Source organism: Sylvia atricapilla, chromosome Z, assembly GCF_009819655.1.
Source record: "Sylvia atricapilla isolate bSylAtr1 chromosome Z, bSylAtr1.pri, whole genome shotgun sequence".
Taxonomy (NCBI): Eukaryota; Metazoa; Chordata; class Aves; order Passeriformes; family Sylviidae; genus Sylvia; species Sylvia atricapilla.
Window position 1 is genome coordinate 45,209,793 of NC_089174.1, and position 273,281 is coordinate 45,483,073.

General features: G+C 38.8%; 7 protein-coding genes across 10 annotated transcripts; 5 read left to right on the top strand and 2 right to left on the bottom strand.

Annotated features, from left to right (window-relative positions):
- The first annotated feature begins 10,042 nt into the window (after positions 1-10,042).
- Positions 10,043-20,264, top strand: MARVELD2 (MARVEL domain containing 2). The gene is made up of 6 exons (XM_066338421.1): positions 10,043-11,122; positions 12,697-12,729; positions 13,836-13,972; positions 14,791-14,962; positions 15,361-15,411; positions 16,341-20,264. The coding sequence occupies exons 1-6, from the start codon at positions 10,043-10,045 to the stop codon at positions 16,455-16,457; spliced, it is 1,590 nt and encodes a 529-aa protein (XP_066194518.1). The 3' UTR covers positions 16,458-20,264.
- Positions 20,265-21,229: 965 nt separating this feature from the next.
- GTF2H2 (general transcription factor IIH subunit 2) lies at positions 21,230-37,108 on the top strand. The gene is made up of 15 exons (XM_066339767.1): positions 21,230-21,598; positions 21,688-21,765; positions 22,734-22,770; positions 23,376-23,462; positions 24,278-24,328; positions 24,737-24,791; positions 25,517-25,622; positions 26,581-26,671; positions 26,837-26,924; positions 27,477-27,584; positions 28,779-28,842; positions 29,764-29,867; positions 31,788-31,890; positions 32,172-32,211; positions 32,502-37,108. The coding sequence occupies exons 1-15, from the start codon at positions 21,543-21,545 to the stop codon at positions 32,619-32,621; spliced, it is 1,188 nt and encodes a 395-aa protein (XP_066195864.1). The 5' UTR covers positions 21,230-21,542; the 3' UTR covers positions 32,622-37,108.
- A 7,552-nt stretch (positions 37,109-44,660) lies between these two features.
- SMN1 (survival of motor neuron 1, telomeric) lies at positions 44,661-50,097 on the bottom strand. Of its 3 annotated transcripts, XM_066339733.1 has the most exons (9): positions 50,027-50,097; positions 49,820-49,891; positions 49,598-49,723; positions 49,122-49,322; positions 48,585-48,731; positions 47,488-47,559; positions 46,881-46,991; positions 45,872-45,957; positions 44,661-45,238 (listed from the first exon to the last, which is right to left on the bottom strand). In XM_066339733.1, exons 1-8 carry the CDS (start codon positions 50,063-50,065, stop codon positions 45,901-45,903), a joined length of 825 nt encoding a protein of 274 aa, XP_066195830.1. In that variant the 5' UTR covers positions 50,066-50,097; the 3' UTR covers positions 44,661-45,238; positions 45,872-45,900. The 3 variants fall into 3 exon arrangements, with proteins under 3 accessions (XP_066195830.1, XP_066195829.1, XP_066195831.1); XM_066339732.1 differs by having other exon boundaries at positions 44,661-45,957; XM_066339734.1 differs by lacking the exon at positions 47,488-47,559 and having other exon boundaries at positions 44,661-45,957.
- Positions 50,098-52,351: 2,254 nt separating this feature from the next.
- SERF1A (small EDRK-rich factor 1A) lies at positions 52,352-58,447 on the bottom strand. 2 transcript variants are annotated; one of them, XM_066339735.1, is made up of 3 exons: positions 58,260-58,447; positions 53,383-53,491; positions 52,352-52,857 (listed from the first exon to the last, which is right to left on the bottom strand). In XM_066339735.1, exons 1-3 carry the CDS (start codon positions 58,297-58,299, stop codon positions 52,785-52,787), a joined length of 222 nt encoding a protein of 73 aa, XP_066195832.1. In that variant the 5' UTR covers positions 58,300-58,447; the 3' UTR covers positions 52,352-52,784. The 2 variants fall into 2 exon arrangements, with proteins under 2 accessions (XP_066195832.1, XP_066195833.1); XM_066339736.1 differs by lacking the exon at positions 58,260-58,447 and adding an exon at positions 56,489-56,637.
- On the top strand, positions 56,941-114,552 carry BDP1 (B double prime 1, subunit of RNA polymerase III transcription initiation factor IIIB). Its single transcript, XM_066339731.1, has 43 exons — positions 56,941-57,253; positions 61,369-61,921; positions 62,594-62,700; positions 63,665-63,724; positions 64,083-64,220; positions 65,090-65,223; positions 72,273-72,367; positions 72,947-73,001; positions 73,670-73,813; positions 75,334-75,615; positions 75,966-76,140; positions 77,141-77,300; positions 79,717-79,793; positions 81,232-81,373; positions 81,538-81,614; positions 82,230-82,380; positions 82,804-82,886; positions 84,046-84,274; positions 85,691-85,875; positions 86,522-86,735; positions 87,231-87,418; positions 87,994-88,069; positions 89,529-89,641; positions 90,313-90,535; positions 91,041-91,225; positions 94,367-94,559; positions 95,548-95,759; positions 96,674-96,790; positions 96,899-97,061; positions 99,077-99,193; positions 99,440-99,476; positions 99,882-99,965; positions 100,557-100,788; positions 101,740-101,897; positions 102,566-102,707; positions 103,282-103,468; positions 104,739-104,799; positions 106,295-106,484; positions 107,946-108,153; positions 109,040-109,082; positions 109,981-110,251; positions 111,527-111,761; positions 112,120-114,552. Exons 1-43 carry the CDS (start codon positions 57,078-57,080, stop codon positions 112,246-112,248), a joined length of 6,801 nt encoding a protein of 2,266 aa, XP_066195828.1. The 5' UTR covers positions 56,941-57,077; the 3' UTR covers positions 112,249-114,552.
- A 573-nt stretch (positions 114,553-115,125) lies between these two features.
- Positions 115,126-151,554, top strand: MCCC2 (methylcrotonyl-CoA carboxylase subunit 2). The gene is made up of 17 exons (XM_066339882.1): positions 115,126-115,280; positions 118,565-118,631; positions 121,912-121,996; positions 122,252-122,353; positions 122,969-123,096; positions 125,416-125,528; positions 130,551-130,664; positions 136,998-137,062; positions 137,996-138,095; positions 139,049-139,144; positions 140,347-140,419; positions 140,619-140,695; positions 142,745-142,811; positions 143,082-143,238; positions 144,021-144,135; positions 145,405-145,490; positions 151,085-151,554. The coding sequence occupies exons 1-17, from the start codon at positions 115,149-115,151 to the stop codon at positions 151,200-151,202; spliced, it is 1,695 nt and encodes a 564-aa protein (XP_066195979.1). The 5' UTR covers positions 115,126-115,148; the 3' UTR covers positions 151,203-151,554.
- A 6,573-nt stretch (positions 151,555-158,127) lies between these two features.
- CARTPT (CART prepropeptide) lies at positions 158,128-159,219 on the top strand. Its single transcript, XM_066338845.1, has 3 exons — positions 158,128-158,271; positions 158,352-158,435; positions 158,885-159,219. Exons 1-3 carry the CDS (start codon positions 158,128-158,130, stop codon positions 158,990-158,992), a joined length of 336 nt encoding a protein of 111 aa, XP_066194942.1. The 3' UTR covers positions 158,993-159,219.
- The last annotated feature ends 114,062 nt before the right edge of the window (positions 159,220-273,281 follow it).

Sequence of the window (273,281 nt, forward strand, 5' to 3'; positions counted from 1 at the left end):
AGACCTCTCCATTCAGTGAGGGATTTTATTCTGTTCAATAGATTGTCATAAATTGTGAACAATAGCCTGAGCCCTCCTCTGAAGAACAGCTAACAGTTATTTTCAATAATCTTACAAAAAGCAGAACCTCTCCAATATTTACTATGCTTACTGTCTCTTCTGTAATATTGACTGCTGTGTCTGCTTCTTTATCTCCTTTTGCCTTTTTCTTTACTACACAATCCTGGTCTGCTTACTTCTCTGAATGTAGTACTCTTATGACTCTGTGTTCTTTGTAGAGAACACAGAATCACAGCATGGTTGGGATTGGGAGGGATTTAGCATTGGTGCAAAGGGATTAGGTCAGGGAATACTTCAGCAAACAGGAAATAATTAAGTCCTTGGGCCATGGTGGGATGCACCCTTCAAATGCTGGGTGTTGAGGGAGTTGGCAGATGTAACTGTAAGGCCCCTCTCAGCAATGTTTGACCAATCACAGCAACTGTGGGCACTGCCCAAAAGCTGGAGAAAGCAAATGTCACTCCTATCTCCTATCTAGAAGGGTAAGAGCCTTCTCCTACCTTTTCATTTTACTTTGGATGTTGTAAACTATTCCTTGCAGAATAAAGAACACAGTGATGTTCACACAAGAAGCTCTCTGAATGTGATTTGCAAGAGTTTTCAGGTGATGCAATAAACAATTTCCTATTTTCTTCTGTGACAGATAAAGGAATATGATTCTGGTGAAAGCTAAATGACATTTTGACCAGTTCTGCTATATCTTTATATATCTTTCCCTTTGAAACTCAGTAAAGAGAGCTGTGCGAAACATTTTTTATGTATTGGTCTGGAGCATAGATAATATTTTTTGATAATGAATATGTAGAAGGGTTATGTCCTTAATGCAAAATCTCAAAATTAGGTAGCCCAAATCCAATATTAGATATCTGTTATGTAAATATTGATGTAATTTAATGCAATGCCTTGTGTTCTTGATAGTTTTTTTATCACTATGACTTTACAGACCAAGGCTATTATGATGTAGCTTTTATTTAGGGGTGTCCTGAGTTGACTATGATGCCTCTGTATCACCAATCGTCTGTTCTGTGCGTGCTGTAGGTTGTGTTCTGTACCTTTAAGAGTGGTTCTGAGGGTGAGCAGGGAAGATGACGAGCGCAGTTTGTTTCTGAAAAGTATTCACTCCTCCACATTCCTTTTTTTCTTCCTCGGGACTGTGTGTTCGTCGGATACTCGGGAGAGGTGTTTTGTTTTGGTTTGGGTTTTTTGTTTTGGCTGTTTTTGTTTTTGTTTTTGTTTTGTTAGTTTAGCTAGCTGAGGCAAAGAAGCTTCCTGGACTGTTTTTCTCTCTTTTTCTTGGGACTGTTTAAGTCTGCTCTGGACTGAAAACTCAGAGAAGTCTCTGGGATCCGGCATCCGTGGCCCGCCGGGGCCTGGACCTCGGCATTTTCCAGCACCAGAAAGACTGAAACTAACTTCTGGCGAGAGCCTCCTCAGTTTGCCATCCCTCTTCGGAGCAGGGAGAGGTTTTGTTGTTTAATTTTTTTCCATTCCTCATGCCGGTGGGCATTTTGTTTGTTAAATAAATAGTTTTTTTCACTTTTTTCTGAGGAAATTTATTTTCCTGGACCTGCTGGGGGTGGGGCCGTTTGCGTTTGCTCCCCAGAGGAACCCCATTCAGAGGTTTCCTCCCGAATTTGACCTAAACCAGGACAAGGGGAGATATATTCACTATTATGTTCTGTGTACTTATGTAGGTTGTTACCTCCACACTTGCACATTTATGAAATAGCCCGTTGACTTTTTGTATGGCACTTCTGAAATTCTTTATTTTGCTTTGAAGTGGCCACAGCTGCTGGTAAATCGAAGAGCCGGGATTATATTTGGGATATATTAGCTGTGTGTCAGAGAGTGTTGGAGTCCAAGACATCCCCTTGGATGACCTGGGACCCGAGGAAGAGAATTTGAGCCCTGGACAGGGGGGTGTGGAGCCGGTCCTGGGGGCTCGGAGACCTTGGCACAGAGCCCAGGAAAACACCGGGTTTGATTTTAGTCCATGGCAGAGGCTTCTGACACAGAGAGAGGAATTGCAAACCACCGGGATGTGAAAACAGTAGTTTAGCACAGTAGAAGATACAAAATATAGTAGTTTTAGGGTTCATGGAATAGAGGTAAACGGGGACAAGATCGTGGAATTTGGGTGGTACCTCATGTACTCCTTCATCCTCGTCCTCCATCTTTTGGGGTGGTGATGGCACAAAGTAGTTAGAGAGGATTGGGTCAAAGTAGAAATGACACTTTTAGTGTGGGCACTAGGTATTGGTACAAAATAGTAAATAACTGACATGTAGTTATCTGTATAAATGTTAGGGAACATCCCCTCAGTGGGGAGTTGCCTCATGTCCCAGCTGCTGTCTGGACCTCAGCTGGGAGCAGAGAAAATTTTGAGATATCAAATAATAAGCATCACGAGAAATCTGAAAACAAACCTTGAAGAATCTGCTTTTTTATACCAACGCGACTTGGGGCTTTTAGAGGGCCAAGGACTTTACACAATCTAAATCTCAGGTGAGGAAACCCTCCCCAAGAAGAGAGGAGAGAGTTGTGTTTCTAGGTTTAACTTGTAAACATGAAAATAAATTTATTCTGGTGATAACATTCCAAGTTTGTGTTGTTTTGTGTGCATTAGTAAAAGATGACAAAAAACTCTCATTAAAAATTGATATTTGGAGTTCATGCCATTATATGGGTAAATGGATGAGCATATCCAAGAGAAGTTAACTGTAGCTTACTTAAAGAGCTTATATATACGGTAGAAAAACTAAATAGTCCTAAATTAACCTTAAAATTTAAATAAACTATCTTGAACCATAAAAACCAGAGTTACAAAGGAACTTCAGAGAACAAAGGTAACAGTTTTGCAACTTGTACACATGATATGTCAGAATTAGATACTCAAATCATATTGCACTGAATACTGTTGTCTTGCATTTTATTTAATGGAGACTAATGAGAAGGGATGATTGTGTCAAATGAAAACTGCTCAATTGTTCAGGTGTTTCACTTAGATAACAAATTTGTACTCAGTGATATTTTGCAAATTCTGGGGAGACCTCACCTGAAGTCCTGAGTGCTGATCTCCTGAGTGCTATCAGAATATAGTAATACTTTTTACACAGGTAGTTTTTGTTCTGCATTTCTGTGTGTGTAGCACAAGCAATGCATTCACTTTGGCAGTATTAATGGATAAAATGCATCCATGGTAATCACGGGAAAAGAGGAAGATAAATATTAAATGTTAAGTTCCCTTAGTTCAATAAAGAGCTTCCACCTGCGACTAAATCCAACTACAGGTTTAAAATTTGAATATTAAGTTAAAGAAGATGTATATTCCTTGTAGTTCATATCATTGTAAGAAGGGTCCTTAGAAAAATGACCTAAATGAAAGATTTTCTTTTGCATTCTTATATTTCAGTGAGAACATTACACAGGTCATGCAAATAGATGAGAAATTAATAACTGAAGAGAATACAACTGAAAGATGATTTATGTATGTTTGTATTTCTGCTTTATTATAAGGAAGAAATGTAAAAGAAAGGCAAGCTGTACACTCATCAGACCTAGAATGAGTAACCAAGAATGCCAGATTCTCTTTTAAATCAGTTATTCGTTATTCAAAACATACTTCACACCCTGTATTTGGCTTAAGGCACAGAAGTGGAGCTAGTTGCTAGTTTAGGTGACTGGATTGCCTTCCTAATAAAAAAATTTTCTTTTACTGCTTCTATTTATAAAACCTTTTCTGTTCATTATATTCCTTATTTTTTTTCCAATTTAGAACATTATCAGTAGCAATGTCATAAGTAGAGAGATTAAAAAATACGAATCATGCTCTTTATCCTGATTTAATTATTGATTTGCTTTCTCATTGGAAAATCACTTTTGGTCAAAGAAGAAAGAGACCTCACCTCAAACATGAAGTGACAGCAGTATCTGGAACAAGGAAAGCATATTTGATATTTCAAAAGAGTAGGATATACAAGGTGGCAAAGATGCTTTCATCTGTGTTTTGCATGTTCAGGGGGAAATAATTTGCTGCAAAAGTTAGAAGGCTTTGATTTATTCTTCATTCTCAATGAGAAAAAAATGTCAGCTTCTAGTAGCTAGGGTCGCTAAAGTGAGGCTTAGCCTCTAATTCAAGCTTGGACATAATAACAGTTTAAAACAGTAATAAAAGCTTATGGTAACTCGCATTGCAGCTGTCCATCTCTATTAGCTAAATAGCTCATGCTCTAATAAAGATCTACTACATGTATGTAATAAAACTGTATAATTCTAATTGTAGCATGTTTGTGTGCTATCATACACAGCAAGCCAGGGAAATAGCCACCATATTTGTTGCCTTGTGTAAAAATAAAATTTCCTTTTTGTACAGATTTTACAGTGTTGTGGTTATGTTTTGAATCCTTCAAAGATTATGAAACAGTGCTGCACCCCCTCAGCTATTGCTTCAATTATTTGTGTATATGGGTGTTATTCCTTCTGCTGTTTTTTCCTCTCTCCTTTTTCTCTCACCACCTTTATCTCTGTTGTGAGAGAGAAATATGTGTGAACCCTTTTCTGACCTGGAAGGTTCTTTTACCTCTTCCCTGGTCTCCCTTTCCACCTCTACATAATGCTTTTCACTTTCTTACTATTGAAACTAAAACATTTTATACACTCATATTCTGTACATTTTCTTCCGTCTGCTCCCAGTATGGGGCCACAGTGGTGGGTTTTTTAACATTTAAAAACTGTGGTTCGTAAGAATTTTATAATTATTACAATGCAGTACTATCTCCACTCAGCTAAATTGGGATCCATGATGCCATTGGCTGTCCATATTTAGGTAATGATGCATAGTTCCAAAATCATTGAGGACAAACAAGGATAGGAGGGGATATGAAAAAAATTTAATAAAGCATAATGTAACTAATTAGATGTTGACTATGTAACAATGACTATGCAATTAAGTACCTGTACCTGCATCAAGAATGTCCTGGGAACTGAAAACGATGTAACATGTAACATATTGGTCGATGGAGTCAGTAGTTGCTAAAAATCTTCTTCAATATACATGTTAAGTTGCTATTTGTGCAGTTGCACATCTCTGTTCTTGCTCCTTCTCATCTGTATTCTAATTTTGACAGACATTGCCTCTCTTTCTCTCTGACCAGCTCAGGATAAGAGATGCAACTTTCTTTGCTGCAGCCTTTTCCAGCTGCCTTTTACCCTTCTGCTCCATGGTGTCAGGAGGAATCTGAACTCACTTTTCTCTAAACACCAGAGCTAAGGCAGCAGTCTTCTGTCCCAGCACCTCACCATTAGCTTTTGCTGTGAAGAAAACAGCCTTCCTCCTGTATATGAGGGCCACTTCCCAGATCGTGAATGCCAGCTCCCTAATCATCTAAATGTATTTAAGATATTATATTATGTTTTTCCTTTTATACTGCTTAAAGCCTGAACTATTTCTTTTCTAATTTATTTCTGTTTTGTTTGTATGATTTTTTAAAAAAATAAGACAGTGTAAAAAAAAATCACATATGTCTGCAAAAATGTTCAACCTATACCTTCACCACAGCTATGCAGACTTTTTTTCTGACATAGATGATGTCAGAGAGACAACGAATACTGTCGCTGTCTCAGAGTGAGTACTGCTGTTGCCCTTTGTAAGAATAATATCTAGAAATGTGAATGTAATTTCTTATATGCATTTTTATACCCTGAAATTGAACTTCTAGATTCTTATCCAACTGTTAATGAAGGGTAGAAGACAATTATTTTCTTACAAGCTATATTGCTTCATATGTCTAGTTTAGTATAGGTTTCAGCAAATTCTTAATGACTGTTAAACTACATCAAAAGTATGGGGTTCTGGTCTATATCTAAGCCCCGGAGGTTCCTTATTAGTAAAAAGGTAAGTGCTTGTTGCTTTGAGGGAGATATTACATATAAATCTGTTAGATTAGTAAGTAGGGCCAATAAGATTTTCATTCAAGGTTAAACTTGTCACATATTTTACTAAAAGCTACTTTTATGAAAATACTTGCTTGAAGAGGTACAGTATTTTTCCTTAAATGGAAAAATAAACTGGGGGCCTCTGAAAATTCTATTCTCTGTGTCCAACTTAGTGTCTCTCTGTATTTCTGAGAGAGTAATTCCTTGTTCATGGGGACAAAAGTAATGTAGAAATACCACAAAATATTCCTAATGGTAAGTTTAGGGTTGTGCAGTTTCAACCGCATTAAACTGTCATGTAAATATAAAAATTTAAGTGCTTATCAAAAATAATTTATTCATGAGATACCAAAGCACTTGTCAATTTTTTACATTTCAACCAATATTTTTGTAGACTGTAGCAAAAAAAAAAAAAAGTTGGTTTGCACTCATGGCAAAATTTATGACTGAAGGATAAAATTGCAATTTTTATATCTTGTGAAAGCAGAAATTGGGGTATTCACTGTATTTGTGATCGGTATATATTAACTCCAACTGCTTATATATTTTCTAGATTTATTCTTCAGCAGCTTATCTGTAGTTATCATTAAACCCATCTTGCTGTTTTTCCTGCATAGAGTTCATAGATTAATTGTGGCAGGATTTGCACTCCTGTTTTGGTGCTGTGTCCCTCCTTTACAGTATCGAGAGAACTGTCTTCCTCCAAAATCTCTTTTCAAGCTGCTTTTTACAACTAAAGCTTATTTAGACAGAGCTGCTGCCTTAAAATGCTATGTCGGCAAACCCACTGAGTGTAATTCTTGCACTTGGTTGTGAGGTAGTTGTTTGATCATTGATTTTTGGGTTTGGGGGGGGGGGGGTTGGTGGTGGTTGTTGTTGTTTGTTTGTTTGATCAGTAGGCATACTGATACATTTTATTTAACCCTAAATCTCGATACTGCCTCTCCTTTTGCCTAACTAAAATCCCACATATAGTGTATAGATATAGTGGGTAAATAAATATGTTTCTGGTCACACAGCCACATAGCCAAGACTGAAGCTATCCTGTTAGGTTTGTGTTGGGAGAAATAGGTTAAAGCTTGGAGGACTGTTGAAAAGGATTGTAAATCACTCAAGTGACCTTGCAGTTGGAAATAACTCTTGATAAGCCTCTGATAACCACAGTCCGGTGATCCTCTAGCAGGAAACATCTCTTCTTTGTGTGCCTCTTCCTGCTGCTGCTTTGGGGATCCCCTCATTAGCAAGGTAAATGGAAATAAATTTATTGGTTTTGTTCTAACTGCAAGTTTGTAGCTGCTCTGGCTGCTTGCCTGTGTCAACTCACAGTTTGAAACAACACCAGCAACATTTTTAAAACTTCAGTAACTTTATAGAAAGTAAGTATCTCTCCCATCAGAAGTGCAGCATGTGTCATCCTTTGTAAATACATGAATCAGGGTCCTCATGTTGCAGTATTTCAAATCCTTAATCTCTTTTTTTACTGCATAAATTTCAGGTGTTTTGTGTGTTGAATTTGTGATGTTATTTTCCATTCAGTTTCGAAAAGTCTTGGCACAATTCTTCTGGCAGGCAGACCACATCCTTACTGGCCTGCCTAACTTAGCATCAGCAGCAAAGTTGCCCATCTCAGTCTTTACAGGGCACTTTTTTTTTTTTTTTTTTTTTTTTTTTCCCAAAGGTTACATTTAAGAATGTACTGGATAGCCCAGGTCCCAGCACTGATTTCTCAAGAACTGTAGTGGCAAGTCTCCTCCATTCCAGGAGTTAACCATTAACTCATACTCCCTTCTCCCATTTCCTTCCCATCTGTTAATTATTTATCAAACCTAAGAGTGAAATTCTGATTTTAGGCTTAAGCCTTCTCTTAAGGCTTAAGGTTCCTTTAAAAATAGGTCTGCCTTAGGAGACTTGCTGAGTAGCCTTTTAAAAATCCCATAGACTCTATTAACTAGATCCTCATTGCTTACTGATCCTTTTAAAGGCTTTAAAAGCTTTTCCCTGTGGTAATTTACAAAGCCAAAGTTTGCAGTACATTTTAAAAATGTGTACAATGAGGCAAGTACTAGGTGATTACTGTGTATGGTATGTAATCCAAAAAACAGTTTTTAGACCTTTGGGTCACTAAGTTATGTTAATTACTCCTAATAAAAGGTTTTATGCCTTAACTAAGGCTTTACCATCTGGATTAATTAATTTTTCAAGGTATGTAATGATAACTGTATGATAAATACATAGCTTATGGACTGTAGGGGTTTATTATTATTTGGAGGCAATCTGTAAATATGTTATGAAAATGTGAGAAACACTTCAAATACGTATAAACTTTGGTATCCAAAATAATGCAAACAAGACCATTTAACTAAACATATGAATTAATTATTTTCCAGTGTCTTTAATTCTAAATGTACTTTGATATACCCAATATAGTACTGGTGATTATTTTTCTTAGGTCAAAATTCTTTTATGCAAGATATTAAGAAGACACTACTGTAAAGGTATATTGGGAGGTAAGCTTTGAACTTCTTTTTTTAAGAACACCTTATTTTTTATTAAATTAAGGAATAACTCTTTATTTTAACCCCATTTTTATTTACTTTGCATTTGTAGAATTTTTTTCCAGAGTCCACAATTAGTAACTTGTGAGCATTTGAAGGTTTTATTAAAATTTATACCTTAAAAACATTCACTGTTTGGAATTTTAAACCTTGTAAAAGAGACTGAAGCATTACCGTGAACTGGCTGATAGCCCATACTGACAATATAAATAAAACTCCTACTGCATTAATGCTACTTTATACTGCAGACTTTGTGGTGAATGTAGAAAGCCCTTTGCAGAAGGCAATGTTGCAGCACACCAGTTTTCTCTTTCAGCTCCTGAACCTGATAAATGATGGGAGAAGTGCTGGTTTGTCAAAACAGACTGCTCAGTACCTTGGGTTTCCCCATCACTGGGCTGGCTGTGTGCCAGGCACTGCCCAAGCACCAGCATAGGCTGGGACTGAAGTACAGCTCTGTGGAGAAAGACCTGGGGGTGGACAACAAGCTGTCCATGAAACAGCAGTTCAACTTGGCCTCCTGTAGCCAAGAAGGCATACAGAATTCTGCAGTGCATTAGGAAGAGCATTTCAGCAGGCTAAAGGAGGTGATCCTGCCCTGCTACTCAGCCCTGGTAGGGTCACACCCTGGAGTGCTATGTCCAGTTCTGGGGCCCCCAGTACAAGAGAGGCATGGAGCTCCTGAAGGAGGTGCACTGGAGGGCAACAAGGATGATTAGGGGACTGAAGCATCCCTCTTACCAGAAATGGCTGAGGAAGCTGCACCTGTTCAAGCCTCGAGAAGAGATGGTTGAGAGGGGACCTTATCAATGTCTGTAAATACCTAAAGGGAAGGTGTCAAGAGGATGGAGCCAGGCTCTTCTCAGTGGTGCTGAGCAATAGGACAAGAAGCAAGGGGCAGAAACTGATGCAAAGTAAGCTCCACCTGAATATGAAGAATACCTTTCTTTCTGTGCGAGTCACCATCGTTGGAACACATTGTGGAGTCTCCCTCACCAGAGATACTCAAGAACTCTCTGGATGCAAATCCTGTGCGATGTGCTCTAAAATGACCTTCCCTGAGCACCTGAGCACGGAGGTTGGAACAAATGAATGACCCTCTGCCGTCCCTTCCAACCTGACCCATTCTGTCATCCTGTGAGTCACGGCGCCCAGCCCTCCTGCGAGGCCCGGCCGCGCCCTGCCGGCATCCGCACTGCCGGCGCACCGCGATTTCGGGAAAGCTCCCGCCGCTCCTGGCCGGGGCGGTCCCGCCACTCCCAGCTGGCCGGCCGGAAGCTCCCGCCTCCCCGGGCGAAGGCCGTGGGGCCGCCGCAGGTGAGGCCGCCGGGGTGCTGCAGGTGTTGGGCGGCTGCTCCTGGGCCAGTGGGCACTCTCCGCCCGGCTCGTCCTTCTCCGGCGCCGGCTGCCCTAGGGACCCCACGGCGGTTCTCTCTCGTCGGGTGAGCCGAGCGGGGCCGGGGAGCGCCCCGGGCTCGGGCTGAGCGCCGGCCATGTCGCGGAGCTCGCAGGGCGGCCGGCCCGGCGGGTCCCCGCTGCCCCGCGTGGCTACTCCCGGCTCCGCCGCCGCCCCGCTGCCGCCGCCCCCTCTGCCCCTGCAGCCCCCCTTCGGCCCCGGCGGGGCCAGCCCGGGACCCAGCGGGCCGGCAGAGCTCAAGCCGGTTCGGCGGTTCATTCCGGACTCGTGGAAGAACTTCTTCAAAGGGAGACGCCACCCCGGCTCCAGCTGGGATAGCACGGCCTCAGACATCAGGTACATCTCGGACGGGGTAGAGTGCTCGCCGCCTGCCTCTCCCGCCCCGCTGCAGCCGGGGAGCAAGGCGGTGCCTGGCTCCTACACGGACCCATTCGGGGGGTCGGGCGGGAGCTACAACTCTCGGAAGGAGGCTGAGGCCATGCTGCCCTCCGGAGACCCCTTGGACTCGCTGGAGCGCCGCGCCGGCACTGGGCAGACGTACAGCGAGCGGGTGGAGGAGTACCACCAGCGGTACGCCTACATGAAGTCCTGGGCAGGGCTGCTCAGGATCCTCGGCGTGGCCGAGCTGCTGCTGGGTGCCGCCGTCTTCGCCTGTGTCACCGCCTACGTGCACAAGGACAACGAGTGGTACAACATGTTCGGGTTCTCGCAGCCCTACGGATACGGGGCAGGCAGCGCCTATGGGGGATACTCATACAGCGGGCCCAAAACGCCTTTCATCCTGGTGGTGGCGGGAGTGGCGTGGATCGTCACCATAGTGCTTCTCGTGCTGGGCATGTCCATGTATTACCGAACTATCCTCCTCGATTCCAACTGGTGGCCTCTGACCGAGTTTGGGATCAATGTAGTCTTGTTCTTCCTGTACATGTCGGCTGCCATAGTGTACGTAAACGATACCAACCGAGGTGGGCTCTGCTATTACCAGTTGTTTAAGACGCCGATAAATGCGGCTTTTTGCCGTGTGGAGGGCGGTCAGACTGCAGCAATCATTTTCTTGTTTGTCACTGTGATCATCTATCTAATTGGTGCAATGGTTTCCCTAAAGTTGTGGAGACACGAAGGGGCCAGGAGGCGCAGGGAATTAATGGAACAGGAGGTAAGTTATTAGTTATCGTTTCCTGTCTATCGTGTACCACATGATGGGGAGCAGCTGTAAGGTCGTACCATGGCGTAGACAGTCGAATCAAGCGTCTTCACTGCAGCAGCAGATCTATAGCCCTGAGGTTGAATTTTAACCAGTCTTACAGTATTAGAAACTGCCAAATGAAAGGCGTTTTTAAGGTGTCAGATCCAAAGTCTTGGACACTTTTTTTTTTTTTAATGTTCACCTCGGGTAAGGCCCTAGCTCTGTTCCCTTCGTAATACTGGGCTCTCTTCTTGAGTCAGCTGATTAACTACTTCCTAGTGTGTATTTTCCAAACAAAGGAAGAAACGAACAATGTTCATCTGTTCAGCAGGGTTAGGTGGCTTATTTATTAGCATTTATTTGAAAACTGTGGGTTCAACACATCGAGTGCTAGTGTGAATAAACCTAAGAATGTGAAATACTTATTTTTACTTTGCAAGCAAAATTCCAAGCACCTTCTTTAGGTCTTTTCAGCATTCCTCATAATAGTTATCGGCAAATATTAGTAGTAGCAGCCTTGGCTAGATTTCAATGTCTCAAATTTCAGTCAGCCACATCTTTTTCATGTCAAATATTTTGCCTGACTGTTGGCCTTGCCCATACTAGAAGCATTCAGTATTTGCCTAGTTAATGGTAAACTAGAACAGTAGAGATTTAACACTCTTACTTAGAGAGTTCAAAGTAATTTGTGTAGAACTTCCTTAATTTGAAAATATCACCAAAAAGGCCTTTAAAAAATGAGTAAGACTTAATATAGTATGAAAATTAATGCATGTGAAATGTACATAAACCTAACCTAAGGAGGAGTCAGCCTTTAAGTGATTCTGGAAGGAGAGAGTCTGAAGTTGCATTTCCTCTGCTCTTTGACTGCAGTTTGATTTGCAGGATTTTCATTTAACATTGGTTTCCAGTACACCATCTTGCATAAAATTGAGACTTTTCTTTTTAAAACTAATTATACTTCTTCAATAAAAGTTTTTTAACCAACTAATACTGTGTCCTGCAAGGACAAGGTGATTGCAGAATTACACACAAGGTGTTCATTCTTCCCTGTTACTATCAAGTTCTTTTAGTCTAGTTACTAAACATTTCTAAAGGGAATACTTTAATGATAGAGGTTAGACTCTGGAGAGTGCTGTGCAAAACAGCTGCAAGTTGAGCTACCAGTTAGTGCACTGGTACTGTTGTGTGTTCTAGGCAATGAATTAGATACATCTCAGAGTGTTAGTAGTTAACATGGGCTGGAATGTGAAATAACAATAAAGGAGCTTGAGAAGTGGATGGAATATTTCCTGCAAGCTGTTCCCTACAGCTGTGGTCTCGGAAATCCTGTTGTTCTGGGGTTTGGGTGGTGGTTTTCCTTAGACAACAAGTTTTTAAATTACTGGATCTGAAAATATTTCTTATCCTAAATTTCATCATACTTAAATATAAATGTAATTTTCTGTACAATATGATTTTGAAAATGTTTAAATTTTAGGAGTCTGTGGTTTTGCATACTATTTTTGCTGAAACTTGGTTTTTCCTTTTTTTTTGTTTGGTAGATGAAAACACAATCCTCTTTCCCAGAAAAGACGGTAGGAAATAGGAATTTATTTTTCTCTTTACTGGTAATTCTAAATGGCTATTCTTTTCCATGTGATTATTTTATTTATTTATTGGGGTGGGGTTTTGTTTTTTTTTTTTTTTTACCTCGAAGAGATTAGGTTTATTTCTTTAAATTAGTTTGGACAGCAGTCTCCTGACTAGAATATTCAAAAGGAGCTTGTAAAGAACTTACTCCTAGTTAGGCTAGGTTATAAAATCTATAAAACTGTAAAGCAGCAGATGTGATGGCTGCCTCTCCATGTACTCTTACCCTTTTCTATGAGGCTGCAAGTTCTGTAGCATTCATCAGAATGAGTTTAGTAAACATGACTAAAACAGCAGGTCGTCTAGTGCATGATAGGTTTGAGACTCTCTTTCTTCCTGGCTGTGTGCCTAATTTGCAGGAGAGCCAGCAGAATCTGCACAATGTAGGTTCCCTGTGAGTTGAGCTTCTTGGTTTCTGAGACTGCTCCAAAGACCCGCCCCTGCCAATTTTAAAGCATCAGCAATGTTAGTGTTTCAGCCACACAAACTGTTGTGCATACACTGCAAAGATTGTATAGGGTTTCCAGAGAAACTATAATGTATTTATTTTGGTCTTAAATGTCTCCTGTTAGACACTGTGAATTTCTCTGCCACTGTTTTCTCTGTTGATTCAATACTAGGTCAGTTTGTTTGTGTACTAATGAGATTCCAAGTGTTTTTATTTCTGGATCAAGGGATGAATTGTGCAGTAGGAAACAGGAAGAAAAGGGAACTCCAAATAACTGAATTATTCCAGTTAATTCACAAATTAAATGAATACTGAAGGAAACTTCTTTACACTGTTTTTTTAAGATACGCAAACAAATCTTTCCAAACTTCCAGAAGTATTTATCTGTACTGCTGTTAGGACAAACTGAAGAAAAATGCTGTGTCAGAAGCATTACTGTAACTCATTAAACTGATTTTCTAATTACCATAAGAGTTGTAAGAAATATCTGTTATTTGCTTCTGCTGCTGCTCAATACATATATCTCCATCTTAAAGTTGTGTATTTTGTGATTTAACTAAAACTGGTTTTATTAAGAAAAAAATTCTTTCTCTTATAAAACAGTATGAAGGTGATGACAGACCAAGAGAAGAAGTCAGTTACAGGCAGCTCAAATCACTGGAAAGAAAACCAGAGCTACTTAATGGTCATATACCTGCAGGCCACATTCCTAAACCTATAGTGATGCCAGACTACTTAGCGTGAGTGACTTGATTTTGATACTTGAATAATGTTTTTCACTCTGCATTTCTCCTATATACACTTGTGGTTTCTCTCCTATGCATGTGCTATGGGAAACTTGTAATTGTGTGTTAACGTTAAAAAGTAGAGAAGATAGGGCTGGTATCAGTGGCATAAGATCAGTACCTATAAATAAGGTGTCTTAATTAAAAAGTGAAACCCACGCAAACCTCAAATGTTGAAGCAGAATGTAATAGTCTAGGAAGTACAATAACTGCAAAAAGAACTGAATACCACTATATAGATATTAGAGGAGATAACTAAAATACATGGGAAATTGCCTTTTTAGGGCCTGAAATTTGACTAGTCCTACTTTTTAATGGCTGAACTTGTAATGTGCTCCCATTTAAAGGGTAGGCCTTTCCAAGTCTGATATCATAAATGAATTTTTATACTATTTGGTATGGGCACAAATAGAAACAAGGGAGATTTCACCTGAATATTAGGAAAATATTTTTTCTTTGTGGGGGTTTGCACAGGTTTCCATAAGAAACTGAGTCTCCATGTTTGGAGATGTCAAAAGGTGTCTGGACACAGCCCTGGTCTAAGTGTTCCCGACTGTGCAGGAGGTCAGACCAAATAACTCCAGATGTCTCCTACAACCTCAACTATACTGTGATTCTCTGATTTCAGTGCTTTACAGACATGCAAATTTCAGCAGGTAATGAGATTAGGAAAAAATACAGAAATACACTGTCAAGGTGAAGAGGCTTAATGTTGTTAGCATGTATTATCTTTAAAACTAAATTTTTTTTTTTATTTTTTTTTTTTCCCCCAGGAAATACCCTGTAATTCAAACAAATGAAATGAGAGACCGGTACAAAGCGGTATTCAATGATCAGTTTGCTGAGTATAAAGAACTGTCTATGGAAGTTCATGCTGTATTAAAAAAGTTTGATGAACTGGATGCATTGCTGAAACAGCTTCCACACCATCCTGAAAGCATATATGTAAGTACCTGTGAAATGGGCTCATGGAAAAGAGTTGTATTAGGTGGTATTATGCAGTTTCTGACTGTCTTCAGCTAGGGCACAATGTTTTATAATGCTGGCTGTGACCTGGTGTGAGAGGAAGTTTCCCCATATATTACATCATCTCTGGGCACTAATTAGGGATTCAGACCAGGTTCCAGTTAAGATGTATACATGGTTTTCTGGGGGGTTTTGTTTCTTTGTTTCATACTAGTAGTTAAGTTCTAGTTCATCACAGTTGATGTATTTTCTTTATTTCTCAAATACAAGATTTACATCGAAAATGTTAAAATGATCACATGAGAATTCCGATGAGTATTTTGTAGAATTTACATATGAGCACACTCAAAGCTTAAAACTTTGTGGTTTCTCATTAGGAGCAGGAAAGGATATCAAAAGTTCTTCAAGAATACAAGAAGAAGAAAAATGTAAGTGGTTTTAGATTTACATTACTATTGAATCTAATGACTAGCTAGCAAAGTAGGTGTAAATAGCCAGTAATTGTGACACTAGGCAGATTTCAGTAAGTCAGGGTAGCTCAGGTATCTGTAGTGGTTTGTGTATTTTGTCTTCTAAAGCTTTGGCAAAGTTGGGACATAACCCATACACTCATGCCAACAAGCATTTTTAAGAATAATGATACCAGTAGCCACATGTCAGAAAAAAACCCAAACCACAACCCAAGAGTAGAGTGTTTCCATCTTCTGAGAGTATGGTTCTGAGAGTATGGTTCATCTCTTAACATTCTGCACTCAGAAGATCAGGCCAGTTACATTCACTGACTGACACAGCCAATGGATAAAAACAGAAAACATAGTCTTACCCTTGAAAAGAAGTTTTGTATTTTTCAATGGAATTTAGACTCTCTCAAAAAGTAATTTTCAATGTAATCCAAGAGGTTTCTCTTTGTAATTTTTAAGTGCAGGCAGCAAATGTCTATCTGCGTTCCATTAAAAACATTATGCATTACAAATACATTTTTTATTCTCCATGGAATTCAGAGTTTCTGGCCATGTTAGGTAAACTTAATTTTTTTATTGGGGAGTGGAAGGATTTATTGCACATACAACAAATACATGGATAAAATCTAAACTGTGTTGAAGGATGTAATTTATGCAGATTTCTGATTTAAAACAGCTCTATTTACTAACTACAGTATATAAAGACAGAACATTTTCTTCTGGCCTTTTATGAAGGAAGGGAAAACAGGAAATAAAAAGGCCAGAGAAAGAGTGTGATTGTTTTGAGAATATTTACATATTGTCCTTTTCGTCAAGAACAAAATGGATAATAGACTATTTTTGGAAGAGTCTGAAAGCCTAATATATTAATGTAAAGGTTTTTGTATTTTTGGCAGGATCCTGCATTTCTGGAGAAAAAGGAGCGTTGTGACTATCTGAAGAATAAGCTTTCTCACATAAAACAACGAATTCAGGACTATGATAAAGTTATGAATTGGAACATAGAAACTTAGCAATGCCTTAACTTCATGGATACTATTTTCTGTTTTTAAAATAGATACATGTATTCTAGATTCTATTTATTTACCCTTTGGACAGTGCACCTATGGGGATTACTTAATCACTGTCATGTATTTGGATGGTGTACGTTGCTGATAGGTTTGTATACAGATCCAGTTGTAATTGAAGTTACAAGTTAGGAAACGTCTGCTAACATTCTGCTTTCATTAGTGCAAATCCTAACCTCTTAAATATGAGTACTTTATTTGAAAATACTTCATTTGCAAACTTGCAAAGCCTACCAGCAAAAGCAGTTTCCAAATATCTTGTGGAAACTTTGCACAGAAATGCAGTTAACAATTTTGGATTTTATTTATTTGTGACATCTTAATGATAGCAGAAAGAGCTGAGCTGTTCTTTCTTTGAGGAGTTTGGTGCACTGCCTAATTGCATTGAATAATTTGGGCAATTCAGAAGCTAGATTAAAAAAAAATTATATTGTATTTCCAATACATTGTACCATTATGCATTACATTATACCAGAAATCATCTTGGATTTTGCCTAACAAGAGAGAAAATAGTTTCTTATTTAAGCAGCTGGGGGAGGGGGACTTGGGTTTGGTTTTTTGTTGCCCTCTTCAGAGATGATGCAACAAATCCATACTTGGCCTTAAAGGAATAGAGGTACAGGAGGAGACATACTAATGTTCCATTAGTGTTGATATAGGTCAGTGTATGTGCCTACCTTCCAGATCATGCTATTAGGTTAATGCTAGGATCATGCTGTGTGTTTAAGGACTTCACTCTTCATCAGCAAGTAGCAGGACTTTTTGTCTATGCAGCAGCTGTTAGTGAACTTGGCATTCAGAGAGCAAGTACAGCAAAATGAATTCTCATTTAAAGCATAAGTTGTTAGTATCCTCTTTAAGGCCAGGTAAAATGTATTAAAAGAGGTACTTTCCAGAGCTTATTTGCATAAATTCTTTATATATTTTTATATTTTCTTGGGGATATTTTGCTGGGGATAGGTTTGTATGTGCAAGTATTTTCATAAGCCAGTAAATTTTCTCTTTGTATCCTTCTTCATATTTTCATTTACTTTATTAACTTTTTTTTTTTACTTACTAGAATTGTGAGAAGCATTGATAGTTTTTGTAGTTTTCTGTGACTGCTGTTTGTCTGTTCTGAAATATGTTTTTTAATATAAAAAACCCCCACCAATGCAGCCATACTACTCTCTTGTTTATAGAGACTTTTTTTTTAAAAAAGGTGCTCTGATTACAGTTATTGCAAATTTTTGTTAGTGATTTGGTTTTTTCTTTGAAAGAAAGTTTTTTACTTCTGCCTTAATTTAAAGGAACACCACCAGGAAAGCCTTTTCCAGTTTAGTATGGTCATGGTACTCTGCTCTACTGCTGGAAACATATTAAAATACCTCACTCTGACTATTGTAGCCCTTCTGGTTTTTCAGCCCTTATCATTCCCATTGCAATCCTGATGGCCATGCACCCAGCTTCATATTTGTAAAACTAGCATTCCAGTTTTATCAGCCACTTAATTCCAAGAGCTTCAGTGGATGAAGTAAATAGCACAAGATGCCATGGGAACACTAAGAGAATTTGAAAATTTGGCACCTCTTCATTTCAAAGCCTTCAGGCTGATCTACTTGGAAAATGCCTCAGTATCTTCATTATTCTGAGAAGAGGTGACAGCGAGTGCTATGCCTTGTACTCTCTTTCTTTTCAGTGCCTTTCTCTCTAGTTCTGGTTTGTATTCATTTTAAAGGAGAAACCTCTCTTCCTTACAAGGGAGGTGGGCCAATTTTTTATACTTGTTGTGCTGAATACTTGTTAAATCGTTCATTGTAAGAGAAGTACTTGTCCAAGTCTCCACAGTCTAAATGAATGCCATCTCACTGTAGAGCCACGTTTCTTTTTTTTTCTCAGTGAGCGTTCTGGGCATTGCAGTCAAGAAGAAGATTAGTGCAAGTTTGAGGATCAACTGGTGTTGATAAGGTGCTAATGATAACCTGAGTGATGTTTTCTTTGGAAGATTCACAGTCTGCACACTTAACAGGTCTTCTTTCTGTAGGACACTGACACCCAGCTTCAGCCTCCTTTTGACAGTGGTCTGAGTTTCAGTCTCTGAGAAACTGGCTCCTGGTCCCTCAGACAGTGTCTGCATAGCCTGTGGAGAACCGTCGTGCTGCTTCTTTCCTGTAAAGTTTCTAACTAATGGATTGGGAAAAGGAAACACCATACCTGTGCCTGGAATGAGGAGATAGAGTGACAACATCTGTATGTGGATTCTGATTTCCCAGCAAGATGCCACAGGTGTGGCCAAGCAGATTTTCCAAATGTTGGGAAGAGAAGCTGGGAGAGAAATACTCCTTTCTGCCTGCCTGTTGGGTTCCAGACAGGAGTGGTGTAGGGCAGGACAGAAGTAAGCTACCATCCTAAGGTACACAGGCCATCCAACGGCATCAACAATGTCTTGCAACTATTAGAGTAAATTACTTGCTTAGTCCTGTGTCTGTTACAGGCCTCAGCGCTGCTCAAGCCCTTCTGGTGTGCACAATCTGCGCAGTGGTTTTGCTCTACCCTACCAGTGGACAACCAAAAAGGTCTTGTCTACAATGCTACACACATACTGGAGAAAAACTGTTAGTCTAAGATTAGTCTAACATGCTCATCTCTCAGAGAAACTGAGATTAATGAAATAAGAATTAATGGCCAGAAGCTGAAGCAATTTGGAGCAAGGCAGAAATTAGGAGGAAAGTGATGGAAGAATCTCTCAATCTGAGTTACTGTAAGAACTATCAAGGAAAGTGGCCTATTCTTAAAGAATAGAAGACATACTCCAGACAAAACTGAAGTTTTTAGATAATTATCACCTCAGTCTTTCTGTGCAGTCCCTCTAGGCTCAGCTCTGAATCTACACTTATGCGTGTATGTGTAAACAATGTGCTGTGTGGTTTTACCCGTGTGACTGGGTTTTTGCAGAAGGTAGTTAACACGTAAATGAATCACCAAGGAACATTGCCTTACATCAGTGGACTTTTAATTACAGACTGTCCTCAAACCCTGAATGTATACAGCAAGTTTTATCCTTCAGTCTTCCTCCTGGAAAATGCTTGTCTGGCTCCACAGATCTACAAATCGAGATGCTCAAGATTTTTAGGGTTTCTACAAATGGTATAGTTTCTAAACTGGATTGTTGTTTCTTCTTGTCTTATTAAGCATTTGGATATCCGGGATCAAAACAACTGACAAGACTGGCATACTTTTTACTATACTGTACATTTTTTCAGGCCAGATAAAGCAGCAACTAACAAACATACCCAAAATTTTGTCTAGCACAATAGCCTGACCAGCTTTCATGACAGCATATTGACTACCAATGCTCATGGTAATGAAAAGCCTAATTGCTCTGAAATTGTAAAACAAGGTATCCAGTATGTTATTTATTAATTTCAAAATTGCGGTGGGATTTCAAACATTTGTAAAAAATTTTACAAAATTACTGTATATCCTGTATTCCAGTCCAGCACCAAAATTCTTGGTGTGAAGAAAAAAAAAATACCCCTGTTCTGAAAGAAGTCTCGTTTCTCACTTCTTTTGTTCAAACTGCTAGCTTGTAAGACACTTCATTTCAGTGTTTTATAACTGGACTTTTTCCTTCTAAAGAAAAGGTGGTCTATGTTCTAATTGGAACTACAGCTATTTCAGTTCCAAGAAGCAAATCCTGACTTTTTAAAGAATTCCTCTTTTCCTGTCTTCAGATTGCTTTCCTTGGAAAAAAAAAAAAAAAAAAAAAAAAAAAAAAAAAAAACGAAAAAAAAAAAAACGAAAAAAGAAAAAAAACCCAACCAAAAAAAACCCCAAACAAAAACAACAACAACAACAAACCACAAAAACAAAAACCCCCAAAAAACAGGGAAAAAATGTTTTGCCCAGATATGGTTTAACTGAAAGCAAATTAATTTTTCCTCTCTTTTTGTTATAATTATACATTGCTTCTGATAAATGCAATAAGTGGAAGGGTACAGAAGTGGTCAGTTTTGTCCCACTCCTGTTTCAACAATTGTTACTACTGTTTACATGTTTTCTTGCTCATGTATTGTCTTACGTGGATGCAGAGTGAGACTCCTTAGAAACGGATGTTCAGTAACCTTCCTGTAATTCAAGAGGCGAAGCCCAGTCTTGGCATACTTCCACTGTATCCAGCAAAGTTTTAATTGCTCTGCAGAGCAATCAGCAATTAGCTCAGCTAGATTTGAGCTAATCCTCTCTGTGGTGCTTATGAAATGGAAACTCTTGGTGACATGAATACTCAGAATTTTTTTAGGAAGATGGAAGGTATGATTGCTTAATGTCAAAATACCTGAAACTTATTGCTTTTGCTGGCGGGGTGATAGATGGCTGGCTTCATTAACCGGCGTATGAGCATAATCGTGTTAAAATCCAGTGCTTTTTCCAGGCTTCTGCGTTCTTCTATTAATTACTGAAAGTGCCTCGGTTAATTTGCCGAAGTGCCACCGACACCCAGGCAGTGCCGTGAGCCTGGCGGCTGTGCCCGGAGACACGAGCGAGGGGGCTCCTCACGGCGACGCTGCCGCGGGCTCCGAGCGATTTCTCCGTGAGGCGTCTTCCCTAGGCGCTTGTCCTCTCCAAGACCGCGCCATGAGGATTTTGACGATGTTGTGGAACACACAACAGAACCTTCCCGGAACGGTCGCTCCGCGGCCCGGGGCGGAAGCCGGGGCCCTTTCGCGGCGCACCGAGGCGGAAGAGGGCGGGCGGCGACGTGTCCGGGACGGCAGGGCCTGCGACTGCCGCGATCCGAGGCTTCTCTCTTTGTCGCGCAGTTCTGCTCAGCCTTCCTCGGCTGCCCTTTGCCCCTCTCGGCCCTTCTCATCCCCTTCAGTGTCCCTCGGCTCCTCTCTTCGGCCGTCTCTCACCCCCGTCTTTTTCCCGCAGTCCCCCTCGTCACCCCTGAACCCTCTCGTTTCCCCGGAACTCTCCTGATATTCCCTCAGCACCCCGCGTCTCCCGTGGTCTCCGCTCAGCCCCCCACAGCTCCCCTCAGGCCGCACAGAGATGGATGACGAACCCGAGCGGACCAAGCGCTGGGAAGGAGGCTACGAAAGAACATGGTATGTTCTTCCCCCGTCACGTCTCTCTCCTTTCTGGCGAAAGAGGAGGAAAAATCTCTCTGCCGACTGTAACAGTCTGTTTTGCGTAGGGAAATTCTTAAGGAAGACGAGTCCGGATCGCTGAAAGCAACCATCGAGGACATTCTCTTCAAGGCAAAGAGGAAAAGGTACTTGGTGTGGCCACTGCAAATAGGACTGGATTGGTTGGTCATAAGGACATGATCATCCTGAAACTGGGTCATGTGGCATTAAGCATTAATTAATTAATTAAGCATAAGGCATACCTGCAGGACGTTTTATGTCTTTTCTCCTTCAGAGGAGCAGGTGCATGCCAGAGAAAATGGTGAAAAATTAAATTTTGTCGTTAAAACACTGAGTGTACACAGGCTATGTATGACATGTATATGCAAGCTACAGGTCTTGATCTGATGACACAGTGCAGAGCAATTGCAACTGCAGTTGCAATCTGCACAGCTTAGAGAAAGTTTCTATCATTTTTTTTAAAATATACAAAATCAGAGAATCACAGGATAGTTTGGGTTGGAAGGGACCTTAAAGACTATCTCACTCCAGCTTGCCATGAGCAGGGCCAGCTTTCATTGGACCAAATTGGTCAGAGCACCATCCAACCTGGCCTTGAACTCTCTCAGGAATGCGGCAGCTACAGCTTCTCAGGGCAACCTGCTCCAGTGTCCTGCCACCCTCGTGGTAAAAACATGTTTATCTTTAGTCTAAATTGATCCTCTTTCAGCTAAAAACATTGCCCCTTGTCCAGTCACAACAGAATCTAGCTTCTGGTATCATGGCTACAGATTTCTGTTCCAAATTTCAGAAAAATTGCTAGAAAAAAATTCCAGGTTTTGCGTTATTTCAAATTATGTTAGAACTTGATTTGTCAAATTTGGATAAAATTTTAGAGTTGCGTTAAACTTGGTAGTAAGAAATAGTTCTTATTTATTTTCTGAGTGTTGTGAAATCTGTGATTGAGTTGTGGGGTTTTTCAGTGTGAATAAGTGTCTGCAGTTTGTTGCTTCTACATTTTTGCCAGAAGTCTAGTATTGGATTTGTCTGGACTTTTATTTTCGGAGCCATTCACTCATTTGAATTTGACTTAAATCCTTCTGTGTTTTGTTAGAATCTACGAGCACAATGGACAAGTTCGGCTTGGAATGGTATGTTAATACCATAACCCTCTTCTGTCCTTAGTCCAAATCTACTTGGCTAGAGGTGGTATTCCGGATCTGAAATGCACTTCTGCTGGCCGAACATGCTTCATACCAAACCTTGTGGTTTCCACCATTTTTTATTATTATTTTTAAACATTCTTTATTCGTTGGCAGTGTAGATGTGAAGCATGGCTATTCAGGGTTGGAGGTTTGACACACAGAATGTGTTTGGCAGCAGAAGTCAGAACACACATGCTCACATTCTCCATTTCTCTTCATGTGAAAAATGGACATAATGGAAATGTGTTGCAAATAACCATAATGCTTTGTGCAACACTGAACTCTTCAGATGATGACATGAATGTTCAAACTATGCATGTTTTATAGCTTGTTATGGGAGGAGAACAGTATGCAATTTTCAACAGAGGGTTTCTTTTTCGGTTTAAGAGAAAAGTGGAAAAATGCATTACTAAGCTGACATTAATTGCACCACTTAATCTACTAAATTTTCCCCATTAGTGGGAGGAGGTAGGGGCTTTTTAAAGTAAATGGAATAGTGAATTCATTTCAATATGTATTGTGAGTGATTTTCATATATGGTGGACATGCAGATGCGTCACCTTTATGTGGTTGTTGATGGATCAAGAACAATGGAGGACCAAGACTTAAAACCGAACAGATTTACTTGCACTCTGAAGGTATTCCTGCACTCAAAAGTTTTTTCTTACTGAGCCACCATTTCTGTAAACTGGTTGCATTTTACATTTTAAAGAATTGCAATCTCCTGTATGTGCATAGCCTCATCTCTCATCCTTGCATTTGTCTCCTTGCTTCTGTTGCTAGTCTGTCACCTTCCTTTTTTTGAATAGTAAAATCTGTGTGGCATTTTTTTTGCCTTGCACATATATTTCTGTACAGTAGAATCTTTGTGTGGGCGTATTATGAGAAGACACGTTTGGAAACTATGTGGAAATTAAGTGTTGCACATAATAAGGGGATGACACGTTTTCATTTCACATCTAGAATTGGTGTATATTTTTTTCGTACAGTTGGGGTTTTTTATGAATTCTTATTTGAAAGGATGATAGATGAGAGCTGAACTGGATTGCTGTTTCAAATTGTGGACGACTTGAACTGTGTATATCATATTCTTTATGGTCTTCTCCAGCAATACTAAAGCAAGAAACCCTGGATTTTGATGGTTTTGTACAGATAGTGCTTTTTTGTGTATTGAAAGCCTCCATTTGAAACAGCAGGAATTTAGAACTTCAACACAGGACATGAATAAAATAAGGGAAGGGGTAGTTTCTGAGATCTGCATTTCATTAGTTAAATGGGATGAAAGGGGAGAGAGAAGGTGAAAGAAGAATCGAAGGGAAAGGCTCATTCCCCCTTTTTGTGTTACCCAACTACTTTGTTTTACTTTTTAGTGATACTAGATGTTTTGCATCTGCTTAATGCATGTGTAATAAAAGTATAATTAGTTTTTAATTGTATTAACTTTTCTTTGTAGTTACTGGAATATTTTGTTGAGGAGTACTTTGACCAGAATCCTGTTAGTCAGGTATGTACAACCATGCAAGAAACAAATAACAGAAAACCATTTAAAAATGAAGTTTTGGTTATAACACTACCCGGTAAACTGTCTTTAATTTATGTGTACCTTCCCATTCTTTGTTCATCAGTCTAGTGAAATTATTGTTTCTATCTGTTTCTGCTGGGCATTTCTAATTTTAGATTTCTTTTTGTACTGTTTGGCAGTAGTAATGAAAATATAGGAGTGTTTGTAAAATGATGGATCATGTCATGCTGCTGTTGTTACACTTGAAGTAAAACTTGTATAGACTCGTATGCTTAAATAATTCTGGTCCATAAATACGTAAATGCAATTTTAAAAATACAGTAAAATTCTAAATAAACGCAGAGTAAAACTTTCTAAGAAAAGCTTTGTCTTCTTTTTTCCCTTTTTCAGATTGGCCTAATTGTAACCAAGAGTAAAAGAGCCAAAAAAATGACAGAACTCTCAGGTAGGGAAGTGATATTCTTAAATTACAGATGTTTTTATCCTTTGCATTGGTGTCACAAGTTCTGCCTGATACACTGCTGAAAATGAAGTTATGTTATCATAATTAGTTTTAACTTAAACGATAAATTATTGCCAGTTGTCTGAAACCATAATCTGCATTTTGATCTGCTTTGATCCGAAACTGTCATTGTGTGCTTGTTTGCAAGCAAGTCTCAACTTCACCAGAATGCAACTCAGACATGTTCTGTTTCCCCTACAGTTAATTTTCTACCCTTTTTGCTAATTTTGTGTGTTACGACACTACTGTTTTTTGTAAGATCTGATCAGATGTTAAGAACTCAAGGTTTGTTTGGTTCCTGCCTGCTGTTACACCAGTCTCTGTGGCTTCAGCAGGTTCTGTTGAGGAAATTGAGGATCAGTCAATCTTTGAACCAACCATAGTTTGAGGATAACAGAGGAAACAAAATTCTTTTTCTGTTTATGAGAGATGTTGCACTTGTCTTGAGTGCTTAATGATACCAAATAGTGATTTTATTCTTTTTGGCTTCTAAACTTTATAGCATCTGAGTGCCTATAGAGTAAAAGTCTGAAAAAAACCAGACCGGTTCCACTTTGAAACTAGACCCTGTTTTTGTACAAGTATATTTCATTACATATGCACTTTAAGTATTTCTGTTCTTTAACTTGTTGTGTCAGTTAAATTGATTGCATTTTTTCCACTTACAGGAAACTCAAAAAAGCACGTAACTGCTCTGAAGAAAGCAGTGGATATGAACTGCAGTGGAGAGCCTTCTCTATATAATTCCCTAAATTTGGCTATGCAGACTTTAAAGTTAGTATATACATGGAGGTTATTTTGTTTTCTTAGTGATTGTGATATTTTTGAGAGGCAGGGACAGATTTTTTTCCAAGTAGCATCTTGCATCATGCTGACTTGAGTCTTGAAAAGGTGTCTTTATCTCCTCTTAAAATACAAATCATTAAGTTAAATACTTTAGTAGTGCAGAAGTTTATTTTCTACCACTAGATGCTTGTATTTAAGGGTGTGTTTCTTACAGAAATGAAATTTGAAAACCAAGTTGATGATGGTACGTATATACTGTGGTGAAAGACACTACAGTTCTTTTTTACTGAAGGGCTGAGGTATGAGAGAGGACAGAGTTAGGGGTTAATAATGTAAGAGAACAGAAAACAAACAGCATTGTGTCAACAATAATCTTGTGAGAGTTTTGGCATACTTTGGAAAGATCAACTTTCAGGTAGGGTAGATTCAGAACATTTGTTCACTATGTGAGGTATTGAGATGTATCCGATTTTGTGGAAGACTGAATAAAGAATTAGAGCTAAAGACACAGACTTAACAAAGCTAATAATCAGTGTCATGAAAAGCTATTTAATTACTAGTAGGAAGAGAGTTTTCAACTGAGAAATAGAAGTAATTAAAAGTAATGGATTTACACTTAAAAACTGATGAGAGCTCTTTAAGAAGTCAGGAAGACTTACTACAGTGTGCTAGTTTGAAGATGAATTTTACCTGTGAGTATGGCTAAGGTACAAAGGATTACAGCAAATAATCAGGTAACAACTACACAATTAAATACTATATTTTAGATATCAGAAAGGTTTGGCTTTTAGAAGGTGAAAATCTGGTGCTCAGACAAATATATTATCAGTTTGTAGAGGACTTCATATCATGTCATCTTCTGACTTCAATACATTAAGATCCTTGGAGATGTTATCATACAAATAGCTTAGTGTGCAGAAGTAAATTAACTGTGTGCTTTCCTTAGGCACATGCCAGGACATACAAGCAGAGAGGTTCTGGTAGTCATCAGCAGTCTGACAACATGTGATCCAGGCAACATCTGTGATCTAATTAAGGTACAGAACTGAAGTTTGACTACTGTATTGAACATCCAGACTACTGGGGGAAAACCAGGCAGTTGCAATGTCATCACCAATTAATTTTGATTTAAGACTTTAAACCTTTTTAATGTTTCTTGTTCTGCACATGAATTTGAGTATGCTTTTTTTCTCTATTTTAAGTGTTTAAAAGCAGTAAAGATCAGAGTATCTGTCATTGGCCTAAGTGCTGAAGTTCGAGTTTGTACATTACTTGCCCAAGAAACTGGCGGTATGTATCTGAAGTTCAGTAGTTATATTACTAACACAGGTTTAAAATCAAGATTAAGTAACTACTTTGTTATATATTTATTACTGCATTTTGATATTTTAAGGATAAATATGTTGTGCTGGCAGAAAATTGAAGTTGCACTAATCTACAAAGTACATAGTTGTAAGTGAAATCATTATCAGCTGGTGGCTGCAGCTGTAGAGAGAAGAAATACATATATTTTCAAACCTTCTGTTCCATGTATAAAGCTATGTGATGTGGAACTTCATCAGTCTAACATGTTAATATCCATTGCTACAGTAGTAGCTCTTATAGTGTCATTACTACAGTGTAATGTTGGAGAAAAAGCTCTGTGCCTACATATCTAATTTAACATTGTTATTCCTCATTTTGAAACGTGTCATTTACTGTAGCATTAACAGGGTTGCTTTTTAGGAACAGGTTGGGATAAATTGTGTTTTCTACCTAAGTTGTTTTCTGTCATTTGGAGTATATGTTTGTATTCTTTTTTGCTCATAACCTGACTGTAAGGCATTTCTTTGTTTGTGACAGGAACATACCACGTTATTTTAGATGAAGGTCATTATAAGGAACTGCTGATGCACCATGTTAGTCCCCCACCTTCCAGTTCAACTTCTGAGTGCTCCCTTATTCGAATGGGTAGGATATGGTTTTGTCAAACTCCTAGTGCAAGATTTGCTTTTTCTTTATTTGCCTCTTCTCTGTTAAGGCTTTACAAATAATGAAGACATTGTGCATGTTTTTGTGGTTGTTTTAACTTTTACTTTGCTAGGTAAGTATCAGCTTTGTCGATACTATTCTTGCAAAGTAGTCAGCTTCTAAATGAAGCTTATTAAGGAAGGTAAATTACTGACCAGAATTTGGAAACAACAAAGTGGAATGATATTGGTGGTGCAGTAATTGTTACAAATTTAGTTGTTAGAAATGAAGGATGAAAAACTGTTTTATTTCTCCCTCTGTTTTGGTTTTTTTTTTTCCTGCAGAAGGCAACTGTTGCAACTATTAATTAAGAGCCATAGGTAGTGCATGTTTATTAGCAGCCTCTAGAGTGTTCTTTCAACAAATAGGTTAGATACCTTTCCTTTTCCTGATGTGTTTCTCAATAAATTTAAGCCTGGATTTAAACCAGAATAGGAGCTCTAATGCTGCAAAGTAGATCTTTGAGTTCTTGCTTTCATCCACCCTTTTCATAGATAAGAATGTATGTATTTTTATGTCTGGATAAAAATATCATATAGATAATGAAAATATTACTATTTTCTTATTTCTTATTTTCTTAAATAAATTTACTTCTCATAGGTAAAGCCTGAGCAGCAGTTGGAAAAACCAACTTCTCACCTTTCATGAACTGTAAAAAAAAAAAAAATATAGAAAGAAAGATATCAGTCTCCAAAAAGTCTTGTAGTCTCATCTGTCATGTACTGCACTTGGAAGGTGAATATAGGCTGGATGGATGCATATAAAAGTATTTCCCCCTTAATTAGAAACTGTTGATTAAGTAAACATTTGTATGCTGCTCATTCTGCTTTTCCACCATTTCACATATTTATCTTTTTAACTGTTCTTCAAAAATGGGGCTCCAGTGGGCTTGTGTTAACACAAAGTCTATGACAAAGACATTTATTGGTCTGGGGGGAAGTCAGGAAGATGTGGATGTAGGTAGAGACCTTTGGGAAGAATTTGATGCCTGGCAAGAATGTATCAGTTCTCTTGTAATAACAAATGGGAAAGAGAGAGGCTTGAATGGCTAGAGTAAGCTTTGAATTTCTGCGTTGAAGTAAGAAACTGACACATTATTGCATGTTTAAAATTGTTACTATGGCATGTTTTCAGGTTTTCCTCAGCATACTGTCACTTCTCTATCTGATCAAGATGCAAAGCCCTCCTTTAGCATGGCGTAAGTAACATTGATAAGAATTCAATAAGCTGATAATAATTCATTATTAATTAGTCATAAATAATTAATTAGTAATGAAAATTAATTAGTCATTAAAAATTAGTCTTATTTAGAAAATCTGCTCAACTGTGAAAGTATTGCAAAATAATATTAAAAGAATAGTAAGCAATGTCTTGTGACTTCTCAGTAGACATTTTGTTTCCATTGGTAGCTCTAGTATGTGGCCATAGTTACCTCTGTTAAATATTTGTTTTAAAATTTGCATTTAAGTTTTTTTAAGGTGGTAAAGGGTACTTTGTTCTGTTACACAGTGATTGGGACACACAGGTGAAGCAAGGTATTAAAGTAATTACTTGCAGTTCTTGATTTAATTATTACTATCATTATAAAAGATAATTATGAAGATGGAAAGGTATTATGTGAATAAAGTACTTTTTATGTATTTCTTAGCATGAAGGGAAGAAATTTCTTTCCTGTAAAGGGAAGTTGAAAATAGAGGCACTCATACCAGTGCACTTCTCAATGAAAAGATTAATTGTTTTTCAGGATGATAGGGGAGTCTGAATTTCAGAATGAAACAGTGTCTTACAGCGTGTGCTACTTGAAAGAATAAGTACTGTGTGCATCTTAAAGGCAATATAGAATATTTTTGTGTCTGAAAAGAAACAAACATGCAGTTAACATTCATATCCTTATTTTTAAAGATTGGCTCCTTTACATGCAAATATTTGTCTTTGTTCCTGTGGGAAAATATGGTCACTGATGTCTCACCATATCTGTTGTTTTCTGACACTTACACATTAAACTGTTACATGCAATCTTGTGAAACTTCTTAAATTATTTGATGTGAAAACATTATTGGTAGTTACATAGTAGGGTGGTATTGTTTTTTAAGTACTGAGTTGTTTCTTTCTACTGTAGGCAGTTGGAAAATAACAGTGACCCAGGTCTTACGCTTGGTGGATATTTTTGTCCTCAGTGCAGAGCCAAATACTGTGAGCTTCCTGTGGAATGCAAAATCTGTGGTAAGTGCAAGAAAAGGTGAGCAGATGAATCAGGAGTTAATGGTAAGAAAGTTAAGGGGTAGAAAAGTTCAGCTATACTTCGTAATTGAAAACCCGCTCTGCTTTAAGAGTCCTGCATTTCTGTGATCTGGGATGTCAACTTCATATAGGTGTCTGTCAGGACTATACCTGTAACAGTAAAGCTGTATCATATTCCTTGGTATAAGGAATATACCTAAGGCAAAGTAGGGAAGAGGGGCTTTGCACATGGCAATGGTAACTTCTCAAGAATCCTCATTTAACTGAACGCACCCATGTTTCAGATTCCTCATTGCCAAGGCTGTGAAAATAGAGCTTTGGAGTAAGAAGTGAAGTGCTCTCACCTCCAGGAGTTTGGGGATGAAAGATTTCCAAGTTGAACCCAAGGGTAGGCTATGTAGTGACACATAACAGTCTGTAGAGTTGTAAATAGAAACCCTTTGGTCTTGCAAATGTTAAAGGACTGTGCAACCAATGATGCCTCCCTCCATTGCTCTTAATGAGGGTGGGAGGGAGGATTAGCATGGTTTATAATAATAATATTGTGAGAGAGTGCTGTTCTCCTAGCTTCTACAGGCATATGACTAAAACACAATAGGTATTATCAGGATGCATGTATTTGGCAAGAGGATGAAATAATTATAGTTTTGGGTCACTTTATCCTTTGGGTCACTTTATCCACTTTATCCAGTTTTTCCTACCAGCATGAGATCCATTCCAGCAAGGGAATAGTGTAACTGTAGAAATCCTGTGTATCTGCAGTGGATTCTCTACAGCTGCAGTGATCAGCAGAACAAGAGTTTGGACATTTACACTACATGTGAGTGAGTGAGTGATGGAGATGTTTGTGCCAGCCCATGCCCCAGCTAACCTGTTCTCACGGTCTAACCTCAGCCGGCAACTCGCCCCCAGCCACCCCCACACTCCCCACTGCTGAGACGGGGGAGAGAATCAGAGGAATAAAAGTGAGAAGACTCGGGCAGCATTAAAGGCAATTGCATAGTTACAGCAAAAGCTGTATGCAGGCCAAGTGTAGTAATTAATTCATCACTTCCCATCAGCAGAATCTCTGGGAAAGCAGGACTCTGTCATGGGTGACAGTTACTTGAGAAAGTAAACGCCATCGCTGTGAACATTCTCTCTCCGCTTTCCACCTTCTCCACCCAGCTTTATAGGCTGAGCATGATGCCACATAGAATGGAATATCCCTTTGTTCTCTTGGTGCACTGTTGACTGCAGTCCTGACTGTGTCCCCTACCAATGCCTTGTGCACCCCCAAGCCTACTCACTGGTGGAGTAAGAAACAGAAGGGGCCTTGAGTGTTTGTAAGCACTGCTCAGCAGCAAAGAAAACATTCCTGCCTTATCAACCCTGTTTCCAGCATAGATGCAAAACACAGCTACATGCTAGTTAGTGTGACAAAAATTAACTTATAAAAACAGCATAAGCATAACACAGCAGACCTGTGTTAGCTGAAATGGGGCTGTGGCATGGTTTTGGCAGTAACATAGCAGTAATACAGGTTTTGGCAATAATATAGGCTGTAGTAGAGCTTTGTAACAGGGCCTCATTTTAAGTGGTGGTGTGATACAGCAGAACCATCATTGCCAAAAGGAGCTTCCTAATTTCTTCACTGTGTGTTGTGAATGTATTTCTAAAGGTTGAGTTAAACCTTTCCAGTAGAAATTTGAGTAATTTGCTTGTTCTTTGTATTTGGATTTAAAACTGGACAGGATTACAGGTTTAGCTAATGGAACAAGTAATTTTACTTTTTAAAATGCTTAAAAACTCTCAACCACTGAGTAATAAAAAATACTGGTTTTCCTTTTTACTTTATTTGATACAGAAAAGCTTTTCAGTAAATCCTCCCTTGTAACAATTTTGGTATCTCTTTATTTGCAGGTCTTACATTAGTGTCTGCACCTCACTTGGCCCGGTCTTACCATCACTTGTTTCCTTTAGATGCCTTTCAGGAAGTTCCGCTGGAAGAATACAAGGGGGAACGGTATGCAAATCTGATTTGTGATAATTAGTGTACTTGTGCATCCTGTAACCTTTTTGTCACAGAAGTAAGAATAACTGGCAATAGCTTCTTTGCTGCTGAGGATCCTGAGTGTTTGGGTGGTGTGGGGCACCTCTGGCGTTAAGAAATACTTGTAGTTTCTGTGATCTGTGAGATCAATTGATAGCTGAAATAATTGCCAGAAATTGTTACTATGTGTGAGATCTTTTTAAAAACACTGATTTGATTTTTTTTTCACTTAAAATATACAATTTTGCTTTTAGGTATTGTCAAGGCTGCCAGGGAGAAATAAAAGATCAAAATGTAAGTATGTTGAACGTCATTGTAATTTGCATTGAGGGATGTGAGAAATAGAGATGATCCTTTAGCATTATGTTCTAAAGACCAGAAAAATACTTGTGAAAGTTAATGTCATGGTTAACTGAAGTTCTGTGTTAAACAGTCACACTTTCTAGACTGCAAAGTCTGTAGAAGTGTGGGAGGGGATTTCTTGGGGAGCTGCATAAAAAATGACATATCTTTTGCATTACTGTAGTGCTACAATGATGATAATTTTTGCTCAATTGGTTTGTCTTTCTATCCTTCCTAAACAGGTGTATATATGCAAAGTGTGTCAGAACACGTTTTGTGTGGAATGCGATCTGTTTGTTCATGATTCCCTGCACTGCTGTCCTGGCTGTATTCGTGAGCACCCTGCTCCTGTATCTGTATGATCTCATATATTTTAAAAAATTGCTATATCTTTGTCATTCTTGCATGAATCTATTTTTTTTATTCAGCCATCCCTTTAACTGACACCTCTCTGAACAAGATGATTACAGAAGGATGAACGGTGGAGTAGATGCAAATTTTAATGTTTTAATTATTTGCTTACTGTTAATATATACTTGAATCATCTGTGTCTATTTTTTTTTTCTTGTCTAAAGAACTGGCTTTTTTCCAGCTGTTATTTTACATGTATATTTGTAAATGTGAAAGTGATAAAACTGGTCTTTATGGTAATGTGATCATTCATCTTGGTTTCATTACTTATTCAAAAAGAAGACCTGAAAATATATTTTACACATCTACTGTTACAAACTTCTGGTTTTGGTGCGTGGCGGATTTCTGTAGATCAAAATATTCTTTTGCGAGAATTTAACAAAGATGTTTTGAGCAGTTAATTAGAATTAATTAATTAATAAATACATGAAATGTAGACATTTCATGTATTAATTTCAGGTATTATGAGTATTCACCTTGGTGCTTGGTAAGCTGTTTTAAATGTGCCAAAAACACATTTTATGTTTTAATGATGGTACTCAAAGCCAACTGAATTCTATTACTCCTGTGTCTGCAGCTGTCTGGTTTAAATTTCAGTTTCTTGTGGGAGGGTAAGATTGCTGAAAGGCAAGGAATTTGCAGAAAGGCAAGACCTGAGTTAATACAAACTATTGTCTGATGGACTCAGTATTGAAGATGAAAAGAGCTGCTGTTTGGTTCTGAGGCTACACTGGATTGACAGAACTGCACATCATCTTCTGTCCTTGGTTAAACTCTAGAGCAACAGACAGTAAGGTGGGTGCAGGAGCGGGGGTGTCCATCCTTACTGGAACTTTGAAGAACAGAAATTGAGACAAATGCAAGACTGCCATTTTGCAGTGTCTGTTCAAAGTGTGTTTGCAGCTCGAACTTGTGAGAATTGTAATGTGCTACACCTCAGTAAAAGGAGGTTACAGGTGTAGTGTCTGAAGCAATTCATCACAATGGGTTTTCTAGAGTCACCTTATGATGATTTTAAATACATTTGTGATTGATTTGCTCTGGGTCTACATGGCTTAATTTTTGAGCTTTGTTTTTCGTCAGATTAGAAATGGCAGTATAACAGCTGAATCTTAACACAGAAACAAGCAAAAAAATTAACTCCCTCCTCATACCTTAGTTCAATTTTTCATGCTCACCACATGTAAACAATACATGCTCCTTTTCAGTTCTTACAGGCAGCTTTCATTCAGTTGTTAGTATAGCTCTTTTTATGCTTTTTCTACTGATAGTGCCTGCATGCTGGGTAGAGTGCAGTTATTCTCTTGTGTTGTCAGAAGAAATTACTGTTGAGCATCTGCATCTCGTTTTGTGCTGACTCAAACAATCCCTATAAATCCTTTGTCCTGTCAGGTGGTTGCAGGGCCTATTACTAAAAACTAGCAGAAAAAGGACATAGAGTGTTTGTTCTGGTCTAGCAGGTCATTCCAAGCCAAACTAATGCTCTGAGCATCTGGCTCTTATATATTCTGATGCTGGTGACAGCCTCTTGGGACAGCATTTTATGATAGTATTTTTGTCTTTGCAGTCAGTGTTTTTGAATGGAAATAAAAGGGGGCTGTCAGAACATTCCAAATCTTTCTTCCCTTGCTAGATACCAAATTAACATACTCCTACCTACCCAGCTTGTATTTCTGAAAGTAAAAAGTGTAGAAGTTGCAACCATAATATTCCATTATCAGCTTGTGGTTACAGCAATAATTTGGTTTGTACTTTCCTACCGTTCTCATTGGTGGAACAGTTCAAACTATAAGGCAATATTTTTCTGGTGTATAAAGGCTTTCGTCTGTGTCCTCTCTATTTAAAGCAGCGTGGAGGAAATCTTTCCTCCACCTGTTCTCTTTGTCTGGTGTGGAGGTCTGAAGCCACCACAGAGAAAGCAGGGATTTCACGGGCTTCCATGGAGGGCTGCTACTCCCTAATGCGGTTGGTTCATTCCCCAGGGAAGTCTCTCTGAGACACTCCCTGTGCTCATGGTGAGCAATTAGTTGCAAAGCCCCATGAGGCTTTGGTTGCATATAAATGTTTTACTCCTGATTCATTGTTACTTTACTTTCTGGTATTCTCCTCCCCTGATTGGTTCTTTTTGGATCCTTTCCTCGATTGGTTATTTTCTCAATCCATGGTGCTATTGGTTGTTGTGGTAAACCCCGCCCCCTTAAGTTTCTATATAACCCCAGCTCCTGGGGGTCTTCGGGGGGGGTCTTTGGAAGTCTCCGGTTCTGGGTAGTAAAGAAGATCTCTGAAGACCGTTGTGTTCTGACTGCTGCGCTGCCTGGAAGCAGACATGCGTGGATACACTGTATTAGCAGTGAGAGCCTGGAGAGCTGACAGGCTCTTTTGCCTAGGCAACCTTTCACAAAAGAGCTAGTCGCTGAGCCGGAGTGCCTGTGCCCCTGGGATAGAAGCCGTCCTTCTCAGGACTCACTGGGAAGGTCGCGGCACTCAGAAGAGCCCCCCAGGGTCTGGGCAGTCGGCGACAGACTGGGATTCACTGGCTCTCAAGTCTCCCTTGCTTGTGGGAAGCTTCAAGCTTTTTAATTCTTATTTCCTTATTTACTGTATGTGCCATAAGATCAGTCGTCAATGAGGTTATTAGGAGGCCTGTGAGAAATTCTTGTAGGTAGGTCTTGAAGATGTTGTGTAAAAGGTTTCACACTTGCTGAAGGAAGAGACAAGAAGACCAAAGCACCTTGTGGTGTGGTTGAGGATGCAGCTGTGGCAAGATGTTTGAGACTAGAGAGTACTGCCATGTGGAAGGGAGAAGTATTTCAAGAAGGTGAGAGCCCTCACTGTCCTTCCAGTTTCATTTTCTTTGCAGGAGCAAAAGTTTCCATTCTGTAATAGCACTCACAGCTAATTTCTAAGAGTGGAAATGCTGAAAATATATTCATTAAAGTGTGAGCGAAAGAGGACCCCACACTGAAGCAGGTGGATGCCTGAAGGAGGCTATGATTGTGTGCAAGGTCCACACTATAGCAGGCTTTGTGGCCCCATGGAGAGAAGAGTCCATCCTGTAGCAGATTTGCTGGCAGTACTTGTCACCCTATGGACGGTCATGCTGCAGCAGCCTGATCCTAAAGGACTGCACCTTGTGGACAGGACTCACACTGGAGCAGTTCTTTAAGAACAGCAAGCCTTGAGAAGGACCCACACTGGAGAAGTTCATGGAGGGCTGTCTCCCATGGGAGGGATCATCATGGAGTAGGGGAAAAGTGTGAGGAGTCCTTCCTGATGGAGAAGAAGCAGTAGGATTGTGTGATAAATTGGCCACAGCCCACATTTCTCTGCATTGCTGGGGAGGATGAAGGTAGAGCAAATTGTAGGTGAAGTTAAGTCCATAAAAAAGGGAAGGGTGGGAGGAAGGTACTTCAAGATGTGGGATTATTGCTCAAATTATTTTCCCCTGTTTTGCCCAACAGTATCTGGTAAATAATTATTTTCCTGTCCTTATCTTGACCCCCAAGTCTTACATTGTGTTTCCTCTCCCCTGCACAGCTAAGGAGGATAAGGTAGAACAACTTTGGTGGGCATCTCTTGTCCAGCCAGGGCCAACCCACCACAGTAGCTTTTCAAGTTATAATAGGACTAGAAGACTTTTATAACAATCATAGAACTTTTTGGCTTGGGATTTGAATGAGAGGGGTATGTAACTTTTATAGCCAGTAAAAAAAAATAAAAACAGATTAGAGATCCTGGATTTAGAATCACTTTCTTAAGGATGAATTTGTTTGGTAAATGTCATAAATCTTTTGGATCCCTCCATTATTTGAGAAAACAAAGCTCTTTAGAATTACAGGGAGTAGAATTTGTATACATATAGCTGATCTGCAGACATGTCTGCTACATTCCGAACCATTACAGAACAAAGTATTTTCTATCATCTTACCACAGTACTAGTAATAACATGACAGAATTGTATGCTTTGCCACCTGTTTTTTTTTTCTTAATCTAAGCAGAAATTCCAAATGCGCTATCAACGTTCATTATTCAGTATTATTCCATTCTCTTTGAGATGGAAGAATTAAGATTAAGAGGTTCACTGAGGCCACTCTAGGTGTTTAAGCTACATGATGAAGTTCTTTGGATCTGCTAATTGCCTGTGTCATCTTGCTCAAATCTCATGTCTCTTCTTTCCCTCCATTTTGGTTGTAACACCTTCTGAATGTTTGCTATTGTCATTGTAAAGGCACTAGTCAATTGGAGTTCACAGAAATTTCAATTTGGCTAGTCAGATATAATAATACACCTGTTTATACCATCTGTGCAGTTACCTTATCTCTTCTTAGTAAGTTAAAATCAACTTTTTATAACCTGTAGAAACCATATTATAATGGAAAGAGAAGTGATGATGAATGTTAAATAAAAGATGTGCATAATATAATTTATAATTTTATAACTTAGTAGTCTTGTTTTTTAAAAAAAAAAAGTCAAAAAAGATCCTGTAGCAGTGTTGGGGGTTAGGTTTTGTTCCTTTTTACTCTAAAAGAACTTTTTCCCCGTGAGTTACCAAGGAGACTAAATGTCGTACTTAAGACTATTTAACAAAACAAAGGAGTGGTCGAGGCTCCGAGAGGGGTGGGGGTTTGGGGCAAGTAAAGGGCAGAGCTTCAGAAAGCCTGACTCCCTGTTTTTCAGCGTTCGGGGAGAAAGCAGGGCTGGGTTGGTGCTCCTGCTGGAGGAGTTCATTGTTTTTGGAGGAGTCCAGTCCAAGGAAATCTGCCATCATCTGCTAGTCCTGGAATTCTGAGCTTCTCTGCCACCCTGTGAGAGCTGGGCCAGCCCTGCCCCGCCGTCGTGGTTCCATCAGTGCTGCTTGTCTGCTACAGAGTGATCCTGTCCCTGCCCTGTTTGGGACATCCTGCTCCTGCCTGCCGGGACATCCTGCCATCCCAGTGTTGTAAATGATTAGAAGCCAATTCAAAATTACAGAATTTATTTAGCAGATTTCCAAAATCAAATTGAAATAATAAAATAGGACAACTTCGATCGAATGCTGGGTGGGCAGAGTGACAGTAACAAAGGTACCATCAAACTTCAGCCACACACCACTGGGTCTCGATGTACGGGTTTTTATACAGTTTATTTGTCCTGAGGCTAAGTCCATTGAAAGTCCAAGTATTCATGTATCTCTTTATTTCCAAGTGAGCTTTTGAAAGAGTTCCTATAAGTATGAAAAGATAATTTGATAGTATTCCCGGATTTCTCCTTTGGGGTGCTGATTTTATCATCTTCCAGATCCCCCACCAAGATTAACATCAGATGTCAAGCAGCTGTGGAGGCCCATCATTGATGAATGGGCCATCTCCAGTCCAGCTATGTTGTTTCTGTTGCAAATGTTGTGGTTTCACAGCTTGCACCACAGGTCTTGGAATCTTGGAGATGCCCTGGAGTAGCTTTTTAATAGACCAAATTTTTGATACACGAATTTATCCATTACGTTTACCACACCAGCTACCACCCTGAAACTTTTCCACTGTTTCCAGCTTGGTGCTCTGAGGATCCTGCAGAGGCACCGAAACCAAACTGCCCTGGGTTTTTGTGAAACAAAGGTCTCAAAGTTCTTGGTACTGTTTTTGTTATCAATGCTGTAGTTGGTTGTGGGTTTTTTTCTTTGTTTGTTTGCTTTGTTATACATACTAATAAAGAACTGCTATTTCTATTTCCAAAAATCTTTTGCCTCAAAACTTTCAACTAAAAAAATTATAATTAGAAAAAAGGATGGTGGTGGTAGTGGTGGAGGTTTACATTCTCCATTCCAAGGGAAGCTCCAGCTTTCCCTAGCAAATACCTGTCTTCCCAAACCAAGACACAGAGACAAATAACAAATACGTGAGCTGTATCTTTCTGCTTTGCTGATTCCTAAATGTAGTCTTTGATTTTCTCAAGTTTGTCAAATACATGGATACAGAATTCCAGAAAGTCCATTGTGGTAAATGTAATGCATACATTCGTGTATCAAAGATTTGATTTATTAAAAGCTACTCCACGGCATCTCCGAGATTCCAAGACCTGTGGTGCAAGCGCAAAACCACAAAATTTGCAACAGAAATGACATAGCCAGACTGGAGATGGCCCATTCATCAAGGATGGGCCTCCACTTCACAGCTGCTCAACATCTGATGTCTATCTCAGTGGGAGATCGGGAGGATGATCAAATCAGCACCCCAAAGACAAGATCCGGGAAGACTATCAATGCCTTCTCACACTTACGGGAACCTCTGTCTAGACCTCGCTTGGAAATAGAGAGATACATCAATATTTGGATTTCCAATGGACTTGGCCTCAGGACAAATAAACTGTATAAAAACCGTACACTGGGACATAGGGTGTGTGGCTGAGGTTGGATGGTACTGTTGTTACTGTCACTCTGCGCACCCAGCATTCGATCGATGTTGTCCAATTTTATTGTGGCTTTTTAGTTGTTTTTTTTGAAATTTGCTAAATAAATTCTGTTATTTTGTATTGGCCTCTTATCATTTATAACATCCATGAACAACTGCAGAAGAGTTAAAACCTTACCATAAGAAATGAGTATGATAGATTAAAGTCCTTTTTGTCCTGTACATCTCAGTCATCACGGTCTTTGACAGAAATGGCAACTGCTGTTTTTCTCACACCCTTGTTCAATCTAGTGTGCAGTGTTTTTGCTGTAGGCTAGTTGTATTTACCATGATGGTTAGATGTACCCCATTCAAACAGCACAAATAGTTCTGTCCCCCTTGTGAATTTGTCCTGGACAAAAGTGTGTGTAATATTTCAAAGTATGACATCTGTGTTCAGAAGAAGAACCCAGCAGAGGCAATTATGGTACAGTGTGCAGGATGCAGTCCTTTGATATGACTGTTGTATGCCAGAGGAACAAACCCAGATTTACTTGCTAGAGCTGGGTTTTTCTTTACAGGTAATCAAAAGCAAAGCTGGGAAGGATTGTTGGTTTGATTTATAGAATGGCACAAGTCTACTTACAGCACTTGAATGAGTGTACATTTTATTTTCATGCATCATTTGGCAATGCTCTGTATCTTCCATAAAAGCTGTCATCCATACAATGAAGAATACAGGCAACTCACTCAATCCTCAGGCAAAAACTGTTCTATTCTTTTATCATTCTTGCTGTGTTCCCTGCACCTTTTCTTATTCTAATACAGTTGGGGTTTTTTTGTTGGTTTTTTTTTTTTTTTTTTTTGAGTTGAGTTGAGGGGACTTCTTTCAAATGCACTGCTTAAGATGTAGATCAACTGTGCAGTTTTAGTGACATAATTATATTTTTTTCTGCTTATTACTGTGTAACAAATGCCAGGCTTAGAGATACAAGTCTCTTCCTCTACCCCAGAGGTGCACACTGCTCTTTAAAAATTGGCAGTTTTCCCCACATAATTGCTTTGATTTTGTATCTCTGTTCTGCTATATGCCCTCCCCTTTTCTGATGTAGACAGTGGGAATCTCCCTGAATTAATCTGCAGTAGACAGTAATATTCCAGAGACTGTCACTTCAAATCCTCTGCAATTATATTGTCCCCCATTTGGGAAGGTTCCTTTACAGCCTGATTAGCAGATGGCTCTGCCAGGTCTCTTCACTAGCTTTTTTTTCCAGCTGTCTGGAAGGTTTAAATTAGTTTAGCTATTCTCAGACATTTATTTTTTTCACCCAGCCTCTCTGATTTTATTTTACCCACCTCATAAGTTTTGAGCCTTTCGTTTTTTTGTTTAAAAAAGCTTCAGTTTTTTGAATGATGCCGTCACGGGCAGAATGGGAGCTTCAGATGAAGTTTGTCAGGGAGACACTCCCACTGAGATATGAAGTGCAGAAAGGACCCATTAACCTTCTAAACTGCTTCTGAGAAAGGAGTTCAGGTTTGGCTGGATCCACTCTCAGCCCCAGATTTTGTTTTGTTTTCCTGTAAGTCCAAGATGCTGGCAATTCAGTTCTGTCCCTGCTTTGGAGAATGTGATAGCAGGCCAATGCTTTCCAAACTAATTAAGTATCTTTGATTGCAAAGGTGACCTCACCCTGAGCATCTTTGAGGATGGAGGAGTCTGACCAAATTTTTTAAAAAAACTTGGCTTGCAGAAGCCCATAAGCTTCTTATATTTTACATAAGCTTAAACTGAGCTGGTTATCTATATAAACACAGGACTAGTAAAAAGTATTTACCACTTTCCAGTTGTGGTAAATGTAATGTATAAATTCGTGTATCAAAAATTTGGTCTATTAAAAAGCTACTCCAGGGCATCTCTGAGATTCCAAGACCTGTGGTGCAAGCTGCGAAACCACAACATTTGCAACAGAAATGACATAGCCAGACTGGAGATGGCCCATTCATCAAGGATGGGCCTCCACTTCATGGCTGCTTGACATCTGATATCAATCTTGATAGGGGGATCCGGAGGATGATAAAATCAGCACCCCAAAGACGAGATCCAGGAAGACTATCAATGTCTTCTCACACTTATGGGAACCTCTGACAAGACCTCACTTGGAAATAAAGAGATACATGAATACTTGGACTTTCAATGGACTTAGCCTCAGGACAAATAAACTGTATAAAAACCGTACACTGGGACCTAGTGTGTGTGGTAGAGGTTGGACGGTACCGTTGTTACTGTCGCTCTGCCCACCCAGCATTCAATCGATGTTGTGCAAATTTATTGTAGCTTTTTAATTTGGTTTTGGAAATCTGCTAAATAAATTCTGTAATTTTGAATTGGCTTCTAATCATTTATAACACAATGCAGATGGGACAGAGGTTCAGTATAGTCCTGGTGCCTAGCTAAAATCTTGTCTTGGCTTTCCATTAGGAGAGTAATGTAACTGAGAAATGAGAATGGCTTTTGCGGAGGGTGTGACAAGGAAATTGAAATGAAGTTGCCCTAGCACTGTCTGAGGTGAAACCCAGAGCAAAGCGTGGCAAGGAGGGTATGTTTTTAGAAAGGAGAAAGCATTTATCTATCTGGACACTTATTTATTTGGTGTTACTAGGAGAGTAACATGGAATCTGGTCTCACAAAGCAGTTGTGATGAAGGGCCTGTGTTCAGGGGGACGACTGAGATGAATGGCTGTCCTCAACAACATCAGGTGTTCAGCCCCTCTGAAAGCCAACCACTGTCCTCCTGCAAAAAAAACAGGTTTATAGGGAATAGGAGAAGGTTGAAAATTATTACATTTTGAGAAGGGAAGATTGCCCTTTATTTCTGCCTTGTCCCCCCCTCCCCTTCCTTTCCTGTGCATGCCTTGAGTTTGTCAATGGAAAATTCCTTGTATCTCTAGAGCGCTCATGAGACCTCTTACACCCTCTCTGGAGATACAATTTGCCTTTTTTATTAATGACCTTTATAAGCTATTGAGTTACAGAATGAACACTGACAGCAGGGCCAAACCTGGGAAAGGAAAGCACATAGTAACCTATTGCCTAGAATCTAAATTTTAATGGATTTTTTTACTGGGATCTGCTGCTGTCACCTCTTGGCACAATATTCAGGCAATACACAGTTATTTTATCTTTAACAGGAAAGGTCATCTTCTCTCTGCAGCATAAAATTTAGTTGTTTTTCTGAACTTGAATGAGCTCATTCTTTCTCCAGGGTAAAGGAATAAAGTCTGCAGCCACAGTGTTTACATTGCTGTACCTCAGATGCTTCCCATTTATCCTGTGACTGCAGGATGACAGCCTGTTACAAGTCGGTGAGTTTAAAGGAGAGAATTTCAAATTAACTAAGGAGTCTGAGTAGAGAAGACACTGCTTCAGGATAAATTAATCTTCTGTTGGTATACTTTGCAACAACTGCAAACTGCCATTTCTAATGGGTATTATTTCTTCCTCTTTGTTCTATACATAGCCCAAAATACGTCTTGCTTTTCAAAATGTTTTGTGTGCTTACATACTACACTTTGCTGAGACCTCTACTGAAACGCCTTCTTAGTTCCCCTTCTACAAAGCAATGGAAATTACAGGAATAAGCAGTAGGGAAAAAAAAAACTGACTTAAAATAGAACTTCATAACTTTGTTGCTAGTTATATTAGCTTATATGCCATAGCTGTTAAAACTCTGTATTTGCAAAATGCTTTTTGAATGTAATTCTTTTCTAGTATAGTATTAAAATGACCATATTATACCTAGGCCAGGGAAAATGTGGGTTTTTTTGTAAACAAATGCCAAGTCTGTCATATTATATGCTTTTATTTTTGACATACATTCCAGTATATACAGTGACTTAATTACAAGAGTTACATCTTGTAAGCAGGGCAACCATAAGCCAAGGCTAGAAAGCTCATATGATGGTACTCAGGCCTGAAAGGGATTGTTATGCTTGTATCTCGATCTTTGCAGAGCTTATCTGATGTCTGACCTCCAGTGCCTGCTCAAGTGGGTGTTTTATTTGCTTTGTTCTGTAAGAGTGGTATTTGAACACTTGTAAACACACCAGTATCTTATTCTACTATGCCTGCTAGAGTATCCTTTATCAGTCTCCTCAGTCTGAGCATCACAATGCTCAAATGTGTACAGTTTGAAGTTCTATTTTTTTCAACCTAGCAGCAACAAATTTGTTTTTAATGTACCATACCTCAGCTTCACTGTTTATTTGTCCATGTTTCATATGGCATTGGAGCATCTTTAAATCTTTATTGACGCCTGTTTGATTTTGCAGTGAAAGTAGCAAACTACAGAGGTTTCCAGAAGCTCAGAAAGCTCTTTTAGCAAATCACTATGTTGCAGAAATTTAATACTTGATAATGTACCTGCTTTAAAATGAGTGCCATTATCTGCATATTCACACATCAGATCACAGCCAGAGCAGCAGCAGTGGTGGATTTCACCAGTTTCTTGATTGTCTGGTACTTCGACAATAACAAAGGGGGTTGGCTCCTTGGTACAGAGGCCCTTAAAATCATGATGAAGTATGAAGTATCCCTAGTGTAGGAATTTAAAATTACCTTAGCAATGGGTTCTGCCTCTTTCACCAGTTTTTCAAGCCTAGAAAAGTTTGAAAGAGTTAGGTTGGTGGGTTTTTTGTTTGTTTGTTTGTTTTTTGTCTTGTATTAAGTACACATCTCCATTGCAAATAAACCTTGTCCTGGTTCCAGCCAGGATAGGGTTAATTTCTCCAGCAGCCAGGAGAGGGTATGACTAGGAGTCCCAGATTATTCTATACCTCCTCCCATCTTCGATGGAGATGGGAGAAGGAACCTTTCCAGGTCACATATCCTGGCAGTGGTCAGCTGTTGTGAGTTCTCAATGTGGTGTGCACTCATGTATGAATCATTTGCCTCTTTATTGTACACCCTTTTATTAATATTCTATTCAGTTATTTTGCTGGCAATTAAATCAGTTACACGAATTTTGTTTAAAACATAAACCACTTTACTGAAGTCAGAACTGCAGTAAAATTGTTGTACACTAGATTTTACTAGTGTTAAAAACTGTTGGAGGTCACTTTTTGTAACAATGCCAGACACCAACACAAACAATTGAAGCAGAGGGCAGGTCTGCCTTTCCAGCAATCTGAAAAGATGATTTAGAAGCAATTAAAAAAAAAAAAAGCCTTCAAAGTAGCTTAGGTGGGTTATCAGTAAGTTCCACTACTTGTGGGAAAACTGATTTTTTGACACATGACCACAGTACAAAAAGGAAGTGAATGCTGTAAAGTTCACACCTGTATTTCCCTGAAAAGCAAACCACTGGTATTAACTAAATTACTACCTAGTTTTGTGGCTACAGCCTCTATTAAGAGTAGAACAGAGTAAAATTCAGCCCTACATTGTAAAGGCTGAAACCTGTGTCCATACTTACCTTTCCACAGGCTTTCCCTAATTTGCTTTCAGTAATGGTAATCAGAAAAAGGCAACATATCAAGGCTTTCTGGTGTACTTCAGCCATTCATCCAACCAAAAGATGCCTATGTAAGCTCAAAATAAAAACCACCACAAAACAAATTACATCCCTGAACTCAAAGTTTAAAAAGTAGAACTTTATTCACGCATTTGAAACAAGACAATAGCCTTCTTGAAACCAGCTGTCATATTTCATGCTTCTAATCAGACCGGTAAGATGTCCCTCCTACTATGACACTGTTTTCCATGTCAGCACCACCAGTCGCCACTGTAATACACATTACCGCCGTAACTCTCTCCTAAAAGAGGATACCATAATAAATCATTCTGGTGCTGCCATTCAGACAGAAAGTCTGAGAAATGCAAGATATGTTGAGAGATAAGTGAAAGCTATCACATGGGGTCAAAAAAGTTAAATCTATCACGTGGTAAGAAGTTTAGAAATTGCCTCAGGGAAGTAGTAAGTATTTTGTTGCTGCAGTACTTTTGGAATACATTTAACGAGAGGTCTTTAAGAAATAGCTCATTTCAATGCACATTTAATTACTATTCTGAAGTTATTTATTTGTTAACAAAGACATCTCAATGTTAAGAAAATGTTATGACTAATTGTCTTGATAAAATTCAGTTCTTCACCATCAGCCACCAATGCATAAGGGATATACACCTCTCAGTGGAAAAAATTTGTACCTGGCTTTAAAGAAGAAGCAAAAATTAGTATAAAAGAGCTTTTTGGTTTTAAACACATGAAGAATTACTCAATTGCACAGAAATTACATGTTGTCACAGAAAATCAGAAAATTATTCCCCAGGAGAATATAGTTTTGTTTTTTAAGGAGGTGAACAATACAGTGGAGAATTCTGGACAAAGCATTTCAAATAAAAGCATAGGTACTGACATACTGAGAACTGAACTGTTCAACATTACCAAACTGAATTTGTCCTGGAAATAAAGTTTAGCTACAACCTACCATTCCATCTGTGTAAGGAAACTAAGGAAACACATGAAAAAAACTGTATTTCACTTACAACCTTTTGTTCCCCAAAGAGCTCACTATGAACCATTAATAGTTCGAATAAGCTGCACTGTTAATCTTGATATACACAGATGCTGTACTTAAAACTCTCATCAGAGGAATTAATACATTCCTTTATTCTACCCACAAAAATAGAATTCCACAGCTGCTCAGCAAAGCAGGGATTACTACTGGTAGAAGTAGTCTTCACAGAGCCATAAGGATGGATGGAAGTCCCAAAGCCAAGAGGTTTTTCAAGGGAGTTCAAAACTTGACTGTATCTTTGTTTACCACAAAGCTGCAATTCTTACAATCCTTCAGAACAATGGTGGATATTCGGTTACTTTGCATGTGTTTGTCTCTCCAGCGCTGCTTCCATTCGGCTTTGTTTTAAACCCTAAAGGATACAATTTAGTAAAATCTCGGTTTTGCCAACATGTAGATAAAAGCTTTAGTTACAGAACAAAAACATCTCTGGATAATCTTTTTCAGCTCTCTACAAATCACAAACATTTTTTTAACTTTCTTTGGAAGTCAGAATGGGCAGCCTAAAAACATTAAAAACCAAACTACACATCTTCTTCATAATTAGAGGCTATACAAAATAATTTTAAATATATAATTCTTGTTCAGTTGAAAGTAAATCCACAATTATGTATAATCTGAAGCACCAAATCCTCCCTTTCCAACTTCCTCAGTGCAAAAAGTTCATTGCATCATTTTCGTTCTTCATAAGTGCACAGATGAAAATATGAAGCAGTAACACAAGTCACAGATTTTCACAACTATGCTGACAGTCTCTACTGGACCTTCACAATGACATGATACAATTACTGATGAACAAGCTCTGCAAAAGTACCAAATCTGATATCAAATCTGATATCACCACTCATACTGAAAGAAAATTATGGAAGAGTATTGAAAAATAAACGTATTTTCTCCACCTGTCTACAAAGACAGAATTGATTGTTTTAGAATGGCTGTAAAACACTGGCTATAAATGTCTTTTTAAAAAATTTATATAATTTTATATTTATATAAATATATAAATATGTTTTTGTATATTTTATCTATTTATATACATGGAGATATATATATATATAAAAATATAAATAAAAATAATATATATGCTGGCTCATGTGAATTCTGCTAAATGACAATACTTATGCAATACAAAACACCCTTAAATGTAGCAACTGTAAATTAGAATAAGACATCTAAAAACCAGCCCCCCCCATGGCTTCTTGCTGCAAACAGAAGCACCAGCAGCAGTGCAAAATTTTAACAAGACACTTCAAAAGACACCACAGCAGCACATACCAGGTAATATCCAGTGTGGTAACCACTCATGTACCAGGCTATCAACATGCTCCCCAATGCTTCGTCATCCTCAGCAGTGTCTGGCCTCATAGGTGGTGGAGGAGGAATCAACTAAGAAATCACAAAGGAAATGTCTGTCTTTCAATAGCTTCCCAGATCAGAGAGCACCTAATTCTAACTGATTAAAACATAAAACTGAAAAATAGGAACATATCCTCAGTTTGTCTTCTGAAAAGGATTCAAAGATGATGCTTTATTACGTAAGCACATGTAATTTCAAAGCCTATGAAAAACAAGACTCCCCCAGCTTAACTGTACACAAAAGTGTTACTAGCAGAAAATACTATCTTCTTCAGTGAAATGCTGTTAATATAAAGTGTAGTTTATGCCCTGATATTCTTACCAACAGCTTCACTGTCACAGAAATGAGTGCAAATCAGACCTTGAATGTCAGATTATCATAATATTTGCAACTGAATGCATCAACAAACACGTGAAAAATACAGGAAAACAGAACAAATGTGTTGTGAAAACACAGGCAGTGAGCACATTCCGGGAGAAAACCTGAGAACACCAATACTCATCTTCCCCATCTTCTGTCACTTACTGGTGGTCCTGCTGGGAAGGGTGGGGGCCAGCAAGATAAAAATGATGGAGGTACCTTGAACTTTGATCCAGACTACATGGGAAAAAAAAAAAAAGTGGAACAGAACAAATTAAAAGGGAATTTGAGGTATTAGGATTTGACTTAAGAGAATTCTGTGAAACAATTCATGTACCTTAAACAACAGACAACACACCCCAGCCATTTAATGAAAATACAGACAGTAGCTATTTCTGAGGCACATTCCATAACTTGAGAAGTACAATTTAAGATTACTCATGTCACTGAGACAGACACTACTGAAACAGGCCTCTGATTAATACAGGCATTTTTTAGTTTTCCTAAGTGGAAGTCAATGGTCACAGGCTCCACAGGAAGAAACAGATCACATACAGGCAAACAGATAATTTCTCTGCTCCTGGGTGGATGGGGCAAAAGTTAACTAAATTACATTATGTTAGCGAATGTCCTTATAGAAAGATCTAGATACCAATCAACTGATATGAAAGAAAAGAGAAAATAAAACCTCATAAAGAAATCTTGCACAAATATTTAGAAAACAAAATGCAGTGTTTTAGAAAACAACTGTACTATTACTTAGACTCCTACACAATCACAAAACTGAAGGGTGTATCAATACCCCATTCACTCCTAATTCAAGAAAGCAGTTACAGCTGAGAGGATCTATGACATGTGGACATCACCTTTAATGCCTTCCATGTCCTGTGAAGTGAAACATACCAATTGGCTAGAAAAAGCAAAATCTTAAAACATCAACAGCACTGTCATTAATCACACCACCAGAATCCAGGGAACAGTATCCTTCTTTTAAGTTAAAAGATAATTGGAAAGCAAGTGTTAGCTAAGGACCAGAAGGTTTTCCTCACTAGACAACAGCACTGCAGAATGACTATACTATGGCCATAGTATTATAAAATGGCAAATCAACAGATATTGACATGGATATCTGTAGATCCATTTTCAAAATGCTGCTAACGAAATTCTAGACAATGATAAATATCATCATATTGTCTCAGGATTTACAATAACACCAAGCTTAACAATCGTACATAAATTATTTCAACCAAGGTTGAGCTTACCTTTCCTAGGCCTGGGAATGGCGGTGGTGGTGTGGGAAATCTCAAGTTTTGAGGGGAAAATCTTGGTTTTGTGTAGTTGTTTTTGTTTCGAGATGACTGAGAAGATTTTTCACTTTCATCTGTTGAATATGGAGTCTCATTTTCATTCTAGAACACAAAGACATTTTTATGAAATGCACTGAACAAGAATTTACAATAATCAATTTTAGTGTGAAAAAGCTTGGAAAGTCCCATTTGCATCCTTCCCTCTCTCTAGTCCTCCCAGTCCCACTCAGGAATAACTTTATCTGCTCATCATTTTAGCTATGTTATCTTTCACTAGTGAATCTCTTGTTGTCCCCTCCCTTTCTTCCATGCTGAGTTCAAGAAGTAAAGGGATGCTTTCATTCCCTCCATCAGTTTCTGTCTGTTTGCAACAGAACTGTGCATTGCTTCTCACTCTGAACACCAGAGTGTTAGTGCTACCAAGCATATTAAAAGCAGTTGATTCTCCTGCTTTCCTGCATTTCTTTACAGAAGAATGAAAAAGTCTCTCACCTCCCCAGAATGCCCCATCTCATTTACTGTTTCATCGCTGGCTGGAGGAAGTAGATCAGACAGGTTCTGCTCTTCCTGATTTCCATATCCCGTGTAAGTGACCACACATGTGCCTCTCTTCTGGTTGATGGAGGCAATAGTTGCTAGATACAAATTGCCATCCTCAGACCAAACAGCACTGCAGCTGTCACCAACCTTCCACTGCAACAGAAGTAGGAACAGAACAGAAGAGTGTTAATGGCTGGACAGAAGGCGCCTTTTTCTAAACTACTTTTTGTCCAGAAAGATGGATCCTACCTACAGTGTTTCCTTTGTATTTACTTAAATTCCTATATGTCACCTAAAAATAAAGTTTGTAATGTTATCATTCCACACCACCCCCCCAATGTTACTCTCAAGGTAATGAAGCAGCTACTTCGGAGTACAGAAGTACAACATCCAGTAGGAGCACCATTGGCATTTACAAGTGAGACAACCTGTTTCAAAGGCGCTGTATTGCTCTTGTTTCTATTTCTGTTCTTTTTATGGTTTTTTCTCTTTATCAACAGGCGCTGCTCCTGCTTTTCTGAAGGTTCCGAGCACTCCCCATTCTTTAAGGCATTCTTAGGGAAGAGAAAAGACAAAGGAGAAACCAGTAAGTGCCAATCCTGCGGGGGCCTCAACCCCAGGATCCAGCCACGGCCGCGCCGACCCCCTACCTTGAAGGAGGCCACCGCCTTGTCGTACGCCTTGATGAGGGCCGTGTCGTCCCAGATGTCCGAGTCGTCGCTCTGGGAAGGCCACACACCCTTTAGCGCCATCGCAAGACCCCGCTCCCGGCCCCGCTCCCGGCCCCGCTCCCGGCCCCGCTCCCGGCCCCGCTCCCGGCCCCGCTCCCGGCCCCGCTCCCGGCCCGCCGTTCCCACCTGCCCGGTGCCGCGCCGGAACAGCACCGCGTCCGCCATGGCCGCGCGCCCGCCGCGCACGCGCAGAGCCGGCCCCGGGCCGCCCACCGGGATGCGCCGCCGCCAGCGTGCTTCCTGGGCCTGGTCAGCCGGGAAACCCGCCCCGGCGGGCTGCAGAGCGGGAGCCGGCACCGAGCCAACGACAAGCGAGCAAAGGAGTTGCTGCTGTGTTCAGTGCTGAGCTCCTCAGCACAGGATACTGGAAAGGGTGCAGCAAAGGATCACAAAGATTATTTGGGCTCTGGAGCATCTCTTATGAGTAGAGACTGCAAGATCTGGGCCTGTTCAGTCTATAGAAGAGAAAACTGAGAGAGGATCTCATCAAAACATGCAAGTATCTCGAAGGCAGGTGGCCCAGACGATGGTGGCCACACTCCTCAGTGGTGCTCAGCAACAGGACAAGGTGTAATAGCCATAAACTAAACCCACAAGTTGTTCCACCTCAATATGACAAAGAACCTACATTAAGTGTGGCAGAGCAGTGGAACAGCCTGCCTAGGGAGGTCATGGTGTCTCCCACTCTGGAGACACTCAAAGCTCATCTGGGTGCATTCCTGTGTCACCTGCTCCAGGTGACACACCCTTGGCAGGGTGCTTGGACTGGATGATCCAACCCAAACAATTCTGATTCTGTGAATTTGCTTAGTTTCTCACCAACTGCAGATGTTACGGTGCCAGCACCAGCTACATTTTCCTTCCAGCTCTCCTCAACCTGCGCCAGTGGCCTGTTACCGGAAAATGAATGCACTTAGATGGAACTGAGATATTAATTTTAAAGAATAAGGACTTTAGTTAAACTAGATACTGCTGACATAGACTTCCCTTTACATTTTGAAGAATAAAGGACTTTAGTTAAACTAGACATTGTTGACGTAGACTTCCCTTTTACTAACTAGACATTGTTGAGGTAAACTTCCCTTTTTTTTTTAACATAAGCCAGATTTAAGGAACCGATAAATCAGGAGACCTGTCAACTTAATCAATAGACTCCAAGAACACAATGTGATCATAAGTCAGATAGTCTTGAGAAAACAGGATCCAGGTGTCACCAACACTAAAAGGTTAAAAAGGCAAAGCGAGGAAGACGCATCTTACTTCATCATTTTGAGACCCCACCCCATAAAAAAGGACCACCGACCCATTTCAAAGAACAAACTACGCATGCTTAATTGCTTTTTGGCTAATTACCATACGAAGCGGGGAATGGGATGGACCAGAGTCATGAATATGCATTTGTGTTTTGGGTATTCAACACTTTTGTACATAAAAAGACCCTGTGATCATCTGTAAATTGCGCGTGTGTATTTGGGAGCTATCCCTCACGCTGCTCCGCGTTGTAATAAACATACACTTTCTAACTTCAAACTGTTAGAGAGTCTTTGTCCGTCATAGTTGGATATTGGTATTAGATCAATATCCATATTTTTTTAACAAATCAGAACAAATCTTAAGCAAATTCTTCAAAAGGCGTCTCTAGAGACTGAATCAGTTGCTGAGGAACACATTCAGTGCAGGCAGCTCTGGGGGCAGCTGCAGTGGGAGCCCGAGGCAATAGACTGAATTGCCAACTCACTGCATAACAAAGGGCACAAGGACGTGTGCCACCAGCCATCGAACTGAGACACAGCAGGCGCCAGGACCCACCCCTAGACTGTAAGGATATAAAAGCCCAGCATAGATGACATTCTACTATTGAAAACCTCGGGTTGAGCTGGTAAGGAATCCTGGTCTGTGAGTATGAGGGGTGTAGCTGTGGAGGACTTTCATAGCACCTTCAAAACCGAGCTCAGGTGCTGCAAACGTGACTGCCAGAGTGGCTTCTGGATGGTCACATGGGGAAGCTTCCTCAACAGTTTTGACCCTGGTCAGTACACAATATACTCAAGCGTGTCTGTGAACTTAGGGCTGACTTTTTCCACGCTTTTACTCCTAAGGCAGGTTTAACCAGTAGTTTCAAATCATTTTAGTGGCGTGACAATTTCAAGATCTGCTTCCATTGGAACTCATTAACATCGAGCCTGCAGCTTTCTTTAACTTAGTATCAGGACTCAACTGAGTCACTTTTGTACACGAACAAAGGCTGCAATTCAAGAGGTACCTTTTTCTATAGGGCAGACTTAAACTGTGACAGTGCCTATAATATGCACTTCTTACAAACTTTACACTTTATATTACACTTACATTCTTATACTGCATTTCTCCACAAGATTATCCATTCCTTATGTTCTTGGTAACTTCTTAGAAATCAACTGATATTGAAGCATTATCCTTTCAGATTAGACAGTATTTCATGCAACATTTTATTGTAAAAAATATTTTGAGAATTACAGTTCAGACCTCTGCAAGGTTAAGCACATTTTACAAGTGTGTTCCATTCTGAATGAAGCTCTACTTTCAAAAATCAGGCAACAAAATGTGGTCGAACTGTAGATTCAGAAATTCTGTTATTGGAACCACTAAGTAAAACTAACAAATGCAAAAGCTAGAATAAAGCTATTGCTTGGTACTTTTATTCATATACATGCAGAAGAGTGTAGTCAGTTTTGAAAGAGCACTGTAGACAACTAGCCTATAGTAACCAGAAAATACTCTAACTAATGCTAGTTGAGCATCTCTGCACAATAAACATTTAATCATTTAATGGCCAGACACTTTTATGAATGATCTTCTAGGTCTTTCTGCTTCATCACTGCACTTCTATCTTCTCCATAGCGCCAGCTCATTTTGCTCCTGCCTGCAGAGATTTCCTTTCATTAGCTGCTTTTTGCTTTTGCTGCATGATTTCAGAGTCCCTGTGAAGAAAAAACAGTTGGATATCAGAAACTGGCTCACAATTTTTCTAAGCAGAATTCCCTGCCTTTAATAACCCCCACCTGAAGAAGGAGAAAAGATCAGTATAAAATTTCTCGGTTAGCCACACTGTTTTTATTACCCTGGTAGTAAAGTTTTTCAGTGCATGCATTAGTTCATGAGGCAGACAATTTACTTGATTAGTAGACCTCATATAATTATTTTGGTTTTAGAAGTAAAGGACATAAAGGATCTTTAAGAAAGCATTACACAATCTTTTATTGTTTGCCATTGGCAAAAATCTCCTCAAAAAAATTAAAAAGCTTTACAGGACTTAATAATATTAAATCTTTTTAACAGCAGATACAGCAAAATTTCGTCCACAGTTTATGCTTTGGCAAGTGATTTAGCTAATGAATAAAAACAAAGTATTGAAATGTTGTGTCAGCTAAGACACTGGATTCTTTCTGACCCACTTTTCTCTCCTTTTTCTGCGTAAACATTCACTCAACTTTGCTAAATCTTACCTCTGTTTCCTCTGAGAAGCAGACAAGCTATCTTCTTTCCTTTTGCCCTTGTGAATCTCCTGAGTTTTCTTCAGGTTCTTTTGGCGGGCAAGTTCACGCTGGTTCCCACCTGCAACATAATATACAGTTTAACAAGTACTACCACTTGTTTTTCCACACAGTCTACCTGTGAAAAAATCTGTTATAAATGTGGTACAGTTTGGCACAATGTATAGAGCAAGTATGGTAATATCTTCTATCCCAGTGTCTTCTCCCAGTGTACACCAGGAGAAATTAAAGGCTCACAGTTCTTACTTTTTCAATTCTATACACTGTGTTCAAGAGTTGAACAAAATTCTAATATTCCTTACAGAAACAAAATGTAGTGTGCCATAAAAGACTGAAGGAAAACCATCACACCAATAGGCTGGGCAAAATAATGTCAGTAACTCATCCACTCTCAAACAGATTCCAGCATTCAGCATAGCTTACAAATTAATTTTAGACTGAAAGAACAGCATTGAAACTGATTACACTCAAATACTGTTGAAGAGGTAACCTCAAAATGCCTGGGCCAGCCTTAGCAACTGGGTGGCCTTACTTCCAACAAAAGTGAGAAGCGTAACATTACTTCTATGTGTATAAAGACCCACATCACTGTCAGTAGAGAGGACACATCTTCAGGGAACAGACAGCTTTCCCCACAACTGCCAACAAGACAAGGAATGCAATCTCTGTGATCACACAAAGTTCCTGAGGGCACTACATCAAACCTATCCATCTAAATACCCAGGGTCTTCCAGGCACTGGCCACAGACTGCAAACTCTTCTACATTAGCTGGCAATGTCTCCTCAGTATTCTCAGTATTCTCTTCTTTAGTTCTATTTTGCTCCAATCTGCCAGACCTGGTTCACTGGCTTGGTACTTCTTGCTCTACTTCTTTTGGACTGATAGTGTTCCAGATACGCTGTGCATAATAATTTATGCTTTTGAACTAACACGATCACATTATTTTATACTCAAAAATGACAATTCCATCTCTCCATAATTTCTTTTGTGTCTCTTTCCAGTCTCTCTACAGTCTTAAAACTGTCTATGCCATCTTTCAGTCTTAAAGCCAAAGATCTCCATCTTCAGTGCCTGTAATTTCTGGTCTATGAAAGCATCTTAGGACCAGGTCAATTTTAAACAACAACCTACTGGTATGATCCACCACTTCGTACCCACACCACTTCTGAGCAGACAAAGGTACTCGCCATGTCAACAAGTAGACAAGAGCAAACCCTGCAGAAGCAGGAGTTTGTGCAATCTTCACAACAGCCTACGGACTACTTGGTAAGAGATGCCTGAAGATCAAGTAAAAACAGCCCTGTATAACTGCTGCTTCCCAAGGGCTTCTCCTGTCTTGGAAGATATTTTTTGTCAGTGACAGGACATTAAGTACCACCCTTTGGAAAAGCTTAGAAAACTTTGACTCATCACCCTCATTAGCATCCTGTCCCCAAAGTCCATCTATAAGAAGGGCAGCTGTTTGTTCAGAGACTGAAGCAAACAAGCTGTCTCTGGCAGTACTAGTGTTGATTAGAACTTGATGACTCATGAGCAGATGACACATTCCAGCCCATAAATGGTTCCTGAGTTTTGTGGTGCTCAGGAGGCAAGAACATTACATGAACGCCTGGGCAGCAATGAAAGAGCTTTATCTTCTTTTATCATGAAGAAAGCAGATAGGAAGTCAAAACAAACGCTGAAGTCAGAATTAACCTCCACCCCAAACCTCACATATTTCCTTATGAGCAGTCATTCTCCACGCTTAAGCTCTGGTTCTTCCTTGTTTCCCAAGCAAACACTGAGCACAGGCTCTGCAGTTTCCCCATACACACGGTGGGGTTTTAAATTTAGGAACAGAACTCAATTGTATCATTGAAAAGCAGCTGGCACAGCAAAGCAGAGACGGTAGAAAAACTAAGCAATACAGAATGCACACAAAGCATAGAGTACCAAACAACTGTCTAAAGAGAAACCCACTTTTAACATCAATGGTTCCAAGTGTGCTTTGCCAAAGATTATTTAGTACCATTACTTCACCATTACTGTGCTGAATAAGTATCCTTATCTTCAGGGGAACACTGGTGTTTTATCATATCAACCTAATCTTCCATGAAATTGTCCCAAGAGAATACAATTCAGCTTCCTGAAATTCACGCATGAACTGCCACAAAACTCTGCCACCAGTACACTTTTCCTCTTACACACTTTTATACATTCCTCCTCAAGCATCCCCATCCTGGCCTGCTTATGCAAGACATATCCCTTAGTTCAATCTGTCCTTGCTCTTTCAGCTCCAGGAGTAGAAAAACACCAGCAAAACCCCCAAATGTGCCTCTTTATTATGTTCTGTGCACAAACTGTATACGTTCCAGGTCTTCAGCTGCACTTCAGCAGCAGTGTGCCTTCATAACTGTATTTTCGAGATGCATGTGAAAGCACGACCTCAATTAAACACAAGGTGTTTCTGTACTGCCAAACGTAACAGGCGGAAGGCACAGGAGCACTCCCAGCAGTCAGGGGAGCCGCACCATCCTGGTTCTCCGCCATTTTAGAGCGGCTGTACGAACACCGCTGTTCGTCAGCACTGAACACTGTGATGATTTACCGAGTGCTCTTGCCCTTTTAACAATAGCCTCAACAACGACAAGTTAAGCAGCACAGTAATCAGTGTTCAGCAATGATATAAAAGTCCTTTATTTTCAGTCTGGGCGGCAGGCGGGACTGAAATGGAGTGCTGTTTCAGCCCTTTATCATCATCACCTTGACTTCTCCCCCTGGTCCCGCCACCACTGCTCCGCCAGAAGCTGGAGGAGGATGTTTTCTCCTCCAGCTTCGGACGACGGCAGGACGTGGGAAAAAGCCTCCTCCGCACGCACTCACCACCGGGAAGATATCAAGACAAACGCGGCAGCGGCCTCACACAGCGGCCATCTCCCTGACCCTGGCCCAGGCATGACGACCCCCAGTCGGACTGCCCTCGGTGTCATGCCCATGCCTGGAACCGACGACGACGGCGGTCCAAGTCCCACCGTCCAGTCCGCTACCCGACAGGCCCTAGGTACCCCCGGTACTTACGGGTCATGGCGAGACGCTCAACCCGCGCAGCACTGCGACCGCCACTCCCTGAGCACCAACGCTCCCCTCCCACCGCCAGAGCCGTCTGAGGCACCGCCCACCGCCGCTGCCCCTCACAGCGCCTCGCTGGTTGCTGACGTCACGGCGCCGGCAGACCCAGCCCAATCAGCGAGACGTGCATCGCTGCCTGCCACCCGCGGGCGGGAGCCCTGTCAGGTTCTTGCGGTGTGTCCGCCCCGGGCCCGGGGGTGAGGGAAAGGTGTGGGGGCTTTGGTGTAACAGCCTGGGCTCAGGGGCAAAGCGGGCGCCTGGAAAGCTGCTGAAAGCCGGCTGAACCGGGGGCTGCGCGGCTGAGGAGCAGCTGGGGCGTTACCGGCGGCCACGGCGCCGTTATTGGTTGCTTCTTACAGGCTGCCCCCTCGTGCCCCTCTCCCGGTCTGCGCACGCTGATGACGTCGCGGGGCGCGCCGCCGGGGCGGCACGCCGTGAGCCGGCCGGGCTCGCGGCATCACCGGGCAGCCGCCGCGCGCTGCTGACGCCGAGCTCGCGGGCCGGGGCGCGGGCGCGCGCCTCTCCCGGCGCGACCGCCATGTTCCGGCGGGCCCGTCTCACCGTGCGGCCCAATGTGCGACCCCCGGGCAGGGCCCCCGCTACCGGCTCTGGCGGGGTGGACCCGGAGCTGCCGGAACCCCCAGGTTCGGACACAACGCCGGCGGATAGAGCGGAGACTGCGGCGGGATCGGCGGACGCGCGGCGTGCAGAAAGGTGAGTGCCGCCCAGCTCGCCCTGGCAGAGCAATGTTGGGCCGCCAGCGGCATTGGGCCGCGGATCCCCGGGAGCAGGACGGGCCTGTGCAGGGCGGGACCCAGCTGGTCCGGGGGCGTAGCGATGGTTTTCTGTAGCGCTGCTTGTGTTGTCACCGTCTGGTTATCAGTGCTGTGACTGGAGGCTGGCTCGTCCTGAAGACCTCGTGAAAGACGCGTGCGATCTGGGTTGTCTGACAAGGACTTCTGGGTGTTCGACGCGTTCGCAGCCTAAGCTGAACCCGCGTTTCTTCACTGCCATTGTGCAGCTTGGCATAACATTGGAATGAGCTGCTCGGGGAGGTGGTGGATTCATCGTCTTTGGAGATGTTTACGGTCATGAAATGGACATGACATTTAGTGCCATTGTCTGGTTGAAGAGGTGGTGGTCTTGGGTCATAGGTTGGACTCGGCGATCTCGAGGTGTTTTCCAACCTAATTGATTCTGTGATTCTGTAATTTAAGACTGCAGAGGAGTGGCCCAGTGTGGTCTGACACTAGGTTTTCTCTGGCTTCACAGCAACCAGGAGTCCTGGTTTGCTGTGTGCAGCAATTTTTCGTGCTCTGTAACCAGATGAACCTGATTTTGCATTCCTACACCATTTTCTCTTTTGTATTCATTTCTTCGTGCATTGGCAAGGGAGGACTTCTTGTCTTTTTGCAGGGTTTTTTGCATATTCTGGTTTTTAAGTGCTTTTTATTATGATGGAAGTACATGGTAAAGTTGGCTTTAGGACTGATCCTCCCGAGGACCTTCCTGATGTGGGTTAAGCCTGGCTGGTTGCTAAACCCCATGCAGTTTATTGCTTTCTTCCCCACACTCCTGCCCCTCCCAGCCTCGTGGGATGGGCTGAAAATCAAAAAGGCAAAAGTACAAGAAAAGGTGTGTCAAGATAGAGACAGTTCAATACATAAAGAAATAGCTGTGCACATAAGCAAAGCAAAATTAGGAATTCATCCACCAATACCTGCAGGTGTTCTACTGTCTTCAGGAAAAAAGGGATCCATCACTCACAACAGTTAGTTGGGAAGACAAACGCCTTAAGTCCAAACGTCTTCCTTTCTTTTTTCTTCCCCCAGCTTTTGCTGAGGAGTATGATGCCATATGGAGTGGGATATCCCTTCAGTCATTTGAGATCAGCTGTCCTGACTGTGTCCTCTCCCAGTTTCTTGCCCATCCCCAGTGTGGTCAGCCATGGGGCAGTGTGAGAAAAGACCCGGGTGCTGCATAATCATTGCTCAGCATTACCTGAAAACGTGGGTGTGCCGTCAGCGCTGTTGTGTCACAAATCTGTAACAACACCATGTGAGCTACCATGAAGAAAGTTAACTCTGTCCCCACCAAAGGCAGTACAGATCAGTCTTTTGGGACATTTCCTCAGTCTGATAACTGTTCTTCGGAACAACATTCACACTTCGTTTGTACAGTTGGGTTTGAGTCTTTCATATGTACCTTTCTTCTTTTAGTTGAAGCTTGTCCCTTATGACAGTATGATTGAAAGAGTGTTAGAGTCTTCTGTTTCAGTGGCTGGAAGTTCAAGTATCAGACTAGTTGGCATGGCATTTCTTTAGAAAACCCATGCTGCTTTATATTCAACTTGTATCTTTACTTCTTTACTTGTTTTGCATTGTACTTCAAGGATTTCATTCTTTCAAGTTGAATTTACGAAATTTTTATGTTACAGGGGTCACCTTACTGGATCTTTTGCTATCTAATTTTTTTAAGTGAGAAATTTTTACTATTTTTCACTTAGATGTTGGTGTTTCAGCAGATTTGTTAAAGACTTTTGTGTTTGCAATTTAGCGGATGCATCAGCGTAACATAATTTTAAATTTCAAAACTAGATATTGGTGCAACTCTGAAAGGCACTCTGATCTATTCTCATGGCCTAAAAATAGGCCCTTGCCATATAACCTTCTGATAGGGCAGCCCACCTAGCTAACCAAGTGAAGCCAGTTTATGTAATCTTTTTGGATTTCAGTAACACTTTCAAGACTGGCTCTCACAGTAGCCTCCCTTCTGGACAGAACATCTGACATGCTCCTGGATGAACACATCATATTGGGCACAAAGGGTTACAGTGAACTAGGTGACATCTGACTGAAGACCTGTCACTGATTGTGCTCCACAGGGCTCCATCTTCAGCCCTATGCTCTTCAACATTTTAATAAATGACCTGGACACAGGATTCAAAGGGGTATATTAAGTAAGTTTGCAGGTAATACAAAATAGGAGGACCTGTTGACTCCCTCGACAACAGGGAGGCCCTTCAGAGAGACCTCAACAAATTAGAGACTAGGCAAACATCAGGCAGATGAAGTTCAGAATGGGAAAGTGCCACATTATGCGCCTGGGGTAGGGCAGCCCTGGGTGTATGGACAGACTGGGGAACAAGGGACTGGAGGAAAATGACCCGGGGGTCCTCGTCTATGGCAAGTTGAACATGAGCCAGCAGTGCCCTGGCAGCCAGGAGGGCCATCTGTGTCCTGGAGGGCATCAGGCACAACATCACAGCTGGGCAAGGGAGGGGATTGTCCTGCTCTGCTCTGCACTGGGGCAGCCTCACCTCCAGTGCTGGAGCAGTTCTGGGTGCCACAGTATAAGACATTGAGCTGTTACAGAGTGTCCAATGAGGGGCAACAAAGATGATGAAGGGCCTTGCGGTGAAGCTGTGTGAGCCGTGGCTGAGGTCACTTGGTGTGTTCAGCCTGGAGGAGACTGAGGGAGACATCATGAGGGAAAGTGGGGGGCAGACCCTGATCTCTTCAGTCACAGCTGCTCAAGTCTGTGTCTGTAGCATGTCACTTTATTGTTTTGTTTTCTATATAATTAGTAAGTTTTGTTAATTATCAGGGAGGTGAATATTTTATAAGTGTAGGAGAATTATAATTTTTAATACACTTTCTGTTAAATTGTACTTAACTGTTCAGAAATCCAGTGTTGCACTCTGATTGAAAACTCCACATAGCACAGGTGGTATGAAAAAGGTGAATGAAGAATTATTTTCCATTGTCTCCTGCAGTGCAAAGAACAGTGGATGTTGAGTGGAATTTGCAGGGGATCTCATTCAAAACACATAAATAGGCACCTTGTAATAAGCCCTCCAAACTCTTTGCCCAGGGATGTTCAGTACTAAAAATCTGTATGAACTCACAGTGTGGGACAAATTGATTCAGCCATTTAACAAAGTCTGCTAAATGCAAACACATCATCTGCATTGTTTACCTGAATCACAGACAGTAGCTGGAGAGAATTTTGAAAAGTTTTACTGTATGTTTATACTTTTTTTATATTTCTTGGAAAGCATTTTCTTCTCGCTATTTTTAAAAATTTGGAAGTGAACAATGGATGTGGTTGCCCTAATGTACAGAAACAAGGCATAGTTCCAACTTAAAATTAAAAAAACTCTATTTTTATGACTTAGTTATAATGATACTGCACTCTTATTGCAAGCAACAGCCATGAAGCTGAATACTGATGGAGTAAGCAGATTTGGGATGATCATAGTGGTTGGCAATTTTACTTGCACTCCGAAAATCATTTCTGCATAAGTGATAGAAAAATACTTACATACAAAGTTTTCCAGGGAAATTAAGAGTTATTGAGGTGTTAAGTGTGAGCAGCAGTATGACTGCTGAAGTTTTTCCTGCAGGTTACAGTTTATTAACATCTGCTTGCAAATGTGTAAGAGGAATGTTCACTTTTATTGTAATAAAAATCATCAAACCACTGTTACATACAGCTTTGTTGAAGTGCTTTTAATATGTCGTCTATGTTATGTGGGTAATTTTTTATAAAGCTTTGTGCTTTCAGTATTTTCAGCTGAAAGCAGAGAGCCTTCCGAAAAAATAGGTGGGGTGTGGGAATGTGTTAGTGTTGCAAGCCTGTTGATCAGTGATTAGTATTAGAAAATAATATGCCAGTTCTTAGAGCTGATTCTGAACATGGCTTCTTGTGTATTACTGCTCTCCTGTAGCCTAGTGTTTTTACTGATTGGCTGGTAAACACATCTTGAAAGTAAGAGTAACAAATCTATCACGGTAAAGAACTTCAGAATACTCTCTTAAATTTTCCAGTGATGACAAGGCGGATAATGCAAGTGCCACTGGGGAAGCTAGTAAACCTGCAGAGATGCTTACACAGAGAAGAAAACGTATCTCCACCATGCCAAATCTTGTCAAACCCAGAGCTGGACCATTGTCTGCTCAGCGTTCTGCGCCAAAACAACAGAGGCGAACATCACAGGCTTCTGATGGCAGTGCTTCACTTCAGAAGGATCCCTCCTCATCAGAAAAGAGTGATGTTGAAAGCTCTGTAAAGTCTCCCATGCTTCCTGAGAAGAAAACACCTGTGCCACAAGTGCCACAATTTTCGCCACTAAAAAAATCTGTGAACAAAGAGCAAACTGTTGGTGTAGCTGCTCCAAAAAATGATGATAGCTTGCAGAAGAATGTACCCTCTCCTCTCAAGGAGAGACCAACACAGGAAAGATCATGCACCCAGGAGGAAAAGCTACCTGTGGAATCTTCTCCCGAGAGAGTAAAACAAACGTGTTCTGACCGTGAGAGGATTCTCAGAGCTAGGAAATTGAGAGAAATGCTTAAAGAAGAGCTGAAGAAAGAGCGGATGGTAAGGCCTGTGCTGAGCTGTGCTTATCTGTGAAAGGGAAGACATGTGATTCACCATGCATACATTATCTCATTGCTGTAATGTTTTCTGCTGATTGTCAGCTGCTTACTGCTACAGTAGTTGGTCATACTTCATAACTCTCTATGCATTTATTCTGTTTATAAGCAGTAGTAGCACTTTGTTCCCTAATAATACAGATTTTACAACGAATTGCATATCTCTTTATTTTACTAGACCACAAGTCTTTTTGACATGACATCTGGTTTTATTTTATAGTCAACATTCCAATTTTGAAAGTTTGTAATACAGCAGAGAAGTGTCCTGCAAGAAGCTTGGATTTGGAATGTCTCATATTTTTTCAAGTTTATCATTGTCAGAGTTCTGTAATTTTTAATGACTTCTAATTTATTTGTACCAGGTATTGAATGCTTTTGAAAGGGTCAGTTGGCTTAAGGGTCTGTAATGCCCTATCTGAGAAAGAGATATTTTTAAGATAATCTTGCTTTGGTTCTTGGGAGTGGTATGTGTGTATGTGTGTGAACAACAAAATTCCATGAATGGGGTACTTTGTATACAAACAAAAGTAATAATAATTTGTGAAATACTAAATACTTTTAGAGTGAATCTAAGTGGGTTTTGTTTTCTTTTGTTTAATTTTGGTTTATATGGAAGAAGTTGAAACACAGGCCTCCAGTAATCGAAGGGCGTTCTCCACCAGATCGTTCTAAAATGACCATGAGAGACTTAATATACTATTTGCCGGAAAATAATCCTATGAAGTAAGTATGACTTTTTTCTCTCTTCTTAGGTTTAATTACTTTTTTACCTCTACAGTACTTAAATATGGAGTATTAGCACAGATACAATACTGTTGTAATGGTAACAAAAGCTTCTAGACTAGCTTCTAGTTTTCACATCTGCTTAATTCTAGTACAGAGGTGAGAATGGAGCTTAGTGTACTTGTTCTGTCATGAATCTGTCCCTAGTGTTGCTTTATCTCTGTAGAAATACAGAATAGTAGAATTTTTTTTTTCCAACTGCCTGCTGTGAAATTTTTAGCTGTGGCTGTTAGGGATGTTATAATTGCCCACCAGATCAGTGGACTCAGGAAGATAAGCATTCTCCGTCTAGGTGCTGAAGTGCAAAATGCACTGCAGGACCCTTGAGGTCTTTACATGCCATGTGGATGAATGTAGCTGCTGCTGCTCCACTGACATGTTTCACCAGTAGCAAGGCTGAGGTGCATACAGGGAACACTAATGCATCTGGCTGCACAGACTGCCACAGACAGAGCAGAGCAGGGCCTTTTTCCTGCAACTACCAAAACCAATCACATGAATAGAAGTACAGATATCCAAGTCCTGTTCTTTCACTAGAAGGTGAGTTTTCTGGTGTTGTCTGTTATCACCTGCTTGTTAATGTTTGTGTGCTTGCGTGTTTTATTTATATCTTCCCTTATTTTTTCTTTTACACTGAATAGTCCCTAAGGGGGTAAAAACCAAGGTGCTCTCCCATTCCCTGCATCCTTACAATGGATTTGTGCTTGAAATATGTTTTTGTCCTTGCTTGTACAAAAAAGGGCAAAATTTACTAATCAGTGGTGGTTGTGTAATTCAGTCTAGATGCAATAAAAAGAATTGAAAGAGAAAAGGCTTTGTGTTTCATTGTCCATTAATAGCCAGTTTCCTGGAAGAAAGCAGAAATGTATCTGTACAATCAATCATCTCTAGCTTTTCATTCTAGGTCTTCATTGATAGAAGAAAAGAGGACAGAAAAAAGTTCTTCACTGAGTCAAATGAAAGAGTAAGTCTTGATGGGGAAATATAGTAAAAAAGTTTTCTGGTGTAAAAATCCTGCATTTCTGTAATAATACTAACAATGTAGGTATATTTTTTTACTGTTTCAATATCACAGCCTAATTTATAAAAATTGTAATTTGGGCAGGTAGGGTGGTTAAAGAACATGTTGCTTTCAATGTTAAGTTTTGCATATTTCCATTTTGCAGTAGAATGAAAAGCAGGTTTCAATGTTCACATATTGACTGATTTCTTGATGTGTTGCATTGCAGGGTGGTTCATCAAATTTGTTGAATGTCTGACATACTCAGCAGCAATTCAAAATACTTAACATTATTTTCTGCTTCCTATCTTAAAAATTGTAGACAGGAAGAGAAAAGTACTCCTGATCATGAAGAAGAGGAAGAGGAAGAAGAGAATGAAGAAGAAAGTCAGGACGGCCCACTTCTTGTTCCTCGTGTGAAAGTAGCAGAAGATGGTTCAATCATTCTGGATGAAGAAAGGTGACAAATTCTGTGCCTGACTCATGGACAGTACTGCATTGCAGCTCAGTTTGTATATACAGGTCTACTTTGGTCTGTGACAAGTATGGATGTATTTATGTTTGAGAGTTGAGCTACAATGACTTAGGAAACAGTGCAAAGATGTGACAAAATAGAGGCAGCAGTAATCTTCATCTCTGCAGTGGCATAGTTTATGAGAAAGGTTTTTGGGGAAGGAGTTAGAGTGGAAGATGACATATTTTATTACTGTGAATGAACACTGAAGATTTGCCAAACTTCCAAATGTCTTCTGTTTAGCTCACTTTTTTTGCTTCTCACAGGTAACATGTATCTGCTTACCGTTATTTGGTTATAAGTACAATTTGCTCCAGCTTTGCGTCTTGCGTGTTGCTGATTTATTCTTCTGTCAGTATTTTCAGTAACTTTGCTTAGAATATAATTTTTAAAAAGTAGATTATCTAATATCTGAGTTCCCCAAAGGTATTAAACACAAGATTTGTGCCAAGGTTTAAGGATAAAGAGAGCCTGGTAAAAGAATTTGAAAATGTTATAGAAGGATATTGAGAGATTCTCATGGTTTTACAAAATAGATTTCTCAAATGTTAGAAAGTATTAAAAAAAAAGCGCTACCTAATTATGTCTGTCTGTATTATATCTTACACAACAGAAAAAAAACCCCAACAAATTTACTCACAGAGGGTGAACAGGGTAGTGTTTTCTTGCTGCATTCTCCTATTAAATACAAGTTAGTGTCATTATTAAAATTAATTACACAGTAGAAATGCTCACTTGTGGAAAAAAATTTGAATAGCTACATCTACTATGTGTTTTCTTAGTAATAGTTTCTTCTTGCGTGTTTTCTTTCCTAGCTTAACTGTGGAAGTTCTAAGAACAAAAGGTCCATGTGTTGTAGAAGAAAATGATCCCATCTTTGAGCGTGGCTCTACAACTACATATTCTAGCTTCAGGAAAAGTTTTTACACAAAACCATGGTCAAATAAAGGTAAATATAGTTTTTATTTCAAGTTCTAAGTCTACAGAAAAGTCCTAGTTTTTCCCTTTCACCTTTATACTTGACAGTTTTTATCCCCTGTGGAGTAAATGGATCTACTTACATGTCATCTCATGTCATCTCAATCCTCCACACTCTTACAACAGGCAGAGCTGTGGCATTTACTGTGAAAACTGTAATTTTTAAAAATCCAGCAACTTTTAATATGTATGCTACCTGTGGGGTTTTTTTCTGCCATGGATGTTCAGATGCTGAAGATAAGCTAGTCTGCTTTATCAAGAGCATAATTTTTGATTCTGGTTTACAGAGATTTGACTTCCTTAGGGTATTTAACTAGGTTCTTCCAGCATGGGCAGGAATAGATTGTATAAAGTATCTCTGTGTGGACGGATTTCAGTGCAGATGGGACAGTGTCCTGAGTTGTAGTATAGGATGTGCAAGAAGTCTATTACCATCTTCATGAACTGATGAATCCAATTGTTGGAACAATGCTCTTCCCAGGCCGCCCTCCCTCTGGAGTGCCTTCAGTTAATGGCCCATCAATGCCTTGTGCATGACTCATAGATAACTCCCTCCGGGAGTTATCTCTCTTTAATGGGCCATCAAGGACCTCCTGTATGACTCATCATCCCATTGTGAGATGCTCCACCCCGGGGGAGGAGCCACACATTCTCACATGGATATAAACTGGGATTTGAGACAATACAGGCAGCCCTTACCCCCTGGATTCCCAGAGGACCAGAGCTACCAGACCTTTTCTACAAGATCAGTGCTTCAGGAAGATCATCTCACCTGGACTGCTTCCATCACCCTGCTCAGGCTGTATTTTGACTCTGTCAGTGGTCTTTTTGTATTATTGCATTTATTTTATTTTACCCTTTTTCTCTTTTATTCCCATTAAATTGTATTTCTGACATGGAGCCTCTTACTTGTTTTGCTTTCAAACCACTACATATTTTGGTGCCAAACATCGGGCAGAGGCCCTGAGAAAAGTCAGAATTACAATTTGTTTATTGAAGAAGACACCTGTTTGCTACGATGCTCAACATGCATACATGTTTCTTATATCTATCTCTCTATATTTTTCTGCACATGGGGCGCTGTTTGCTGGTCTTAATGCCCCTGTGTAGACCAGGATATGGTACTAAAATTGTTTTACTGGTCTATTATGTCCATTGCTTGATAAATTCTGAGGCAATGAACATCATACCCTATTTTGTATTCTTGTTCTAGTCTAGGGTGCTACGTCTGGGGCCTCAACAAATCTTACCCAGCTCCTGTGGGGAGGGGTAAAGAATAGTTTTTTCCAGCTTTTCAGGCATGACAGAGCAGTTTTTGAAAATGTTGAGTATCCTCTGGATGCCAAGGACAGCATGATGTTGCTGTTAGTCCTGCTTTGTTTTTTCTGCATGGCTTGCACCGTGCTTATAATGAAAACACTACATGGTGTGATGCAGCATGTTCTTTGAAGAGGAAGAGGGAAGAAGAAGCAAAGCAATAGCATCAGTGTCTACACAGACTGTCACAGATGAGACAGGAACCAAAGGCGAGGCAGCAGTGTCCGCATCTACGCAGACCATCATAGAAGAGAAAGAAGCCGAAAGTGAGGCAACAGTGTCCACATCTATGCAGACTGTCACAGAGGAGAAAGGAACCAAAGGTGCCATCAGCATCTCCACACAAACGGTCACTGAACCGGAACAGCCTAAACCAGTAGAGTTGCCACCACTAAGAAGAAGAAATCAAGGAGCAAATCAGTCCCCACAGGGATTGATGAGGATGCAGCAGGACCTTCGCACCCAGCTGAAGAGACAGACAGAGATCATCACCTGCTCTCTATCTCTGGGTGAGCTGCGTGACCTGCAAAGGGAATTCACCCGCCAGACCGAGTCCATCCTCACCTGGCTGCTCCGCATCTGGGACGCTGCAGCCAATGACACCATTCTGGATGGAATTGCAGCCAGGCAGCTGGGATCACTGCCCCAGGATGTGATCATTGACCATGGAATTGAGAAAACCCAAGAAACTCTCAGCTTCTGGCAGTGACTGCTAATAAGTGTGAAAGACAGATGTCTTTGTAAAGAAGACCTCCTAGTGCACCAAGGAAAATGGAGCACAATAGAACAAGGTATCTGATACCTAAGGGAATTAGCTTTGCTGGAGATAATTTTTTCAGAAGATGAGAGATTTCCTAAAAGCCCAGATGATGTCCAGTGCACATCATGGATGTGGTGGAGATTTGCACGGCTTGGACCAGAGATGTACTCAAGTTACCTGGCAACACTGCAATGGAGAGAAGGCGAGGACAAGGTGGGTGTCCTGGCTAATAAACTAAGGATTTATAAGGACACTGTCACCGCCCCAGTTTGTACCCATGTCTCATCTGTGGAAACAAGACTGGCTGAGCAAGTCCAAAACTTGATTGAAGAAGGCAGTCAGAAACTGAAAAAAGAACTTAAGGAAGAAATTTATGATATCTCACCAGAGCTGACAAGAGTCTCTGCCACTAGGAGCAGGCGTCCCCCAGCCAGGGAGAGGGTTACACACCCTGATCTAACCTCTGGGCTTTTCTTCAGGAGCATGGAGAAGACATGAAGAAGTGGGATGGAAAACCCACCTCCTCCTTAGCAGCCTGGGTACGTGAACTGAAAAGAGAAACACCTATCACAGGAAGCCCATCTAGAATCAATGTTGCTCTGGTTTCTCGTGCGCAGAACTCCAGACGATACAGGAGTGATGATATGATTGATCCTCTTGAGGGGACCTCAAAAACATATTTACAGGAAGAGAACAATGTATGCGATTACCAGGAATAGAGAGGCCCTACCTTTAGCCAGGAAGAGGAAAGGGACAATCGAATCTACTGGACTGTGTGGATCCTATGGCTTGGCACACCTGATGGACAAAAGTATACAGCGTTGGTTGACACTGGGGCCCAATGTATCATGATGCCATCAAGGTATGTAGGGACAGAATCCATTTCTATTACTGGAGTGACAGGAGGGTCCCAGTAGCTGACTGTACTGAAGGCTGAAGTGAATTTAACCGGGAACGAGTGGCAAAAACACCCCATTGCAACTGGCCCGGAGGCCCCATGCATCCTTGGCATAGACTATCTCAGGAATGGATATTTCAAAAACCCAGAAGGATATCATTGGGCTTTTGGAAGAGCCGCAGTGGCAAAAGTAGACATCAGATTGTTGAATACTTTGCCTGGTCTCTCAGATGACCCCTCTGCTGTGGGACTGCTGAGAGTGGAAGAACAACAGGTACCAATTCCCACAGCAACAGCACACCATCAGCAATACCGCACTGACAGCGACTCTGATTCCTATCCATGGGATGATCTGTAAACTGGGGAGCCAAGGTGTGGTCAGTAAGGCCCATTCACCTTTCAACAGCCCGATTTGGCCTGTGCATAAGTGCAGTGGAGAATGGAGACTGACGGTGGATTACCATGGTCTGAATGAAGTCACACTGAGTGCTGCTATACCAGACATGTTAGAGCTTTGGTACGAGCTGGAGTCCAGGGTAGCAAAGTGGTATGCAACCACTGATATTGCCAATGCCGCCTTTTCCATTCCTTTGGCAGCAGAGTGCAGACCCCAGTTTGCTTTCACCGGGAGGGGCATGCACCTGGAACCAACTGCCCCAGGGGTGGAAACACAGCCCCACCATCTGCCATGGACTGATCTAGGCTGCACTGGAGAAGGGTGAGGCTCTGGAACATCTGCAGTACATCGATGACATCATCATATGGGGGAACACCCCAGGGGAGGTCTTTGAGAAAGAAGATTATCCAAATTCTGCTGAAAGCTGGTTTTGCCATTAAACAAAGTAAGGTTAAGGTACTGGCTCAAGGAATCCATTTCCTGGGAGTCAAGTGGCAGGATGGACGTTGCCAAATCCCCACATACATAATCAACAAGATCACTGCCATGTCCCCACCTACCAACAAGAAGGAAACACAAGCTTTCCTAGGTGCCATAGGCTTTTGGAGGATGCACATTCCTGAGAACAGCCAGATTATGAGCCCTCTCTACCTGATTATCTGCAAGAAGAATGATTTCCACTGGGGCCCTGAATAGCAACAAGCCTTTGTTCAGATCAAGCAAGAGATTGCTCATGCAGTAGCATCCCAGTCAGGACGGGACCAGACGTGAGGAATGTGCAGCCAGGAACAATGGTTTGTCTTGGAGCCTTTGGCAGAAGGTGCCTGGGGAGACTTGAGGCCCACCATTGGGATTCTGGAGCTGAAGTTACAGAGGCTCCTAAGCCAAATACAGTCCACAGTGAAGGAGATCTTGGCCCCGTATGAAGGAGTTCAAGCCACCTCAGAAGTGATTGGCACTGAAACACAGCTGCTTTTGGCACTCCGACTACTGGTGCTGCTGGGGTGGATGTTCAAGGGAAAGGTTCCTTCCACGCATCATGCCACCGATACTACATGGAACAAATGGATTGCCCTCATTACACAGCACACCCGTATTGGAAACCCGAATCACCCTGGGATCCTGGAATGGAAAGCTGCAGTATGGAGCCCCACACGATGGGTTCCACAGGCTACTGAGGGAAGGTGGATCTAGTCTGGTTGCAGAGCTTAAAGCCATCTAGCTGGCTTTGGATATTGCTGAACGAGAGAAGTGGCCAGGGCTCTATCTCTACACTGACTCGTGGATGGTAGCTCGTCCTCTGTGGGGATGGCTGAATTGCTGGAATAAGGCCAGCTGGCAGCAGCAGAGGAAAACCCATCTGGGGCTGCGGACATTTGGCAGGACATCGGTGCCCGAGTAGAGAGGCTGACTGTGAAGGTTTGACACGTGGATATGCACATACCCAAGAGCCAGGCTAATGAGGAGCATCACAACAATGAGCAGGTAGACAAAGCTCCAAGGTGAAAGTAGCGCAACTCGATCTAGACTGGCAGCACAAGAGAGGATTATTCCTAGCTTGTTGGGCCCATGATGCCTCTGGTCATCAGGGAAGAGATGCAACATTCAGATGGGCCCATGACGAAGGGGTGGACCTTACTATGGACAGCATCTCACAGGTCATCCACAACTGGGGGACCTGCGCTGCAATCAAACAGGCCAAGCGAATGAAGCCTCTGTGGTATGGTGGACGATGGCTGAAGTACAGTTATGGGGAAGCCTGGCAAATTGACTACATCACTCTTCCCCATACCTGCCAGAGCTAGCACTATGTGCCAACCACAGGATGGTTGGAGACCTACCCTGTACCTCACGCTATTGCTTGGAGCACCATCTTGGGCCTAGAAAAGCAAGTCCTGTAGAGACATGGCACCCCTGAGATAATTGAGTCAGACAATGGGACCCCTTTCAAGAATGGCCTTATGAACACCTGGGCTAGAGAACATGGTATTGAATGAATATATCACATTCCTTATCACACACCAGCAGCCAGGAAAGTTGAACAGGAAAGTACAAAGGACTGCTAAAAACTGCCCTGAAGGCACTTGGCGGGGCTGGGGGGAACCTTGGAGAATGGGAAATAAACTTAGCCAAAGCCACCTGGATGGTCAACACCAAATCAATTGAGGTGGTCCTGCCCAGTCTGAACCCTTACACACAGTCAATGGAGACAAAGTCCCTGTCATGCACATGAAGGGCATTTTAGGAAAGAGTGTTTGGATTAATCCCACCTCAAGCAAAGGCAGACTCATCCATGGGATTGTCTTTGCTCAAGAACCTGGTTACACTTGGTGAGTAATGCAGAAAGATGGGGAAACCTGTTGTGTACCACAGGGAGACCTAATTTTAAATGAGAACTGTGTGTAAGGTTTCATTCTGTATGTATATATGAATACCTCTGTAAGAATTAATTGATTTGGGCATGATGTAGATGGTAATAGAACAAGGGATGGATTGTTGTGGGTTGTACTTTAGGATCTATTCTGTTACCGTCTTCATGAACTGATGAATCCAATTGTTGGAGCACTGCTCTTCCCAGGCCGCCCTCCCTCTGGAGTGCCTTCAGTTAATGGCCCATCAATGCCTTGTGCATGACTCATAGATAACTCCCTCCGGGAGTTATCTCTCTTTAATGGGCCATCAAGGACCTCCTGTATGACTCATCATCCCATTGTGAGATGCTCCACCCCGGGGGAGGAGCCACGCATTCTCACATGGATATAAACTGGGATTTGAGACAATACAGGCAGCCCTTACCCCCTGGATTCCCAGAGGACCAGAGCTACCAGACCTTTTCTACAAGATCAGTGCTTCAGGAAGATCACCTCACCTGGACTGCTTCCATCACCCTGCTCAGGCTGTATTTTGACTCTGTCAGTGGTCTTTTTGTATTATTGCATTTATTTTATTTTACCCTTTTTCTCTTTTATTCCCATTAAATTGTATTTCTGACTTGGAGCCTCTTACTTGTTTTGCTTTCAAACCACTACACACAGATGATGTTTTTAGGAGTGGATTGGTTGGGTTCTTCATTATTCCTGCTGTGAATTGACTATTATGTCTAGGCTTACAACACTGTGCAAGATTTTTTACACTTGGAAATTACTTTTTTACAGCTATTGTTGGACAAATTAGCTTCAGAATTCACTGTGCTCTCTTTGGAATGTGCTCTTTTCCTGTTAATAATGGAGATGCTAAATCTATATTATGTTTTTCTGATTTCTGTTTGTGCTTGTGTTCATAATAATAATGGACATTGACAATTTGGGGTTAGTTAGCCTAGATATTCTAGGCTAGATATTCTAGCCTAGATATTCTCCCCTAGCCTAGATATTCTTTAGAAAGCACACTTCACGTTCTGTAGTTCTTTAATAGATCAGACAATTCTTTCTGTTGGTAGTTCACTCAGAACATGTTATTAGAGGAACCTCGGTAAAATAATGACCAGACTCCATATATACTCACTTGGACTTGCAGCTACAGTAGACAGCCTCAAAGTTACTGATCTTACAATGTTAAGTTTGCTAGGCATTTCTATTTCTAATAGCAAGAAGGATGGTTTAGTAAATATTTCAGTTTGTGTAATATTTTCTTTCCTTTCCATTCTAGAAACAGACATGTTCTTTTTAGCTATCAGTATGGTAGGAACAGACTTCTCCTTGATTGGGCAGCTGTTTCCTCACAGAGCCAGAGCAGAAATTAAGGTAAAAATTAAAACAATAAAACAATTAAACATCTGGTTTTACTTTTCTTTTTCTTATTTTAATTCCTATGCTTCCTCCAGTAGTGTTGATAATTTTGGTTTGAATTTTCTCCACAGTAGTGCTTGTTTTCTGATATCTGTTTCAAGAGGTTATAAGTACCTGAAACATCAAAATGCTGGTTGAATTTCAGTGAATGTATCTAGTAAATGTGGCGTACTTAAACATACTTTGTTTTAGATAAAGAATGCTGATACACCTAAATGGCTGTTCGGTGAGAGTCTTCTGTGTTATGTCTTTTGTTGTACGCAGCTGGGAAAGTCTTTGATATTTCAAACCTTGCTCAGATTAGAAGTTAGGAAAAGGTGTAGAAAATAATAAAAACTGTAGCTGGTGATAGCTATGGTAACAGATTTTGTATTTAAAAATTAATTACAAACTTGTGTTCTATGGATATGCATGCGAATTTCAACAACTTTAGTTGCTTTGTTGCACTGAAGGCTTACTTTGAGCTGCCATTTTGTACAACATATTGTTGCATTTCTTGCTTAATGATAAGCACAACTGTGCATTTGCTTTTAGAACAAGTTCAAACGTGAGGAAAAAGCTAATGCATGGAGAATAGACAAAGCTTTCAGTAAGTAAATATTCCTTACCCTACAATGAGTCATTAATTGGTAGCCATCTATCTCTGTGGTAATTTCTGTGCTTTGCCTTGTTTTAATTACTCAGAAAAAAGTTTTTGCTCATAGGTGAATCCAGAAACTGTGGAATCTTAGGTTTTCATAACAAGCATAGTCCACAATAATGATCTTTAGGTTTTTTTTCTGTCTTTCCTGGATGTCTGCTAAATGAGATTAATAGAAACTTTTCTCTCTTTATTCAGTTAAGGGTAATTCTTCTTATTCATGGGAATATCTAGCACAGTTATTTATTGTAAACTGCTTTGAGACTCCTTTAAGCCTTTCTTTGTTAGTTGAACGAGGTACATATGTCTTACACCAGCATGTTAATACATTATTTGGTACTATGATATGGTTAATATATTTGTCAGTTCTTAAGTTTTCTGAACTGCTTAGCTTTGTAATGGTTTTTTAAAACTAAACTACCATGATTCAGTCATCTTTATGTCAACTTCAGCCCCTGCTCAAATGATACTGCAAATACTTTAAAGATCTCTCTGTTTAAATATATTTTACCTTCGCTTTTGATATTATCTTATGTATCGCTAGTAATTTTACAAAGATGAAGCTTGAAAAAATAATCAACTTTGGAATCTTCTATTTCTTTGCTTTAATCTGATAGAAGAAAAACGACCCTTTGATTTTGAATTCTTTGCCCAGCTGCTTGAGAAGGTCTTAGCAGATGAGGAAAAGAGGAAGCAAAAAACTGTTAAAAGCCAGAGGCTGAAACAAAAAAAATCTCCAAGACCACAGAAGAAGTCAAAAGGTACTTTAGAAGAGTGGTTGAGAAGGCATTACAGAGCACTGGTCAGTAATGTGTTGCTAGCAGAGGAAAAATCACATAGGGCGTCACATTTTCCTTCCCTGTTGTGGATAGGACTAGAAGATCTTCATAGTGTAACTTTTTCAGGTGTAGTTTACTGATGTACAGATGGTTATTATTTTGATGAGCCGATAACATGATGCCACAGTGAGAATGGTGCTCTTCCACAATCTGAAGTGCTGATACTCTAATTTACCAGTTGCAAAGTATCTTCATGAGTTGCTAATGAGTACACTTACAGAATTTTTGGGCCAAAATCATGCTTTTTGCAAACTCCTCTGCGTTCAAAATTTTCTTACATTTAAAATCCTCTTGTTTTGAGGTTCTGTTTCTCCTTTAATAGTAGTTTAACTACCTGAGTCAGAGGGGTATGATTCTTTTCAGAGAATCATGTAAAAGTCATTTTGTCTTCCTGGTCTGTTAAAAATAAAGATTATGTTTAATTACTGTTGATCACTACTGTGTCTTACTGCCTCAGTACCTGGGAAAGGACCTTTGACAGATGTGCTTTAATTAAAAACAATTAGACAGATACCACTTCATACATTTCATGCTAGTTCTGTGGCAGTGTTCACTTATTTGTTCCACAAGGACCCATTCTTTTGTAAGTGGTATTGTGAAACAAACAAGTGATCATCTTTTTGAAGGCTATGCTAGCTAGGAAGCAAATATCTTAACATTTGAATAGTTGCTGCTTTTCTATAGCCTTTTGGATTTGATTAAGTAAAATATCCCATGTGTTAAGACTTATAACCATGTAGAGAAATCTTATCTCTACACTTAGAGATTAAAGGTGTGTCATTGTAAAGCAATGTGAGTATGTTTTCTACTTCTGTTGCATTTTGGACTTCTTAATTACAGAGAAAGAAGTTCATTTAAGGCAAATAAAAAGGAAAGGAAAAGTTCTTTGTGGTTAAATACAGGATCAAGACAAAATGTCCTTAAAACAGAGGGGGGAATACTTTAGAAACTCATTAAACCCAAAAAATAACTTGTTAATTATTAGCTAGATAATATTTCAGCTTTCTTATGTAAGCGAGAATGATCAACTGTTATACATTTCTTAATAAAAAATGGCTTTTGCATGGCATACCTTCTGTAACCATCAACAAAAATTCTTTATAGGAGTAGCAATGTCCCTCTTCCCTGAATCCAAATGTAACTGCAAAAAAGCATAGGCACAATAGCATTTACTAAATTTGCTTTACATCCCATATTGACTTTCCCCTTGTGAAGTATTGTCTTATGTGCAGAATGGGTTTTGTATTAAATGCTGAAGTTAATCTTAAGGTGAAGCTTTTCTGGCAGGTCAATGACTGATGTTGTCCAGTCCTTCTCACACACCTGGCAGTGTATTGGCAGTGATACATGAGTACACAAATGTTTTTCATTGAAACGCCTTCACTGTTGTTGCTCCTAGTACTCCACCATTCTATTAACCAAGAACCATATTGTCTCAATAGCAAAAGCTGCTAGCGCAGAAGCTGCTAATGATCAAGATGAACTTCAGGAAGCTAGAATTTCTGATGCAGAAACAGAAGCAGATGGTGTGACAGCTGAGAAAGAAAATGAGGAATCTTTGGGCATTTCTGAACTGGCAGAAGAACAGGTTGCATTAGAGCCAGCATTAGCAAAAAAGAAGAGAAAGAAGAGAAAAGATGATCTGGAACAGGAAGTAGAGAATATTCCAGAAGAAATGCCTGTTCCTTCAAAAACCACTGAAGACGGGAAGTCTTCTAATAAAAGTAAGAGGCAAAAATGCTTTCATGTTCAAATTGAACTTTCATGTTCAAATAGAAATTTCATTTAAAGTAATTGGAAACTTAATAGTCCTAGTTTGGTCTTTGATTTTTATTGCTGATCTGCCTTCTAGGGAGTTGTAGAACAATGCCTTTTAAAATCAGCTTTTATTCTAAATCTAAACATACTTTGTTTTAGATGAGAACAGTTCTCTTAAATCTTAATACTTAGACTTTCCCTACTAGGATTTTTACTTTTATATTAAGTCTTCTTCACTGTAGCTAGGATTTGATTACTGGAATTTTAAGATGTTTCCCAGAATGTCCAAACTGATTTAATTCTTATTAATTATCAGGGAAACAAGTGATACATGATGCAAGCAGTGATGGTCATACTGCCTGTGGAGAAGAAATGGATTGTGCTATTGAAGGAAAACCAAATGAGACTGCTCTAACAGAAGAAGAGAGATCAGAATCCTGTTCACCAGTGAATAACCAGATGGGAAGAGAACATAGTGTCAATTTATGCAGGTAATGTTTATAATGTAAAGCTTAGGCAAAACAAAAAAATAGTTTAGATTTTTAATATTGGTTTTATTTATCCATGACTACCACCATTTAACTGCCACAGAATATGCAGAATCTTTCCTGGGATTTAGTAAACTATTTATGATTTACATTCTCAAAATATTCTCTGCCCTAATGGGCTGCTCTTGCATAATAAATGTACATAATTACTAAAATCACTTCCAAAAGTTATTTAATGTTTTAAGAGTGTTTAGGAAGACCGTTGTTTATCCTAGCTTCTAATATTTCTCTTGAACCACTGCTTGATAATGGATCTAAATTGAGTTACTATATTCTTGGACTTTTTATCTGTAATAAAACTACTTTTCCAGAAAAGAAAGGTTGCTTAGATCTTATTTTTGCAGAATTTGGTGAGAGACAAGTTTTTAGGTTCAGTTTTGGGCATACTTTTACTAAAAAGAAAGTGAATGCTGGTTTATTAAACTTGTTATATGTGAAATTGGTAAATCTAAAAATTCATTATGATACTGTGAGTCCTGCTTCAGAATTTTGTGTGATAATTTGTTTTATTTAGCTGTATTGTAATAGTTTGTCATTTAATACAGATTCCCAGAAACTTCCATTTTCTTAAATAGTTCATTACAAGTGTATGAAGAGACAGTTACTTCCCTTTGGATTCAACCTAGATTGTTATAAAAGATCAGAGAAAAAAAAATTGGTGTACAGCTGTCCATGTTAAAGTTTATTTTCTTAAAAGTAGTCTGTCTAGAATAATAAGATGAGATTTTAACATCATCTTATAATTGCAGTGCAAAATTACAAAAGTTGTTTTAAAGCTCATAGTTTGAAAATATTACTAAAATTGTCAGAGTCTCTGAAACATGAGTAGTTATTTAGTGTCAAAACTGCATTGTTTTTCTGTGCAACTTCCTCTGTCTTTAAGCAGAAATAGCTTTTTTTCTAGAAGTTTACTAATGTTCCTGTATGCTTTTATTTATTTCAGCCTTGAAGATAGCAATGATGTTCTATTAGAAGCAGAACCTGCTAAATTGAGAACCAGAGATCCTGGAGATGATACATCACAGGAAAGCCAGATTCCAGAGTTACCAGTTTCAAATATTAAAAGCAAGGAAACACAATCCATAGAAACTATAGAATCAAAGGTATTACTATTTTTTTATGTAGTTCTTCTCAAGATCTTGCCCTCGATCATTAAAAGTGCTTCGTAAGTCAAAGCCTTTTTTTGGTGGTTTTTGTCATGTTCTCACCACCAGGTGGAAAACAATTAATAGGGGTAAAAACATCACCAAAAGTGAAATACTATAAATTCTCCCAGGCTAAATGGGCTGTCTGTTAATGTAAATGTATTCAGAGACTATACTGTCCAAGCCTGACTTACCTCACAGACAATTTAAATGGCTCAACAGTTTAATTATTCAAAAGTGGAGGACTGAAGTATGAACAGCTAGGCGTTGGAGCAGGATTTTGCTGGCATATGCTTACTGGCATGGTGTTGGAAACTGATTTGAGTGGAATGTGCATTGGTTGATTTGTGCTGCTCCATGAATGATCTGAATGATGGAGCAGGGTGTCATCTCAGCAAGTTTACACATTAGGCAGATCTAGAAGGAATTGCTTCCCAAAGACAAAGACACCCAAAGGTTGTACTGGGCTCCAAAAGAACCTGGAGAAGCTGGAGAAGTCGGCTGACAGGAACCTCAGAAAGTTCAGCAAGGGGAGATGCAAAGTCCTGCAGCAGGGGAGGAACAACCCAAGGCACCCAAGCGTGTGCTGCAAGCCACCCAGATGGAAAGCAGCTTTGCAGAAAAGACCCTGGCTGTCCTGGCAGTCTCCATGTTGAACATGAACCAGGAAGGTGCTGTGGCTGCACAAGCAGCTCACGGTGACCTGGGCTGCAGCAGGAGAAGTGTTCCCAGCAGGCTGAAGGAGGTGATCCTTGCCCCTCGTTCAGCTTCACTGAAGAAGCCACACCTGCAGGACTGACCAGTTCTGGGCTCTCTGCTAGGAGAGACGTGGACACACTGGAACAGCCCCTCAAAGGGTCACACAGATGGTAAAGGGGTTGAAGCATCTCTCCTATGACAAAAAGCTGAAGGAGCAGGAACTGTTCAACCTGGAGAGAAAGCTCAGGGGGATCTCTTCAACAGTTCCACAAAAACCCAAGGGAAGGGTGCAAACAGGACAGGGCCAGGCTCTTTCCAGGGATGCCCAGTGACAGGACAAGAGACAATGGCCAAACAATTCCTTCTGAGCACCAGGAAATCCTGTTTCACTGTGACGGTTACCAGGCACTGCCACAGGCTGCCCAGAGAGGCTGTGGAGTCTCCATCCTTGGCAAGATTCAGAAGCTGTCTGGACACAGTATTGGACAACCAGCTCCAGGTGCCTTGACTATTGGTTCTGCATGGCCTGGTTTTGGTAACAAGGGGCTAGATGGGTGACTTCTATGAGAAGCTGCTGGAAGCTTCTTCCCTCCCCAGCAGAGCCAATCGTGACTCCAAAGATGGATGTGCTGCTGGCCGAGGCTTGGCCAATTAGAAGTTATGGTAACTCCTCTGTGATAACATATTTAAGAAGAATTCAAAAGAAACATGGGTTGCAGAGTTGTGATTGCAACCAGAGAAGAGCAGAGAGAGAATATGTGAGAACAAGTCTGAAAACACCAAAGTGGAGAGGGAGGGACAAGAGGTGCTCCAGGCACTGGAGCTGAGATTCCCCTGCAGCCCGTGGGGATCCATGGGGGATGTAGAGATCCACTCACAGGCCGTGGGGATCCATGGGGGATGCAGAGATCCACTCACAGCCCGTGCAGGGGGTGCCCATGCTGGAGCAGGTAGGTTCCTGGAGGAGACTGTGACCCTGTGGGAGACCTGTGGAGAGAGGGGCCCAGCTCCCAGGCTGGAGCAGCCTGTCCTTGGAAGATTGCACCCCACAGAAGAGTGACCCACACTGCAGCAGTTTGAGGGGGACTGGTGAGATAGAGCCAAGTCAGAGAAGCTAGTGGAGGACTATCTCCTGTTGGAGGCACTCCAGAGTACAGCAAGAGAGGGATGCTTCTCCCTGAGCAGTGGGAGCATCCTCGGGTGATGAACTGATCATAACCCCCATTCCCTGTCTCCTTACACTGCTGGGATAAGGGGTAGATCTGGAAGGAGAGGTGTGGGGAAGGTATTCTTAAGGGTTTGTTATACTTCTCATAATCTTCTGATTTTGTTAGTAATAAATTCATTTTGTATGTCTAAGTTGAGCCTGTTTTGCCTGTGATGCTATTTAGTGAGAGATCTCTCTCCTGGTTCTTATTTCCAACCATAAACCCTGTGCTAGATTTTGTCTCATCTGTCCAGCTGAAGAGAGGAGTGACTGAGCAGCTTTGGTGGGTGCCTGGCATCTGGCCCAGGTTAACCCACGACACTTGATAAGGGGTAGACCAGAAGACCCCTAGCATACCTTTCTACTCTCAACCACTATGACAATCTTGTTTCTCCTTTTTTTTACATTAAAGTAGAAGATCATCTAAGTTTATTGTTTCTTTTCTACAACTTTTTTTTTCTTCCTCAGAATGAAGATACACATCACTCACAAAAAACAGATGGAAAGCAGAGTGCATCAGAAGGTGGTTCACAGTCTGAAATCATGTAAGCAGAATTATTTTACTTCACAGTGGCACTTTGAACTAAACCTGTATCTACTCAATTTGGATATAATTCCAGTTGACCACAGGAGATTGGACAGTCAGGATGTCATGATAACTTGTGTTCCATATTCAGTGAAGCTTTTTAGTAGAAATTTTGGTTACTGAGTAGCAGTGCATTAGCTAAGACCAAAAGGGTAGATAGGAATAGGGAGAAAGACTTAGCTAAACTTGGAGGGAAAAAACCTAGTCTTTCTACAGTCTTTCTACAAGAGCAAGAGAATGAAGAAATTCTGCTCATTCTGGGTAAAGCTTGGCTGCGAAATTTGACTTTTGTTTTTTTTAATAGAAGGGCCTCACTGAATTCTTTGACATTCATTATTGTCCATCAGAGCTTATTAGCAGTATTCATCATGTGTATGGTGTATTTCTTCTTTGTTATTTGGAAACTGTTCCTCTTTGGAACTTGGTGCAAGCTTCCTCTTTGGAACTTGATGCAAGCTTCTGTCAGAGTCAAGCTTCTAAGACAGAAGATACTTCAAAATGTCTCTGTCTTAACTGTATTCCTTTCTGAACTTAATTTTGACGACTGTTTCTTATATTGAGAAATGGTGTTTAAATAAGTCTATGCCTAAGACTGTGCATTTTTGCATGATTATTGACTTCTTATTTCAACATACAGTTTTTTAAAGGTGATTTGGAGGTGGGGTACTAGTTAATGCTAAGTTGGTTTTCATACTTCTGTCTTTCCCTTTTTGAATGGCAGCTCACTGTTATGATAAAGACTGTCAAAGCTTTATTTGTCCTGTTCTAGAGAGAATATAAGAAAAGGTAGTATTTCCCAGTCTGAAGATTATTCATAAGATATAGGGCTGTGTCACTGTGTGAATCCCAGGACATGCCATTGCAGCGGTTAAGGACACAGAGAGTGATGTACGTACCCCGTTCTTCAGTAAGATGTAAATATTTGCAGTAGGACAAGGTATTTGAAAAAAGTTTGGTTTTCCATGACTGAGATAGCTTTGAAAGAGGATGGGAGGACAGAAGAGGTGGATGCAAAACATTGTATATAGGGCAGATTTATATTGTTTCTATATAAAATTAATCATGCTGACATGAATTGTGAATCCCTAGGAGAAGAAATATTCCTATTTGCTTAACAGCAGGAAATACTTCCTTCAAGTATTTTGAAGTACATGCCACTGAAAGCCAGCAAAGTTGTTAAGATTTATTTGATGCTCTTTTCATAACTTTTTAACATGTCTTTTCATACCAGAAAGATGCAGTGGGTTTTTTTTTTTTTTCTTTTCTGATTATTGTCTTGCTGCATGCAATATCTTGACCCATACAGTCTATGATGCTCTTGAAGTGTGTCTTGAACCATATAAGACTTTAGGTTTCTCTTCGGTAATAATGTATACCACTTTTCTTTATATCTTAAGGAGAACTGAAAAGTTAGCAGACAGAAGGCGCTTGCAAAGACCTAAACCAAATTTAGTGAGATCATCTGGAAGGAGGGAGATGGCAACACAAGACAAAATGGAGGCCAGAACTTCTCCAAGTCTTGCAAATGCAGGTGAAAAGGTCAGAAAGAGGCATGTTACTTAGTATGTTGTTCTTGATGCTGCATCTGTTTTGCTCAGTGGAGATACTGCGGGCCAGTGATAGTCTTAGAAATAATGTTTTGGGAACTTCGAGTACAATAACTGCACATTTCTCAAAGAGTAATATTCCTGCCTCAATTCCAGTGCTCTGAAGAGGACAGTAGAGGAAGCAGAAATGAAGCCACAGAAGTAGAGAACAGAGATTTGGATACTGCATCTCAGTAAGTATTGAGATCACTTTTCCAGTCTCCTGATATTAACTGAGTATAATTGTTATTTGTTTCATATAGTCCTCTTAGAGAAAGATAACAATAACTGTGAAGCTTTAATATGAATTTCAAAATTGACTTTAGCTTTTTTTTTTTTTTTTTTTTTTTTTTTTTTTTTTTTTTTTTTTTAATGATATCAGGTGGTACTTAGGTAGAAAGTATGTACATCTTTTCTGGAAAGTTGATGAAAGCATTGCTGTATGAAGTAACAAAAATGCCTGTAATTTGATAGGGGGAGAGTGATAACTACGGCTTTGCTTTCCTCCCAGCCTCAGTTATCAGGTGATGGTTCTGCTTCTGGCAATTGCAGAATTAGCCGTGGTATGCAGTCTGGTTAGGTTTCTCCCATATGTGACAAATTAATCTCTTTTTATTACGTAGATAAATTGAGTTTTCCCACGTTGTAAGACTAAACAAAGTCCTGCTGCTTGTGTGAAGCAACTTGTGTAAATTTGGGCAAATCTTTCTGAAGACAATCCCAGTAAAGAAATCTGTGCAATTCATTGTATGGTTAGATAGGCTTGAATATTATGGAGTAAATGTCACTGTTGTGGATCCTTTGTGCAGAGAACCTGAAAAAACTGCAATTGCAAAGACACTCTATCGACAGAGATTTAAACCTAATGTTACGAGAGCATCTGGAAGGAAAGAAGAGCCTGAAACAGACGAAGGAAATTATAAAATGTCCCATCTACAGCCTAAGGGGGAAACTGAGAAGGTATTTAATAAAGTAACATAACTGAAGATAATGTGTTAGCTAAAAAGCTGCTGGATGCAACAGTAATGTTTTTTAATCTTTTTTTTCTTTACTTTTTTGCTCCTACGTATGATCAGGAATTAGCCACTTACTTAACCTGCTTTCAGTGACAGTGTGGTATTGCCTAGTAGCCTCAGCTACCGTGAGAGGTTGTTGGAATACAGTAGATACTAATAGTCTTTCATGTCCTGCAGCAAATACAACTTCAGGTGTTTACTCTAGTTTTTACTGCACATGTCTGACTGTGAATTTACCCTGTAATTTTTGTGTGTCATAAGCAATCTTTTTTGTCTCCTCTTATGAACAATTACTTGGGTCAGTTAGGAGATGCTGTACTTTATGAACGTAAGATAGTTCATGTCATAATACTCTGTTTCTGTTCAGAATATTGACCAAGGTAATAGATCTGATGTTACCAGTGACGATGCTGCAGAAAAAGATAACAAAGTCCTGGAGACAATGTCTCAGTAAGTATGATAAAAATAAGAAGATAAGCACTCCTGTCCTGCGATTTACCATTCTTGTCACTTGTGGTAGTATTTTGTAGTGTGGTAATTACAGAAGTTTTTCAAGAAACTTCTGTAGTACAGAAATTGAGGGCAAAATAGGAATCTTCATTAACTTATAAAACATATGTGAAGTATTTTCATTTTTAAATGGTACTTTTTAAATTATAAGTCAGTCATGGTATATGTAAAAACGTTGAAAACTTAGTCCTTTGAAAACTAAAACAGGCCCGTATCTACTCACTTTTAATATTAAAATGCATTCATTTTAACAGTGGTTAAGTATTTAAACAAATAAGAGGAAGAAAAAAATCCAATATATGGGCAATGTAATGCACATATTTATTAAGTGTTGCATTTTTCTTCAGTGAAGTGGCAGCTGTAGTGTAAAAGGAAGAATATATTTTACAGAAGATATTGTAAAAAATAAAAACTTCAAAAAGCCAACTTTCCCACCAAATACTCCCCCACAAAAAAATCCCCAAAACAACCTCTAAACCAAGGCAGAAATAAAAAACAAAAACCTCAGACTTTTCTTTTAAAGGTAGATAGTTGAAGAGGATGGATGGAGATAAACTGGGTGTGATAATCTGCCAGAAAATATTTTCATTTATTTCTTTCATTAATCTGCTCTGTAACTTGATGCTCAGTGTAAAAAGGTGTTGAAGAATCTGACACTTCTCATAATGCACTACTGATACTTTTACATTAGTAAGATAAAAAAAGTCATGTCTTTTCAGAATACACTAAAATATTTGCATATGAATATGCGTATCTGAATATTTGCATATTTTTTATCTCTTTGTTAAATTAGGTCCATCTGCCTCTAGATTAGATAGGAATACAAAAAGATTTCAAATCCATTATGGATCAGAAAAAGGTCTCTCTAGTGTGGTATCCTGTCACCAATGGGAAGAGGAAAATAACAGGGCAAAAATAAGTTTAAACTCTCAGTCCCTAGTAGATACACTTCCAATTTTATTATTTCAGGAAGCTAGTAATACATTTTAGGTAAGTGTATGTTAATAACTTAGAAGAAAGGGGGAAAAAAAAAATCACTTCTCCAAGTCTCCCACTTTCAGATATGGTACGCGCTTCATGGTCATATATGTTTCTCCAGGTCTAATGAAACAGCTGGTTTAAAAGATGGCAAACGGATTGTATTCAATCAAACACCTGTAAAGAGAGGTAGAATACAGAGACCAACACCAAATCTAGGAAGAACAGTTGCAAGGCAAAAAGAACAGATAGATGAAAAAGATCCTGAAGAGGAAACAACTGAAGGTGGAGAAGCAGGAAAAAGTGTCTTACACCATCAAGATGAAAACAATGATTCCTGCCTCAAAAATGTAAGTTTCTGGAGCAGTAGTTTATGTGTGCTGTTTTGTTGGGTCCTTAGTAAAAGCCTTGGTAACAAAGACCTAGGTACATACCACGTAATTTGTAGGGATAAGTTTTGCATGCTTCGTTTATTATTTCTGAATAACTAAATTGTCATAAAATTTCCTCATTTTTGTACTTGGGTACTGTTTTCCATGGTATCAAGTTTAACGCCCATCAGCAACCAAGTACCAACTCGCTTGCTCACTGCCCCACCAGCAGCAGTGGAGACAGAACTGGAAGGGTAAAAGCTGGAAAACTGGCTGGATGTAAGCTTTAATAGGGAAATGTAAGGTTTAATAGGGAAAGCAGAAGCTACACTCATGTGCAGAGCATGGGCAGAAACTCTTCTACTACTTCCCATGAGCAGGCAGGTGTTCAGCCACATCAGCAAAGCTGGGCTTCACCACACATAATGGTTACTTGGGAAGACAAGAGCCTTTCCTCCTACTTTATATACTGAGCTGCATGTCAGCAGGACATGGAATATCCCTTTGGTTAGCTGGGGTCATGTGTCCTGGACTGTGTCCCCTCCCATTCTTCCATGCTCCCCCGACTTCCTCTCCTCTCCAGCTTGCCAATATGAAAAGCAGAAAAGACCTTGGGTCTGTGTAAGCCTTGCTCAGCAATAATTAAAACATCTCAAACATCTCTGTACTGTCAAACCTGTGTGCAGCACAAACCCAAAACACAGCCCCGTAATTGACACTGAAAAGAGCTTACTCTACTCTAGTCAAAACCATATGTCAAAACCAAACAATATGTGGAAATGGAATATATCTCACTTTGTTGTATTGTGATACCAGATCTGAAAAGAGAAATACAAAGAAAAAATGTCTCAGAAGATGTTGTAATAATTAAGCAGATGGTACTCAGTGTTCTGACACAGAAAAGCCAATTCTTTATTCACAAAACTCATATTTATAGGAAATATCAGAAGGCACTGTGTTAAACCTAACTGGTCAGCAATACAGTGAAACTCAGTTCATTGTTCAGTAAGGGGTATTGTATATGTCTGTCAAATTTTCCCTCTCTAGATATATTTACATATTTTCTTCACTGATTCTCATGGGACAGATTCATTGTTTATGCAGGTGCAAACTTATTTTTCTCTGTAAGAATAGGTTGTTGTGCTCATTCTTATAATTTTTCTTTATGGGAACTTCCAAGCTACTTCTAGCTTAGTTTAAATAACTTAAAAGAGAAAATATAAGAAAAATAACTTTCTACTTTTGTAGTAGACACTAATATTAGTTGGATGCACAAGAAGCAAGAGAAATTGTAGTGTTTCTGTCGAAAACATTAAAACTTTTCCTTCTGCTCTCCTAGAAGAGAGATTGAGCAAATGTTTCATCTTAACAGAGTGGAACTTCTATTTCTTTTAGGATTTAACAGTTCATGAAGATATTCAGCCATCCAGTGTGACATTAGAAGATGTTTCTGCAAATTCTGAGATGAACTCAATATATACAAGACAGTGTTTCCAAGAAAAGTCCTCAGAAGCAGAAAGCTATGAAAGTGAAAAGAGATTGTCAGATGTTTCGAAACAGGTTTCAGATTCCAATACAGGGTAAGGTTATTTCTTTTTAATGGAGAGAAGGGATGGTCCAAAGCTATCAGTATCTCTAGGTGTTACACTATTTTACATTCAACCCCAACATTACAATTAAGTTTTATATAAAGACATATTTAATCAAGACAGTACTAGACTTCAACAAACAAAACCCCAAGGGCTTGAAAGCATTAAATTTACATGCTGTTGGATGTTAATTTGATCTTTAGACTATTGACCTTTCTAAAAAATCTACTTTTCTAATGCTCAGTCCCTGTGATTGTCTTCTTCGTGTTGATCTCCGCGGTGCATCCCAGTATGCTTCTATAAACCCTTGAGGACAGGGTCTGGTTTCCTCTTAAAGTGTCTCTTAAAAAAAAATGTCAACCGCAGGTATCCTGTAAGTGCTGGGTAGCTTTAAACATGATTCGAGGAAGACATTTGTAAAATGTGTATATCATGTTAAAATGTCTCAACTTATCTTCTGGGTCTCAAGTGGAAGTTGCAGTTAACATACCTTTGCTTACTTGTTTGTAAGATACAGAGGCTTTTGGTGATGATCACTGTGTTGTTATTGGATCTTTTTCATGTCACTGATGTTGTTATTGCTCTGAGTGCTGTATACAAGTATGCCATATTGTCCCATGCCTGTTTGTTGTTGTAGGGAATCTCATCCTCAGAAGGAAGACAAGAAAACTATTGTATCATCAACTCGGCTCCTAAGGACGCGATTTCAGAGACTGAAGCCAAATTTAAGAACAACTAGTAGAAAGGAAGTTCTGAATGTAAATAGTAAATGTGCATTGCAGGAACATACCAACAAGGAAGAAAATTCAACACAGTGTGATAGTGAATGTAGCATCCTTCCTGACACAGATGTAAGGCTTTTGGTTCTTTCCTTTAGTTGTATTTGAACTTTTGGTTTTGTGAAATGAAATACTGATGATTTAAAAAAAAAATACAAAGCTAACTTTTTGAAACAACTTTTTCAAAAGCTAAAATTTTCTTCATTAAAACTTGTGTACTTTTCACTTGGTCATATGTAAGGAGAAAAAGGTGACTGAATCCCTTGTTACATGTCCAGATGTCTTTCTGACCCAAGGTGGCACTATATAGAGTTGACAGGGAAGAACAAAAAAGTATTAATAGAAAATGGCACAGAAGAAATACAGATTTCAAGCTATTTTGTCTTAAATAATAGTGTGTATTTGTTCTGGAAAGACTAGGAAATCATTAGTTAGCAGTTACAGAGGAGTTTTGTAGGAGAGTGCAAAAAGCTGAGTTTTTCAGAGAGTGGTAAGTACCAAACTTCATAGAGTCTTTTTTTTGGTTTATTATTACAGCTTTTTCTGGTTCTTGTTTACTTTTTTCAGAAAGCAGGAAAATGTGAAGTCCTAAATGCACTAGAATCATTGGGAAAGGAGAAGTCACTTTGCTCTCAGGAGGTTTCTGAGAGGCCAAGTTGTAAGTCCCCAAAAACATTTTCAAGATCAGAGAATTGTGAACTGGAGTTCTGTCTGCCTGAAAATAGCCAAGGTGTCATTTCTACTACTGTTGTAGGGTAAGGGCTTACTACTTTTGATTCTTGGCTGTAACAATGAAAGAATTTTACAAGGAAATTGCTGTGCCAATGGATTGCCATCTGGCAACCATAGTCTGGAAATTTTGTGCAGTATTTTCATCATTCTCATAGTTTAACACTAGTGATACTACAATTTCAGTAGCTTCTATACTAAGCATGACTTAAGTGAGAATTCACTTTATAACTGTTTCATCATCTGAAAGACTGGATTCATTTTACATAAAATGAAATGCTAGTTTGCTTATCAGAGAAGCCATGTGAAAATTGCTTTGGTTTTATAGCAGCAAGTAGTCAGTAAGTTAATACCTTCAATGAGTTAATTAATTCTGTTGTTGGAAGTATTTAAAAGACTGGTGCTTTGAAATTTTTACTGGAAAAAATTGTCATTTCTAATTTAAACTCATCAGAACTTTTAGTTCACAAGATTTCTCTTTAAAAACTTTTTTTTTTTTTTTCATGTAATGCTAATGGACCTGTTTGTGTTTCTAACATGCATTTGTACTAAGTTTTGGATTATTTTTTCTGTCTTAACTTTGCACTGATGACAAAAACAGCATTCAAGAGGAGCATCAACAAGCACCCCTTCCACCTATACAGCTGACACAGAACAAGAGGTGCCAGCCAAACTTGGTAAGAAAGAATTGCAAATATCAGAAAATGAGAGGAAGAAAAAGCCTGAAGCAGAGCAGAAAGATGAGTTTGATGATATTGTCATAGTCTTAATAAGAGTAAGCTTTGCCTTCAAAGTTGGTTTGAAGTGCATGTTCAGTTTTACGAAGTTAAATGAAAACATTGAAGTTGCATTGCCCGAAGCTGAGACAATATATTAAATGCGAAAAAAAAAAAAAAAAAAACAAACCCATGCCCTGGTAAGCTGAGGAACTGTAGGTATGAAATCACTGAGGTCTACAACTTGAAGTATTAATTATTTTTTTTTACAGAGGATCTGCTTTTGATTAGATTGCATGATAGGAAAAAGATATGCACATTTATACAAACTCTAGAATAAAAATGCATAAAAATTAGCTTTTTTCTCATTTCATCTTTCTTGTTTGGATGAATCAAGAGTTGAGCAATCTAGTATAATGTCTCAAGGCAGAGGACAGCTAGTTTTATGAAAAAAAGGGGTTTTAAAATTTGATAAGCTCTAACTGTGGTCATCACTACAGTACATGATGCTGTTCTATTTCATATAAGTAACTGACACTGTGTATTCCCTCAGACACTTCACTAGGGATTGTCAAAGGTGTGGAAATCCTTGAAAGCTATTTACAGTATGATGTGTTCTCTATAACCATTTTGTGGGTTGCACATGAATCATGGAATGGAAGTAGGGATATCTGTGTAGACTTGCCTTAGGTTTGGAATACAGCTAAACTTCGCAAGAGTGACTGATTGGAGTGGTTATAGCTGGTTTTGTTCTTGAGCCTAAGAAAAGTACTTGTGTCCTGCATTCATCTCTCATCTCCCTGCAGTGCTTCCCTTCAGGGCTCACCCCTAGCTGAGATAGTTCTTTGTGGTTCAGCTTTGGCTGCTCTAGACCTGTGGCTTGTGAACCATGCATGTGCATCTGTTCGGTACTGGGCAAATCTGTAGAACCAGAGCAGGTGTGATGCTCCTCTTTACTAATCAAGCTGTCACAGGCCTGAAGTGGTAAAGGATAGTGGAACCATTGTGGCAAATACAGACATAGAGCTTATAACACCTCACGGATCTTGAGGCGATGTTATTATGGCTTGAGTGTGTCTGTGCTACCCTCTACAGTGTCCAGTTTTCACAGGTTTTCCATTTGTTGAACTACCTTGTTTCCACAGTGCTTCATGTATTAGGGAATTGACTGAATACTAAATAGATGAGCGTTTCCCAGAATGCTTGGGTGCACATAGTATTTAAGAGCTTAACACTAGGTATCCCAGGATAAAAGAAGACTTCTGTTCCTTTTTGCATATAAATTGAATGATGATAAGATGATTCTTTCCTTTATTCCATTGGGAAAATAGCATAATTTCTATTTTTGTATATAAAATTTATGTTTGTTTTAGAACCTTACATACTTCTATTTTTCTTTATTCTTTATTGTAAATTAAAGGGTGAAAATGAAGCTGTATTGTGTCAAGATGTATTGAGCAAAGAAGAACAGGAACAGCAAGAGGTGCCTCAGGTGCTCTCTATCTGTGAAACCTTATTGTCTGAACAAAGCAGGTGAGATTTGAGTTTAGCAAAATTGGATTTGAAAAGCTTTTCCCTGGGCATAATGAGATGCCTTTGCAAATGGCAATTCTTCTCTTCCTTGTCTTTTGTCTTCCTACAGTATTAATTTTCAGTGCCTACAAACAGCTTCTTCCAGTGTTTTCAGAGCACATCTTTTAAGCTGCACTCCTTGTCTGTATGGTACTTACTTGATCTGTATGAGCTCATTGCTCTTCTTGACCAAGGATTTTTATTACTGGGTCTGTATTTGCTTAAGTAACAATCACACACGTAAGATATGTAACATACAAATTTTGCAAAATGTCAGAGACTTGACTTTCATTGATCCATCCATGTGCTCTTCTATTTTACTGCCACTGTTGTTAAAATAAGATCTTAAGTGTGTGTTAGACTGCCAGTACTTTGATGTTGGTATGGTTAGTAACGTGACTTGTTTTTCATGTTAAAAATGCCTTGATAAAGACATTTTGTTATTTCTGCTCCAGAGTTAACCATAAATGAGAAATATATTTGAAAACGTAATTTTATTGATCTTAAACAAAGCAGTCTGTTACTCTCTTGTGTAAGTGTTGATTTAAAACTTAAGCACAGAAGTGCTTTTTTCTCTCCCAGCCAAAGTCAAGTGTGTTTTTTCTGTTTCTGTTTGTTTTCCTTAAATTCAGCAGTACCGAAAAAATTACCTCCCAAGAAGGCAAACTGAGTGCTCTGAAGCCAGGACAATTCATAAGGATTGAATCTCCAAGAACTAGACCAAACATAAGAAGAACATACAGTGAAAAAGGATTGCCAGTAGTACAAAAACTTGCTACCCCAGATGAAGAAGAAATGAATCAAGGAGAGAATCTGCCTGTGGCAGAAGAATCTGAAAACCCTCTCTTCTCAAAAGTGAGATTTTCTTCATTTATTTCATACTTTCTGATGCTTGATTCCTCACTAGCTGTTTTTAAGACATCTAAATAAGCTGTAGTAAATGCATTAATTAATTTCAGCCTAGTAAGAATTCTTGTTCAGTATTTGCATGCTATTACAGGGTTTTCCAAAATCCTGTTAGTGACACGTTGATAAGACATATAAAGACTTCACTTGAACTTTGAAGTTTCAGTCATATTAATCATACATTATTAGTTACTTGCATGCTGCATTTCTGATGCTAGGCTTCTTTTGAGCTCCTTGGTGGCTTCTCAGTAAGGACTGTACTGGTTGCAGTATCTGTTTTTATTAGCTAAATGCATTTGTAGAGGAACAAGGAACAGTGATGGTGCCATAAACTACTTGGAGGTTTTTAAATGAAGTTTCATCTCAGATTAACAACTTGATCATAATTTGCAATACTTTTTGTTACAAGTGATATATTTTCTGCTAATATTGTTCTTTTTCTCTCAAATCAAAGGATGACATGAAGGTGTTGCTTGTGGGAAATCTGGCCAAGAATGACAATATAGACATAAATTCAACAAGCATGACATCAGGAACACTTTGTTCTTCTAAAAAATCACCAAATCGCAACAGCAGAAGAGAGCTGGAGGAGTGTCTATCTACAGATGCTCTAGGAAGCATTCAGGATACCACAGAAAGGTAAAGTTACCTGTTGGCAAAGTAAAAAAATCTGTCATTTTGGTTTCAGCTCGGGTAGAGTTTATCTTCTTAGTAGCTGGTATATTGCTGCATTTTGGATTCAATATGAGAATAGCATTGATAACACAGTGGCATTTTAGCTGTCATTGAGCAGTGCTTATCTTGAGTTCAGGACTTTTCAGCATCTCAGGGTCTGCCAGTAAGCAGGTGCACAAGCAGCTGAAAGGGAGCACAGCCAGGACAGCTGATCTGAACTGGCCAAAAGCATGTTCCATACCATGGAACCTCATGCTCAGTCTATAAACTGGAGGGTCCTGGCCAGGAGTTGCTGGACACTGCTTGGGGACAAACCTGGCATCAGTCAGCAAGCAGTGAGCAGTTGTATATCACTTGTTTCCCTTGTATTTTTATTCTCCTCCGTCTGTGTGTGTCTGCCTCTTTTTTCATTATTTTATATTTTTTCCTTTTCATTATTTTATATTTTACTTTGTTTTGCTTATTATACTGTTCTTATCTAAACCCACAAAGTTTACCTTTTCGTCCTAGTTGTCCTCCTGCCTGGGGTTTGAGGGCTGACTGGCTGACTGCTTAGCAATTATCAGTTGGGGTTAAGCCGCAACAGTACTTTAAAAATTCTGGGCATTTGTCCAGTTGTTTTCATACAGCACCTGCTTTTGGAAGCACAGGCTCTGAACTGTACTAGTTGTTATCTACTATGTGCTGTGAAAGTCACTAGGTGGCATTCTTAAGTAATTTAAGAGTTTTTAAAAGAATTAGGTGGGTTTTCCCAAGGCTGTTTTCCTTTTTAGAAGGTACTTCATGGGTGAGAGTAGAAACAAGTAATCAGGGTTTAGCTGTCTGAATTTCTTACTAATAAATTCCTGGGGTGCAATGAACCATGAAGGTAGACCAGGGACTAAGCAGTGCCATTTGCACTCTCTTGTAATGGAGAAACATCAAGAAGACAGCAAGCTAATTTTATGTTTCTGTAGGATATATTCTGAGTCTCTCTTCTTTCCAGTAGGAGAACTCCCTGTAATTATGCTTCTAATGTACATGCAGAATGAGGTAGATGGTGCTACTTATATGGGACAGCTGTGCATTATGTTATAATTGCCTTTGCTCAGTCTTAGCTTACACAGAGCAGCCGCAAATCAATGTATTTTACAGTTCTGCTGTTTTCTGAAATTAACTTTCGTTTGCATCTGTCTCTGAAACTCTAAAACTGTTTAAAATCTCTTCCATGAATTATGCTGAAATTGTGTCCCAAAGTCTTTGTGTTAACAAAACAAGGGTCATACTTGACAGTCTTCTTGTCTTCTATGATGGTGGACTTTCACAGACTCACAGAATAACTGAGGGTGGAAGGGCCTGCTAAAAGTCTTCTGGTCTGACTCCCTAGTCAAGGCACCTGGAGCTGGTTGTCCAATACTGTGTCCAGACAGCTTCTGAATCTTGCCAAGGATGGAGACTCCACAGCCTCTCTGGGCAGCCTGTGGCAGTGCCTGGTAACCGTCACAGTGAAACAGGATTTCCTGGTGCTCAGAAGGAACCTCCTGTCTTGCATTGTTTGGCCATTGTCTCTTGTCCTGTCACTGGGCATCCCTGGAAAGGGCCTGGCCCTGTCCTGTTTGCACCCTTCCCTTGGGTTTTTGTGGAACTGTTGAAGAGATCCCCCTGAGCTTTCTCTCCAGGTTGAACAGTTCCTGCTCCTTCAGCTTTTTGTCATAGGAGAGATGCTTCAACCCCTTTACCATCTGTGTGACCCTTTGAGGGGCTGTTCCAGTGTGTCCACGTCTCTCCTAGCAGAGAGCCCAGAACTGGTCAGTCCTGCAGGTGTGGCTTCTTCAGTGAAGCTGAACGAGGGGCAAGGATCACCTCCTTCAGCCTGCTGGGAACACTTCTCCTGCTGCAGCCCAGGTCACCGTGAGCTGCTTGTGCAGCCACAGCACCTTCCTGGTTCATGTTCAACATGGAGACTGCCAGGACAGCCAGGGTCTTTTCTGCAAAGCTGCTTTCCATCTGGGTGGCTTGCAGCACACGCTTGGGTGCCTTGGGTTGTTCCTCCCCTGCTGCAGGACTTTGCATCTCCCCTTGCTGAACTTTCTGAGGTTCCTGTCAGCCGACTTCTCCAGCTTCTCCAGGTTCTTTTGGAGCCCAGTACAACCTTTGGGTGTCTTTGTCTTTGGGAAGCAATTCCTTCTAGATCTGCCTAATGTGTAAACTTGCTGAGATGACACCCTGCTCCATCATTCAGATCATTTGGGGAAGTACTGGACAGGAGTCGATACAGTATTGACCCACTGGGCACACTGTTGGTTGTTGGTCTCTAACTGGTAACTGATTACAAACCTCAGAACCTGACAACTCAGTTTTTGGTGTACTTCCAGTCCATACTTCATCAGCTCCCTTATCAGCATGTTAGAAGAGACAATGTTCAACAGTGTTACAAGACTTATTGGAGTCCAGGCAGACACTATTTACTGCTCTCCCTTCATTTATCAAGGCAGTCATTTCATTGGAAGATATTACCTAGTTGATTAAACATAACTTCTCCATTACAAACCCATGCTGACTATTCCAAGTTAGATTGTTTTTTATATGTCTGGAAGAAGTTTCCATCTTCAGTTTGCTCCATCCGTTTCCCAGGGACTGAGATGAGGCTGACTAAACTGCATTTTTCTGTATTACTGTTACTCCCTTTTTCTCAAGTCTTGAGTTTGGAGGGCCAGGATTTCTGTCTTACTATCTGAATGTGTTTAAACAGATGTAAGATTATATCCTTTTGGAAAGCAGTAGAACCTTGAGCACTGTGATTTGTGAATATAATGTTCCTGTGGCTGTTTTTTGGAGACCTGTGTTGGTATAGCTGACACTGTCCAATAACTCTGACTTCATGTTGTTTTCCTTCCAAAAATCTTTCCCAAAAGTAATCAGGAATGTCCACTGCTGCAGACAAATTATCTCCTTTATGCAGTGTTTTTTTTTCTTTATGTTTTTATGTGTAGCCAACAAAGCAAATAAAAATTCAAAACACAAATTCATTTCTAGTTAGAAGTACTAAATATCTGATAGTAAACCAGGCTTATAGAGTGTGCTCTGTAGTTCTTCAGAAGTGAAAGTTGAACCATATTTTTGTAGGTCCAATAATAAATTAAATTCTGGAGAAGAAAGTGAACAGCAAGCAAGGGAACCCCATTGGAACCCAAGGCCAGACCTAATGAGACTTACTAGGAAAAGAGATTATCCTGAAGAGTGTGAAAACAAAGAAGAGGACAACACTGAGAGAAATGAAAAAGAGTTTTTGGTGTTATTTAAAACAGATGTATCAGGGGTAAGTGCTGATCATGTATTTTGAGCCAGTTATACCTCAGTCCTGTTGCCCAGTTTCTTAGAAACTGGCACAGAAATCCAGTATATGACTGGAAAGGTTAATGTGATTATTTGATTTTTTTAAAAATTTGCCATTGGAAACTATGCTGAATAAATGGACTTAGAATTCAAAAACTGTGGAAATACTTAATATACACTGTTATCTTAAGTTCTGTGGTTTCTATGATCAGAAATTTGAATTACAATAAATACATGCTAACATAGTTAAAAATAATTTACTGTTTGTTATTCATTGAACAACAGAAAATAAGGCAGTTAGTTAACTTCAAATACTACTTAAAATCCATGTTAATATACTTAGAAATTAAAATGCTAATGAACAAAATTCAGACCTTAAATTTGCTCAGCAGGCCTAACTTAGTCCAGACTATTTTCATCTGTGTCTGATGCTGTGATAACTGAGTCAAATTTATCTAGTGTTCACTATTTTCTATAGCGATGTCTAAAACCTTCTAGTTAAAATATTATTTTAGCAAAGTATTTATAGTTGACAGAACTGTGGTTGCTGATGTTTGTCTGTATATATGTTTAATAATATTTAAATGCTTTTATATAAAAAGATCACTTTTTCTTGTTCCCAAGGCAGAAAAAAAAATCCATTCCTGCAAAGTGTTCTTTAAATCAATAGGTAATTTTAGAAAATGATTCATCTTTCCAGCTTCTAAAGAGTTGTTGCTCTTGATAAATTGACCATGGTCTTGCTCTGTTAACTACCAGCAGCACTGGGAATTCAACATCATGGATAATACCAGTTAATGATACCTCTGCTATAGAGCCCAAAATTAAAGACAATGAGGAAGAATATGCTCAGTTATCAGAGATGACAGCTGAGCATGTTCTCAAGCTCCTCAAATAAAGTTCTTAAAGTCACCAAAGCCAGTTACAAATGTTTGACACTCAGTATTGTAGTAATTATCTCCTCTGTTTAGCAAAACTCCAGTAATACAGTGGAAGCTAGATCCTTCTCAGGAGCTGCAAGGAAATACAATTTTGCAGAGAATGCTGAAGAAACACCTTGTAAGAAGATCAGACAGGACATTACACTCCAGTCTCCAGGGATATCGTCAGAGAGTCAATTAGAACAAGATAATGATTCTCAGCTTTCTACCTCACAAGAAAAGCATTCAGGCAATCTCATAAGGTAAAACAACTGTTTTGCTTTGTAAACTAAACTCAGCTGATTGATAATTATTTACCATAATTCTGCCATATTATGTGAGTGCATGCAGCATGTCAGTTTTTGTGTCTTAAAACACAGCAGATGTGTGCAGACACTCCTTTGTCTCTTACGCTGCCTGTATTCTCATAAAATGAACACAGCTATCATTCTCACCAATCCATCCCATGGTTTCAACAGAAATTCCTGATTTTATAGAGGAGGACTTGAGAGTACCCATATTTGGGGGCACAGGGAAGAGGTAACCTAAAGAGAAGCTTTGTGCTAGAAGTGCTCAATGTTGCCATTTGCTTCCACTTCCCGCCAGTTTAACAAGGAGGATGTTTTGGGAGGGAAGTTTGTCATTACTTGTGATAGTCGAAGTGGTTGTGCCCATGATTTTGAGGAAGGAAACTGTAGATAATTTATTATTGGAGAGAATGCTGTCTGAGAAACCAAAGCAGATAAGTAGTTGTCATCCAACACCTTCAGTTTATAAACAGTATTCTGATTGATTAAGTATCATAGTTTGGGGCTTTTAGTGTAGCTTTAGCAAAATACAACTGAAGTGTTCCCATGGCTTACAAAGTATGTGACTTCCAGATCCCTCAAAATTAAAAGACTTCATACTTTTCTAATCAAATAATTGTGTATCTTGCAAGTTTAATTGTGAAGATTTCTAGCATTCTGAAACTGCTTAATACACATTTGTAGTCAATACCTTAATACACAGGAATAAATTAAATTTCTGATTAAATGCTTATTTGTCACAATTAAATAAATAGTTTGCATTGTTGGTCACAATGATAACTTTTTCTTTTAAATTGAGTTTATTTTGATTTGTAGTATCTCTCTCTTTGGAAAGTCTTGGATTTCATTGGTTTTGTTCTGTACTTTAGAAGGCAATTCAGGAGATCATCAAAGCAGACAGCACTGCCAGAACATGTGTTGGAGCCAAAACCTGCTACTTCTGCCTCTGAATGTGAGACTGATTGCAGTGAGAAGGGGAGTCAAAGGCAAGAAGCTAAACTCAGAGTTACCAGAGACAAAAGTTTGAAAACTATACAGAGAAGAAAATCTGGGAACGAGCCCAAAAGTTCAAAGATAACTTTTGTCACCCTAAGGGCTTCTCAAGAGGAGGAAGAGGAGGAGCCAGATGACTTTGAGCTTGATGATGAAGAAGAATGCTTTGCATCAGAAGAAGTAAACAAGGCTCCAGTGTTCGTTCCTATAGGTCTTCGATCTCCAAAACCAATTCCTGTGCAGATACAGGAAACCATGGAGGAGGTATTGTGTAGCTGGGTTCTGCATATGCAATTTTGTTCTGATTGTTTTAAAAATATTTTATTTTAATTGTATCTCTGAGTGTTTGGGTTTTATCTGAGTTCAAGTTAAGAATGGTATTCAAGTAGGAATGTTACTTGGCACATACACTTCGTTTTGAACTTAATACTGTGTCAGCCTAAGATCCAGTTATGTAATTATGTTTACAAACTCTATATAGGTCTGCAGCATATTCACCAGTTTGCTTATTGGGATTGAATATAGGCTCAGACTCGATGCACATCCATGTGTTTTGAGGCTTAAGATGGATCAAATGGAGCACTTCAGTTTCATATGTGAATGTTAGGAAATGAGGGTGTGAGGAAAACGTTTCTGTATTTCACATCCCCTTTGCCAAGAATCTTTTAACTCTCATGTAGGCTGATCTGAACAGCAGACAGACAGACACATGTGCTTGCTCACTCCCTTTTCCTTTGGGACAAGGAGAAATTAGAAAGAGGGCAAGAAGATTTGATTTCTCTATTAATATAAAGACAGTTACATACATTGAGGCAAATCTGTGTGTAAATGACAAGCAAAATAAGGAATTTGTTTTTTGCTTGCCATTGTCAGGTTACTTCCTGGAAATCAGGGTCTCAGTCTATGTAAGAGTAACTAAGAGGAAGAAAAATGCTCTAATCACAAATAGTCTTCTCTTCTCCCTCCTTTCCGTGAGCTTTTATTGCTGAACGTGTCATCATATGATACAGAATTTCCCTTTGATCAGTTTGGGTCAGCTGTCCTAGCTGTTTGCTCTCCTGATGTTTTGCTTACTCCAGTCCTCCTTGCTGGGCAAAAGAATAGAAAAAAGGCTTTGACATTGTGCAGGAATAGCAAAAACACTGGTGTGTTACCCACACTGTTCTAGTTATAAATCCAGGAGACAGCACTATGTAGGCTGGCATGAAGAAAATTAACTTCATCCCAGCCATGCCTAGTACAATCTTCACCCTTTGTTTCATACCATTTGTGTCAGGCCAAGGTTTTATACTATCCAGTACAAGACATTTTTCTGTTTTTTTCCCTGTCATCACTACTTTCCATTTACTTCAGTGCTTTTTGCTTTCTATTGCTTTTTTGCTTACTACTACTGCTAGTACTCTTCCTCTCTTTGCCCATTGAAATCCATTTTTTATTGTCTCCTGAATTAATCACACTGTTTCTTTCTCCAGGTGAAACAGGAGAAAAATTTAAAACTCAGTCAAAACAGAGGAGATCTCTAGAACAATAATGGGTGGCAAAGTTGCTGCATGGAAACTTTTGCTGAATCCCTGATTTCAATGATGTGGAATATATATTATGTGTAGGGATTACAATCAAGTTGCCTAGTTTAATACTTTGGAGAAATGAGTACTAGTGAGGGATGTGCTTAGATACCTGAGGACCCAGCTGTTGTAAAATTTAAATAGCTGAGTTGAAAGTCTGTAAAGTGCAAGCCTTTGAGAGCAGCCCAGATTGAGCAGTGTTTTCCGTGAGAACTTCCCTGGAAATACCATAAAATTTCTGTCAAATTTTAAGTCTTCATTTCTGAAAATGACAAATGTCTGAAGTTCTCAGTGAAAATACAGTACTGAAGAAGATAAAAAAATAGGTAGAATGGTGAGTGGGTGTGTTTCTACGTCCCCATGTCTATTCCCTATCATGCTTTGGAAATAAGTCTGAACCGTTTTTCCATCCTGAAGACTTTGAAGTAAAAAGTCAATATATAAGATCTCAGCCGGATAACTTAGTTTGGTGGAGAAATGAATGACTAGAAACAAGGCGTTTGGTTGTCTCATGCTTTCACTTAGCTACAGGTCGCAGTGCCTGTGCTTCTGTCTGTTGATACCACTGCTTCTCAAATCAGAATGTAGGATTTTCATGAAGATCCCTCTACATTTTGAACATCTGTTAAATATATGAGGTTTATAAAAAATTGCACTTCACAGGTTTTCTTTTGTATCTGATGAACTAAAATACCTGTAAAATTACTTCTACAGCTTGAAATACCTGTGGATATCCCAGATGTGCAGGTGGCTGTTGATGCTGAAAGTCTTTCTTGTGCTTCTGTCCAACCAGTAGTACAGAGGGAAGAAAAAGTAAGCACTTCAGCAGCTGTAAGAATGTCTTTTGTTGGTCATATGAAGCTATTTCAGCTGTCTCTTGTTGCCATGTGTGACTGTAACTGTAGTTTATTAGACTGCTACCTGCTCCACACAGATGTGAGGTACACTATGTTAGTAAATATTGTTAGACTTAAAACTGGGGTAACTTGTGGGCACAGAATTTACGTGTAAGCATTAAATAAAAATTATGGAGTAATTTTATATAGAACTTTGATACTGTTTTTCTTTGTATTTAAGGAAGCAGCCATACATGAGAATCCAGATGTGGACAAAGGTAGATATGAAACCTGTATATTCTGCTACCGATATATACATTTCCCCATTTCTTAAAATATGCTTCCAAAGGTGATACCATATTGGCTGACAGGCTCAGCTATGTTGTGCTGGGTCACCTGGAGCTGGGTGTGTCCAGGGCAGGCCCCTGCTGCCAACACCTGCCACCTGTATGCAGGACACCATTAAAGACAGTCATGTTCCTGCTCAGTGTTTTAACAGTAGTTTGAACTTGGTAGATGAGAATGACTGCTTGTCTACAAGCATTTTGATCCATAAATAAGGTAAATTTAAAAAATACATACTTCACTGTATTGTTGGTAGTATCAAATACTTTTTGAATATGGGTAAGTGGATTTCTGGTTAATGTGCTTGTGACTTCTAATATGTGTAAACAACTTCACAGGAATTAACGATGGAAGCACTGAAGCTGCTATGACTTTACTTGCAATGGGTGATCCAAATTTTCAGTTAAAAACAAGCACTGAAGGTATGATCTGATTTAATGGGACAAAGCCTTGCTCTTGTGCTTTCTGGGTCCACCTAAGGAGGGATGGAGCAGTGGCTGCAAAGCTCTTCCACATGCTGCTGCATAGCAGGAAGTCAAGATTTATGGTTTTAGTTCTGTTGCATGGTAACACATAGTGAGTCCAAGCAATGCAGTTTGGCTGGAAAGAGGCAGTCACCCTAGTGAATGCTGTATCACTGCTAGAAAGTTGTTTCTGTGATCTCTTTTAGGAGGCGTCTGTTTGAATTGATCTGGACACATAAACTGGATGAAAGAAAGGGATCAAGCTTAAATGACTGTAGCTTTCAGTGATTTTTTTCAGGCCTTTAATGAGAAGCATAGCCCTCTCATCCTAATTAGCGACAACCTGAAATTATCTGGGTTTTTTATAGATTTTGTGTAGCATTTATTATCTGCTTTCATTAGCTGAATGCTAGTTTTCGTGTTCTTCCTACAAAAAGTGTTCTCTTAGGATTGTATTTATCTGGGATTTGAAGTGGTACAGCTCTATATACATGCTAAACCTGAGTGTTTGAAATGAAGTTTTCCCATTCTGTTTATTGCTATAACCAGAACAGACACATATGTCACCTGCTCAAGATGACTTGGACACAGCTGATAGCCATTCAATTCACACCTACTTCAAAGAATGTAGAACTTCTAGTCAGTATTTGCTTGCTTCACACGCTTCTATCAAGGAATTGCTGCCTTCTGAAAATGGAAGCAACATCAGTGTAGAGCATCAAATCACTGGCACAAGAACAGATGTAGGAGAATATTCAGAGATGGATGCTCCTGACACCAGGTGAAATTTCTACTTCATTTTCATTAGTGAGAGAGACCCTCTGGCACTGCTTACATTTGCTAGATTTTTTTTCTGGCATTTTTATTGATTTGCAAGCAGTCTTGTTTTTGTTAAGGTTTCTCAGTTTACCTCATTTAGTAGGTAATCTGCAAAAACTCCTCTCATCTCTTTCGTATTACTTTCATTAAGTGTTTGTATGTAATTTTGGGTATCTACAACTCATTTTTCTCTCAAGAAATAAGGTTTACCTGGAGAAGGGAGAAGAAAGAAAAAAAAAGCTAACTAATGATATACTGGATCACTGTTAATTATCAAGCTCTTTTTTGTAAAGTTCTCTACAGTTAATCAGACCAAGGCAAATTGCTTACGTGTCACTGCTGCTGTGCAGTGTAGATCAAAGATTTAGAGCAAAGGCATGGCAAGAAACAGTTGATCTTCCATCATTATGGTGTTTAGTGATCGATTATTTGCATTTGTGAATTACAGCTTAATTGTGAAAGACAGCTTAATGGGACACTTTTCCAGAGAAACATCTGCTGGTGGTCATGTATTACTTGAAAGACTTTTTAACTTGTTGATTGCTTGAACAAACAATGAGATTATACTCTCTGAAAAATCATAATCCAAGATAATTTATTTTGCATCCAGTTAAATTACATTATTAAACCAGGACTTACTACCATATCATGTGTATTAGATATTCTCTGTTATTTAAACATTTCAATTTTTTTTTAATTCCTTTACATTAGAAACACACCTAGGTTACAGTATACCTGTCTGATGATTTTTATGGTTTTTTATCCTCCCAGATAGTTTTTTGTCTTCTCTGCCAGTTGCAGCCTGCATTTCAGGTCTTCATTGTCTAATCTATCCTGTATCTGTCATATCTTTTCTTCACTAACTATCAAAAATCAAGGACTCTATTGAAGATATTTTTCCTTTTATTTGAAGTGGTAGCTCTCTGCCTGTGGTGAACAGTATGAGACTCACAGGAGGCAGACAACTGGAGCCTAAGCCAGCCTCTGGAGTATCAAGGTCCAATGAAAACTTAATGCAGGAGATACTTAAATCGAATTTTTTTGTGGAACAACGAGACCAAATTCAAACTGGTAAGCCTGTTTCTTATCCTACGGCTCTAAAATGGTTATTCAGTAGATTCATATCTATTACTGAAATCAAACAAAGCTGAAAGTCTTCACTTTCTGTTCATGTTCACAGATGATACATCACCATTGTAACATAGGGTACCCATTTGTGATATACTTTTATCATAAGTATTCATGTCAGTATAAAAATAAATGAAATTTGAATAGCAGTTTTCTTGTGCAAGTATTAAATTACCTGGAAAGCACTTAAATTACTGGACTGTCAAATACAGAAATACAGTCTAATACAAGGTGTTTTTTTCTAGTATTACTGTCTTTTCCTTCCATTAAAAATAGAAGAAGAGATAGAAAGAACTGGTTTTCTATTCTTAAAGCAGTGCAGAAAAGGTAGTCTTCAAACTCTTAATTGTCTTCATACCACTGGCAAAATAGGGAAGACAAGATGAGATAACGTGTATGTGCCTTATTTATATAAGACACAAGTATACGTGCACACATTCATGTCTATATAAACATATATGTGCGCACATATATATGTCTATATATTGTCTATATAAACATACTACAAAACTTTAATACGTACAAGATCATATGTAAAAGTAATACAAATATGTATATACACCCACAGACTGAAAAGACATTATTTTAATTTTTATTCTGATAAAACTAAGATCCTACAACTCTGAGTGATAATGCAGAAATGCAGAAGGTGGATCTGCAACCAGTCAGACCAGCTGCAGATGATTCTTCAGTTCTTCATGACTTTGCAACTGGAAGTATGGAACTTACCAACCAAGTAGAAAAAACGGAGAGGTAGGAAGACTCATCGTTTAATACTGACTTTATTCCTACTGTATCTTAAAATATGCAGCTGAAGTTCAGGTGTAGTATGCAACTGCAATAGAAACAGTGCGCTCACAGATACTGTGTATGTTTATACAGATAGTGTACAGTTTAGACTTGAGGTTTTCCTCCCTTGCATATCGTGCTACAGCCTTTGGAGATAGAACATTAACTTTTGTTTGCTATTTCATAACTCAGTAATTACTTTGCTGCTTAACTGTCTTTCATGACACTGCAAGGAAATGCTAAGGAGTTGATTCATTTAGAAATGTTAATGAGCTTATAAGGCTTCCTGTGTGGTTGTATTTTCAGTAGAAATGTCTCCATTAATAGAGTTACAGAGGCCTTTCCCTGAAATTCTTCATGTAGATTTGTTCAAAGATTATGCATACTTGTTTAGTACAACAATGTAGTTTTTTAAAGGTGTGCTTTTGTTTCCCTATAATTACATACTGTTTATATTGAATACATTGTAACATGGAATTTAGGGTTTGCACAGGACATCTTCATTTGGTTTCAAATTAACTAGATATATACCTTGCAGAACAGAAAAGCAGATCAGAGATGTTTGTGGAAATTCAGGAGATTTAAGACATCTAAGTGCATCACCAAACCCTGAAAAATCACACCTTGGACTAGAAGACTGCCCAAATCCAAGCTCTGTGGATGAACTGTCTGAGCAAAGTCCTTATCCTCTTGAGCGCCATATAGGTACAGTCAACTTTACTCAGGTAAAGAACAAGAACTTAATTACAGAGGTGCCCAGATTTTGAAATTCTGTAAAGAAAGAAGTTTTCAGTGCAAAAGTACCCACCAGTTCTAAAGACCTGGTACTTCAGCTGGTAAATGAAACTTGCTTTTTTGCAAGAACAAATCCAAACAATATTTCAGACAAACTTAATCTTTGCAAACCCTGTTTAGAACATTTAAGTAATAAGTGATACACATTAGCAAAATTGTGAGAAATATTTAAGAAGTCTTGATGGAAGAAGTTACTGAGAATTCGTGTATTCATTCAGTGTGACCTCTTAGTGTTTTGTTTGTTTATATTAAAATGAAGTTTAAATGTTACTGCTTGAATGGAGTAACTTTGTCATTGTCACTTCCATTTGTTTTGTTTAAAGCAAACTACATCCTTTGTTATGCTCTTTCTCATTTATTAAAAAAACAATTAAGAGCTTTGCATGCATATTATATGATATATATTTTGCATAAATTTACATATATCTATATAATTTATATTAGCATGTATGTTGTCACGGACAAACAAGATGTCTTTCGCATCCATTTCTTTGCAGTGGTTTGTGTGTCTGTGTTCTAGCATAAATGAGAGTTACCTTATTTCTTCATAAGAGAAAGGTTTATTTTCAGTTCCCTCAGGGGTTTTAGTGTGTTTTAAGTCAGTGAGCATGCTGTTACAGTGGAACAGCTGATGCATAGAAGCTTGTTTCCTGAGTGCAGCAGGTTGCTGTGTCAAGGCTGATTGCATATTAGGACTACATGCAAGAATGATGTTGCTCTTACAGGCCTGGCAGAGAGTATGAGAAAAGGCAGCTTGCAGTAGATTATTCCTGGTTTTAGCAAAGGGACAAGCTGTAGAAGGGAAGGGATAGATGAACTGTAGAGCTTGGTGTTTTTCTTTGGCACTCAGTGGTTTGTTAAGGGTTGTAGGTATTTGCTTTCTTAGTGCCACTGAACAATTTATTGTGTGAGTCATCTCTGACAGAGTTGTGCTGTAGGAAGTATAAATTTCTTTTGGTGAACCATCAATACAGACAACAAGCTGCATATAAATTTTATATTTCCCCAGTGTTTCTTGTCCTTGTTAGGCTAATACTTTTCAGCCTAGAATAGCTAGAAGTGAAAACTGACAAATGAAATAATGATGATGTGATTGGATTTTTTGGCTCTTCAGCATTTGACATGCTTTGTTTCTTCCTGTTTCCTAGAGTAATTTCCCAGATTTATTAAGTTGTTTTATTTCAACTGTGTTGTTTCTAGTATGAAGCTTGTAATCAGGATGCTCAACAAGATTGCATAAGCAGCACAGAAGAAACTTCAGGTATAATGTGCTAATATTCAAAGTTGGCAAAAGCCCACATTTGTGTATCTTGCAATTACTAAAAGCTGAATTGAAACCCTAAATTTTCGATTTAGAAGAAAACAAAATTTTCATTGACATGATTAATCAATCTATTCCACTAACACAAATGATGATCCATAGCATACTGACATTCCCCTCCCTAGCCTCTTTATTGTCTTCATTGCATTTCATTAACAGAAGTTAGACTTGGGAACTATTTGAATAGCCCTTCATTAAGTTTAAATATCAGTGGATAGGAAACTTGTTCTCTTTGCCCTGTTGTGAGCTCCTGCTGCTTACCTTGTGACAGGTATAGCAGTTTTTAGAGCCCTTTATGCACCTCTGACTCACCCATCAAAAACTGAATGCCACAGAGGGAGAGAAGCTGTGTAGTTTTTCACTGGTTTAGTGAGCTATAGTTGCTCATGATGTTACCAAGTGAATGCTGTTGTCAGAGTTGTGTGAGTAGGAGGGCTGTACTGTATGCAAGTGTGGAGCAGGAGGGGAAGAAGGAGAGAAGTCTAAGACAATCAATCTTCCTTCTTTAGCTGTACTGAGTCAAGAGATTAATGCCTATCTGATCAGGTGCGATGAAAGTTATGAAGGTGGTGTCTGCTCTTCCCTAGAAAAAATTGAAATGGTTGGTTTGGAACCACTGCTTGTCAAACATATGGGATAGTCACAGCAACGGAAGCCCAGAATACTTACTTTACATGGAAACTGCAGTCCAAACCTGTAACTCATGATCTTGTGCAAAAGATTAGGCTCATACTTCTTCTTAGACATCTGTTGCTATGCTCTATTATTGCAAGGTGAAGAATCCAGGCAAATTGAGGTTGGAATAAAAGCTTTACATCATTGACAGCTGTCTTAAATAATTCAGTACCATTGTTGTTTTCCATCTTTTGAAAACCTTACAAATGTTTGTTCCTTAAATTCTAACAGATGGCAACTGGCAGTTATCTATTAATGTCTGTTTGTTGATTAAATTATCTATATTTTTCGTCAATTAAATTCAGGACTATGCTTCCCAAATCCTAATTGGCAGTGAGGGGGAAAATCCTGTGCTTACCTTCAAAACAGCAGACATCTGCCATTTAAAGAAGTAACTCTTAATACATGAGAGTTGCAATTAAAGACAGAGGGCCATTTGACTACCATGACATAAGTTTAATTAAACTGAAAATTGCTCTTTAATGCTAGAACACCCATTTAAAATCATCATTACTAGGCATTTTTAATATTCCTCATTCTGAATGGTAATCAGTGAATAAGCGCCTAGGAGATGATGATGTGTATCTCATCTGAAAAGACAGGAAGTTTATTGTCTCAAGAATATGCCCAATGCCTTTTTCCATGGAGAAATGAGTGCCTAAAATTTCAGTACTCCAGGTAGGGAGGACATGAAGAGATCATCATAATTTCATATTTGATTAATAGTCTTTTGTTATTTATTTCCCTGAAAACAATGTAGTAGTGAATGATGATCATAGATGTCCAGAGGAAGAACAGACATTCATTTTAACATTGGTGGAAATCCCAGCTGACTCAAAAGCGTTTGATGCATCTGCTGTGGTGGAACAAACTTCAGAACCAGTACTACCAGCCCCAATACTTATCAGCTCAGTAAATGCAAGTGAAACAACTGTGACTGAAGTGGAGAGGTAAATGGCTTTATTTTTTATCGAAGTGGAACATTCTTTGTGTACCTGGATTGTTCTCTGAATGTGCAGTACAGATTAGAACTTCTTAAAAGAAGAAATGCAAGAAAAAGTAATTTTGACAAATTGGTTAGAGATTAGAAGGTAAAAAGGGCTCTAATCCAATTTGAGGAAGATTCTATAGGTGTTTCAAATTGAGTGTTTTAGTTACCTGGGGTTTCAATGTCACCTTAATTCTAATTTACCCTTTAGAGTAAGTCTTCCTTTTTAGCAGAAGTCATTTGTCTAGCTTGAGCCTTATTTTGCCTTATGGATACTTACTTCAAATGCAAAGCAATTGAAATGAAAAAAATCTAAGCACGTTTGCATTTTTACAGTACTTTAGCAGTTTTGTAGAATAGCTGTTTATTAATTGCTCTTCCAGATTTTTCATGTTGCAGGTATTCTTGGAAAACATGATAAACAGTAGGTGTAAATTCTTATATTATTCTCTTGAATTTGTTCTGCTCAAAAGGCAGACAAGATTAAAACAAAAGCTAATTAATTACTCCAAAGAACAATAGCTGGTTTGTCTACTGCAATCCAAAAGGGTTTGAATTTCTGTCACAAAGAGCACCTCTGAATGCAGTGTAACAAAATTTTTGTATCAGCATTACAGTTGAAATAAATCTGTTAGTCAGTTTGGGAGAAAAAAAATAACCAAAGGAAAAAGGCATGAAAAATGGAATTGTTGCAAAGTAGTAAAAAACCTGCAAATTCTAATATTACACTAATGTAAGTGATCAGACCATAAGTAGGGATGTGGTGCAATTCCACATAATTGTGGAGAATCTTGCCCTGCAATATCAGACGCTAATATAATTCTTTTATTAAAATGATAGATCTTTGAGTGAATGTTGGCTACACATTGTAAGAATTCTAATTTCTGTGGAACTACTGCTAATAAATAGAATTGCTGTCAGGCAGAGTTAGAGTACATGTTCTGTCTTGCTGTTCCTGTACTGCTTTATCATATTCTGTCTTGCTGTTCCTGTACTGCTTTACCATATTTTCCTAGTCTCTGCTGCTTCTCTGTATGTCTTATAAATGTCTGTATGAATTTGAGATCATACAGCGTGTGGGGGTTCAACTGTGCAGACAAATAATACTGTATTTTAGCGCTTTCTAGGCCAGTTAATAAGTTGCCATATTTTTGCATTGTATGAGAAGACTAAGTGGAGTTCAAATAGAACACCTAAACTAGATTCAATATGACTAGAAAAACTAACTCTAGCTAGCACAACAAATTGTTTCTTGGTAGTAAATGGTAGATTTGAAGTTAATATTGACATTAAGCAAGAAAGAGTATCTATTCATTACAATAGATTCATGTGTAAATGCCATACAGAAACGTTATACAAAGTAAATTTTGGCCTATTGCACTGTCACAATAATGACTTTGTGTATATATATATATATGAACAGTATTGGATCCCTGACAACTGCAGCTGGTGAAGTTGCTGCAGCCTTAAACAGGAGTATGGAAATGAAACAACTAGAGAGTGCAGTAGACTCTGTTCCAAAGTTTCAGACAGCTCAAAAACGGTTGGCTGCTGTGCTTGAAGAGAATGATTTTCCTCTTTCCAAGAAAACTCCTGTTGCAGTGGAAGATAACCTGAAAACCATTAACGAGGTGAGATCATAATTTGGTGAATTTTCATGCACGGCATACATGCATAACACGTAACAGTGCATTTTAATTATCTTTGTTTTTTAATGGTGTCACTTGCTTAATTATGTACTGCCTATACAACTTAAAAGGAAAACCAACACCTATGGATTTTTTAATTTTGAAATCTGCAACAGGTTTTGGGAATTAGTTTACTTATTATTGAGGTTTTTGAGAATGTGTAGGCTCTCAGGTTTTTTTAATTAGACTTCCTAGTAGACAGACTGGTAGTATGTCCTACTTGGTTCATTCTGCATTGCCTTTATGACAATGGCATTGCAGAAGAAAAAAGTCTGGAGGCATGCTAGATGACTGACAGGTTGTCTAGATTCACTGAATGATGTTTTGAATCTTCATTGTATCTGTTACATCAAGAAGCTGTTAGATAGATATGTTTTATTGATTCTTAGCAGAGCGGGTACTAGTTTAAAAGAGCAAGCTGCCAGTGAATATAAGCCACCATCTTTTCAGCTTCCTCTGTGCTTTTCTGCAATATGACCAAGCAACTACCATTGATCTTTGAAAGTGGGCTAAGATTGTATAGTGTATCTTGGTGTAGGAATGGGTGGTAATTCCCCGCACGATTCAGAGTTTCTCTAGGAAGGGATGGATAACAATCTTTTTCCTTCTTTGATCTCTTATCTCAATAAACTGTTCTTGAGTAATTTGTCGTAAGAACACCTTGAAAAGCCTGCTCAGGAAATTAGTTAAGTTATGAATGATTCTGAACTGTCTTCTGTATCAGTCCTGCTCTTAGAACTGTGCATGTGTGATAGGAGTTTATCAACTTCATTGTCTCTTCTTTATTGAGAGCAATGAAAAAACTTATTTTTTTCTTTTTTAAATACAGGGTTATTCAATTAAATCCACAGATGTCCCAGTGGTAACTTCTGGTATGTATACTTAATCTTGTAAACCAAAGTAGTACAATGAATGTAAACACATCACAACTTAATACTGGTTGTCATGCTAAATAGTTTGGTCTGAGGCCATCTAATACAAAAGCAGAAACAAATTTTCCTGGTAATACAGTAATAACACCATTCCATGATTTCTGCTATAAACTAGGTATGCCTAGTTTAAATTACATAAATGTTGTTAATTTAATAATGGTTCTAAAAGCATTGCTGTAACTAGTTTATTGGTGAAATTTGAGAGAGTTTTTTGACTAAACATGTTATCTTCTCTTAAGCAAATACTTCTATCTGTCAAAGAGCACAATAACCAAAAGTATTAACTGGCATTTTAACCACACTATCCCAAAATAGTTTGGTTTTATTTTGTTTTGTTATTTTTACTAAAAAAGTATGTAATTATTTAGAAGCTTAATCTGCCTCTGAAGAAACAGAAAAAGCAAAACTGCTAACAATGCCATCTGCATTAATCTGAGCCTGTGAAGGGCTTGGTGAACTATAATTTTTGCCCCAAAAAATACTTCTAAGGGAAGTTGTAGAAGCTTAAACAGCTAGGTAACTAGACTGAGTTCTGTGGTGTGCTGTAAAGGATGAGAGGAGGAAAAGTGTGCTGTAAAATTTAAAACCACACTTCTGCCAGCTTTTCCCCATGACATCTGTATATCTTACAAGTTTTAAAAGTAGACCGACCATGAACTTTTCATTCATAGCAGTGGTGAATTATGAAAATGAATGGACAAATGAAACTAAACAAAAATTCAGCCATTCTGTTGTAATGGTGGAAGCCGTTTTAATGTCATGCATTTTTTGCTCTTGTGTTATCACTGACGTCTTTGACTCTCAACTCCTTTTACTGGGAATCCTTTTCAAAAAACAGAGTCTTCAGCAAAGGAGGTACTTACTTCTGTATTGGTGTCTGAGTCTGTCTCACAATTGGCTGAGAGAAGCCAGCTTGAGACTTTGGAGAACTTAGAGAAACCACCACATGAGAATCCAGCATCCGAAAAGGAAGAGGAGGTTATGTCTAGATTAACCTCTAACAGAAAAGCAGAAATAAGTGGACAAGAAAAGCAGGAGAATGTGTATGAATCTGCACAGTTGGAACATACTGGAAACCCAGAATCATCTTCAAAAACTCCATTACTCAGGTGTGCAATAATTGCAATAACATTCTGTCAGCTTGTTCTGTAAAAAAAGATCGTGTTTCTATGTTGACATCTTTTCAGTACCCTTGTTCATGACCTGCATGGTTAAGAGTTACAGTGTCTATATTCTCCTGCAAATCAGAAAGGATCAAACTCTCTGCTTCGAAATTTACATTATTTTACTCATTAAATGATTAGATCAACTGGAGGGCATTATTGATGAATTCATGTGTCTGTTTAGATGTGATAGATGCCTCTTGCCAGGCAGACATCCATTTGCTGTGATAGGAACTTAGGATAATTTTTTGTTTTCCATAGGTAAGTCTCATGTTATGAGATATATACTCATCCATTTATTTTGGTGTTTGTCCTCCCAGTAAGATCTGTTATGGGTACAGTACTGAGCACACTAAATTTTTAGGACTACCTTAAGTCATTTCCCCAAGGAAGAGGAGTTTCAATCTTGGCAGCTCAGAGGGTGTTTCTCTTACCTATCTATTGACTTGATCTGTACTGTGTGTACTGTTCAGTTAAATATTTTGAGTTCCTTCTCTCTTTTGTATCTGTGCTCAAATATTTTGATTGTAATACTCCACTGCCCTCTTCTAATATGTCTTCTAATATGTTACTTTTTCATTATGCCTGTGTGAGTACCAGTACTGGCTATTTATACTTGGGACATCCACAGCAATTGGATAGTGATGCATTAACATCAGAATCCTTGCCTTAAAGTTTACTTTCTGATTCTTAAACTCTTAACAATATGAAAAGTTAATGTTTTGTGTACCTCCCTCAGTGCTGTGACTTCCATAAGCTCTGGGTTTGCTGTAAGTTGGCTGAAACCCTGCAGCATGTAGTCTGCTATGCCGTCCTTGGGCATTAGGTTTTCCATTGATTACATGAAGGCTGCTCAGAATTTTCAGTTTGTTCTTCAGGAGTGTGTCTCCATCCTTCTTGGAAAGAAGGAAAGTCCTTGAAAGCTCTCTGAAAATCTAGTAGGTTGTTATGGGCTGTGGATTAGCAGCAACTAATAGGTTCCTGTTCTCAAGGTTAAAAATTGTCAATAATCTCTGTGACTGTTCAAAAAAACTTTTGTATCAAAATATTCAGTAATACAAAAGCCTTTCTCAGAATGACTTTTTTTTTCCCCCTTAGAATTTTCATATGTCCTGTAGGTGTGTTTGTTCCCTACGTAATGGGTTGGACTCCTGCAATGCTATTTACATCTTTCTTTATGGAGCAATCCTATGACATCCTGACTATATTTGTTTTGAACAGGGGTGGACGAAAACCATTGGGATTTTTATCTTTAATTTGCAAAAAAAGTAATTCTGAATCTGCAGAAGACACCAAAGGGAATAGAGGGAAGATCCAAAAGCCTCGAATTGTGACTCCAAAACGAAGTCTAAAGAAACCCACTCCATCCACCAAGGATGACAGGGAATCTTGTTCCTTTCCCTCTACTTCATCATCTGTGGAACATGAACATGTAGCTGCTGATGCTGCAGTTATGGTATGACTTTACTTTTGAAGACCCATGCATTTCTGGGATGGGAAGGACAGAGAATTAGTTGTTTCTGGAGTGGGTAGGTGGATGTGTAGCATGCATATTTGGAGAGCAGTATCTGCTCTGGTTGACAATTTCTGATATGTACATGTGTAGGAAACCTGTAAGGGAACTAAGATGATTTTTCTCTGCATGGATATCTATTTATTTCTCATTTTCAGCAAACTTTTTTTTTTCCTTTGGTCAAAACTTCCTACGTAAATAAAATACCCCTACAAAAAGCTCATGTGCATATATATGTAAATATATTTATACATACACACTGATGAAGACTGTTAAGAGCAACCTTTTCTTGTTTTATCAGGTTCCAAGTAAGACCTCATCTGAGAAGCCACCTTTCTGTGCTAAAGATCAAGAGAAGGAAAGAGAGCCCACCAAAATTTCTGAGTACTTTTTCAGTGACATCTTTATGGAAGTAGGTGATTCAGAATAGCAAATGGATTGTATAAAAACCTAGGATCAGAATATACTGCGACAAGAAAAGAATATTTTATAAGTTCCAATTTGTTCTGATACCCATTATGCCACACTTACTGTCAGCTAGGAATAACAGTACTCTCATTAATTAATGCTGTGAAGATGAAATGGATTCTTTCTGAAGCAACCCCAGGCACTTTCAAAATGCTGACATAGTCTAAACCACTACAGTGATGTCATTGGACCAGACTACTGACTGCTGGTTTATGGTTTCTCCATTTTAGACACTGACAGTGAGTGCATGACTATCCTACAGAAAAGTGCAATGAAATAATGTTTAATCTTGTATCAAGTTTCCTTTTCCATTTTAATGCTAAAGCTTTTTGGTACTGACTATTCAAGTTCTTTACTTCTTTTTGTGAAGTATGTTACATTAGAAGGAGGAATTAACCTTTTGGGTATAATGTAATATCTGAAGATCAGAATGCAAATACCAGTAGTGATGTAGTAAATACACACATACATACATATATCAAGCATCGTAGGTATTTTTATTAGAATCTCCAAATTACATATTTTTGTAAGAGTTTTTTAACCACATAATTTTAAAAGTTCCTAACCTGAAAAGCCCAGTAGGATTGGTTCCTTAAAAATGTGTTGAAAACTTAAAGACACAATTTACTAAAAGATGATAAAACAAGATTAATGTTTGCAACTTTTTTGTCACTTGAAGGAAGAGACTAATGTTTCCTTCCTGGTATAAATGCTAATTTTCTTCTAAATTGGAAAACAAAGCTATAGATACAATTTTTTTCTTTGTTTTTTTCATGTAGTTGTTTGTATATTTGCTGACTTCCTTGGTTTCCCTTGTGCAAAGCAGCACAAAGAGATTGGATTTAAACCATGATTATACAATGTCACTTGCGAAGATTTGCTGCTTTGAAGCAGTTGAATTAAAAGGGTTTTCTCATATTGCATGTCTGTTTGTACTGTAACTTGCTATAAAATTCTGATGTAGCTTTAGATTTTAGTCTAAGTTTTTTACCTACCTCATCAAGAAGTTTGTCTTGATGAGGTAATTACGTTTATGCACTCTCAAATTCAGGTGGTCACGGAAAGATTCAATATTTAGTCTGAAACTCCTCCTTGCATGAGTTGAGTAGTCTTAAAATTTTTCCCATTACCTAGTACTTGCAGGTACTTTTACAGAACAGTTTACTATGAAGGTGAAACTGATGTTTAAATGGTATTGATAATGCTCTCAGTAAAGCTATCATCAGGTTTGGACTGAGTAATCCTTTACTGGCAGGTAAATAATATAAATAAGTAGTTGATGAAATAGTTGATGAAGCTTGAGAATGTTTTTCTTTTCAGAAGTTATTGGCAAGGCTTCTGAAGGAACCTTTAAAATTTTGTCAGAGAGGAGAAATACAGAAAAAAAGCTACTGTTACTGCAAATTGGTATGTTAGTTGGTCTTTGCCAGTGAAATGTCACTAGCAGCAGTGTATTCCTTGAGGTGATGGAAAAGGGACTAGTTGTCCCAGTGTAGAGTAACGTACTTGAAAGCATCTGATCAACCCACCTCACCCCCCCCAAAAACACTCTAAAACACCTACAAGAGTTTCTGTTCAGATGGTATCTTGTGCTTTGCCTAATCTGTTTAACTTGAAATGTTTATCTAAATATTGTTTTACTGTAAACATTATGAAAGAGATTAATGTATACATGTAACTCTATTGTATATCTTGTAGATATTAAGTATGCAAGTGTTTACTTTCTGATGTGTGTGCCATGTTTATATCACTTGCACTCATAGAGCACTCTAAAAATAGATTCTTGGGGAGTGGCTATGAAATAATTGCTGTGAGTACCTTCTGAGTAAGTTTTGAGGGGATAATCATTCTACAATTATTTGCTTACATTTAAGTTTGCATTCATGTTACAAGGGGGAAAAATCAGCTACTTCATTACTAAGATTTATGGTGCCTTATCTGCTTGTTAATTGGGGCTATGCTTTCTCTTTCCTTGCAGCAAATTACATGCACTTTGTTAGAGGATTTTTAAAGAACAAATTCAATTTGAATAGAAAAAAAGACAATTTTGTGTTCTGTTTTGTGTGTGGAAGTTTTATAATGATGAAGGAGGTAAGAAAATATAATTGAAATCCTAATATGTATGGGTAGCATTTTTACAGACGTGGCATAAAACTGCTTTGCTTAGAGCTGTCTGACACCCTGTATCATCACATATAAGCTTTCTGTGTCAAAGAAAATAGTCCTATTCTGTATGTAAATTTTGTGAATAAATTATTTTCTTTTACCTGTGTTTCTATTTCTTAAATATCACTTGCAGTTTTTAAATACTTATAAGTACAGGAAGCTAACAAGTGTGAACTAAATGAAAGGCTGAATTTTCGGCTGCACCACTGTGGTGCGCACAGACCTGCTGGTAACAGGGGCGTTGTCGTTGTTCCCTGCTTTTGTTTTAGAATAGAGCTTAATTTACGTGGTAACAGACTTGGCAATGTTACCTTTCTCTAAAGACAAGGGCCTTTGAAAGTACATCTGGAATGCGGAAGAATAGCAAGGGAGAAACTCGACCAAAGATCGTTTGGGTTTTAAAAAGATCTGTCCCTATAACCCTATGACACGTTTTTAAGAAGGGCAAGGGCTTTCCTAGGCTTTACAAGCACGTCATCTTCCGTGAAAAGTGAGGCGTCCCAACACAATTCTTCCAAAGCGTGCTGCACAGCATTAGCTTGTCCGGGGGCCGGGGAAAGGACTCCGCGGCCGAGCCCGGCCCCACTGTGCCCATTGGCTGCGCCGGGGGGAGTGGCGGCGGCGGCGGCCTGGGACCTCGTTCGGCTCGGCTCGGCTCGTTCGGCTCGGCTCGGCCCGGCCCTCGCCAGCCCAGCAATGCTGCTGGGCGCCCCGCGGCTCCCGGGCCGCTGCCTAGGCCTGCTGCGCCCGCTGCTCGCCCGCGAGTACCGCGGCGAGGCGGTGGCGGCCGTGGGGTCGCGCCCCGACGCGGGCTCCGCGCTCTACCAGGTAGGGCGGCGGCGGCGGCGGGGCGCGGGCGGGGCGGGGCGCAGCGGCGCCGTGGAGGCGCCGGAGCCGCGGGGCACCATGGCCGTGGCGAGCGCGTGCCCGCGCACGGGCCCGGCCCCGCCCCGCGGAGCGGCGGGGACAGCGCCGCCCAGCGGCTGCCCTCCCCGGGCGCCCGGGGCTGGCCGTGTGTGCGGGCTGAGGCCGCAGGGCACCCGCGCAGACCGCGCCGCTTCGAGCAGTCGTCTGCCTCAGGATGCACAGTTTTGCACTTTTAAATCGTGATGCCAGCTCTTGCTGCATTTCAGGCTGATCGATACCGTGCTAGTGAGGTGGAGGCGGGGTTTGTAGACAGTGGAAGATGGAGCTTGTGTTTGCAAATTGATTCCCCAGTTGAAAACAGGTGGAATATCTGTATAGAGTCATGGGCTTGGCTCCAAAAAATATGATCTTTTGAGCAGGAGAGTTAGGTGTAATTCCAGTTGTCTTTACGAAGAGAGAGCAGTAGTTTCATCTAGTATAAGTAGATTTAATTTTAGTGGGGCATTATTAGCGTCATCGTATTCAAAAATCGTGTTTACAGTCAGGCTGAGAAAAACATGGCTTTAGGTAGGAATCAAGGCTGATAGAAGGGCAGTGTTTTCTTATTTGTTCACATAAAATATAAAACAGTATGTGGATCAACAACGTGTATTCGTACTGAGATAGGTCCATTGGTTTTGTGTTTGGGTCTGTCTTTGTTTTGCAGAAACTAAATTTGGGACAGAAATTAAGTGACTGAAGCTTCTGTGTAATCTCAGTATTTGTCCTTATATGTGTGTGTGTATATTTATATACATACAAAGCTTGTGTATGTGAAGTGTGTGTATATACGTGTACACATTCATATTTTGTGTGCCAAAACATTTTCATTTTAATTTTAATGAAGGTGTCCACTCATCTAAGCTGTCCCCAGACTCACAGTTACGTCTGGACACATCTCAACCTGAAAAGAAAAGCAAGGCTTGGTAAAATAGCTGTTAGTGTTAGTATTTGGTAGAAATAATTTGTGGGACGCTGTTAAGGGTATGCATTCCTTTACAAACACAAGGAGCTGAAGTCCCTGCTGTGAGGCACTTAACCATCTGAAAAAAATGAATAATACAAGGAATAACTGCAAACACAAGGAGACATTATGATACGTGATCAAGGTCTTGCCTTCTTTAGTCAATGTCTACTTTTCTCGCTGTGAATTCAACTAATTCAACTAGGCAGGCTGGCCTTCATGATGAAAATCTTTTAACTGTCTCTCAGGCAAACAGGTAATTTAAAAGTGAGTGGATCTAAATTCTGGAAAATGAAAGAAAGTATCTTTAAAGATTCCAAAGACTAGCTCTTACATCCACTTTATGTAGACTGCTACATGATGTAGCAGTAATTCAAGTAGCTTGTGCTTAAGTAACTGTAGGATTAGTCTGTAGGGTTTGCCTCTTGGTTTTGCATTAAAATTTGTAAAAATTCTCATAGTAACAGCAGAATTTTACACAACTTGCTGGTGCAAGGACCAGTTTCCAGAAAGAACTTGATGCCAGTTCACTGGCCTTTTTCTTCGTTATTTAATGACAGTAATGAAGAACCCACAAATACATGGTAGAACTAGTACATTTATTTCTGAGTAGGCTTTTCGGTGTGCATTCAGAATTATTTAAAACATCTTTTCTTCTCTTTGGTGAAGTATAACAGTCTTCTATTCTGTTTTAAGGCATGAAAGACCATGACAGAAGTTAAGAGAGTTTAAGCAATTCAGATGTTTCTGTGCAGTATTTTTATAGTTTATCTAAAAAGTCCTTTCACAGTTTTTTTCATGTAGAGTAGTTAAACTAGCTACAGTGAATCAGAATGAAAAATCCTAGGATTGTGATTTGATTACTGTTCCTGTTAATATCGTCTGCCTTTTTTTTTTTTTCCTATGTTAAAGGTGAGTTTTTAAGCACAATATCATGTGCAAAAGGTGAATGTGTTTAGAGAAAACAGACTGACTGAACAAGGAGAAACAGGGAAAATTTTTGATGTGTAAAGGTGCAAAATGACCCAGCCGGACAAGATGAACACTGATGCAGAGTAATACTGAGTGTTGTGGCAACTGCAGACTGTAAAAAATACGGAATTACAAGATACGTTTTTACCTTTCAACAGAGTATTTTTAATTTATTTCTAGCAATTACGAAGGCAGAAAAATATGTTCTTTTGAAAGTCACCATACAGCCAAAGCACTTCAAATGTGAGCTGAATCTGTACATGTTTTTATTTTATTTCTACTTTGCTTCTTTGCCTTTCAGTGCCTAAGTGAACAAACTCAACAGCAATTTTTGCAGCTTCTTCTCAGGGGAAACATTAAGTCTGAGTGTTCAGGTATATATGACCATAGAGTTGCCAGCTGGATTTTTTCTGTCAAAGTAGACTCTAACGTCATATAAATGAGAATTAGACAAGGCAATAAGATCTTTTTGTGCGGCATGTTCTTTTATTGCAGTTGCACTTTTCAAAAAGGTAGTAAAGTTCTTAATGTGTTGCAAAAAAACCCCAACAAATTAAGCCTGACTAATACCTTTAAATTGCTAAGAATTTGCAAAAAAACTCCAACCTGCTGTAATGTGCACACAGAGTTTTTGATAATTCTGATAGAAGTGGCGACCTCTGTATTGATTCACTCATATACAGAACATGAGTTTTTGTTTTTCGAGAGGTATAATGGCAAGAACACCAGCTTTAAAAAAAAAAAAAAAAAAACCACTAACCAAACCAGGACAAAACAAAACCAACTTTTGTTTTATCTATTTGTTCAGCCTAAACAACAAGAATCTAAAAAGTGTTTACCAAAATCTGTTTGACCTAGGTCATTCATCCTTTGATATAAGTCATGAGAGCACTTAATTTGAATCTGCGTTTTTTAGAAGTTAATTTAAAATGCAAACAAATTTATGCCGAAAATAAACAAAATCTCAGAAACAGTTCTCAACTCTGTAGTGACTAGTTCTATCTTGGTTTATTAAATTCAGAACTAGTCTTTTGCTATCATAACACAGTAAGACTTTTTGTAAAGCGTTTTTGTTAAATGCTTTGGGATACTTGAGAGAAGCATAGGTAGAAATTTTACTACTTTAGTGACAATACAGAGACAGTATTTAATAAGGTAAAAATAGATTTGGAAGAAAAATCAGTCTTGTACTTCCTATTTTTGTTTATTAAAAACTATATAGTCACCCTTGGTTGAATTTAGAATTAATTCTGTTTTGTTCTCCACTTAGGAGAACTATGAAAGAATGAAAGCACTGGTAACTGAACTACAAGAACAAGCAGAAAAAATCAGGTTAGGTAAGTATGATAGTCTATGAAAACATTTTAGAGTAATAACCTGGCACTTGGCCTTGTTGAACCTCAAAGAGTTTGCCTTGGCCCATTGATCCAGCCTGGCCAGATCCCTCTGCAGAGCCTTCCTGTCCTCCAGCAGAGCAACACCCCCTTCCAGCTTGCTGTTGTCTGTGAGCTTACGGAGGGTGCCCTCAATCATCTGTCCATATTGTTGTTAAACTTATTGAACAGTACTGGCCCCAAAACTAAGCCCTGGGGTACCCCACTAGTGACCACCCATGAGCTGGACGTGACTCCAGCCACCTCCATCCACTCTCTGGGCCCAGCTGTCCAGACAGGGCCTTTTTCCCAGCAAAGAATGCACCAATCCAAGCCATGAACAGCCAGTTTCTCCAGGAGAACGCTATGGCAGCATCATATGCTATGGCAAAGCATCAAAGGCTTTGGCAAAGTTTACAGAGACGACATCCACAGCCTTTCTCCCCTCTAAGCAGGTCATCCTGTTATAGGAGGAGGTCAGGTTGGTCAAGCAGGACCTGCCTTTCCCAAGCTTTGCTGGCTGGGCCTGATCCCCTGGTTGTCCTGTATGTACTGCATAATGGCACTCAACATGATCTGCTCCATGGCCTTCCCTGGTACCACTGTCAGGCTGACAGGTCTGTAGTTCCCTGGATTGTCTCTCCAGCCCTTCCTGTGGATGGGTGTCACGCTGGCTAGCTACCAGTCACCATGGTTAGTCAGGCCTGATGGTAAATGATGGAAAATGCCTCTCTGAGCTCTTCCACCAGCTCCCTCACTGCCCTTGGGTGGATCACATCTGCCCCCATAAACCTATGTGTGTATAAGTAGTGTAGCAGGTCACTAGCCAGTTGCCATTGGATTAAGGGGGCTTCAATTTGCTCTGTGTTGATCCTTGCTCCTGTCTTCCAGCTCAGTGGGCTGGTATCCATTTAAAGACTGAATCAAAGGAAGTATTAAGTGCCTGTGCCTTTTCCTCATCCTCTGTCACCATATTTCCCCATGCATCCAGTAACAGATGGGGATTCTCCTTTGTCCTTCTTTTATTGGTTGATCTTTTCCAAATTCCTAGCTGTAGTTGTGCTGGCAAAGAGAAAGCAGGTCTGTAGTAGTTTAAAAGATTGAAATCTTTGTTTCGTCTTTTTTACTTGTAAGGCTATCTGGATGAATTGCAGTTGACTAGAATTAATGGAGACAACAAAATGAAAACATTTAATAAATGCTTATTATGCTGCTAGAGGCTGAGCATGTAGCTTTAATTCTGCCCCTTTTGTGACTATCATAATAGTGCTTTTGTCATTTTTTACACTGTTTCTTATATAATGTGTTTTCTTTTACAACTTTGGAATGGAGCACAGTTAAGATTTTGTGCTCAGTGTTTTTTCTTCCTTGCTGCGAAGCTTGCAGGGTGTGCAGGGTCTAGAGTTCCTGAAGAGATGTTAAAACCCATGGACAGCCTCTGTCTTTTATGGGTATAGAGACTGTTCAGCAGTTCATGAAGTAATGATGCATGTCTCAGGAGCTAATGATTATGGCCTTCTTCCTTGCTGCTCGTTTGCGTGTTCTTGCATGTTACACCATGACAGGAGAAGACCGTAGTGCTGGTCTTTCCTTCATCTAAGCAACCTCTATCAGGACGTTAACACACGGTTTTGAGTGACATTGATTGAAATTGCTTTACTTATCATTTAAATATATAAGAAAAACTAGGTACCTGTGTTGAACACTTCTGAAGGATATGTGCAACATCTTTAGATTTCGCTGTAAAAGCTGTCTGTCAGAGGATGAGTTCCTGTTCAAGGTCTTTGTAATGAATGCTTCATGTAGCATTCATTAGCTGTTATTCAGTGTGTAGGGTTTTTCTGAACTCATATCCCACTCTACTGAGTAATCCACAGCTGTGCAACAGGAAGTGGTCCCTGCTCCTTTACAACAGGTGGTTTTCTGACAGGAAGCACAAGAAGTAGGTGTTTAATCTCCATGACTGATCATAGCACATCAGCAGTCACAGTGGTGTAGGTATTGTAGTAAAGGAGAAATTAAGAAGAGGTTTCAAATTGAATGCCTCCAAGTTTGTTTCATTGTTCAGGAGGTTAGTGCAGGGTAGAGTGTTTTGATGTTTGGAAGAGGAATGTTCAGTGGAACGGCTACAGCACCTGTGAAGCAAGCATTTGTGATGCAGAGATGACAAAAGTCTCAGGATGGAAATTATTTTTGCAGCATCATGCAGTGTAGATTAAAGACTTCAGAGGTCAGAGATAATGTAGTTATGATGTGAGATGTTGAGAACATGGATGAGAGTAGTATCTCTGTGGGTGGGTATGAGAAGTTGTTTCTTAGGAAACCTGTACAGAAAGAATTCACAGGATTTAGACTTAGGCTGGATTTATAGACCTAATGAACTAGCTGAACTGAAGATAAATTGTGGGCTTTCTGGCATGCCTAAAAGATAGGAAATTATGTGCATAGTGATCAAGGAGGGAGGTGGGAGAAAAGACTTCAAAGGTAGGCTTAGAAGCTCTGTTTCAGTGATGCATAGCTGACAGAGAAATCTTGGAGTCTCAGGAGAAGTGTTAGCAAAACAGCACCTTCTTTATTTTGGACAGGGAGACAATTTTAGAGTGATGAGGTGGATCAGTGATTTGTCTACACAGAGAGACAATGTTTGTATAAGCTGTTATAAAGAGGCTGCAGTGTGTCAACAAATCTTGAAGTGTTGAATGACACAAAGCTCTGGAGAGCAAAAGATACGATTTAGGATGACCTCTAGTGAAGGGTTGAAATGAAACAAATATAATCTTGATATTAAATACTGTATGTCTGAATTCTGCTTACAGTTGTGACATAGTCTAAGGAAAATAATCCAGATGGTGCTAGGGTCATTCAGCATAGCTGTTCTGAATGAGTCCTAGGGATCAGTATTTCCTGTAGTTCTACTGCTGTGCTTTATATATGTGTTTTCTGCCCTTGTGTTTATTGCCAAGCAGGGGAGGAAGTTTCAGACAACTATGTTTATTAAAATCTTTACCTCAAGACTAACTGTAAAAAATGAGGAGGGAAATAAAGTAAGTTCTAAAAGCAAGCCTGTTTATCAATACCTTAAATCTGGTTGAAGTAGAAAATATTATTTATTATATTTATTATTAAGGATCATACTTCAGAAAGATGGAACTCATCAGCATTTCCATTCAAAGTTTTAATATAACTGATGATTTATCTTATCCGCATCCATAGAAAATATGACAATTTACTGTTTGTATCACAGGAGGCGGAGAAAAAGCTCGTAAGCTTCATACATCAAGAGGAAAGCTGTTACCTAGAGAGAGAATTGACAAGCTTATTGATCCTGGGTAGGTGCTTCCTTTTTTTTAAAAACATTTCAGGTTGTCTTTTGCAGGTAAATATTGCAACAGGCTTCTTTTCTTCTCCCTTTAGCTTCCATAAGCACTAGCGAATAACATGATTGGAATTTTACTGAAGTGTTCTTTGAAATACTGATCTCTTTTAAAGAAAATATTTTTTAAAAAATTGACCTTTTAAGTGAGATTAAATGGCAGATAGAACTACTAATTTTTTAGAGTTTTGTTTCATTTGTCATTATTCAGATCTCCGTTTCTGGAGTTCTCCCAGTTTGCTGGTTACCAGTTGTATGGTAACGAAGAGGTACCTGCGGGAGGCATTATCACTGGCATTGGACGAGTATCTGGGTGAGAGATTCCAGTCATGTACATTACTGATTATATGAAAAGGAAGAAGGTATAATTTTATTCAGTTTCCAGTATTAGGCTGTTAGCATTTTCAGTTTTTTTGTTTCTGACACTCAGGAAATCAACAAAGTTGGTGTCTCAATTTGTTCGGTCTTAGCTAAAAGGAAGTAAGGTTTTTGGTTTTGTTTTTAGTTTGTTGGGGTTTTTTTGGCTAGTTTGTCCCACTAACTAAACAAAACACACATGGATTTTCAGGTGTCCTATGAAGGAAAGATATTAGTGCATCTGAAAAGCAATTTTAAAAAATAGGATGGTATTTTAGCCTAAAAATTAGTTTTGCTTACTCAAAGTACCTTCGAGACTGTTCTTGAAATTTATCATGCTGCTATGCAGCACTATTTTACTTCCCATTGAAGAGGGCATTATAGTGCTGAGGTTGCTGTTACAATGTGCCCTTGAGGGAATGCAGGTGAGAAGAGCTCTCTTAGAGCATCAGGGCTTCAAAAGTCCTTGGCATGTTGCAGTTTTTAACCAACATATATAGATACTTACATACATACAAAGTATTTCTCATTAGAAAAACTTTTCTCTCTCATAAACTTTTCTTATTTTTAGGACGGAATGCTTGATTGTTGCTAATGATGCAACTGTCAAAGGTGGTACCTATTATCCCATCACTGTTAAGAAACATTTACGTGCTCAAGAAATTGCAATGCAAAATCATCTCCCTTGCCTTTATTTGGGTAAGTCCTGTTGTAGAAATAGCCAAGGTCCTGTGTTAAGGGCAGCTCATATGTCTGCAGATCTGACTAACCATGAATTAATTGAAAGCACTCCAATTATATTTTCATCAATACTGTATTATCTCTATAAAGGGGTGGCACATCTTAACTGAAGGGTGTGTACAGATTCTCAGCACTATCCACTGTTCTGCTGTTGGGCTGGGTTCATAAAATACAGATGCAGCTGTTAACACTATATCACTTCTTTCTGTCATGGATAAGCAATATTTCCTGTAAACTCATCCAGTTAATTCAAATTGCAGTTAAAAAAAAAAACAAAAAGAAAAAAAAAAAAAGTAGTACATTCTGATGGAGAATGTATCTGTATAAGAAAACATACCAAGGAAATAAAAATAATAAGAGTGACAAAAATAGTTTGGATCAATAGATTTTTAGGATTTGGGATGAATTTCTTTTGAAGCAGAAATTTAATTGTATTTTATTTTACATTTTGAGATTAGTCTATTAGATCAGTATTTAGCCAAACCTTCATGTAAATTTTACTTACGTATGCTTTCATTATAAAAGACAAAAAAAAAAAAGAGAGACAGATATCTATAATATATTACTGGTAGTGTTTTCTTAGCCTGGTTTTATACAAATAAAGAAGGTTTCTGCCAATGTGTTCCATTCACAAATTCAGCCTGAATTTGTAGTCTCATGACTTCTGGACCTATTAGCAAGTTTCAGTCAGCTGTTACAGAGAGTTGTAAGAAGGTGTATATTCCTGTGGGTGTTGTGTCTGTCAGCATCAGAGGAGAAAGACCTTCTACTGCATTTTGAAAAATAGGGCAGGTTATTCCTTTTCTTTCAGCTTAGTTTAGCGACTTAAATATAATCTATCTGTGCCAGTCTGGATGCTTGTATTAGTTAATAGTCAACATAAATACAATTCCTGGCCAGCACAAGTGTTTGTAGTTTCTTGCTATGCTCATAAGTCAAATGTGAATAATACCAATAGAAGGATTAGGAGAAGTGTGAACTTGAAACTGTTGGTGAGGTGGATACAAGGACAGTACACTGTAGATTTTGTGGGATTGCCATAGAAAGAGTCATGGAGGAAAGGGGAGGGCTAAGTTTTATCTTAGTTGTTAAAAAACAGAAGAAACTTAGCTTTGCTGTTTGCAGAACTGTTACAATTTTTTTGTCTGAATTATCAGCAATTCTGTGTGTTCAGAGAAGCCTGTTTTAGTGAGTATCAGTGAGGAACTGTGGGTGATTCTACTTTGTTTTAAGATCTACTATGTTTTAAGATCTTACAGAATTAGGAAATATGGGACAGCTATGTCTTTAAAAGTTTAGGGGGGTTATTCCATCTTTGAGACATACAGTCCTTGAATGTACAATGACATTCATACCTGGTGAGTTACTTTACCCTTGCAGTTTCTGTAGCTGGACTTATTCCAGTTGGTTTGAGCTGTGTGATAAGAGGGAGTACTTTGTAGTCAGTCAGCACTGTGCTGACCATGTAATTTTCATGTTGTTTGAACCAGTGATAACAACTCCTTAGGTGCTAATTCTCATGTGGACACCTGGTGCTGTTTGTCACTGGCGTGGACATTTTGTTTTGGCTGCAGTCGTGTAAGATGAGAATGTGCATACATACTGGTGGTTGCAGGTAAAAGTTAATTACCAGGAGCCAGAGTTATCAGAGATTCTTTACTTCCCCATGCATTTCCTTATAGTCTACTATCTTTCTTTCGATACTTCTCATAACAGGTTGTATTTTCATTATTGGGAGCAGAGAGGAAGCTGCCATTCGCAACCTGTAAGCAGGAGGGTGTATCCTGAGGCAGGGACATATAATAAATGAATCTTCCTAAAGATAGTTTAATGGTTTTGTCATGAAGTTTAATCAAGCTATGAAAGTACCCAGACAGTACCTTTTGAAGTCAGTAGTGATTAGCTCTGCCTTTTTCTGGAGCTTGTGACAGAATTGCAATAGAATAGTTGAGTTAAAAATTGTACATTGAAAGTGTTCTTAGTTTAAATATTTTGCGGCAGGATGAGTTTAAAAGTTTGTTTAGGGAGGTATGGTTGCATCTTTATGTGCGTCTGAGTTTATTATCCATGAAAATCATAGGGATGGATGTTATTTTAGGTGTTTACCATTTTTCTTTTTTATTTCTCCAAAAATAATGTGCTATTATACCTACACTCATGGAAATATATACAGTATTAGTGATAGTAATTGCTGTCTATTTTAGGTAACATGCAGATATTTTGCCAACAAGTATATAATGCTGTTTAATACGTGTAATATGATTTGGTTCATTCTAGTTGATTCAGGAGGAGCAAATTTACCTCGGCAAGCAGAAGTATTTCCAGATCGAGATCATTTTGGCCGTATTTTCTATAATCAAGCAGTCATGTCCTCACAAGGAATTCCACAGGTAATTTGGTTTTATCTCAGAGTTAAATGTACTAAATTGTTTTTTATGCTTGCTGCCATTGCCTCTTTTCAAGGCTTGTGCCCATGTTTTTTTTCTGACAGCACTGTGTTGTGCTAACCTGATGACCCAGTCTGGGGGTTGGAAGCATTGTAAACACAGTAACTGTCCACAAGAATTCATTATAATTTTGAAGAAACTGTCTGTTTTCTTGGTCTTAGTGTTAATGATTTGACCTATCTGCTCCTGTCTGGGAGTAGGAGAGAAATGCACTTGGAATGTGATATGTAGGGCCATTTGGGAAAGCACTAGAAAATCTCTTGGAGCAGTTCTGCATCAGCACTGCAAAGGTGAGGACCCCCTTGAGGATGCCTAGTAAATGAGACATATTTTCCACTAACAAGGGTATGTGTGTATTTATAAATCCATTTTTATACCCTGATGTGCTTTATGCTGAAACAGCCCTAATAATAGGGTTATTTTCTAATGTGTTAATGATGCACAGAATTACTGTTAGTCATAGTTCCTGGTTTTAGAAGTGGTTTTGTGTCATGGTTCACTCAGTAATACGTAGGGATCAGGTTTTGGATGCAGGTGCAAAAACAGTTTTTTGATGCAGTTTTTTGATGCTAGGGAAGCAAAATCACATGTTTTGCTGAATCTGTTATTCATGAAGAATGTAAAATATTTGAGGATTGCTGATGGGCAGCTATGGCTGCAGTGCCAGTGGAGGGCAGGATGTACAGTTCCAATAGAGTTGAGAAAAACAGGTAACAGAGTAAGGACTTGAAGGGAATTGTTAGCAGGGACCTGAGAGAAGCTGCCAGAGAGGGTGGAAAAATCCATGATCTATGAAGCTAACCTGCAAGTGAAGGGTCACTACAGAAGAGTAAATGAACCAGGTAATTCCTACAGAGTTGCTGTCTACTCTGTCATCTCCCAATCTCTTTGTATGGTTTTGTAGCTCTCTCTTAAACCTGCCTCTACACTCCCTTTTGCAGACCAAAAAATTCAGGCTTACTTAGTTGTTCTTCCTGCAGTGTTCCACACCTTTGATGGTCCTAGTTCCTCTTCTTATCCCGATCTTACTGTATCTTCTTTAACGTGAAAGAGACAGACTGTACCAACAGTCCTTAAAACATGTCAAAAAACGACAAATTGTGTGGAACTTCTTAGAACTACCAATTCTGAGCACCAGTTCTTAGAATTAGTGTTTTTTTTCTTCGATCCCAAGGGAGAGCAGACAGCTTCCTCATTTAGCACTGAGGCACAGCAAAAATAATTTGATTCTGCAGAATTCTTTCTGTGTACCAGAGGAAAGTATATACAACCTTCCAACAAAACAATAAACTATTAGAAGAAATAAAGACATTGTTTGAAGCCTGCATTCTTTATGGACATCTGCAAGTGGTCAGAGCAAAAAGAGGTTATAACCATAAATCCAGATTCTCTGTTAGGTCTGTGATGTATACAATCCTGACAGCTTAATCTAGGGCTAGTTGCAATAAGAGCAGAGGAATGTAGAACATTAAAAAATTATTCAACCTCCGTTTTCTATACAATGAGAACAGCAAAATCTTTTCTGAGTGAGAAACAGGTCACACCCTACTGTTGAACTTGTGATGACAACATTTATTTTCAAGAAAAGTAAGTTCTCTACCACACTTTGAAACCCTGACAAAGCTGGTCATTATCCTGGCGAAGGACTGGGATACAGTTTAATTTATGGGTGCCTACAATGTGCCCTGAGGTTCTCCCAAGTTATATGTCATAGCAGTTATTTCACCCATCTTGTCTGAGGCTGTGCTGTCACACAGACAGACCTATGAAAGTGCTAAGACCCAAATCCCACCATAATACACTATCCAGTGTTCTTCTTCAGAAGGAGTAAAACTCTTGAGAGATCGTCCTCTCTGGATTCTCCTGCCCTGGAGCTCTCACGGGGACACAATTCCTACCATTCACGCAAGACACTTTGCTGGGGCCTTGGGCCTTCCCCTTTTTTCTGGGGGAAGGAGGAAGTAGAAGCCAATACTTCTAGGGTGAAGCAGATGCACCCTAGAAGGGTGCATCTAGTCAAGGACACAGTATTCAGTCTGACTCCTCACATGACAGATTCTGACTTTGCAGAATTTTTGAGGAAACTGCCTGTGTTACCTTGATACCTTTTTGGCACATTTTGGAAGCAAGTCAGAGTCCAAATCTTAAACCATCTTTTATTGTTCCAAAGAATCCTGTGATCCATTGGAGCTATAAAAATCCAAGGCGGAGGATTCCAACAATGCACTAAATCTCTTTAGGAAGGCATAATTTACCTGCTGCATAATTTACCTTCTACTTTCCAACAGTAGAAGTGGAGCAATTGTAGTGATTATGTAAGTCTTCAGAGAAAAGCAGTGTTTAGTTAGAACAAAAATAGATAGGAGAAAAAGACATCATATAAGACTCCCTGATGGGTCCAGATTGGTCCTAGTGTTTTTGTGGAACAGCAATTGTCAAAGGAGTGATGTTTTGCTGAATTATTTTTTTCAGAGAAATTTCAGAAAACTTTATTTTTGCTAATGACTTCAATTATGATCTGCTGTAGGAGTAATGATTTTTAGATGTTACATCAAAGATAAGTATGTATACCCAGCTTACAAGGCTGAAATTACTGATGTTGGGCAAGACCTTTCTAGAAATGCATGACTCTACAGTCATGCTCTTGCTTCCAGCATATCTTGAAATATCTTGAAGTGTATCTTGAAATGTATTTTACGTACTTGTAAAGTTGCATTAAAAAGTTGAATTTATTTTTCTTTCAATTACCATATGGTGTTGTATTATGAGTAATTGTATTCATATACAATAAAACTTAAATATAAGAAAGATTTGTCTTTTAATAAAACACATTTCTGTTCGTTATGACGCTGATGAAAGTTAAATTTTCCAAGTATAACACTGATGAATGTTTATCTTTCTTTAAATATTTATGGAAGACTGGGAAAAATGTTTTACTGAAGCACTTCCTTTATTTAAAGGATGTAATAAGGGTGCATTTTTGGGGGGAGATGTGTCTATGTTTTGTGTTTTTTTCAAAGAGGCACTGTTAACGTTTGTAAATCTGTTATTGGTTCTGTGCTAGCAGATTGTGGTAGCTAGAACCATGTTCCCTGCCTGAGAATATGTTTCTTTAGAAAATGGAATTAGGAAATTATGCTCTTTCTGTTCTCCACTCTGGTCAGTTCTTCTGAGAGGAGAGTCAGGATTTTGTTAGTTTGCTATATGAAGTCCTATGCTGTGGCCTGCTTGAAGGTCTGCTCATCAGTTCGTTAGTTCTTCTCAATTTGGCCCTTTAAAGTGATTGCTTTTTTCCCCCCTTTTTTATTTTCTAGTTGCTGATAGTGCTTTTAATTTCCCCCTCCACTTTTACCTGTGACTAATTTATTATTCACCCACTACATCTTGAATTACTTTGTTGCCTGTATGGATGTGAATCAGAAAGCTGTGATTAGTTTCTCATTAGCTGCTTCCTGAGCTCTCTCATACTCATACACTGTGTGGATACAATGGGGGATGGGTCAGTGGATATGAAATAGTGTATGTGCATTCAGGACTGTTGACTTTTGTTGAACACATCAAGAATTTCTTTGCAGCAATTTAGAAAATTAGGTCAGGATTGTAGGGCATTATTTGTGAATTTGACAGGTGGATTTTATTTTTTCCAGTAGATACATTTTCCAGTATTTATGTTCGAAAAAATTAACACCTGAGTTGTAGTTTAAATGCAGGCACATTTTTTCAGTGTGAGCATGGGGAAATTAAGAATAGGAAAAAATCACAAATTGTGGAGGAAAAAAAGAAATTGAGTTATTTACACCAAGTTTGTCCCGTTTCTAGAGGCTTATGTTATTTTTTAATTTGCAAAGAGTTTTTTATTAAATGCACAAGAGAATACTGCGGATCAATCGTTTGACTCTGAATGTAGTTTAAGATCCTGAAAACTGTTTGCTGAAAAGGCTGTTTGACGTAGAATGACATAGTTCATGTAGTCCTACTTTAGATATGCATAATGTGATTTGGAAGTTTTATTTTTCTGTGTGCTGCTTTCTTCTTCTAAATTATCATATAACAGAGAACACTAATTGATGTCACCTTAGAAATATCTTTAAACAAACCTAACATAAAATAACATTGTTTTCCATGGATTTTTAGGGGTTGTTTGTGTGTATATGTGCAGTTGTGAAAGAAAGTGTTTGCATTTTTCATATGAATATTCCATTTCTTCTGCTCTACAAGTGTCTTGAAAGGGTCTTTGAAGATGAACCTGTGAAGGAGAAATTGAGAAACTTCACTTCCCTGATTATCTACAGTTACAGTATTCATCTTATCTTGGGTCAAGTCAGTTTTGTGAAAGTATCACCAAGATATTACTGGTAGAAAATGTCCACTGTGTAGGTGTTCCTCTCAAAATAAGGCAAAAGGATGAAGCAGAGATTATTCATATTGAAGCTTGTAATGAGATGCTCAACACATCTCAAAAGGACAAAATTAATTAGTTGATCTGTTGAAGACCTGAAGTAGCATATTAGAAGATGGGAGAAATGTCCTTCAAAGGATGTTAACACTTGAGCAATTATGCCAATGAGCAGTAACTGAAGCCTTGACTTAAGCATAAATACCAGGAGAAACCTAGGTTTTAGCCTTTACTGTTCATCAGTAAAACCAAATTTCATGGTAGAATGTGTGTGTTTTGAAACCTACCACATATGTAGCTCATGGAACTTCATATATGAGTTTTGTTTCCAGCAGGGTAGTCTGAAGATCATAGTTCAAAAGACTGTTGAAAATGGAAGGTTTCTTATATTTTAAAGAAATGCTAAAAAGTAAAAGTTTGCTCTATTAGACAGAAATAATCTTGCAATGCTGCCCAATGATGTTGATAAAAGGTACTCATTATGTATTAAAATACATAACACCTTGTGTCTATGCTATTTTTAAAGGTTTGAATGGTTCGTTAACTTGTTCTTTTTGTTTCCCTGATAGATAGCAGTAGTTATGGGATCCTGTACAGCAGGAGGAGCATACGTACCTGCAATGGCTGATGAAAGTATTATTGTTGGCAAACAGGGAACAATATTCCTGGGAGGGCCACCGCTGGTAAGGATACTGCAATTTCTAGTGAAATGACCCCTTTCCTCCCCCTTTCCCCAAATTATGCTGTGATAATTGTACACCTTAAACAATTGAGACGTTTCTTGGTGATATATTTCTAGATACTCTGTAGATTAGTTTGTGGTTTTAAGTATATCTGAATGTTTCCATCCTAAATCAAATCTCTTCTGTTCATTAGAGGTGTCTATGTATAAATCAGGCTGTGTCAAGGTGTTGTCATGGTACTGCTTTTAGATTGCTGTGCACAATTTAGATGATAAAAATAATTTCTGTATTCAATTATGTACTCTCTAGGTTTGACACAAAATTTGAAAAAATCACAGCCATGTGTATTGTATCTCAAAGTCAAGATCAATGATAAAAGAACTTCTGAAACAGAACTGATCTGCTGTATTTTTGTCAGTTTACTGACAAAGGAGGCACACTTACAATGGAGTTTGACTTTGCTTCCTTCCTTCCTTCTGACCTGGCCTGACCTGACCTGACCTGCAGAAGTACTGTGAATTAAACCTTGCTTTATTGTGGAACTCATAGTGGGATTTGTGACTGTGAAGCACTGCAGTATAAGAGAGATTTAAAATTACAGTAGCTTGGCATAACAAAAGGAATGCTTGAATGTGGTTTGTTATTTTAGAAATAACTGTATGTCCTAGTGTAGGCTCAGTTCTGTACCAATACAAATAAAAATACAATATTGTCTGTCTTTTGCTGACAAAGATTATTCTATTTAACACAAGCTTTATGAGAAAAAAAAAAGAATTTTCAGTAATAAATGTTAGTGCTAGAACTAACAGACCATCATTCATCACAACTGTTTAAGTCTCTATGAAACATGGCTGGATAAACTTGCTTTTCTGACGTAGTCAAATATTTGTCAAATTTATTGTACAAACTGGTCTGAGGCAGCATAGTGGCTCTGTTTTGATTACAGTCTTTTGGGAACTTCAAGGTGTGCTTCTTGTGACAAAGCCAAATGTAAATCAAATGTCTCTCAAGAGTCCTTCCAACTGGAGCATGCCGAAATGGAGAAATTGTTTTGTTAGGCATTGTTAATGAAGGTACTGCTCCATTGATTTCTCTAGTAACAGAGATACAAAGTCTCTTGGAAGTCACTTCCTTCAACACTTAAAATACTGGGAAAATGTGGCATGTCCCATTAAACTACACGAAAACAGCCACTGACAGATTTATTTGTTGACTAGTTCCTAAGGCATGATTGTGTTACTCTCATTAAAAGTATGAAGGACTTATCCTTTAACATGATTTGGTGTTTTCTTTTATAGCTTTGCATTCATTTCCACAGGATATTTTTGTACTGCATTATTTTCCTTTAGAGTGGATTTTTCCCCATTGTGTCATCTTGTTGATAAAAGTAGATTTGGCATTATATATCTCTTTCAAAGTTCAGTGTATAAATAGTTTTTAAATTCTTAAGCAGTTAAAAAAAGAAGAAAAAGAGAAAAAAGGTCTTGAATAAGGTCTTAAGTAAATTCAGAATTTAATTGTCATATAGAAAGCAGCGGCACGGGACACACACCTTAAAGTAGAAGGATACTTTGTTGTCTACCCTAGTAAGAAAAAGGCATTTAGTTTGAAGAAATTTATTATTTTGGTGGATGCTTTCCAAGTTGATAAAAAGAACAAAGTAATCAGGAAAAGGAGATGAAGTAATAAATAACAACTATGTAATGTTACAGTAATTTATTTAGTGCTCATTAGGATTTTGTTGTTAGAATCCTGTTGACAGGATTTGTTTCTAATATCCTACCTAGGTTTTTGTTCCTTTTTATCTTGTGTTAGTGTTTTTCCACTTGTTTATAGGTAAACTCATACAAATCCTCCTCAAAATTAGAGTAATTCTCTATAAATTTATCACTGTAATTTAGATATTTGGAGTTTCTCGTAGAGAAGTGAAATAAACATGGATGAAGATACTATTTGAGAATAATATTAGTTGAGTGAGTAACATGTGATTTATACATCTTTCCTTTGAGATAAGAAAACTAGTGTGATGAAAGACATGAACATGTACATCAGAGTATTAGTAGGTTTGTTACTATAACTGAGAGTAACTCCCCTGATTGCAGGAACACCTGAGCTGTCGAAGTACAGAACTTCTCAGAAGTTTTCAGCAAGACATCTAATACCTAGTATGATCCAGAAAGCTGGCTTGAAAGGTGAAAAAAGAGAACCAGATGCTTGTTCTGTGGGAATGCTAATAATTTAACATCACCGGGCAATTTGCATCATATCTGTACTGACACATAGCACATGAGACTTTTGCCAGGGTAGACAAGGAAAAGGATGACCCAAGTCAAGCCTCAAGGGAGGGGCTTGACTAGGCAAGTCAGTGACTGCAAGGGTGGTGTGAAGTTGGAAAGTTTTAAAATCTTTGCCTTTTTTCAGAGGAAGATTTCACAACTATCCTCCAATTTAATTTGTTTCTTAGCAACCTGCAGATGTAATGATCCTTATCGTTGTGCGTATAGATCAAACTTTATTATCTCCACCTGTCAGCCTTTCTGTTCTGTAGAACTTTTCATATTCTCACTGAAAATATTCTCCTTGCCGCCTTCTAAGCACCAAAACTACTTTAGACTCCCCTAGAAACTCCTATTCCATGCTGTAGCATACATTGTAGCCATTACTGAGTAAGCACTGTTCCCCAAAATCTCTTTCCTATATGAAGAAAATTGGATTGGACTTTATTGCTTACCTGCCTAAAACAAAACATAGTGAGGAAGTGAAAAAATAAAAATCACTGGTGTTACTTATAATTAGACTAGAGATGTGTATGGTAAAAAAATATGAATTGTAGGTCTACCTTCCAAAATGGAAGATTTCTTGGCCTCCTTTTTTGGAAAGGTGAAGAGTAATGACTTCATAAACAGATCTCGATAGAAGAGGGCAAATGTCACAGTAGCAGTAATATTCGGGGCCATTCTGCATTTTCTCAACTGGAGTATCTGTATCCTCATCTTTGGCAGTACTGCTGGCTAGTTCAGGATGTCATGTGCAACTATAGGCTCTTGTTCCATAAACTTCTTATGCTTCCTTCATGAGGGAAAATTTACTACTTTCTGTGCTCAAAGATGAAAAAAAAGTTTGGTAAAAAGAAGGAATAAGTTCTTAAAATTCATGTGTATTTATGACTTCCCTATATATTGGCCTCATCTGTTGTGGAAAATGCATATTATAGCTAAAGTTCATGCTTATTTCTTATATTATTTCTTGGTGAAGTAGCTTCAACAGGTGTTTCTTAGCAAATACCCACATACCTTGTTGAGGGTCTTACTTGCAGTCTGTTAGAATTTAATGAACTTTAAGGTAACTTCAACTAAGTCTAAGTAACTTTAACTGTTACTTAAAACTGCAGTTTGTAGAATGCTCTGCTCTACTGCTGTATCTGGAAAGGTGATGGAACAAATACTCGTTCTCACCTACCCTTAACAGAATAAGACGCATTTGGGCTGCAGGGTGCAGCTCTGGGTGCTCCAGAATAAGCCTGAGTGAGCCAGTGAAATTCCATTAAGATGGAGTAAAATGAGGAGCATGTGAGAGAGCTGAGACTTTTCAATCTGGTGAAAACATACCTTAGGACAAATCTATCCATACATTGCAAGGGGGAGTAAAGATAGTAGAGCCAAGCTTCTTGATGGTATCCTGTGTTAGGTCAAGAGGCTGCCAGGCTCAAACTGAAATACAGAAATTTCTGTTTAGTCATAAGAAAACACTTGCTGCAAGAATGGTCATGCTAAGCCAAGTTGTTCAGATAGTTTGTGGAATCACCATTCTTGAGCTATTCATGGTAATTGCATGGTCATTAGCAACCTTCTCTGGTTGACCCTGCTTTGAGCAGAGGAGTTAAACTTTGCAGTCTCACATGGGGGCAGACAGAGTCTGCAGCTCCAAAATTGTAATTTGGAGAAGAAAAACTTCAACTCTGTGGAAAAATAAAAAAGCTGTGTCTTGGTTTAGATAGACAGGTATCTGCCAGGGAAGATTCGAATTTCCCTTGGAATGTAAGCCCCCCTTCTTCTCTTTTCCAAATTATTATAAATTTGCAATTAAAAGGCTTTGTCAGGCAAAGAGTTTGGAAATAGGTATAGTAGTTCTTTACTAGGGATATTAAAAAAATACAGGTGTTGTAGTACAGAAGAATAAGCAAGTAAACAAACAAATAAGAAATCCTAGAAAACCCTGACAGAGTCAGAAATACAACCTGACTCCCTGTTGGTCAGGATGCTGGAAACAGTTGAAAAGTAATCCTTCCTGGAGTGGCAGATGTGGTTCTGTTGGAAGCAGCGATGATCCTGTGGAGCCAAGGGTCCAGAGATGGGTCCAGTCTTACTTTGGGAGTCCCATGGGAACACTGGATGTCTGGTGACACTTGCAGCTCCTTTTTATCTAGGTGAAGATGGTTTGGCTCCTCCTCCCTGGGTAGAGCATCTCACAATAGTATGATGTAATGTGTCATGTCATTGGTGAGCTTTAATGACCCATTAACAGAAGATATTCTCATGGGGTAGTGGAAAACTGAACAGAGATAAGAAACACTGCTCCACCTGTTTTTTAACAGCTGGCTTGTTATCAGAGAAGGCAGTTACCCCTCCCTAACACATAAAGTAAAAATCTTCCCAACTGGGTTTAGGCCATCTCGTTTCAATTAAGTACTCTTTAAGTATCCAGCACTTGGTCTCTGTGGTAACTTACGGAGAAAAAAATTTTTAGAGTGAAAAAGAGACAAACCTAACCCCCAACCAGCTGTTTTTGTAAAATATTTTAAAATTAGTCTCTGGATTTCCATGCTAATGGAAATCATTGCGCTATTCAGCTTTGTGCCAAGTTCTGCAGTAGTTAATAGTGTGTTATAACTGGTTGCATGACAGATGTATGTAATTATTTCATTGAATCATAAAGTAAAATAATATAGTCAAATGGTGGAATCACTTGCAATACACCCTAAAGGTTACTGAGTCTGGCCATTAACCTTACACTGCCAAATGCACCACTAAACTGTGCATTGAACCCTTAAATGCAGCATCTGTAGGCATTTAAATACCTCCAGGGATGGTGTCTCAACCACTGCCCTGGACAGGCTGTTCCGATGCTCCATAACCTTTCCAGTGAAGAAAGAAATCTTCCTCACTTCTCTTACAAGTATCTTCTTATGTTCACTGTTTAGTGAAGATTCAGGTTAATTATGTCTCTGACAGAAACATTCCATTAATAGTAGGCCACACCTTCATGTGTCATGGATAATTCAAATTTCAAACCAAAATTCATTGTAGAAGAAATAAATTTGCAAACTTGACAGTTTGGAAGTGCATGTGAGAGAGAATATATTTTTATATATTTATATGTTTATATAATTAGCGTGTTTCATTTTTAGCTATGACACTTGGAGATTGAAATCTGTTTTGGAAATGGTGATACTTTTTCCTTCCCTTGCTTGTATTTTGCCTCCATACTCTCTCTGGGTGATGAATAATCGTTTCTCCAGTCTTCAAGGAATCCTCTTCAAAGCACTTACTGTAGAGTAGAAGTGCCTCAAGAAGTCTTCTGGGTTTTTTTTTAACTTCAGTAGTAAATGATACTGCTTTGTTCTAACAAGGAGACCATTCACACTTAAATTACCCTTTCCAGTGTAAGTTTACACAGTTGGAGGCTTTGGATTGTGCAGTCCAGGTACTTTCATGGAGACATTGTATTTGATCCAAGCAGTTACATTCCACTGATATGCTCTTTCAAGGAAAATTATGATTACTAAATTTTTATTGTGTATTTACTAAATGGTTTAGAAAATAAAAACCTCTAATGGTTGTTCTGTGGTTAATATGGAAATCAGTGAGCTAAAATTCACAGAAGTGTTTATGTAGAGAAAGCAAAATTGAAAAATCCTAGGTTTCAGCTGGGGTATTGTTTGCTTGAAGCAATGCATGGAAATATCCCATTTGAAACTTCATACTAAGTGCTGAGGAAATTTTTGTGAAAAAGCATGTTTATGAATCTGAAGGATGTGTAAATGTATGTACACGAATGATGGACATAGCAGTAAGAAGAACAGTGGGGAGTATCTTGGTAAATTAAAACTACATATTAGCACTAGGACAAGCATGCAAAGTTGAACAAAAAAAGTAATTTTTACAAGATTCTGAGTTGTCATATTCTGGTGCTCTGAGGGAGAGTAAACAGGGAAATACGATCAATGAAGAAGCATTTTGCAAAGATCTCTGTCATTACTGTACCTAAGATAGTATAAATACTAATGCAAGACAAGTGTCAGCTGTGAAGCTCATTTTCCTTTCCTTGTGTCAGGTTAAAGCAGCAACAGGTGAACAGGTATCAGCAGAGGATCTTGGAGGGGCAGATCTTCACTGCAGGTATAAGAAATATTTTCCCAGAATTGATTTCTTCCATATTTTAGACTTGCCTTTCCCTTTCCCCCTCCTCTTCCACTTCCCCTGTCCTTACCTTCTTTTATTTTGTTTTGGTTTTAGATCTTTCTTAAGCTGTGTTTACCTTTTGAAAATTATTTCTCTGTTGTTGTCTGGTGCTGACAGATTGTTTTATTGCTAGAATCTTGCAGTTACACTGTGTTACTCTAGTTAGCATCGTTTCCTTCATTTACTTCTTTAAAATACTCACATGTATAGTGTACTGCAGCATAATGCAATATATGGAGGAAGTTAATACTGAGTGTTAGCAGAATAATATGTATTGAAAAAGATAGTACATTTTATAGGTTGTATCTTTCTTACTGCCACTTAGAATTCACTACAGGCAACATCAAAATAGCCTGTGCTTTTTGTGAAAAAATACTTCTTATCAAACCCAAAAAATGTGTGCACTTTCAAGTTGTGCAATTAAAAATAAACAAAAATTAGGTATTACGGGCCAGTAAGTTATGTATTGCTGTATAATAAATGCTTATTTGTTACTTCAATTTGAAGTGAAGAAAGAATTATTTTAAACGGTAGTTCATGCCATTTTTAAACATGTTTTTCTTTATAATTGAAATTAATTTTTGATGCATATGAACAATGGTTTTTATATTTTATATAGTCACTTATATTTTTTATTTCCTGCAGTTGCTATTTTATTTCATGTCTGATAACTTGAATGTACTATTTTGAAGAAAAGGTCAGGCATGGGTTTTATTTTTAAAGTAATTTCATAATAAAACACACAGAGCTGAATTGTTGCATCTATGTTTTCAAGGTCTTAGAAGCTTTAAAATATAGAGTTTTTATTGCTTGATATATGTTGGTTTTTTTGCCCAAAGTATTCATCTTGCTGTTGTTGTGTATATACAGAAAATCTGGTGTAACAGATCATTATGCTTTGGATGACAATCATGCACTTCATCTGGCAAGGAAAGTTGTAAGAAGTTTGAATCTTCAGAAGAAAGTAGATGTAAGTGTATAGGGCCTGAAAACACTGCATTGGTGAAATTAGGAATGCTTTTCTCTGCCTGATTGATATAACATTTGTTTTGTAGAACACGTATTTTTGTTTATGATTTTACACATTTGAAAATGGAAGTTACGGTTCTTGTCCTTAAAGATAGCCATGAATTTAAAAAATTTAAAAGATTTCTCTGATGCTCAAGTTCTGCAATTACATTCCTGCTGTATTATTCCCAGTAAAACTACTGGGATTAAATGCAAGAGTGAAGCAACTGGAAGAGTGCTTCAGAGTAACAGAATTGCACTTTTGGATTAATCCAGTCTTGCAAATTACTTAATTTAATTTTAAACCCACATGATCATTTCCATGGACTTAAAATTAGATCCCTGTTAAACCATCTTTTTGCATAGACGTTTTCTGGGATTATTAAGGAGTTGAAAACTGAGGGGATAGACCTAGTTCTTGGCAATGAATTGTATTGATTAAAGAATTCCTTGTAGTAAGTGGGATGAACAAGCATGCAGGGGTGGAATTGCCTTATTTTATTTCAGTAGGAGATATGAGAGGGTGAATGGAAGCTCAAGGAAGGCAAGAGGTTGTATTTAGCTGTGTGACAAAATCTTTACTCGTTTTTCAGAATGCTAGCTGCCTTAAAGGGCATGGGGGGAAGTAAGCAAATAGGAGGACATGCCTAATTTTTTTATAACATGGAAGAAGTGGAGCATGTGGAGATATATGCAGGAGTAGGAAAAAGGTAACAGTAAGCAAGAAACTGTTATCAACCTTCAGTTTGGGAAACTTGACCTTTATGCAAAATAATGACAAGCCATTACAGGTGTTTTGATGTTGTTGGTGAAGAGAAGTCTGTGCTCAAAGAAGTTGACAATTTTAACTGTTGTTTGCATTTTTAAGTCATAATGTTCCTTTGTTGTTTAAATTGCTTTGTTAAATTGCTGTAGGTGACTGTAGAACCTTCAGAAGAACCTTTATTTCCAGCTGATGAAATATATGGAATAGTTGGTGACCAGCTAAAAAGAAATTTTGATGTCAAAGAGGTACAAGTATTAATTCAAGATCCATATGCCTATACATACATGCATGATTTTTTTTGTGCAGGAAATGACTTTTTATATTGTCATTATTGATAATAACTAATTTGGGTACTTATATCTTCATAGTTTTGTCCAGCAGACCCATTGCAATAGCAGTGCCTTATTAAAAATATAATATTTTTGGTTATACTTTTCAGAAGTATTAGCAAGGATGAGAGATTGATAACATTCTGGAAAAGCTGACAGAAATGGGAAGTCCTCATTGGAAAAGCATTCTATAGACTTACCAGGGATGTGATGACTTTCTTTTTCTGTCAGTCCTGTGAAAGATGAATTGTTTAAATATTTATGGAGTTTAAGCACACAAACAATTGAGCCCTTCTCCCAATTGCATACAAAGACTATTGTACTCAACTGTAGGTCTAGTGTAATCATCTGCCTTGGAACATTAGTCTGAGCCAACATGCTTTCTCATATTTTGCACAAATCTCACGTTTGGAACCCCTTTCACTACTAGCCAAGTATGTATTTTAGGGAGAGTTTTAATGTGTACCTGTCTTAAAAATATATGGAAGAAATTACTAGGATTTGCTTTGCATTAAGGGGAAAAAGAGATTAACAGTTTCACTGAGTTTCATACTTCACTCTGGGAAGTTGGAATAGTTCAGATTTATGTTCTTTTAGAGTTGAAATAAATACCTTCTGGCAAATGGCTTGCTAGCAGTGGATCTATATTTATAACAAATGGCTCCTTTGCATCACAGGGAAACCTCAAATCAGGTCTTCATTATTTTTGTATGTTGCAAACTCGAGCAAGCCTAAAAATAATCATATCTCTTAAGAAAATGACTTGTGAGTGTATATATGTTTTTCTTTACAAATGAGAGGCTATTGATTAATAATTAATATAAACAAAGATTTTTCTTTGAAATTCAACTAATCAGGAAAATGTAGTTCTGTGTAATTTAGCTGTTTGGTTGGAACATTCTTAATCTTGAAATTCCATTTTTTACAAACATGGATGAATCACACTTTAAAAACTAAATGGGCTTTGCCTGCCATCCTAACTGTATACATGGTGGGCTGCTTGATGTTCTGTAAATGAAAAGGTTTTAAGTTATATGTTCTTATGGCCTTACTTCGTAAACAAATTAAAAACCATGAAGGATTAGGAATTTTATGTTGTTTTTCCATTTTTTCTTAAGGTCATTGCTAGAATTGTAGATGGAAGTAAATTTGATGAATTCAAAGCCTTGTATGGGGATACTTTAGTTACAGGTAAGTAGAAATATAATTATTCTGTCTAAGTTCCCACTGCTTTTATAGTTGGGTTTATTCTGGCTCACCCACTGATATTTTTAATGATGTTTATCTTCATAAGAATAGAAGTTTCTGTTACCGGGAGAAAGTGTTACCTTTATATGCTATGGAAAAATAAATACATGTGGAAATTTACAAATCAATCTCTCTCCTTTAGGATTTGCAAGAATTTTTGGTTACCCAGTAGGAATTATTGGCAACAATGGAGTTCTTTTCTCAGAGTCAGCAAAAAAGGTAAATAGATTATTAGTTTATTTGCCATTGCGAAACTAAAGTTCTGGTGGACAGCTTGCTCTTGAGATGAGGAATTTTTTTAGATAATGAAAGGGAGCTGTTTCTGCATTTTTCATGTAAATGTGAAACAGGTATAAGCTGTTAATAAGCTGAAAAAAAAATTACTGTATGTTAGAAGTTCCGTTTGATAGATTTCTGATATAAAGAAAATAGGCCAACAGCAGAACAACATTTAGATTTGTGTCAATACAGCGTAGTTGAAATAGTATATCCTGAAACTTAAATCTGTTACAAGACAAGTCCATCGTGATTACATCAAATACCCTGTTAGGTATTTCTAACCTCTAAACCATTAAGTACTATGGTAATCACATCATTGTTTTTGCAATAACTGGAAAATTTAAAACCTGGATTCCAGTACTCAGTTCATTGGTTTACCTGAGTTTTAATCTTCATACTTTGCTGCAGCATCTCTTGGCTTACAATAATGAGTGAATACCTGTGCAGTCTCTCATAATCTGTGATTATGATAATTTAAATTATCTGTTTCATGAACGAAAAGCTGTGTGTGAAGGAATATTGTGACTTTATTACAGTTAACAGTGCTTTACAGTTTGAACTTCAGGGAATGATGGTGATAAACAGTATCTTGGTATTGCAAAGTGTTTACCTTGGTCTGTGTTGCTTGCTTTAGTTCTTTATTTTTTCAAGAAACAACTGTCAATTGAATTTTTTGTAACAGCAATTATATATGCTAGTTTTATTCGAACAGGCTTCTTGAGCTAACAGTGAGGAAATCGGTATTGAGAATATACAGATAAAGGAAGAATTGGCAAGAGAGGTGGAGAAAGGAAGTAATTTTACTGGATTTATTGCTGCTATAAAATAATACATGGAATTCAGTTTAATGTGGTGAAGGAATACTTTCAGCTTGGAGCACTGCAGTAAATGACATTTTTTTCATCTGATGTTTCTTTTTAACAGGTTATTTCAAGGTAGAAAATAACTCTTGCAGTATTTCTAATACTTTCATTATTTTTCTAACAGTCTAGTGTTACAACTCTTTCTCTTAACAATGAAAAAAAAGTAAGGAATCTTCATTTTTCTGGCTTTCACTGGCATATCAGTACTGTAAAAGGAAATTCACTTCTAGAGAAACTTTTGTCCATGATACTGGTTCTATAAGCAACATACCTTAGCAATACACCTTTTTTTTTCCCTTGCATTTTTGTAATAAGTTGTTTTACATTTTTCTCATGATCATCACTATGCTATTCACATGTGTTTCTGAAGACAATTCTATTTAATTATTTCTCTCTTTTTTTCTCTTTACAACTTTTGCAGTTTTTATATAGTGAAGAGGTTAGATGTTTTCTCAGTTGTTGTGCTACATAACCCTGATTTGTTTTTTTACCAGCAAGTGAATAAATAGGCCGAGGAACTTTATTGATTTAAATTAGTCGAAACAGAGGCTTGAAATCTACTATTTGTAACTTTGCTAGGATATTGGTCTTTTGCTAGTAAATAAGGAGAGGGCATCTGTCTTCGGGAAACGGAGAAAATGTTACAGCAATTGGCAGGGCCGTGAGTAAATAATGTATATGGGCCTTTCCCAATTTTGGAGAATACTTTCCTTTTGTACAGAAAATGGGGAGGTATGTTTTTCTGACTGTCTTGATTTCTCTGACAGAGTCTTAGCAAACTCCATGTCAGATGCCACACTAGCACTGTTCATGTTTTAACTGCATCTTGGCTGAGTCACAGCAGTTGGGCTTTTCAGTATCAGTAGTAATACTTTTTAAGGGTATTATTTCTGTGTTACCTATGGTCACACACGTTTTCGGAAATCTCTTAGTTCTGCTACAGTGAATGCATGTTTTGCAGTTAACTTCAGGTGAAGGAGAGGTAGTGTAGCTCTTCCTGATGGAAATACTGAAGTCCAGTGGTGGAGTTCAGTGGAAGGATTTAGCATAGACTTCCGAATGCTGGTAGTGATAGTACTTGTCCAACTTTTAATGGCTCACTCTTCTCTTTTTTTCCACTCTTCAGGGTACACATTTTATCCAGTTGTGTTGTCAGAGAAATATTCCCATTGTGTTTTTGCAGAATATTACAGGTGAGTAAGATCAAGTTTTTGAGGTTTCACTTTGTTGTAGACTTTGCTATTAATTGTTGGTGCTGTGTTCTAGACAGCCTCTTGTGTGCTTTGCAGTACCTATATCTCCAGTCTGTTTGGAAATCAGCCTGTGACCAGCTGGTGAAAGCCTTGCTTTATGATTTGCTTCTCAGTTCTTTCTGCATGTGCTGTGAAGCACGTAGTATGAAATGTGGCACAGTATTATAATATAAAGCTGGTGAGCCTTTTGTTTATGTTGTATTTCTTCAGGTTTCATGGTTGGCAGAGAATATGAGGCGGGAGGGATAGCAAAAGATGGTGCCAAGATGGTAACTGCTGTAGCTTGTGCCAGTGTACCTAAAATAACCATCATTATTGGTGGCTCTTATGGAGCTGGAAACTATGGGATGTGTGGAAGAGCATATAGGTAAGTGTTGCTTCAGATTGTGAAATAGAGCAGCTGGTAGAAATAATTCAAAAAAGCATAACCTGAAAAATCATCTGCACTCTTGAAGAAATTGTGCTGTTTGGGAAGGAAAAGAGTTCTTAATGAATATATTCATAAGTGAATAGCAGCCTGAAATTTGTGGAGACTGATAAGGCTCATGATTCACCTTGAATTAGGTGCCCAGGAGACCTTTTAACAGTAAACTTGTTCACATCCTTTTCTCTCATTTCAGTTCTTGATGGAAAAATTGTAAAGTCTTAAACAATCATTGGGCAGTATAGGCTGGTGCTTTATTCATAGGCATTCATAGGAAGAGTATATCTGCTTGTGTAAAAAATCCTTATTCACTTCAATCAGCCTGTTTTTATGAGTAAGATTTGTATAACCCTTTAAGATTTTTTTGTTGATTCTTTGGACATGTGTTACGTGATTTTTTACATTTCATTTTTCAGCGTTCCTGATACTAATGAAGTTATTTGGGATGTTTAGGAGAAAAATCCCTGTGGGTTAGAAATGTGAGCTGAAAAGACTCAGGAAAGAAAAAAAAATTAAAAAGGTGTTTGAATAATGGAAATAAACAGATTTTTTTTTTCAAATGTAATGCTGCAGGCATTGAAGTATGTTACTGTACCTTTATAAAAAAATTATGTGTTGTAAAATTATCATACATGAAAATGTGTTCTTAGTTGAGTGAGAATTAGTTCTTCACTGGGAAATATGGCAATGTCGTACCTTAATGTTTAATATGCATTTTTTTTCAGTCCAAGGTTTCTATATATGTGGCCAAATGCTCGCATATCCGTGATGGGAGGGGAACAAGCTGCAACTGTTCTAGCTACAATAGCTAAGGACCAAAAAGCAAGGGAGGGAAAACAGGTATATCTTTCTTCTTTCATTTCTAGTAAAGTCAATATGATTTACTCTTTCATTGGATTGGTCACTTTTTGAGCTAGGAAAGGGTGGAAGGGAGTGGGACAGCAGTGAACTTACCCAATGCCACCTAGTGCAGTCACAAACATGAAGCATTTGTGAAATGTTATTGCTTGCTTCTTTGAAATGTGAAGATAATTCCTAATATTTCTTATTTTTGCTTAAATAAAGGAATATTTCATGCACCAGTATATTTTTGTAGTTTATGCACTAAATTATTAGTTCTACTGAAGATGAGCAACCAGGAATCCTCCTTGTTTTGGGAGTATGAAGAGGAATATGTCAGGATAAAGTGTCTTTACAGTTATTAGGAAGGTAGCAGTTTCAGAGAAAGTTGATCTTCAAATGATTCACTGATTATGAAGCTGATTATGAGAATTATGAAGCTTTTAACAGCAGAAGTGTAGAGAGGTTTGGAAAAGTTTTTTGCTCATATCAACATTTTAATGAAAAATTAGAGGTATATTGTTTATATAATGAACATATTTTATTAAATCTTATAGTAATATTTTATAGTTTTGCTGCACACTCTTCTGCTGAGTTGGATTTTTTAATTGCAAGGCTTATACTACTGCCTTGATCCCATAAGAAGTGGTTTTATTGTGATGTCTTAAAATTGTTCATATTTCTCATGAGTAGTTAATCAGAATAGGGAAGCAGTATGAACATGTTATCTCACTGTCATTACTTTTCAACACTTGACTTGTTCTTTCTGTGGATAGAATCACCCTTCTCTTTGTCTTTCTTAATTTCCCAAATCTATGACACCCAAAGAGAAGTTCAAGAAAAATAATTAGTAGTTAAATGTCGATCAAATGTTTTAGAAAGTTGAAAGTTTTCTGAATTACTGTGACCAGTCTGGATGATAGACAAACCCTGTGTTAGAATAGCACAGACATACTTTATTAAAAAAATCTTGCCAAAGGCAACCCAAATTTTTTTTCAATACTCTAGCTTCAGTAATTTTTCAAGTGTTAGTCACCAATTACTCTTGCATTCAGTTAATTTTATGTTTATTCTCTTTTTTCCACCCACTTGATTTGGAAAGTGCTATTTTAATTTCATTGTCAAACATCCAAAATTTAAAACTGTGTGCTAAAAGAGTAAAAAAAACTTTGGGTGGATAATTTAAGCATTTTCTTCAGGTTGATTCTGCATATAAAGCTCTGTCATTGGGGAAGAAAATATCAAATAATACTTTATGTGGTTTTCTAGTTGTCTGAGGCAGATGAAGCAGCTTTGAAGGAGCCAATCATTAGGAGGTTCGAGGAGGAAGGAAACCCTTATTACTCCAGTGCAAGGTAACATACAAATAACTATTCTAAAACTTAATTTTAATAATGGGATTTGACATCTAACTCTTGGTATTAAAGAACAGCAGAACAGAAAAATTGGAAGCAAAGATTGTTGTTTATGTGCTTATATTCAAACCAGTGTCTTATATTATGTGCTTATGTGTTTATATTCAAACCAGTGTCTTGTCTGTCTTATCTCTGGGACCTGGTACCATGAACTGTTTCAGAGGACAGCACACACTTACAGCAATTGCTTCACTGGTTCTGTAAGAAATTATATGGTAGCGTGGAGTTTCTATGTTATGTTTTTTATTCTGGATAAGGTTTGTATCATTCTCCCCAGCGTAGTGTCTGGTCATCTTTCTAAAGCCTGTTGAACAATATAATTAGTGGCTCCATGTGTATTAGTAGGAATTCATTGTAGTGGGGTCCTGCAAGCAGAAGAGGCCAGTGAAAAAGGAGATAGCAATTTCAAGAAGACCTGGAGCCACTGGTAAATTTCAGGTCATGGTCACAGTAGGTAATTGTATTGGATGATAGCAATGATGGTGTAGGTCTTTAACTGATGGGTGCAGTGTATATTCATGTTTGCTGAGAAGTCCTTTGCAGCATTTCATGCTCGAGCTGATGGAATATTAGTAAATGACCAGGGACTAGTTAGGCGAGAGAAACAAAGTGGCATCCTGAAGTTACCGAGATACATCTGGAAAATAGCCTAGGGGCTTTCTTGGCCTTTAATGGTTATTCTGCATTAGTTTTATCCTGTCAGTGCTGAAGTTCGTTCATATATTTCTGCTTGCAGTATCTAAAAGCTAATTTTCCACAGGCTCTCACCTGCTAATGATGGTAGATGGTAGTATATTTTCAGTGGCCCAGATGTCAGCTGTGAAAACAGCACAGCTGGCAGTGAACAACTCAGGAGACTCCTGGAGCAGAGAACTTCCTGGCCCTGGTATCAGACAAACCAGCCAGAGGTGAGGCCTTCCAGGGCCTGGTGCTCACCAGTGCAGAGGGGCTCATTAAAGAAGTGATGGTTGGAAGCAGCTGGAGCTGTAGGGGACACACTATGACTGAGTTCAGGATCTCAAGGAATGCCAGGTGGCAAAGAAAAGCTCGGACCCTAAAATTTGGAAAAGTGAACTTCCAGGTGTTTAAAGTAGATGAGATCACCTGGGAAATTCCTTAATGACAGAGATGCTGATTAGAGATGGCAGTTCTTTAAAAACACTTTTCTGAGAGCACAAGAGCTCTTTATTCCTGTGCATAGGAAATTGATCATGGCAGGCTGGAAACTGGATGGCTGAGCAAGGATTTTCTCCTCAAACTGAAGATTAAGAAGGAAATGTACACACTGTGGAGCAGGGACAGGTAACCTGGGAAGAGCATCTTCTTCATGATGAGACGTAAGATATGAAACTACTGTTAACTTCTACTTCTTTCTGTAGGGATAGTGTAATATACTTAACTGAGATATTTATACTGGGGAAATCAACATTAGTTTTAATGTTTCATCAAATGAATGCCTTCATTAGGCTTGATCTTAATGGGTTATAAAAGAAATAGTACAAGAGCTTTTAACAGCTGACCTTGTGCTCTACGGCAAGAAGGAAAAATGAAAATTATATGTATTACCATTTTTAAACTGGATTTTAAGGAGAGGAGTATTCCACGTATAACATTTAAAAAATGAGTCAAGCTGTCTGTATTTAAAATTAACCCCTACCCCAGAGAAGATGAATAATGTGATACTTTTTTTTTACATTTGCTTTTTTTATATGTTCACTGGAAACAGACTCTTTTACTCATGATTTATTTAACATTCAATTTATTATATAGATTAGCAATATAAAAACTTGCCCTCTCCCCAAAACCAACTGATGATTGTCAGTATTTACAATAGTAAGCTACTAACCTGTAAGAAAGCAGTCTTACATGTAAATTTAAGACCAGCATTTAAAAAAAAATCACATTTTAAATCTATAATAATGTCTGATTTTAAGACATGAAACTTGTTTGATACCACCTTTTGCTCTCTAATGAGCAACTTTTACCAGTTTATGTTTTCAGAATATCTGGCCAAATCTAGTAAATCTAGTAGTCACCCCAGCAAATAGCTTAAATTTGCCCAGCCAAGGCATTAGAAAGTGCTTTTAGTGCTAGGTGATGTGTCATTTATTTGAAAAAGCAGGGTAGTTATGCACTTCTTACTGTTTCCTCTTGGAAAGGAAATGTGACATGCACAGATGTGAGTTGGCTGAGAACTAGCGTGGGTCTGGATTGCATGTGGTTGGGTTCATGTGATGCTGCACTCAAGATAATCAGCCCATCTGAAATAAAATGTCAGAGCTGAAATCCCACTGAGGCTTATCTGGCTGTAAGCAATGAAGGTGAAATGCCTCTTTTCACACAGGAGTGCTTTTGGCAACAGCATGCGAGTGGCTCTGGTCAAAAGCAGTCCTGGCTGGTTTCTCTCGCTTTTCAGTTCAAGTAGGCGCGGTGTGCATCACCTAGGAGCTTTTAATTGCTTTCTTGTAGTGTTAATTGGGTATTTCAGTGGATATACTCAGTTTCCTGCCCTTTCATCCTTTGCATTAACTAATTCCTTAGCAAGATCTCAGATCAATAGTTCCGAAATTCACATTACTGTGGAGTAGGCTGTCCAACCAGAAACAATGGGATGAAGTGGGTTACAGTGTCTGCAGCAAGTGTACTCAGGAGGAAGGGTGTACCACTCACCTTGCACCTTGTAGGCAACCCTTTCCTCAGCTAACGTCAGCACCTGCTTATTAGGAAGAATTTGCTGTAATTCAGGAAGGACTAACCTGTCCCTTTTGCAACCCATTCCTGTTGGGCGCCAGGCATGGTAAAAACCCAGCTGGTTGTCAACCAAATGTCAGGGTACTATAATTGAAACTGAATCCAGACAGCCTTTGTTTTGTAAGATCCCTCCACCAAAAAGGTCAGCATGGAAACTAACAAACAGCTTTGCATTTCTGAGAGAACAAAAATTATAGATGGGCACAAAGATTGTTGTCTGTATTGCTGCTTGTGTGCAGCTAGTTTGGAGGCTCCCCTCACACTGTCCTCATGCCTAATGTCTGCCTCACACTGTAATAGCCATTGAGATTAATGTGACCCTTCCACTTGACTTCATTAGGCTTCAATCAAGCTTTTAACAGTAATGAGAAAGAAGGAAAATGCCCTAATGATCTTAAAAGAGAAGAAAATATCCCTCTTTATATCATTTTGCTTTTAAGTGATAACTTGATATACATACAGGATGTCAATACTGTTCCCTGCAGTTGTATTTTCTAATCAGATTTTAACTAATTTTTTTATTAGAATCTTTCACAATGAGCAGTCTTAATTAATGGCAGTCATTAGGCAGCACCCTTTTTAATGAGTTATATTAATCTGCTCACAGGTTTCTTAAAAGATTTCAGTGGTTTGCATCTTAACAAATTACACAAGCATTTGACTTTAGGCAGCTTCATTTCTTTTACTCACACTATCTCAGTTACAGATATTTTATGAGGGTTGTGTGACTCATGTTCTTGCAATGGAGTTTTAATCGTTCAATTATTAATGTAATATCTCTGTAGAGAATGCAGTTTTCTTTAAACAAAGAGAAGCAGAAGCTAGGGGTGACCATATGAAAGCAGTATGACTTCCATGCAACATAAAATCTCTGTGGTTGTCAATATAAGTCAATTGCATTGTTACAAAAGAAAGGGGGGAAAAAACCAACCCAAAGTTTGGATATTTATTACAGCACAAATCACTGTGAAGTTGCAGCTTGCAAGATACTGCAACTAAGTTGGTGATTCTTTTGGAGTCTGTTTATCCCTGCCCTTTCCAGGCCCTAAGTAGATGCATTGAACATTTTAAGTATTATGAATTCCCACATTCTGTTTCAATGTGTTTCATAAATAAGAAAGTTAATTGCAGGTATTTATTGGGAAAAAATGTTTATATGCAGAGCAAACAAACCTGTAGCAGTCAAAAAAACCAAATTTGCTTAAAAATAGAAATTACTATATTCGAGATTGTTCTTAAATTTGGGGTTCTTTTCATGGTCTTAAAAAAACAGAAGGTTTGGACTGATTTGACCTCACAAAACTACTTTTATTTACACTGTTAAGGAGGATCTTCTCCATTCTTTTGGCAGATGACTCTGATATATTCATCATAACTAAATCAAAATACAAATACAAGGTGAAGCAAAAAAAAAACCATGTGCATTAAACTTTGCTAATGCACACTCTGTGAAGTTGAAAATATAGAAAATACTTGTAAAAATATAGAAAAGTCTTGGCCATTCTGTCTTGCTAAATTCTATCAAGAATTATAACCATTGTCTTGAGAAAAATCAAGAAAATTCAAACAGCACTTAAGTAAGTCTCTGTAAAACCAAGTTACACTTCTCTTAGGCTATTTTGAACAAAAAAAAAGCTTCCCATTGCTTTTGCTTTTGCATAGTAAAAAGCACTTCCTCTGAGTCTTTCCAATGGAGTATTGCCCAAATAAGTTCAAATATTTTAATGAGATACTAATTAAAATTTAGTTACTAAAAATTTAGTTATTACTTAAAATTTAAAGATACTGTTAGGAAGGAAGATTCTCACAGGAGTCAGACAGCAGGAGTTTAGACCACTTGATCACCACAGTACTTGATCCAAATTATGGTACAGACTGCTCTTGTGTCATCTGAAACAGAATTTGCTATTAGTACCACTTTATGCAGGTACAAATGTGGCTGTTAAAATATTCCAGTGCTTGGGTTTTTGAACTACAGTTTTATTACATTTGTATTTCAGGTTTATAGCAGGGGGAGGTTTTTGCCATGCCAGAAGTTTTTCTCCTTTTTCCATTTGAGGAAATTCTTTACTGTGGGGGTGATGAAGCAGTGGAACAGATTGCCCAGAGGAGCAGTCCTCTGCCCCATCCCTGGAAGTGTTCAGTGCCAGGTTGGATGGGGCTCTGAGCAGCCTGGTCTAGTGGAAAGTATCCTTGCCCATAGTGGGGGGATTAAAACTGGATGATCTTTAAGGTCCCTTCCAACCCAAACCATTCTATGACTCCTATAATTTTTCCATAATTTGTTCTCTGCTTGTTAGGACCTGGCAGCCAGGTCAGTGACTGCCACAATTGCTGAAAGAATAAATACTTGTAGCATTCTCATCTGGCAGCTGAATTAACCTGAATAGTGTGAATAATGATGTGACATAATCCTTAAAGTGCAAGCATTCTTAATAGAATTAAATAGGTCATTGACAGATGGTCATTCTCCATGTGAACATTAACAAGCAAAGAGGGCTTTTTTTCTTGAAGGAGATGATTAAGTATGAAGAATCTGTTTAAAATATGTAGGTCTGACATTCTTCACTTACCTAAAATGTCTATGCTGTTCTGTAAGAAGAGTTCCATGGAGTAATGCACACCAGTCTGTTGCATCGATGAACAGCATGAATTGACTCCATCATTTAAGTATAATATGAAGCATTTCCAGTTTCATGGGTTTGAAAGTATACCAGCTGTATATGTTGATCTTGTTTAATTGTTAAAAGTTTTTGTTTGTTATGTTTTTGGTTTTTCTCTAGGTTATGGGATGATGGAATTATTGATCCAGCTGACACAAGACTGGTTTTGGGTCTCAGTCTCAGCGCGGCACTAAATGCACCCATGAAGAAGACAGAATTTGGAGTTTTCAGGATGTAAACTTAAACATGTTATCATCAGAATGACTTCTGTAATAATTAATTCTGTAATACAGGATTACTTCTGTATATTTTATTTGGGGCTGGGCAGCACACTAACTACAATATTGTGTTGATTTAAAATAAAGATTTATAAGATGCTATTTTTAATTAAACTTTCATCATTCTTTTCATTGACTGTAACTGTCACACAGTGCTTCAACTTTTTGATAGTAATTTGAGACAAGTCACTTACGTGCTTATATAACTGCTTTGCATGAATAAATTGCAGGTTCTAGTAATATGTTTCATGTTTGACAAGAAACTATTGATACTATCTCTTAGATAAATAAATGTGCAAAATAAGCAATATATTTGGTGCTTATCAGCTCCTATGTTTCTTTTAATTCTTTTTTGTATGTCCAACAGAGAAAACCCCATATGTGCTAATAAATAGTTTTTGTGAAAGGGAAGTGCTGTAAGGGCAGCCAGGGATTTCAATACAGCATGAAATCACAAATTTCATGCAGTTGTTGTCATCTTGTTCTATCTCTGGCTTTCATCCAAGAAACACTGCTTTTCTGCTTGGGTCCCTGAAGTCAAAACAACTATTAAACCTGATGAATGCATAATGTTTTCTGGAAAAGGTGGGAAGTGTGTGCTAGTATCTGTGAAATCAGCAAGTTGCTGAGAGCGTATGTGAGGACAGGAATTTGCTGCAGAGGTGTTTAAACCTTGCCCATCGTCCTTCTGGTAATTTTGTTTTCACAAAAACAGTGTTTTCTCCACAAGGATCAATGCTCTGCTCCGAGCAGAAGCCTGAAATCCACTGGCTTAAGGAGTTTTGAGATGCTGGAGTGCTTTGGTTTTTCTGATTTATTTAGGGTAGCTTGTTGGAGTGTAAAGTTTTTCAAGAAATCAGTGTCTGTCATTTAATTTGTTCTCTTCAGAAACGTTGCTGTTCTACTAGGGAAGAGGAAGGTGACTTCATTTTATCTAGCTTTCCTCTACAAGTGCCCAGATAGCCATTGCCAGAGATATTCTTAACTGAGAGTCAAATCCAAGAAGAGCCAATGTAGATGAACAGAGGTCCTATCCTGTGCTGGCCTGTGGGAGAGCAAAGACTCCTAAGAGGAGTAATCACCCAGAGTAAGGTGCTAGGTGTAATCTTCTTTGGCTTGTGTGGAAAGGAGCTCTCCTTGGATCCAGGAGGAGGATGGAAGGTGTGCTATCTACCAGCCGTTCCAGTTGTGTCTCAGATGCAAAAGAGAAAATGAAATAATTCTTTGGAGTGGGGATTTTCAATGTAGAATGTAGACAATGTAGACAGTGTGGCTTATGTTGAACTGTATGGTCTCTGGCACACCTCTATATTGCACTAAAAGAGCAATTTTTCCTCTCTTTTTACTGAGATGAAATGTATCCAAAGCCGGGTGTGTTCTGCACGACTACAAAGGTTACTTCTGTAGGTCTGGACTTTCATGCTTACTCTGAGTATATTAAATAATATTTAACATAGAATAATAATTTTAAATACTGCCAGCTAGGCACAGAGCTGTGCAGTTTTGCCACTTACCTCATTATACACATTTGTCAACATGTCTGGCACAGACCCAAGATTTCTTGATCCCAAAAGTAAAATGATAATATTTATGGTTGGTAGACTTCTGAAATGTATTTAAAAATACCCTACTTCTAAATACAGATTTATAAAATATAAAAATATATATATTTATAAAAGATAAGCAAGGAGAAAAAGAGTTCCAGAGCCTGAAATGCTGGTAGTGGCTTCCAGTAAGAAGAAATGCACTGTATTTTCTCCTACTCCAGCTGAATAATCAGTTGACTTTCTGTTCTTAATTATGATGGTCACTTTTGCCTGTCACTTGCAAAGCCATGAGGTCTACTGCCTGTTTCTGCTAAGAAATCTGATCTCCTCTGAATAATATTTTTATTTTTAATATATTCTTTCAATTACTTAGATAATTAAATCATGCTAAGTTGGAGACAGTAACAGATAATCCTGGGGTACAGATGAAAAAGCAGTATGTTTGGAAAGATGCCTCTGAGAATGGTATTCCCTGTTGCTTGTTACATCTGAAAAGACAGCTCTTTACATTTGTCAAAATTTCTTCCTCTGAATATGTGTGCAAGCAAAGTCAAAACACATCTGATTAAATAGGAGTGTTCTGCCCTAATAGTACTTAGCTTTGCAAACATGTTAAGCAAATAAAATTAATCATCACAGTCAAATCACCCTATCAGCATGATCTCATTAGCACTCACTATTGGGCAAGATCTTCAGTGCAGAACAGCAGTTCAGAGAGCCTAGTGATAACTAGTGGTTATCACTCCTCCACTATGCAAATATATTGGAAAAGATTTTGCATGTTACCATTCTGTACGAGGCACTGACTGTACACAGTGCCCTTTGTGTGTGATGGTGTTCTGATCACTGAGATGGTCTCTTGCTGCCCAGGGGTCTGCTGAAAAACAGTATTTTTTCTGGAGTCAGCAGGAGGGAGGGGTTTTACCCTGTGCTTGTACCATGTTTGGAAGATGAATTCAAGCTGTCTGAAAATAATCACCCAGAGCTCTCACATTGCATCTTGTACCAGGTTTCTTTTGCATCTCATGCTTTTGCAGTAGCAGCTCCTTCTGCCATTGCAACAGTAATTTCAAGTTTTCATTGGCATTGTGCTATCAGTAGGATCTCTTTTGGAATGAAAGGAAATTTTAAATAAACCTAAATTAAAGGTAACTGCCATATTTATGATGGCAGAGGCAATGTAAAAGCTGTGGTTGACTATTTCAAGACTTCTCCTACTTGTCTCTGGTACATGTAACCTCTTCATTGTGGTGTTGAGGCAGCTGATAACCACTAATCTGTTCCTTACTGCAAAGGGTGGTACTTGGGATGACATTGATTTTTAAAGTGGAGGTTGAGGAACAAGGAAAATTGCTGTGCCATATTAGGGACACAAACTCTGGTGGACCAGGACATCACACCAGGTGCTCTAGAGTTCCTGGACACCTTTGCTTCTACCTATTCTTGCCTTGGGCACAGCTGTTCTGAGCCTCCCTCTAGCCCCTGAGAAGAGGGGAGGCCAATAAGTTACCTAGTTCAATTTCTCTGTGATAGTTAGACATGGTCTCTTTAAGAGGTGAATGCTTGACTGCAAGGAGTTTAAAAGAGTTGATACTGTGACCTTGAGGGTGTTTTCAAACACCTCTACAGAAGGAAATGGGAAACCATGAATGAGGTGGGCCAGGCTTGTTTTCGTGTCCCTAGAGACTTTGCAGTAACCAAGAGTTTCCTTTTCAAATTATCTGGGCTGAGATGATAAATTCAGGATGGATCTTAAAAATGTACCAAATTGCCATTTTTGTTTTTATTTTCATGGCAGCTAGGAAAGTGCTGGGAACCTGGAAGCTACTATTTGGTCTTCAATCAAAGTTTGTGGCAGTTTGTTTAACAAACATCAAGGTAGAGCCTCTGGAACACAATCATTACAAGCCTGCTTCCAGGGCTGAAATGAGATGTGGATAGTGCACAACCTCTGCAATAACTCTGTTTGCGGAAATGGAGAAGCCACTGGGGACCTGTTCCCACTGCTCTTCCACCCATGTGGGGTTTGTTTATTGAGGAGTTTGTAGCCTCAGTGTTTGTGTGGGCATTGGTATATGTGCTGTTGTTCTGAAAACCCATCTTTTATTTAAATGGCGTTTGTCCAATCTGTTACTCATCAAGATGAATTGCTATATCCAGCTGAAATAGATGTCTTTCAAGTATGCCTCTGGACTCTTATTATTTCAAAAGTGGCAGAACTCTGATTTATCTTAGATTTTTATCACTGTTCAAGATATCGGGGAAAAAAAAAAAAAAGCCTTGATTCAGAAAACCAATGATGCTATATTATTTTTTTAACTGTGGTTTATAAATTAGGCAATTTAACAAGGCAGTTATAAAAGCCTGCTGCTTTTCTACAAAGCCTTAAAGCATCCACTTAAAGCCAGATGTCCATTTTGGTGTCTCTGATTCAGTAGAGCACTTGTTCAAGTACTTGACACTAATCTCTACACTCTAGTAGTCCTAAAATCCATCCAACACTATGTCTATGACAAGCCAAAACTGGAACACACATAAATGCCTCAGAACTGCTCACCAGTGTCAGCATAAACCTCCATTATTTTCCCACTTTTAGAAGTACACTTAATTAATTGACCATGGTGGAAGAGTATGATTATGAAAAGCATGTGTGATTTTCAAAATTATCCATTTGATATACAGATGATAATGCACATTGGTAGTGTTCTGTTTGTACCATAGGTGCAGTAAGATTTGCATGGAGAAAGTTAGCTTTAAGAAACTTGAATTAGTACTTAGGTACAACAGAGCTGTCCATCCGCAAGGTCTGATCACACTTCAGGTAGATTACCCCAAGCTGAGCTCTGAAGTGCCTCAGGCTCCCTGTATTTCTTAGCCAGCTGTCTTATGACTGGCTACTGATGCTGTTGGAAAGTACCTGCCTTTTTGTTATTGTTAACAGTGATTTTCCATTTTTGTATCTTGACCCTTTTCTGCTCCTTGACCTGGTGGCCTCTGACACTCTTACTTAATAATCAGCTACCCTCTTGATATTAATCCTGCTGATTTTTTTATCCCCCAGTTCTGGAGACAAAGTATACAAGAATGGCTGAATGGGGAACAAGGGACAATGATGTTTGCAGGGACAATGTGATACAGACAATAACAGGCACAGAAACTTGTACAGTTTTGTAGCCAGACATTTCTGTAGCCAGGCAGACACAATGGATTTTGGAAACAGGAATTTGTAATTGCCTCCACATTTAACGATAATTTTACTGGAGTAGCTAACATTAATTCAGCTTCTTACTGTAAGTGTAAATTGGAAAGAGAACAGTGATGTTTTCTGAGCATCTCTGGTGTGTTCAACACTGCATGAGTAATCATCATACTAAAAAATATGGTTTGTATTTTTGGTCAGGCTTCACAGATGCTGCTTTTAAAGTTGAATAGGCCATATATCTGCCTCCCTGTATGAAGTGTTGCATTTTTCATAGCCTGGGTTATTTCTCTGTTCTAAGAAACTTCGTTTTGGCATACCCATCGTTTTCAGTACTGCATGTGGTGGTGGTTTTGCTCCAGCCTGGGAACAAAGCCTGGACTTTGCTATGAGTGGTTTACTACTAGCGTCACATCTGAAATCTTAGCCTTCCCTGTGGCTAAATGAAACTGGAGGATCCACGCAAGACAGGCAGAGGATCTCTACTCTGACCAACAATTACAAATGAGACCTTCGCTGGATGTGATGATCAATAGGAGTGTGTGGGAGGAGGTAACAAGCAAGAGGTGAACATGCAGTACTGGAGGCAAGCAACGTGATGGAGAGATCAGAGCTTTTTTATTGCCTCAGACAAAATGCTGCTGTTGAAAATTACTTGTTAAACCACACTCATTTTGTTCCCTTGAAAAAATGCCTGCCTGCTTGGAAAAATACATGCCTGGACCTGTTTAATTTGTCTTTAAACAACTTTGTGTGTGTGCTCACATTGTATTGGCTTTTCAAGCTGTTCCTAGCTCCCCTTCCTAGTTTCCCTACAAATAGTTTTCCTGGCTCTAAAGAGTTTGTTAACGAGCTGAGGGGAGAGTTCTGTTAGCAAGGTTTTCCAGTTTCCTCCTCCAAATGATCTTCCCTTCACCTAAGGAGAGAGAGTCCAGTTATTGCTGCTGTTGACTTGCAAGCAGGAACATCCCCATAGCCACTTCAGAGCCGTGAGCTTGAAGTTAAGCCTCCTCATAGGTAGACCCAGCCCGCTGCCTCCTTATCCAAATAACCAGGTGGCAAAATGTCTCATGCCAGCAAACTGCTGCCCAGTAGCCCTGTTTTACCCCAGCCTTGGCCTAGAGGAGGCTGGAGACGGCTGAGCTGTCTTCATCTTGCATGCCCTTCTTGGCATGCCACTGTTTTTCTTAACAGGAGCAGCTGCCCCTGCCACCACCATGTCTATGAAGCCTGGGCAGGTTTGACCTGCCAGGGATCTTTTCAGTCAGAGTATTCATGGATATGAGGCCACTGGGCTTGCAGAACCAAACGTCAGTGGGAAGGTTTGAATGACATTGGTTCACTGATGCTAGGTCTCCTTTTGGAGACTGCACTTTTTCTCTCCAAAACAGAGGTGGCCTCATTTCACACACAGGGTGTATGATGCTCCCCAAGAACTTGTTCAGTGGTATGATGTTTGACCTCAAGCACCATTCACAGTTCTGCTTGAGTATTCCCAGTTACTTTTATCCTGGACCTTTTGATGCTGCTTACCTTGCTCTTGCGCTTACCTTACCCTGAGCCTCCCCACACTGTTACTTCCCACCTGTCCTTATTCAAGCATTCACATCCTCATCAGCTTATTGCTTATCATCACTATCTACCACAACCCCATCTCCCCCACTCCTTCAGGCTTATCCTCCCACATGGTTCTTCCTTCTAGCACGTCATGTTTCCTTGGCCCACTGCATTCTTACTCTCTCTCCTGTCAGATCCCTGCGTCGACCTCCAAGCCTAGTCTCCCTAGTCTGCAAGCCCAACTTCACTTTAATCTCTGTGTGTCCAACGCCCACCCTCGCCCTCATCCATCCCAGCCCTCAGGGGAGGGGGAATACTTTCCCAGTCTCCTCAGAGCCCTCGGCCATAGGGAGTTCCGACAGGGTGCGGCTGGGCTGGCCGCCTTCCCCTCGGTTGCCCTCAGAGACGTATTCGCTGTTTGGCCCGACGGCCAGGGACGGCCAGGGACGGGCTGTCGGGAGGTGGGGGGCTCGGAGCCGAGCCGAGCCGACACTCGGGGCGCGGCGGCGGTGGGCGCTGACGCACGGCGGGGCGGGCACGGCGCTATAAAGGCGGCGGCGGCGGCGGCGGGGCGGCAGCACCATGGAGAGCTGCCGGGCGCTGGCGCTGTGCGCCGTGGCGGCCGCGCTGCTGCTGAGCGCCCGCGGGCACGGAGCGACCCCGCCGCGCCGCGCCCGCGACCTGGGACCGCCCGGCGGCGGCGGCGCCTCCCGGGAGAAGGAGCTGGTGCGGCGGGGGCCGGGGCCGGGCGGGGGGCGCCGCCGGGGCGGGCGTGGTGTGACGGCGGCTCTGTGGTCTCTCGGCAGATCGAGGCGCTGCAGGAGGTGCTGGAGAAGCTCAAGAGCAAGAGGGGACCCCACTACGAGAAGAAGTTCGGGCAGGTGCCTATGGTGAGTGTCCCGGCGGGACGGGTGGGGACGGGACCGGGAAGGGAATAAAAAGAAACGGGGAGGGAGCAGAGCAGAATGAGGCGGGACGGGACGGAATGGCAAAGGGACGGGAAGGGACGGAACGAGAAAGGGATAGAATGGGGACTGAATGGGGGGGACGGGACGGGTACGGAATGGAACGCGGACGAGAATGGGGAAGGGAAGGGAAGGGAAGGGAAGGGAAGGGAAGGGAAGGGAAGGGAAGGGAAGGGAAGGGAAGGGAAGGGAAGGGAAGGGAAGGGAAGGGAAGGGAAGGGAAGGGAAGGGAAGGGAAGGGAAGGGAAGGGAAGGGAAGGGAAGGGACAGAATGGCACTGGTCTAGGGACTAGGCTAGACGGCAGAGGACGGGACGGGACAGGACTAGGCGGCCGCTGGTGGTGCTCCCACTCACCGCCGGCCGCTGCCCGCAGTGCGACGCCGGGGAGCAGTGCGCCGTGAGGAAAGGGGCTCGCATCGGGAAGCTCTGCGACTGCCCTCGGGGGACGTCGTGCAATTCCTTCCTCCTCAAGTGCCTGTAAGCAGAGGCGCCCCGGGACAAGCCGCCGGGAGCGCAGGCACTGACGTCTGGCCGCGACGTGCCGGAAACTTCCCGCAGCTCCTCAGCCCGAGAAACGCAGCGAGAAGCCCCCACGTCGCCGTGTAACGCCGTCCGTGACATCCGACATCCGTGGAGCTGTTTTCTTTCTCTCCCCCGCCCCACCCCTTCCTCTCCCTCCCCTTCTCCCCTGCTTGTTTTTGTCCGTCCAGGAAAATTCCGGGCCGTCCCTTGGGAGTAGAGGTGCCGGTCCCGAGAGCTGCAGTGCCATCCCGAGTAGTGCCAAGCCGTGTCGGGAAGCAGTACCGGCCCCGTGCCGTGCCCTGGGCTGTCCAGCTCCTTCCTCGGGCGGCGAACATCCGCTCCACCCACTCCGGCTGGAGGAGCCGGGGCCAGGGGATTCCCCTGGGGTGGTTGGGATAGCGGGGGAGGCGGGGTGCGGGTGTGTCCAAAACACCCCTCTCTCTTGCCTCCCCGCTGAGAGGACGCAGCTGGGCACACTCCAGAGCAAGCAGCCTGCGGCCCTCGGTGGGGTTCACCCGCACCGCTGGCCTCAGGCCGAATCCAGCTGTGCTCGCCCTGTGCTGTAGAAACTCGGGCATGAGACACTGATGGTGTGCAGGGGGTCCGGCACTACCCTGGCTGGGGTGGGGCTGGGGGGAAATCGGTTGCTTTACCAGGGCCACCACGGAGAGAAGGCTGTCTGGATTCGTTGCAAACCACCTGGGGATATCCTAGTCATCTAGACCAAACGCTCATGTTTCTACAATGAACTGATATATAAAAATATGTCTATCCTCCACAGGCACACTGTGTATTTCTGTGAACTCATAACGTGTTTTAATCCTTTGTTTGTGTCTATTAATAAAGTCAGTGTTCTGATGATGGTATTTTGGGTGTTTTAATTCACACATGGGAATCCCTAGCACTCAGAGGGAGAGGCTAAGGGTAGGTACCTCCAAAACTACTGCAAGTGTTACTGTGTGCTTTAGCCAGACTATCAGCCAGGTCGAGACAGGACTAGAAACCAAGGTTCATGTGTTCTGGTGCTGTTCAGCTGACATCTGCTCCCTCCCTGCAGACATCCAGAGACACTGTGATAAACACAGAGGTTTAGGACCTCAGGTTTTTCTTTGGGAGAGGACAGGGTGCATGCCAGCTGCAGGGACTTGTCTGGCGGGACGGTGTATGGGAGGCAACCACCATAAGCTGGATCATCTGCGTTACTATTTTTCTATTCCTGTAAGTGATGGATACCTGAAGGAACTTCTTGCCTCTCCTTTGTTACAATTCATCTGTGGGTGTATTTGTGAGAATCAGCTCTTAATTCTATCAGCATGGAGATGAGGGGCTGCATCAGCCAAGACACACACAGGGGAAAGACATACAAGGAATTTTTGTATTTCATGCTGAAGAGAGCACAAATTTAGGTATTTTGTGAAAAAAAGGCTTCTGTAAGGCAAAAAAGCAATGCTTTTTTCTTTACTCCTAAACAGTAAGAGCACATAAGCAATTCTGACTGAAAAAGGCATGGAGAAGCTGATTTCAAAAAGAAACCCACCACAACTAATTTTGCTATCAGTATTGCCACTGTTATTATTGCCAGTATTGTAGTTGTTGAGGTTTAATGTTGTTATTAGTTATGATTTCCCATGACTAGAATGACCTCTTCTTTGCCTGGAGAAAGGCAAAATAAAGGGTAGCTGAAAACACCCAGAGTGTGAAGGCTGTTTTAAGTCTTGTATGCCACAAGACTGAGATATGCCATTCATGGGCAAGGGAGTACTGGCCTGGAGTACTGTGTATGTGCAGGAGTCAGGAGAGGAGGGTTAAATTAAAGCAAGAACCAGGGTGCACTTAGTGGGAACACTGTTCAGAGAGAATTGACAGAAAGAAATGGATATGTACTGAGCAGGGATAAAGAAGTCAGGAGCGGCCAGCTCTGCCCGCAACTTTTGTCAAGTAGGTGAGTGAGGCCTCTGGGGGAGAGCTGTGACAGTACATTCACAGGGCTGGAGCCAAGCATCAGGTTTTGTAAACTTGTAACTCCTTGTGGATGTTTTTATGGTATTTCCCAGAGATAATGTAGAAATTCTTAATTTATCAAGGGATAATGAAATAATTTTTGTAGCATCTCTGTTTTGTTCCCATCCAAGCAATAACAAGGACTTACATTTTGGTTTTTTTTTATACTCTGGCTGTTTGATGGTCCCGTCAGCACTGTGTCCAGCCCCAAGTACCACAGTTATCTCAATGAACAGCTCATGTATATTGACTCGACATATAGCATTTACTGAAGGTGTATTTACAAAGAATTGGACTGAAACATGAAATATTGGACTAAAATATGTCAAGAAATGTTCAGCTTATATGCTGATTTTATCGTTCTTGTATTGCCTGATTATAGTACTTGAAATTATAAATTTGGTTTACACAAAGATCAAAATTATAAATCTAAAACCTAATTTTAGGAATTAGGATTTCAGGTTTACTTTCATGATCCTGACATTATGACAATACTCTGCAATGTTGTGTGCACTAACCTGAGGGCTCTAAGCTTATGTACATGACCACTTACATGACATTACAGATATTTCTTTTGTAGAGGTTAAAAAAAATTAGGCAATGAGAAGAAATTGTGCTGTAAGAGTCAGAATAGAGTTGCCAATTGCATATTTTTCACTCCTGAAATTAATTACATGAAATGACACAATTTTTTGTTGAAGACATTTACCCCTGTTTTCAGCTACTCTGCCCATGAAGACTGAAACATAGGGAGACATAATGAAAAAGTCTTTTCATTAGCAAAAAGACTTTTTAATTTAAGAGGGTATTACATATAACTGCTGTCTGAAATAAATAAAAATTAAATACAGTGCTAGAAATCAAGGATTCCATGCAGAAACCCCATCTCTGTCAGTAGTCCAACCCCTATTAAGCAGCTGGACAAAGAGGCCCAGCCAATCTGTTCAGTTTGTCTCTTCTCCTTGCCATTTGTGGGCTTTCTCCATGTTGTACCTGCAAGCACAGTGTGATCCTCCTTCTTCTAGAGCAAACCTCTTCCCAGAGACCACCTAGTCAGAACTCAAAGAAAAAGATGATCAACTTACATTGCTTATCTGCAGCCAAATCTTCTTCAGGAGGCTCTACATAATTCTCAGGCTTGGTGTTCATCATGGAGGTAGGCACTGCTCTTCATTAACCAGCATTTGGAAAATGTATACCCATGGGTGCCAGCCCCCTGGGGTAACAGATTGCACAAGTACTGAGAGTAAAATTGAGGTTCACATCAGAAGACACAGAGTTTGGAGGTAACATTGCATGGATAAAGTGTATTTCACATATACTGGACAAATCCCATGACATTTTCTCCTGAGGTAGATTTTGTTGCTTTTCAGATTCTGGGGTGGTTTTTGTTGTTGTGGTAGGTTTGGTTTGTTCCCCCCTCTTTCCCCAGCTCATTTCTTTGAGTTAGCAGAGAAAATAGTTACACACTAATCAACACTGACTGATAAAATGTGGATGTTTTCAAGCATTGTACTTTTTTGTAACTGGTATAGAAGTACATGGCATTGAACCCAGCCATTTGCTCTTCCTTGTAAGCTTACAGTTTAACAAAAGTATTGGAGACTTTATGCCTTTCTGCTGGTGGTGGATCCACCACAGATTGGAGCTGAGCAAAAATGAAACCAGCACAAGAACAAGAGGTGGCAGTGTTGTAATGGAATGACATTTTCAGCACACAGCTGTCTCTCATCTAAATGAGTGTGTTAGCTTAACAGCGATGAATAGGATTTTGGGGAATGGTTTTGTTTGTTTTACAGAACAATGGAGCAATCTGGAACATGCACCCATACTTTGCCTGTCTAGAGAATCTGTGACCCCTTACAACTCCCAGCAAGTCACCCTTCACCACATAGATCTAGGTCCTACAAGACGTGGTAACACCCCTTGCTGGGAAGAGAGGCTGTACAAAAAGAGACTCAGGAACCTGAGCAGCCTTCCTTCACCCCCCACCTCCCAGTCCCTCATCCTATCTCTGTGAGCCCTTTTTCAGCTCAGATCTGGGCCTTCGGATTTTGGCAAGATTGTGCAGATGGTGTGTGGGACCTGTCTGGAGCCCTTCCACATAGTCGGTCTGCAGTAGCAGCTGTAATGAGGTTGGGAAGGAAAACGTAAGGACTGATTAAACATTTAAGGGTGGCTCTTTTAATTCCTCCCAAGTAAATGCCAAATACTCTTTTGTGTGTGGTAATTGACTTGTTTGCAACTAGGAGATCCTGCCTGTTTTGCTTAGGAGGCAGAATATCTTTTCACTTGCAGACACTATTCTAACAGAAAGATCACAACCACACAGGAGCCAGACTTTGTCCCAGAGGTACTTCTCTTTTTGCAGTCCTCTGTGATTGTCTTGTAGGATCCTACAGGATTCACAGAAATGATGACACCAACACAAAGAACCAGCTGCTGGGTTCCAGCTGTGAACCACAAATTGTATTTCAGGGTCTGGCACAGAGAGAGTGGATAGTGGTGAGGGCTCACTTCTATGCCTGGGAAGACAGATCCTTCTGGAAGCTGTGCTAAGGCACACAGAAAACAGGGAAATTGTTAAACAGCCAGCACATCTTCAGTAAGGGCAAGTCCCGCCTGGCCAACCCAGTGGCTTTCTCTGGTGGTTACTCTGATGGAGTGACAAGAGAAGAGCTATAGATATCTATTTGGACTTCTGTAAGGCCTTTGACACAGTCTCCCACCACATCCTCCTCCCTAAACTGGAGACAGATTTAAGCTGTCTTAAGCTGAGTGGTGCTGCTGACATTCCCAAAGGACATGATGCCATCCAGAGGGACCTGGACAAGCTCAAGAAGGGGCCCATGGGAATCTCACGAGGTTTAACAAGGCCAAGTGCACCAGGACAACCCCCAGCACCAGCACAGGCTGGGGCTGCACAGATGGAGAGCAGCCCTGTGAGAAGGACTTGGGGGTGCTGCTGGGTGAGAGGCTGGACATGACCCAGCCATGGGCACTCCCAGCCCAGAAAGCCAAACGTGTCCTGGGCTGCATCCAAAGCAGCGTGGGCAGCAGAGGAGGGAGGGGATTCTGCCCCTCTGCTCTGCTCTGGTGAGGCCCCACCTGGAACCCTGCATCCAGCTCTGGGGTCCCAGCACAATTGAACTCTGGTTGTGATTTTTGGAGACATCACTGGCAGTAGTCTGCTTGCATTTGTCCATAAAACAGGTAGCAATTCACACCAAAGTGCACATCCTTGCCAGATGGAGATCACAGAAATGAAACTAATAATGACAATAGGATGATGTGTTAAACAAAATGCAACTGAAATTAAGAACATAATGAAAAGCATAAAGGCAAGTGAGAGATTATCACTTTTTAGGTGACATATCCATGGAGGACGCCATACAAGCCATAGTTTTATTGCAATCTCACCTCTTATTTGTATTGATGGAATAATCAGCAATCTTTATGAAGTACATCAGAGAGGATATTTTTCTGCACCTGAACACAGAATGTTTAGTCTTATTTAAATTGTGATACTGAACTCATGTGGGGATTAGTAGATGGTGAACCTGCCTTTTTAAACAGCAGAATCAAGGAGGGATTAACTAACTTATTTGTATCAAAAAAGAAAGAGACATTTTCTTCCTGACAATATATTATATCACTAGTGCAGGTACAAGATTTCATAATGAACCAATGGAGGACAGCAGATGCAAAACGACACCACCACGATGGTGTACTGTTCCCTGCCAAAGCTGTGAGGGCTGAAATCCCTTCTCACTCAAGCTTTTTTGTATTCCTGATACACATTAAATGATAGGAATTTTGAATATGTCATACCCTAACTTAAGCTGATCTAGCAGGTTTTTGCAGTATTTCACCCTCATAACATACATAGGGTACAATGTGGTTCAGGATACAAAGAGTTTTTTCGAGTTGTTTTAATTACTTTTAATGGTAACTTTTAAATCTATCTTCATGAGTGCATTCAGCATTCCTGTTCTCATGTTATGCATTTGAGCATATCCTCTACATCTCATGTTTAGAATATACTTTGCCTTCATTTAACTCACCTACTACAAGCTTATACATCTTTTTATATCTGTAATTTTGTGAATTCAAACTGGATTCCAATTCACTTAGTTTTATCAGTATTCCTATGTGGAAAAGTAATTCAAGACTCAGTTAGCAAGGATGACAAAATTCTATGCAAGTAAGATACAAACCAAATAGAATATGTTTATAGTCATGTGCAAAATACTTGGACTGCCTTTTTTTGTTCATAGAGAAAACCACAAAATTAAATGATCATCGTACTGGAAGATTCTTGGAGAATGACTGCTATGCAATAAGAGCATCATATAAACAATTTTATACAGAATTCTGTTGGAGGGTTTTAAAAAGCTGCAAAAATATGGAATTCTCTAAGAACCATAGAACATCTTAAGGTGGGAAGGACCCACAAGGATTATTAAATCCAGCACATGTCTCTGCACAAGGCACCCCAAGAGTCATATCACGTGCCTGAGAGTATTGTCCAAACACTTCTTGAACTCTGTCAGGCGCTGTGACCACTTCTCTGCAGATCCTGTTCCAGTGCCTGACCACTGCTCAGGTGAAAAACCTTTTCCAAATATCTAGTGTGAATGTCCTTGACACAGCTTTGTGTCATTCTCTCAGGAATTAAACTCCAGAGCAGTTGACTAGTTTATATTGAGAACTGTGTGCAAACTACATGCAATTCTGAATTTCTGTGCAAAGTAATCCAAACAGGAAAACAACAAGAACAACACCACACTTCAGGGACAGTTTAATGGCTGGAGAACTGATCCATTCATTGGTTGTTGCTTAAGTTGTTCTTTTAGATACCAGTACTGTACCCTAGCCAAACTGCGTATTTGTTCTGATTTCAATTTACTTACACCATTTCATTGGTGTAAGTAAATCCAAAGTAATATTTCATTTCATATTACGCTATTTCTAGAGCTATTTCTACCTCATAAATCCTTAACTGAGTAAAGAATTGGAGATCTGATGAACCATGGGAAACTTCCTGGTTTCTGTTGAAGACATGGTGTAAACTCTATTTTGAGAAACACCCAAGCTACTTGGAAAGGCAGTGGTAGCTTGGAAGAAAGACTTGGGGCAGAAGCTGTTCAGACTATTTGTTATCAGAATATTTCTGATGGTGTTAGAGAAAATTAACATGTGAGGTACATACAGTCATGCTAATGACTGCTTTCCTGTCTGGGCAATAGCCAGCAGGTATTGGAAAAGCATGTATAAAACTTCAGATTCCTGCTGTTATGTTAGGTTTGGGGCTGTAGAAGGTGCTTCAGGATGAAGCTCCGGAGTCATCCGGAGTTTCTTGGTACGGGGTTTGGCTTTTGCGCGCCGCGAGCACAAGAGGGTGCTGGTTACTGTGCGGAGACTCCCTTAGGAAATAACTTTTTTTCCCCTGGTCTAGAATGAAAGAGAGGGAAATCTGCTGCCCTGAAGACCCATATGCCGTGTACTGAAAAGACACGATTAAGGACACCAGTACGCATGAAATTACATGTAAGTAAGCTTCCTTAACAGTACTGAAGTTACAGGTATTTATTGTTTGCATCCCTTTTCATCCATCATTTACTCTGCCTGAAGTCAAAGAAAGTACTACTAAAAAAGCATGCAACCTCGTGGCATCATTTCAGCAGGTCTGGGTACTTAGATAAAGCAACTGTGTAGTTCTCCCACATGACGGTTTAGCAAGATCACCTCTGGGTTCAGAAGGTACACTGCACTGGAGACTTCATACCACCCAAATTCTAGATGGGCTTTTAAAGTAAATTTTTACTTGCTTTATGGCTCCATCATTAGAATATACTCATCCAAGCACTATTAAATATATACAGAGATTAGTTCTTAGACCATGTTCTACAAATTCAGCAGAAGATGGAAGCAGAGGAGTGTGAACAGTGTTTGTTGGGATATTGCTGGAAAAGAGTTTAGCAGTTGGTAGAGGAATTGTCACATCAGTTTGCTGGATTATGTATATTGTACCTGGAAATGGGATATCTACATAAATGAGATATTTATGAGGAGCCAAATTTGACCATCCAGCTAATGGTTACCTGAGTAAATCTGGTTCATTGTCTGAGAACTTACGACTTGAATTAAAATTAGTTCAGATACACGCTTGGAAAAGAACAAGAGGCGTTTGAAGATAGACATGAGAAAGGTCTTCAGCTTTGATTTACAATATCTTATGAATATTGGGAATTTATTAATCAGCTTCTTGACTGTAAGACAGGGGTTTAATAAACATGGATTTTATTCAGAGAAATTGTAGTTTTGTTTTGGGGGCTTTGTGCTGTGTAAGAAAGATATTTACTTGTCCTTGTGTGTTTATTGTCGTTCAGGAGATCGGTGCTAAGGTAGGAAAGATAACCGAAAAATGACATGGTGCTGTGTTAATCTTAAAACTCCCTATGTAGATTCTTACCAATGTATTTCAGAATTGCTACTGCAGGCACACACACTTACCTATCTATGAATTAACCAATAAATCTCCCTGTATGCACGCATGCATACAGGTCAGCAGAAGATGTAAGCAAGTTTCATCATGTGATGGAAAAAGGGGAAAGAGCTTTGCAATAGTTTTTCTTTTGTATATGCCAACTTTTATCCAGTCCCTTCTTGTTCTTGAGCAAGCAGAACTACTTTTTTTAGTACCATTATTAACTTTGTATTGTCTTTCTTAAGGAAGCCTAACTTTTTCTTCTGCCTCATGGCAGTAAGTAAACAGTTTAATTCAATTTCCTATTCAATTATAGGCATATAATTTTTCTTACTCTTCAGTCAGGCATGTACTTCAGCACTGGAAAACTTTTTAGTTCTGGAAGAATACAAACACAGCAGTGAACACAAAAAGGGAGCTCCTGCAACCTAAATAGGTATCTCATCTTAATGATGACTTAATAGGTTAGAAACCAACTAATAAAAATAATGCAATTTACCCCTGAACTAATGAAGAAATGCTCTACAGAGCTGGCAGAAGCCATGAATGAAACTGCTTCTAAGTACATATAAAATACTTAACCCTAGGAACGTTTGTCCATCGAAATCTATCAAAAACTGAGTATTCTTCAAGTACTTGCTTGAGTATGCCCTTGGAAAATAACCTAAGAAATCACCTGATTATGAAAGAGAATATTTTGAGGAGTTTTTACCGGCAGTCAACCTAGATTCAAATTCATTTTTTCAACTGAGATGTAGGTTCACCTTTTTGTGTTCTATCCTTCCGATTTCATTCTTTATGGCAGATGAGCAAAATCTTCGTCATTTACTGAAAAAAATTCTGAGGTAAGAAGCAAACAATGCTGTTGAAAAACAGCTTTCAATACAGTGCATCATCTGAGGACTACTTCTTGTTTGGACTTATGCATTAGGACTGTCTGTAATGTGAGGGAGTTATAATCTCCCTCTGGAAAAGACATTTTGTAGCTGGTCTGGATGAGGATAGGCCTTTTTCTTCCAGAAGAGTCCTGACTGCTACACTCCAGACAGGTACACACTGAAACAAGCAGTTCGTTTTTACTTGTGCCACGATCACAAAAGTATGAAACAAAAGAAACCTTTGTTTTGTGCTTTTCCTTGCCTCACTGCATGTCTCAATTGTGTTAGCAATTATCAGGTAGCAGGGCAGAGTAAAGTCAGTGCTATACAGAACATGTAGTCACATGAAATCTGACAGAGATTCTAAGTGCCAGGTCCAGAGTAGATGATAATGGAATCACTGGAAAAATCAAGTTTCTTTGCTCCTCTTTTTCAGAAGATACTTTGTGTTACTAGTTTTCAGTTATCTTTGTCTCTCCCACCTTCCCCTTCCCCAAGTAATTTTCTTGTTTTGGACATATGTTATATTTACAGTATATTTACATGGTCATAGCAGCCAAGCTGGCCAACTGCTGTTGAATGTTGATGACTACAGAAGAACATCCACTTGGCTGTCTGGTGGAGTACTTATGTATTTCATTCCCCAGCTCCCTCCTGGACAAATCCTCTTCTTCTTCTATCAACACAAAGAGGCCTTCAAGTTCCCTCTACTCCTGTGTCACAAAGCAGAAGCAAAGCCTGTAAGTAGTAGTGTTAGGAGGAGAAGTGAAGCACAACAACTGAGCATTTAAGGATTGAAGTTCATAGAAGATATTCTAAACCAGACCTTGTTAACAATGAACTCAATTCTATGTCTGTATCCTCATCCTAAATAAAGATGGAACAATAGTTGTGCTGACACCAGCAAGGTCAGAATCTTACCCCAGGCCCTTGCCTTCCCCTTCCTTATAATTCTGCCCAGTCTTGTATTTGGCAAGAAAGATATGGATAATTTTTCTTGTTCAGCTCTTTTCTGCACCATTTATCATTCTTCTCAACATATCAGATCACCTTTAACATAAATTTTAAGTTTATATGCACAAAACAAGTAAAGCAATTACACTTTACTTGAAATGCACCTATTGAATATGTTTCTTATGATGTAGAAGACAGTTTACAGTATATAGAGTATAGCAGACATATTGGTCCTAAAGCATAGTAGTTTCTTACAGAAATAGTAATATTTTGCCTAATTCCTGTCTAATCATAGAATTATGCTATGTAGTTTGTTGAGCATAAGGCCCAGTACTGTTTAGGTTCTACACGTGTATTACTAAAACACTCCTCTATGTAATGAAGATGTCAAAAAAGAAATTTCTTCAGCCTGGGTTCCTCACAGCAGTTTCTGAATTTCCAGCTGCAGGAGAAAAAAAAAAAAAAAAAAAAAAAAAAAAGGCAAATAATTAAAGGGTACATCAATAGGACAGCTAGAGCCTGGTTAATCTATTGAGGGGACCCCCCACAAAAACCCATGGGCCTTTATTCCCTCAGAATTTATGCGTTTTTTCCTCATGTGCCCTGCATGTGCCTCTTGGTGCAATGGCAACTTTTGGTCTGGGGCCTCCTAACACCTTATAGAATTCTTTCCCCATGATCCCACAGGCAGGCCACTAACTGTTCTTATCTTGTTGAGACTCAGCTTCTGCTGAGGACTGCAGCCTCCTCATCTTCTGTTTTGTGCTGCCGATGCACTGGTTTAGTTGGAAGCGAGCAGGAAATTAAGAAGTCTTTGGTTTAAAGTAAGGACTGCTAGGCAATAACTTAAACACTGGTTTGTAATCAACATTATTCTCACTGTACATACTAGTAGGAAAATCATTAAGAAAATTAACCATATTCCAGCCAGAAACATCTCTAGATGAAAGCCTGCAACTATTGGAATACAACTCCAGAAAATTCAGCTACTCATGCTAAAGCAAATAAATTCAAGGCAAACAACATACTATATCACACTGCATTGTAACTCTAAGTTCCTTATTCTTACTTAAAGAATGCTCATTAAGCCAAACATTATTATCTCTCCACAGGGACCAGAACCATAATAATTGTTTTCCAGTATCAAAAACCTGTCTGCATTTTCCTTTAATTCATTCTAGCAAGTTAAGTATCTTTCACCATTATTTTCCTTTCAGAAAACCAAGTAATATTTATTTTGCTTATTAGAGCACTAGCACAAGGTCCAGTATCACAGGTTAGGTGCTCAAATAAGGCAACACTACTTGTTTGAGAGCAAGATGTTGCCTTGCCACAAGAAAGATGACAGCTGCTCTGTGGATCTGTGGTAGGTTTGGCACAATAGTAAAGCTGAATTTTCAGTTCTGTCTGCATACTGCTTTTAGAACAAAGGTAACATGTTTTAGCCTTCAGACCTTGTTGTTTAAATATCAAATTAATGTCAACATCTATCAGGAGAGGAGCATTCTCTACATTTGCTAGAATGATAGAATTTTCTGCAGCTGTATTCAGTGTGTTACTCCATGATTGTCACCATGAGTGCATTACAACACTAAAACGTGTTATATACAATAAACATATATATAAAAGTTAAGGCATCACTTGAATGGCTTCCCACTGCAGATAAATACATAGCTTAAGTGTAGAGGCTACATAAAACTGAATATTACACAGCTGAAAGTAATAAGAACATCTGATTATAATAGTTTTGTTATGGTGGGTGCAGATAATAACTCAAAGTTAGGTTTGGCAATGACATAGCCTAATCATAATAAACTTCTTTTTTTTCATATACAGATCAAATGCAGTACTTGAGTGACGATAATGAGTTAGAAGTGTAAAAAAACTACTTTTCTGTGTACTTTCCTATACTTTTGTGTACACAATGTGGAATCAAGTTCTGCTTCATTATGTTTTTTAAGTAGCACTACTACTTGTGATCCAGCCTCTAAGATTCTCAAAGCAAAATTCTAGTTGTGTGAAGTACCACCTTATGTAGAATAAGTACATGAATGATGATATTGCTACAATGAATTAATTTTTCTTGGGGTTCCCTCTACAGTAATCATGAGACCACGTAGATCAAGCTTTACTGTTTTATTTTTCTTAATTAAGTATTGAAAACAGATAAGTGAAATGCAGATACAACATTTCATTACTGAATGCTCATTCATTTTATGACTAGCACTGTATTCTCATTTCACAACATCCTTTATTAGATGGCTCTTAACAGAAAGTACAAACATGACAAGTACACAGAGATGGAGAATAAAATCAGAAAATAAATAAATTACGTAAACAGAAATAATAATATGTAGACAACTCATAACCTCTCTGCAAATGTGTAGAGGTCAGATAGAAAGACCACTCAATTCTTGTTCTGTCCCCCAATGGACCCCTCAAGTCCCTCTTTCTGCATCTCCACACTAACTTTTTCAGAGCACATTAAGCTGTTTGTTGTTTCAGTAATAAAAAACCCCACATCAAATTCTATCCCTCCTTTGGTTGTTAGGAAACTAAAAAACACTTGCTTCATTGACTCAAAAGGAGGGTCAGAAAAATGATACTTCAAATTATCTATAAAGACTAAAGCTGTTCCAAATGCCCATTACAATGTATAACTTCTCTCTGCCGCAAACAGACAGGAAAGATGACAATATGTTGGCATAGCAGGTTTTTAGGTCAACAGCTATGCCAACATCTTGCCTCCTCTCCAGCTCTGCATAAAGAAACTTCTTGGAAAGGGTGTCTGTAGTAATTGCACAGTCGTTAAGTGTGATTTGTTTGATGTAAAATAGAAAAACAAAATTTATGTAAAAGCTTCACACTGTTATGTAAAACATCTGAGTATCAGTCTCATCATACAGTGTACAGTAATGGTAATGTGAGTGGGTTTTTACCCCTTAGGCTATGAGATCTAAAAAATCTCTGACAAAAACCAAATTTGTAGTTCTGTGCCTATAACAGTTACAGAGCAGAGACAGTGTTTCTTAACTATTTTTCACAAAGCAAGAATATACTCAGGACTTTTCTTACCAATGCATCAATAAAATCCAAGACATGGTGGATGATCTAGAGCTGTATCTTACACACTGCAGTGGAATCATACACTCAAGTGGCTTTATTTTAAACTCATTTTATGTTTGGTTTCTCTTTTTTTCCCAGATTCACCTAAACAAAGTGATTACAAAGGAAGAGATTTAAATGCACATTTGCTGTTATAAAAATACGTCAGCTGCTTCATTCATACCTAGAAATCACACTGCCGATCTCGTAATCTATTTCCATTTGCACAAACATTTGCAGATGGCATTTTTGGGAGCAGTGGATTTGCCAAGGAGACAGATTTTCAGGAGGAAAGTGGCAGTCATTACATAACTGGAGACAGACTCCTCCAATTTACCTTGCCTCTAATTTAACAGTGTACATTTCCACTGTTTGACGGTTGATTGCTGTTTTCTTTTCACTTATCTTAAACAAAGGAGGGGAGATATTTTACTTTATTTCTCTAATTATGTACCTGGTTCTATAAAGCAGTCAGAATGGCAAGAGTGAAACGTAAGAGTCTAAAGAAGTGTAAAGGCAGTTGATAACCATCTGGAGCACATTGACTAGGTCCGTCATTCACAACACCAAACATGCTTTACTGAACAGACGAAATTGTCAGCTGTGGAATTTGCCAACAGTACCTTTAATTTTAACTTCCAAACTCTGTATTCAAACCTGACACCTTGAGTTTATATCAGCATTGTGGAGTCTTGGTAGTTTGGGGTTTTTTTTCCTCCAGATTTTTAAGAATCTGGAGGAAAAAAAGGAGGAAGCAAAGGGAAAAAAATAGAGGAGAGAAGGAGAGAAAATTTGTTTACATTTGTTGCAACATCTTTGACATAAGAGAAGTGCATTCATTGTCACCAGACACCCTGGTATTTTAAAATTTTGTAGATAATCTTTGAAGAAGCTGGGGTTCAGTAAGATCTTTCAAAGCTGAGGTTGCACAGTGTAGCCTCCTTCAGGTGTTACCTTGCTATCAATGATCAAGCCCTTTCAAAATACATAACTTAGAACCCTCCAAAAAAAAAAAAAGGAGTGAAGATAGAATAGCATATTTTTCTATATTACATAAATAGAATAGAAAACATTCTGAAGCCAAGCACTTTATCACATTTCAAAATACCACAGGGAGCGCCTTTTGTTGTCCTTGTTGATGCTTGTGTCTTTAATTAACTTTACAATTAGCATGTGAGCTCACACAAGTGAAAGTCTGTTTTCTGCCAATTATTCTCTTTTAAGAAAACTGCAGAGTTGAAGACGTGAATGACATTACATTTCAAAGAGCCCCTTTGAAACTATATTTAAGGAAAAGTTCTTAAATCTACCATTTGGGAATATTATCAGTGATAATATCAGAATTTTTCATTTAGGTATATCAGGATGGGAAAAAGTTTAAAATCATCAAAATGGAAAGTAAATTGTAAGTTTCAAATGTTTATTTCATAAATATTTTTGGATGTACAGAAAAAAATATTTACTTGCCTATTTCATGTTTGCTAAACCTTTTTTTCTGCCTTCAGAATTTAGTTTATAAATATGTAAGGAGCTTGTATGTTCATACACAACTTTTCATTACCATTATCTTATAGATCTCTTAAAAGTCTGTGTGGTTATTTTAAAACTTTTGCAATAATCTCTGGATTTGCTTAAAATAATAACTTTTCAACCCTTTTTTTCTGAACTGAAAACTGCTTATATTTGGGATCATATTCTGCAGAATGTTTGGGTATATGTGTACTCACATCACTAGAGGGTTTTTATACTATGACATGACATAAAATAAGCAAGATTTAAATTAAAGCAGACAAGATCAGGGTGTGTTAACATCAGCCAATCTGACGGCTCATACAATCACTTCTGTCCTAACAAAGCCTGTTTTTTGGAGGGCAGTGTATGAAATGCAGCTTAGCCTGGACTTAGGCCAAGGGAGGCACTATTTTAAAGCTGACTGTGCCACTGACCCAAAGAGCCTGGATTTGGCATGCTGTGATGACCCAAAATCTAACCAGTTTAAACACAGGCAAGATTATGCTTTGCAGCAGTAACAAGCTGCTGTTGGAAGTTATTCCATTTGAGAAATCCACCTCTGAAACTGAAAGCAGAGAAGTGGAGTTTGCAGAACTAGCATGAGGAGCTTGCAGCACAAGATTCTGACAACCTGCTGATAAAGTACCTTTGATGCCACAGCTCATTTTAGACAAAGTTTACTGTGAAAGAAAAAAAGGAAATTGTATATAATCTAATATAATTAATGGCTTTTGCATATTTTGTAGACTTCTTCCACAGACCCTATGAGGTACAAAAAACAACAGGTAAAGCATACAGCAGTACATCAAATGCTACCCAACACATAAAGCAAACCAGCTGCTGAACAAACCATTTTCTGACTAAGGAAAACCATGTAATTATAATTGATAAAACCAGAGGTGTGATAGTGCATTTTTCTAAATAACTTGCCAACTTCATCTGTTCTCCCTGTAAAAAAGTTCAGTAGCAGAACATAATTTTTCTTCAGTACAGCCAAGTCAGAATATGAAAGCAAGGCTTATTTATTTGATGCATTAAAGCATCACACAGAAGTGGGGTGATAACAGGAAAATGGAAGCTTGCAACAGCAAGGATCTGCAGAAAGAGAATTCCCCAAAGCCTGAGATGCCCTTGCAGAGTCACCTGAACTTCCTGCATAGTGAGAAGAAAGACCCACCGGATCACAAGAAGCACCAGGGCTGAGTAAGGCACTCCCATCTGCTCCCTATATAGCCAGTAAGTCAGCCCCATCTGGTCCCACATCACAGCCAGCACAACTAAAAAAAGGCGACGGGTGATAGCAGTAGGTGACTTCTGAGAGGTTCAGAGGCACCGAGAGACCAGACACACACTCTAGAGAGGTGCTGCTTACTAGGGAGTCATAGCAGGAATGTCACTGACAGGCTACTGAGCCTTGCACAGTGCACTATTACACACGGCTGTTGTTTCACATGACATAGCAACAGTGACACAGCCAGGAGAAGACTGAAGAGTATCAAGAAGGATTACAGAGCCCTGACTATGACAGTAAGGGATTCTGAAGGGCAGGTAGTTTTTTCATCAATCCTCTTGGTCAAAAGGAAATATTTGAAAGGACAAGTGGAATCAGGCTAAAGGCAGGGCAGGGACAGGTGACATTATAGCAGGGTCTGCTACAGGATGCCTGTCCAGGAACACTGAGCAGATGAGACCCTCTACATGGCTAGGAGCAGCCTCACACTTACAAGTCTGGTCCACAGAGGAGACCTGAATCATCCCAACAGCTGTTGGACATAAGCAGTCCAGGAGGTTCCTGGAATGCCTTGATGACAACTTCTTTCTCCAAGTGATATAGAAACCATTAGGGAAAGGTGCTATCCTGGACCTTGTTCTCACAAACAAGGAGCAGCTGGTGTGGAATGGGAAGCTCCAGGACAGCCTCGACTGCAGTGACCATGAAATGGTGAACTTTAAGATCCTTAGGCCACAAGGATGGGGGAGAGCAAGCCCACTACCTTGACCTCGAGAGAGCAGATTTTGCTGTTGAAGAATCTGTTTGAGAGAGTACCATGGGATAAAATCCTGGAGGAAAAAGAGAAAGCTTCTTAAAATTGAAGATTCCTCTTTTTCAGGCTGAGGAGGGATCCCAACAAAGATCATATCAGACAAAATTGCCAGGAGGTCTGTACAGACAAACAAAGACCTCCTAGACAAACTCAAACACAAAAAGAAAGCCTAAACAGTGTGGAAACAAGGAGAGACAGACTCTGGGGAGTACAGAGAGATTGTCTGAGCAGACAGATTGCATGATTCTATGAAAATTAAATCCCTGATAGAATTAAATCTGGCCTGCATTTAAAGGGATGTCAAGAGCAACAAGAAAAGCTTCTGTAGATACATCAGTGATAAAAGGAAGACTAATGAAAATATGGCTCCTCTTCAGAAAGAAACAGAAGACCTGGTTACCCAGGACATAGAGAAAGGTACTCAATGGCTTTTTTGCCTCAGTCTTTACCTGCAAATGCTCCAGTCAAGTCACAGGAGGTAAAAGCAGGGACAGGGAAGAATGAAGATGGTTTGAGACCATCTAAGGAAACTGAAGGTGCACAATCCCAAGAGACATGATGAAATGCATTTGTATGTCCTGAGGGAACTGTGAGATGAAAGGCCAACTACCCATCCAATTAGAGAAGTTGTTACGGTCTGAAGAAATTCCCACTGACTGAAAAACATGACCCCCATTTTTAAAAGGGGGGAAAAAAGGAAGGCCTGGTGAACTACAGGCCAGCCAGTCTCACCTCTGTGTCAGGCAAGATTGTGAAATATATTCTCCTAGAAATAGTGCAAAGGCAGTGGAAAATAAAGAGGCAAATAAAGAAAATGCAAAACAGAAAATGAACATGGTTTCACTAAGAACAAACTGTGAGTGACAGATTTGGTGGCCTCCTACAGTGGGTTACAGTAGTGGTAACTGCTGTAGGGAAGGGCCACAGACACTACCTGCCTGGACTTATGCAAAGCATTTGACATTGTCACACATGGTATTCTTGTCCCTAAGTTAGAGAGGCATTGATTTGATGGATGGACCACTCAGTCTATAAGGAACTGGATGGTTGCACTCAGAGCAGTGGTCAGTATCCGAATGGAGACAGTGACAAGTGCTGTCCGTCACGGGTCAGTACTGCACTGTCACTGTTCAAGATTTGTCAGTGACACATACAGTGGGATCAAGGATGCTCTCAGCAAGTTTTCTACAGAAACCAGGCTATCTGGGGCAGTTGACCTGCTGCAGAGAAGGGATGCTATCCAGAGGGCCCTGGACAGGCTGGAGAGGTGGGGCCATGCAAACCCCATGAAGATCAAAAAGACCAAGTGCAAGGTGCTGTACCTGAGTCAGAGCAATCCCAAGCACAGGTGCAGGCTGGACAGAAAATATGAGCAGCACTGGAGAGAAGCACTTGAGGCTCCTGGGGTACAAGACATGATGTGTCAGTGTCCACTCATGGCCCAGAAATCCAAGCACGTCCTGAGCTTCATCGAAAGCAGCGTGGCCAGTAGGGCAAGGGAGGGGATTCCATCCCTCTACCTTGGTCTAGTGAGACCCCACCAGGATTACTGTATCCAGTTCTGTGGCCCCCAAAATAAAAATAATGCAGACCTGCTGGAGAGTCCAAGGTCCACACAAAGGAGTGCCAGAAATATTAAAGGGTTGGAGCATCTCTCCTATGAAAACAGGCTGAGAGAGCTGGGGGTTGTTCATCTTGGAGAGAATGCTGTTCTGAGGAGACCTTATAGTAGCCTTCCAGTACCTGAAAGGTGCTGGAGAGAGATATGTAGTGATAGGGCAAGGGGTAATGGCTTTAAGTTGAAAAGGGGAAGGTTCAGATTAGCTATCACGTAGAAATTCTTCAGCACAAGAGCGGTGAGACCTTGGCACAGGTTGGCCAGAGACACTGTGGCCACCCCATCCCTGGAAGTGTTCAGTGCCAGGTTGGATGGAGCTCTGAGCAACCTGGTCTAGTGGAAGGTGTCCCTGTCTACGACAGAGGGGTTGGAACTAGATGATCTTTAAGGTCTCTTCCCATCAAACCCATTCCATGATTTTGTGATTCTATGAAAAGTGCTTGAATCAGACACAGAATCAGCACCTCACTGAAGCAAAGCTGTAGCTTTTAAAGAATCTTTAAACAAAGGGAAATTTACACATGGACAATGGAGGTTAAGCTTTTGGGAGGGAAGAAAGGAATGATTGCCGACACTGATTCACTGGGATGAACTTTGCTGTAGAAAATGTGAAGTTATCACAGCACTACCTGGCTATTGTGTATAGACCTGCTCAGAGCAGGTTTAGACAACCAGTATTCAAAGTACTGGCAGCTGCCTGAAGGTTCTTGTATTACAGGACTCCTACTATCAGAACCAGAAGCTGCATTGGCATTAACAGTAGCAGAGTATGTGTGAGGGAAAGCACCAGGAGAAAACAAGCAGCCTTACGGGCATAGTTTAATCCCTGTAATTATGCAGACATGGTAATGTAAAGATCTACAAACAAATTCTGAAGCTTCATAAAACTGGGAGTTTGGGACATTCCCCCAAGGATCTTTGTTTTTAAACAAGTCTTTTGGCAGCCTCTGACATGCACGATCCATTTCAATATATTTTTTTACTAATTATAGAGAGACTATACCTAATTTCCTCGGAATAACAGCCTGAATTTTTTCAAGATAAGAGTCTGCCATAAATTTACTTAATTGCATTTTAATTAATTTTCATTTATTGCACTGGCTAAAGTATTTTCTCCCATTAAATGCAGAATAAACAAGTTCTAGAAGGAAAGAAATACTTCACTTCAAGGAGACCACCCCAACACATGCACACACAACTCTGCTGAGGAGAAACTTAATCCCACAGGACTGGTGAGCAACCAGGAGGGGCTCCAAGTTGTAGGGAGACTAAGGCCAAAGACATGTCAACTCTCCTACAGACTGGGTTCCCAAAGAACATTTGGTAGATTTCTGAAAATCTGAAAACAGTCCTTCCAGGAATAAGATGGAAGGAATGAGCAGGCAAACAGTTTCTGGAAGATTCTGCAGTCCTAATTCCCATGCAAATTTTCAGCTGGGAATGTATCAATAATAGAGAAGCAGCAGCTGGAGATAGAAAAGCATACTTGAAATACTTGAAAAGCTGCTTGAAATACTCATTGAGGAAAACCTCATCATATTTCTTTTATAAAGGCTCACAAGTATTCCTTCCTCACATCAAATTACTTGACGATGGGGAATTTGACAAATTATTAATCCAGAAATATTTATTCACTTACTACAGTATAAATCATTATTCATTCTAACTGCATTTGACTGAATAGGACTGTTCTCTTCCTTCCAATTGAAGGATTCTTCCATACTAAGTTTTCCATAGGCTTTCTTCTAGTTAAATTAACATAATTTTTTCTTCCCTCCCTTGTTTCTAAAGCCTATGAGATTATGACACAGCCTAATGCACATAAGTTTTCCTGCATGGTCTCAAAGGACACACCCTTGTCAAAGAGATTCCAGTTAATTTCTGTAGGTTTTTAATTGAGCCTATTTGGTATACAAATGCTTTTCTTTTCTCTTTTTGTTTCGTTTCTTTTCTTTTTTCTTTTCTTTTCTCTTTTCTCTTTTCTTTTTTCTTTTCTTTTCTCTTTTCTTTTCTCTTTTCTCTTCTTTTCTTTTTTCTTTTCATTTCTCCTCTCCTCTCCTCTTCCTCTTCCTCTTCCTCTCCTCTCCTCTCCTCCCCTCCCCTTCCCTTCCCTCTTCTTGTTTCTTCTCTTTTTTCTTTTCTGGTATGTCTTGCTTTGGCATTTAAAACATTTTTTAAAAAATGGTGGTGCAACTTTTGTGAATCTTTGTATCTTCATGTTGAAGTTAGCTAAGTTATCACTCCTCCTCATCCATCTTCATAAATTATGATGTTTAGGCTCAAGCTGAAAAACAATTTAAAATTACTTCAAATAAAATTAGCGTATGGCTCCTTTGATCTTTGCATTAAATATTACTTCAATCACTGAACTAATCTTCTTTAAACTGGGATTTTTGTCCTTTAAAAGAATCTAACCTTTTGTAGATGGCTGTGGGAATAACAGACATATAGGACAGACTATGTATTTTGATGAATGATGCATTATCTGTCTTTCTCTGGATGCTGAAATAAAGCGGAGTTTCAAAATGAAAGATTATTGGGAAGATCCCAGAATTAATAATCCTGTGGAGGCCTAGTTTCTCAGATTTAGCTGAATTCCAAGTCTCTGGAATACTCAGCAAACTTTAAGGTGGCCCCAGAGCCAAGGAACTGAGGTGTGTGATTGAATGGGTTTGTCACAGTATTTAACAATGCATCACTGAACCTTGACCCACTAATACCCCTGACGTCACCTGAAAATGGAAAAGTTGTCACCCTTATGCAGATGTTTGATTCTAACAATTCACTTTCAAAAATTCCAGCCTGTGAGTTTCTTTAAAGACAATGTAGCTTCAGTTTAAGTTCATCTGCTTACATTCACGCTTATGCAGATATAAATAAAATACACATTTTATCAATATTTGAATTAAGCAATACACTTTGCATATTCCAATGGTGAAGTCTGCAACATGAATAACAACTTCAAATCCTGTTGCTTATGAATTAGCTGGAAACAAAAACAATTCACATGGAATTAGATAAAACCAGACAGTGACACATAAAACTTGTAAAGATACCTGATGCTACAGATCCACCAATACGACCATAGTTCTGATTTATGAAAGAAATTCCTGTGATTTTAAAGTCAGCCCCTGTATTAAAAAATTACCTGGACTAAAGGCCCAGGTTTTAAACTACACTGCAGGTGATGGATGCATTTCTTCAACTAACTCTTCAACTTACCTAAAAAGTCTGCTCATTATGTCAATTCGTAAAAGTTAAAAGTGATACTACACTTTCCCATATTTAATTTTGATTAGCTAGAAAATCATCATATCTGTTTTTCAAAACTGGATTCAAACTTGCATGAGATACAAGTAAAGTAGTCACACAAGTAAGTAGCAAAGTGAAGTAAGTCATACGACTAAGCAGCAAAGTTTGCATATTTTTTAAAAAATCAAACCAGTATTTTTTTAACTTCAAACAGAACAATGACTGACATCAGTAAATCTAATCAAGGTGCTCATCACAATTACATTAAATGTTTTGCCTGTCTTTAAGCTTAAAATATTTAGAAACAGGTTTGGATCATGGGATCCTGAGATACCTCAACCCTGCATTTGGATTCCAAACAGGTGTAATATGAACATCTCTCATCCTTCCTGGAAGTAAAAACTCCAAAAATCAAAATTAATTAATTAACAGTGGACAGTTCAGTCTTCTGAGTAAATGGGATTTTACCACTGACTTGGTGGAAGCATGTATAGACTAATGCTTTGGTTTGGAAGTCAGAACGCGAATGAAACCAGAGTGAGGTTTAATAGCACTTCCAGTCTCCTGTGTGAATTGTCCTTTGAACACGCTCCATGAGGTACCAGTATGCCATAGGTTGCCATTTTAAAAAAAAATCTTAAAAAATTGCTAGAACAGACATCAGTGATGATGGGAAATTCTGCAATCTTTAAATAGGAACAGGGCATTCTATAAACTTATAGTAAATTTAGCTTTGTCCCTGGAAGACACAATTTTAACAGCATTTCAATAATTAAAATAACAGATGTTCTTTTTTTCAGGAATATCTTGTATACTGCCAGCACATACCTCCACAGTGAAGAGGATGTAATGGATAGCACCTGAATGCATTGTTTGATCAAAGATTATCATCCTTGAGTTGGAGCAGAGTTTGATATAAATGTCAAATAACACTCTTAAGTGGAACAACTAAGGTAAATGCTGTTTCGTGAAAATGTAAGCCAACTAATATTTGTCTGTTCTCTATTGGCAAAGAAACAGCCTGGGTTTTACTTAATTTGTCCAAACAGGTTAAGAGAAGGAGATCTCAAGACACCATCAAAAAATTCAAATGTGCTGTAGGACACGAAGTGTTGCCCACATTGTCCTGCTCTATAAATAACTTTTTAACTACTGCTATCCCAGAAGGAGATCCCCAGTTTGTATGTGATGGTGTAGGACACATATGCTGAATGGTCATGAGGCATGGTAATGACAATGGCTTTGGTGTGTAAAATTGCATTTAAGTGCACTGTGATACACTGACCTAAGGACGCAGCTGGATCTGAACAAATACGTATCAAATATGTAATGAACCCTCTCTCTCATCAACAGGTCACGGTAACTAACAAACGATGTATGGAGTCAAAAGCAGAACACAGTAATTTGTTAAGAGTCTTTTGAGTCTTTTGTTATTTCTGCCCTGTGTATTTCACTTGGACTGCAAGAAAAGGCAGATATAAAGGACTTCGGGCATATAGTGGCATTAGTTACTGACTTGCTGTTCCTCCCCAGTCTCCCAAATGAACCATTAAGTCTAGAAAAATAAATCACAACAACATGATGTATAAATTGCTCTGCAGCCCACAGGCTGTCAGTTGTCCGAATTATTCATCCATTTTTTTCCACTGAGTGTAGAAACCAGACACTGATTCCTCAACATAGGAAAACTCAGAAGTTGTAAGGTGAATTACTGCACTACAGTCCTCAGAGAGGCATATAATATCCATCCTTACCTTTCCATTATGATTAGTTCATATTAGCCATAACATTAGGGAAATACGTTTGTGTTACCCACAAACCATTGCCTTTTATTGTTGTCACAACAACTTATTAGTTTACAGGCTAGGACTTCCACAAGTATACCTGGTTACAAATTAATAAAAAGTTGGTATAGATATCTGTCTTAAAAGAAATTGGAGAGTTGAAAACATACCATTATTCCTTCAAGATTTTGCAAAAATCCATTTTTAAAATTTATCTATTTAATCAAGTATTCTGTGCTATTTTCTGTTTCATTTTACTGTTCCTGACCCTATCTATCTGAAACTCTCTGCTGCACTTTAAAGCAAGGTGTTAATTACTATTCCTGGATAACTTCTTACAGGGGCAGGTGTCTTGCAAATGTGTTCACGCAATTTAAAATGTTCTTAAAATAGCTTGCTGTGAGCAGCATGTTCCTAAGTAGGTCTAAGAAACACTGATTAAGTAAAGCTCCCTACCGTGTCAAGAACATTTTTATTGGAAAGAAATTTGCAAAGTTACCAGGGTTGATCTGGATTTCTGACTTTTTATGGTTTAATTCTGCTTCAGGCCAAACCACGAAAGTTTTGGGTTTCAGTTTTGGGCTCAGACATTTTCAGTTCACGGCATAGAAAGCTGTCTAATATCTACTACAGTGCTGCCTTTCTTCCCCTTCATGCCATGACCTACATTGCTGACACTGCCAGTAAGGATACAACTTGTTACTGGAAGTTAAGGTGCACTGATGATGAAATGCTAGGGACACAGAAATTGCTGACAGAATTTTGCATTTTCTTGTACTTTCTGGGGTTTTTTTGAATGTGGAGTTTTAAAAGGTAGTAGATTGGCAATTCTGAAGAATAATCATAGGAAAAAGGAAGGGTTTACCAAGATTAGCCAATAAAAGTTATGTGGATAGCACATTAATTACTCTTCCTCATGCAGAACAGGTGAAAGAACAAATCCCTCTGTACAACTGGTTAAACCAAACAGCCTCCAGAGAATAGGCTTCTGGGGTCTACAAGTGGTGTGGCTGGTAGATACATATTGAATACAATCTAAGATAACACCAGGCATCACTACAGAAGACTCAAGAGTGGCTGGTCACTTCTGATGGAGGATTCCTTGGACAGTCACTGCTCGAGAAGACCTACTGAACTGGTCTCTGAGGGGTAACACATCAAGACCAACACAGTAACAGAGAAGAAGTAATTTTTTTCCTATCCTGTTTATAAACATGAGAAGATTTTTATGCTTAGTAAATGTTCTCCAATATCTGAGCATGACTAATATGACTAATTTAGCCAGAAAAAAATCATTGCATTATTTGCTGCACCCAGTAACAGAAAGATTCCCTGAAACAGTCGCAGACTGGAGAACATCTACACAGCTACTGTCAGGCAAGGTAATCTCTAAGTGGATTTTGAAAATAATCCCATGATATTTTATTGCTTATATGAAGCTACCTTCTCTTTTAAGGTCTACTTGAGAAAATCTAAAGAAAACATATTGACTTAATCTTTTTTCAGTTTTGGTGGGGCTGTTGTTGTTTAATAATTAAATGAGTTACCATTATTTGAATTCTTAAATTCTAAGATAAAAGAATAAAACTTACAAAAAAGCTATTTTAGGCATAGATTATATATTTTAAAAAACTGCAGTGGATTAAAGTTTTCATTAATTTGATCCTGTATTGAAGTGGGTTATACACATGTACACAGTAAAAGGAAGAAATATCTTTTTTGCCCCCCCTAAACCATACTAGTTAATTAAAACAAGATTTTGTAGCCATAAGGCCTCTGTTGACAGATTTCTAAACATACCTTTTGGGTTAAAGTCATGCATTCAAGAAAAAAAAGGCTTCTTACTAGCAGCAAATAATGCTGTAGCCATTTAAAATAGTGGAAATATTGAAATTGGACTCCAGCCTTATGAGCTTGATTTTTTTTTATACTAATTTTAAAGAAACCTTAAAATGCATTCAGAACATAATAGTTCACTGCTCATTTGCTCTGTTTTAAAAATCTTACATATTTTAGTCTCTAATTTTCATCTCCTGGCTATCTTGAATATCTCTGTGAATACTATTTATAAGGACAACTGCTTCTTGTATTTTGCTAAAGGAAGTAGTGGCTCAATTTCTCTGAATGTCAGGGTTAATTCTGTTAACCAAGTCTGTGGAAGTGACTGGTGCATAGCATGCTACCAGATCAAATCTCAACAGATAATTATTTACTGCCAAACACAAATGTAGTTTTTTATTTCACAGACTTCCTTAAATTTGATTTTGTATTAACAATATTTACTAGCTAGATGCTCAAAAGGTTTTCTTCTCACAAGTTTTTAGAATATTCTACCTTGTACTGTCAATTCAAAAGACTATGATCTGGGAAATCAGTAACTGTAGTACATGAAAGAACAGACTTTGTACTGCTTGTTACAGACATTACAGGAGATATGTGAATTAGAAATAGGGGTGGGAGAAATGAAAAGAGTTATTTTGCAGAAGACCTACTAGAAAACTGAATTCCTTCTCAAGAGTACATTTCCTATAAAAAGCAGGTACCAGACCTCTTTCAAAGCTTTTACAAATGCTTACTAGTTGTTAGCACTTTGTTTTCTGAATAACCAGAATGAAATGCACCGAGACAGAACAGGTGTGATGCGAAGCTCCCTGCTAGGCTGCAGAAACAGTCCCTGAAAGGATTTCAGACTGAGCTGGGATATCCGGAACATGCACCTGACTGTATTTACCCTACTATTTACCCAAGTCTTGCAAGTTTTGTGAAATTTAATTAGTTTGTTAAGAGACACTCAGAAATCACACACGAACTTGAACTAAAGGCACACTCAGGAAAAATTTTAAGAAATAGTCTTTGGTCCACAGTATATAAAATTAAATAAAGTCAAAACCTGGTTAAATAAATTAGGTAAAAGGTATTATATAAAAAAAAAAAAAAAAGAAAGAAAAAAAAAAAAAAAAAAAAAAAAAAAAAAAAAAAAAAAAGAAAAGAAAAAAAAAAAAAAAGAAAAAAAAAAAGAAAGAGAGAGAGAGAGAGAGAGAATAATTAGTTCACCAAATAAAGATGTGACTCTACTAAGCGAAAATACTCAGTAAATCTTTCTTCTCTGAATCTGTCTTTTGCTGTCTGCTTTCAAGTTTAGTAGATGTGTTGACACTAATTTTACAATAAAGGTAGTCTTTCAAAAGAAATTTCATCTCTCTGTTGTGGCCAAAAAAAAGGGAAGAAAAAAAGAAGTGTACAACTTGTGAAGGCCAGAAGCCCTGGGTAAGAAACACCAACACTGGTGTCACTGGCAGACTTCAGATTTCATTGATGCCCTGGATCCATGGACATCCATTCTAAGCCTGTATATTAAAAGACAATGGCTAACATTATTGTAACATTTGTATCAACACAGCTAATAACATTGAAAACAAACAGCCAAAGATGAAATCCAGAGAAGGAAGACCTACAGACTGTACAATAGGATGGTACTATCCTATTACTTAGCATTTCTTTAAAAACAAATGTCAAATTTAAGAACTAATTCATCTGTTATATTCTCAAACTCGTCATAGCTCATTCTCATAAAGACATTCCTCCTACCACTAACCTTTCCTCTGATTGAAAACTCTCACAGCATCTGTTCATCTGCCAACTGCACAGCACTACTAACCAGACAGCAAAGACCAAGACACGGAAGAGACGGCCAGAGCTATTCTGAGCTCAGCCCAAACTTAAGTTCGCCCATACTGTAGTGGCAAATTCCCTTCCTTTCTGATCCCAACCTACTCAAAGAACAACCAAATCCCCAGTATTATTCTTCACTGAACTTTACTTTTATTGTGGGTTTTGAACTGCCAAGAATAAACCTGTGCTTGAATTCCTCAATTCTGCCCTCCTATAGTTCTTCCCACCCTCTAGACATGTCACTTCTCATACCATGTGAGGGGAACACCGTGCCTTCTTTTTCTGGACAGAATCTGACTGTCCTCTCTATTGATTTTTAAGGAGAAATAGTATTGCTTAACTAGCTGTTTCCTGAGGAAACACAACAGCCACATGGGTCACTGAAATAAATGGAAATAGCACAAAGAATCACTAAGACCACAATTAGAATTTAGAAACGGATTTACAGGTTTATTTTTTACTCATAATTTCTCCACTTTCTTCCAGTCCTGTGCTTTCCCCCTCTGTTCACAGCTCCTTCATGCAATACTCTTGCAAATACTCTTGCACTAAGAAATAAAAAACAACCCAAACAACTGCACAGAGTAGAACAAATGTCATTCCCACATCTGAGATTTTAGAGTTCTACTAAGTCTCCAAAAAGAGGACAGTTTGCTTCATTTCTTGGAATAACTCGGTCACACAAAAAGAAACTTCAAGACAAGGGACCACTCAAAACTAAGCAGGGAGTGGGGCTTCCTCCTGTAGCTAAGGACAATACTGGCTTGTTCTTTTGCCAAGCATCCCAGTACAGTGACACATATCATCTCAAAGCAAAAATCCCGATTCTATTCCCAGGACAGAAACTCCTCTGTAACTGCAGAGTGTTCTGCAAATATTTAAAGCAGCCTGTTTGCTTTACAAAATCCCCCCAAAAAAGGAATAAACCTGCTGCCACCACTACTTGCACAAAGTCCAAAATTTGAGGTCAATCATAGGGCTAATGCATTAGTAATCACCCCGTGCAGCTACACAGATACTTAGGAGATTTCTTTCTCTATATACTGTCATGCTATTACCTACAAGGAGTACTCTGCAACCTTGAAAACAACACTTACGTTGTGTCACTCACCAGGAAAATTCCTGTCTTGATTTTAAAGGTTTAAAACTCATTCCTTATGAAGAAAGGTTTTATTTACATCAAGAATTCAATCATATACTGGGCTAATCAGAACTATCAATTTAACTTTTCTACTTCTCCCCAAAACAGATGCAGGAAGCATGAAAAAATAATGGCTAGACACAACTGTGACACTTGTTAGAGTCCAGATGTCAAACACCGCAGAATAAAATAATGGTTATGACTGTTCAGCACAGACTTGGGCTACTCAGATGGTGTAGAAGGATGATTGTTTTTCTTCTGTTTTTAACCAACCCTACCACACATGACTCAGCCTCTTCTCAGTTTTAAAAGTTACACAAATCTTTTTATAGATTAGTTGAGAGGGTATTTTACTTCTCATAGTAAAAGCTCTATCTTGAAATAATCTATTAAAAAAACCTCTCTTTAAACTACATCTCTGAATACATGTGCAGGGTAAATACTTTTGTCCTAGTTCTACTATATAAAGTTTCCTCAAAAGCTAAGTTAAGTGGGCTTAAACTGAAGCAGTACCAAAAAGAAATTTGCAGTGTAGCCTCACTGTGCTTAAGGGTTCCTTTTAAATACAAAAATTAAAATCAAGAGATTCCAGTAAACCATGGGCTGCAAGTCCATAGTCTCTGACACCTTTTTGCTGAATTAAAGATGAAGGTGCCAATAGCAGTTTGTATCATAAATGTCTCAAACTCAGTAGCACAGAATAATTACCAGCTTGCAAAAACCAACCAACCAACCAACCAGAAAAAAAACTACTAAAGTAGCTCAGAGATAAAAAAATAAGTAAAAAATTCAAAATGTTGTGTGGTTTCTAAGTTTTTGCTCAGTGAGAGTACGACTTCAGAAAATTTTTTTGTACATAGTACTTTTGTACTGTGGCTCAACTCCTGTCATAGGAATGAAAGAATCCAGTTAAATATTGTGGAGGAGTCACTAGTGTGAGTAAAAGGCGGCATGTTTGACAGTATCTGCAGAAAGAGATATTTCAGAGATCAGCAAAGGGCTAAACATAACAAAGCATGTAATCAAACAGTACGTCTTACCAATGGCCAGCTGCAAAACGCGGTAGTTGCCCTACGAAAGTATTTACCTTACACCGCACCTGAACACCAGGGCAGGGTCTGCCTGTGCCTTTCTCCCTTTCCCCATTATCTGCGTGAGGGAAATTCATTCTTTGGTTCTTACCGTTCACTCCTTAAGCACATTCCAGCTAACACGATACCTGTTTCTCATTAGCGCAACTACTGTTGTAACAGGAAAGTGACTTTTCAGGACTTCGACTCTCCGGCCGACGGAGCAGAACCACCCTCTCGTCCGGGGACGGCTGCGGGAGGAGAGGAGCGCCGCCGGCGGGCGCGGGAGATGCGCGTTCCTCCCCACGTACCTGCGCCCCGCCGGAGACGCCGGTTCCGAGGCCCGGCCCGCTGCCGGCCCCGCGCCGGGGGCTGCGGGACACCCGAACCTCCCCGCGGGTCGCCTGCGGCCACAGGTCTGGCCAGAGGCTCTCGGGTCCCTTCAGCCCGAGCTCGGCCGGGGCCGCCGCTCCTCCGGAGACGCCGTGCTCCCCCTCCTCCAAACCAATCGCGCCTTGACGGCAGGACTCCCTGGGCGGCTCGCCTGCGGCCGCGGGAGGCCAGAGTCGTCTCGCCCGCGACGGCTTCGGGCTCCGCGCAGCCGCCGGCTCCCACAGGGTACCACCGGGGTCGACCTGCGCCAGCACATCCGCTAGCCACGGCTCCGCAGCGCGACTCCGTCCGTACCTGCAGCGGCGGACGGGAGAGCTGCGGTCCGCTGCACCCGCTCCGTGCCCGTCCCGGCCGCCGCACACCTGCCGCCGCCGCCACTGCCGCGCAGGAGCGGCCACCGCCGGCCCCCAGCGCCGGCCGCGCCCGCAGGGGACACGCCTCGCCCTGCCGGGGCGGGGAGGCCACGTTGGGCCGGGGCCAGCCCCGACGGCCGCCGCCTACGGCCTCTCCTCTCCCGCCGCCCCCGCTGCCCTCCCTCCGCGTCCCCCCGAGGCCTGCTCCCGGCGTGGCCGGGCCCGCGGGCGCGGTGTTTGCGCTCCTGCGCCGCGCTGCGCCCCGGGTGTTACCGCCGTGCGCGGTGCGCCGAGACCCAGGAGCTACCGCGGGCTCCGCGGGCCCCGCGCCCGAAAGCCCTTCTCCGAGAGCCGGGCGCCGAGTGGCAGCCGGCTCCTGGCCGGGAGCGTGTCCCCCCGCAGGTCCCGGCCGCAGACCCGCCCCTTGGCTCCCAAGCTGCCGGCAGGCCGCGGCGGGGCCCGCGCAGCGCGGTCTTGCCCGCCGATCGCTCGGGACAGCCCTCCGGGCAAAAACCCCGCAGCGGGAGCTGGGGTCTCCGGGGTTGCACTCTGTCGCCGCAGCAGCCGGCGACAGGGGAGAGCTGATCTCCGGGTGTGGGTTTACACTGTCACATAAGCGGTGTACAGATCTGGACGCAGAGAAATCTGTCTACCGTTTCAAAATCATGCATCTCAAACACCAGCCTTCCAACGTTGAATGTTCAGTAGGTTTTGCCACTTTCTGTTCGTTTTAGAGCAACAAGCATGATATCGTAGCATACACAAAATGTCGACGCCTGATACTTTCTGCAGTTCTTATGGTAGCAGGCCAACCACATTTAATGTTTTAAAATGGTTTTTTTGCATGAAATATCTTATATTTTGTATGCATAGAGAAAATGTTGCTTATTCGACCGACATGACAGTACAGTTCAGAAACACAGTCAAACTTTTGGACCTAATTCCTTGTGGCTGAAAAGAAGTAGCAAAATGCAAGATTGAATGTAAAGTGAAGGTTAAATACAATTTTTTAAGTAATCTGTCGGCTTGGTTGGGAATAGAGGTAGAGAACGTTGTAGCAGAGCAGGTCGATGAGTGGGTTTTGTATTCTGTTGCTCATGGAAGGTGAACCGTCACAGTTTCTCTCTGTTGGTGTTTTACTCTCAATCTGAGTTTATGCCAGAAGCTGCAATACAGAAAACCTAAAAACACATTTAAAATGTGACCTTTATAATAACATTTCTGTATGAGATAGTCAACCCTGAACTTTTGTTCCAAAAAGTTCATAGGCATGCACTGTAGAAAAGCATGCTTCTAATTAAAAATCGTGCTAATTTCTAAATTTAGCTACATTTACTTTCCAATACATTTTTAATAAAGCAGTGATTAGGCAAATATATTTTTCTTTATTCCTGTTCTGGTTTGTACTCTTATCAAAAATCTTTGTATAGAGTAATTTTCAGTATTTCCTTCTGTGCTCTGTTAATTGCATAGCGCCATGTTCTTTTATGCAGTGTTCTCACAGCAATTTGAAACATTCTTTTGAAATTAAAAGAAGGCAATTGTAAACCCACAAAACTGACAGAGCAGCTAGTGAGATAAAATCTTCAGGTGCCTAGCTAAGAGGATTTTCAGTTATGCATATGCAGACTGTTTTTCCTTAATGCCTTCAGTAAGAGATGGCTCAGTGGTGTTCCAGGAGAAAGTTTGCTGGCTTGAGATTGCCATTAGCTCCCTGCTTTTTGCACTGCAAAACTGGCTGTAGATTTTTTACCAGCTGCAAAATTATGTTAGTTTTAATCACCTTCCTCTTGATGAGAGAGGAAAGCAATATATGCTACAAAAGCAGTCCCTCACCAATTTTCTGCATGACCCAGCAAGGCTTGAATAGATCTCCCAGCACATGTGGAACTCCTTTCTGCCAGTGCCAGTGCATTACAACTGTTAATTTCTGGTGGTGGGAGCTGTTGGGTGTTTTTTATGGCATAGACAATATTCACATGTGTTGAACAGGCTTCCTCTGCTTCCAGTCTCAATTAATACAGCCTAACTTTGTGAAAAATGCAGAAATTGCTTGTTTTAAAAATTACATTAGGGCAGCAATCTATGAAATATCTTCGTCATGCATGCAGGGCTGTTGCTGTAGGGTCCCTTGCCAAGATCTTTAAAATGAAAGAGCCACCAAACCAGACTGGATTATTAGAAGAGAAAAGCAACAACAGCCACACAAGGCTGAAAGATGTGTGTATCAATCTCAACATATAATTTCCCAGAGATTTGTGTATGCTGAGTGAATTGATATGTATCAGGAAGTGACTGCAGATTCCCTGGATTTGTAAAGTATCATGTGTTACTTTTATGCTTTTTATTGTACGTGAGTGCTGTGATTCTAATGTGTAGTCCAGTCAGACCTAATCCTTACCCTGTAGTAAAGTTGGAGCCATATGTGCTTGTTGATTCACTTGATATGTGATGTGTTAGGGATTATTAAGCACTTTGAATCACAGAATAACTAGGTTGGAAGAGACCTTCAAGATCATTGAGTCTAACCCATGCCCTATAACACCTCAACTAAACCATGGCACTCAGTGCCACATTCAGTTTTTTTTTAAACACATCCAAGGATGGTGACTCCACCACCTCTCTGGGCAGACAATTCCAGTACTTTATCACTATTTCTGTAAAAAACTTTTTCCTAATATCCAGCCTTTATTTCCCTTGGCTCTGCTTAAGACTGAAGATCATCAGCTAATTTTTTAATAATTTTTCTGATATTTCTGTTGACCAGGAGTACTTTTTTTTTTTTCCCCTGGATTTGACCAGGAGTGCTTTTTTTGTTTTTTCCCCCTGAGTTTTTTTTCAGAAGCTCATCACAGCACAGCTTTCTCACCTTTCAAATAATTTTAAGATATAACCTAGGTGAAATCCCAAACTAAAACTATGCTCTGTTCTGTTGATTCTTTCTCCCCATCTGGTCAAAACCTGAAAGCTTCCAGACTACTTAAAACTGCAGATGAAATGGGAAAGAAAAAAAGAAGAAATTGAGGGAGGGGAAAAATTAGGAAGACATTATTTGCTGTGAGGTGGTAAGACACCTGAATGGGTGCCCAGGGATATCCTGAAAGTCCCAAATCTGGCACTGTTCAAGGCCAGGCTGGATAAGGCCTTGAGCAGCCTAGTCTGGTGGGAGGTGTGACCACCCATGCCAGAGAAATTTGGGACTAGAGGATCTTTAAGCTCCATTCCAACCCCTTTACATCCTATGATTCCATGAATGTACTAGAAGGGTAGCTGAATTCTTATGCTGAAAACTCTAATACAATTTCAAGAAATGTCAATATACTGAAGGGCATGTATGTCCATCTAATATTTAAAGATGGAATTGTACAAGCTACGTTATTTTTAGAAGCACCTACAAATCGACTGACTGAAGCTTTTATTTTGATATACATTGTGTGACTTGAAATACTGCACCTAGTTTCTGCTGCCTTTTTCTGTTGAGCGTTAAAGCTCTGAAACCTGAATTCCAGTCTCTGGGTTTGCTGAGCGTATATTAGTGCCACATTTCACATCCATGTAGCAGTTTTTAGTCAAGGCACAACCACTGTTCTTTGTGGCAAGCAAACAGTTCTTTGAAAATTCACCCGGTATGTGTTTTGTGCAGGTAAGAATCAGGGCTCAGTGAGCTGGCTAAAGTATTGTAATGAGTCAGGGTGTGGCTGGTCAGGAAAGATCTTTACAGTCCTCGCTGACCAGAAACAAAGAGCAGCCGGTGAGAAGGGGGCCGCCCAGCACCAGTAGGGGCATTCCCTGCATGCTGAGCTCCTTCAAAATCTGAAAACTTCTCTGATAAAAAACTTGTGGTCGGTGAAGACAGTGGAAGGGATGGTATCGTACATTAATTCTTCCCCTGAGTCCTCTGCATGCCACCTCCTGTGCGTGCATTGAGATCTGAGATGGTGAACGGGAAGCCACTGCTTCTTAAGCAAAACAGAGAGTTTTACACAGTTCTGGCTCTTCCCATCAACTTTGCAGTGTGACAGGAGAGATAAGGACCTTGCTCAGAGTTCGTGTATTCTAGTTATTGAGCCATGAGGAATGCAAACACAGAGGAAGTAGGAAGATTTCTTCAGTTGCTTTTCTGGCAACGTGTAACTAGTTCTTTTACCAACATATTATACAAAATAAACTTTTGCTCTGACTTTTTTATGTCTTCTTTGAAATGAGAGTATGCAGTCCAGAATGGTATAGAGAGTTTTTAAGTAGTTCAGAAGTGCCATGACACCGCCATCTCTCCCAGTTTTATCCTGTATGGTTGGAACTGATTTCCCTTTCAAATTTGATAGAAAATACAGTATTAAATTATATATGATATTAAAATATGTTATAATTAAATTCCATTTTCCTTAAAATTATCTCTGTCTGGAATAATTGATTAGTTTTAGTTTATCAGAGAATCAAAAATCCTTACTGGTTTGGAGTTTTACTTCTGTTTTTCAAGAGCATCTGTCTTCTTTTGATCTGAAAATTCTACCTCTTTTCTAGGCAGCTGTACTACTATATTAAAGGATTTTAGTATCAGTAGTATCTGGAAACTAAAAATTACTAAGTTTTTTTTTCATAATGAGTGGAGTGTTTCTTTAATTTTATGTGAGCTCTTTTAACCCCTTGATTCTTCTAACCCCTTGATTTGGAGAGGGAAAAGAACACAGGCTTAAGATTTTTAAAAGCCTTGGGTTAGGAAAAAGGTGTAGGAGTCTAGTTTTAGAATTCCTGTTTTATGGGAATGATTTTTTTTATTGTATCTCCCTTTTTTCTGTTTATTGGGAAGATTAGTAAGTGATAAAAATACAGTATACACAGAACATTAATAAAATGCAGAATCTCAAATCTCTACAAGAAACCTTGAGTTCTGTGGCAATGCTAGTCCAATTTAAGGCAGTAGTAGGTGTTTTTGAGTGATTGAAACAGCATGAGCTATCCCGTCTGCCAGCTTACCTGCCCTATTCCTTTGTTACAACACACCTCACTTCTCCACTACCTTCACACAGACCACAGAGGCTGCAAACAGGCCAAAAGAAGTGAGTTCAAGAGAATGTGTGTGCTTGCACAATTACAGTTTTCATCAGGAAAAATAGAAGATACATGGAGAGACGAAAATGCTGCTTAACCCTGTACAGGCTATTTTGGTAGAGTATTTGTTTAGCTGTGGCTTTTCAATACTCTTTTGTGTTTCATTTCTAGGTAAAAGAGACATTATGAAATTAATTAATTCACCTGTAAAACAAAGGCTTGAAGAGCAGATCTCAGCTACCTCTCAGTGACCAGTCGGCTAAATCTATCAGAGACAATATTAAAGCAATGAGAATGTGAACTGCACCTCCTGCCAGCCTGCAGGTTGGCGGGTAGTCTCTTACAAGTTGCTTTTCAATAATACCAAAAGGTCTCTGGCCTGATGAACAGCTTCAGATAAAACTTACTAATACAGAGCACTTCACTGCTGGCTCTTCTCCTCCTCTTTGAATGTGTGTAAAGCAGTTCTCTAGTCAGTAGCTAAGCATCATTTGGTCTGACCACCAAATTTTGCATGGCCAGAAAAGTGCAGTTGAGCTTTTTCTTTTTTATTGGATACCTGAAATGGAGAAAATTTTTAGTTCCTTAAAGTATAACAAGACCTAGAAAGCCACATGGATGAAAGAACAGAAGTTGCTCTAAATGAAAGAACTTCCTTCATGTAGAAAACAAAATCCTCAAAGAAAACTCTCCAAACTTAATTAGTTACCTGTTGCTTCTAAAATTCTGCTTCTCCTAAGTGTTGCAGCATTTAGTGTTCATTTGGTTTACCTCTGCTTTACATTAGAAGTTGAATGACTTCACAACTACTAGCTGATTTTTCATTAAGAGTTTGAACCCCTCATAAGTACATACTTTATTGTACTCCTACAGAAGCATTATGAAATACTGCAGACATGTCAAATGTAGTAACATTGTGTTTGAGGTTGACCGCTACATAGGAAATTCTCCCACAAGCAAGACTAGACTCTATATTTGCTTCCTCACACACTTCAGTGATGAGGAACTTGTGGCTTACCTTTTCCACAAGTTTAGTTATTTGAAACACATGCCATCTCTATGCTTTCTCCTTTTTGTCAGACCATAGTTTGACAAATCCTTGGTGATTTGCTTGTAGAATAGATATATATATTATGGCACATTTTATCATGGAAGAAAGATATGTGGAAGATAGCATGAAAGATATGTACATGTATATGTAAATTTCTGTTCACATGGGCTTGCCTTGAATACTTATCAAAGTGAAGTATTGCGCTGATAATTGAACAGATCCATCGACATAAGTTTTCATTATCCACATCTCTCTAAAATTCTGTTATTAGCTTTCTGCTGTTTTGAAGAATTAAGTTGCTGTAAGCTCCAGTGCCCAGAATATGCAAGTAGAAATCAGAAAGAACAGGATTTCTCTTCCAGCTGTACTAGCCTAGTATTTTTCACCTACAAAGTGCTAGTAGATAGATGACATTAAGTAGGTAGGTGTTTTGGCTTCATTTTACTGGTGAGAAGGCTTGGGACAACACAGGTAGTTTGTGTGAGAACACACAGTGTCATAAAAAGACCTCTTTTGTTTTCTGCATTAAAACAGAAATCCCAAGAGAGCTGCAGTCTTAAGGGACAGGAGTTTTGTGGTGGGGTGAGCCAGAGTGTGCCTTTCCCAGCTACTGTGAACTTGTATCTGCACATGATGACCACTAGAAGATAAGCAAGAGGATAAAGAGTAAAAACTGAGTAACACTGACATGTCAATGATTTTTGGTATTGTATGGCACTGAAACTGAAGGTTAGAATCCATGTCTCTTACTTGGAGTGACATAGTTGTGTGGGTTACAGACGTGCAGAGGCAGTTTTAGAAGAACCCTATTAGTGTTAGGAAAACTGTAATACAGGAATTATCTGATTTGAGGAAAAAAGAATGCTAGACTTTCAGCCAAGTAGCTTGGTTTAACTGCTTGGATTTTGTCAGCCTGCCAGCATCACAGATTTGGAAATTCCTGTTCACGTTTACTCAGGAAAAGGCTTCCTAGGAGGATATAAGGCAAGATTCATGTGTTTCTTCAACCAAATCAGTTTCAGAGCAAATTTACCGTCTTCGCTTATGTTGGGCTTTGTCTGCATGTAAAGGTCTGAGCACAGTATCTATATGTTATTAGTCTCCTTTTCCCCTCCAAACCTGCACAGTGAGTGTCTCACAGGCTAAAAGCTTTTTATCTTTCTTTGGATGTCATGGCTGTCTCTCTTTGGGGGCTTTTTACAGATGGCGTTGCAGGAAACAGTGAAGTCAGAAACAAATGAAGAGACCTAGGCTTTACAGCACAGTGGCTACTGATCTACTGAAATGATGGATCTTGTTTTATATGGGATCCACATGTTTTAGAGAGAAAGGAGCAGAAAGGTAGAGAGCTGCTGGAACTGGGAAATGGTTGCCCATGGGTGAAAGGGTGCTCCCTTCTGGGGATCCCCATGGTTTGTACAGCTGTCAAACTTTCAGCCTTTCCTCAGCTCTGTCCTCAAAGCAGCAAAGAGAGGGGATACCCATGAAAAGTAACACAAAGAGTCGCATTAGCCCCTGTGCTTTGTGGATTGTAGAGAAGCAGGTGAGATACTGTGGAAGAAAAACTTTGTTGCCTTTCTATTGTGTTTGAGTAACTATTGTGTTATGACAGGGTGTGTGCTTCTGGGGATGGCCTTTTTCAGTCTGGGATATCTCTCCTCTTGTTACTCCGGTAGTGGTAACTTTTTCATCCTTAGACTTTCCATGGAGTGCCTGTACAGTTCTACCTAATTGTTTTAAAGCTTACATCTGTACCTTGAACCCTTGCTTTAAGACATCAATTTAATTCTTATATTTTGGTAAGTATTTTTTTTTTCTCTACTCAGGTACTAGCCATTCATAGTGAAGTTAAGGTCTTTACTGTTGCATGAGAAGGTTGTGCACACTGAAAGCATCCAATGAGAATATATTCAGAAATTGTATTTACTCTCAATGGCTAAAACAAATTCATACAGAGATGGATATTTGAAAACCAGTTGCTGCAATAACCAAAATCCTCATTTTGTATGCAGTTGGAATGTGCTAAATTTATCTATCTTATTTTGTTATTATACACTTTCACACTCAGTTTATAAGGCTACTTTTGAAAGTTTAGTCTAAATTATCTAAGTCTAATACAAGTATTGCACCTGATAAAACAGTTTGAGATGTATGAAGTTTCTAATCAGAAACTGTTCTCAGAGCCTTTGAGAAGTAGCTAAACCACACTTTTAGGATGACAACACCCTGTAAGAGGTGAATAATTTAACAACATTCAGAAAGTGGTTCTGATACACAATACCTCTAGGTGTAGGGGAGAGGAATTTTACTGTGTGAAGCCAATACACCAGTTGAATTTAATTGAATGTGGATTAGGCTTTCTGGAATAATGACTACTTATAAGTCATAATTTCAGTAAAGGTTAAACTGCCTTTTTGTCACAAGATTTTTTTTTATTGTTGTTGATAAATAAAGAATGATAATTTCCAAATGACAGAGGCATCTTTTCTTGGCCCTAAATGAAGAAAACACAGAAGCTCTGTGATGTCCTAGGTCTATATGTCAATAATGAACTGTTCAACATCTAGATATCTGTTCTTAGGTAAAATCTGTCAGGCAGAAAGGAAAGGAAGAAAACTTTTTATGTGACTGGAGATTTTTCCTGGATAGTTTTTTTGGGGTTTTTGTTTGTTTGTTTGTTTGTTTTTGGTTTGGTTTGGTTTTGGTTTTGGTTTTGTTTTGTTTTGTTTTTAAAGAACTAATATTTTTTGTGTTTTGAAACAAATTATTATCTTGTTTATTGTGAACATTGCATAAAGAAACAAGAAAAGGATAAAAAACTTGTTTGATTGAGAAAATTATATTCACTTCCAGGTATTGACAGGCTGGTCTATAAGAATGGAAAAAGAAAAATAGAGTGAGCGCCTTGCACAATGTCATCTGAGCAGTTCCTTTTATGTCAGTGGCAAAATGTGGTGTGCATGAATGAACAGGATTAGTCTCAAGGGCATATCCATATGTCTGTAAATTATATAACATATATGAGTACATATTACATAATATGTATGAAGTATATCTATATATACATAACTTTTTTTTTTTCTTGATTTAGCAGCACTGCAAAGGATCACAGGGGCAAAGCTCTCAAAATTCCATGGAATAAAATGCTGACTTCTAAAAATATGGTAGAATCATTTTCTTCAGGCAGGAGTGTTGTGTCAGATCACTTTACCTCATTTGCACTGCTTTAGGATTATTCCATTACTTTTTCTACAGGGCGTCAATATTGTTTTTTTACTATCAGACTATCTCATCTCACTCAGAATGCTTTTGACCTGATGTATTATTGTTGTAGTCAACAGATATTAAAAAACAAAACCAAAACAATCCCCCCAAACAAATGAACAAAACCAAAAAACACAAAACCAAACCTCTAACAACAACAGCACTAAAACCATGGCAGTTAGGATTGAATTTTTGAGGTAGGATTTCCCTTTTCTTTAACACTTTTAAAGTTTTTTTCTTATAGCTATAAATTTTTATGTGACTGTTTTCTACCTTATCTCTTGTTTTTTCTAATATATATTCGTGTATCTTTAATGAAAACTTGTGAGGGATACTGACTGAAACGAGGTTGCAGATCTCATAGACTGGGTTTTAATTTGGATGTCTGGAACTTGGGATTTAAAATTTTTATTATTGTTTCTAAGGAGTTCCTCATATTTGTTCATGATTCCTGGTCATAAATGACCAGATCTCAGGTGTCCCTCCTTTGAGGAGGGTGTCATAACAGATGTCTCCAACCATTAGAGTTTTCTTTTGTGCAGAAACAGGAAAAACAATGTCTGGCAACAGCTTAAGTGTTGTGCAGCCAAACCAGAGGTTCCTTGCAAAGGCTGAGGAAACTAACTTAGCAGTTTGCTGTGCAGAAGTGGCAGTCTGAGGTGGCAGAATCAGCCCTATGACCATACTTACCCCTGGAGTAACCTCAAAGACTTTAGCCATGGTGATGCTCAATCAGCTTTTCTAGTTGCTTGTGTTCACTCATAGACTTTCGAACAACATATCTATCAAAACTGGGTGTGCATAACAGAACAGACATTGGATTAGACCCTTTTGATGCTTGGAGAGTCAGAGAATTCTGTTTATTTCTTGGTTTTGCTTTCTAATCTTCAATAGGGGCACAATATTTAAGTATGTTGCTTAAGAATGCAAGAAATCAGAAAGCAAGTTCTTATTTTTTTCATTTATTTTCACAGAACAGAAGCCAGATTAATTCCCTCTTCTTTCTTTCCTAAAGAAGAATTATTTCCTTTTCTCTTTCTTGTCCTAAAATCTTTGGCGTCTGAAGACCTTTACTAGTTCTGATACATTTTCTGTGAATTTACTCTGTCTTTTTGGACAGTTAGGTTTTTCACAGCTACTGTGGAGTTTCTTACATTACAGCAGTTCAGTTGTACATGTAAAATCTAAAATGGGATTTGAAATGAGAGATTTGAATGGAGAAATGCCTAGAGTATCAGCCCAGAGGCCCTTCATAACTTGGTACTGTACAGGACAGAGCTGTCTAGCACAGAAAGGCTTTTGAAATGCAGGGTGGCATGAGATCCTATAGTATGACTATAATAAATCACTAATGAGAGAAATAGAAGTAAAAGGAATAATTTCATAAAAATGCCTTTTTTTAATACCTGTATTATTTAATATTCTGTATCTGCATGTTCAAGAACAGAAGTAGTGCTGCTGTGTCTATTCATGCTATTCAAGGATCCCTTTTATGGATAATAGATCTCAAAATTTTATTGTCTTAACAGACATTTAATTTAATTGAACTACACACATACATGTAGCTGGTCACATGTATAGACCCTTTAAGAAAACATAAAAATAAGGTCATATAAATAACCAGAATAAGTGGTGGGGTTTTTTCATTGTAGAGGGTAAGCTTTCATCATTATATATGAAGAAAGGTTTTTGATTTCAAATATATAACTTTTGGGGGAAAGGAGAACTGCATTTATAAGGCAATACGGGTGTTGAATCTGTTTAGATTATTCTGTAAAGTCTTAAAAGAAGCAGATGTTTGAAAAACTGTCAGTAGCAGTTTCTGAATGCTGAGCTCAGTCTCTGTTTTCAGAAGTTTAGAATAGAAAGGCAGGGTCTGAACTTTAAATGCATATGCGTGCAGAACACAGCTGGAACCAGCATCCTGAAGAGAGCTGCATAGCTTACAATAAACACAGTTGTCTTATACATCATTATGCAATTTGGTTTGAGCTTGATTGAGCTTGTCACTTGGTTTGGCGAAAGTGGACTTTTTAGAAGGACTGATGGGTTTGTTTACACTGTGGTCACTCCTATGGACACACCTGAGTTAAGCTGTTGAAATGGATGCTGCTGGCAGAGTTGCAGCACTGAGTGCAGTGCAGGCCGCTGCATGAATGTTTGTTCAGCTGATGGAGTGGAGGCTTTGCAGTCTGCTGAGTCTTTTGCTACTACTGGTATCCAAATATTTTAAGGGATGTGGATGCACAAACTGTCCAGCTGTCCAAAACTGTTCTTGGTCTCCTTTGAAGGATGTGGAGGTGCTGAAACTGCATTAAAATGAGCTGCAAAGATCCTCCATGTGGCATTGAATGAGCAAGTTTCAGAACCAGTCAGACATAGCCTTACCAAAAAAGGCTCTGTGGGACCTTTTGACAGCCACTCTGAGGGATGAAAGCAGTTAGCTGGAGGTGACAGTGTTAACAGAGTAATTGGCTTCTGAGACCTGAGCTAGAGGCTAATCTGAAGGAGCAGTTATACTATTGACCTGACTGGTTATCTTGTTTCGTCTGACAGACTGAAGGGTAATTTTATGTAGAATAGCCTCAAACTAGCTGACTGAAAATGCTTCCTTTGTAACTTTTTGAAGGCAGCTACTTCTTCCATTCCTGCCAAGCAGAAATTAAATCCTAATGCAACCTACCAGATTTAAATTTTACTGTGAAACTTATAGAAAATTCTACCACTTTCTTATGATCTTCAACGTGACTCTAAAAGACAGGAAATAGTATTTTGCAATCTCTTTTGACAGGAATCTACTGGTCTCAAAATGCCCACACCCATCATGGGAGAAAGTAATTCAGTTTTTTGTTATCAATGTGGCTTTCACAGGTGAGTGCCAAAACAAACATTTATAGAGTTGTATCGCTGATGGAAGAGATTACATCTGTAGGATTGTAACCGCTCCCAAGTTTGGTGGTGGAAATAATTACTAGTGTTCTACATGTGCACATCCCATTCTTTGAGGGGTTTTGGTTTAGGTTTTAAAGCATTGTAGAGGCCTGAGGAGAGCAGAAATGCCTGTCATAGGAGGGTTTTTCTGGCATCACTGACATTTAGGTGAAGTGTATCCTCTTTCCTAACCTGTAGTCTTAACAAAATCTGAGATCTTTATCTGCTGATTGGGGTATTGCTTTATTCTGAAACACTCTTTTGGGAAACCCTCTTGTTGTTATGCAACATTATATTGGATTCTCAACTGCAGTATGGAAGAAATGCAAAAATATATTTACAATGGAGTCCGTTCCAAAGGTACATGTTTGATGAAGGTCAGGTGCCTTCAGCCTGATAAACATCAGCCAGCTTGCTTTTGGGACCTGTTCCAAACAGTGGCCCAGGACTGACACTAAAGTGTGTGTCATTCTAGGACTGTAATAAATAAACTGCTTCAAAAGCAGTCAACATCAATCTCGAATCTGAGTATGTTAGACATACTTAGGTAAGGATTTGATAAGCTAGGAAATATTTTGTTTTATCTTTGTTTCATAGTAAGTTTTGAGAATTTATTAGCTGCTCTTCACAGATCACTAGAATATAATACATAATTGTGGTAAACATACCCTTTCCTTTTGGAATAATTTTTATTTGTAAATATTGGAAAAATGGGGAAAATACTGGAAAAAATTGGAAAAACTTGTTCCTACACAGTGTGTCACACCATTAGAAGCCAAAGTATCCTTGATTAAGATGCTTATGATTTGTCCTAGTTACAGTAAATCTGTGACACCCTTTAGAAAACCCTGAAGTCTGACTTCATTCAATGTATTTGTCACCAGTGACCATGATTAATTTGAGATTAAAAGGGCCTTTATCAAGTCTCATATTTCTCTTAAATAAGCAAAATTAAAGTATTGAGACTTCTCCTTGGAGAAGTATTGTAGCTTTACTTTCCATTCTTTCTTTAATAATTGTTCAGAAACAATTACAGAAACAGATTCATCATGAGCATTGTTTAACTTGTGTAACCTACTTGTCTACATATATGTGTACACATGTGTGTAACAAAGAAAATTCTGGGTTTCTTTCAAATAAATTGTAAAGAAAAGTCAGTTTGAAAGACCACATCAACTTGTTTCATAAGGAAGTCTGTACAATGTATATCAAATTATCTCAGAAAAGGAGCCAAAAGTATTACATGAAAGCATGAAAGCCAGTATTAATATACATTGTACACTTCACATTATCTTGGTAATTTTCTCATTCAGTAATGATTCCTGGGACATGTTCTCTATTTGTAATAACCTGATTTTTTGTATCTTACCTAACTTTCTTGCATTTTTAACCAACCACTAGCTCTGATACTAATTATAAATAATGCTTCCTTCATTCATGATAGAGATCCTCTTTTAGCTGAAATTACTAAATATTCAGGAATGCACCTCTGAGTGTCTTGTCCTTATCTTAAAATCCCACTGTAAAATTTCAATCACTTATACATTTGTTCTGTTTTATCTTGAAAATGTCCCATGGTCTCCTTTAATTTGAGAGCCAAATGAAAAGTAAACAAAGTTTTCTACTATCAGTAGCACCTAAGGTGTCATGGGTTACCAGTTAGAGAAAATAAATTAATATAATTAATTCACAATTTATTGTAATATATTAGCAACATGCTGTGACAAGTAGATGCTGGGTGTGAGTGAGATCAGGAGTTGCAATTAATAGCTGATGTCTGATACTGGATTTTGAATATTTATTTCTTCACTTACTTGAAGACTTCCAACTTCCTATATAAAGCAGAGGGTAAGAAAAAGTTAGTTTGGTAGTTTTGAGGACCTACAGACTTGAACAATGCTACTTTGATTGCTCTTACTGTATTTTCTAGCCATTCCTGCAAATTAGAGAGTCAGTGATAGAAGTGGAGGAAAAGTGGTGAAAGGGATTTATTGTCTGCAATTATTCTCATTAAGAGTGATCCTAAAAGACATAGTGGGGATCCCTCTGACTCTGGTTTTTTTCTACTGTGCCTACTGCCTGCCTACAAACCTCTGTAAGCAGACGGGCAAAGGTCAGAGGCTATTTCTTTCAAAACCAAGGGTAAAAAAACTCTTAACACTTTTCTAGTTATGCAATTGCAAAGCTGCATAAAGAAGTGTGAAGCAATTTTGGCGTGCAGAGCCAAGAAGTAAGAGAAAGGAGTGAAGCAGAGCAGTCTGGAGCTGAAGAGGAATTTTTAATTCAGCAGCAGGTACAGTGTGTGTCAGAAAGGCAGGTGGCTTCTTCAGTCCTTTCCTTGGAGACTGCAAATTAGACTAAACCAGACCAGGAGTGTAGCTTCACCAGGAGTGACCTTCTATGGAATAGTTTTTACCCCCCTAGCTGCTCACAGGGGCACCAATCAGTTTCCTGTTGTAAGCCCACTGTAATGGTGGGCTGAGCTAAACCTTACTGGGACCCAGTATGGAGTAAATTGGTAGGGGAATGATTGAACACATGCAGATTGCACAGTACTTCATTTTGTAATAGGTTTCCATAATATAGACAAGCTGTCACTTGCACCTCCAAACAGTCATGATTATTTTAATTTATGAAGTTAATGCTTAGAATCTTCTGGAAAAATATTTATCTGTAGATCTCTTGATGTGTTTGCCTTTTATAATAATTAACATTTTGCATTTGATAACTGACTATCAGCTTGGGCATTTCCTGCTTTTTCTAGAGGCAAGCTCAAATCTGAGCTTTAAAGTTATTGTTAATATCACATCCCTTAAGGATGTTATCAAGAATGTCTTAAAGATTTCAGCATTGGCAAAGCATATAAAATCCTGCATTTTTATCCTGTAATTACTTATTCATAGAGCTTTTTGTGCTGTCAATGCATGATAAGGAATATTCTCATTAAAACTATAAAATTATTTTCTATAGATTTTAAGTGTTGTAGCTACCCTTTTAAAGTGATTTTAAACCATTTGAAGAAGGTGGATTATTTTCTTTCCACCCATGAAACAATAGTGCATTTTCTTACAGATACAAATGATGCAAGAAAGGAGTTGCTGTTGATGATAACTTGATCCTTCCTTTTATTTTTCTATGAAAGACCTGTTTCAGTTTGGATGGCTTGTTATATCACTCAGCTCAGCTGTATGGACAGTTCCAGCTGAAGGCTTTGTCCTGAGGAACTTCAATACAGTAGCTTTTAATTGTGGCTTACTTGCTGTTATGCTCAATGAAATTCCAAATATTTTTCTTATGATCTGGCATTTGTGGGTTTTGGTGGAAATGCATACATTTTAACCACCAGTTGAAAAGAAAAATATACGCCACAGAGCTGCAGGCCTCATTGCCATGTCTTGTTTGTTAACATCTTATTATATAAGACTGGGGAAAGCTTTCATTGCATAGTCCATTGCATGAAGCAGTTTCTAGAGCTGAAAGATAGTAATTGCTTTTTGGATGGATTTTGAACACCTTCAATCCTCAGCAATTTTTGCAGGACAAAAGAATGCATAGGACAAAAAGGAGATGCTTAATATTTTACAATGTCAAACTGAATGAAATTAAAATAAAATAAGTACCTTACATAAACCCATCTAGAGATGCAGTATCTCTTATGCACATTTTTATCTATTTAATGAATCCAAGGACGTCAAAGAAGTCAACATTATCCCAGTCTGAACTGAGATCAGCGATTCCTGTGTTACACATTTCTTGTACTTGTGGCTAGAATTTACCCTGCATGTCAATGAATGTTTTGAGTTTTACATAGTCAGTGTGATATCATGGGTATGTCCTGTAGAAATGACACAATCCCAACATTGTAAACAGACATTAATGGATCAATAGTAAGGCTGTCTTTACTGTTTGCTGTAGCTTTTAGTCTCTATATAAAATTCCTTTATGCAGCACCTAACAAAAGGGTTTGGTAGCGATTTTCCAAATGCAGTAGACAGAGACTTTCAAAGCTGTCCAGATACACTTGCACTGAAAATAGTGAAGCCATCCAGTGTGGTCTTTTTCATTAAGGGTAGTTTGTCTAAATCACCAAAATTGCCCTGAAAATCATATTAAATTTGTTTAATTTTCATCTTTAAAAAAATTAATCCTTATTTTAGTTGGATGTACATTTACTTCTATCTACAACAAAATTCTTTAGCACCTCTCTCAACATAGAAAAAGACCTTACGGTGACTGCAAATTAATGTTGTAAAAACTCCCTTTTACTATCTACTGTGCTTTAACTCCCTTTAATGCAAAAAGCAGAAATGGATTTATAGAGGTCTTGGTGATAAAAGGTCTTTCTTGGTCTAGAAAGACCCTCTCCCAAGTCTTTTAGGCACTTAAGCTTCAGACAAAACATAATAGGGAGTAGCAGGTTGTCAGTGCTTTTACATTTCTTCTAAAAACTATACTTGATACATACATTACCTAATAATTAATCTGTACTTCAGGAGTTTTTTACCATTAGCATGGAGTTGTAAGGTGTTTTGTTCCTTAGAAAGCCTAGACCAGATAAGTGGGCCATCCAATCTTCTGAAGAAGGGGCTTCATCTGGGAAATGCTCACTTTTTGAGGAAAAATCTAGTGTTCCTCACTTTTTGAGGAAAAATCCAGTTTTTCCAAAACAGTCTCTTAAACCAGTGTTGTCCACTTGGAAAAAAACATGAAAAGTCACCTATTGAAAGTCACCCTGTCTGAGTTTGCAAGGATTTTTGTGCCATCAGAAGTGCTATTTTTCTGCACAGAAGGGGCATTCCAAAGGCTTGCTTTTATGAACATCTGACTGAAAGCATATCTAAGAGACAAAGTAATATAATTTAGTGTACTAGTAACATTTATCATTCCTCTGCCATCCCAAAACACAGTGTTGTTTTGCTCTAAATGGCTTAGAGAACGAAACAAGTATTTTGCCATGTGTTTTTCAGAAAGTTACTTGAGTGGCCAAATATTTTAAAAACATTTATGTCAGCAATCTGATAAAAAGCAGTTGTACTGGTGTGGAGCTGCTGAGATTGATCAGTGAGTGACAAACTTCTATGCAAATACATCAGTGGAGACACTGCTAACCAGGAGACTCTTTATCCTAAAGAGGTGCACATCTTTTCTGGTTGCTCCTAATGCTGATCACAGGTTACACCTGAAATATTTTGTGGAACCAAGTTAAAATCTATGATTAAACTGCAGTTTGTATTATCTGTTGCACAAATGTCAAACTATGTGGAATATTTTTGAAAATTTTAAATGCTTGTACTGGTATATAAGGCTCTGCTTTGTTTTTTCATACTCTTATGAGCAGGCCCTGGATTAAGCTATCTATTGCCTGCAAGTAATCAAACATTTTCTAGCCTTAGCCATGGAGGAAGGAAGGCTTCTCCTATAGTTGGCTCTCTCTTTTTCCAGTATACCTTATCAAGATGCTTCTAATGAAAATCCCATCTGGTTTTAACTGTATGGCTGCAAGGCAGAAGTCAACTCCTCCTGCTTGTCTTTCTTTTTTGTTTTATTCATTTCCCTATCATATGGCTCTTTGTGCTAGCTGGACAATAATCTTGGTATGAATACTTTTCCTTTCACCCTGCACAGGAGAAAAATGCTTTAGAGGCAATGATGTACTCAAGGCCGATTTTTCTTGCTATTAATACTTTAAGATCCTGCCTTTGGCAGAAATTTGGGAAGTACTGTGTTCTTGGTGGGGCTGTAGAAGACAAGGTGGAGTTTCTTCCGGTGCAGAGTGATTGACACACATGCTGGAGCAGCAATAACCACAGAGAGTTACCCTAGGGTTGAATACCTGGACTGCTAAACAAAAAAGTGTTCTTAAAAGTCTTCTGCTCATAGATACATGCTAGATTGGTCTATTTATGTATTTTAAAAATCTGTATGCTGTAGTAAACATATATTACTCAGTTCCAGTTTTAAACCTGCTTTGAGCTGCTAATCACTGTGGCTTTCCATTGCAGATATATGATTTGATTTCTACATCTTTCATAAAAATATTATTATTAATTTGCTAAGCTGCCACCTGCTTGTATTATCTGCCTATTCTCTACGATTAAATTTACTGAGGTATTAGCAAGGCATCTGCAGGGTGTTTTTGAAGGTGGAGAGTAACGAGGTGTCCCTGCTTCAACTGACCTAACATTTTTTGCATTGATGTGCTGTTGTTATGTACACGACTGTCATAAGAAAAATCCCCTTAAGACTAGAGGTGACTGTACACCATGTGGAGTCACTAAATATATCTTTCATTTAATCTCCACTGGTTTCCTGATTACTACTATCTGGAGCATAAGAGGTGACCCAACCTGTCTGACATATCCCTGGTAAAGCCTGATAGATGAGATCAGATGGCACATTTGTGTGTCCACCACAAAAGGCCAAGAAAAGCTTGCATTAGGTATTCCTAGGTCTATTGTGCAGACACTGTACAACCAACTGTACAACCTCGGGCTTAATAAAGGAATGGGATCGTTTCCTGAATTTCAAATGGGATAATTTCCTGAATTTCAAAGGTGAAGCTGAGGTTTGTAGCAGTACACTTACAAACATCTAACATGTTGAATAAAAGTGTTTTTCAAATTGCCTGAAGTATTTTAAAAATTGCCATTTACTGAACTGATAAATCAGGGTATAACTTAGCTCAAGTAAAAGTACTGCATTAGCACAGAAACAACTTTTGCTATTTTACTTACCGAAGTTTAAAACAGCTGAGCAACTTTTCTTAAATGTTTGCATTGTCTTTTGTTAATTTTGTAGGAAAAAAATTGTATATTTAGAGTGTTTTTTGCTTTTCTCTACAAAGGTGTGAAGTTATGCTTTTCAGACTATGTGGCATATGCAGCATTGTTTTGTTTTGTGAGTACTAAAAAGTTTGTTCCAAGCTTAGAGGTAAAAATGAGTAGAAATGCAGCACATTAACAATTGTGCAGTTTTTCTTTTTGTATTTCTTTTTCCTCCAGAAAAGGATTCAACTGCCAGATTGAAAATTTTTGTACTGCATGTGTGCTCAATGTAGAAGAAAAGACTGGCTTTTTTCTGGGTAAATTTTTTGTTCTTTAAGTGTTGCAGTGCATTTCTCCTGGACTGTTGATGTTTGTTTATTTGGAGTTTCATTTAAGACCAAGGGGTTTTTTCCTCTTTTATTAAGCAGGTTTTGTCCATGGAAGAACTTACTGGTATTAGCTTCATACATATGATTGCTACAGTTGATATGCAACAATGTTCATGCTTAATGTAAAGATTTAATTCTTCTTACAAAATTATTTCAGGAATCTATAGTGAGTTTAAATGTACAAATAGATGTTATTTGAAACATAAGTGCCAGAGTTATCTCCAAAGCCAGGTGTAAAATGGTGAAAGACCCTGCTGGTGCATATACAAAGTTACCATCCATGACATGAAGGCAAATGGAGGTCAAGCTGAATAAGCGTGAAATAGTCATCACAACACACAGAGTTTTTAATAGGTATCAGTGAGATATTTATGGTATATATTTTTTTAGTATATATTATATTGAATTTAGTAGGATTTGTCAGAGATGGACGACAGCAGCAAACAGCCCCTATTGTCATTTTTAACCAGAATCACATTTTCTCCAAATCATGGAATATCTCTGAAGAAAGTTAGATAACTCTGGGGAGTATTGTGTTAGAATTAGGATCACAAAGTAACTACAATTAGACTAGATCACAAAAGAGAATATCTTACCCAAAAAGGGAATATTGTCTAGTGTGCATTTTAAACTAAAGTAAGGGTATGAAATGTGTGAATATTTAATCATTCAGAAAGTACTTATAAATCTGCTGTTTTCTGAATAGCAACCTGACCTCTGAATGTAAGTGTGATCTAAGCAGTAAAGGAGATAGATCTTATATCTTACAGTTAGCAGGGATGAGGAAGGCTAAGAAGTTGTTACCATCCTTTAAAAAAATATTCACGACCAAGAGTATTTGCTATCTGCTCAAACAACAAAAATATCAGTTTTTACATGAACCTTGTTATTTTTGCAAGTCTCTGCTGCTTTGGCCAGTAATCTTGGATGTTAAATGAGAATCGAGGGAGAGTGGACTGGTCTTAGTACTGTGTTTCAGAAAAAAACTACAACAAAAGGCATAGATTAGTAGATAAATGAATGGATAGTTAGGAATTAATTCAAAGGTGTGTCTTCCCATGTCACAGAAAATTTGAAAGGGATACTATGCTATATATAAAATTTTGCTCAAGTAACAACCAGTTTGTCCTAAAATGACTACAATCTTGGAAAGTTTACTAGCACTGCCCTGAATATTTCCACTAGCAGACATGCTCACATAAAGACAAGAGTAATGCCCACATGCAAATACATATGATATGAATATTAATATTTCAGAATTGTACAGAATGGCTTTCAGTGTCCCATTAAAAAAAAAAAAAAAAACAACACTGAAATATTGCCCTTACCTTTTAGTGACTGTTGTTGGACTATCTTTCAATCCAATGGCATTATTAGTGCTAGTTGTTCCTGAAATTTGCAATATACTTGTTCTTCAGCTTTGTTTCCCTTTCATGCTTGCCTTTTGGCTGACCAGACAAATACGAACCACACATAGAATTGTTCAGGTAGGTTTAAAATTGAGCAAAATGAGTCCATCCATCCACAAGGGAGAACTTTTGAGCTATGGCCTTTGGAGGCACGTAATTATTAGTCAAAAAGTAGTCCTCTCACTGGTGATTGATGTACTGTGATCCTTCTCACTAATCCTTTCTGTGATTCTTCTAATTAATTGATGCGGGAGATTATTAGGATTGTTTATGGACCAAGGGAAAACCCAGCCTTGAGGGAATATATTTCTGCTGTTTTCTGTTACCCTTTCTTTTTTCCCTCTCTTTCATGTAATTACTACGTAGGAAGAAAATACTGACTCATATCCTGGGTTTGCCAGGTACACCTCATTGTTGTATTTTTTTTACACCTACACCTAAATCTCAAGAATGACAAATTTTGAACATATTTTCTCAGGAAGCAGAGATGTTTTCATGTCAGGATGCTGCTGGGTTCGGTTGAGGGACAATCAAACAAGAACAAGGCCAACGACTTTGGAAACAGTCGTGAGCATTTCTTCCTGATCCAAGGTCTTTGGCTGTAATCCTGTTGTCATTCAAATAATCTTGGGCACATAGCTGCCTTTTTGTAAAACTGTCACTCAATATAATAAGCACATCAAATTTATTTATCACTATGATACTTGATATAACATAAAATTAGAATTGTGAGGATTGACAACACTTGATCTTGACTGCAGCCTTTCATACAAAATTAAAGCTTCAAAGTTTTCGGAAATAATTTGAACCAGCATAATTGCTTTATACTACATCAGCACTTTTCCACATGTGACTATGTAATTTTTCATGTGATAGGAGAAACCCCAAAGACAAATTTATCTCTTTACCAAACCACTGTTTCTTACATGAAATGGTGGTACATGTTTTTCTCATAAAGAAGCTTCAGATTACAAGATGCATAATTTATCACAGTACGTATAATGAGCCTACTTCCATGTTCTTTGAACACTTGACACATTTGCTGCAGTGGTTACAATAGTTCTTTTAGATGCTGTAAAGGTCTCATGTAATTTCCTATACTTATATCTCCTTTTAAAAGTTTCTCATTTTGCAAGCTATAAATGGAGTATTTTTGGAGAAAATTAGTAGATGATATAATTAAAAATGTAATAGCTGGGAAATAATATCTAGGTAAGGAGAACAAGTAATTTTTTCATAGTAAGTTTCTCTTAAGAAGTAATTTTTAATGTGTTGTAGTATCTCAGTGAAGTAGGCCTATTCTCCTTAAAGCTGAAGAGCATTTTCTGCTTAAGAAAAGCCTTTTCTCCTTTGAAGGACTCGGAGATTTTCTGGTTTATTTCGCATGATTGCATGCTAGTTTGCGTATTCCAAATTCAGAGTAATATGGACTAGGTGTCCCCAGCAGCTGGTCTGTATTTCCAAACCAAACACAACAGGAACAAATTTTCTTAGAGTAGAACTTACTACCATTTTAGCCTTTGTCATGAGAAGAGTGTAGGCAGTGTTTTCAACAATATGATATTCAATTGCTTTATGCCACCAAGAATCCCTTCAGAAAGAGGTAGATTTAATCTTCTCTCTAAAAATAACTGGTTATTGAGTGTGGCCTTGAACCCAGTGTTCCCTGAAGAGAATGTGGTGGTGTATATGGGGTAACCATTGGCAGACCAGAGATGAGGGAAGTAAGGGACTTTAATGATATGGCTGAGATGAAGTTGTTGAACCTCAGTCTAGGAGGAAGGAGGAGGGAACCAGGGAAGTATGGTTCAAGGACAGAAAAAGGTTTCACTTCAACCCCCTTCATTTTTAATGTTTTGAGGGGTTTTACCTAAAAAGGCTTTACCTAAAGCCTTATCTTTTAAGCTAACCTGACTACCCTCTCTATAGCTTGTCCCATCTAAGAGGATGCTAAATTATTAATTCTTCTGAACTGATTTTACAAATTAATTTAAGTATATCATTAAATATAGCCATATGTAAAATTATAAATCTGTCATTTCACATAAGGGACACAGTGAGACTTCTTCATTACACATAAGGGACACAGTGAGTTTGAAAATATTTCTGCTGCCCTATTACCAAACCTTTATTATTTACACCTTTACAAAGACAGCTGTCATATGAAGCAGAGGTAGAAGGATGGATTTGTTCATGTTGCTATATGGCAAATCCATAGTCACCTCAAATATTTTCAAGCCTAGCGGTGGTGAAATGATGGCATTTTAACTCTTCCAAAGTAGATAGGAAAGCAGTCAAGGAAAACCTGAGATGCCAGATATTTTTCTGAAAATATTCAGAGTTCTAAGTGGTATTTCTAATGATGGGGAACTGAGAAATGAGAAATTAAACTTTAGATCCTCAGTAGGTCTGGCATTTCTGGCACACTGGTGTCCTCAGAGCCAGAATCAAAACAATGACCATAATAATAAGTCAGTCACACAGATTGCTTGTCCTTTTTGCAGTGCGATAATCTGCATGGTTCTGTTTCTGACAATTTTCTTATTTGGGATTCAAACTGTATCTGGAACGAGAGGACTGGCAGTCAATTGAGACATACAACAAATAGAAACACACTGAATTTTCTGGGAAAGCTGAGTTGGAATCAGTCTGAATCAGAGCTACTCCATAGCAAAGGGTACAAGGGGAACAAGAATGCTGCCAAAGGAAGTGATGCAAGGCCAGAAAGGCTTGGACTTACTTTTGCATGCTGAACATATGTCTTCTCTCTTCAAAGTAATGAATCAACCTTAATTTCCCACACATTTACATCTCATTGATTTCCTAGGTAAAGTGTTATCTCCCCTGATTTAGGGTTGTGCAATAAGCTGGTTAATGTGCACTGATACAGATGGTTGCCCTGCTATAGTCATTGCCCTTAAGTGTTTGCTTTAAGCCCCTGTTACATTCAAGTGGAAGCCTATCTCTTTTTACAGGTATTAATCATCCCTTAGTCAGAAGTCCCGGTGTGGGTGCAGGTGAGCAGTGCTCAGGAGGCATTGCCCTCAGCAAAGGTGTTGCCACAAAAATATGTGCCAATTGTACCACTGCTAGGCCTGAAAGGAGCAGTTAAAGATAAGGCCTAAAATATGGCCCTGCCTGGATTAAAACCATTTAGGCTTAATGTATGAATCAAATTAGGGAATAAGATATCAAATGAGGGATGATGTCTCTCAGCAACTAGGGTGGAAATAGAGTTGTGCTACCTGTACAACATGCAATTGGGGTCTGTCTCTTCCTGTAGAAGAATTGCTGGTCTTTCAGTTTCGATGTCTTTGTGAACATCTTTGTTTTCTGCTCTCAAGATAGTGCATTACACAACTATGCAGACTATTGCAGACCAGTTTTCATTCAAGGATGGCTGTGTGAAGGATATTTGTATGTAGATGTGGCTCCTTGTAAGAAACTTTTCATAAGGTGTTTGAACTGCCATCTGGAAGAGACTCTCTGTCCCCATTCACTGTGTATTAATAAGCCAATTGTACTTTAACTTTCTTCAAAGCATTAGTACTTTCCAGCCAGCTTGCATGTTTTACTGGAGTATTTATGCTTTCTTCATTCAAAAATATATTTCCCTCACTTTGAAAAGAATTTTTATTTTTATTTATTTTTACAGGTATGATAGCACTGATATTATGTTTGAACTCTGTTGTCTTTGGCCTCAGCAATAAAGAGACAATTTGGCTCAATGTCCTTTCTGCAGCAATATTCCAGTCCTAGCAAAATCATGGTCCTGAAAGGTTATTTTTAATACAGCATGTGAGATCTGCGTGATCAGGACCAGCAGACATAAAATATACCCTCAGCAAGATGAGTGCTCAAAATGATCCTCAGAGCTTGACATTACCATGGCTACTCATGATGTGGTAAGAACTGAATCTGACAAGTTCGGTTGTAGTTCATGTCCTTTCAAAATGTAGAGATTTTTGGGAGTTCCCTTCCAAAATACACACTGGCTACAGAAAAATCAGACGGTGGTGTGAAACGTGAACAGCAGAAATCAGGAATCCTGATTTCATCTGTTCAGTCCTGTTTTCATCTCAATTTGTACTTCAAGTCTTAGTCTTTAAGGACTGAACTCTAGCCCTGAAAGACATACGTGGTTTTTATTTTTCTGTCCTTGAATACCCGTAATGAAAATGTAGGAATGTAGTATTTCTGAGGCCTCTGTCCTATTTAGGTTTCTTGGTGCATTGTAGTTTTTCAAGGAAGTCAGACATGCTCAGCCCTTTGCCCTGTGTACAATTCCAGTGTACAATTTCCTTATAATTTTCTCAGTGCTCTGCACTGAAAAAAAGTGCTGTTATGCTTTTAGTCTCCCTTTGCATCCATCATTCCTGCTTAGAAAATGAGAGGGATGGGGTTTTTTTTGCATAATGAAGGATCAAGAGATCTTCATCCACATTCATAATCCCTATTTGAGATATTTTGGATGAAAATAAAAGGGAATGTTTGTAAATTTTTGTCCTGCAACATTCTTTAGAGACTGCATTAACACTGCGCATTAGAGTGAGATTTCACAGTATGGTTTCTGGGTGATAAATCCAGTTAAAAGCTTTTCATCAGACCACTACCCTCAATAACCTGTGGGGAGTGTGCTCTGTGCCAGTGAGTGAAATGAAGTGAGTTGTGAACAGCCTTCTAAAATATAGAACAGCAATCTCAGCAGCTCAGTCTTTGACATGTTCTTGGTGATTGATCTGCCCTGCATCACAGGGGCATTTATTGGTGGTGAAGTGTGTTTTCTAAGCCATAAGAAGTCTCTGTTACTATTTTTGTTTGTTTGTTTTCCTCTTCTCTTTCAATCTTTGTTGTGAATGATTTTTTTAGTCACTTTAATTTCTGGGAGAGTTACAGTGTCAGACCTTCTCTAGAAAAAAAATTTTTTTGTATATTATTTTGATGATTTCTTAGTCTCCATATAGTTAGTTAATATATAAAATAACAAAAATAACAAAAATATATAAAATCAACAAAACAAAATAACAAACATCTGTAGATGCTTTGTAAATTGCTCTCCAGACTGCCAAAAGTAGTAAGAAATCTTATAAATCTTCCAATTGCACAGTAATAGCATAAAATCTTACAAACATGGGATCTCATGAATTTATTTACTGTGCTCCTTTCCTTGTGGTCATTTATCAGTGCTAGACAAAATGCCACACAGAAATTATGTAAGTTACAGTCTTTGAAGGACACAATATTAACTTCAGGACAGGAATAAAGTAATGGGATGTGTAAAGGTATGCAAGCATGTTATCTTGGATTAAAGAAGTTGTTATGGGTAACAAATGATTTCCAGTTACTTTCATAATTCTTCCTCTATGTCGTCGAACTCTTTTCCATTAAATATTTTCTCTGCAAATGGCATGAAAGCAGGGAAAAAAAAATGTAGCAGAACACTGATGTCACAAAGAGGAAGCAGACAATTTTACCGATGGACATTGCATCTTCTCTATCAGGAGCGGCAGGGAGTTTCTGGCAAATGATACCTGTGTGATAGCTTTCTGAGACCCCCATCAGATACTACCCTGGCAAAATGAAATCAGGAACTCTCTCTTCTGTTAAACTGCAGACCTGTTTCTCTTTAAAAAGAGTTCAGCCATCACAGGATATATGGGTTTTCTGTAAGTGGTGTTGTTCCTTGGCTTGTTTATGGAAGGGACTGAATTTGGGGTTCCACTGCCACCAGATACAGTCACAGCACAATTTTTCCTCCCTGCTCTTGATTTGTTAACTTGATTCACTGAACAACTTTTGTACAAAGAGTTTGCAATTTCAGAATGTCTTCCTTGTATTTTGGGACCAAGCCTGAGGCAGAGTTTTCAAAATTGTATCCAGGGAGGGCCAAATAAGAATTGGGACATCCTGCTAGGGAGTAGGCAGCAAAATGTGTCTGCTCTGCGATTTGAGATGGTGAAGATTTACAAAGTACTTTTCCAAGCTCTTGTTAAAGTTCTACAGGATATGCTTGAGATTCCCGGCTCTCTGCCACCCTGAAGAAAGCCCGTGTGTTGCAACAGTTTTAACTCAAGGGCATCTGTGTCAAAGTCTTTAACGAGACAAAATACTTTTATGAATAGAGACCACAGGATCAAGCAGCATGTGTAATGTAACTGTCTCTTTCAGCAATTGGAAAAAAATGCTCAAGTTTTAACATTGCATGGGTGTTGTCGTTTCTGACGGCAGCAGAACTCTGGAATTTGTATTAATTGTCAAAAGTGAAATGACTGTACTGTTTTAACAGTTGGAATAAGGAAATCCTCATTGAGAACGAATGAGTCATAAAAAGGACTAGGTTTATGCACAGTAATTAACTTCTTGTTGTCCTAGTGTATGATCTGTTAGATGCTGGCTCTAGGCCATCATGATAGAGGACAACCAAAGTTTCTGTTATGCTTACTTCTCCTTTTTAGGTGAAAAGAGCAGAAATTCTACATATCCTTAATATGCAAAATTTGGAGAATTCTTTTTTTATTAGTTGCAAAACTTTTTTTATTAGTTACAAAAACTAATACAAAAATAGTGAAGAGAAGAAATTATTCAATAAATAGTGAAGAGAACAGCAGAATCTCAATGCAGTATGTGTACAGAATAGTGCATATACGGTGTGTGCAGTGTATTTCATAAATCCTAACCTGTAAGCAAGTTTTGAAGTGTGTGATTATACTGAGTCCCTCTCCTTGCAGAAATTTCATTGGCCTCTGTGAAATATCTCTGTGTGCAAGGAAATAAAAAACCGTGCAAGACTGCATTGGTAAATTGTTTGCAAGATAAAGACAGTAAAGAATTAGACTTCATTATACTTAAAGTTTGTTCTATGTCCTTAGGGCTTGTTTAATTTATAATCAGTACAAATCATTTACTGAAGCTCAAGCATATGAAAGATACTCCACCAAAAAGATGTACAATGCCAAAGTTTTAGAAAGTGATTGCTTTTTCTCATTGTCTTCATTTGAGTTGTATTTTGGCTTTTAACCAATTTATTTAATGGATATCTTTGTTGTAAGCAAAATTTCTCTCCCGACTACATTTAGCAAACTGAGGTGCTATGGTGAGAAAGACAGAGAAAATGAACATATGTGAAATAGGCACGTACGTTTTAATTTAAGACAGCAATATTAGTATAAATTTCTTAAGGGTGAAATATTTTATTACTCCTGTTTATTGTTAGCCTATGTAAACAAAATGTGTAATAACATTAAAATGGTGAGAACTTTGTGACTGATATAATTTTGCCATCAAAAGATGAGTTACAAAAGGAAAAATAGGAGAAATTAATCTCATATTTGAATTGTAAATATTTGTCTTAAATTTATGCTAGGGCTAAGAGTAATATGTGTGTATGTATGTGTTTGTGTGTGCTAAAACACCTTTTTATCCACATGGCATATATTCATAGTTTCCTTACACTTTGTTAAGAGGCTAAATAACATTCTTCACTTAGTGATTGTTTTGAAAGCAAATCTCGTCTCTGTACTTTGATTTGTACTTGTGGCCTGTCAAAACATGCTGGGAAAAGGAGGGTAAGAAGGGCCTGAAGCATCCACTGGACTAGAAGGGTGTCCATGCAGCATCACTGGCTGATGTGACCTAAAGGGGCAGCAACTACAGAAGTGTCCATTGGCTAATCCTGTCACATCAAATTAACTCTTCTCAGACACTTGTGGACAAACAAATAAGCATATTACTCACTAACCGGGATTGCAGGAGCAATTTGTGACTTTAGGGCTTCTGAGCCTCTGTTTCTGAAGCAGGTCCTGCTGCCAGTAGCTTTGGCAGTGCTGCAGCAGGACCTCACTAGGGGCTGATCACCCCAAAACCAAGCAGAGTTTTTATAACAGGGTGTAAATTTACTGCTTGGTTGGAAGACGGCAGAAAGGAGCCTTTCATATCAGCCCACAATTCTTTGGGTTTAAAAATATTCCTACCAGCTTTAAAAATGGTTGATTTGGTTTCTATTTATTTTTGGGGTTTTTTGTTGGTTTTGTTTGTTTGTTTTTCTTGACAGAGCACCCTTGTATAGGAAGATTGTATGAAGAAATAAATGTCAAAGTAATTTTTTTTGTGGGTGAGAATCTTCCAGCATGTGACTGAAATGTGTCCAGCAAAGTCCCCTGTCTTGCTGGACACTGCTGCTGTGGTGAAATGCACTGCTGTTGCCTCTAAGGCAACATGTTTAAGTGCTTTACTCAATTAGGGCTTAATTTTTGGTTCTTTCAGCTCTTGGTCTACTGATATTGATAATGCCATGTATGAAAAATAGGTTTGCTATGATTATGTTAAATGAGCCACATTACAGGCATGAAATTTTTGAGGTAGGTGGTATTCTTTTCTAGATGGCAATTTATATTTTGTCTTACTTTTTACATGTGTTCTCTTTTCCAATTAATATAGAAAAAAGATATTGGTACTTAGAATGAGTATAGAATTCTCTTCTTCATAAGTACTCTCTGTACTGATATTACCTGGAGGAAATATTTTCAAAACTTAACTTATCATAATAACTTTCTGTATGTTTTGTTTCAACCCAGACATTAAAAAGCCCAAGTCCTTTTTTTTTTTTTTTTTTTTTTTTTTTTTTTTTTTTTTTTCATTTTGTCAAAATATTAATTTTTAGGAGATTTACTGATTTTCCCAGAACTGTCAAATTTTATCATAAAGTAACTATTTTTGTTTCTACTCAGACTTGACGTTTAACTGTATTCTGGCATCTCAAAATACCCAGTTAGACAAATTACTTGTCCTTTGCAGAAAGCTCTATTCTTGGAAGGTTTTCAGACCAGTCTGGATGGGGGTTTGAGTACACTGATCTAGTGGAAGGTGTCTCTGGCCACAGCAAGGGAGTTGGAGCTGGATGATCTTGAAGGGCCCTTCCAACCAAACCATTCTTTGATCTCTGAATACAGAAGCATCGTGTAGTAGCCTCAGACCTGTCTGGCTGATTTCTCTCTTTCTTTTTAATTGATCCTCTGAGTCTCTATGTTATGGAGTTTGGAACCCTCCATTTTGTTAGAAACACTTCTTTCAAATTATTAAAAATAATTATGCTGCTCTTAGTTAATTCTCTACTTTGTTTCTTTCAGCTTGAATGTTTAAGTACCTAGGTATGCAGTCTCAATTTTTATCTATAGTTTCTAAATTATTGATTTCATTGATTTTTATGCTCTTTTTTTGTGGCAGTATTTGCATTGTAAATGCTCTGAGAAACTATTTGATTTTAAACTAGATTTTGCTTTAAATGGCGAAACAGATTTTCACTTGTCCTAGGCGCTGTAAAATTTGTGTTTATTAGCTGTCAGTTTTATATAAATGCTCAACCAATTATCCTAGTTCAAGGATAACAGATAAAGAAAATGCCTCAAAGAAAAAAAGAATGCAAGAAAAAAATTTAAAACAATTTAAAACAAATTTTTAAAAATCAAAAGGAAAAATTACTACTGGAACGTATGTGAAATACATATAAAAAGCCAAAGTTGATGGAAATTGTGAATAAAATTCTTGTGAGATACAAATACACTTATAAGGTGAAATCCAGTATAGACTTTCATATTTGTGCTCTAACTTTTGAGCACATGTAAGAAATTAAGACCTCACTGAATGCCAAGTCTCTCACCAACATGGGGAATCCTTATATAAGAATTGCTATATAAGAAGTGAAAAGTTACTGAGTCATCAGAGAGAACACATATAGATGTCTACCCTTCACTTCAAGAATATAATGAATCTCATTGAAACTAAAGTTGTAGAACGACATTAATAATATCTCCTTTATGTTTAAACTTATACATGCTTTGATCTATGTGTTATGCAGCAGTCTTTCCAAAAAGAAATGCATGTAGGTTGGGAGTTTACTTGTAACTTTGTTGTGTAGTGCTATATATATCCATGCCTAATAGCATTAATAGCTTGATGACAATAAAGCTGTCTTGTGACTGTTTTCTTTGATTAAAAGTAGGCATCTATTGCTTGAGAATAGCTGGTCTTCATGCCAGGCTATGCTAAGACTTAAGAAATAGGAACTAGTCATTGCAGCACCTAAAGCAAACTTTTTGTGTTATGCAGACTATTATCTCTTACGGAGGATTTGCTAATTTGGTTTGCAGAAAATTCATGTACTTTACTAAATTATAGGCAACAACTTTTTCAATATAAGCAACCTGCAAGCAGAATAGACACTGTCTTGTTGTGATGTTCTTTCTTCTTGCTGACTTAAATGGTATACTGTTACTGTGTAAAATGCAAAAGAGGGGAGAGAGATAGACCTTAAAGTAACAATATTCATGTGGACTACAGAATTCAGCATTTCCTTTGAAGTTTATCCTGGTGTAGAACAGGCCTGCTTATGTTACCCCACTTGTTGGAGGAGTATGTGCAAATGTAAATATTGCATAAATGAAATGCTGTACCCTGCTCAGGCTTGTATTTTACTCATAGTTAGTATTTCAGCTCTGGAATTCAATATTTGCTTTTCTCGATTTTTTTCCCCCAAGAAAACACAATGGCTCATAAATCAATGCAAAATTGAAAGAGTGCTTTAATTCAATTGTTTTGAAGTGGTTCCTTCCACTGAACCCTGTCAGAATTTGTTGTTGTTGTTGTTGTTGTAGGAAGCTAGTTTTTGTGACAAGACAAAGAAATTTTCCGTACTATTCTAGTACGTGTTCTTGCCAAGTAAATGTACTAGTAGCATTTCTTATCATAATAGAGATTCCTATTTCCAAATGCTACCTAATCTGTTGAAAGAAAGCTATGGATCTGTGCTTTTGACTTAAATTTCCTAGTCCTCTTTAGCCATTTTGTTTTAGTCATAAGAGGATTAATACATTTCTGTGAGATAAATGAGAGCATGAAGGTGCTTTAAGAGCTGTTAATGTGCAATTTCTTTTTTTTTTTTCCCTGTGCCTGCTCTACAAGAAGCTAAGTGCAGTCTTCCTTTTTTGCAGGGCTGTGTTTAGCAGAATGTTGTTACCTCTAAATGCATTGTATTCCTATGATGGCCCAGACTCTTGCACAACTGTACTATTTTCTGCTCCTTGGAATGTAACTCTTCAAAGGACTCAATTTCAGAGGTTGCCCAAACTCCTCCCGATCAATAGTAATTAATTTTAGAACCCTCAGGAATCAACAGAGGGATGGCTGCCAGTTAAAAGCAGGGACATGATGGTTGTCCATTGTTTTTCATGGGAAAGCTCCATGGATGTTTTTGCTTTCACATGGAACAAACCCAAGGCTCCTTTGCTAAGCAGCTTGTGGGAGTGGGTTCTTGATTATACTAAGTAAGATACGTCACAGCAGTGATAATTTATTTATCTCATTCTGAATCCCAAATTTCATGGAGATAATAGGATGAGAAGGTTTTCTGATATTGATGGAAAATGAGAAGAACTTCGAAAGCTAGGAAGAACTAATAATCAAGTGACCTATTTAATGGTCTTTTTCATCGAATGATCAACTAATAGGGCTTGAATACAATTGTCAGTTAAATTGAAAGCCATCATGTACCTCATTTTAGCAGATGAGGAATAGTGAAACTTATGTCTTCAATAAAATTCAGCTCTGAATTAGGTTCCATAAAGTGAGATGGACTTATCTCACGTTGTCATTCCAAAGCGTGAGAAGGGAATTTGTCTACTGTTTCTGGTTCACATCCATCTACCTTAGTTTTCATACATTTATGAAAAGCAGGAGGTGATAACTAACAAGAACTCCCACAGTTTCAGGCTAAAAGCAGCTTTTCTAACAGCAAAGGAGACAAAGGGGATCCAATTCCTTTCTCTGTCCTCCTTCTCTTTGAGTGCAACTTTACCAGCTTATGCAGCAGGGCCATGCTGCAGCCATCACACACCATGATATCTTCAAAAGATTTATACATGTTCAGACAAAGTTTGCTTTGTAGCCTCTTGTGTTTTGACATACAGCCACTTGCAGCCTGTCCTTTCATAAAGTCCAGTACTGTTCTGCTCCTTAATCAAGCAATACATGGATGTAAATAGTGACCTTTCCTTTTGATTAACATCATTACTACTTCTTCAGTTTGTTCTTGTCTGTTTGTTGGAAATTGGGCAAGGACAGTGGTTGTACCACTAATGGAGAATATAAGGTTATAAAACATCAGGACATTGTGCAGTGACTTTTAATGGCATTTTCCTCTTCCTTTCTTTTAAGGCAGTAGTGGTCAAGCCTGAGGACTCATTGTACAAATGAAGATCAGGAAAATTTGGAAAAACATACTTTTTTTCTGAGTATGTTTTATATGTTGATTTTTTGGAAACACATTTTTTTCAAGTTGTCTTTGGGCTCCTGCATGAAACCTTGAAGTCAGTGTTACCTAATACATTACCTACAGCCAACAGTGAGGGAAACAAACCTCTAGGGGATTACTTAGACTTGCAGATCGTAAAATCTGAATTTTCAGTCATTTCAACAGTGTTATTACCTCTCTGCTCTGCCACTCACACATCTCCTAAATCTTTCTTCTTCTCTATGTCAGACAAACTCTTATTTTCAGATTGCTCCCTGCAGCAGTCCTTGATCTTCCCCTCTCTTTCCCCTAGGAGAAAATTTGCCATGTCTCTGAATCACTGCCATGTTTAGCTCCCTCAGATTGAGTGTTTGTCCCATGAAGCCAAGATTGTTTTCCCACCCCTTGTTTTGTGACTGTACCCAATCTATTCCTCATATTCAACCTCTCTCAGAGACTTTTCTATATCTCTTTGAAGAATACCCATCATTGAAAGTCATACTTAACATAAATGATAAAACATGCAGTAGTAGAAGACAAAACTCTTAAGTGCTGTTTCATACTGACTGTATCTCAGTTTTCAGATTTCTCCTGCAAGTCCAAGCAAGCAACTCAGTAAGCTCAAAGTGTTTAATATCTTATATGTTTTTCTTTGCCTTGGTTTGCATTATTTGACAACCATTTTTCAGGTTTGTTTGTAAGAAACTTTCAGCAGTGCTAAGTTCTCTTAAAAACTCAGTACACTCCACTGAAATATTTTTGGCTACGTGTCTGTACATGTGTGAATATATACATAAAAATATTATATATACTCCTGTACATGTACTTATCCCTCCATTATGTTAAAGCTTTTTGTATTTCCTTGTCTAAGGTAACTGGTGCAGATATTCAGGATAAATTGAGCAGTTGATAAAACATGTTGTTTCAGAGTGATTATTCATATATGTCAAACAGTTTATGTGGATACCAATATTTTAAAATTAGTAATTAATGACGCTATCTGGTAAGAAATAGCCAGAACTGACCAATATTGATCATGTTTGTTAAGTTGCAGGCTCTCAAGAGTTATAATACCAGAAAAAGCTGCAAACTGGAATACAGCCTTCATTACAGAAATTATTTTCTCTTTTGTTTCCCTCTAGATAACCTTTTCCAGTTATTATTTGAGTAAACTTTTCAATACTAGGAGCAACCTGCATTGTTTCCTTCTAAAAGGCACAGTTTGTTATTTGCTGACAGTGGATCATGTGGCTTTGGGAATTTTGGCACTGTGGGTAGGGTCAGGAAGGGCAAAGGAACATCTTTCTCTATGCAAAGTTTGGATGTCAGTGAGATTTCTGCCTTTCTAGGAATCTCTAATTATGGACTATAGACTTAAGGTTTCTGTGGTACCTTGACAATACTGTATGCTATTGTATAGATTCTGGCACATTACTCAGGGTTCTTGATAGGATACAAATCTGGGTTTGCAAGAAAGTCCTCAAGGTGGAAAGGCAGAACTGCCTTCCTTGTTTCTTTCCCTTTTATGACTCATTCATGTGTCTGCAAACTTTTTACAGAAATAAGGCCGTTTGAATAGACTCACTTATCTTCAAGAAAAGATTCTGTTGAATCAACATCATCCTTTTTGTTTCCTGTCTCCTCCTTTCACATTCCTTGCTCAAGTGTTGGCTTACAGTATGAGTTAAGTGGATTCACTCGAAACTTAGCTGCTTTTATATATCACCTTGCAATCTAAGGAAGAGACTTGCTTTAAAAGAATCAGTCTATTCATTTTGCTTTAGTTACCTGCAGGCATGAAGTAAGGCTTGCTTTCTTCCTGTGGTTAGTCTCTGGTTCATAACATTTATGTAGTATATTTTGATGCTACCTGATAACAGTTGCCAGTGTAACTTAAAATAGCCATGAGGTAGAGAATTTAACATCCACTGCCTTTGTCCCCAAGAGACAACCCCAGATGTGAGACTAGATGGATGCTGTGAGTGTCTCAAAACACATTCACTTTCACTGGCCCTGCACCTTGCACAAAAGCTCAGGAGGAAGTGTTTAAAAGTTTCCTTATGCCAAAGGCATCATTTGGTGGGTGGCTGAGGTAGAATTTGAAATGTGCAATACCACCGGAGCTGGTGAAACAGACCCAGAATTAGCCCACAGACTTGACTCAGGTAATACTCCCTGCAGATGAGATTTTTCTCCTTGTCCTCCCTCTATCTACTTAAAAAAAAAAAAATATTGTACTCCATATTTTTATTTATCTACCAAACCCCAGTGGCTTGCATTCACCCATTTCAGGCTCCACTTTATCTGATTTAGATTTTTGTTTAGATTTTATTTCTGTTTTTCTAGACAGATGTCTAAACAGCATGTTGGTTAGTTAGGGTGGATGTGTAATAGTGAAATTAAAATACTTATGTCTGGCTTCTCTTTTAGAAGATCTCTAACTTTCACCTTGCAATGACACAGAAGTTGTATTTGTGTCTTTGCCCTTTAACAGACAAACCTATTTTCTGATCAGAGGATCAGGAGTACACCTTGCAAATGAACAAAGTAGCACTTAATTCCTCTCAGAAATAAATATATAGATTGTTTTTTAAAAATAAACATTGAAAAGTAATAATGATTTATATAATTAGAGATGTTTTCATAGCACTGGAACTCTCCATTAGGTTTGACAACTTGCACACGAAAGATTTTTAAGTTTAATGAAATTCAGTTTAGTTTTACTTACAATATAGACTTTTCTCCAAATTAAATAAAAAAAAAATCTTAGTTTCAAACTTTTAAACCAAGTGTTGTGGAAAGCTGGGTGAATATTACATGAAAAGAGATCATTTTCCTGGCAAGTATTTGTTTTCAATGAATCGTCATTTTCTGATGAAACAGAAGCATTTTGAAAAATTTCCAGCTTGATGCTTTCTTGATCAACCTACCTCACAATTACATGTAATGTGTGTGTTTTTGAAACCATCCCTTAATAACCACAAATTCCAAATTCCTCTTTGTGCAGTCAATAGGCACCAAGTTATTGTATCCATATTATGATACCTCTACCCTGGAGATATCATTGTGTCATCTCATCCCATAACACTTTATAAGTCTGACACTTGTTACACTTAGGCCATTTCTATGGGCCTCCCCCTTTTTAAAGGTGCTAGTTTCCCACTAAATCTGTTTTTCCTCACACATTTGGTCTATCTCACAAAATCAAGAAAAGCCATAGGTTTTCCAGTGTTCTATGGCAGGATTTTAGTAAAATATAATGTACTTTCCCATGTCCACACACTGCTATGCATGTAAAATTTTTGTCTCTCTAACACCCTTCTGCAGGATTCTCAGCCTCCCTCGGTGACAAATTAGGCTCATTTGAGGATTTACTTGTTAGATGTTGCATGGCAGGGATTTTCATGGATATGAGTCACGAGGAAATCTTGTAGTGAGTCTGTGATTTGTCAGTAATGAGTAGATGGCCTGGGACAAAAGAAGCCTTAAAGCTCATCTAGCTCTTTAGATTTAGATTTCAAACTGGTATTCATGGTCACTTTCCTATCTTAGACGAAACTAGTTACCTATTTCAAATAATCACAGCTAAGAAGATGTTGTTTCTTCTTTTTATGTAATTTCTGTCTTCAAAGAACACCGAAAATTGCACTGGAGCCATTATTATGTTATATGTTGATAGCCAATAACAGTCCTATCTGTTGGATATCTGTGCTGAAAAGGGGATAAGTTTGTTAGCTCTCTGCCATTGAAAAGCAAATCACATCAAGATCATTTGTGTCCCTTGGCAGTATTTAACTACCAAGATGTACTGGGATGCCATAAGAAGAGAACAGTCCCATTTTGCAATTGTTACCAGATGATAAATTGTCTACACCTGATGAGCTAACACAATCCTTTTTCTCCAAAACTACTGACCTAAGAACTGCACAATACCCATTGTGTAAGAAGGAGAACTGGAAGTTCACCAGCCCTGCCAACTCAGCCAGGTCAACTGGAACATTGGAGTCTCCAGCTACTAGGGACCACCAGAGTGACCTTGATGACAGAAGAGCAAATGTGTAAAGAGGAGGGAAAACATGTTAATGATTTCAGGGAAATTATTATCATATATATATTTGGTCCGGGACAATGAATGAATATGTATATAGAATACAAACAAACAGAATCTTGCCTGTACTCAGCATGCATGCATTTGGGAGAAGCTATTCCCGCATGCATCTGGCCAAATATAGCATGCCTGCTTCTTAATGCTACATTGGTCTTAAGGAGTTTTTTTTATTTTACCAAATTTTGGTAACACAATGAACAAGTTATGTGAGAGCCTGAAGTATGAAAGAAAAGGCCTAGGATAACAGATGTAATCTTATGGAAAGCCCCACTATCTACTGAATGTTGTGGATAGAGTCTTTTAAGGGACGCCAGAGGCCCATATCTGGCTTGCTAGGCTTTTTACAAACAGAATTGTATGGCTGTCCTATCTGAAAGCAAGGAGTATCCAAAATATTTACTGCAAAAGAGATTCATCTGCAAGTAAGAAAGACAATTTTTTGCTGTTTTGCTACTCTCAGGTGTTTGAGAAATGCATGGAAAAAAGCAAGTTTTTCAGATCTTCCACTCCATGTAGTGGTTTTTAAGTCAGCCTGTGGACAGCATGTCAAAGGGCACCAAATGGCCTCCAGGCAGCATAAATCCATCTGTCACATACCTGACAGACTCAAGGAAAGCAGTCCTTGCTCGGGCTTGGGATGGCACTGGCAGTTTGTTGCCTGCATACACAGCTGATCTGGCCCTGAGGGTGGCCTGAGGAGACAGCCCAAAGATACTCACCAAGTCCAAATCACAATTTGTGCTGCTCCTTCCCAACTGAGGAGCTACACAGGGCTGATTTTGCTACCTACAACTCAGAAAGAATAGGTTATATGCTCTTAGTGACAGAAGGAATCCCTGAGACTATCATGTTATGAAACGTCTACCATCACCTTTGTGCATTGGTTTGTCTCTTTATGAGAGATGTGGCTCCAGGTATGTGGAAGCATCTCCAGAATGATGGCTATGTGCCGTGGTGTTTTTTGGGTTGAGCCATGCACCTTTTAGAGTGGAATCTATCCCAACCATGGGTTTGTGTCCATGTATATCACTATATATCTCCTGTGTATTTCTTTTTAAACAACAGATTATCAGAGAGGCAGTTTGCCCTTCAGCTAATGAGAAATCTTCAAAAGTCATTTCATACATATTCTTCTGAAAATCTCAGCATGTGCAAAATGTCTTCCTTATCTTCTTCCCTTAATGGCTGCTAATCAGACGAAGAAATAAAATTAACATTTGGACTCACCTCCCTGTCATCATTTAGTTAAGGCTGGCCCTTATGAGAAAAGGAAAAAAAAAAACAACCCAACCAACTAACAACAGCAAAAAATGGGCACAAGTAACACAATTGGAAAGACTGGACAATTTTAAGGAAATTAAAGAAGAGGACAAATGGAGCAGACATTGGGTTTTCTCTGCCACTGGAATGAGAGCATTTTTTGTCATCTCATCAATAAAAACTTACATTTAAGGGAGAAGAGGAAATCATCATGGTACTAAGGACTGAAGACCATAAAAAAGAAAATTCATAACTAGGTGAAACAATAATGTACATGTAGACTTCCTGCCACCAATGATATTTTGCATCTTTATAAGCAAATATATTTGATGACATGTAAATTAGGAGACAGTTACTACTAGTTGGTAAGTTAGCTCTAAGAGTAGCAGAAAAATGTGATTTACTCTCTTCTGTTGAATTATATGGAAGGCCCTGTTGATTCTCCCATGGAAACCTCAGTAGATTCTCACATTTCAGACATTGTAGAATGGAATCATAGCCCATGGAATATATTTAAAAAGGGAAGGGGGAGCATATGTACAAGGATTTTTTTATAAAGCATAAATAAAATCCGGCCCTTCTGCCAAGGGCATCTAAGGTGTCCCATCACTGTGCACTGGCTTTGGCATCAGTTCCAGGAGCACCTCCAAGCACTGGTCTACAGCAGTGAAGTTTGTCAAACAGAGGGGAGCCCTGGGCTTTTCAAAGTCCACCTACACACAATGATTTGGTGATGATTAAAAACACAACTGTAATTGATGTGGTTAGAGTAAACCTCCTTACCGAAGGGGGACTGGTGCAAGTTAGTAAAACACCATGTTAGGATGCATGAGGGGTACCTGAGGAATGGACAGGCTGCTCAGACTAGACAGTAGGGACCATGGGAGGCTCTTCTCAAGCTGTGTACTGCTGTGGGACTGAAACACAGAAACATATCCCCCAGTAATCAATAACCCCTGCTCTGTATGTTTGAATGGATAGGTCTGTGTTTGGCAGCCCTGCTCTGATGGACGGCCTTACTTTCAGCTATGGGGACCAGGGAATTGTTATTCCCCACTCACATCCCTTAGAGATCTCCTACTCTCTCTGATGACCCTACCTGTTTGTGAAGGTCAATATATTATGTAATAAATTGTATAGCTTCCACGCAGTTTATTCTGGGCCTCTGCATGTTCAGACTGAAGTCCTGCAGTTGGAGATGGTGGATGGAAGGTTTAATTTCTTATCTTAAAGAGATGACTCTTTAGCAAAAGTTCTAATTGGCCTAAAAGGGATTGAACTCACAACCTTAGTCTTACCGACACCCTGCTCTGACCAACTGAGCCTGTCTCAGCTGCCCTTCAACATGGTCCAGCCTCCAGCTATGCTACCCAAGGGAAAAGTGCCCCGAAAACTGATTTTAGCTTCTTTCCATCAAATCTGCTTTCTTGCATTAAATATCCACACATTTTTTGATCAATGAAACATTTGCACTATCTTTTGGCCTGTGCTGTTGAAATTATTTTTCCCTCTGCAAAGTTTTGTAGCACCTTCTTCTTCTTCTTCAATGTTGTTGTGGAGATAACAGCAATGTTGTTGTGTTCATAACCTCCTCTTCAAACTCTGATTTTCCTCATGTGTCATTTTACTTTTTGCACAGTAATTTTTGTATTCTTCCTTCTTAGAGTGATCTATTGAAAAGTTATTTTGAAACTTACAGTTTGTGCTCTGTTTCTCTGTGATTGCTGTCTGTTCAAATAATACATTTCTGTGGTAAGGACATGTAGCTGCTCAGGATTTTGGCACTGCCTTTCCCTTAAATCAATTACTGGAAGAGCAAACCACAGAATGTATAATTCACATTATCAGCAGGTAAGAATAGATTTAAATTTTTTTGTACCAATGTTAAAGTACTGTTTACAATTCAGTACTTTGCAATATTTCTTTGTGGTCTTGTAATGCTTCTTAGAAGGACTTGCTGACCAAAAGAAAAATAATCATATGGTGATTGCTGTTATCAATTGGTTTTGGTATCTTAAGATATTACTGGATGTTACAAAAATCACAGAATTGCCAGTTCATGGCTGGGAATCTGGTATTTGTAAAAGACAAAACCAGAGAATAACATTTGAACATACACAGCCTGAAGTGGGCCTTAACATAAAACAGCCCAGTTCTATGCACATTTGCTTTTAGAGGAAAATACACCATTGGAACGGTGCAGCTCTGGTTCTTCTATTTACTTTTAACGAATTAAATAACTTGCAATAAAAAGATTATTTCCTTCTGTGGTTATTTTTAACCTCTACCTGTAATATATATCAAAAAGATGTTTAAAAGGCTAAAGATCTCTAAGTAACTTTCATGTTTCAAATCAGTTAAAGCAATTTTAGATACACTACAGAAGATAAAGCTGTAATACATAAATACATATTATTGTATACAAAATGGGGCAAGTACATGTCTATTTTCTACTTCTTTTGCATAGAAGTGTCAGAGTCATCATCAATGAGACTTTATTTACTGAGCACTTGGAGAGCAAGACAACTGGATTTGCCTTGGACTTACCTATTTGTTGCATTTGTGAAAATTGGAAGTGCCTCAGCTTGGATTTGTATTTTGTATTACTTGTGAATTTGTGAAGAAACATCTGTGTTATCTGTGTGTTGTAGAAAGCCTACTGAAAGCCTGCACTTCAGCTGCTCATGGTATCTATGGTAAAAAAGCACATAAACATTTTCAATTAGTGCACTTTCATTTTTAAAAATATAATACTACCATTTCAATAATTCTGCATTTTTTCCCTTCACTTATGGAGATCAAAAAGTGCCATTGCTGCTAAATTTTCATTTTCTTTCCTTTATGTTCAACAGTCTCTTATTCTTACCAAGGAATTATTAAATCATTTGCAGAAGTTATCTACCAAAAATTCCTGAGCTTTGTTATTTTATGTGGCTTGTATTTTATTCCTACTGCATATTCCACAAAAAGATTCCAGATGAATTTATTTTCCAGCACTTAATTACCACCAGAGATCAGATGTTTGGCTGATTCATAGACAAACTTAGAGCCTTCCTCACAGCTGTGGTTTTTCAAGTAGGAACTAGCTTCCTGATTTCACCCTCTTCCCTCTTGTGATCTGATTCTCTTTATGAGTAAGGGCTTCATCTCTCTTCATTCTTATATGACTGCAAGATTTTTCATTGTAGGTAAGGCTGCGATTTACATATATATATATAAATCTATTATATACACAGAGATTTTTTATAAGAATATATTATTGACTTGAGTTCTCTATATATTTTTAATTAGTTTGCTTTTCCTTTTAAGGTGGTGTAGTAGAAAATTATAACAATCCTTTTAAGTAACTGCGGCAAATTTTTTTCAGATAATTCATTTTAGCAGAGGGCACTATTATCATTTGCATAGTAACCCTTGAAAGAGCTGACAAGATAAAATTTTATAACAAGCATGTAAAAAACTTCAGGTTTTCAGTGTTTCCACTTTTCTTTCAGTTTTTAGTATTCTTCTCAAATATTGTTCAAAACTGACATTTTGTTGTTGTTAGAAAAGTAAGTAAGCAGTGTGTTCTCTACAAAGGAAATCAGGGGTAAAATGGCTTTTGAAAAGATCGCTGCCTGCATTTAAGGGTTGTATAACATGTCCTCTGATTTGACACCTGATTATTTATTCTTCAGTAATGAGCTTTCAAAGTGATAATCTGCAAAGGGTAATTTGACAATACGAAGAATATAGTGCTTCTACTAAACTTGTACACACAGTTATGCAGAAAAGCTACCTATAAACTGAAGAATAAAGTGAAATTCACAGCAAAATATGTTTATTCCATCCCACAAGGCAAAAATCTCTAAACCTCACACGGTAGTATCTAGACCTTGTTTCTGTAATGCCTGTCTTTATACTTTACTTGTTTTTTACCTTACTGCTGTTGGTCAGGTTTCTCTCCTACCTGTCAGACATTCAAGATTATTCCTAACAAGCTTATACAGGATTCCTGACAGTATGTGATGGTATCAATTTTTTTTAATATCACTTTGCAGGGTGTTTGTTGGTTGGGGTTTGGATTTTTGGTGTTGGTTTGTTTTTTTTAAACTGCAATAGACTTTTCAGACTTCGGATGAACTATAAGTTACTTACAATTACAAGTGAAATAGAGCATAATTAGAATGTCTCAGTCTTCTGTAGGCGTCATAAATGGCTTTTGGTCTGGTGATTTTCATATCCAGAAACTCTTACTTTAAATTAGGGGTGTCAGCTTTGCATTTGCTGTAACAAGAAAAAGACACAAAGCTCTCTTCAACACGCAGGATCAGCCATTTAAACACTAGTGCTTTTCTTCCTTCATTCAAAGCATTTTTCCTTGTATTTTTCAAGTACAAAATTAAGTAAATTAAGAACAATTGTGTGTCCAGTTCCTTAGGAGTCTCAGAGCTTCTTCCTTGAAGAAGTAGCTTAAACTAGACAAATAAAAAAAAACTTTCACAGTCTTATTCTGGATATAAAAATATCTGGTATTTTTATAGACTTATGTTTTCCACTTTATTCAAGCCATCAAGTGGCAAGCCTCTGTGAAGTTTTCTATTGGCTGTACAGTTTGGTCCTGCTCTGAATTTGGTGAATGATTAGCTGAAATATCTCCAAATTACATAGATATCCCTGACTCCTGCAGTTTTTCTCTTGTGCTTAACAGTCCTTCCCTAACACAAATTCAGCATCTTTCCCCTTCTTCTGTCCCTTCACCTCTGTTCCCTCCCACCCAACCCTTTACAGGTCTTCTGTGTCACACTGTCCCTTCCTGCAAGCGTCATTTCTTCACACTGTCATTAGCTGACTTCCTTACTCCTTTCAAAATTAAAGCCAGAATGATCTTCCCCCTGCTGTCCATGGAGATTTGCTTTGAGAATGCCAAAGTTTTAGCCAGGATAATTGTGAGAATGATGCTTTTTATGGGCCTCATCTGAAACAATGTTTTTCAAGGATTTCAGAATTTCAGCACAAGTGTTCAGAAAGGAGTCACACAGTTGGATGTCAGGGACACATCTTATGGTAGCAGTCACATTTTGCCCTTCCTATTTTATAGAAACACCTTTCCTCCAGTAGAGTGTTTTTAATAACCAGATAAATTAAATCTTCATAACACAGTGGGAGGTTTTACTTTATCCTTGTTGTTTACTGTGTAACTCAGACAGGTTTCCCTTTGTAATATTTCCGATAGCTTTTCTCGTCTGTCACTGCTGAAAGAAATACCTGTCTATTGATAGGCATCAGTCAAAAAAATTACTTTCTCCAACCTAAGATGGTAACAATTGGACATCTGTGGATTTGTACACATAGATGTAAAATCCAAATGTTAAATTAATGTATTAACAAAGCTTATAGTTTTATTACCCTGTAATTATATCATGCCTCCTGATTGTTTTTCTTTTCATCTCTGTCTATAAAAGGTAGTTGCCTGGACCTGTTGTGAATGTCTGCACTTTTAGTGTTAGTCTTAGTGATGTTTTGCCAGGTTCAGTGGAAGAAAAGGCAGTTGTAGGCATGGAATTGTTATACTGAAGGATCAATCAGATGGTGAACTAGAGACAGCTCTAGACTTGATATGGCTCTGTAGCTATGCTTGGCATCCTGTCTCCCAAAAGGCTTTGTGGAAGGGGTCATTAAACGGCATCTTGAATAGTGGTAGTTGGGAAGTTACAGCCAGGCTAAGCTGTGTGGTGTCAGGAGATTAACTGATTGCAATAACACAGGGAGAAGGGAATGAGAACTCAAATGCAGAGTCCTCTGAGCACACTGTTGACTGGCTTAATGCTGTTGTTCTCTTTCTGTTAGATTCCAGGGAAAAAAAAAAAAAAACCCTTTGTATATATATATATTTTTCATCTTCCAGATCAAAATAACTGCATAAGTCAGCATACTGGCTAATCACTGAAGCCTAAGATGAAATATTATCATTGATTGTAGCAAGAGAGTCCTGCTGTTATCTTGGTCACAACCGAAAGTTGGCTTGGTTTTGTTCACACCTGTGGTGCAATTGCTATTTCATTAAAGAACTCTACTTCCATCACATGGAGGATATTTTGTACTAAATATTCCATATTCATAAATTTAAAATGCCAGCATGCCTTTTAATTTTATTTTCTGCCTGTAATTAAATATTGATAAGTATTAAAATATAGGTTATTCACTGATCACATTGGATGAGAGTCTGAGTTCTTTCTGTTGATTTTGGACAGTTTCTGCAATGAATGTTGCAAAGAGCTTCGTGGAAAACAATCCCATTATCCACATAATTTCACACAGGCAAGGAAGCATTTTGCCATTGCTACATCTATCTGTTCACCTGTCTGTGGGATGGAAAATGGGAGGGGTTTGGCACCCAAACAAATCTATGGTAATTTTTAGGAGTACAAAGCAGTGTTTTCTGCTGAAAATAAATGCAGAGTAGTTGGGCCAATAAAATAACAGAGATGTTCCAAGCTGCAGGACTTCTAATGATTATTTGTAAGCAACACTTGGCTTTTGTATTCTACCTGATGGTCTCTGAAATATTTATGGGTAAGTTTTATAACTCGTGCTATATAATTTATAGAAGATTTGCAAAGCATTCTCCCTGCAGATAGACTTGCCTTCAGTGAGGACAACTGCCTCCAAGTGGGTCATTTAACAGAGCTAGAAGGCAAATCTCTGAGTTCTGGTTAAAGTAGTATGACAATCCTGAAGGTGGAGGATACTTGGCTGTCTAGATTGAATAGGGTATTAGAAATTCCATAGTGGGAACTACAGAAAAACATGTAAACAGATAAAATTCCTCCTCTTCAGCTTCAGTTTGCTTAAGGATGTTTTCAACACCTTAGGTATTTGTGAAGTTTGTCTACTACTGCTCATGAAACCACCTTATCATTAGCTAGTTTTCATTTTAAGGAAGCCTATGGCTGAATTTAGCGGAAGATCCTGACTTATTGGAAAACTGGGGAGAATTCTAGTTTTAGCTTTAGCTAATAACTGGGCATCTGATATATTCCCACAAGTAATTGGTGTTGCTTAACCGAAGGAGCTCCAGCTCAAGTGATTTGGCTTATTGTAGATGAGAGAGGTCATCTCCACCCTGCTGGTGGCAGAACGGTCACCTCCGATTCTTACCCTAATCAGTGCTTTTTTTCTGATACCTTTCAGGAGTTACCTGCTTGAAATTTAGGAATGGCTGAAATAAGATGTTGAGCATTGAGCAAAACTTCTGTTGAGTAACTTGACAATGACTGTAGAGGGGCGCTTAGGAAGGATTGGTAAACTGGTGCATAAACTGCACCAGGGGAAGCAGGCCACTTTTTTTTTCATTTTCTTTTACCCTGTGTTCCCCAGACAGTCCATTAGAGTCTCTCTAGCTGGACAAAATGCAGAGAAATATCAATATGTGTGTAGTTATTTGTTATCTACAGAAGACTCAGCTCTGAACTTCACACAAATGGCAGAGAGGCACAGATCTTAAAGGTGGGATTTCCATTCCTATCTGTGGGAATTTTACCATTCTTTTACCAGGAAAGAGAAGCAGTCTGTGCCCAGCATGTGAGATTGATCTGTGTTGGTTCTGTTGACACAGAAATTCATAAAGAGACATAGCCATTATGATGGAAAACTGATACCTAACAGTGTCCTGTCTGGGCTTGCCTGGATGAGTGATTCACTTGAAATGCTTTTAACTTTTAGTCAATTTAACGGCTTTTGCCGCTTAAATTTTTGGCAGAGAGATAAATTTGCTGATTTTGAGATTTTTTTCAACTTGCAAATAATGCATCAGTTTTTGGGGTCAAAACATAATCTTGGCTTGCTGTGATGGGGCAAATTTTGCATTGTCATCTTAGAGGGGTTCTTCTTCATCCTTTGGCATTGTGAGTAATGAACTTGAAACCAAACATGATAACTTTAAAAGGTGCAGCTCCGAGCTGAGGTTCAGGAGCTGCTTGTGCCTTGGCACCTCTACTCTTCCCCTGACATTGCTCCTTCCATTATTGTGGAATTTCTTCTCTTTCCTCTCTTATAGATGTAATTCTTGGCCTCAGATCCATCCACACGTTTAGCATGGGAGTTATTGTGTTTGCTTCCATTGGACTACTCATGTATACTTAGAGAAATCCATGTGTTAAGGGCTCTGAGTCCCCAAAATCCTCTTATAAGGATGGTTACATTACCTCACCAATCAGAACAACTTGAGAGCTGCCAAACAGTGTGGCTGATGTAGCACTATTTCGCTTTTCAAAGCACTGGATTTAGAGAAGTTTCTGCTTGGAAAATTAAACAGACAAAAGAGAATAAACAGATTAAAGAGAATAATGTGGGCAGACTTCACTATACAACTAGGGTATTACGCATTTTGGTTGATTCTTTGATCCACTTTCCAATTGCCATGTTGAATACAATTTATGCTGAGCACTAATATGAGAGATCTCCATTTATTCCTTTGTTGTTTCAAAGTTTGGAGTGATTGTTCAATTAGTACCTTGGTTTCCAGGGCTGTAGTCATAAAATATCTATTGTCAGACTTAACATATTAAGGACAAGAAATGGATTTGTTAGTTAAATATGTAAAATGGGGCACAATTCTGGTCTTTTCTTTTTCTGAAAACCCAACCCCCAAATTTCATACATATTTATGTATAACGATGAGTGGATGAATTAACATTAATAAAATGCATATTTATAAGCAAATTCAACTATTTGTTGTTAGCTAATTTAATTATTTTATTGCAATCCAATTTTTAAAAATAATGTCAGCTGCATCCCAGTTTCTCCATTTAAAAATCTTATATAGCATCTCATAATACAACCCCTTTGTGGTGTAACAAGCAAGAAAGAATCTGCCTTTCAACTCTTATATTTGGAATGTGATTCTAGGTTATTTGCTCATGAGATTTTACTCATGCAAAAGTCTCACTTGAATCTAGTAAACGTTTAGGTAACTAAGGATTGTCCACATACAATCAGATTTGCAGGACTGAGATTTCTCTATGCTTTTATTAGGTAAAAAACTAAGCAAAACAAAACAAAACCAAAAAAACCTGTTTGAGACTGATTTTCCCTATAGAGAATGACTGGTTAAAATCACTTCTCCGTAAATTAAGAGATGCCTCCACAGCCATTAACTAATTTTTTTAAAAAGCATTTGGGGAGACGCTGAAGAGGGGGATAACCACTAAACTCACTATTAATATTTATTGTGAAATGATGACGTACCTACATACTGATTAATTTTTGTTGTTTTATTCTTTAGACTGGAATATTCAGAATGGAAAAACTTTGGAAATATTAATTTTTTACTTTCTTTGAATTGAATTTGATTCACTGGCTTGATTAAACTGAGACCATGAACAGGAAGATTGTCTCCCTGTTTAATGTTAAAATACACAAGCACTCTCTTTCCATGCATTCAGATCTTGAGCCAAAATTAACCGAAGCCTACATCAAGATTCACATTCTCTTGACTGAATTTTTCACAGATTTATCAGTGGAGAACATTTTTAGAAGTCTAGCAAATTATGCAAATGGAGCCCAAGCTGTGCTGCTGTAACTGTAGTGGTCCTTACTCTGTCCCCAGAATCTTACTCAAAAAAGGTTTAAGATGCAGTGACAGAAGCAAAGCTGAAAGTCTCTACAAGAGACTATGCTTCTGTAAATTTCTGTTAAAAGCCTCCATGGCAGCTGATCACACACTGCTTTGGAAACTTTTTTGACTGATTTCATACAGATTTTTTTGCTGCTAATAAAGTCAATCCCTTTTTTCTCGTCAAGGAGAGCAACTGATCACTTCATTAAATACTTCTTTACACAATCTCCCATCTCTGTACTTTTATATCCAAGTTAAACATATCCACTCATCTCAATTTTTATTCTATAGGGCTTGTTTTTCCAGTCTGTTACCATTTGTATTTTTGGAGTGCAGTGCAATTAATCTCTCTTTCAAAGTCAGATCCAAGAAAGGATACAACACTAAATCTGTAATGAATATTAGAATAATTAGCTTCCAAGTCTGCTATATACCACTCCTCTGAATAACATCCCAGGATAGCTTCCTTTTCTAAGGATTCTGTGCTGTGCTCCATCTCATTTTATATCTGCCATTTTTTCCTGAGCAAATACTTATTATATTAATTCATCAGTTTCAATCAAATTTGACTGAAGAATGCAATAAGATCAGTAGTTCTTATTAATTTTGTGAAAATCTGTGTCTGGACAGCTAACAGAGAGCTCAGCTACCCTTCTACATACAGACACCTTACAGGCTAGGTGGTTGGCATGTTTGCCCTGTCCACTCTGTCATTGCAATCCACATCCAGCTGGTTCTTCCTCTGACACATGAGGCAAAAAAGGGAGCACAAAGAGAGGGATTTGACAAGCATGAGAGTATATTGCAAATATTTTGGGGGGAAGATGATGTTTAGGAAGAAATAGCTGAAGGTGTTCATTTGAAAGAGGCTAAATACAGGTTAACATTGCTTTAGTTCCACCACTGACAGCAATTTAGAGGGAATTTTTTCGCTTATTTTGCATTTGAGTTCGGTCATTTGTTTGCTTGTTGTCCAAAGCTTTGACCTGTTGACTAATTTCCAGATTGCCATACACTGTAATCCTTATAGTAATCCTTATATGATTTCCTTCAATTATGGTCCAGGATTCCTGGTGTTTTCTGCCTTCTTCCCAGGTGCAGTTTGCACTTTGAAGCGTATACTCTCAAAAAAAAAAAAAAAAAAAAAAAAAAAAAAAAAAAAGGCGGGGTATTACACTGGTAACTGAAAAGCAGCATTTAGATGCACTTGATGGGAAGTTTCAGTTGCTGCACATTATAGGACTGAAAAGAAAATTGTTGCCCAAAAAATCGTCTTTCTATACCCTCACTTTTCCAGGAGGAAATCTGGATATCTTTTCAGCAGCCTGAGTTTACTTTGCCCTTGCTTTTATAAAGTTTGTACTGAAATATTTAATGTACAGTATTCCTTGCTTACCCCGGAACTTACACTTACTTCATGAAAACCCTTCTGAAATATTAATGTATTAGATCAGTCTGCTGAGACTTCTGTTGCCCTGAGGAGTGGAACCAACTGAGCAGAGAGAGAGACTCACAATATTCTCACTGCTTTACGATGATCCCCTTTAACTCCGAGGTTACCTGTGCATTTGGAATTGCCAGTGAGGAGTTTCACTTTGTTGTCTGCAAAGGACAGGTTGTTTGGATAGAGAATTCCACTCTGCAAATCTCAATATTTCCAAAAGGGATGAGATAATTCAAGTGTTAACAACAAGATAGACTATAAAGTCAACAGTTGCAATAATATCACAGTTTAGTCAATCAGCCTTGACATACATTAACTGCTGGTTCATGTTACTTATATTCTTCTTCATTTTCCACTCTTACCAATCTGATCCTGTACTCATAATTTAGACAAATTAGAATACAATAAATAACAAAATTTGACTAATTCTAACTGTAAATATTAACATGTGCAGATGCCATATACAGCTGCAATATTTGCATTTACAGTGCTTATGCATATTGCATAGGCATATTGCATATTGCATAGATTAGGTAAAAGGTGCACAGGCATTCTATTAATGGCTTAGTTTTAGAATAACGGAACATTTATTTGAGTTTTGGTGATTTTTTTTTTTGTAGAAAATTAAAGCATTTCCCTAAATATTGGCAGGCAAGACATCAGCTGAAGAGCAAAAGAATAATTTTTCATTTGTATTACTTGAAACAGTCCACTTTATTATATTATGTGCTCAGTGTGGGGTGAATATAGTTGCACTCTTCAAGTTCTTTTTAATGTCAAATATAAATTCAAAGCATGTTACATTGTTAAAGGTGAAACTCCTGCTGTTTTTAAAAGAGCAAGCATTCATCTGAAAAAAATAATTTTAATCATTTCACATCCTGTCTCTCTTGAGAACAAAATTGGTAGGATGTGAATGGCCAAAGATATCCATTGTGAAAATTAAGTCTTCTACACGTGCAGTGTCACAATAATTTATAGAATTTTCATTTTACTTATTAATTATGATATATAGAAGAACAGCAAAAATATATTATCATCTAAGATTCATGTAAGTCATCAAAAATCAAACCAGATATTAATATTTTGTAAGCAGAATCGGTATGCTGACCCTTGCTCCCAGGCTGAATTTCCCCTAAAACAGGGAGTCACAAGGATGACAATGTTACCTCTCCTTCATCTAAGCACATGCACACTTGTGTATGCACATGTATGTATGTATATATGTGTATATGTATATGAGTATTTCTTTCTAGATACCAATTTAAATGAAAATACTAAAACCAGATTTATGGTAAGAGGCTTTTTATAAGCTATTATATCAGCATTTTTGTGAATGAGGAAAGGAGAAGAAGCCAATATGTTTCTGTGATTCTCTGTATGTACCAAGCACAGAAATACGCACATGAAAGCATATGTATTTATATATAAGAATACATAAAATAGAAAAAAGTAAAGGCTTGGCTGTAAAGCTGAAAGTCTGAAAGCAGATGTGTCTTTTCTTGAAGTGAGACTTTGTGGGCTGTAAAAACCCCTTTCTCATTTTTGAGTTGGCCCACATCATAATGTTGGAAAGATTAGATTCACTTGTTGTCTTTCCTGTTGGTTCTCGGGTCTTACACAGTGTTGAGAGGCTCTTTACGATGAAAAGGACAGCACACAAATCTTCAAAGAGGTAGATAGACTCTGGAGTGCCAGAGGGAACTGTAGCTTGAACAAAGTTATCTTCAGGGGCAGATTGTGGCTGTGTGGGACCCTCCTCACTGATGTTTGGTACAGCTGTTTTGTACAGCTGTTTGTGTGAAGTTGCTGCTCTGCATGTCTCAGAGCCACCATGGGGTGTTGGGTTTGGACAAGTGGTATCCAAGATTAAATTTTGCTTGCAGGCCTTTGGAAGCCTAGTTTTGTTCCCAGACACTTTCCTGATTCTGGTCCACATTTTGTGTCCAGAAGAGCTATAGGATCGAGCCTAAGTTTTTTACTCATTAATGGGTTATGGTGTTTTCTCTGAAGTGTCAGCTGTTACTCTTCAGTTCTTCCATTTATGCCAATGCTATTACAAACTTAATATATTTGAAACAGATTATTTTTCTTATCCCAAATTCAGGACATTGGGTTCTGTAAGAAGTTTATTTAGATAGTATTTTTGTTGGGTTTCTAGTTAGTTCATTAGTTGTTGCTTGATTCCTTTGACTGTATAAATGGTTCAAAATCACACCCAACAATGCAGACTTTTGAATGCTTTTATGGGGGAGGTTAAAGGCTTATCAAAAAGTAAACGTATCTTATTCTTTCCTGACATACTTGGCATAATTTTCCATTTTCACTTTAGGTCTTCCTTATTTCTCTATTTTCCAATCTCACATGTACCACATTTATTATTTTATATGCTCTATTGTAGTGAAATAGAGTGTTTCTCTGTAGGTCGGATGAAAAATCCCTGGATATTCTTCAGTTTGACAGATCTCCATAATTGTAGGGCTATGTAATACTGCAATTGAACTTCATATTTCTGCTTTAATTTATAACATTTTAAGATATATTCCTTCTCACCTAACAAGTAGGCACATGGTAAACAAGGTAGTAATTTTATTTAAAAAAAAATCAAAGAGATATAATTGCAGTGCATCTGTCTACCATCCCTTTACACTGAAACCAGGTTGCTTGGATGAGTAAGAATGAGTCATGAGAGTATACTAATACTTAAAAACCTGACATTACATTTAACCTTATTAATAACTGACATTATTAACAGACATTTCAGAAATAATTCAGGTTGCTATGGGATCCTTCATAAAAGCAGTCATGGTGTGTAATGTCTGGGACTGTGTTAGGCTGGGTTACATAACTTGCTTAAGTCTTTTTCTTCCCTCCTGTTTATAAATTATTGGTGGGGTGAGATATGAAAGTCTCCACAAAATCTCTGGCCTTTCTTGGGGAGCTTGTTCATACTTTCTCACCACTCTGTGAGTGTGAATATACTGTGGCCTATCCACATAATTGTGTTTACATTGCCTCTGCTGGCATCACCAGCTGCTTTCATTTTTCAGTGAAAAACAAAACAAAGCAAATTTTAAAAAATGAAAAGGAAAAAATTGTGAGCTACATATTTGTATGTCTTCTTGGGGGAAAAAAGTAGGAATTTTTAGTCATTCTTAAAACCATAAATCAGAAGGAACATTACATAAAAGCTGAGTTTCAACATGCAAAGGGTGAGCCCCAGAAATCAGGGGGGTTTTAGGCCATGTAAAGAAAATTACTCTTTAATTTCTGAAGAAAAACACTTAAGGGATTGTACTTTATCTCTGAGTTCCCAACTAACATTCTGCCAGCCAAATCAACTGAGAGATTTTGCTAAACAATCAATAACATGACACGAAACCAGGTTATGTAAGTAGGAGGGCATAACTTTTAAATAATGTTTATTAGTAAGCAGTAAGAGAAACAAAGGCAAATACCAATTCTGTTTGAATTCAGAAGGGTTTATTTCTGATGTTAGTCAATACATAATAAGCTCAGGCCCTTGGTAGCACAATGCTTTGATGCTGCACAGATCTGGTTTTGAGGCTGTTTCTACACACTAATAAAAAATCAGAAAAGCAAACTTCCTTACAATTAGGTAAAATGTACTGTATATACTTGTTCTCAAACAGAAACAAGTATGTTAGAATTCCATAGCTATCATGCTATTATGAAGATAAATGAATTTCTTATATTGTTACAGATTTCTGCCCTGGTTTCTGGAAGGAGCAATGTATAGTATTCATTTGCCCAGGCATGCATGCAGAAAGGTGATTCTCAACAAGCGAAAGAATTCTGTCTTCTCCCTCATGAGTGAATATGCTTTGCCCTCACTAGGAAAAGAAAAAATTTCATGTACTCTGAAATTTCATGCGTATGACTTTTTCAGAGCCAAGACAACCATCTTTCCAGATTTTCTGCAAACTGAAAACCCAAAGAAAACAAAACCTTTGCATTCAAACTTACAGAGTCATTAATGTTCAGCATGACTAAAAAGAAAATAAAGATGTGGATAACTGATTTTTTAAAAAAATCAGAATCAGCTAAAAAGAGCTTTTTTGGTTTATCAGGAATGGTTCTACCAAACTGTGCATTCTGGAAAATTAAAAAATGGATAGCTCTGCTGTACAGTGGTGGTGACTGAGAGCAAGAGTATTTTAGTTTGTATGTTACCCATTTTATTAAATTGACCAAAGACATAAATATGTTTATATTATCCATGGTTTATGCTTAATTTTATTCATGAATTTTGATAAATCACAATAGCATTGGGTTAGGACATCAAACACATGTGAGCAGATTTAGGAATCTTGATTTTGGTAGTGGGGAGATAATTTATACTTCAATACCTTAGTCCAGTAATACACTAAGCACACCTTTGCTCTAAGCCAAGCTGCCTGCAGCACTTGCCCATTTGTTTGGATCTGTAGCTTTTACTGCTCTTTCCTTAAACCTATTTGTAGCTGCTCATCACAAGGCAATGTGCTCTAATATGTACAGGAGGCTCTTCCAGGCTTTCTTAACCTCTTTTTGGATGTGCACTGCAAGAATATAATTTTCATGAAGATGATTGAAGAAAATCTTGATAACTACTGTAGGTTTTAAAATACTCAGTAGCCATGAGATTCGCATGTAACAACACACCTACTGGTAAAAATCCTATTAAAAACTATTGAAAAGAAATCCAGAAAATTAAATCTAAAGACATCAATTTATTGTCTAGTTCCCAAGGCACTCACAACGAGTTTTAAAAAACTACTAGTTAAAAACATAAAATGATGGATTTTTATCTTTTCTCCATTTTTCTCTCTTCCTGGTCACAGGCAATACATGGTGACACAAGACATCCTGTGAGCTTGTCCCTGACCCTGCATCAGATGGCCTCAATTGAAGGCCAGGTGAAGTGGTGGATGTTCTTCAGCATGCTTGGGAGCCCAGTTTGGAGATCACTGTTCACAAGAGAAGGGAACGTGCCAGCTTTTACAGATCTGTACTTGCAAGAGGAGACCTAGACATGTGAGGCAGCACCCTACCATCCGGCTCCTGGCTGGCACCCATACACTGTGAGTAATACTCCAGTGAGGGAGGCATTCCAGCCGAAGGGAGCCATCTCTCATTCCTTAAGCCCCTAGCAAAAACCCCAAAAAGCAGCTGTTTCCATAGGAAGTATTAGGGGCTCACCAGGCACACGGGGCTCCCAAGACCTGTTCTTCAGAGGATTTTGAGGAACACTGGTGTCACGTATGCTTAGTAGAATGGGAGAACTTTCTCTCATGTGAATGAGCCAGAATTGCAGATCTCCTGGCCACTCTTGGCTTTTTGGACCTTCAGCTGATTTCCAGCCCCAGCTGGATGTAAAATGTATGTACTCATTCCTCTTTGGCACCAGGCTGACAGCACAGAAATGTAGACAGCTATGCTTAAGTACAAGAAGCTGGGAAATGCAGGTTTCTGGTCCTCACCAATGTCACCTTGGTGGTCGATGGGCAAGGATAAGGGGAGGCTCAGCAATGGTCATGGTGTCCCCACATGACACATAGTCAAGCCCAACACCCATAAGGCACATGAAGCAAACCTCAAGGCTCTGGGCTCCAAAGGTGAGCAAGCAGTTTGGCTGTGCCAGCACTCATCCTTATGCCTGCAAGCAAAACTCTTTTTCCACATATTCTTTGTTCCACTGCCAGTCCTCTGAATCACCATGTCCTTCCCTGCTTCCCCCTTACTTGTATGCACATCTAGCTTGCTTGTTTTTTAAAAGATTAAAAAAGTGCAAAATGTTCTGCCTACATTCCTGCCTTTGCCATCTTCATTGAGCAAAGCACATAGTGCAGCAAGAATAAAAAAGTGATTTTTTTCCTTGGTCTTTATGCTAATAATTTAATACTAAACAGCAGAAATCATTTCAAAATACCAGAAAAACAATTGAAAGAAAAAAACAAACTTGACATGCAATAAATAATTTAACACCTCACCCTAATGCAACCTGCAGAGTCTTTCAGTCACGTTATGGATGTACACTCATCAGTTTTTGTGGTGCTTTGCATAAATTTCATTAGTATGAAGAGAGTAATATTAAAACACACACATAGACACAATTTTCTGGCTTTTCAGTTCATTATGAAATACTTTACCTCTGGGCAGATGACTAATATGCTATTAAATTTCTCTATCCTTGAGTTCTGTCATAGCCAAAAAAAGGGTGCAGTCAGTCATAATCTTTATTAAAGGAGCTGAATACGCCCACTCAGGGAAAATTCTGTTGTATGACTTTAATGCGTCCTGCAGCAGCATTATCATACTTTTAGGTCGTTCAGCTCCGTGTTGTGGAGCTACAATAATAAATCCATTGTAAAAACTGGGGGAAGTTTCCTGCCTGTTCTGAGTAGTTTGGGAGGCATTACCCAGAAGGATTAAATTCCTGCTTTGCAGTAGGAAAGCTTTGCCTCATGTTGTATTGTGAACCCTACACACAGTCCAGTATAGATGAGAGTTGTTCAGTCATAACAAGGCAGTTGCTTTTATTTAGGAATAAAAAAAGAGGTCTGCACAGTTGTACCCCAACAGTAGCAAAATTTCCACAATCCCCGTTCAGATCCCCTCTCTGCCAAGGACTTCTCATATAAATTTCCTTATTTTCCTGGATTGTTGGTTTCTGATATAGAAACCAGGATAACCAGAATTGCCTTTGCTGCTCCCACTAGCAGTGGATTGATGTGAGCCTGGTCTGCAAAAGCTGGCATGGCCACTCTCCAGCATACAGGGGCTGTACCTGCAACTGGGGAGTTTGATACTGAGATGTCGAAGTGCTGCAACACTGCAGCTAATTCCCCTTTTGTTGATACATAAGGGAGGGATAAAACCCATTATGAGTTTTTAGTGTAGCAGGTCACTGCTGCAAACTATGGTGTTTGTGTGTCGGGCATACGGTGAACTCTAGCAAACCATTTGTGTGGGACAAATATAATTCTGAAGAATTTTTTAGTTTCACCTCTTTTGTGAAACAGGTTTGTTTAAAATTATAATCTTCTTATGGATTAATCTTTAGCAGAATAGACATTAAACTTGAATTTTTTCTTATTGATTTTATTATTGATTCTGTCTAGAACTAGACATGAATTCCTGTGTTTTTCTTTTAAACTGAGGAGCAAAAACATGCAACCGCTATAAATCATAAATAGAAAATCAAAATGGCTTATATAACATAAAAAAAAAGGTCATGAACCATAATTTAGGCCAGAACCAGTCTATTTTCAAGCTGAAACAGAAAATACCTTACCAGCTATTAAAATGTCTGTATAAATATTAGCTGTATTAAGCTAGTAATTTCAACTGGAAAAGAGTTTTCTTTGGTAGCTTGCAATGAAGAAATTTCCTTGTCGCTGTAACTTCCTTGTCTACCCTTAGAGCTAGTCCTATTCAATGTTGCATGAATGATTCAAATGCTTTTAGAAGAGTAACACAAATCTGTTTGCCCATACAGGAAATTTAGGATACGTTCTGTTAGTAGCTGACAGTGACAACACTGGAAATTAATTCACCTTATGAACAAACCCGATTTGTACCTTGTTATGAATGAAAAATCATCTGGTTTTCTTGTAGTTAGGGATATATTTTTTGCTTGGGAAAGGAAATTATTTTAATTATTTTAAAGTTGAAAAAGAGGTATTCAGAAAGTTATCTTTAATCTGTGTAGGTTTTTTTTTTCTTCCCAAGCTTGCACTTATTAAAATGAACTTGGAATATTTTATTTTGTAATTAAGAGGTTCATTGTCCTCTCATTGAGGCATATTCTAGAGATAATGCTGTAAATTCTATGAATTCTTGTAAATCCTAGTTATTCTAATAACTCAAATAATTTAATATGTAAAGCCTAGTGATTCTAAGAAATATCTTTTGCAGTAAAAGAACAATATGGAAGTTAATTTTTAACTCTCTTCAATAAAGAAAAAGCAAAATTCTCTTAATAACTCCATCAGTAAGAACTCCTTCCTTTACCCTTATTTATTGGTACATTGGATTACTGTAAAAGTACCTGAATTGATGAAACAAAGGATCATGAACATGAACAGCATCAACAAAGAAACAACTATCAGGATGATAATGAATCAAGGCCATTGTTAAAAATTGCTTTTCAAGATGCACATTTATTGTGAATGCCTTGTTTTTATTACTTCTATCCTTAGCCTTACAGTGTGTAATAAATCCTTAATTTTCTGTGCAGCAACATTTCTCATCTCATTTCTTTGATATAAATTGCCTAGGGTTGATCTTTAAAGAACTTTTGAAGCGTCTAAATGCTTAATGGGAGAGATAAGGAAATATGACCATGACTAGAATTCTATTGACATAAAGATTAGATTGCCAAACTACTCTACTAATGAAAGGCAAAACCACTATCTTTATTTTACGGTTGTCACAGCAGTAAAAGTTCATACCATGTAACTATTTTAATTTATTTTTCTGATTTTCAATAACTTGCAACTTCATTCAAAATAGATGCAATCAGAACCAAACCAAACCAACAAGACCCCCAAAGGAAATAAAGCAACAACAACAATAAAAAATCTAAACAAAAAACTCCCACCCAAACACTACGTGAATCAAAACAACATAAATATTTCAAACCTTTCTTTGTGGAAACCACTAGGTCTTAAGGGTTTTTAGTAAACCTAAGTGATTAAAAATTAGAGTTCTATGAATAACTGTTATTTCACAATGCCAGGCTAAAGGCAAACACAAGAGAAAAGCCATACAACTGTACAGTTCTTATTAAAGTAGCAAATCAGCAACTCATAACCACATTAGAAAAAGATGAATAATTTAGATGTCAAGCTGACACATACTGGACTAGCTCCCTTACCTGTTAAAATTCATAAGTCTATACAGGTTTTTTAGTATGATTCAGATCTTGTAATTTAATGAAACAAACTTCATCAGAGGCATTCATTAAATAACAATTCTGATAGAGAGATAATTAAGAATGACGAATTGAAGACCTACTGTCTTTACCTCTATCATTCTATGAAAAGTTCTACTAAGGTGTAATTTGCTAATTAAATCATGTGATCCAAATCAATGTTTCAGGCACTTAATTGCTTGGTGTTTTGTGCTTCTTGAAGAAATCATGGAAATTTCCATGAGAATTGAGGCTGTTTATTTATTACTTTTTAATTTTATTACTTTTTAAAATTATCTTCTCTTTAAAGATGTTAATAACTTTTTTTTTCTATGCTGTCTTAAAATTGAATGGACTAAAAGCAGTAAAGACTTAGAATTTGGAGTATATTGAGATTGGGTATTCTTAAAGTTGTGTATTTGCAAGAATCTTTCAGGAGTAAGCTGGTCTTTAGTTTAAGTACAGCGAAGTACTTAACAGCACTCTCGTTTCTGTCCCTGTTCATGGAAGGACAAAAACATGTATTCAACGTGAAGGGTGTATTTCTGCAATTTTGCACAACTACTTAAATTCTAGTTTTTTCCCCTGTCCTCCTTGTTTTTATATGCAAAATAATGTCTTAAAAATCAGTGAATGTTCAGTTTAGATGTTTTTGCTGTTTCTTCCTGATGCAGATCATTTCTGTAACCTCATCAAGAATGAAATATTATTTTGTATTGTATGCTGCTGTGAATGGAAGTGGCTACTGTCTATCTTTGAGAAGCTCCGTCATGAAAAGGTTAGTTGATAACTTGGTTTGTTAAAAAATACAGAATGTATTTAATATCTTTTCATAGAGGGATAGAATATATCTTTCAAAATTGAAAATAAGGCTGAGCACAGTGCATAAGTCTTAATGATAAGGGAAATTACAAACTAGAAATCATCCATTCCAGTAAAAAAAATCCCATCATCCTATTTTTATAACAGATTTTAAGGCATATACTTTAAAAATCTGGTTTATTCAAGAAGGGTTTCTCGTTTACTCAAGAATAGACCTAGATTTCTTGCTTAAAGAGTATAAATTTCCTGTGTTCAATTCACTGCTTTTTTGTTAGTTTTGCTTTGGGTTTTTTCATGTTTGTAGCATTGTTGTCATTACAGAAATCTTACAGGTCTAATGTGACATTCTTTATGACACCACTGGAATGTTAATAAGAAGAGGGTGAAAAATCAATTGGCTTCACATTTAATTAAGTTGAATTGTTATTACAAAAATTTTTTACAAATTGCCCAAATGCAACCCATTTTTCTGGCTGCTGGTTCCTACCATCCTGTTTCCCAGTTGGCCAATGGAAAAGGTAAGAACAAGTGGCACAGAGACTGCAGTTTCTGTAATTTCCCAGAAACTTTCTCTTTGTTTTAGTGCCTTGTATTAATACTTACTTTTTCTGATTTGTGATTGACTACTTGCACACTCTATTATTTTCAGGAATTGGTTAGGTAGCCACAGTCTGAGATTAGCACTTTCTTGGAAATATGACCAGCAATTCAGTTGCAGTTATTTAGCTTCTAGTTGATAGCAGTGAATTAACCATTACCTAGCAGCAGGACTTCAGTTCTGTGTGAAGAAGGTTCTATGGATTTTCCAGTTTTCAAAAAAGTTTTCTGGAGACAATATGGGCTGCAGATATTCAAGGTGGACCGGTCTTCATCCTTGCAGCAGTTTGGGTGTCATGCTGATTTTCACATCCTGCCCTGTAACTCAGAGAGATTTAGCACCTACCCATCAAACTTTGCTTGGCCAGTGTCATTAATCCTTGCCTGGAGAGTAGTTAAAATCATTATTTCGTACCTGTGTTTTTGTGTACTGGAACTGCTCTTCTCTGACTGCTCTAACATGTCTAGGTGGCATCACTGACTCCATGAATGTTGGGAGTAATGGGATAACAATCCCTGGATATGCCTCTCCTCCATGCCTCTTCTCCTGGCAGTTTTCACATGTCATTGTCAAGCTGAATTAAGCATAACCTCTGACAGTTTATTAGACTAGAAACCCATGAAACGGTAATATCTTCCAATAGACATTCTGACTGCTTTACAGCTTTGCATTCTCTTTATGCGTCTTATCTGGATGAAAAGGACATAGACAAAAACTTCATATCTCAGTGTCCCTGTTACTTTTATAAGAGAGGTGACATGAAGGCACAAAAACATTTACCATCATGGAAAATCCCAAGAACTTTGAGTCATGACAGAATAGGTATATATAGTGTTTGTGTAGGATAAACTACTTAGGTATCCATTAGTAAAAGTTTCTTATCTGAAAGTGTTTAAGCATGGTCCTGTGCCCTGAAAAAAATCTATCACAACTATCTCTGAAATTTCTGGGGTTAATACGAAGGTGGCAAGATTAATGATATCAAACCATCTCCTGTTTTGTATGAACAGTGAGAAACTTCTAAGTACTAGTGGAGCATAACCTTTGTTAGACATAACCTGACCAGACTTGTTCTTCTATTGTAGCTCAAGATTAAAGCATTTGTTGCAACATTTTTTTAAGTAATCTCTCTAGCTGACTCATAACAGCTGTTAAATAACTAGATACTTAGCTTAAAATGAACCAAACCTATAAATTTAAAAGTTATATAATAACCAACCCCTTTCAACGTAGCAAAATGCTTCTGTCATCATTTGAATGCTTTATGCTGACCTCACTGTCTGCATCTGATTCAACTGATCTAATATCATAGCTGACAGAAGATGATAACAATAGTGATTATATATTTCTGATGCATTATGGAGGAGGACAGACACCACATAGGAGTGAGAGGCACTGTGTGGTGGGAGATGGAAAAGTTGACATAATGTTTTTGAAATGTCTAAAAGATTGTTTGGAGTTTCTTGCTGAGTGTTTCAATGGCAGCACATGCAAAAAGTGCACATGCTTTGTTTTTCCTAGAGTGACTGTGATACCTGTATCCTTAATTGTCTGCTCTTTGTATGCTTTTTGTTGTGTTCTGTACCTTTAAGGCTGGTTCTGAGAGTGAAGCAGGAAAGAAGAAGCATGCAGTTTGTTTTGAAAACAGTGTTCACTCCTCTGAATTCTTCTTTTTCTCTTCTTCAAGACTGTGTGTGTTTGTTGGATGCACAGACAATGGCCGGAGAGAGGATTTTTTTCCTTTTAGTTAGTCTAACTAGCTGAGGCAAAGAAACTTCCTGGACTTTTTGGGTTTTTGTGGGGTTTTGTTTGTTTGTTGGTTGTGTCGTGTTTTGTGGGTTTTTGTTTGTTTTGTTTGTTTGGTGGTTTTTTTTTTTTTTTTTTTTTTTGATTGTTCAAATCTGCTCTGGACTGAAAACCCAGAGAAGGATTGGGATCTGGCACCTGCGGCCCACCGGCTCCTGGACCTCAGCATTTTCCAACACTGAAGGGACTGGGACTGATAAGGGACTGAGAGAGCTGAGCTAACTCCTGGCAAGGACTTCCTCACTTTTGCCATCTCTCTTTGGAGCAGAGAGAGGTTTTATTGTTTCCTTTCATATTATTCATTCCTTATGCTTGTGGGCATTTTGTTTGTCAAATAAATAGTTTTTTCCACTTCTCTCCAAGGAAGTTCTTTTCCCAGACCGGCTGGGAGGAGGCGCTGTTAAGGTTTTCTCTCCAGAAGAACCCCATTTGGAGGTTTCCTCCCAGATTTGCCCTAAACCAGAACAATTTTTTGATCCTCTTTGCCAGTTATCTAGTAGTCTCTCTTTCCTCCCACAGGGCTGTCCATGAAATCATAGCTCTGTTATAAATGTAATGGTGGTACATTCACCTTTTTTTTCTGCCCTCTTAGATGTTCTGATTTAAGTTAAGAAAATTCTTAACAGTAATACTACCTGGTGCTCCTGCAGCAGCGCAATCTCCCTTGACCATAGTGCCCCAGAAGTGTTGATTTTCTTTCCAATGGGAGAGGCTGACAGCAAGAGAAATAAAATTACTTACGGTGGGGCAGATTCAGTCTTTTTATACACAGCCCCCTCCTAATTTACATCATAAGGAGTCACCATGCTTTTTTCCCCCCCAAGGAAGGGACAACATGCATATATAGGCTTTTATTAAAACGAATTTATGTGAAAACTCAACGAGATGAAAAAGAAAAGATTTTCTTTTCTGACAAAAGTAACTTGCTTCCTTTTCACATATTCTTTTGGTTCAATTTGCACTGGTCCTAAGTTTGCCTTCACAGTAGTATTTGGAAATGCATTATCTACTGTTGGAATTAAATCTAGGAAATGAGAGGGTTTTTTCCTATGTGCACAGGTTCCATGAAGACTGAAATAAAATTAGAATTTTAAAGATCACATTCCTGAAACCTTTTAAAAAGACACTCAGCTTTAAGTCTATGTAAAGTACTAAGCCTTAGGACTTGAAGGTCAACGATTTGAGCAATGTGTTGTCTCTGAATTCATAAGAAAATAATTCATACCCAGAAGTGAAAATGCTCAGTATTGTTCTTCCCACAGTAAAGATGAGACCACCACTGTTCGTGGGCCCCACTGGTTTCAGTGGGGACATGTAATTTCCTTCTGCTTTGAGCTACATTTGTATTGTTGGGAAGTCTAAGAGTGCTTAGGTACACTGTACTCTGTGCAATAACAGCACAGTGAGTTTTTGAGACCTGATGGAGCACAACAAGGCAGTGACGCAGATGCATCTGTCATGATACTAATGTGAGCCAGCTGATAGTAAATCTCACTAATGTGATTTGTTGTTCTCCTCTGAGTGTAAGGGACAATTAGAGAGAAAGTCTGAAGATGTTCACCTGAAAATGGTGGAGGAAATTCTGGCACTGTGAAGTACACTGCAGTATCAATCACCTTATCGTAACAGAAGAAGTAGAGACTGGTATATGAAGAACCTTGACAGTGACAAGAAGTTACCTATACTTGGTAAGAAAGACAGAGAAAGAAAGAAGTGGTATGGTGTTACAAAAACTGAAGTCATCTAAGCTGCAATATGAGAAAGTAATATTTTACAGCAGCAAAAAGGGCTGATCTAAACTCCTGTTTGCCATTGTCACAGATAATAATGTTGAGATGAATGTGTGGGATTTTAAGAGTTGAAGAAATCAAATGTATTGTTTGTAATCACCACATCCCTGAGAAAGAGAAAACAGACAATGAGGTGATCGATTCAATATTACAGATCGAGAGCCTGTGAGACAGGTAAGTAAAAGAAAAAAATAGGGACAGTCTGCCAGAATAAAGGGATAGCTCAAAACCTCCTGAAGAGATGTGAGAGAGATAGGACAAGGCTTCATTTTTGAGAATAAAACTGGCCTAGAATACTCTGTGGCTGCCTTGTTTCTCACATGTAGCTTTATGGTTTTATAACTTTGAGGATTAAATAGGAATATTTCATAAACATTAAAAAAATTTACAGACCTCTGTCAGGTCAAGTGAATTTAAAGACCTCTACCAGCTAATCAGACATAGTAATTTTTTACTGATTTGAAGAGTGTGTGAAGTAACCCAGTACAAGAATCCAGTTACAACAAGTGTCAGGTGCTCAGTGATAAATTAATCATGAGTAAATTAACCTGAATGTTACTGGAAGCAAAACCACTTAACAAAAAGACCTGGTCAAAATGGTAGTGGAGATGGAGAATTACATTCTGTCCTGGTTACAGGAGGCTATGCCTCCACAGCAATGGATAGCTCCACAGGGACACTGCAGCTCTCTGACCTCTCCTTCCACTCATTTTAGCCTCTCATTTTAGCTATGCAGGCACTGCTCCTGTGTACATAAGCCTGGTTTCCTTCAGGAAACTGAACTGTAACCATATGGTTTCAACTATAACAATGCTGTTAGTTCTTCTCTTTTCCCGTTCCTTAATAACCTGAGTTACAAAATCTGAGTCAATGCAGCAAAGTTTGGAGATGTGTTTCACACAGCTGGAGGAAAGAGGCTGACAATGAGGCTGCAGAGAAGAGCACCAGCCATCACCTGCAGTTGTGCATGTAATGCTCAAGAGACTTCCTGGCCATGCGCTGTCCCCTGCCCAAGCTGAGAGCAGGGCTTCCATCAGAGCTAGGAGTTTCCCCTCCTGGAAGAGGATATGATGGGAAGGGGCAAAGGGGATGCAGCACATTGCACCACATAAAACTGGCTTATATTAGCTGTGCTCCTCACAGGGCAACAGCTCCACAGCTGCAGGTTTACAGCTCAGGGTAAGGACCTCCAGGGGGCTTGGGCTTTGCTTCAGGGCTATGGACAGCTTAGTGTTCGTTTGTAGGTTTTTAGTTAGCTGTTTAAAAAACAAAAACAAAAACAAAAAACCAAAAACAAATTTAAAAAAACAAACAAACAAACAAACAAAAAAAAAACCCCACCACACAGTATGACGTCCAAGGGCTTCTGGAAGAAGAGGAACAGTTTTCCTACAGACTTAAGTCTTCTCATCTTTCATCCTCTCCCTCTGCACACCTTTATGTTCTGCCAAGTGTTCCCTCTTAAACAGATACACATCTTTGTCCCAGACTTAACTTCTGTCATCTGCTTTAGTTTCTCTGCAATCATCATGCTGTTGAAATCACTAGTGAAATGTACAGATATACAAGAACTTTTTGCAGGTTAGCTTACAAACAAATGCTTGGAAAGTGGAAATTTTCAGCCTATTACTGCCTCCCATTTTTGCTCTATGTAGCAGCTGTGCTCATGTCATGGTTGCTTGTGGCTTTGGAAAATGGAATATTTTTAGATTATTGGCACCAGAAACACAGGAGGGACTGGCCCAGAAGTCTAAGCCAAGCTCCAAGCTGGTCATCCTTTGGTTCAGAAAGTGGTGTTTGCCTCTTGCTCTCCCCTCCACCCTCCAGCTGGAGAATTCAGTTTTTTTACCTCAGACAAGAAGTCATGGGGAAACATACAAATTTTTTTCAATTTAAACATGATTATTGGTCAAATTCACACAAATTTTAAAGGTCAGCACTGTGTCCAGTGTTCATCCTCAAAGCCATGCCCCCTTCACACTCACTAAACTGCATCTTGTACCTGTTTTTCAATACTGATACACAACTGGTGATGAGAAAGGTAAACAAAGTGAGGCAGAAGCAATGTAAGCCCATAAACGATCTGATGATGATGATGAAGTGTAGTAGTTTTTCTTCAGAACAGAAAATCTAATACTTCTCTTTCTTCTTCAGGAGGGGCTTTCTCTCAAGAGAGCACATAAACACTGGCAGGCAAAAATGCAGAGAATTATTAAGTCACAAGCTGGAGGAGTCAGATGAGATAGGTAGAGCTTTTAGTAGACAGTAAAACACAGCACAGGTTGCACGCCTGTAGCAGGTAGAGCTCCCAGAAGGGCTTTAGCCCTTTCTCTCTGCTAAGATAGTGTTAAGAAGGTTCAGTACCAAAGAACAAGAAAAGGGAAGGGATCCAATCCAGGTCCTGGCTCATTCCCTAGGCTATGCCATGGGTGAGACATGGGTTACTGGGGAACAGTTGGTTTAGAAGAAAAAATACCTGTAGGTGTGTGTCAGGGCTTGATATTGGCCAAATATCAGGTACCCATGAAAGTGGTTCATTCACCCTCTTCTTCTACAGCTGTACAGAGGAGAGTGGAAAAAAGTTATTGAAGGGCTCATAAGCTGAGATAAGGACTGGGAGAAAAAAAAAGCATAGAGCAAAACAGGTTCAAATTTAAAGGTATAAGGTACATGTATTATTAACATAATCAGAGGAGAATAATGAGAACTAAAAGAGGCCTTTAAAACACCTTTCCCCTCCCCCTTACCCCCCCCTCCTTCCCATCAATGGCACAGGGAGACAAGGCATGAGGGTTTGGGTCAGTTCATTACTCAAGATCTTCTTCCATTTGCTCAAGGAGAGGAGTCTTCTCTGCTATGCCCACGGGGTCTCTCACACGGGCAAACAGGCATCCCCAAACTGTTGTGCCATGGGTCACTCATCCACAGGGTGAAGTCTTTTAAGGATAGGTTGCTCTAGTTTGGAAGCAAGGGTTCTCTCTCCCTATTCAGGTCTCCCACTGGAACACAGCTTTTTGTGGCATCCACCCACCTCAGTGTGAGCACTTTTCCTGTGGACTGCGAGTGGATCTCTGCATCCTCCGTGGACTTCATGTATTACAGGGGTACATTACTGTACCACAGTCCTCACTACAGCTTGCAGAGGAATCTTGGCTCCAATGCTTGAAGCACCTTCTCCCCGTTTTTTCTTTTCTACTGACCTTGGTGTTGCCATGTTTTTTCTCACATGTCCTAATTTCCTCCTCTTCTCTGATTAGAAGAAAAACTGCTGCTTATAGGTACTATTGCCAACAAATTTCACCAAGTCAAAGATTCTTGCAGGATCCCTCAGTGCCGAAGGGTCCATCTCATCTAGGCTCTGCCCTGGGGAGTCAGCTGCCACCTTTTTGCCATTGGCCAGGTGGCCCTGCTGCCATAGCAGATGCAGTGGTGGCCATCACAGCACTGGCGCTATTTAACTCCTCTCTTCGTGCAGGGTGCTGGGAAGGAGAAGCCACCAGTGCCACCCCTGCCCTTCTACCCTGCCCTTCTACCTGGCAAGGTTGGCCAGGGGTGGCCAGGCAGGCAAGGCCCACCACAGGCTGTGGCGAGATGGCAGTAACCATGGCCGTGCACTGCCACAGGCTCTGCCCAGGATGCTGCCGGGAGCAGTACCTTGCCACCCCTGGAAAAAACTGCACTTGTGCTATTTTGGTTTTCTTCTTAAATATGTCATCACAGAAGCATTACGAACCTCTCTAACTGGCTTAGCAACGTGTCCATCTTCAGAACTGTCAGACATGGTGGAAGCTTCTAGCAGCTTCTCACAGAAGCCACTTCTGTGGCCCTCCCTTGCTACCAAAAACCAGGCTGTGCCAAGTCAAGACAATGTTACAATATTTGTATGATATTGCAAATCAACAGATCAAGATGTGACTTTTCAACCCATATGTACAAAGATAATCCCCCAGTTATGTTGCAAGAGACTCTAATTAATAGGAGGCTGGACAGGGAGCAATGAAGTCAAACCAAGATGGCTAAGCATGATGTTCTCCAATTTATTGTTTTCTGACAGCAGGTTATATAGAATCCATGACAGGGCATACAAAGAATGCAAACAAAATACTATTTATCTTATTCTTAAGGTAGCCAAACTGTTCAGGCCACAACACTACAACTAGAAACCTACTATTTCCTGGGACCCCTTAACATGAATTTCCACCTGCGTCACAGCACAGTCCTGCAGGCCTGCACTGAAGCCCAGGCTGGATAGCTCACCCTTGATCCAAATAAAAATCATGTCCTCACTCTGTAAGAAAATCCGCAACACAGTTACAGATGATTCTTTCAGTCTGTATGCATTGACACAAACACAGATGTTGATGTGTGCTTACATGTGGCCATCAGGTACTCTTACAAGGGCCATAGGGAAACTTCCCAAACAAACTAAGGTGTATATTTTGGGGTATGCTGCTGTTACCCACTCTATTTATGTGTAGTCATCTTGCTATTTATATGCTCCAAAACAGCCCAAATGCTTCTTCTGAAATGGAAACACTGGTATCTCCAGGGTTAGCAGGATAGAGGATTTCAATTTACTCCACTTACTAAATCTGATCCAGCTGATAATCACAACCACTGCTGCTTTTGATTTATGATATACAATTGTGTTCAATTGCTGCAGAAATAAAGATCACAAAAATTCAGATATGAATTGAACTTGCGAAATGTGAAGTTATATATTGCATTTTATGTGATACATGTTTTGTGAAGGGTAGACTGTCTAATAGTTTGAACACTGAAGAGGGAAATGCAGTGTCAACAATTCATAGTGTTCTCTGACACAGGGAGAGACTAATTAACTGGACACCTTATATATCCAGGAGAATTGCAAATGAACATTTGCTAGGTCAAGGGTTTTATGTGTTTGTTATGAGATGAACTTCCAGAAGGACTCAAAACCCTCAGGAAATTTTGTTTCCCCTCAGTCATTGAAGAGGAGAGAGCATCCCCAAACATTAACTTGTCTCTTGTCTATGAAAGGCAGAGAATGTGGGGTTTCTAATATTTTCAGCACCTTACTGCTCCATTATCATGATGAAGCCAAAATTTCATGCCAAGGGTCAGAGATTTAGTTGTCAAACAACTCAAACATTGGTCTTACTCCATGAAACAATCTGTGGTCAGCTTTCCTCATCCCCTCCCTCTGATCTGTGTCAGTACTAGAATAGAAATTTCATCTACATCCTGGGTTTTATTGTCTCTCAGACAAGAGGAAACTCATTGAAGACCACTTTGTTCCTAGACTAAGAACTGTACATCGGCATTAAAAAGTCTCAGTTTGCTATTCAGTGAGCTGTGCTACAAGACCAATGTATTTGCCCCCAAACTGCTATGCCAGAAAATATCTAACCTAAGAGTCATTTAGTCAGACTGCTGGGACTGTTAAAACTCCTACTTGACAAGGAGAAAATTTTCCATGTTATTGCAAGTTTTTATTGTCTTGGTGCATCAAGTCTTTCTTTACAGACTAGAGAAAATAACACACCAGTCCAGAGAAGAAGAATTTGAATATTGTGTTCATGCCAGTATTTGCAATTCTTCCATCAAAAGTTTTCGTTAGTTACTTATAAATAGTTGCTAAATTTAAAATGCCATGAAACAAAACAGTAGAACCATCACTGGTAATCACAACACATCTTCTATTAGCCTTCATAATAGATTTATTAAAGCTATTTTTTTACATTTTATTCATTTACATCTCCCTTTTTAGACTGCCTGGAACATTTTTGAGAGGTGGACTTGGCTACAAACTGTTTGCCCATTCTAGCATGTCGAATGTCACTGTGTGTGCTGACACAATATTAGAGGTATAATTGACAGGCGCCTCCAGGGGTGGGTGGATGGAGCACATGCGAAAATTTTTACAGAACTCATCCAGAGAAGTAATTATGTTGCAGCAATAGCAAGATAAGCTCTGGTGGTGGTGAGGCATGAGCATGCAGATATATTGCCCAGGAAAAGAAAAAAGAGTTATTATTAATATGCCAGGTCTATATAATGATATTTAATAGCATGGGCAGTGTGATAGCTCATGTAACTGTAATATACAAATATAATGCAAGGATGACAACAGCGTTTGCAGTTGTGGTGTAGCACTGTTCAATTCTAAGATAATGAAGAGATGACTTTGATAATGGCAGTGGTTATCTACAACAGCCTTAGCAGCATGCAGTCATGGAAGAGTTAGCAGTACTCCTCTATGGTTATGATTGCTGCACCCAAATCCCTGGATTTTTCTCGTGCTAAAAGGTCAGAAAGATCCTGGTTTTGTTCCTGAGCATCCCTGTTAATAGCTTAAGACCTCAGGATGTTGCATATGGCCAGGGTAATCTGTTAAAGGGCATAGCTACCATAGCAGCTGATGCTCAGGACCCAGTGGTAACAATGCTGCCCTCTTCTGTCGACCCCATCCTCGTCATCCTTGAGTTTTCCCAGCTGCTTAGACAACTTGACTTATGTTGTGCTATGTTATGCTCTCTGGCCTTCATTCATTCCATTTTCTGGACAGATTCACCATTACTGAATCACTTGCTGAGCTAATCAAAAAGTAACAAATCATAGCATCTTCCTATTACCACAACTTTGTCCTGCAGCTCTTCCCCAGGCGAGATCATTCCCCAAAACCACTCAGAAGTCAGAGGTGATCTCTGCTTTCATCATTGCTCTGTGTATCCTAACCATGCCATTTTTTGCACTTTTTGTTCTAAGTTCTACAAATCATATTAAATGAGCAAGAGAATAAATCTCTTCATGACAATATCAGCAATTCAATCGTTGTATTACAAATACATTGATAAGGACAGCAGAACAGAAAAAATATTATTCTTATAAGGACAGGACAAAATAGCACAGCTTTGGAGAAACAAAGGATGTAGCTTAAGAAAACAGAAGTCATGCAAAACACAACAGGATGCCAGCTTAGCTTTGCAAGGCTGACAAAGCAGAAGTTATGCAAAGCAACAATATTGGAGTTACTCAGAATGGGGGTTGAGGAACAGGCACCTAAAAAGGACCCTGGACATTGAAGACAACCCCCAAAGAACCATACAAGGACTTCCAATAAGGGTTGCAACTATGTAAAACATATACATCAAGTAAGCAGGGATAGCCAGTGAGTATGCCATCAGTGTGTATGAAAAAAACTCACAGTTTTGAGCATTTACTCAATGCTCAGGGCACTCAGAGGAAGGATTTATTGCACACTGCAATAAAGACTGCTGCTTTCTAATACTCCAAATTGTGTTGAGAAGTTTTTATCTGGCTGATTTCTATACCATCTGCTTTATGGTTAGGCCAGGACAATGATACATTAGTGTATTAGTCTTTCATCATAGATAATTCTAAACCTGTTTTTTACGTTAACATAAGTGAAGTTACATTAAGGTTTTATTGTAGGTCACTGATACTCTCCCCTACTGTGAACACACATTGTGGTTTTTCTTCCATATTTATAAAAAGATTTTTTTCTTTCTTTGATTCTTCCTGATAAAATTTGGAATTTACCAAGTATGTGTCACGTTATGAGCTATGTGACATAGCATGGACCATTTAAAGTGGCCCAAATTTTTTTTTTTACTAAATATTGATAGAAAATCTGATCCTAATTAAGTGATAGCAGAGTTGGGGCTGAGCAGGGCATAAGACCTACAACAGAGTGTTTAACTCATCAGGTTGGTTTTGGTAGGACAGGAGATGGTTATTATTGAAGGTTCCAAGAAGGAGGACTCAGGATGCAGGACCTCCATACCTGTCACTCCCTCAGCACACAGCCAATTGAGTTCACTTGTGCTTTTCCTTTCACCCAACTAGAACCTAATGAGGCCAAGTGCACTTCAAGCCTGATTTCACCTTCTTTTAGGTCGTGTTTTGTATGCACTTATTGATGTTTTCTAACAAAAAACCTCCACCCCTATTTGAATGGAAAATATCTTTCAGATGATCTTACTAGGAGACAATACTGGAGCAACAGTTTCCCTATATATATTTTTCAGCATTCACATATTTGTTTTCTTGATCTTCCAAGGCTCTGGAAATGAGTATCATTCCAAGCTATAATTAAAATGATCCCTCTGTGAAACTAAATACAATTTCTAGAAGAGGAATTGCATAGCTACTGCCTAGTAAAACATATGCCATATATTATATCTAATACATTACATCATACAATCTAATGCATTATATCATACATTATATTGTATTTACTACAATATATTGTATCATGTATTGTGTGATATATTGAACAATAATACAATATATTGTATCTTTTTGCAGGTGTGTGTGTAGAAAGACATTTGGAGTTTTTCTTGCTAGTAATTCTAATGAGACTGCAAAATAAAGAACAGCAAATTTTCCCCAAACCTCTTTTTTCCATCCCATTTCTGCAGAAATTGAATGTTTGGTCCAGGAGGTACCTGTAATTTAGCTGTTCCATGGCTCCCATCACCTCTGAGTCACATTTCCAGAGGGTCCTACAGCTTGCATGATTGACTCCCTCTATTGCCTAGCTGTCTTTTGAGTAGCATTATGTCTCCTATCCCTTATCACAAAAACTGCTTTTTCCCTGGGAAGCTGACTCTAAAAAAAATTGGTCCAAAAAATTGTCAAATTAAACATAAAATTGGTGAAAAATGCAAGGTACCTTAACATACAGCAGAGTGGAAAGTTAGGCCTATGCTGAAATATATTCTTGATTAGATTTTAAACTGCAAATATGCTTCAACACATGTTAGCTTCATAAGATGCACTTGGTAGAAATAACCATTTCTTCAGCATGAGGAATTTGAGCTTTTTTTCTGCTTTTCAGTTACAGAGTACTGTAGCCTTACTATGTTTTATTTACATTTGTGTAGAAATATCTCCCTACAATAATAACTTCTTCTAAAATTTGCATATTGTTAAGTACATTCATTAATGCATATATGTGCCCAAATTTCAGAGAAGACATTAGCAGATCATTAATCATTTGCGTACACTTACTGTTAATTTGGTGATTGAATTTATGCCAGCCCTACCAGAATGAGCTGTCACACAGCATTAGTCACTTTTTTTGCATTACATTAGTGACAGAGGAAGTAGAACTTCTGGGAATTATATCAAAAGCTCTGTTAGTGGTGGTGGTAGGTCTACACATCTTTTAAATACCTCCAGAGATGGTGACTCAACCACTTTCCCTGTTCTAGCCTGTTCAAGTGCCTGATCACCCTTAAGTGGAGATATTTTTTTTAAATATCCAATCTAAACATCCCCAGGTAAAACTTGAGGCCATTTCCTCTCATCCTGCCACTTGTTATGACTCCCATCTCCCTACAACCTCCTTTCCTCGTAGTTGTAGAGAGATATAAGTTGTTCCCTGAGCCTCTTTTTCTCCAGGCTAAACAACTTCAGCTCCCTTAGCTGTTCTTCATAACCCTTGTGCTCTAGACCCTTTAATGCCTTGGCTCTTAAATCTGAATTTAATAGGTTTCTTTTTTAAGTAATTCTATCCAGTACTTTGTCACTTACAAGACTCAATAACCTCAGTAACTAAGCTGTTGTAGTGGTTTTACATTTGCTGAATTTTGTTTTGTTATTTTTAGTGTATTGGTTTGAGGTTTTGGTTTTTTTTCCTGAGAGATAGGATTTGGAAGAAAAAGGCAAAACAGGCATAACTTAAAAGTAAACAGTTAATTAAGATACACTAAGGAAAAAGAAAAGAGAAAAAAACATTTAAACACTTTTTTACTACAAACTGTTTACTTTTTTACACAACATAGAAAACTATGATTTTCAGTCAGTTGTAACTATTTAGATATAATCTTGCATTACTTTGGGAGAGAGAAGGTTTTTTTAGAATTTTGTGGAGATGCTGCAAGAAAAAAGTTTGGAGTTTTTCAATGTTACAAATATGCAATTGCTTGGAATTTTGCAGACTGTGCAGTTTTACATATTAGCAGCTTTTTGTTTGGCTATTTATGAGCTTTAATATATTTGAGATACTATTTTAAGGTTGCTTTTTTCAGTACAAAATAAGGATTTTCTTATTTGATTTTTAAAATAATCTAAAAAAGAAACCAAACTGTGTCAACCTATGACAGCTGTCAAAAACTGGATAAAATCAGCATTATACCACTACTGATTCCACCAGTTTGTAAATAGGTCTCCACCATTAATTTCAACCCTTAATCACTGAAGTCTTGCCAACAAGTCTTGGTAGTAACAACCTATATAAGAAATTTCAATTCCTTTCTGTATATCTATGTCATGTAGGAAGACTTCTAGATCCTCAATATTTTCTTAAGCTTTATTCATTAACATGGAGGTAGCTTATATTAACTGCACATTTTTGCTGCAGTAGTTTTACCATTCAATTATGATTATATTCTTCCTTCACATATCTCAAGCTCCATCAATGTGATGAAATATTTTATGCCCGGAAAAGTCATTCCAGATTTGTATACAAAAGTACTCAGACTATCAACTGGTAGTTATGAGGTGAATGTCTTAAGTAAATTTATTAGGTTTGTGTGGCCTGGTTTTGGTAGTGGGGGCATACAGAGGTGTCTTCTGTAACAATCTGCTGGAATCTTCTTCCATGTGCAAATTCCTGGTGGTTCCAAAGACAGACATGCCGCTGGCTAAGCCTGAACCAATTAGAAATTATGGTAATGCCTTTGTGATAATGTATCTAAGAAGAATTCAAAACCAAAAGGGGTTACAGAGTTGTAATTTTGACTAAAGAACAGCAAAAAGAGAACATGTGAGAAGAACAACTCTGCAGACACCAAGTCTGTCAGTGGAGAAGGAGGGACAGGAGGTGCTCCAGGTGCTGGAGCTGAGATTCCCCTGCAGCCCGTGGTGCAGCCCATGGTGAGGCAGCTGTGCCCCTGCAGCCCATGGGGATCCACGGAGGATGCAGAGATCCACCCACAGCCCGTGGGGATCCACAGGGGATGCAGAGATCCACCTGCAATCCCTAGGGGAGGTGCCCATGACGGAGAAGGTGGATACTTGGAGGAGGATCCCATGGGATACTGAGTGGAGAGAGGGCCCTTGCTTCCAGGCTGGAGCTGCCTGTCTTTGGAGGACTGCACCCCATGGAAGTGACCCACACTGCAGCAGTTTGAGGGGGACTGGTGCCCATGGGATGGACTCACATTACAACAGTTCACAGGGAGGTGTTGCTCCTGACATGGAGCCACATGGAAGAAGTTGATAGAAAACTCTCTCCCATGGGAGAGACACCATGGTGCTGCATGGGAACAACTCTCCTCCTGGACAGTAGGAGACACTTCAGGGGATAGACTGATCCAACTTTGAAAATTGATATTGAAATATTAGAGTCAATCTCCTTTTATGAAACAGTTTTCCTTAAAAAAAACCAAACATTTTATTTACATAGTTTTCCTTAAGAGTTGTTTTTCTCCTCATACACAAAGTACATTACACACATTTATGAATAATAACAATGTCTTACATTCTACAACGTTTCATCAGGAAATGCTAATTAATCAACCAAGCAGCAACTACTCATTCTGTTTTGCACTATATTATGATGTAGGAGTGCAGTTGACAGCTAATTGGAGAGATAGACAGAATATTTAAATATCAAATACATTTCTTCAGCCTAGTCAGAAAAGTTGCTCTGCAATAATAAGCATTTCCCAGGCTGAAAGAAGTCTGTCAAATGATTGCCAGGTAAATTTGGTGAAAATTTAGACAGGCAGAGAGTAGTTTATTTGGAATCAATATGATCAAATACCTATACAATGTTAACACAGAACCGTGAAGAATCATTGAAACTATACAAACTAAAACTTATTCCACTCTATAATTTGTATTTGCCACAGTACTGGAAATAGTGTACATCAAATTTTTACCAGAAAATCTGTGGGTTTTCTGATTTTCTAGGGTGTTTACTTTATTGTTGTTGTTATTGTTGTTGCTTTTTTTCCAGAAACCTCAAAATAAATGTGGAAGAATTCATGAGGCAAAATTGGAAAGACAGAACAAGATGAATAAAACAGAAGCCTAAAAAATAAGGAAAATGAGAAGGATGGTTTAACGGTGACATTGTTTGATGGCCATCATGGGGATGCAGGTTGATGGTTGGACTTGATGATCTCAAAGGTCTTTTCCAATCTTAATGATTATATGATTTTATAAGATAGGAATATATGATCTGAGCTTTACAATGAAAGTGAAAGAAAAAAGTACAAAAAGTAATAAAATGTGCTAATAGAAAATAAAAAAAGCAATAGGATAAACCTGTACTCCTACTGCCCAAGCATACATTTTTCTTCCTATTAGCCTGTGGGTTAAATCAATAAGATTTTTTTTTTCCAGACTTTCCATTTTATTTTATGTTGTCCAGTCATTACACCCTGCAGAGATGAAAAATATTATCACTGTTCAGAAAGGCTACCAGTTACTCCTTCGGCAAGAATATAACTAATTAAAGGAAACCTGAAGACTGGTTTTCAGTACTTTTGTTTTTCTCTAACAATAAAATGACAGTCCTTTGGCCTTTTCCTTTGGAAAAAGATGTTGGAAAGAATTGTTTATTAACTGTCTCTCCCTGTTCTAACCAGGCACATGTTTTCACAAGTCTCACAGGAACCATTATCTTTGAGACTTCTGTCCCTCTTGGATTGGAAAGGCATTGGACAGTAATGTAAAAAGTCAATAGAAGGAGGTGAGAAAGAAGGGTGCAGATAAACAGAGAGGCATAATGGTCAAATATCTCCAGTTCTCTCCAGGAAAATTCCCTAAAATAACTATGTGGAACAACACTTAAATTTTTTCTATCCCTCTATGCCTCCTTGCTCTACTTTGTAAAGAAATGTAGAGGCCAAAAACTATTGAATAGCAGCTACATTTACCTGTAAGGATCACAAGCCTCTTTCTTTTCTCTTTGTACAAAGTGCAAAGATCCTTTCACTTGAAACCTGCACATGCTCTGTTTCCACAGACCTTCTTCCATTGCACATGCAATGCAGAGCATGAACTTATAGCACAAATACTTTGCTTCCTTTTCAATTTCTTACTGGCTTAGAGAGATAAGCAAACAGAAATTTCCCCCAACCAGAATATCAGCTGAAAAATAAATTAGATAATTAGGTCAAAGTAGCTCATCATGTTTGCTGTGTATCTTGTTGCTTGTTTTTCTTCCTTTCTGTAGCAAATTCCTTTTGTCCTATATAACAAGCTATTATTATTAGGCTAAATTCACTGCAAAGTCTGACTCAGCTATTAATGACACTGAAGATAAAGGAGCACTTACTGCTGGCTTTCAGATGGGTTTTAAGTCATTCTGTTCCCACTGAGTCAGGAAGCTCTTTGCCAAGAGCTTTTGAAATCCTCCACGTCTGCCATTTGAACTTCTGCCTTTTTCACAACAGTAAGCAGCACATTCAGACCCTCAGTATGTACACCCACACACCATGTCCTGCCTGCTCACACATCAATTTACATTTACTTTGTTTTTCTGCCAACCTTTCTTAATTCTACCAGTCATCCTTCCTTTCTGCAATTCATATGAGTCATGGAATCCTGTGATCTGGTGTAGCATAAGAAGTTTTCCTACATTCTTGTTGAAAATGGTTTCCTGAGAGCCTCACTACAGGTAGTAACTTCAAGTACTTTGTAAATAAGGTCTTGAGGATTATTTCAGTAAATGTGTCTTCATTTAGCAGTTGAAGTACCCTAGCTCCATAACCCATCCCCCAACAGTATTTTTGTGTTTTAGCTCCTAACTTTATTGATAAAATGTGGCATATCCTGTTTCAGGACTGGGAGAAATGCTCTTCAACCATGTGGTCCCTTAGACTGTAAAGCTCAGTATTTGGTCTGGCTGAGATGGAGTTAATATGGCCACAGCAGTTCTCACAGAGCTGTGCTTTGCATTAGGAACTAGAAAGGTGTTGACAACACAGCAGTGCCTAGGCTGCTGCTGAGCATGCTGGCAGAGCACCAGCCTCTCTTTTCACCATTAGGCTGGGATGAGCAATATCTTGGGAGGGGACAGAGCAAGGACAGCTGACCCAAACTAGCTGAAAGAATACTTCATGTCATACTATGCCTGGTCAGCAACACAAAAATACAAGCTAAGAGAATGGAGGAGGAAGTGGTGGTGGGGGGGAGATGACATTTGTTGTTACAATGTTTGTCTTCCACAGCAATTGCATGTACAGAAGCTTTACTTCCCAAGAGGTGGCTGGACATTACCTGCTGATAGGAAGCCAAGAATAAATCTATCGTTTTCCTTTGCTTCCATGTGCAGCCATTGTTTTTACTTTATTAAACTGCCTTATTCTTGACCCATGTGTTTTCCCCATCTTACTTTCTCCCCTCCCCCAGTCCTCCTGTAGAAGGAAGTAACAAAGCGGCTTGGTAGACACCTAGCCTCCAGCCAGGGTCAGCCCACCACAAACTCTTAATTTTGCACAAACTCTAATCACAGGCCTTCTGTGAACATACCTAAAGGCATCTGCAATATGTTTCTGCACTGTTTCCTTCTAGACCTCTGCTTATAACTGCAAGGCTGTACACAGGTAACAGCTTTTCAGTTTGCTAAAGCTTGTTAAACTCAAATGGTCATTCATTACAGTAACAAGATACATCAATCATCACAGGATAACCCTGCCTCTTTCTTCACCTAAAGATTTCGATTAATTGCTTAGAAAAAGAAGTTCATATTTTTAAATAAATCTACTCCTACTAAATGAGAAAATAGGGGAGGAAAGACATTTTTAGAAACACAGCAGTGGTTCCATAGGGCTCAGAAACCTGTTAAACAATTCATCCACATGGGGGTTTTTAGGCTTCTGTTTCATTCAATCAGATCAGCTCTAGGGATAATCAGTCTTCTGCTGCTTCCCTTCTGCTTTCCAGAATTGTTTGAGAAGTGTCTAAAGTAATTGCAATTTAAATCTGTCTTATGATTGTCTCAAGGAAATTTGGGGAAGGTTTGGTAAAGCCATTTCTTAAGAAGGGAGGGTTGCAGATGATTGAGCTGATATAGGTGGGAGAGTGGGTTATGAGCGCACAGCAGCATCAGGGTGAATCCTTAATTTAAAATTAGTTCAAAACTAGGACTTGGATAGCTACTACTCGTTATTGCTTAAGAAAGCTCAGAGTCTGCAACTTCATCTGGGTCAGTGAAAGAAGTATGCGATTGGAAGAGATGAGACATGGGATTCTTTTTCCACATTTTCATTGTTCGAGTATCTTCAATTGCTTCTCTTTCCTCTCTGCCCATTTGGATCGCCATAAACGCTAAGCTCTTTGAAGCAGAGACCATCTCAACACATTCAATGCAGTTACAAATCACCATTTTAACACTTTTGCTCATCTACTCTAAAGAGTTTTCCTTTCAAAGATACGCTGGTGGCTACAGCACACCATACTTTCAGAAGAGAAACACGTGGCACATCAATATTCTTGTTAATCATGTTCAACTTATTTTAACAGCTAAATAAACAACAGAAAAGGATGTTGATCCCTAGAACCCTGACAATATTTGACAATAGTCAGTGAATTAAACTGTATTTTATACTGTCACCTTCTCATCTCAAGCTTCCTTTATTATTTTGGAAGATGGGAATACAAAGAAGAAATTTTAAAAGCCTCTTTTTTTCATTTAACATGCACAGAACTAATATTAACTTGCTATTTAAAGCTGAATGATGAGCTAGAAGATGGCATACACCACACTTTAGCCAACATTGCCACACAGGCTACATAAGCAAAGAAGCCACCCACCCAACAAAAAGGAGCTATTCAGCTGCTAGAGGAAAATCGTATTGCCAAAGGACATAATCTGTACATAATGGGCACACATGCAAGAGTGTTGTGGGTTTTATTTGGCACAGAACCACCACATGTTGGCTAGAAGCACCAGCAAACCTCAGAACAAAGCATTAAATGCTCAGAACTTACCTCCACAAAGGACCTGCTGGAGGAGGGATCTAACCATAGGGAAATGGTACCATGAGCGCATTAAATGGGAGCAGGCAGAGGCATGAAAAAAGCGGAGATCTGGCCCCATCCAGAGCACAGCTGTGTGGGATGGGCATGTAATAACTGAAGGATGCATTAGGTCAGCAGTGAGTACCTGCATGCCCACGGCCAGGGGGAGGCAGGGAAGCAGCCTGTGTCACATACTTCTGAGTCACTGCACCTCCTGGGCCAGTCCCCTAGGAAGCAGTTTACAATTACCTGGACCTAACTCTTAGTCATCAAGGCCATACAGCAGTGATGCCTGAGCAGAGCCAAGGGAGGCACCTGAAGTCAAGATGCAGTCAAAGAGGGGTTATGGGAAAACAAAATCCAGATAGGATTTGAACAACCATATCTCAGCATAAACCAATTAAATATTCAGGCCACTCTTTTTCATTCTTCTCCTTTTACTACCTGTGTCGTGGGAGCCAAACTGATATGTATGTTAGAAAAACCGCTGGAAGTAGAAATATGTGGTAGACAAGCAAGTTTCAGCTGAGACACACGGGTAGTCAGCTTTTGCTCTAGCTAACTACATTAGTTTTATAAGCACTTCTATGCACAGGTGATATGGATGGAGTCATGTACTTCATGAAAAAAACCTAATTAACTGGTAGGTGGACCAAATTAGAGAGAATCACTCACATCTTAGCACTAGCAGACCATTGCAGCTATTAACTAAAATAATGCTCATATTCTGTCACTATTTCCTACATGATCTGAGGTTCTTTTTTTTCTGTAGCATCACTGAAGATAATAGGAACTTTGAGTCCGTACATTAGACAGGAATAAAAGTATGACCACACTAATTGCAGTATGGGTTTTATTTTCTGAACTAGCTTATGTCAGTAATGTCAAAAGTCAAGTTTCTGGATTCCACTATCTAATCTTGCAGATTTTACATACCTGACCTCACCGTGTGTGTTTCTTTGCATGGGCACTTTCAGAATTATATCAGTAAATTATCTGTAAGATGAAAATTTCTCTCTTGTAAATGCCAGAGTTGCTCTGTCTGTGGACTGTGCAATCTTCATTGAATTAAGGTTATTTAGTGCACAAGAAGCACATCACAGCTTTGATGAGGTCGTCTTCTTCATGGTTCCTCCTTGGGAAAAAAGTCATGCTAGAGAAGGAATTTTCTGGCGTTTGTTTTGCTAAAATGGTCCCTTCAAGACACTTACACTTGTTTCAAATTAGGGAAAACCCAACTGCGCATTTTAAAAATGGATGGACCTATTATGATGGTTGCATGAATGTGAAGGGTTGTCTTCTTTTTCCTAAGGAAGTTGTAGCATGGGTTGACATCTTGGCTGACAAATAGGAGTGTTGTACGTGCCTCAGGACACTCCGGCTTAAATCATAAGTCCCAAGTGACTTGGCCCTTTTTCGTTTTCCGGCTGGCAAGGAGCAAACATCATCTCGTAAGTCAGAAGGTGGGGCTGGGCCCCCGGGGCCAGGCCTCGGCCTGTGGGAGAGCAGCTGGGGCCAGCAGTGTCCCCTCTGTCCCCCGGCAGTGTCCCCTCCCCCAGCAGTGTCCCCTCTGTCCCCCAGCAGTGTCCCCTCTATCCCCCGGCAGTGTCCCCTCCCCCAGTAGTGTCCCCTCTGTCCCCCGGCAGTGTCCTCTCTCTCCCTCGGCAATGTCCCCTCTGTTCCCTGGCAGTGTCCCCTCTATCCCCCAGCAGTGTCCCCTCCCCCAGCAGTGTCCCCTCTGTCCCCCAGCAGTGTCCCCTCTATCCCCCGGCAGTGTCGTCTCTCTCCCTCGGCAATGTCCCCTCTGTTCCCTGGCAGTGTCCCCTCTATCCCCCAGCAGTGTCCCCTCTGTCCCCCAGCAGTGTCCCCTCTATCCCCCGGCAGTGTCCCCTCTGTCCCCCAGCAGTGTCCCCTCTATCCCCCGGCAGTGTCCCCTCTGTCCCCCGGCAATGTCCCCTCTGTCCCTCAGCAGTGTCCCCTCTATCCCCCAGCAGTGTCCCCTCTGTCCCCCGGCAGTGTCCTCTCTCTCTCCCTCGGCAGTGTCCCCTCTGTTCCCTGGCAGTGTCCCCTCTATCCCCCAGCAGTGTCCCCTCCCTCCCGGCAGTGTCCTCTCTCCCCCGGCTCCTCCGATGGGGACAGGAGGAGGATGGCAGGTCGGCAGTGCTGGCCCTGCCCCAGGGGCCACAGTGGCCGTGCTCTGGGCTTGGCTGCCAGAGCCTCTGAGGGAGGGGAGAATCTTGAGAACCTTTCTCCAGAGCTCCAGGGAGCTGATCCAAGTTTGTGTCGCTTTGGATCTGACCAGGGGTGGAAGAGAGTCATCCATGGTTCCTGAGCAGCTCCCTCTGCCCCCCTCCCCACCCCCCACCATCACCTGTGGCCTTGAAGTTCTGGGAGTCAGCTGGAGAGGAGAAAAAAAGACTTTGGGCAAAGAGATTAACCCTTTTCCCTCCTTTCATGGAAGACAGGGTGACTTGAAATGTAGAGGGAAAGCACTGAGACAAAGTCAGTGAAAGGACTGATAAAGACTGTTGGAAGAAGGACTGAGGACCCGGGGGAGCGCTGTGGTTTGCACCTGGAGCCCACAGGATCCATCCTGTGCAGCAACTTTTCCCAGCACCAGAGGGACTGAGACAGAGCAACCATCTACAGTAGGGACTTCTTCTCTAAATCTTTCATGTCTCCAGAGCGGCACGAAGTTCTTGTCTTTGGGTATTGTTCAATTTATTGTGCTGGGGAGTGCTTTGCCTGTTTAATAAACAGGGTTCTTTCCACTTCTCTCTGAGGAGGTTTTTTCCTTGCGAACCAGCTGGGGGAGGAGAGGGGGGCCCTTTAGGAGGTTTCCTCCCAAATTTGCCCTAAACCACTGCACCTATGTAAAGATTACAGTCACGAAGCAGTCAGTGTAAAGATAGATGTCTTAAGCTCCTGATAAAGGTCTTTTGAACTTCCTCAATTAACTTTTTGTTGTCATGCTTTTGAGGGTTCACAGACCTCTCTACTCCACAAGCCACCTGTAGAAACAATAAACTAGTTTATTGGTAGGTAGTGGATCACAATAAAGAGTTGAAACTTAGGTTTTCAAATATTCCTTAACCTGACTCAGATGCTTACACACAGTAATCCTTAAGCTTATTTATGCTTTATAAGTTACTTATCCTAATATCAAACACTAAGAATTTAATTTTTCTTTGAAGTCAGTTGAAATCTTAAATCATTATTCTGGGGACAGGGACCAGAAAATTGTTTCCAGTATACAGGAACAAAGACAAAATTAGCATGGAATTTGAAAGAGAAAGCTAGTTTCACAGTAAGAGCAAATGGCAAATACAGGCTTCCCTCTTGGGTCAAATTTTGTCTGATATAGAATGACACAGAATACTCTTCTTTTAATGCATGTAATACTCCATCACTACTGAAAACATTCTGTGAACTTGCAGGGCAGAAACAACAAAGTCTACAAGCAGTACAGCATAATGGGAACTCTTGACAGTGAGATCAGCATGAATGATAGGAGAAGGTAAACTGGACTTGACTGAGGCTTTATTTTCCCTTCTTCCATGCAAATACTGTTTCTTTGAAGTAACATTAGCAAAAGCAATTCATAGCTCAGCTATGTGTACACAGCAATGTTATTTCTTTACAGCAGCTTTTGCTGTAAAAAAAAAGACTGTTTACCTTGATCCAGAGCATTTCATCTTCAAAGCATTCTCACAAATACATTCTAGCTAATCTGAACACCCCTTAACACAGTTAAGGTTCATTAACATCACAATTCTGACTTCAGGAGGGAGAGGGTTTAAATTACTTAGATACATGAAAATATTTGATGTCTGAAGAGGGAGTAAAACTCAAGGGCCACTACATCCTAATTGCCCAGAGCAGACCTTTTCTCAGCTTTGGTTTGTGCTGTGAAGAACTATCTTCTTATACAGAGACTGTTTTCTATATTTACCTAAATAATATACTATTTTTGTAATTAAAGTGTTTCTTACATAAACAATAATGTTTCTGATCATTTGATCAAGGTTTCCAAGCTCTGTAAGCCCTATCACCAAAACTGTTAGAATAGTTGGAGGGGATTTAAACTGTCAGGTCTTCCCAGACTTCTAAGGACTTTTTCAGGGTTTTCAGGTATTGACTACACATAGACTTTCACAAAAATTGCCTTGAGACATACCAAATTACTTTACATTAAAGTCTGAAAGACATTCATCTGATATATAAGATACCTATTTTCATCTAAAAGTTCTTTTGTATTTTTGAATGGTGTAAGCTGTAAATGAGAAGTAATTTTTACACATTATTTTAACTTCACTTTAAGGAAACACTTAAGGAAACATCTGCCAATGAGAAAAATCCAACAAATACTGAGAAATCAAAGCAGAAAGATTCCAAGATTCCCATTCCTTTTATTTTCAAAAGAATGAAACATCATTTTACTGTTCCTTTTTATTCAGATAAATGTATTTACAGTTCATCATTTAGAATATGAAATACAAAGTGCAAT

Coding starts and splice junctions, on each gene's coding strand:
- MARVELD2 (XM_066338421.1), top strand. CDS start 10,043: ATGTCGCGGAGCTCGCAGGGCGGCCGGCCCGGCGGGTCCCCGCTGCCC. Junction 11,123..12,696: donor GGGAATTAATGGAACAGGAG/GTAAGTTATTAG, acceptor TTTGTTTGGTAG/ATGAAAACACAATCCTCTTT. Junction 13,973..14,790: donor GTGATGCCAGACTACTTAGC/GTGAGTGACTTG, acceptor TTTTTCCCCCAG/GAAATACCCTGTAATTCAAA.
- GTF2H2 (XM_066339767.1), top strand. CDS start 21,543: ATGGATGACGAACCCGAGCGGACCAAGCGCTGGGAAGGAGGCTACGAA. Junction 21,599..21,687: donor GGAGGCTACGAAAGAACATG/GTATGTTCTTCC, acceptor TGTTTTGCGTAG/GGAAATTCTTAAGGAAGACG. Junction 22,771..23,375: donor GACAAGTTCGGCTTGGAATG/GTATGTTAATAC, acceptor GTGGACATGCAG/ATGCGTCACCTTTATGTGGT.
- SMN1 (XM_066339733.1), bottom strand. CDS start 50,065: ATGGCGGACGCGGTGCTGTTCCGGCGCGGCACCGGGCAG. Junction 49,892..50,026: donor TCCGGCGCGGCACCGGGCAG/GTGGGAACGGCG, acceptor TGGCCTTCCCAG/AGCGACGACTCGGACATCTG. Junction 45,958..46,880: donor ACCACACTGGATATTACCTG/GTATGTGCTGCT, acceptor TGTATCCTTTAG/GGTTTAAAACAAAGCCGAAT.
- BDP1 (XM_066339731.1), top strand. CDS start 57,078: ATGTTCCGGCGGGCCCGTCTCACCGTGCGGCCCAATGTGCGACCCCCG. Junction 81,374..81,537: donor TTGCAAATGCAGGTGAAAAG/GTCAGAAAGAGG, acceptor CCTCAATTCCAG/TGCTCTGAAGAGGACAGTAG. Junction 88,070..89,528: donor AGAGGTGCCAGCCAAACTTG/GTAAGAAAGAAT, acceptor TGTAAATTAAAG/GGTGAAAATGAAGCTGTATT.
- SERF1A (XM_066339735.1), bottom strand. CDS start 58,299: ATGGATCCCTTTTTTCCTGAAGACAGTAGAACACCTGCAG. Junction 53,492..58,259: donor AGACAGTAGAACACCTGCAG/GTATTGGTGGAT, acceptor ATTATGTTGCAG/GTGGGAACCAGCGTGAACTT. Junction 52,858..53,382: donor GCTTCTCAGAGGAAACAGAG/GTAAGATTTAGC, acceptor TTTTCTTCACAG/GGACTCTGAAATCATGCAGC.
- MCCC2 (XM_066339882.1), top strand. CDS start 115,149: ATGCTGCTGGGCGCCCCGCGGCTCCCGGGCCGCTGCCTAGGCCTGCTG. Junction 125,529..130,550: donor CCTCACAAGGAATTCCACAG/GTAATTTGGTTT, acceptor TTTCCCTGATAG/ATAGCAGTAGTTATGGGATC. Junction 140,696..142,744: donor TCTCAGAGTCAGCAAAAAAG/GTAAATAGATTA, acceptor TCCACTCTTCAG/GGTACACATTTTATCCAGTT.
- CARTPT (XM_066338845.1), top strand. CDS start 158,128: ATGGAGAGCTGCCGGGCGCTGGCGCTGTGCGCCGTGGCGGCCGCGCTG. Junction 158,272..158,351: donor CCTCCCGGGAGAAGGAGCTG/GTGCGGCGGGGG, acceptor GTCTCTCGGCAG/ATCGAGGCGCTGCAGGAGGT. Junction 158,436..158,884: donor AGTTCGGGCAGGTGCCTATG/GTGAGTGTCCCG, acceptor CGCTGCCCGCAG/TGCGACGCCGGGGAGCAGTG.